At 38.1% G+C, this 288358-nt stretch overlaps 6 protein-coding genes, 1 non-coding gene and 1 pseudogene across 11 annotated transcripts; 3 read left to right on the top strand and 5 right to left on the bottom strand.

The window, feature by feature from the left end:
- Nucleotides 1-13942: 13942 nt before the first annotated feature.
- On the top strand, nt 13943-14434 carry LOC149067833 (uncharacterized). The gene has a single exon (XM_089252378.1). It carries the CDS (start codon nt 13943-13945, stop codon nt 14432-14434), a length of 492 nt encoding a protein of 163 aa, XP_089108504.1.
- A 21328-nt stretch (nt 14435-35762) lies between these two features.
- On the top strand, nt 35763-67626 carry LOC149067834 (pyridoxal phosphate phosphatase PHOSPHO2-like). 4 transcript variants are annotated; one of them, XM_089252206.1, is made up of 2 exons: nt 35763-35786; nt 66243-67626. In XM_089252206.1, exons 1-2 carry the CDS (start codon nt 35772-35774, stop codon nt 66975-66977), a joined length of 750 nt encoding a protein of 249 aa, XP_089108332.1. In that variant the 5' UTR covers nt 35763-35771; the 3' UTR covers nt 66978-67626. The 4 variants fall into 4 exon arrangements, with proteins under 4 accessions (XP_089108332.1, XP_089108333.1, XP_089108331.1 ...); XM_089252207.1 differs by lacking the exon at nt 35763-35786 and adding an exon at nt 60141-60251; XM_089252205.1 differs by lacking the exon at nt 35763-35786 and adding an exon at nt 60198-60414.
- A 7039-nt stretch (nt 67627-74665) lies between these two features.
- Nucleotides 74666-138075, bottom strand: MED14 (mediator complex subunit 14). Of its 2 annotated transcripts, none has more exons than XM_089252317.1 (36): nt 138000-138075; nt 132119-132331; nt 127579-127711; nt 119646-119740; nt 119423-119501; nt 117854-117983; nt 116047-116087; nt 112243-112330; nt 111767-111874; nt 110648-110691; nt 107505-107593; nt 105761-105899; nt 104787-104898; nt 103572-103697; nt 102182-102260; nt 99521-99680; nt 99165-99381; nt 96177-96208; nt 95950-96072; nt 95748-95824; nt 93692-93803; nt 93395-93593; nt 92932-93023; nt 90295-90447; nt 90111-90188; nt 89931-90007; nt 86731-86848; nt 86329-86613; nt 85892-86153; nt 85459-85671; nt 84814-85058; nt 84518-84709; nt 84180-84287; nt 82681-82803; nt 81983-82184; nt 74666-74957 (listed from the first exon to the last, which is right to left on the bottom strand). In XM_089252317.1, the coding sequence occupies exons 2-36, from the start codon at nt 132280-132282 to the stop codon at nt 74896-74898; spliced, it is 4557 nt and encodes a 1518-aa protein (XP_089108443.1). In that variant the 5' UTR covers nt 132283-132331; nt 138000-138075; the 3' UTR covers nt 74666-74895. The 2 variants fall into 2 exon arrangements, with proteins under 2 accessions (XP_089108443.1, XP_089108444.1); XM_089252318.1 differs by having other exon boundaries at nt 138004-138048.
- A 786-nt stretch (nt 138076-138861) lies between these two features.
- On the top strand, nt 138862-163434 carry LOC149067836 (transmembrane channel-like protein 7). The gene is made up of 17 exons (XM_089252004.1): nt 138862-138990; nt 141765-141823; nt 144611-144715; nt 144837-144994; nt 145340-145516; nt 146623-146907; nt 147113-147261; nt 147365-147515; nt 147662-147820; nt 147913-148055; nt 148240-148324; nt 148575-148771; nt 148919-149125; nt 149931-150095; nt 151602-151680; nt 152990-153092; nt 158426-163434. The coding sequence occupies exons 1-17, from the start codon at nt 138908-138910 to the stop codon at nt 158776-158778; spliced, it is 2658 nt and encodes an 885-aa protein (XP_089108130.1). The 5' UTR covers nt 138862-138907; the 3' UTR covers nt 158779-163434.
- A 2573-nt stretch (nt 163435-166007) lies between these two features.
- LOC149067837 (GPI alpha-1,2-mannosyltransferase 4-like) lies at nt 166008-179480 on the bottom strand. The gene is made up of 3 exons (XM_089251998.1): nt 179354-179480; nt 176142-176270; nt 166008-170881 (listed from the first exon to the last, which is right to left on the bottom strand). The coding sequence occupies exons 2-3, from the start codon at nt 176260-176262 to the stop codon at nt 169317-169319; spliced, it is 1686 nt and encodes a 561-aa protein (XP_089108124.1). The 5' UTR covers nt 176263-176270; nt 179354-179480; the 3' UTR covers nt 166008-169316.
- Nucleotides 179481-188729: 9249 nt separating this feature from the next.
- On the bottom strand, nt 188730-215372 carry LOC149067838 (intraflagellar transport protein 81 homolog). Its single transcript, XM_089252195.1, has 15 exons — nt 215279-215372; nt 212978-213141; nt 208340-208440; nt 208082-208262; nt 205441-205596; nt 203028-203138; nt 202322-202406; nt 198519-198682; nt 197928-198023; nt 197617-197760; nt 197311-197460; nt 196962-197180; nt 193941-194027; nt 193618-193775; nt 188730-189199 (listed from the first exon to the last, which is right to left on the bottom strand). The coding sequence occupies exons 2-15, from the start codon at nt 213119-213121 to the stop codon at nt 188980-188982; spliced, it is 2016 nt and encodes a 671-aa protein (XP_089108321.1). The 5' UTR covers nt 213122-213141; nt 215279-215372; the 3' UTR covers nt 188730-188979.
- A 23274-nt stretch (nt 215373-238646) lies between these two features.
- Nucleotides 238647-238777, bottom strand: LOC149067839 (U4atac minor spliceosomal RNA). Its single transcript, XR_016195314.1, has one exon. It is a non-coding gene; the product is annotated as a U4atac minor spliceosomal RNA (small nuclear RNA).
- Nucleotides 238778-249646: 10869 nt separating this feature from the next.
- On the bottom strand, nt 249647-251586 carry LOC149067840 (uncharacterized; annotated as a pseudogene).
- Between the last annotated feature and the right edge of the window lie 36772 nt (nt 251587-288358).

The raw sequence follows: 288358 nt of genomic DNA on the forward strand, positions 1-288358 counted from the left end.
GCTCGCCCTTCATGTGTTCCATCTTACGGTCTTCGTATGAGGGCACTTGTGGAAGAACTAGAATTAGACATCAGTCGTGTGGCCCCAGTTGCTTGGCAACTGGCACCATGGGAGCAGTCTCTGCCAGATGTCTCTCTTTCATTATCGTTATACTCTAGAGCCACCACAGCAGATGTTATATATCGACAGATATTCTTCAGGCACAGGGGTATGTACAACAGGTACTTCCCCATATATACCGATGGCTCCAAGAGCCCTGGGCATGTCGGTTGTGCCTACATCTGCTGTGAGGAGACATCTTTCAAACTTCACGACACATTCTCTATTTATTCGGCAGAACTGTACGCAATCCTTCAGGCTCTACGTCATATACGACGCAAACGCCACCGACGATGCATCATTTATAGCGACTCTCTCAGCGCATTGCAAGCACTGTGTTCCTTCACTTTTCACACTCATCCATTCATTCATGCCATTTTTCATGAACTACATCACCTCATTCATCACGGTGCCACAGTAAAATTTTACTGGGTACCAAGTCATGTAGGAATACCGGGCAACGAAAAAGTAGACAACGCAGCTCGAACAACAACCAACATTGACAATAGCCTTTTGGTACCTGCCAGTGACCACTTCTCAATCCTCCGGGAAGTGATGCATCGCCGCTGGCAAGATCATTGGAACAATCAAACTAATAATAAACTTCATGCCATCAAGCCCACACTTGGCCACTGGCGTTCGAGCTGCAGGACCAACCGAAAGGAGGAAGTTCTGCTTGCCCGGTTACGCATAGGACACAGTCGCATCACACAATCATATCTTTTACTACGAGAGAGTCAACCGCAGTGCCCTCATTGTCAAAGTCCATTTACCATTGCTCATGCTTTTACTTGTTCACATCATCGTCATCATTTTACGACCGCTTTTGGTCATAGTCATCTTTCACTTCATGACATTTTAAATGACAATAGCGATGCATCTCGCATTTTTAAATTCATCAAAGCCATTGGTTTATACGACAAATTATAGTTTTTACAATTTATGTCATTGTTTTACGTTCCGTTTTATATGTTTTAGTTTTTTGACATGACAGAATGACATTTTTCTCATTTTTATGTCTTGCTTTGGCGCAGTTTGACCAAATTGGTCCTTGCGCCAATAAATTGAAAATCCAATCCAATCCAATGTACCCAGTATCTTCAGATGATTTTTATATTGGACGTATTTCATACGTCTAAAAATCCAACGGAATCATTATGGGTCACTCAAAAACAAATTATATTTCGAACGCCAGTAGGGGCCAAGAATTAATTAAAAAATCCCACAACCGTAGGGTGACGCCATTCAAACAATATATGATCAGGTACAGAAAGAAATAACCAAGGTTTCTAGAATATACTACTTACTTATTATATTATACCTTCCAGATCGGGTTCCGTTCACAATCCCGACAGAGTCGAAATCCCGACACGGTCGAATTTAAAAATTCAATTTCACCGTATCAGCCGCACTTCGCGATTTCTGTCGAGATTTTAATTTCTCGGGGCGTTGGGGCGCCGATGAGAATGAAAAATTTATTTGATCGCAATTTATCATTCTCATCGTCGCTCCAACGCCCTTCATCGCGAGAAATTTAAATTCCGACAGAAATCGCGAAGTGCGGCTTATACGGCCAAATTAAAATTTGAAAAATTTATTTGATCGCAATTTATCATTCTCATCGGCGCCCCCATGCCCCTCGCCGCGAGAAATTCAAATACCGGCAGAAATCGCGAAGTGCGGCTTATACGGCGAAATTAAAATTTGATGAATTGCGATCAAATAAATTTTTCATTCTCATCGTCGCCCCAACGCCCTTCATCGCAAGAAATTCAAATCCCGACAGAAATCACGAAGTGCGGCTTATACGGCAAAATTAAAATTTGAAAATTTATTTGATCGCAATTTATCATTCTCATCGGCGCCCCAACGCCCCTCGCCGCGAGAAATTCAAATCCCGACAGAAATCGCGAAGTGCGGCTTATACGGCGAAATTGAATTTTTAAATTCGACCGTGTCGGGATTATGACCCACACCCTTCCAGATCCTCTTCTTTGTAGACTGGAAGGAGCATCATTAAGTATAATTATAATATCGAATTAATTTGAAAGCAGTTAGAATATCGTCGCTCATTTATTGATAGACAAAGTATAATATATGAAAAATTTAAATTAAATATAAGGTCTCAGAAAGCCATCACAGTGGAGCGTTGCTTCCCCACCAGATGACGCGAGGTTTAATTCACGAGAATCATCCCCATAATTACATCATCGACCTTCATTTCAGGTCAAGAAATGACCCTACTGATGATGAAGAAACATGAAATTAAACAATTACTCGTAACTCGTTACTTTAAAATAATAGTAACAACTTTTAAAACAGAAAACTGTTAACTCAAAATTATTATTTTTTATTCACAATTTATTTTTTTATCATAACTAATATAGATATAATTGTTTGAGAAAGTTTTTCGAGATGACTTGAATACTGAAAGTCACCATCCAGCGTCCAGACCAACATTCGAATTTTATTTTATCTACTCAATAGATGGCAGCACAAAACATTTTGGAGGAAGGGTATTTTTTGTAGTTTTTTGTTTTACTGTGAAGAAAAACTTATATATATATGTATGTATATAAGCTTATTTTTTGAATTCCACTGAGTACAGTAGAATAACTTTGTTAATGAAGTCTAAACCCCGCTTTAATTAGCTACAATTTATAATCCGTTATCACAACTACTTTTCAGAAATACTCCATGCGATGGATCCCCCAGTTGAAAAAATTTTTCTCTCGTATATTTCAACTATTCTTTTTGTTTCACTGTTTTTTAGCCATTGTTTGTAGAAGATTCCCCTTCACTTCTTGGAATAGAGTTACTGTTCATAAGAATGCTGTTTAGCAACCTAAAAACCTGTGAACTACGAAAGTCATAGATATACGAGGATACTTATCCGTAATATCTAACATTTTTAATCTAGAGATTAATAAGATGACTACAGAGTTCGAAATTATTGATGGTTCGCTTTTCCGAGACCAGTGATCAAACAATTGGACCACCAATAAAAAAATTGTGGTGGTCCGCGGGACCAGTAGCGAAAAACCTCGTCAGTCAGTTTGACACCTGAAAATGTCTTATTTTTTTGTTGAATATGCTAAAAAACACACGTGCATTTATGTAAAGATATTTTGTTTTAATTATTTCGTAATAAATTTAGCTGTTTGAGTCCTGGCAAAATGTTTTCTGAAAATGTAATTTAAAATGGAGGTTTGAAGAGGCATTTTCCTCGCTTGTTTTTCGATAAATTATCAGAATGAGAACAGTGGTGGCTTCATAAGGTTCGACTACAGTTCTAATATTCTTCTATGGCTTTTTGCACACCTTGGTGGTATATTACTCTTATAAATGTGGCAATATATACAATATATTTAGGAAAATGAATTATTGTCATTCAGAAAAGATTGAGGGGGGGGGGGGCGTTCCCCGACCCCCCCCCCCCCCCAAATGACGGGCCTGCACTCATAATGTCTGCGGAGCAATAGGTTCTCGTATTCACTGGTCCAATGGACAAGTGGCTTTTACTTTTCATTTCGGGGTGTAATGTGATAGGCCTCCTCGTGGTGCACCCTGGGTAACGCCAAATCTATCACACGTCATTGTCATCGCTTTTTATACAAATACAAATACAAATACGACGCCACAACAGGCAAATTGCCCAACGAGGTGGCTGACTTAAGAACATCATGGATCCCCGAGCCATTTTTTGGAGGCCGTACCTACTACTGCTACACCCCAAATGCACCCCCCCCCCCCGCGGAACCCCCCAACGAACCCCCAACGAATCGGTACATGCGGGAATGTGCGTGTACGTGTAGTGCAACCTGACGTAAAGTTTTTTTTTTGTTTCTGTGTAACGCTTGTCATGTGTAGTGCTGTCCCCAGTTTTTCTAACTATGAGTGAAGTGTTATGCTCATATACTTCACCTTCAATAGCCCAAATTACATGTTTATTTCGACACATCTTGCAGTACATGTCTTGCGTCTCGTTTTGTCCTGTACATGTTTGTCTTCAGTGTCCAACCCCTCATTGTGGGCCCCGCTCCGGCGGGGAGGGGTCCTCCCGGATGGGGCATTGCTTCTAGAGTATGCTCCATCCGGGACGCTGTCTACCTGCGTGTTTGCCGTGCGTGGAGACCCGTAAGGCTGGAGATGGGGATCCTGGTTAGCCTGATGCGCTAGCTTTGGCCTCGGATTCAGCCGAAACGGGAGGCCTGGATTAGCCCCGTCCAGGTCAATCGGCTGTGGTCGCCTCGGTGGCTGAAGGGGTTACACTACTGGGCAGGTAGAGGGGCCGGACGTCGTTGAGGTTTGTTGGTGCTGCTTCACGACGATCTTGGATCTTGAACGCGTCTGCTCGCCTGCTTTGGTGGTGTATAGCTCTCACCTAACCTGACGTTGCTACTAACCTTCACCGGTTACGTGGGCGCGTCCCCTCGTAGGGCTCCATGGTGGGCATGGTGGGTGAGAGTGGAACAATACCCATTCAAATATGGGAAAAACAAAAAATGCACCAAAACGTCAAAGAACTGCACTTAGTGAAACAATTGTCTCAGAAACCGCTTCTTCAAATCTGTCATCTGTCTCATTCTTCTTCTTGCATAGCTCTGATATCAATAAACAGCTGTCAAAAGTATCACCATTCCTGATTGATAAAGCTCTCTATGGCGCAGTTGGAACTCTGAAATCAGTGAAGGCTCTCCGTTCAGGAGACCTTCTCGTCGAAACTAACACTCCCAAACAAGCCGAACTCATTCAAAAGCTCACATCTCTCGGGGACATTCCCATAACAATCAAAATCCACCCCACGCTGAATTATTCACGTGGTGTCATCTCAGACCCTAACTTAATTAACATGGATGAAGATGAACTAACCCAGGAGCTAGCGTCTCAAGGCGTAACATCTGCCAAACATATCATGAGCCGCAAAGATGGCAATCTTGCTCCATCACGTAATATAATCCTGACATTTTCATCCCCAACATTGCCGAAAGATGTCAAAATCGGTTACTATAACCTCCATATCCGGCCATACATACCTAACCCTGTAAGATGTTTCAACTGCCAAAAATTCGGTCACTCACGAATGGCGTGCCGTGGTCAACCCACCTGCGCAAAGTGCGGCGAGAGGGACCACATTTCGGACAACTGCACTAATTCACCATTCAAGTGCGTCAATTGCGGTGGCGACCACCCCGCATTTGACAGGAAATGTCCGAAATGGAATGAGGAAAAAGAGATCCAGAAGATCAAGGTTCTCAATAACATCTCATATATTGAAGCACGCCGTCGTGTAATCCCTAACCAAACTCCAATAGCTAGTACATCATACTCTAATATGGTAACAAATCCATCAACAGCTAATAAGACTAACAATGTCACCAAAGCATCTGTGACAACTCAGACCGAACCCATAGCTGATACATCCACTCAAACATCATCTAACCAACCATGTAATAGTTGTGGCTGCTGTTGCTCTGCTGGAATACGGAAGGAGTCCACCACCTCCGAAGAAGCAGGAAAAGCAACAGCGAACACATTCAAAGTAACTACAGCTACTAAGCCAAAAATCAATAGTGGAAATAAATCTAAAATTAAACTATTCAAGACCGGATATTCAAGAAAAGCCATTCAGAGAGCAAAGAAGAACCCTACAGTACAAAACATGTCACTGCTTGATGACAAATCAATTGGTGACATGGATCTCGATAATCCCACAGAATCCGGTGGTACTCGCCGGAAATTAGACCGAAATAAGTTCAAGGACCTTGAACCGTCTACATCCATTTAAAATTTATGGCCAACATTATTCAATGGAACATTCGTGGTCTTAGATCCAATTACGAAGATCTAAAGGATTTAATCAATCGCTATCATCCTGTTTGCGTGGCACTCCAGGAAACTTTCACGAAGCCCTCGGAGACATGGAACATTAGGCGACATTCCCTGTTTCGTATTGACTACGATGACGGGAGTAGAGCCTGCCGCGGTGTTGCTCTGCTGGTTCCACATCATGTGTCGTCGCGCGTTCTAACGCTGCGCACGAACCTGCAAGCCATCGCGGTGGAAATCTCTACAGGCCTAAGAGTTACCATCTGTTCCATTTATTTGCCACCAAATGACACATTCTTACAGAGAGATCTAGAACAACTGATTGATCAATTACCACCACCATTTTTTCTTCTTGGAGACTTCAATGCACATAACATGATTTGGGGTTCTAACAGCAACACCCCTCGTGGGGAAATGGTTGAACGATTGTTAGATGACATGGACCTTACCATCATGAATGATGGTAGTTTCACTCATTTCCATGCCCCAAACAATAGTTTCACTGCAATAGATTTATCATTATGCTCACCTTCACTCTTGCCGAACTGGTCCTGGTCGGTTGATCCAGACCTCCACGGGAGCAATCATTTCCCTCTAGTGGTTAAGTGCCTTGATCGAAGCCATAGCATACCTGAGGGTCCTCCTCGGTGGAAGCTTGTGGCCGCCCGATGGGCAGACTTCACGGTCAAGGCAGAAATCACGGAGGATATGGTTTCGCAACCCGACGTCGACCATTGTGTCGACCTTGTGACCAGTTGTATGATCTCAGCAGCCAATGAAACAATACCCAAAGTCTCCTCGAAACTTCCTAAATTTCCTAAACCTTGGTGGAACCACGAATGTAATCTCACTATTAAAGCACAAAAGAAAGCGTGGAGTAGGTTCCGGCGGTATCCTACCCATGACAACAAGTTGGCATTTTTAGAAGCAAAGGCGATAGCAAGAAGAACCAGGCGCCAGGCTCAACGCGAGTCCTGGCAAAAGTTTACCACGGGAATCAATTCATCTACTTCATCTAAAGTCATTTGGGACCGGATCCGAAAAATCAATGGTCATTATCAGTCTCATCCCATCACCATTTTAAATACCAATGGCACTATCATCAGCGATGTGAGGGATATTGCGGACACCATCGCCGCCCATTTCGCCGCTGTTTCCAGCGATGCGAACTATCCCCCATCGTTTCATCCCATTAAATCATCAGCCGAACGTACATCATACACCTTCCGGCCTTTTACACCGGAGGGATACAACTCATTGTTCACCCTTCATGAACTGACGACGGCCTTGCAGCGAAGTCCTGACTCAGCTGTAGGGCCCGATGCTATTCATTATTCCATGATTCGGCATCTCTCATCTGAATCACTCTCACATTTACTCATATTATTTAATCGGATCTGGGTCAGTCATTCATTTCCTGACACCTGGCGAGCAGCCATAGTTCTTGCATTCCCGAAGCCTGGCAAAAATCCTCAACAACCTAATAGTTACAGACCTATTGCTTTGACCAGTTGTCTGTGTAAGCTCATGGAACGCATGGTCAACTATCGCCTTATGCACTACCTTGAGGTTAACAATATTTTATCTAAACATCAAAGCGGCTTTAGACGGTTCAGGTCAACAACATGCAATCTGTTACGCCTTGAGACTTCAATCAGACAAGCATTCGTAAAGAGGGAGCATATGATAGCCATAGTTTTCGACATAGAAAAGGCCTACGACCGTACTTGGAGGCACGGAATTCTCTCCGACCTCTATAATTGCGGCTTGCGGGGCAACTTGCCCATTTTCATTAAGAACTTTCTTGCTCGCCGCATCTTCCAGGTACGGATCGGAAGCACATTATCAGCTCCCCAAATTCAAGAACAAGGTGTACCTCAAGGTAGCATTTTAAGTGTAACACTTTTTATTTTAAGACTCAACGGGGTGTTGAACCAACTCCCGTTGTCTGTCACTGGCGCACTCTACGTGGATGATCTGTTAATATCATATCAATCAGTGAATATAAGGTCAGCCGAGAGACAATTACAAACCGCACTCAACAAGATCAGCAAGTGGGCTCATGATAACGGATTCTCTTTCTCCGCCGACAAAACCGTCGCTGTGCATTTTTGCCGGCGTCGTGAGCTTAATGATGACCCACAATTATTTTTAAATAATAGTCAAATACCTATTGTAGAGAATACAAAATTCCTCGGCATATCATTTGACAAGAAACTCACTTTTAAACCTCATATTTCACAATTAAGAGCTCGTTGCATGAAGACGATGAACCTCTTGAAGGTCATCTCTTCTACATTGTGGGGAGCAGACCGTAAGTCGCTCCTCCATTTATATAAAGCTTTAATAAGATCGAAGCTCGACTACGGCTCCATTGTATACGGGTCAGCACCTCGGAGTTATCTGAGTGTGCTCGACCCAGTCCACCATCTCGCCCTGCGGATTTGCTCTGGAGCTTTCCGGACATCTCCAATGGAGAGCCTGTATGTCGAATGCAACGAGCCATCACTGACATCAAGACGCCAGCAACTTTCCTTGAAATATTATATGAAGATGAAGTCTCTTCCAGATCATCCACTTCACCGTGTTATTTTTAATCCCTCATTTCATAGACTTTTTGCTGCTCGCCCTTCATGTGTCCCATCTTACGGTCTTCGTATGAGAGCACTTGTGGAAGAACTACAATTAGACATCAGTCGTGTGGCCCCAGTTGCTTGGCAACTGGCACCATGGGAGCAGTCTCTGCCAGATGTCTCTCTATCATTATCATCATACTCTAGAGCCACCACAGCAGATGTCATATATCAACAGATATTTTTCAGGCACAGGGGTAGGTACAATAGGTACTTCCCCATATATACCGACGGCTCAAAGAGCCCTGGGCATGTCGGTTGTGCCTACATCTGCTGTGAGGAGACATCTTTCAAACTATCAGACACATTCTCTATTTATTCGGCAGAACTGTACGCAATCCTTCAGGCTCTACGTCACATACGACGCAAACGCCACCGACGATGCATCATTTATAGTGACTCTCTCAGTGCATTACAAGCACTGTGTTCTTTTACTTTTCACACTCATCCATTCATTCATGCCATTTTCCATGAGCTAAATTACCTCACTCATCATGGTACCACAGTAAAATTTTACTGGGTACCAGGTCATGTTGGAATACCGGGCAATGAAAAAGCAGACAACGCAGCTCGAACAACAACTAACATCGATAATAGCCTTCTGGTTCCTGCCAGTGACCACTTCCCAATCCTCCGAGAAGTGATGCATCGCCGCTGGCAGGAGCACTGGAACAATCAAGTTAACAATAAATTGCATGCCATCAAGCCCACACTTGGCCATTGGCGTTCGAGCTGCAGAACTAACCGAAAGGAGGAAGTTCTGCTTGCCCGGTTGCGCATAGGACACAGTCGCCTCACACAATCATATCTTTTATTACGAGAGAGTCAACCAGAGTGCCCTCATTGTCAAAGTCCATTGACCATTGTTCATGCTTTTACTTGTTCACATCATCGTCATCATTTTACGACCGCTTTTGGTCATAGTCATCTTTCACTTCATGACATTTTAAATGACAACAGCGATGCATCTCGCATTTTTAAATTCATCAAGGCCATTGGTTTTTATAACAAATTATAGTTTTACAATTCATGTCACTGTTTTACTTTTCATGCTGCTTTTTATCATGCGTTTTTTTTTTAATTTTTCGACATGACAAAAGGACAATCTTTTTTATAATCATGTGTTTTGGCGCAGTTTGACCAAACTGGTCCTTGCGCCAATAAACCTAAAATCCGATCCGATCCGACTTTTCATTTCTAACGCTAGACTAGATCGGGTTTTTTTCGTAACTTGGTATAGAAAAATTTTCTTAATATTTGGCAAAATTGCTGGTTCAAAAATAGCAGATATTTTAACCATTTGCCTGATGGGTTTTTAATTTTTTTTAGCACAGAAAAAAAAAAGTTAGGTTTCTATTTATTTATTTATTTAAAAGCTCTTATTTAAGTTTTTTTTTTTTGGCATGGAATATAAATAATCTATTTTTAGATAGATTATGTAACTGAACTAGATTATATATCTATGTAATTAAATTGCAAGATGCATGAAGCCATATCGTGTGTGCAGATTTAATTAAATGTTTTTTTTTTTTTCGTTAGCAACCTCTAGGGGCAAAGATTACGTGCTAGGCACGGGCGAGTCAATTTCGGAAAGAAGCGGATGCCTGCGTCAGGCACGGGCAAGTGAAACCTGAAAACCATAAGTGGTGATGCCGGGGTTCCAATGGGTAGCAACAAACGATCAAACCCCCTTCATCATCACTCTGCAGATTCAGTAGCAGTTGTGCGCTTTGCCAAGTACAGTTTGTATTCACCATTAAAAGGATTAAATCCATACATTCCACCCGACACCTAAAAGGATTCATTTTTCGGGAAATATCTTTAATCATACACGTGCCCGCATAGGACCCGTGAATATTCTACTTCAAACTGGAACATGAATAATACGAGTAAATGTGACTAAATTTATGTAGTAAACACTACATATACATTTAGTCACATTTGCTTATATTTACACTAACGAACATCATCTCCAGACAAAAGCAGCATCAAAAACCGAAAAGAAAGCCAAGGCAGGGCCATCATTCTTATCTGATCTTATCAGTCCAATACGGAGGTCAACAAGCCCTGAATCACAATCAAGTGCAATTCAACTTAAGAGAATGGTATTAATTGTGGCATGAATTATTATCAAACCGATTTCGAGAGCGCTGTGTGTGTGCTCACTCTCTCTTTCTTCTCACTATTTTCTCATTTCTGTGAACACATGTACAATAAAACATCCCGGGAAGTTCCCGGTAACGGGAATTTTCGCTACAAACCGTTCACGTGACGTTAAGTTTATGCCGGTAAGCCCCCCCTCTTCTTTCCGGAAGTAGTCACTGGTTACATAGGTTGAACGGAAGTGATTAATTCAAGATGGTTGACGAAGGAGCTTAAAGCAGTTTTCGCGGCGCATAGGATGATGGGAGAGAAGGTCGATGTCGACCTCCAATCCACCCCAAGAAAGATGGGCTTTTTTTGATGAGTTTTTCTTCCCTACGAGGGGAAAAAAGTTGTCATGCCGGTAATTACCACCAAAGCGACCCCCAATCTTGCACAAGTGAACGAGGCTCTAATGTGGATCATTTACACACCAGGAACTGCGGGTCTGGGCAATACCGTCTAGAGCAGAAAGCCTTCGCCCGCGATATTTTCGATGCTGTGACGTCATAACCCTCCGGCCTAAACGAAAAAGAGATTTTTCTTCTTCTCGGCGTTCTCCCCGAACCGACGCTACTTCTCCCAAGTAATCGCCATTAAAACATTAGTTCGTAACGAACGCACGTTGTCATTTAGAGATATTTTACTAGCAATATGCCTGACAAGTGCTGTGTACCACATTGCAAAGGAAATTATGTGTCAGGTCCAAAAGTATCTGTATTTTAATTTCCAAAGAGTGAAGAATTGAAGAGGAAGTGGTTGAATGCCATCCAAAGAAAGGACTTCGTACCTAATAATCGCAGTAGCGTAAGTGCTCATTTCGTATATTTTATTCTTTGAGAAAAATTAAAAACAAACAACGCAATGAAATGCAAAATATTAACTCTGATTCACTAACGTATTAAGAATAGAGATGGGACAAATAGTTATTCGGCGGAATAACCGAGTACCAAATATTCAGCTAATATTTTGGCCAGAGATCAAATATTCCGTGGTCGAATATTAATATTTTAAAATTCATCATAATTGTAAATGAAATTAGTGTTTTTAATTAAAAAGTAAAAATCATTGGTAATTTTAAATGATATTGAATTTTGAGTATAGAATTTTTTTATTTGAATAGATATTGAAAAACTGATAATTGGGCGATATGCCATGATACTGACAATAAAATTTGACAATGATACATAGTACGTTAATACTACTCACAATGATTTTTGTTTTTAATTAATTACAATTTAAATCATTATTTACTCCTAACTAGTAATGCACCATATAATTTATGAACTAGTTTGTAACTAGCTATGATAGTAGTATATAATAATTACTTAACTGTATTATATAATTTAGCAGCAGATTATTTGTCCCGTCTCTTATGGAGAACAAGTAATGGTCAGAGTAATGGAAAGAGACTAAATTAATTTCATGTTATTACCAATAGCCATCAGTCTGATTATGCTTATTTTATGTCTAGGTATGTAAACTGAATTTTCTGGCCACGGATTTGATAAAAAAAGTGGCAAGACTGTAACAGCTCCGTTGAAAATCAAGAGAAGAAAGAAGAACGCTGTGCCATGCATCTTCGAAGGATATCCCTCAACTTCTATGGTACTTCCTATTGAACGAAGATTATCTCCAAACTCCAAAAAAACACAGAGAGAATGAACGCTTAAAAAAAGCCCTCGAGGAAAGTGTGACTGGTGCAGCAACATATTCTCAACAGAGACAGATCAGCAGCATGGAAGATCTACAGCAATGTGTTGAAACATTTGGTTTTGACAATTTTTACGAAGTGTCAAATCAAAGTGGCAAATTTTGTGTTTATCATTTGGATATACAACCATACCCACAGATTTCGCATTCAGTGGTTGTAAGTAATCTTGATGTTTCTGTTTATCTAAAACGTATTACATTGAAAAAAATTTCAAAATTTACCCTCCCATATAAGTTGACAAATTTCAATGACTTAATTGACATATTAGACACACTTAAAAGTATGAATCCTATGTGTGAGGAAAATTCCTCTAAAATAGATTTCTTAAATGATGCTCTGTCTTCTTTGAAGACTGATGAAAATGAATTACTTATAAATTTTGTAGAGGAACAAATTAAGATTGCTCTTTGTGCAAAAAATAATTTGAAATACTCTAATGACATCATAGTATTTGCTACTCTGTTACATTCAATTTCGCCACATGCATACAAATTTATAAGATCTAGCAATAAAATGATACTGCCTCATCCATCAACTTTGAGGAAAATTAGTCAGCGATTACCGGTTTCACCAACCGAGGAGATGAGTCAGAATTTCTTAATGTACATGAAAGCTAGAGCAAAATATATTTCTGATGCAGATAAAAAAGTTCTTGTTGATGAAATTTACATAAAACCTTATTTTCATTATAAGGGAGGTTCCGTAGTTGGCATGGCCTTCAATACAGAAGAAGCTGTGGAGAGTGCTTTTGTGTTTATGGTTTCAAGCCTAATGTCCTCTTTTAAAGAAACTGTGCATATTTCACCTGTGTTCAAGATAAATCATGAATTGTTGCATAATGTTATCCTAAAAGTTATTTTAGGTTTAGAAAATATTGGTTTCACAGTTATTGGTGTTGTCACTGATAACAATGCTATCAATAGAAAAGCAATGAGCTTGTTCACAAAGCCACGTAAGAATTTATATGTGTGTGGCGTACCGATCTGAAGAAAGATTGCGATGCGTGAGACTGTTTGTTAGAAAAGGATTATGACGTCATGCAGACTGACTTTATTTTTTTGTATTCGGTTCTTTTGCCAATATGCTAATTTTTACAGTGTGGTTGCAAAGTATATAAGAGAACTAATCCTGTATTTTTCACTCACTTGATTTTTTGTACTAGCGCTGGTCGTGTTATTCAACAAATAATTTTTAACGTTTTTAACAATTTACAACTATTTAATTAATTTTTTATTAATGAAATTTATGTTCTTAGTTTGAATAAAAAACCTTCTAAATATTAAAAATTATGGAGTCGTAGAGTGCTGCATTTTCGCCTCACTGGTGACTATTCCCAAGCTAAGAAGCTACTGATACGCTGGACGTCCAGTCAAAAAGGGTGAGTTAAATTTCAATTTCGGGATCTCTTCGAGCGAGGCTTGTTTGTCACGATTTTTGTGCATTGCCATTTCTCACAAAAAATTCGAATTAATAATTTTACTAACCAAATTTATGCCCAAGATTAGTCGAATTTAAATTTAACAAGATGCCAAATCAAGAAAACAAGTCATCAAATGACGAATTAAAAAATAATTCGGATATTGCTAGAGTAGCCTTTAGACCGCCACCATTCTGGGAATCTAATCCCGATTTGTGGTTTGGTCAAATTGAATCCCAATTTTTTATATCCGGTATTACAGATGATAAATCAAAATTTCACGGCGTAATTTCAGCTTTAGACGCCCAAGTGCTTGTAGCTGTATCGGATTTAATAACTCAACCACCTGAGAAAGATTTATACCTGACGTTAAAGAATCGCATCCTTAATGCTTATTCGCAGTCGGAAACGGCGAAACTAAAAATGTTACTTCAGGATTTACAGTTAGGAGACCGAAAACCTTCTGTACTTTTGCATGAAATGCAATCATTAGCTAACAATAAAGTTAGCGCCGAGGTTTTGAAATCTTTGTGGATGCAACGACTACCAATTTCCGTTCAACAAATTTTGTCGGTATCCGATTCTTCCAGACCAGAATGAAATTTTTCTTCCCGGGCCTGGCCCTTTCGGACCATCTGCGGGCTTACAAATTGTAGCCACAGGGGCTACGTGTGAAGAGAAAGACAAGAGAGTATGTGTTTTCTTTTTTTTGTGCATGTGTATGAGAAAGTTTGTCAAGATCGGGATGGTCAGTTACGTTTAACGACTGGTCTGGTAACAGATTTTGCTGGTAAATTGTGCCACAACCTTCTGTTAGTAGTTTTAACAGAAGAAGAAGACAGTGAAATAAAGCTGTGAAGAACGTACCAATTTTTTTTAAATTTTGCGGTGAGAGTTCATTTCCGCCGGACAATGCGACAAGTTTTGTAGTAGCAAGGGGGGGGGGGAAGGGATGGGGGGGATAGAGAAAAGGTGTTAGTATTTTGTTGGGGGGGGAAGGAGGTGACAGAGGAAAGGAGGGGGGAGGAAGCATGACATACCACACACAAAAGCAACAACAGTATAAGTGGAAAAACTCTTGCTCTATTTGCCGTTTAGAATGCAGTAAGAAAAATTTGCCGTAAAATACGAATATTTTGCCATGGATCGAAAAATTGGGTAAAAAAATAAAACTTGGTTAAATAAGGATATTTACATACAAGGTCTTGGTTACGAGAATTCTTATGAGAAAATAAATATATACAAGGGCAATCTGCCTCGAAGGGGGGGTCCTCAGGTCTCAAGTTCTTATGAACGAGTCACGAGCTGATCGTTGCCCCGATCCGCTTGGAGCGAGTAGCTCCCATCAGGATAGGGAAATACTGCAAAGCAGCCCAGCTTTACATGCTAAGCCTTTTTTGGTGTACGCGAGGGAAGCCCTTCGTTATTAGGGTGACCATACGTCCCGTATTTCCCGGGACAGTCCCGGTATTTTCTGTTTTTTTGGTCGTCCCGACTTTTTGGCAAATATGTCCCGGTTTTTCCCGTATTTTACACGAAGCCTACATGAATATTTACTCTTTATTGAAGTCAAAGATTGACATTATTTTTCATCTCATAAATTATTTTATGGTAATTACAACTATAAATAAGAATATTAATCTCCCACATTCGTCTTGGTGAACGTTTTTCTTCGTGGAATTCATTTTAATCCACTTCAATTTGCAGTAATGGTTCATTTCCCATCATTTTGATTTTTCTGTAATTTCAACAATATTTGGCAACTTTGTTTGATTTTGGCGTCATGTTTAGCAACAATTGGCAATGTCCCGTATTTCTCTCGAGGAAATATGGTCAGCCTAGTTATTATAATAATAAAAACTTTCTCTTTTTTTTACCGCAGCGCCCTCTGACGAGGCGTGGGGAAAACAGCTGTTGGCAGCAAGCCAACGTCTTTTTCCTTTCTTTTCCCTTATTTTCTCTCTTCGTGACGTCAGTGGAGGGGATGAGAAGATTATTTTCTCTCTTTTTCCTGCTTGGAGGTGATTCTGCTCTGCCTGGGATAGGCAATTGAAGGAAAGAAGAGCGGACTTTTAAATGGGGGAACTCCCCCTTTGAATGTTTATCAATGAAGAAGTGCGTGCTTTGATATGCGTGTTTTTATAGATCATGCCACTGGAGTGCCCAGATTTGTTTTGGCCTCCGATATTTCCTTACTTCGTCAGTGGCGTAGTCAACAATATTCCTGATGTGGGGGGTAACGGGATTCGCTCATTCTATCGAACTGGCTCTGGTTTAGCTCAAGTATGTATGGCCAGAGGTGCGTTATCTGCAGGTCGAGGCGGATGTTTGCGTTACGAAGGAACCAAGGTGCTCTCAAAAGTTGTCTGAGGATTTTATTCTGGCGAACTTGCAGGCCCTTGATATTTAGTTTCCGTGCGTGGGCCCAGACTAGTGAAGCGTATAGCATTGTGGGACGCAGAATTGTTTTTGTATAAGATTGTTTTGTTAATTATTGACAGCTTGGCTTGGGGGAATGTGATCTTGTTTAGCATACCCATGATATTGACTGTTTTTTTCCTGGCCATTTGAACATGCTCTCGGAAGAGAAGTTTCTTATCTAGAAGCACACCCAGATATTTAACAAGTTGCACTGGGGGGGAGGCTATGGCCTCCGAATCGAAGAGTGTGCCTGGGAAGTTTTGTTTTCCGGGAAAACCACATGAACTGGCACTTGTTGAAGTTCATGCGTACGTCGGAATTTGTACACTACTGTTCAATGTCTAGGGCTGCGTCCTGGAGATTCCAGAGGGCGTAGGCTGGCTTCCTGTGGCTGCATAATACTGCTGCGTCATCCGCAAACAAGGCAATGATGCCATTTCTTGGGGTAGGGAAATCGTTCATGTAAAGCAGGAAGAGTTGTGGGCCAAGAACGCTCCCTTACGGGCCTTGAAGAGGAGAGGGTCTGGCTGATTTTTACTTGGAACGTTCGGCCCATGAGATAATTGAAGAAGAACAGTATGAAATGTGGTGGGAAGTTCATGTTTATTTGTTTACCAAGTAGTGTTGCGTATTCACGCTTGTCAAACGCCTTCGAGATGTCGCAGAACAAGGCTGCGACGGAGTCCTTGTAATTGAAGGCGTTTGTCACAAATTCTGTGACTCGGAGCAGCTGCGTGACACAGGAGTGCTCAGGTCTAAAACCATGCTGCTCGGGGCGTATTATGTTGTTAGTTTCAGTGAAATGTAAAAGCCTAGTGGCTATGACTCTCTCATAGAGCTTAGAAAAGTTCTTAAGGAGCGATATGAGGTGGCAACATCCGGGTCCGTTTCGGGTTTGTGTATGTCCCGTATGACTGCGTGCTTCCACGGAACCGGGAAATGGTTTATGTTGATTGATGCATTAATAATGTTTGAGTGTTGTCAGGTGGGCAGGGGCCATAAGTTTAAGTGCCTTGTTGCTTATGCCATCGGCTTCTGGGGTCCAGTTTTTTGATTAGTGCTTTTAATTCATCTTCATTTGTGTTTTCCATATGTCCAGGATTATTTTCTCTGTGATAGCGTATGTAGTTGGAGACCCGTTGGCAAGTATTTATTGTAGTGTCCCTGGGCTGAACCCTGTTTGGGGAGAATTGGCGTTCATAGGCGTCAGCGAAGGTTTCGGCTGTGTCAGACTCAGAGAAAACGAAACCATTTCCTTTTCTGATCTTAGTGAGTCGTGTTTGCGGGGGTCTGCATATTTTCCAAGCGCGCCACAGATTCCCATTTTCAGCTGTGGCATTTCCAATAAATTCTGAGAATCGGTCATTAGTATAATCTGCTACATCTCGTTTGATTTCGCTTTGTAGACGGTTTAGGAGCAATTTGTCCAAACGTCGTCTATAGCGCTGCCAGTTTTTTCCGATTCGATTTTTAAAACCTATTTTTTGGAGGATATCTTTCGGCAGGCCATATCGAAGATCAGTGAAGTGTATTTCGCTAGAAGCCAGGTCAATGGCCTCCTGAAAGCGATTTGACAGTTGGGTGACAACCTCATCAATTTGCGTGGGCGTTTCCTCAGTGATTGTGATAGATTCGTCATTTTCAGTGATTTCTTGGAATTTAGTCCAATCGACCCGTTTAGTGATTCGTTTAGATCGTGGGATATGAAAGTCGACCTCGAAGAAGACAGGGTTATGGGGGGGGGGGGAATTTAGTATGACTTTGGTGTGCGTGTCTATGTCACAAAGAAAATTTTTAGAGATTCCAAAATCTATAACGTCAGGTGCATGCCTTGGACAGCCAGGGATGTGGGTTGGAGTGGGAGATGAGTGCACTTGTAGGAATTTGTTCATGCAGAATCGGCGAAGGGCCACGCCATGCTTATTTCTTTTTTAACTGCAGAAAAGGGGGTCCTTGCAATTCCAGTCGCCCCCGACAAAAACTGGAGTGTTTGTATCAAAAATTGCATTAAGAAGGTTGACGTCTATTTTGTTCCTGGGCGGCTTGTAGATTGAGCAGAAAATGAATTTTTTGCGTTCGACGAATATTTCAACTGCAATGGCCTCCATTTCTGTTGAGGCAGGTAGCGCAATATTTTGAAAGGGGATAGTGTTTCGCACATAGATTGCGACTCCGCCTCCCCTGTTTAAGGTTCTGTCCCTGCGGGCCATTGTGAAACCCTGTAGTTTCGGTTTGTTGCTGGGAAGTAGCCAGGTTTCAGAGAGCATTACTATGTCTAGTTGAGCTCGATGAACCTCCTCCTGCAGCTCTTTCAGGCTATTTTTAAGACCATTACAGTTCCAAGCCATAATTCGCAATGGTCTGGGGGGGGGGGGCACTAATTGTTTGAGCTATTATTGAGCAGGGATTGGAGTAGTAAAATTAAAGTTGATATATCCTCTTTTTGGAGCTGTGTCAGTTGTTGGACAAGCGTTTCAGGTATTGAGTTTGTGGGGGGCCGCGGCCACCTGCTTGGGAACACCTGGTTCCGCCGTGTGATTCTGAGTGCTCGTTGGGGTTTCGGGTCCAGTGGCGTCCTGGGCCAAATTTGTGTTTGCTGGTTTGTCATTTAGTTCGGAGTTATCCCTTTCTGGGAGTGACTCATAGGCATCTTCGTACGGTTCCTCGTCCGAGTCAATTTCCTCAGTTCTAAGAACATAGTAATTAAATGCAGCTGTTGCTGCTCTCTTGCTAGTGTCCATCACCTCCAGCTTGGAGGGATAATTCATTTATTGGGGTTTGTTCGTATATTTCAGCTAACGGGTGTGTCCCGGGCTTGATTTCGTTGTGCATTTTAGTCTGTTTTTCATGTAATATTTTTGCTTGCTGGGCTAAGGGTAGCTCAGCTGCGGGCTGTGGTTTCGGTCCATTCACTGGCCCTTGGGGCCGGGTAGGACGTATAGTAAGGGTGTCAGTGCCAAGTGTGTATTCTTCTTCATTTTCGGCAGTTAGCGGATTGGTTCCCAGTTGGGTGCTCGCAGGCTCTGGGGGGGGGCGCTTCCTGGGAGAGGGGGAAAATCCTCTGCAGATAGTGGCCGGAGGTGAAGGGGGAGCAGGGGGATGATAATTCTGCCATTTTCCTGTTTCCGTTGATTAGGGTGCCTAGGGCATCCCGGAAAAGTGGCTGTGTGAGGGCCACCACAGGAAGCACATTTTATTTTTCTTCGGTCTCCTTTATCTTTACATTTGCTTGCTTCATGTGGCCCGGAACAAAATGCACATACGGGCTTGTGTTTGCAAAAAAGGACCGTGTGATTAAACGCCATGCATCGTCTGCATTGAATTGGGGCGGCGTTTCCCCTATAGCGTTCAATGTCTATTGGGATACCCGCTAATTCTTTGATGTTAGCAAAGTTTTTGTTTTCGACGGTGATTTCCACCAAAAATAAGGGCAGAGGCCTGTTCCCTGCTCTGGTCGTCATGTTTGATACTTTGACTGTGTTGATGTTCTGCTTCCGGAGCTCCTCCTTTATTTCGTCAGGTCTGACGTTGGCTGGGAGCCCTCTAATTACAAATTTGAGCGTTTTTTCAGAGTGTAATTGAAATGTATTGTAGTTAAATTTTCGTTCATCAAAAAATTTTGTTGCTGTTCTGTGGTCGGTCTCTGTGAATACTTCGACCACTAGTGTATTTTGTGCTGGTTTCGAGAGGGGGGGGGGATTTCACATAGGGCTCGAAGGGCGCCGAAGTCTGTCAGCCAGGTGTTCCCCCAATTTTTTAGTATAATGGCAGGTATGTTTTTTCGCCTTCGAGGGCGGCGTGCAGGTTGGAACCCTGCATTATTTTGATTTTCTTGATCATTTTCGTCTTCGTCCGACGAGGGCGTCGGAGCATTGCTTATGTTTACATTTGTTGCAGGGGCATTGCCCGGCGAAGATAGGGGGGCGTGTCGTTCGGGTGAGCGTGTCCCACCAGATCTGAGGAGGCGTTTCCTCCTGTAATGTTTTCGTTCGGGTAAGCAATGTTTACCGAATCAAGGGGGGGCGTTCCCTTCAGTCTTATTTGTATTCGGGTGGGCGCTGCCCGCCATATTGGGTGTCAGGGCTCGCTCTGTTGGTATAGCGTCGTGTTCAGGTTCGCCTGCTGCTGGCGGGGAGGGGGGGGGGAGGGGAGGCAGATGTCTAATTTCATCTGGCACAGCCTGATGTTGACCTGTGTCATCAGTGACGGTGGTGTGATCTGAAATTGAGCTATCCGCAGTGGTGCTGGAATGAGCGGGGGAGCCGTTGGGAGATCCGGAGCTGTTTGTGCTCGTAGTATATTCAGTGGTATTTTCCGCCGAGGGAGTATCGGTTTTCTCCTCGGAAATGCTTGAGTTTTGTTGCTCTGAATTATTTGTACTGTTGTCAGAAATTACTGGCGTGTTGTCAGTTAAGCTGAAACGCAAATTAATGTTGGCGTTTGAGTTTGTTGCGGACCCGTGGGTCAAATTTCCTGTTGTGTTCAGGGTTAAGTCAGACTTTTGCGTGTCTGAAGAACTTTCGGGGGCAGTTGAGGACCCCAAATTTGAGTTCAATTTTTTTCTTCTTCTTTTTCAACTTTTTTCTCCGGCCCCCATTTGCGAGTGGGGGGGGGGGGGGTCAGAGTCACCCTGCGTCATCGGGGTTGAAGTTAGGTTCCGCTTGAACATAAGCGCCCTTTTGTGGCAGCATGATTTGTTTTCCATAAGGTCGAGTAGATCCCTTGCCTCGCAGAGGAACTCGTCATGGCCCTTAAGGGCAACCTTATTTTCCCCATTCTGCTCTATTTGGTAGTAATCTATCACAAGGGCTTCAAGTTTTTTCTAAAACTTACAACCGTTATGGGCCACGTTATCCCCAAAAACAATATTCTTAAGTTTTTCTATCCATGGCAGAAAAGCCTTCCCAAACTCTGCCCTGGGGCCGGATTCGTCCAGGTCCCCCGCGAGATTCTTCAATTTAGATACGGCTTCGGCGCCGTCAAAATCGGCAAAGGGGCAGATTATGCCCATTTTACACAGAGCACATGCAGAGAATTTCCACTCACCTGTTGCTACTTACCATGTGTACCACTTCCGATGAAGCTTTGGATGTAGCAGGGAGCGAGGGGGGAAAACTTTTTTTTTTTGTGTTTTGGTATCTGTGGATAGCACGCCGCTATCTAGCAGGCCATGCCAGCCTTACTTCCAACTTGAGTTGAGTTCACAAGTGGGCTATGTCAAAAATAGACCTTGAGAGCGATGAGCCCCGACCCGTCCAGCCTATGCCTAGGGTCCGTATTTACTTCCCTTTGGCAGGGCGGTATTCCACCTGCCCTCACCACCTACGGGAGAACTGCACTCGCACTTCGCAACGCTGAAGGAGGGTGGGGAAAAAATCGACCGCACGTGACGGCGTCTCAATTCAGAATTTTTTGTTGTTTTGTTAAAAAAATTTTGTATCCGATTCTTCTTTGGAAAATTTGTCTAAACTTGCAGATAAGGTTAATGAGGTTAATTCCTGCGTTGTAGTCCAATCCGTAGCGGATATATCAGATATCGTCATCTAATATAAATTTGGAGGATTTGAAAGCCGAAATTTCTGAATTACGTCGGGAATTGCAACAGTCTAAGCGACGACCTCGATCTTACGATAGGAAAAACAGTCATAGGAAAAGGTCGAATAGATCTTGGAGTCACGATCGTAGTATGTGCTGGTACCATCGCCGATTTGCTGAACGCGCTCACAAATGCGTGAAGCCGTGTAGTTTTCAGGGAAACTAGTTGGCTCGTCTGTGTCTGCGGCAGCAGATGAAAGCCGTCTTCATGGCCGCCTTTTCATTTTTGACCAAAATACAAAAATAAAATTTTTGGTCGATAGTGGCGCTGTAGCGAGATGCTTACCGAAACATTTTGCAAAATGTAGGCAACCGAAGGAGCTAAAATTATACGCGGCAAACGGCTCATGTATCAATACATACGGTATTCGATCAATTGAATTAAATTTTGGACTCCGTAGAAATTTTCCTTGGAAATTCATAATTGCAGACGTATCTAGTCCTATAGTAGGTGCAGATTTTTTAGAACGATATGGATTATTGCTAGACGTTAAAAATCAACGTTTGATTGATGGTTTAACTTATTTCTCCAAGAGAGGTGAAAAGTGCCTTGGACCTTCATTAGGCTTGACTCTTGTGTCCGCGGAAATGCCATACCACAAAATTCTTGCTGAATATCCTAACCTCTTACGTCCCAATTTGGGAAATGACCTGAAATGCCATTCTGTTACTCATCACATTGAGACTCGAGGCCCACCTGTCCATTCAAAAGCACGACGCTTGTCTCCAGAAAAACTTTCCTTCCTCAAGAAAGAGTTTAAATTATTGATGGAACAAGGCATAATTCGTGTTTCGAAAACTGAGTGGTCGAGCCCCATTCATATGGTAAAAAAAACCAGCTGGCGACTACAGAATTTATGGAGACTTCCGTCGTTTAAACGCTCAAACATGTCCAGATCGGTACCCTTTGCCCATGGTTTAGCAGGAAAAACCGTATTTTCAAAAATTGACCTGGTAAAAGATTATCATCTAATCCCGTTGGAATCATCAGATATTCCTAAGACAGCTGTCATTACTCCCATTGGATTATTCGAAAATACGAAAATGAATTTTGGGTTGAGAAACGCAGCTCAAACCTTTCATGGATCAGATTTTCCGCGATTTTGATTACGTCATACCCTATCTGGACGATTTGTTGATAGCGTCAAAAGATGAGGAGTCTCACAAACAGGATATAAAAAATGTCCTGAAAAGGTTAGATGAATTTGGATTGGCTATTAAAATAGAAAAATGTCAGTTCGGAAAGAAGGAGATAGAATTCCTTGGATTTCTAGTAACTGCTAAGGGACTTTCCCCAACTCATAGGAAAATTCAAGCCTTAAAAGAATTTCCATTAGCGAACTTCGTCGATTTCTTGCGATGGTTAATTATTACCATAGATTTATCAAGAACGCTGCGGAAATTCAGGCAACATTTTATACGACTTAGTCGCAGGCAAAAAGATAAATCCGAAATTCCATGGTCAGAGGAAACCAAATCGGTTTTTGAGAATGCAAAAAACGTATTGGCTGAGAACACACTTCTTGCACACCCGGTTCCTGGTGCTCAATTGAGTTTGGTTACCGACGCTTCGAGTATTTCACTCGGCGCGGTGTTACAACAAAGCGTCGAGGGTTTTATACAACCCCTAGGACTTTTTTCACGAAAAATGACGTCAGCAGAGCGTAACTATAGTGTTTGTGATCGAGAACTGTTGGCCATAAGACACTTCAAACACATGCTTGAAGGCCAACAGTTCATTATATTTTGTGATCATAAGCCTATCTCGTTCGCGTTTGTCCAGAAATCAGATAAGTGTTCCCCGCGACAAATTCGCCATTTGGAATACATAGGACAGTTTACTACCGATATCCGGTATATAGCAGGTAAACATAACGTTGTTGCTGACGAATTTTCCAAAGTATCAGAAATTTATGTCCCTACTAACATTTCCAACGATGAGATGGTTCTCGCACAGAAATCATTTCAGTCTTTGCTCGAATCGGATTCTGGTTTGAGATTGAAACCCATAACTGGTTTCGCAACGACGCCGTTGTACGTCGATGATTCAACGGAAAACCTGAGACCGTAGACAAGTCTTTGACAGTCTACATAATTTGTGTCATCCTGGCGTCAAAGCTACTACAGAACTCATTAGACGTCGATTCGTTTGGAAATCTTTGAGAAAAGATTGTAGAGAGTGGACTAAAAGCTGCCTTAGCTGCCAACGTTCTAAAGTGCAACGGCATGTGAGAACTCCGTTGGGAAACTTCCTATCTCCAAATGCTCGATTTTCACACGTACATCTGGATGTTGTTGGACCGCCTTCGTGAGAACATACGTACGTTCTGACTTGTGTTGACAGGTTCACAAGGTGGCCGGAGGCTTGGCCTATGAAAGACCAGCGAGCTGAAACCATAGCCTCTTCTTTCTACGCCGGATGGGTATCCAGATTTGGAGTGCCGGAAATTATCACCACGGACAGAGGAACAAATTTTAAGAGCAATCTCATGCAAAACCTCTCAAAGTTCCTTGGATCACAGCGTTCTAGAACTACAGCATATCATCCATGTGCCAATGGCCTAGTTGAGCGCATGCATCGTCAACTCAAGGCCGCTATTATGTGCCACACCAAAGTCAATTGGTATGACACCCTTCCGACAGTATTGTTTGGAATCCGGTCGTCACTAAAAGAAGACATAGGCGCCTCGTCAGCCGAAATGGTGTATGATGCAACTCTGGTATTGCCTGGCCAGTTCTTTAGAGATTCATCTAGTTCAACTGTTCCTGCGTCGGATTTCGTCAGTGATTTGAGGGAGAAGATGCGGAGGTTACGACCAGTGTCTACTTCACAACACGGTGTTCCAAAAGTGTTTGTGCATCCTCAAATCAACGTGTGCACGCACGTCTTCGTAAGAAAAGACTCCGTGCGTAAGCCTCTGGAGCAGCCATATCAGGGACCCTTTCCTGTTCTTCACAAAAGTGATAAGTTTTTCAAGTTGAATTTCAATGGTCGACATGTCAACGTGTCGGTTGACCGGCTCAAGCCGGCATACTTCGTATCTGAAGAACAGCCACTGCCTGTCCTCGGTGCATCTTCGGGAGCCTCCGTCAGAGGTCTATACCAGATTTGGTCGACGCGTGCGTTTTCCACGGCGATTACATGTCGGTTGACATCGTTCGGGGAAGTTCTGTGGCGTACCGATCTGAAGAAAGATTGCGATGCGTGAGACTGTTTTTTAGCAAAGGATTATGACGTCATGCAGACTGACTTTATTTTTTTTGTATTCGGTTCTTTTGCCAATATGCAAATTTTTACAGTGTGGTTGCAAAGTATATAAGAGAACTAATCCTGTATGTTTCACTCACTTGATTTTTTGTACTAGCGCTGGTCGTGTTATTCAACAAATAATTTTTAACGTTTTTAACAATTTACAACTATTGAATTAATTTTTTATTAATGAAATTTATGTTCTTAGTTTGAATAAAAAACCTTCTAAATATTAAAAATTATGGAGTCGTAGAGTGCTGCATTTTCGCCTCATGTGTATCCCCATCCTCAGTGTCCATCCAGACCACTATTTTTTGTTATAGATAGTGTGCATTTGTTAAAAAATATCAGAAATAACTGGTTGAATCAAAGAAATGATGGCAAGTGCTATTTTTACCCGAACTTTGATGTTTCAGTTGGCATCTTTTGCGTCATTGAGACAACTGTATGACATAGACTCTGCAAATGGGCTAACATGGAAATCTCTCAGACCTTCTAATTTAGGGAGACAAAACGTCAAACTTGTACTCAGTCTTCAATAAGTTTGTTTGCGAGGCTTTAAATATATTGGGTTCAGACAGAAATATCCCCCATTTTACTGATACTGCTGAATTTATCAGAGTAATCATAAAGTGGTGGGAGATAATGAATGTAAAAAGTGCTTTTAAAGGCAGAAATCAAAGGACCCGTTTATGACCCCTATGCAAGAAGATCATGATGAAAAAGTTGATTTTCTAGAAGATTTCCTTGTGTGGTTGAATAGTTAGAAAGCAATTAATTGTCTAACGGGAAGGCTCTCAAAGGAAACTCACGAGGCTCTCGAACAGACAACAGCTATTTTGGAATTAACAAAATACTATATAGAAGAATTGGGATTTGTATATATTTTACCTGGAAAAATCCAAACGGATGATTTGGAGGCTAGGTTTGGCAAATATAGACAATTAGCCGGTGCTCAATACAATGTCACTCTCTGGCAGGTCTTTGAGTGCGAAAAGAAACTGAGAGCGCAAAGCTTGGCATCGGCTGACATTCCTCTTATAGGTGGAACATTCGCACTGGAACATGACGATGTTCCAGTTAATTTGAGTGAATGCGAAGGTGAAAATGTTTGTATAGTAGATGATGACATAAAGGCAGCCACTAAATATTTGAAAGTGTTCATGTACATAGCAGGATATTGCTCCCATGCCTTAATGAAAAAACTCAAATACTTACAATGTAAAGACTACCTAACTGTTGAGAAAGAAATGTGTGTAAACGATGAAAGTTTTATACTCATAAAAAATTTGGATAAAGGGGGTTTGACGTGCCCAACTCCTGTAGTAGTTAATTATGTTCTATATAATTACATTGTTACTGAGAAACTGAAAGATGATGTTGAATTTATGTTGAGAGCAAAGCATAGAGAAGTTCTTGTAAACACATCTTTTACCACCTTGGAAGAGTTTGAAATTTTAGGAAATGTATATGAATGTTGTAATGGTCACAGGGAAGCTGATATTGCTCAACAAATTTTATGGATTTCATCTAATATTTTACTTAAAAATCTGTGTATGAATAAAAATGATTTGATGACAAAGAAAAAAGGGGAAATTAGGAATGAAAAATGTGCAAAGAGGAAACTTGAGTGTTTTAATCAAGTTCGGTAAATGTATAAGTAATGGGTCACTTAAAACATTTTAATTAGTTAGCTCCCAAACTTGAAATAATATTTACTCAATTACTTTTAAATATCAGTCAAACATTTATCCATCATTATCAGCTCAAAATTAATTCCCCCCTTAAATTAATTTTTTATTTTTAAATCTCTTGAAATAAGTGTCTCATTACTGGTACATTTACACCTCCCTTTTTTTGAAAAAAAGTTTTACATAAATGATGGTAGTTATGATTTTAGTCCTTCACAGAAAATTGGCATCAAGTTCTGAATATACATTTACCTCACATGCTTTGATGAAAAAACTTAAATGCTCAGAGTAGAAAGAGTATCCAACTACTGAAAAAGAAATGTGTTTAAACGATGGAAGTTTAACCAAATTTCGTATGATTATGAGAGATAAAGGGGTTTGTCGTGTCCAACTCCTGTAGTTGTTAATTATGTTCTATATAATTACATTATGACTGAGAAACTGAAAAATGATGTTTAATTGAACATTTGCATTAAACATGAATTCAAGATTGTTTTTCAATTCAGCTGGCAAGTTTTATTTCTTGTGTAATTCCATGTGTGTAGTGAAAAACATTGGATAGAATTCTTGATCCCCCAGCCTATAAATATCATCAGGTTCATATTTTATTATAGATCACACTTTGCTTCATAACATAATTCTCAAAATTAATCGTATTGTTCTTGGTTTGCTTTTTTTTCTGGCTTATTTCTAAAGAATCTTCGAATAAAAATGAATTTTTAAGAGAAGTTATAAATAATAAAACAATTTTATGCAAAGAAACTGGTGACATTGAAAAAAAAACTATTTTTGAAATAGATTTTTATTACTATACTTGAATCACATCTTAGCATAGAATGTTATGCATTTGTGTACGAATGAGAATCATGCAATCATCTATATCTAATCCATAGTTTACATTAAAATTTTCTGGAAGAAGCAAAGTATATTTGTTTGTTCATTAGTTCTTTTTTCAATAAGATACAAATTACATGAAAAGTTTGTATATATATTTTTTTAAATGACAAAATATATGGTGAATATTGCATGTCTAAATGAAAAATAAAGGATATTTTATATATAGTTGAATTGGTCTCAAATTTCTTTTGGTATTCAATGGATAGTTTTTTGGTTATAATGAACAGAAATGAAATTCCGAAAAATTAATTCTCTTGGGAAAATTTTGATGTCGAATGGGGTAATTTTTCAAATATTGTCAAGTTTTCGTAAAAACTCTGGCTCTAATTGATATTTGAAAATAATGTTGAATTATAAGGATAAAGTCGTCTATTCGAGTGCTCAATTCTTAGCTAATTCAACCTTTTTTTATGATGAGAAAAAATATATAAAGACGTTACACACACAGTGTGTGGGTACTGCTGGAAAACGATCGTGCAGGGAAGACGATTCAAGGACGGAATTCGATGACGTCACGAATCGGGGAGCTTCTGCTCTTCTAGAAGATATTGGTCTGGACTCTGGACATGTGCAGATTTTTCTTGGCTGCCGAAATTCACAGCCTGTCGTAGACTGGTTCTCTTCATGACGGATTAAATCTCAGCTCAGAGGCTAAGTAACAGAATTCAAAAATGTAGGTAGATTTTTGTATTCAGGTTAAGAAAAAAATAAAACTCGTTTAAAATTACCTTGATAGATTTTCCTTGTTTAACAAAAAATAGCATAATTCGTAGTTGAGATAATTTTTTGTTATTAAAATTTTCTGTTTATAATGGCAATAAACATTCACCGTTTGATACATCATGGGGTAAAGGTGATTGCGTCACTAATGAATTGTGTGGATTGTCTATTAGTTGGTATTTTGATCACTAGATGGCAGTACGTCGAATTTACAGTATGGACCTCCCAACGCCACCTTGGTGGTTGCTGTGTGTTATGTATCATTGAAATAATCCTTCATCCTCCAGGGGCGTCGGAAGTGTTTCTAAACTGTGGGTGCTCGTCTTTAGTTTTATATCGGAAATTTTAATTTCTGAATCAATTCTGGGGGTGCTGGGATCCACAAATTACTATGGGTGCTTGAGCACCCCCGGCTCCGACGCCACTGTCATCCTCCATATTTACTTTATTTTTGAAAATCTCTATTTTTTCTCGCGGTTTATACGGGAGTAAAAATGTATTTCGGAAGAGAGTAAATGGATTTTCGGAAATGTATTTGTGTCCCGGACTTGGGTGCCACGCTAGGCGACAGTAGATTTCTCCCTTTTTCCTCAGGAAATAGTGGCGAACTAGCTGTCTTCCGGTGGGATACAACATATATCTCACCACATAGGCAGTGCCATCGTAACGCATGGGGGCCCATCGGGGCACCTCAAGGGAAGAGGAGGCTTCACAAAAATGAGATTTTGGATAGTTTGGACGTAAATTTGCCTGGAAGGGCATCATAAAAAGCACGTGGCCCGATGCCCCACGATGCTCTAAAGACGGCCCTACAATGAGGTCTTAAACAGGTAGTGGGTAAGTGCTAATGATTTGTGCCGCAAATAATTGGTTTTTTGTTTGATATGAGAATTCGTCTCTTTTTGTCTTAATTTTGAGTTAAATTAATTTGTGTATATATTTAAACAAATTACTAAATTATGGAACAACGTAATGTTAATTCAAACATACTCATTGTAAAACCTTGAATTCAAATTTATTGCTTTGGTCATGAAAAAAACTTGAATTAAGTTTATTTTAATATGTTTGTGTGTGACAGGCCTACGACAGAAATCAGCCGCTGTGTGGTCAGAATGCGATGCGAGGTGGAACGAATAAGAAAAATTTTAAATTTTCCGTGTTATTTGCCGTTGGCTTTTCCGTTATCGGTCAAACCACTATCCTTCACTGAACTCTTTCAATTAGCAAATGTTATTCAACCCGCGATGGTGTCAAAATGATAACATAGAGAGCGCTTGGCAATAAACAGATGTAAAATATACTGCCATCTGTCGAGTAAAATATAAAATGTAGTCAATGTGTAATTCATAATCTGTTTCAGAATATTTCTCAAAGTAATATAGCGTGATGACAATTTTGTGTGATATAATTTTTTGATAACAAAACAATTACATTTTAGTTAACACGTTCAATTTTTTTTGTCAATTGACAAGCCTTAAAAGTATTTTTTTATATATAAAATAGATACTTTTGTAATTGAGCAGCGTTAGATGTTGAAATTGTTACTATGCGGCCTGATTGGTAATTGCACCAATGGGCAGAGAATTGTATATTGCCGGTCGCACACACTAAAACGCAACTGGTTCCAATTTTTTTTGCGTGTTTTTCGTCTGTCATAGTGGACGCAACGAGAATTTTACCACGCGCTGCGGTTTTTTTTTTAATTCTCCATTCTTCTTTTAGCCGAAAATGGAGCATTTGGATAACGAATTGATTATTATAACTAGAGCCCGGATTATATGCAATGCATATTTTGTCCTTTTTTAGCATTAATACTTATAAATGCATAAAATAAGAGAATTTTCAGAATTTTTTTTCTTGAGGTAGGATTTAATGAATTAATGGAGATGTTTGCTGTACAGTATTTTCAAAATATCAACCGCTTTAATGTACCGTATTTTCCTGTGTATAATCGGCGGTGGCGCATAATCCACATGCGAAATGGGCGAAAAACTGTCAGGCAATGATTTCGGAACGTTTACTTTGGTTACTGTGGTTCCCAACAATGCGTTTCTGAAGTGTATGCAATGGTTTGTCACATCTTTAATGCTGCCATTATAACAGTTTATTTCTTTATAATGGTTCGTCACTTTTCCAATCCTCCCAGTCCAGTAATTGAAAACCTGGGTATTATGGCTAGCCTATATATAGGGTGTCCTGTAAGTGCTAATGCGGCCTTTATCTCATCAACCGCCCATCGTAGAGGTATAGTTTCAATTTAAAAAAATACTTAAAAGGCGTTTGAATAATATTTGCCGCACAAGCTGGACATATGACGTCACTAGCAACCATAGGCGTACGCAGAATTTTCTCGAGGGGGGTTTCAGATTTTTTTTCCTTGTAGGGGGGGGGGGGGTTTACGTTTTTCCTGCAAAATAACACTATAATCTTGGCAGGTAAAAAAGTAATTCTTCTTACTGACGAAATTTACATGAAACCTTATTTTGATTAAGGAAACAGTTATTTTCCGGACATTATGCTGAGGTGAACTCGGAAAGAAAAGTCATCACGTCTCCGCCGGGACTCGAACCCAGCCCCTCCTGCATACCGGGCAAGCATGCTGCTACCATCTACACCACTGGAGAGACCTGACCCTGCCTTTCTTATTTCACGCACTGTGGCGTGAGGCGCTGAAGTAGAGGCATTAGTAGCCTCTCTTAACTTCAGGAAATGGCCCAGTGGTGTAGATGATAGCATGCTTGCCCGGTATGCAAGAGGGGCTGCGTTCGAGTCCCGGCGGAGACGTGATGATTTTTCTTTCCGAGTTCACCTCAGCATAATGTCCAGAAAATGACTGTTTCCTTGATATATCTCGAGCTGAGAAAAAGCCATCTATCTCTCTTTTATTTTGATTATAAGGGAGGTTCTGTTGTCGGCATGGCCTTCATCACAGAAGAAGCTGTGGAGAGTGCTTTTGTGTTTATGGTTTCAAGTTTAATGTCCCCCTTTTAAAGAAGTTGTTCATATTTCGCCCGTGTCCAAGATAAATCATGTATTATGTTGCATAATGTTATCCTGAAAGTTATTTTAGGTTTAGAAAATACTGGTTTCACAGTTATTGGTGTTTTGCACTGATAACAATGCCATCAATAGAAAAGCAATGAGCTTGTTCACAAAGCCTCATAAGAATTTATACAGTATGTGTATCCCTATCCTCAGTGTCCATCGAGACCACAATTTTTTGTTATATATAGTGTGCATTTGTTGAAAAATATCAGAAATAAAATAACTGGTTGAATCAAAGAAGTGATGGCAAGTGCTATTTTTACCCGAACTTTGATATTGAGTAGACAATTCTCGTACAGCAGCTTTTGCGTCATTGAGAGACAACTGTATGAAATAGACTCTGCAAATGTTGTCTGATATGCAAGAGGGCTAACATTGGAAATCTCTAAGACCTTCTAATTTATAGAGACAAAAAAACGTCAAACTCGTATTCAAAGTCTTCAATAAGTTTGTTTCCGAGGCTTTGAATATATATATCGGGTCCAGACAGAAAAATATTCCTCATTTTACTGATACTGCTGAATTTAACAGAGTAATCATAAAGAAGGGGGGGGGGGTAATGAATGTAAAAAGTGCTTTTAAAGGCAGAAATCAGAGGGACCCGTTCACCCCCATTCAAGCAAATCACGATTTAATTTTCTAGAGGATTTCCTTGTGTGTTTAAGTAGTTAGGAAGCGATGAATTGTCTAACGGGAGGGCTCTCAAAGGAAACTTACGAGTCTCTCGAACAGACAACAACAGCTATTTTGGAATTAACAAAATACTGTATTGAAGAATTGAGATTTATATATATTTTGCCTGGAAAAACCCAAACGGATGATTTGGAGGCTAGGTTTGGCAAATACAGACGATTATCCGGTGCTCAATACAATGTCACTCTCAGTCAGGTCTTTGAGTGCGAAATGACACTGAGAGTGCAAAGCTTGGCATCGGCTGACATTCCGCTTGAAGGTGGAACATTCACACTGGAACATGACGATGTTCCAGTTAATTTGAGTGAATGTGAAGCTGAAAATGTTTGCATAGAGTTGATGATGACATAAACGCAGCCATTAAATATTTAAAAGTGTTGATGTACGTAGCTGGATATTGCTCACATGCTTTAATGAAAGAACTTAAATACTCCGAATGTAAAGAGTATCTAACTGTTGAATAAGAAATCTGTTTTAAACAGATTTAATGATGAAAGTTTCATAATCATACGAAATTCGGATAAAGGAGGTATGTTGTGTCCAACTCCTGTAGTTGTTAATTACGTTCTATATAATTACATTGCTACTGAGAAACTGAAAAATCATGATGAATTCATGTCTAATGGAAATGTTCAATTAATTCTAATTTAAAGATTTTTTTTCAATTCAGCTATCAAGTTTCATTTCTTGTGTAATTCCATGTGTGTAGTGGAAAACATTGAATAGAATTTCGCTTCCCCCCCCCCCAGCCTATACATATCATCAGGTTCATATTTTATTGTCTTGAACATAGATCACACTTTGCATCATAACATAATTCTCAAAATTAATCAACGTTTGCCAATGATGTGTACAGCAAGTGCATTTTCGAAACAGACCCACGATGAGTTATGAACAACTTTGGGTTCTTTAGAAATTGCAAAATAGTTATTTCTGTGTTGACGAATTGGGTTTTGCATGTTTTGGCTGGCAAATGTATACAACGCTACAACAAGCAAAATGCCCGAGGTGGCTGAAAAACAGATGCCCATAACAAATATGGATGCCATATATTCCTAAAACGCAAGAACCCAATTAAAAAAGCAATTACAAAAACTATAAACAATATATATATATAATGTATATATACATACTGTATACAGGGTGATTATAAAAAAACTATCCCGACATATGGGCCCCCAACTACCATACCATTCACAGAAACTGAATGAAATTCTGGCATAAGGTATTTTGAGGTATGCGCTCAAGAATGATATGGAAAACAAGTGTCACTCTAACAGTTACGGTTACAGTGAGAAAATTTCGAAAATATCAAATGGCAACACCAAGTTTTTGTATTGGAATGCGATCTTCATTGTGAAAAACCCTAAATAGCGTTCGAACGGCAACTGTAGCATGAAAATCACCGGCGGTAGATAGGCTAAAAGTGAGGACAACCAATAAGGACAGAGAAGCAGCATAAAATAAAGCATTTTATTGTGGTTCACAAATTTTTCACATGACCTTGTGGAGGACTAATCAGGCTGGGATCTCAGCCGAAGAAACGGTGTGACGAATGAAACGAACCTTAATGCTCTGGTGCACGGCAAAGTCCTTTTTACTTTTTCCTTGCCTAGCTCCGGGGATTTTCGTGCTACAGGTGCCATTCCAACGCTATTTAGTGTTTTTCAGTATGGAGATCGCATTCCAATACAAAAAACTTGGTGTTGCCATTTGATATTTTCGAAATTTTCTCACTGTAACCGTAACTGTTAGAGTGACACTGTTGTTTTCCATATCATTCTTGAGCGCATACCTCAAAATACCTTATGCCAAAATTTCATTCAGTTTCTGTGAATGGTATGACAGTTAGGGGCCCATATGTGGGGATAGTTTTTTTATAATCACCCCGTATATTAATTTAATAGAAAGGTTTGGGAAATATAGACAGGTACTAACAATATTTCTTTGAGGTAAGTTTTAGAATGTGGGGAGGGACTCTGTTTATTTTTTTCCCGGCTTATTTCTAAAGAATCTTCGTATAAAAATTAATTTTTAAGGGGAAAGGTTATAAATAATAAAACAATTTTATGCAAAGAAGAAACTCGTGACATTGAAAAAAAAAACCCACTGTTTTTGAAATAGGTTTTTACTGCTTGAATCACATATTAGCATAGAATGAGAATCGTGCAATCACCTATATCTAATCCATAGTTTACATTAAAATTTTCTGGATAGAATTCTGGAAGGAGCAAAGCAAAGTATGTTTGTTTATTCTTTCGTTCTTTTTTCTTCCTTTCGATAAAATACACATCACATGAAAAGTTTCTTATACATTTCTTTTTAAATGACTGAAAATATATAGTGAATATTGCGCATGTCTATCTTAATGAAAAATGAAGGATATTATATAGTTGAATTGGTCTCAATTTTCTTTTGATATTCAATGGATAATTTTTTGGTTAAAATCAACAGAAATGAAATTCCGAAAAATTAATTCTCTTGAAGAAATTTTGAAGTCAAAAGGTAACTTTTTAAAGTATTGAGTTTCCATTAAAAACTCTGGCCTTAATTGATACTTGAAAATAATGTTGAATTATAAGTATAAACTCGTCTATTCGAATGCTCAGTTCTTTGCTAATTCAACCTCTGTTTTATAACATTAAGAAAAAAATATAATAGCAACGTGGGTCAAATATATAACGTATCGGCGTTACAGTGTCTGGTACTGCTGAAAAACGATCTTACAGGCAGGGCCGTCTTAAGAGTATGATGCGCCCCCGGACCGAGTGATTTTTCTGAGGCCCTAACACAGGCAAATTCTCGAAAATTTCAACCACATTTCATTTTCGTAAGGCCCTTCTTTACTCGAGGCCCCCGGGCCGTGCCCGGGTGGGCCCATGCGTTAAGACGGCATTGCTTACAGGGAAGACTGGATTCGAGGAAGGATCTCGATGACGTCACGAATCTCGGGGTAAGGCTTTCTGCTCTAGAAGGTGTTGGAAGTGTCATGTATACATCCGGACCTGCTGCACTCTGCCGTTGCTGGATTTGTGACTTGCCTGCGATGTGTTATTTCCTGTGGTGGTAGTGACACCCAAAGCGCTTGTCACATCTGTAACAAACGATTTCGAGGCATTCTGTTCGTTATTTGCGTATCTTTGTGTACGTCAGCGCCGCTTATCGGCTGTTTTTGTGTTTTTTCCCGTCTTAAAAAAATTCCCGTGACCTAGCGCTGGTAACCCTACAAACCGTTTTTTATTTCTGTTATTTTTCCTGTTTTTATGAATTTTTAAAATTTCTACACAGACTTTATGCCCACCCTGTGGTATACCATCGGAAGACAGCTAGTTCGCCAATATTTCCTGGGGGAAATCTACTGTCGCCAAGCATGGCAGCCAATTCCGAGTCACAAATACATTTTTACTCCCCTATAAGCCGCGTAGCAACAGAGATTTTCGAACATTTTTCGAACTAAAGGTGAATATAAAGGATGAGGGATTTCAATGATGCATAGCACACAGCTACCACAAAGGTGGCGTTAGAAGGTCTATACTGTCAATTCGATAGATTGCCATCTAGTGGCCAAATTAGAAACTAATGCGCGATAAACAAAATTGATTAGCGACGCAATCACCTTTACCCCATGATGTATGAAACGGTGAGTGTTTATTGTCATTATAAACAGAAAATTTTAATAACAAAAAAATTATCATAACTACAAATTATGCTATTTTTTGTTAAACAAGGAAAATCTATCAAGGTAATTTTAAACGAGTTTTATTTTTTTCTTACCGTGAATACCATTATCTACTTGCATTTTTGATTCGTGTTTCTCAGCCACTGAGCTGAGATTTTATCCGTGATGAAGAGAGCTGTTGACGACGGACAATTCTGAAACTAGTGATGGGCAAAACGGTTCTTTTCCGTGAGCGGCTCTGAACCGCAGCTCTTACACGGCTCTTTTGAAGAGTTGATCAAGAGCGCCATCTAGCGAAGGGTTTTATAAACTCTTGTGATTTAACCTCCTCCTTCCCCCCCCCCCCCCCCGCAAACAATATCTAGATTTTTTTTTTTCAATTACAGCACACTGCGTTTACGCTGCAGTTGATGGACACGCGTTGCGTTTCAATTAAAAAATCAACCAGAGAAATATGCAAAAAATCAAGCTTTTCTCTCTCTCTCTCATTCCAAAAATAATAATAATAAACTTTTTCCCTTAGGGGTCATTCAAGTATTACGTCAGCATCGAGAGGGGGGGTTTCGGATTTGCTGACTTTTGATGATAAGGGGGGAGGGGGGGGGTTTGAAGGTTACTACGTCATCAACCACCCGTTTCTGAAGATATGGGGGGGGGGGTCAGTGTTTTGCGACTTTTGCTGACAAATGGGGGGGGGGGAGTCAAAAATGGCTAAAAATCTGCTTACGTAATACTTGAATGGCCCCTTATAGAAGATGGTTTCGTGCACTAAACCAGACACGTAAGATGGTCAGTGCCGTCTCAAGGCATGGGCCCACCCGGGGGTCTCAGGAGAAAAAAAGCCTCAGAAAAGTCATTTGGCCCGGGGGCCCATGTTGCTCTTAAGACGGCCCTGAAGATGGTGAGAAAAAAATCTCCATATTACTGTATTTGCATGAACATCCATGTTCTCATTTACGTAACAATCGATAAACGATTTGTATTCATCTCCTGTCTTCATGGGCGGAGCATTGCTCTGGGCATTGCTCTTCCCCAGCGTCAAAGATAGAGTCGACTGATCTAATGAATAAATGTATATGTGAATTGACATCATCATCATCGTGCCGCCCCCCCCCCCCAGACTTCCAAGTCTATCTTTGCCTATGGTCGTCTTTTTTAATACGCCGGACAGCTTTTGATGTAGATTTTCGAGACATCTCACATAAAAATAAGCAATCACCGTTTTTTTTCTCTCGCACAAAAGTCATTTTGTAAGGAGTCGCGAAAGGTTCTCGTACGGAATACAGCTAGGTATAAAGGTGTAGACTACGACACATTAGGAAAAAATACTTCGAGAGTGCGGGTTGGGTTCACAAGGGGTTACGTTGATAAACTTGAGTGATAACAACTCCCCCTCCAGTTCACAAAAAAAATGTATTGGTATAGGCCATTGTTCCCACCCTTTTTTTGTCCCAACGGCCCCTTCTTCAGAAATTTTGTTCTCCCATCCCCCCCCCCCCAACGCAATCTAAGCCATAGGATCCTATGTTATACCCGTAGCTTCTACCGCCCCCGGAACATTCCATCGCCCACGTTGGGAATCACTGGTATAGTCGCAAAGGAAGAGGTCGACAATCGTCCCCCCCCCCTTCTTTTATTCATTATAATAACGACTGAAATTACATACGAAATTTTAATTGAAAAATCACAACTGAAACAACAAATTACATTGCGGTTGAAAATTATGAATGCAGGGGCGACTGTTCAGCCGCGTGATCCGTACGTTCACATGGGATATCGCAGTTAGAGAGATTAAAAAGCAAAAAAAAAAAAATCTTATGTACCCAAAAAAATTAGAGAAATGGTGTCTGTCCGCTCTAGGTGGGGTGCTAAATCCATGATGAAAGGGCAAAAACAAATATTATTGACCAAAAAAAAATTAGGGTAAATGATTTGTCTGCTCGTAGGAAAGGCATCAAATCTGAAGTGAAAAATCGAAAAAAAATTAGGGGACATGATTTCCGTCCACTGTAGGAAGGGGTTGGGGCAAATTTGTCACGATAGGGCAGAAAAAATTTATTGACCAAAAAAACAATTGGGGAAAATGATTTTTCCTGGAAGCCAAATCCGACGTTGAAGAGCTAAAAAAAATTTATACTGGTCAAGAAAAGAAAAATCAGGAAAACGATTTCTGTCATCTCCAGGAGGAGCAACAAATCCGAGCTGAAGAGCAGAGCCGTAATGAGAGCACCCTCCTCCCCCCCCCCCCCCCCCACCAATCCAGGGATACGCACCTAGATACTTTTTAAGCCGGAACAAACTTGCATTTCTGTGCCCCGTATAATGTAGAAGGAGCAGTTAAAAGAAGTGCATTCCTCTCCCCCACTAGTCCAGCGCCCGAGCCCCAGACCCCCCCCCCCTTTGTTGCGGCTCTTCTCTATCTGGCTAAAAATTACTGCCTATCAATTCAAAGCACTCCGAATCTTGGAAATTCGAACATCTTATTTTCAGGAGATCTGCCTCTTCTACACCTCTCCTCCCCGCGGACGTGCCCATGCGTAAAGGCCCCTACACACGCTCAGTTATACCTGCGCAGTTATGCCTGTACAGGCCAACTGTGCAGGCATAACTGAGCGTGTGTAGGGGCCGTCAGTTGACCTGCACAGGCGACCTGAAGGGAATGGTTTTTCGATTCGGTATAACTGTGCAGTTATGCCTGCGCAGGTATAACTGAGCGTTTGTATGGGCCATCAGGCATAACTGCGCAGTTTTTTTTCCCCGCTTTCTTATATTCGCCCTTCTCTTTCTTTCTTCCCTCTTCTTTTTTCACTGATAATGTAATAGAACAATAATAACTGAATAACTTGTTTTGGAGAGGGATTCCATTTAATTAGAAGAAATTTTTCTAATGGCGTAATTTTCACGATATTTTCTTGCAATTTCATATCGAATAAAAAAAATCGAAATAAAATTTTAGAAATATTTCGACCATTGTTAAAAATTCGCAATTTTGTTTCTGAAATCACACTTTTCAATCAATTTGCCCGAAATTATGCACCGAAACACACAAACTCTATATTCAAATAATGTGATATAACTATTAATTGTTCATTGATTATTTAGAGAAGAGGTTTTTAACCAGGGTTCTTGGAGATTTTAGGGGCCCCGTGACATCAGATTATTTTAGTATTCTTTCACATGTACTTCCTTTAGAAATCAAGCAGGTGTTTATACGAGTCAGTTATTGTTTGCAATTTCAAACGCAGGATTCCTACTCCTTTCTTGACCGAAAACCAGCAAGCATCAACAGGACAAAAATCACTGCAATTTATTATTTTCTTTTACATGTAATTCTCAATGAATCGCATTGAATTTGTTTTTTGGACACATCTCGTCAGATTGCAACGAATTTCAACTTTCAGCTCAAACATTGAAAGAAAAAAATTCAGGTGAAATTACGCTAGTTAAACGTAAGAAAACAATCGAAAAATTCTTTGAGAGAGATATACGATTGATAATATAATTGTATCATTGAGTAATACTATTAATATACATACTATGCTTCATAATAAGTCAATTTTTTAATTGAGTTGAATTAATCGTAAGAGGTCGCGTGAAAATGCAGTTTTCTTTCAAGGAAAAACACTACGTAAGTTACCGTAAAAATTTTCAAGTCAAAAAAATTATTTTTTTTAAATCGACGCTATCGCGAAAAGAAAATACTATCATACGATGCTGAAGGAGCATGTATCCCCTATCTGTATATTCAGAGGAGAAACGATGCTTGTTTTCGAAGATAAAGTCGACGCTCGTTATGAGAACTTCACGTTATAGCGACAAAGACTGGTAGGGTAAGTCCCAAATGTTTTATATTTTACTTATATAACGACCGTCCCAATCAGGCCCGACCACACCCCCAAGTCTTCCTCCCTCGCTGCGACCTTGCTCCAAATATAACGTCCATTCTCGACGAGACGAAGGGGTCGTTATATCGGGCGTCGATTGTAATACCAAAATTTCTCTTTTATTGCCTGTACGTATTGTCATAATCACTGTAGATATGGATAGCATTCTTGATAAGCATGAGTAGGCAGTAGTGCCTTTTACTTAAGTCATGAAAATCGGTCATTATGAGAGGTTTTAGTAACATCAAAATACATTATTTTACTTATAGTGTAGATTCAACAAACATCTTCCGTTACAGCAGTCTTCCTCAAAGTGTGCGTCGCGGCTCTTGGGCGTCACCCCCCCCCCCCACATCCTGCCGTAGGGCACATAGGCTATTCTCTTTGCCGAGCCGCCACTATAGTGAATTTTTTAACGTGGGAAAAAAGTATGATTGGAATCATCTCGGGCTCTGAAACCAGAATCCTGATCCCAATCCCATCTTTGTGGGGGTTGGGGGGAAATGGCTCGAATAATGACAATATTCATTAGTAAAACCAGCCCCGGGGATGCAGGACCCCAGATGGTGTGGAGATCTGTGACAGTAGGCTTTACCGATCAATTTACAGTTACAATACATCTGGAATGTACAGCGCACATTCAAAGGGAGAATAAAACACTTTAGCTCTGATGAAACAAGTACGAATTTCTGTGTGCAATATTAGTTTTTTTTTTTTTTTTTTGCCCAAGGCCCATATTTACAAAGGCTTCCTTGGTAAAATGGTCTGAGTTTTCGAAAACTGATGTTTTCCTCTCGTCCCTCCATCACCCCCTTGTGTCCATTCATAGCCTGAATATTCCTACTTTGGGAAACACCGATTTCAACACTCCACCAGAGTTTAGTTCAGAGTTCAGTTTAGTTTTCACGACTCGAGGTTTATAATGACGAGCGATCTTCGAAACGGGCAGCGCGAATGTTTGGAAGAATTCATTGAAATGTATAGGAATAAGAAATGCTTGTGGCAGGTGAAAACTAAAGATTGCCATAACAAAATTAAGAAAGATGATAGTTATGAGAGATTGGTGTGGAAAATGAGAGAAATAGATCCTCTAGCGAACAGAGACAGTGTTGTTAAAAAAATAAAGTTTGCGAAGCAATTTCCGAAAGGAATTGAAAAAAAAAAGCCTTGAGTAGGTACCTTGATCCATTCTGAGAAAATTATGCCAATCTTTTAGTGCAAATCTCAATTCCTGTAATAATTTAACGTGCGAATATTGTTGCCTTTTTTTTAAACCAATCTTTGTACCACGTTACCCGTTTTTTTCTTTTTTTTTTTGAGTTAATAACTTTCAGTGCCATAACCAATCCAACTACACCCAAAGCACACATCATCTGTGGAAATCATACTAGAAAATTCCGAACTTTATAGACTATGAAAAAATCCGAACTGATCAAAAGACCGCGAAGACAGAGATCGAAGAATGAAAATATCCCCACAGATTGCCTAGAACCGGTTCCAGAAGCTTCGCCTGCACAGGTATAACTGAATGGTGTGGATGCATCGAACCGTTCAGTTATGCCTGCGCAGTTATGCCTGTACAGGTATAACTGTGCAGGCATAACTGAACGTGTGTAGGGCCCTTTACATTATCAGTGAAAAAAGAAGAGGGAAGAAAGAAAGAGAAGGGCGAATATAAGAAAGCGGGGGAAAAAAACTGCGCAGTTATGCCTGATGGCCCATACAAACGCTCAGTTATACCTGCGCAGGCATAACTGCACAGTTATACCGAATCGAAAAACCATTCCCTTCAGGTCGCCTGTGCAGGTCAACTGACGGCCCCTACACACGCTCAGTTATGCCTGCACAGTTGGCCTGTACAGGCATAACTGCGCAGGTATAACTGAGCGTGTGTAGGGGCCTTAATAGAACAATAATAACTGAATAACTTGTTTTGGAGAGGGATTCCATTTAATTAGAAGAAATTTTTCTAATGGCGTAATTTTCACGATATTTTCTTGCAATTTCATATCGAATAAAAAAAATCGAAATAAAATTTTAGAAATATTTCGACCATTGTTAAAAATTCGCAATTTTGTTTCTGAAATCACACTTTTCAATCAATTTGCCCGAAATTATGCACCGAAACACACAAACTCTATATTCAAATAATGTGATATAACTATTAATTGTTCATTGATTATTTAGAGAAGAGGTTTTTAACCAGGGTTCTTGGAGATTTTAGGGGCCCCGTGACATCAGATTATTTTAGTATTCTTTCACATGTACTTCCTTTAGAAATCAAGCAGGTGTTTATACGAGTCAGTTATTGTTTGCAATTTCAAACGCAGGATTCCTACTCCTTTCTTGACCGAAAACCAGCAAGCATCAACAGGACAAAAATCACTGCAATTTATTATTTTCTTTTACATGTAATTCTCAATGAATCGCATTGAATTTGTTTTTTGGACACATCTCGTCAGATTGCAACGAATTTCAACTTTCAGCTCAAACATTGAAAGAAAAAAATTCAGGTGAAATTACGCTAGTTAAACGTAAGAAAACAATCGAAAAATTCTTTGAGAGAGATATACGATTGATAATATAATTGTATCATTGAGTAATACTATTAATATACATACTATGCTTCATAATAAGTCAATTTTTTAATTGAGTTGAATTAATCGTAAGAGGTCGCGTGAAAATGCAGTTTTCTTTCAAGGAAAAACACTACGTAAGTTACCGTAAAAATTTTCAAGTCAAAAAAATTATTTTTTTTAAATCGACGCTATCGCGAAAAGAAAATACTATCATACGATGCTGAAGGAGCATGTATCCCCTATCTGTATATTCAGAGGAGAAACGATGCTTGTTTTCGAAGATAAAGTCGACGCTCGTTATGAGAACTTCACGTTATAGCGACAAAGACTGGTAGGGTAAGTCCCAAATGTTTTATATTTTACTTATATAACGACCGTCCCAATCAGGCCCGACCACACCCCCAAGTCTTCCTCCCTCGCTGCGACCTTGCTCCAAATATAACGTCCATTCTCGACGAGACGAAGGGGTCGTTATATCGGGCGTCGATTGTAATACCAAAATTTCTCTTTTATTGCCTGTACGTATTGTCATAATCACTGTAGATATGGATAGCATTCTTGATAAGCATGAGTAGGCAGTAGTGCCTTTTACTTAAGTCATGAAAATCGGTCATTATGAGAGGTTTTAGTAACATCAAAATACATTATTTTACTTATAGTGTAGATTCAACAAACATCTTCCGTTACAGCAGTCTTCCTCAAAGTGTGCGTCGCGGCTCTTGGGCGTCACCCCCCCCCCCCACATCCTGCCGTAGGGCACATAGGCTATTCTCTTTGCCGAGCCGCCACTATAGTGAATTTTTTAACGTGGGAAAAAAGTATGATTGGAATCATCTCGGGCTCTGAAACCAGAATCCTGATCCCAATCCCATCTTTGTGGGGGTTGGGGGGAAATGGCTCGAATAATGACAATATTCATTAGTAAAACCAGCCCCGGGGATGCAGGACCCCAGATGGTGTGGAGATCTGTGACAGTAGGCTTTACCGATCAATTTACAGTTACAATACATCTGGAATGTACAGCGCACATTCAAAGGGAGAATAAAACACTTTAGCTCTGATGAAACAAGTACGAATTTCTGTGTGCAATATTAGTTTTTTTTTTTTTTTTTTGCCCAAGGCCCATATTTACAAAGGCTTCCTTGGTAAAATGGTCTGAGTTTTCGAAAACTGATATTTTCCTCTCGTCCCTCCATCACCCCCTTGTGTCCATTCATAGCCTGAATATTCCTACTTTGGGAAACACCGATTTCAACACTCCACCAGAGTTTAGTTCAGAGTTCAGTTTAGTTTTCACGACTCGAGGTTTATAATGACGAGCGATCTTCGAAACGGGCAGCGCGAATGTTTGGAAGAATTCATTGAAATGTATAGGAATAAGAAATGCTTGTGGCAGGTGAAAACTAAAGATTGCCATAACAAAATTAAGAAAGATGATAGTTATGAGAGATTGGTGTGGAAAATGAGAGAAATAGATCCTCTAGCGAACAGAGACAGTGTTGTTAAAAAAATAAAGTTTGCGAAGCAATTTCCGAAAGGAATTGAAAAAAAAAAGCCTTGAGTAGGTACCTTGATCCATTCTGAGAAAATTATGCCAATCTTTTAGTGCAAATCTCAATTCCTGTAATAATTTAACGTGCGAATATTGTTGCCTTTTTTTTAAACCAATCTTTGTACCACGTTACCCGTTTTTTTCTTTTTTTTTTTGAGTTAATAACTTTCAGTGCCATAACCAATCCAACTACACCCAAAGCACACATCATCTGTGGAAATCATACTAGAAAATTCCGAACTTTATAGACTATGAAAAAATCCGAACTGATCAAAAGACCGCGAAGACAGAGATCGAAGAATGAAAATATCCCCACAGATTGCCTAGAACCGGTTCCAGAAGCTTCGCCTGCACAGGTATAACTGAATGGTGTGGATGCATCGAACCGTTCAGTTATGCCTGCGCAGTTATGCCTGTACAGGTATAACTGTGCAGGCATAACTGAACGTGTGTAGGGCCCTTAAGACTGCACTGGTGAGTAGACCAAATAACAATAATAACAACAACGAGAATGAGATTCCTTCCCCTTCAAGAGATGCATTCAATCCGAGGTAAAAGAGCAAAAAATAATAGTAAATAAAAAAGAACGCAGCGAAAGGGGGATTGTAAAAGCCTTTTGTGCAAAACAAACCTTGCAAAAGGGGGAAAAAGAAAGCGTGGCCAACGTCTTCTTAGAAGGGAGGGTGGGGACTTGGGAAGAGACTAGTTGTTAAGTTCTGCAGAACAGTGGCAAGCGAAACGGCTCCCGGAGGCCTTTTAAAAGGACACGGCTCACTTGAATTTCTGCTGCTCGCGGCTCGTCACGGTTCATTTGTAGCCAATAGGAGCAGGCAACACAAGCGAAAAAAGAAGCGATTCACGGCTCATTTTTGACCAATTACAGGAGGCGTTTTAACAGGCAACGGTTCACTTTCATTTCTGCGGCTCACGGCTCTTCACGGTTCATTTGTAGCCAATAGGAGCAGGCAACACAAGCGAAAAAGGAAGCGATTCACGGCTCATTTTCGACCAATTACAGGAGGCGTTTTAACAGGCAACGGTTCACTTTCATTTCTGCGGCTCTCGGCTTGTCACGGTTCATTTGTAGCTGAAAGGAGCCTGCAATATGAGCGAAAAGTTCGTATTCCGCCACTCCCCCACTGGGGGAGGGCTGAGTTCGCAGTTATTCTTACCCGGACCGTAACTAGAGGGGGACAGGGTGGAGGGTGACGGTCCCGGGCGGCAGAATTTAGGGGGCAGTAGTTTTAGGCGGGGCAGGGGCGTAGCCAGAAATTTCGTTCGGGGGGGAACCACTTTCATTTCGGGGGGGAGGGGAACCAAAGTGACAGAACAATGGATTTGGCCATCTTTTTCCCTTTTTTCGGTCATTTTCTCACATTTCGGGGGGGGGGGGACCAGACCCCCAAGTCCCCTCCCCTTGCTACGCCCTTGAGGCGGGGGTACAAAGAACACCATTACAAGATAGTCGAATTTTATCATTATAAATCGTTGTGGGGCACCGAAAATGATGTTTGCATAAATCCTAGTTACGGCCCTGATTCTTAGTTTTCTACTTTCTAACACTATAAATTAACTATAGAGGGGCCTTGAAAAGTCCCGGTCGGGGTCTTGCTACAGGATGGGGGGGGGGGTCATGATGATATACAGATTTATGGTTTTTGACCCCCAATCTTTTCATACTTCCGATCTCCCAGTTTTGAAGCCCATTTGATGAATACGTATAATTCGTGTCTGAAACTTCTTTTGGTCTGGGCCGATTTCTGCATTGACGAGAGGGTTTGCCCAGAGCCCCTTAATTATGTTGGGCCTCAGAAAAACCACTTGGCAGAGGGTCTCTTAAGACGGCCGGCCCTGTTAACGAGTACAGGCATCCTGGAAAGTTAGAATAGCCAAAGTTTTTAATGAACCACGCCTTTATAATTTCTAATATATCATGCTATCATTTTTATAATATATAATAATAATAATTTTAAAATCAATAACGCGACGACCATGTGAAAACCATGTAACTGACATAAAATGTGCGGAAAGCCATTGTTAAAACCAAGATAATAAGCATACTATCAGGGGCGTAGCCAGAAATTTCGTTCGGGGGGGGGACTACTTTCCTTTCGGGGGGGGGGGGACCAAAGTGACAGAACAATGGATTTGGCCATCTTTTTCCCTTTTTTCGGTAATTTTCTCACATTTCGGGGGGGGGGGACCAGACCCCAAGTCCCCTCTCGCTTCGCCCTTGCATACTATGCTGCATTATTATTATTACTTTTTTGACATTTTCGGCAATTCTATCTTTCAAGTTGAGTCTTGTTTTGGTACATGAAAAATTGGTCAATCATTAGAAAAATGTGAACACCAACGAAAACACAACACACACACACACACACACTCCATAGCCTTTTTTTTCTATACATTTATTTACAGAAGTTGTGGGCAATCGGCAAACTTTTTTCACATAATTCATAAATAAAAAATACATAAAAATGAAATGAAATACATGGAGGAACAAACCCCTGCTTGCGAACTAATCTGGCTCACTTGAAAAAAATTTACCCATGAATTTCGAAACAAAACATTATAATTTGAGAAATTATGCATTACCAAGTGAGGTCGAATAATGTGTTCGGAATAGAATCATGTTATGCATTATACATTTTGTTGCGATTACAACCGTGAAGAATTTAAGTCAGTACCACATCATCATAGGCGTAAAATAATAGGAAATGTCGGGAGCAGTAAATAGTGGTTGGGGAGGGGTGTTCAAAACTCAATATTTGTGTAGAAATTTAGGAATCACGGAGATGCAATAAATTTAGAAAGGGGCCGTGACAGGTGGTTTGGAGGGCTGCAGAGAGCTGAGAAGAAAAATTAAGGTGTGAAGAAATAATGCTTTTATATTGACTATACACTTGCAGAATCCAACGAAACCAGGGCCGTCTTAGGGCATGGACTCACCCGGGCCTCACCCCCCACATTTTGCAGCAGGTTCCCTAGGATGGGGTTTTTCGCAGGCCTCCGGCTACATTTTTCACAGACCCCCTTCTCTATATTAAATTTAGTGGGAAAAACAAAAAATGATGAAAACCATATCAGGCCCTGGGATGCAGCTCTGTCAGTCCCACTCTTGTGAGGGTTCATGCCCGGGGTCTCATGTACACAAGTGACTCCACCTTATGATATTTTGTATAGTGCAATAAATTTTTAAAATAAGTAGGAAATATGTAGGCTGTTTATTTCCTGCTAAGTGTAGGACTACCATAGCATCACTTTGCCTGAGGGGGCCCATGATGTTGATACGGTCCTGAATAGAATTCGGATTAGTGGGCAGCTCAATAAATTCTAAGCCAGTGGTCTGGAGGCCAATTTTATTTGCAAAAATTTTCATTCAGCATAAATTCACTGAAAAAATCAATTCAATACGTATAAACGATCTTGCTTCTAGATGAGGGTCGAAGACTCAGGGGCGCCACGAGAAAAAAAATATTCGAAGGGGGCGACGGGCAAAAAAAAAGGAAAGAGAAACGCTGCTTTATATAATAACATGTGCACAAAAAGTGCATAACTAGTTCTTTTGTGTAGCTTATAGAGTGTAGAAAGAAAGAGTAGCTTTTTGTTTGCAGGCCTTTATGTTTTTTGTTAAGTTTTTTGCAGTTCACCACCACAACTTTACTCACAACAGAACCATTCAGTGCTTAACAACAGTTTTAATTGTCCGAAATACACGAACGATGTTGTTTGTTCACTACATCTTTACCGCGGGATATGTGATTGTGGTATTTCTCGGACACAAAACTAGACGCATGGAAACGGAAAGGTGTCAAAAAAGAAAAAAAAACCGCTCTTCTGTGCCTGCCACCCGTGTTTTTGTGCACTCATTCGCCATATGAATATGCATCTTCTTTGCGTCGTCATATTCCCACAATAAGCCGGAGAGCTTTCATGTCATTTTCTTCGTCCCCACATAAGTAGTTAAATATACTGTGTCAAGTATCTCATCACAATAGTTAACAAATCCCTGGGAACCTTTCATTCTTCAACTAGGGAACTTCAACGCTAGTCTAGACTAGCGTCCCTCAGTCGGCATCCACACAAGCACCCCATGTTAAAACCTCGATAGGATAAATAACTACTGAAGGTAGGGCACAAAAGCAAATATTTACAATGGCTCCGTACCCGGGACCATTCCTATGCTCTTTCCCCCTTTGAAGCCAGTTTTTGATTTTTAAAAGGCTTCGAGTTTGAGTCTGCTGGTCGGTTCCCCAAGGGGTTTCGTCGATTAACTTGTCTCGAGAGAACTCCCAAAATATAAACGTCTTGATCAGAAATTTAAGCTCATCTGTCCCTAAGTAAAAAAATACATTAAACCAATATGCAGTGTCTGTTAGGGTAAATTTCATCTATGCGTTGATTATGCATAATCGCCGACCATTTTGATGAGTTTGATAAATTTCGTTCAAACATGTATTCCGAATTTATCACATTCACTGTAACACATAAATACCGTAATATTTTAACTTTAAACGTTCCTATTTAGCACGGATGGAATATATTAGAATTCTACATCAACAACAATCAATACAGTGTACTCAGTACACGCATACTTAGAAATAATCAAAATATTAAGAAACTAGTACGCAGCAGTGCCAATTGAGTCACTGTTCATTTCGAAGTAGATTTTAGCAGGAGGCAAAGAAGACCGGGAAGGGGGGACTAAAAGGGAGTCACCAATGAAATTCTTGTGGGGGAGGTGGAATTAAACAGTAAAGAAAACTTCTGAAGAATTTCTTTTTGCGATCCAAGCAACGTCTATATAAAACCCTTAAGCCAGTGGTTCTCTAAAGCTTTTTTTCGCCTTCGACTCCCTTAGACTCAGTGTCTATCCGCGACTTCTCAAAGCAGTCTGAGAATCGCTTCGAAGCACTTAACAAGTACACATCAATAGCACACCAGCTTTCCGCGGCGCCCACTTTGAGAACCACTACCTTAAGCAAATGATTCGTTTTTCTTTTAGTCACCTGAAAAATCAAAAATAAGTGACGCACATTACACTTCCTTCCGTGGTAAGTTGGTACGATTGTCAATTGCTTCAGCATAGTCTCCCCACGTTTTTTCTTTTACCGCCCTCGTCTCAGAGAGAAAACTTTCCTCACTGATCCTGAAACTCCTCAGAGCGAAATTCACTATTAGAAAAAATAATTCTATACAAATCCATTTTTTCGACCCACAATGCTTTACGTCTCATCGGTGTTCGCCCACGAACGCAAACTAAATATAAAAACCCTGCAAGTGAGACAAAATAAAATCCTTCGACAGCTAACAAAAGCACTGGTTCCTTCGTTACATCAACATATGAACGGACCTTCAACTCTCCCATATTTGGTCATCCGTACAAGAATTAAACCTCAATCAATTTGACAGAATGGGCAACTCACAACACCAACATATAAGAGACGTTGGGGACTACGACATGATGAGATCTGGAAATTTCGAAGGCCCAAACAAATTTTGGACCTCCCTTGGAACGAACTCTAATTCAGTTCCACTGAACACAAAATTGCAAATAAATGTGTTCAACCAAGAAATACATTTTTAATCAAACAAAAACAATTCTTTTAATCGCCAACCCTCTAACACAGGAGTTCTCAGCCTTTTTTGACTTGCGGAGCCCTTCTCAGTATATAATTTTTATTGCGGAGCCCTGTATGACTTGAGGAGCCAGATTTATATATAATTTTTTATGGCGGAACCCTTTATGCCTCTTTTTTTCATGTATCAATCTAATTTACTGATTTATTTTATTTTCTTTGAGTCACCGCGGAGCACCGGTTGAGAAACGCTGCTCTAAAACAAAAAGAGGAAGGCCAACAAAAACAGCTGTCTACATATAAAAAGCCCCAACTGAAGGTACGAAATGTTTGAAAAAAAAATCCATTTAAAAGAAATAATAATAACAAAAAAGTAACGCACTTGCTGACAACAGGAGAATAGCACTTCGCTCGTTGTCAGCGGATCATCGCCCATGAATTCTTCCTCAACAAAGGGCGCTGATGATCGGATCGCAGAGACAAATTTATTATTATTAGTTCACAATACAACATTATTTAGTTTACAGTACAACAATAGCATCGATGGCTTTCCCTCGATGCACCAAAAAAGGCTTAAGTAAAAAGGCTTAAGTTGTAATGTTGTCATCCGTGGATGGCTCTCCCACCGAGACCAACAATTCAAGCACTCTTCCGCGTCAGAGGGCCCTGCAGAATGAGAAAGAGTTCTCTCCTATTGTAAATATATGCTTAATCAAGTTTGAAATTATTTTACCCAGGAATTTGTTGAACTTTGCTCAACATGTATATAAAATTTTTTATTGTGTCAACAACAATATTGCCCCAAAAGACCGACATCATTGAACCATGATATCACAAATTGCTACTTCATTAAATATTTTTGAAGCAAAAGCGCATAATTTTTTGTTACTTTTGATTTGTCACTGTCAAAATTTTCACCCCCTCCCTTGACATCATCTTCCCCCCACTAACAATAACTAACCAAATTTTCCTCCTATATATTCACCCACCTCCCACTTTTTCTTCTATTTCCTGAAAATGACCAGAAAAAAAAAATTGTCGAAGCTCGCATTAGTGAGTACATGATGGAAACTTTCTCCAATTGTCTTTTCGACACCTTTTTTTCTCTATTCTCTTCCAAGTGTAAACATTTTTAATAGAAGGTTGTGGAGCGTTTTATCTGCAAAATTGTGTTAAAAAGTGACAGTACCAGACAGTTACCCGGATTTGACAAAATTTTTCTCTTTTACACAACCGCACTCACATAATACACACACACACGCACACACACACACACACACACACACAAATACTCACTTGCCTTTCTCCTCACACGTAGTCTCCACGAGGCTACAATTTGTTTGTAAGCCCACAGTTGACCCGTAAGGGCCAGTACCAGGAGGCAAAATTTCATTCTGGTTAAGTCTGAAACGTTTGGAACGATCCCACAGAAAATATTCTCCATCGCAGTTTTTTTCAACCTTCCTGAAAACAAGGACCAGTAAAATGTCCGAAACAAATTTACGGACCAATTGTGTCCCGTATTACACACACACAGTGTTTTCATTATATTACACTACATTACGATAATTATGGAAAAAACTTGTAAATATTTATCTGGCATATTTGTCAGGTTTATACATAAAAGGCCAGTATTACACTATAAAAGTTTTGTCAAAGTGCTTGTATAAAACTTGGAAACATACAACCAATAAACTGATCGATTGCATTTGCTCGAATGTAATCGATCAGCTTATTCGTTGTATTTTTCGAGTTTTATACAAGCACTTTTACAAAACGTTTATAGTGTAATGCCGACATAAATCAGGTTTAATTTTTTGTAGCAATTTTTTTGGAATTTTAATTACAATCGATGATTATGCCTACTTCGGACAATGTTTCTGATGGCAATTGATGATGTCCCGTTTTGTACAGATTATTATTTAAGATGCCAGTTTATACCGAATTTTATTTTTCTCAATGAAATATGATCATCAGGTCATATTTGAATATTTTTTTCGTGAAATACATTTTTGTTTACTGTGATTTGCAGTAGCCCTTTATTTCCACGCCATTCAGCAATTTTAGCAGTAATTAGCAAATTACACTTGAAGCAATGAATTGCGACTTTCGACTAAATGTAGTGATATCTCGTGTTCATGATTGCAATTTTGTTGCATTCCCCCTCGATGATGTGGGGAACCTCGGTACAAAGGTATAATTTTATTTGAAGCCGTATTGTAATTATTAACGTCTATTTCAAAGGGTGAATAATTTTATCGAGTGTCCATGCTGGCCACTTATGCCATCGTCGCGGACCAGAGGTTGAGAAATACTGCTATATTGTATTCGTAGCTATGAACGCCCCACTGATAAGTTTCATAACCCCCCCCCCCCCCCGTCATTTCATGGGAAGGGGATATCACCCACTCATGGAGAAACTGGTCAAAAATGCCCACAAAAATAAGAATATAAAAACATAGAATGAATCTGCGGAAAAATTCCTGAATAAAAAAATGCAGTCGATCCCGCTTATAATTTTCTACCGCTTCGTACGACTTATTTTCGTGGTATCAACATTAAGTAATTCTCGTGAAGATTTTTCCTGTTTAAAGCGTTTCTTCACTTACAACGTTTTCTCATGACAATTTTTTGAAAAACGTTATAAGCGGGATCACTGTAAAAACAAATTCTGAATGATTTGACGACTTGTAAAATGGAGTAAAATTCAAGTTATGAGGGAAATTTCAATAGAAAAAAACAAATATGTGAGATATTGCAGGGGTGAAATGGGATATTGTGTAAAACTGTAATTTTAAAAATTGTGAGTGAAATATAAGTATAATTATGCATGAAACTTGAAGACGACAGAAATTTCAATGAAAATTATATGTGGAATTGTGACTAAAAAAATTATGAGTATGAAATTATAATACAAATTATATATATATATGCATGTGAAATTTCAATTAAAAAAACCACGATTAAAATTTCAATTAAAAATCACGATTAAAATTTCAATTAAAAATCACGATTAAAATTTCAATTAAAAATTATGCAAGGGCCGCTGGGTTGCACAACCGTACGACCACAGGAGGCGCCGCTCTAAGAGGACGCCAAATCAGAGGTGAGAGAGCGAAAAAATATTTATATTGATCAAGAGAAAAATTAGGGAAAACGATTTCTGTCAGCTCTCTAAGAGATGCAATAAATCCGAGGTGAAGAGCAGGGCCGTTTTGAGAGCATCTTGGTCAGTGGCGTCGGAGCCGGGGGTGCTGTGGGTGCTCGAGCACCCACGGAAGTTTGTAGAACGGGTTCGAGCACCCACAGAATTGATTCAAAAATCGAAATTTCCTGCATGAATCTCAAGACGGGCACCCACAGGTTCGAAACACTTCCGACGCCCCTGATCTTGGTACTCCCACCCCAATGCAGAGCAGTAACTAGATACCTTTTGAGCCGGGACAAGCTTACATTTCTGTGCCTCCGTGTAATGTGGAAGGAGCAGTTAAAAGGTGGATTCGGCTTCCCCACTAATCTAGCACCCGGGTACCGCACCCGCCTACTCCCCCTCCCCTTTGTTGCGGCCCTTCTCCATCTGACTAAAAATTTAGGCCTACCTCTTGCCTACGCCTACTATTAAAAAATGTAACATCTAATTTTCATGAGACTTCCTCTGAGGGACCTCACGAACACCCCCCCCCCCTCGGGGACGTCCCGGGTAGGCCCGTGCGTAAGACTGCACTGGTGAATAGGCAAATAATAATAAGGAAAAAGATTTCGTGTCCCCTCCAAAAGGCGCACCATATCCGAGGTGAAAGAGGGAATATTTAAAAAAAAACAAAAAAGAAGAAAATGATCTCTGTCCACTCTAGGAGGGGCGCCAAAATCGTGAAGAAAGAGCAAAAAAAAGTTTATTGACTGCAAAAAAAATTTGCGAAAATTCTTTCTGTCCACTTAGGAGGGGCACAAAATCCGAGATGCAAGGGTGCAATTTTAAAGAACGACGCAAAAAATTTGGGGAAATGATTTCTGTCCGCTGTAAGGGGAGGGGGGGGGGGGGAGACAAAACCGAGGTGGAAGAATGGAAAAAAAATTAAAGAACCACAAAAAATGAAGGAAAACGATTTCTGTCTGTTCTTAGGAAAGGCATCAAATCCGAAGTGAAAAAGTCGAAAAAAATTAGGGAAATGATTTTTTGAGGGGCGAAAAATCAGTGATGAGAGATAGAGCAAAATAAAGAAAATCTTATTATTCAAAGAAAAGTTAGGGAAAATGGATTCACTCCTCTCTAGGAGAAAGTCCACATCTCTCCGAGGTGAGAAGGCGAGAAAAAGAATTTTAAATTACCAAAGAAAGAGAAATTTAAAGAAAATTATTTCTATCCTTTCGAGGAGGGGCGCCAAATCCGAGGTGGAAGAGCTAAAAAAAATTAATATCGATCAAAAGGAAGAAAAATTGGGTAAAATGATTTCTATCAGCTCAAGAAGGGTAACAAATCCGAGGTGAACAGCAGGGCCGTATTGACAGCAATCCTGGGACCCCCCCCCCCCCCCCCCAATCCAGGGACGCAATTAGAACTTTTTGAGCCGGGTCAAGCTTGCATTTCTGCGCCCCCGTGTAATGTAGAAGGAGCAGTTAAAAGGGTGCATCCGACTCCCTCACTAGTCCAGCGCCCGGGCACCAGACCCACCTACTCCCCCCCCCCCCTCGCCTAGTTGCGGCCCGGCTCTATCGGGCTAAAAATTCCCCAAAACTTTTGAAAATTTTATTATCTCATTCTCACGAGGCCTCTACATCTGAGATCCTCCGGGGATCGCCTCATACGACTGCACTGGTTAACAATTGAAATAACAATAATAATAAGGAAAATAATTCCGTCCCCTCTCCAACAGGTGCACCCAGTTCGAGGTGAAAGAGCAAAAAAAGAAAAACGTAAAAAAATAAAAATATATGTAACAAGCAAAAGGGGAGGGGGAGAAAGAGTGGCCAACGCGTTCTTACTTCTTAGAGGGGAAGGTGTGGGACATGGGAAGAAACCAGTTCTAACAATCACAGAAGGCCTTTTAACAAGACACAGCTCATTTGAATTTCCACGGTTCATTTGTAGCCAATAGGAGCAGGCAACACAAGCGAAAAAAGAAGCGATTCACGGCTCATTTTCGACCAATTACAGGAGGCGTTTTAACGGGCAACGGTTCACTTTCATTTCTGCGGCTCACGGCTCTTCACGGTTCATTTGCAGCCAATAGGAGCAGGCAACACAAACGAAAAAAGAAGCGATTCACGGGTCATTTCTGACCAATTACAAGAAGCGTTTCAACGGGAAACGGTTCACTTTCATTTCTGCGGCTCTCGGCTTGTCACGGTTCGTTTGTAGCCAACAGGAGTCGGCAATATGAGCCGTCAGCCGCCACGGTTCTTTTCACAACGTTTTCAAAAGCCTGCTTGTTCTTGGTAGTTTCTTGTATGCGATGGAAGTGTAAGAGCCGCGGTTCTTTTTTTAAGAACCGCGGCTCACTCACTCTTTGAAAAGAGCCGCTCTTCTAGACGGTTCATGAGCGGATCGCCCATCACTATCTGAAACACAAAAATATTCGCTTCCTCCCTGGCTTTATATCATACGGTTTTGTAATTCCCGAATTTCGGTCCATTCACTTCAATGTATTTTCACTTTTATTATTACATGCCATGCTTTAAACATACATTGTGGATATGAAATACGAAAAACGCTCTCTTAACATAGAAAGCAATTCGGATATAACATACTACCAACAACAACCACATAGGGGGGGGGAGGGCTCTAGCCCTGGGGCCCGGGACGGTTATCATTTTTTTTTTGCTTTTTCACGCTATAAACTACAGAAGGGGCCCGCAAAAGATCAAAGCATAGGGGCCGCGCTACAGGATGTGGGGGTCATGTTAAGACGCCTTCATATACTGTGTATTAAGGAGTTCTAGGTCATGTCGCTCCCTTCCTGTGACGTCATAGGTAGCTGTTTGGAGGCCACCATGGAGGTTTCCTCCATGGGAGACCACGGAGAGAGTGAAAAAGGGAAAAGAAGAGACGAGAACCGCTTGGCTCTCTGCCAACAGCTGTTCTCCCCACTTTTTCTTCCTTGTGAGAGGGTACTGATGTAAAAAAAAAGAAAATTTACTATTATTATTATAGTGGAAGTGGGCTTCCCTTACATACGGTAAAAAAAAAAAAAAAAAGGGCTTAGCGAGTAAAGTCGGCCATCCTGCAAGCATCACTCGCTTCGGGAACGACCGCTCGCCCCTCACAGCTCAATCTTTCGAGCCGCTCACGACCCGGACATCCGGGCCGGACCCCCACTTCACTTGATGAATACTGTATATAAAATTCATTTATTCAAGATAGATTCTCAAACATATTTACTCAAGAAATTTTTGCTTCTCACTTAATATCCCAGAAATTTTTGTACAATTTTCTTGCACCTCTTAAATTTGTCCTAAAGGACGGAATATCCTCTCGAACCATGGCATTTTTTTCGAAGAAGAAAAAAATTCATGAATTTACAAGTATCCGCAATCAAGAGTTAGAGAATATCACTTTTTGTTGTTGCTTGTGTGATTTCATGTCTCCTCCCCCTCCCTAACAAAACTAACTCTTTTTTATGCTATCCCCCCCCCCCCCATTTTGTTCTTCTATTCCACATTTCCGAAAAAAAACACAAAACTTGTCGCATTGTACTGACCGAAGCCGGACATGATCTCATCGAATTCTTTCACAGCTTATTTCACTGTCTTCTTCAACTTTTAAAAACACTATGTTGAAAGTGACTTTGAGGGGGCTAGCTGATGAACAGGAGCCACTACTTGTGGAAGAGATTGTGTGCTTGAGTAAAACCATGAACTGGAGGTGCATAAGGATGGCATTCAAGAACAAGTGGTGAAAAGAAGTTGACGGTAGATGAAGTTATGGATCTCTTTTGCACGTACCAGCAAGAGTTTCTGGATGGTATCTCGTGTGAGGAAGAGAGAAGTAAGAAGAAGTCCCCCCCTCTCTCTCTCGCATAAAATGAGATTAGAGAGGTGTGTAGAATGTGGGAATATATATATATATGAAAAACTCCATAGAAAAGAACTCCCTCCCCCACCTCCCCAAATATACCTGTAGCAGTGTGCGAGCAATGAATCATTCGGATTGTTACAAAACTGAGATAATAGTAGTATTACTGGATACACATAATATGTCAGGTCTCGTTTTGTTAACCAAGTGAAGCAGTATATCCGATCAAAGTTTTATAGGGAACAAATACAACGCCACAACAGGCAAAATGCCCAACGAGGTAGCTGAGAAAAAGATGCCCATAACAAGTATGGATGTCATGTGTTTCAAAATTACAGCAGCCCAATTAAAAGCCGCTGTGGTGGTCGAGTGGTCATAGTGACGGAATCGCATCGCGGGGACCTGGGTCTGAGCCCCACCGTCACCACAGTGGTGGTCGGCTGAAGTTAGTTTTCTGTGGTTCCCAACTTGAAGACGCAAATGCGAGAAGATCTCCCCGTTAAAAATTCTCGCCACAGGGAGCAACAGTCCTACAAACAGTACAAATATTCAGTCATTACACTTCACTCACCTCACTGCTGAGATATATATAGCAGCACTAAAAAATCATGCGCAACACTAGATACGGTTAGGTACACATACTTACACTTCCGGCACAACTCACTAGGTAGTAGACACCCATGGCGATAGACCTGAGTTGTGCTCGGCTTGAGAAAAAAAAACCCAATTAAAAATGCAATTACAAACAATATATATACATGATAAAAACAATGCCCATAAAGAATGCTTATGGTTGTCATTCCAAGTACGGATAGCTTATCGATTTACCCCAACATCGCAGGGCCGGATTAACCATTAAGCAAAATAAGCACGTGCTTAGGGCATCAGTACAAAAGGGGGCACCACAAAAAAATATCAAATGTACATTTATACTTTTAAATGTACATTTTTTTTTCAACATCGATCATCCGATAGAAGATCCTAAAATTTTAAGAACACACTTGATTGTACAGTTGAAGATCATTATCACATATTGGATGGCACAAAAGATGAGAAACTAATAATATTGCAAACTAGACCACATTATTTTGCTGAGTTTTTCGATTAGCTTTTCGTAAAGTACGCCCAGGGCTGTCTTAACATTATCATACGCCCACATACAAAGTGATTTTTCTGAGAGAGGCACTACAACCTAGCTAAAAATTCCTACCTACCTATTTGCATATTTACTCTTGAAAATCGGAACCAGATCTAATTGTCACTTGACACCCCCGGAGAGGTGCACAGATGAGTCCCATGCAGTAAACCAAGTTCTACAGAATAAGGATAATATTTCTGGGGGGTCATTAGTGGATAAACTGTGTATTTTGATCTATTGAAGTAGAAGAAATACTAGCAGATGTAAATTACAAACTTGAAAATCTATCCAAAAGAAAAAAAAAATACCCAATATAACGGGGATTCATCAGAAAATAAGATACCTATTCGCAGGGCCGCGACTGGATACTTGGTTAGCCGCGACAACTACTCATTTAGGCACCTCCCTCGTAATGCTGAAGGATAGGTTAAATGGTTAAATTTCCGCACCCTTTTGGGATGCGCCCGGAGCACCAGACCCGCCTTCTCCCCACTAGTTACAGCCCTGTCTATTGGTAATATTTATGGTCATTCTAAGATTCAATGGTTTCTCCTTGGAGTGTTGTCACAGCCTTTATCTCATCTACCGTTCGTCTAGTGGTATGGTTCTAATTTTAAAAATGTGACCAGAAATCAGTCTGTATGAGTTTAGAGGATGAAAATACAGTGTACACAAAATAAAAAGTGTAAATTTTTAAATACGATCCCCCCCCCCCCCCTCGTCCTCCAACTTCCAATTAGACAGTTGTTGCTCTTTCTCTTTTGAGCCCAACAATCAAATTATATGTTTTTAAGTGCATTATTCCCTGGGATATTTAAATTCAAAAATCAAAGACAAGTCCGGGCTTAAGAGAATTTCGCAGCCCAATAAAAAAAAAAAAAATTGCGGCCCCTCTAAAAATTTTTATGTAGTTCCTCTCCGACTTTCAAACTTTTCGAGTTACGAACATAAATCTGGAAGGGTATTATTTTTTTTCAGAAAGAACGCATTATATTACACTCATTTTTTTCATTATTTCAGGAACGCGTTGATAGTCTGGATCGTAATCAAACACGATCTATTGAGAGGGACTGACATTTAAATTAATTTTACAAAATTCATAAATTATTAGTAATAATTAACGTGGTCCACCTGCTGACACTTCATCGTGGCTCGAACCATATTGAACACACAAATTTTTGTCATACTTTTCAAGTGCTTCATCATCCCTTTAATCGTAACCCCCAAATATACGTTGCAATTCGACTGATCTTTTTTTCGAATTTTTTATTGCTGTTTTTGTTTAATTAATGTAAATTAATAGAAGTAAAGGAATCAAGTACTGGAATTCCATGACCCCACCAAAGGGTGGGGCTCACAGGCAGGATCGTCTTAAGAGCAACATGCCCCCCCCCCAAGCCAAGGGATTTTTTGGAGGCCGTACCTGAAAAATTCACGAAAAATTCAACCACGTCTCGTTTTTCTGAGGCACCTCTTCTCTTGAGGCTCTTTGGGCACGGCCGGGGGTGGGGGGGGGGCATGCGTTAAGGCGGCACCGCCTAAGGCTCGCACCAGACGTCCTCCTTTTTCAGTTTTGAATCTGGTAACCCTATCCGAAGACCACATAATCCGTATTTTCACTTATTTGTTCGATCATCCATATTGTCTGAATTATTTTGTGGAAGGAAATAATTATTTTTTGTACATAAAATCGATTATTGCAAATGTACGAATTTTGTTCCCGAAATTTTTGTCTCATAAAAAATTTTATGCTAAAAAAAATGACAATCTCTCTCTTTTTTTCATCATCGCATGAGTTGCCTGAAATTTCGAGATTAGATGGCAGCACCAACACTAATCAAGCCTCTGTCGTCTGCTTTTCTCTAGGTTCCTTGTTTTGGACGTCTCCTTATGCCCTGAAGAAATTACTGAACTGAAAGTTCAAACTTCCAGTTCTATTTGTGAGCTTAGCTTGTAGGGAACCAAGCAAACCGACTTCTTGTCTGTGTCGTCTGCTCATTAAGAGGTTATTTGGTTTGGACGTCTCCTTATGCTCAAACAAAATAACCGAACTTTCAGTTTGAATTTCCAGTTCAGTTTATAAGCTTTGTTTATAAGGAACTGAGTGGAATAAAGAATATAGTTTTTTTTACTTTGAACTTCATCATCATTACATTAGTCACTTTTAAATTTTAGATCAGATGGCAGCACCTACTATAAAGTGGAGCGTGGAAATTCATTTCTTACGGTCTTACTTGTTTGGAGGTCAGTTGTTTTGGATATCCCCTTGGGTTTTGAAAAAATAAGTGAACTGGAAGTTTGAGGGAGCACTCGTCTGGCAAGCAAAGCTGCATTAAGAGTATCTTTCAAGCGGCTTTGCTGGCAAGCGAGCAAAGCCGCCTCTTAATGCAGCTTTGCAAGCGAGAGACCGGGTTTCGAGTCCCGTGGGGGCAGTGATGAATTCTCCTTCCTTGTCATCTTCATCTCATAACCAGTCTTTCAATGAATCTTGTATTTGGGCACTTTTGCCAAAAAGTTGGGATGATCAGGGAAACAAAAGACAAAAAAATCGGGATTGTGTGAGATCTCATTCATCGAGCAGAAAATGGCATTTGAGCCGTTGGCCCCGTATAATAGCATCAGACTTAGTATACTGGTAGTTCAAGCCGTCTCTATTAACAACAACAACAACGGTTCTTGGTGAGTTGCTTTATTGCAATAGGGGAACGAATTGTATCTGTTGCTTCGTGTGGAGGTTCATAAATTACGTAAATGCTCTCCATTGCAATTTTCGTCTCACGTCCAAATGTTTCGGTGTCATAGGTGGCGCTGCTCTCAATTTCGTTGTCTTCGTCACGGAAGCGTGCGTATAAAAACATTATTACTCAATATTTGTCATCCCCTTGTTTCCAAATGGGGGCAAGATCCAGGGTATACACGCCAAGTTGGCGACTAGGCAATATCGCCAAATGTGAGAAATATTTGTTGATGTTTCTCGAGCTGAATTGCAATGTTGCAGCACATTAAATCGGTTTCTTGCTAAAACTTTCAACATGTTTAACAAAATAAGTGACAGCGTCCTTCCAGATCAGTCATTCCTTTAAACCGAGCATAACTCTGGTCTATCGTCATTGAGCAACTTACTGCCTCATTATCCACTTCCAGGTGCGAGTTGTGCCGAAAGTGTGTCTATGTTCTGATTCCTGATATACCTAACTGCCCTTGTGCATATCTAACGTCGTGCATGAAGTTAGTGCTGCCACCCGTATTTCTCGAATTGTGAGTGAAGTGTAATGCGTGAATATTTGTGCAGTTGTAGGCAGGGCTATAATTTTTTTTTTTGGGTGCAGCCATGGTTGTGAGATATGTTGCGGAACTTTTGAATGGGTAGATCTACTCGCATCTGCGCCTGAGGCTGGAAAACAATGTAGAAAATCAACTTCAGCCAACTGCCATTCCACCACCAGTGGGATTTGAACCGAAGTCATCATGATGCAAATCCCTCACGATGTACCCACGACAACGCTGCTGCTACTATCTGTGCTGAAAATGTCCCCTTCCCTTCCCCCCCCCCCAAAAAAAGTCATGGGAAAACTTACTTAACCTTTTACTCTGAACAATTAACTTAAGATGGCGCCAGAATTACAGGGAGGGACGAGAGGGGTAAATTTAAGGAGGGGGAAATTGGAAGTGATTTTTATTGCGAAACATATCTCAAAAGTGTTACGGAACTTTAAAGTTTGACAGTGACGGTGCGAGTGGCAAAATTCTTTATGATTAAGCATGATTATAATGCATTGGGTGCAATGGTTTCTGAATGGGGATCAGTGTCCGAATGGATAATATCTTTCACAAGTGGTTGGCATACCATTCAGGAAACATAGCAGAAGGATCCTCTGAAGAAGAAAAAAAATGGCTACTTGGAATGCAAACGTTATGTGGAAAAAAAAACCAGAACTCATTATAAGGGCGGCATATATCTCTGAAAAAAATGTCCACAGATTAAAATTTTCGGTGAATGAAAGAAGGCCAAAGAAAAAAAATATTGCTTGAACGTTCCTAAAATATGACAGATCACTAAAAAATAATTAAAATATGACAGATCATAGGAATCCGAGCCTTATTGACGAGTTTCTTTCAGTTGACCTGATTCGAATTCCTTTTTCCCCCGAGAGACTTTCTCAAGTGATCTATGAAATGTCATTTTCGTTGTCATGTGATGTATGATGTTGATTCGCTGGTCATGTCATTCCATATTATGTAATTGGTCTCTCACCATCACATCTTGTATTCCTCCCCCTTTCCAGTCAGTAATATATTATAATCGCAATTTTCACCCTTCCCCGTTGTTAGGGGCCATTCAAGTATTACGTCATCACCGATGGGGGGGGGGGGGTTGGATAATGCTTACGTCATCAACCACCCTTTATGAAAATATGAGTTAGGATTCAGAGGGGCGGAGCTGATGACGAAATTTTGCTGACAGGGGAGGGGGTCAAAAATGGCTAAAAATTTGCTTGCGTAATACTTGAACGGCCCCTTACACATTATTCCAAGAATCCCACTTCATACATTTAGAATCGGAGATCGTGTCTTTTAGCACACTTTTTTACCTAGCACCAAAAAATAATTCACTTTTTTTCATGTTGATACATACAATTTGTTGCAACGCACTTAAGTTTCTCTCATCAGATTTTTTTAACGAAGAACGTTGCACCACTCTGCACGTGTCTGTTAGAACCAAAGAACAACGTTGCTGGTTGTCAGGCAATTTTGTTCAACCAATCACATTAGTTTTTTTTTTTTGCCAAAATGGAAGAGGGCTGACTATCTTGATTTCCTGGTGAACGCTCTCTCTCGCTTCGGAAACATGGTCATGTGAAGGTCAGAGTGCTGGGGCAATTTGGGTTTCTCCCTTCAGCAATATTAATGTTAATACTCGTTAATAAATACACTGATGTGTTTAGGTGAGATAGGAGTCATTTATATATAGGTGTTGTGTGGGTTGGTTAATAGGAGCGGAGAGAAAAAGTGCACCCTTTATAAGGCATATCCACGCACATGCTTTATTTCCACGAAATTGAATACACAAGTATACTCATATTTCCCATTAAAAAAAAGTCACGAAAATGGAAATTTACCAGCAAGATAAATTCTTTGCAGGTTTGAAGTCACAAAGCCTCTGCCCAACAGAGGCAGTTTAACATTTTATAAGTGTTAATACAATACAATAAATATTATCTACAATTTGATAGTGCAGAAAAAATTTTGTCTGTAACATACGTGCATGCGAATATGCAAATGAGACATAAGAGGGGACGTAGGAAAACTGCTGCATCTATAACCGTAGGCGTGATTTAGGCTCTGTTTTTTTATGACTCCTTCAAACATAAATATTTAAAAAAATGAATAAGAAATGTAGTGGCCTATACTGCAATATAAATGTGTTGGAATATTTGTGAATCAATGAATGATAGCGAGGCGCAGCTTCACGAGCCGTTATTATTGTCAACTTAATCCACCTTGAACCCCCATTATTGTTATTACATCAGTATTATTTTATATAATTTTTATCAATATCATTTCACTTAGCAGGTTTAAAGCCCTAGCAGACAAACGAAACAGTAAAATACAGTCTGAGCAGGCAAGCACAGAGAAAATAAACACAAACGTGACTGAGGTGCCATGTTTGGCAACTTTCCAAAGGGTATCTAAAGTCCACGTCACCCATTTGTGACATATATTAGAGAGACAGTATCATTCCTAACGCCTCCAGGATAAAAAAAAAAATGTTGGGTTTTAGCGTGGGGGAGGTGTAGGTGTCCCGTTGTAGAATCGGGGGGGGGGGGGGAATGGAGTGATTCAACATTTCGCAACCAATTATGTGGGAAAAGAAAAAACAGTGGTCATGTTTTACCAATACTTATTAACCATAGGTCTCATTTGACCAAACAGGGTGTATGGTCACTGTACTTATCATTTAGATATAGTTATCATGCAGTTATTGTTATCAGAAACCCAGAGTCCCCAGATGTGCTCACAAGTGAGGTAGACTGTATATAGATATTCAGGGTTCACAGGTAACAATTCACTGCCATGTAATTCAGACAACAGTTAGACACAAATCAGTGAGCGGAGAATAATCGAGTGAGTCAGTAATCGATACAGTAGTTAGTTAGGGAGTGAGTGACAGAGTGGTTATAGTGTTGGTGAGTAATTGAGAGTGTGCAATAGAGTGAACAATCTCGTGAGTTGATGATAGAATGTGACCTGGTGAGTGATTGACTGAGTGATCTAGCAAGTAAGGAGAGTGACCTAGAGAGTAAATGAACAACCTAGAGATTGAGTGAGTGACCGGCTACTGAGTGTGTGATTGAGTGACAATGTGAGTGAGTGATATAATGAGCAATTTAGTGAGAGCAATATAATGAGTGACTGATTGACCGAGTGAGCAAGAATGAGCTAGCTTTAGTGACGGGCCAGTTTTGCTCATTCATTCACTCACTAACATTTCTCTTTAATTGACTCACTTGTTCACTTGAGCATTCCGGGAAGTGATGCATCACCGCTGGCAGGACCATTGGAACAATCAAATTAATAACAAATTACATGCCATCAAGCCCACACTTGGCGATTGGCGTTCGAGCTGCAGAACTAACCGAAAGGAGGAAGTTCTGCTTGCCCGGTTGCGCATAGGACACAGTCGTATCACACAATCATATCTTTTACTACGAGAGAGTCAGCCACAGTGCCCACATTGTCAAAGTTCATTGACCATTGCTCATGCTTTTACTTGTTCATATCATCGTCATCATTTTACGACCGCTTTTGGTCAAAGTCATCTTTCACTTCATGACATTTTAAATGACCACAGCGATGTATCTCGCATTTTTAAATTCATCAAAGCCATTGGTTTTTATAATAAATTATAGATTTTTACAATTCATGTCATTGTTTTATGCTTTACGTTGCTTTTTATCATGCATAGTTTTAGTATTTTGACATGACAAAAGGATGATTTTTCTTATTTTTATAATTTGTTTTGGCGCAGTTTGATCAAATTGGTCCTTGCGCCAGAAAATTTAAAATCCAATCCAATCCACTTGAGCATTCATTCGCTCATGTCGAACTGAGGTGCATGAATTGTAGTCTGTGAATTTTCCGAACATGGATATTCAGGAGGAGGTGAGTGAGGGGGCCATGACTAAATAAAACTGAAATTGCATACATGGTTTTGCAACTGTAGAAATTTCATGGCGTCCCTCCTCTTTTCTATATTTCAAGCACATATTCGCATGCAGGTATGTTAATAATTGTACGAAACATTTTGTGAGTTATTGTTGAACTTCATGTGTTACTCGCGTTCATCACACGCTTGGTATACTGCTCGCAGTCACATTTCACCACCGATTGTTTTTCCATTGGTTTTTATTTTTATTTCTTACACTGTGAATTTGTTTCCCCGCAGAATTTATTCCTCCGGTGGATTTAATTTTCCATATTTGTGATATTTTTTTACGGGTAGTACCAGTGCACCTTCCGTTTGATTCAGTGAATATTAAGCATGTGTGGGATTGAAATACGTGTTGCATTATTGCAAAATATAACAGGCCTACCCTGGCTCTAAGAGTCCTGGGCATGTCGGTTGGGCCTACATCTGCTGTGAGGATTCATCTTTCAAGCTACCAGACACGCTCTCTATCTATTCGGCGGAACTGTACGCTATCCTTTTCAGTCTCTATGTCATATATGTCACAAATGCCACCTGCGATACATCATTTATAGTGACTTTCTCAGTGCAGCCCATTTTTCATGAACTACATTACCTCACGCATCACGGTACCACAGTAAGGTTTTACTGGGTACCAGGTCATGCCGGAATACTGGCCGATGAGAAAGCAGACAACGCAGCTCAAACAACACTTATCATCGAAAATAAAATTTTATTCCCTGGCAGTGACCACTTCTCAATCCTCCAGGAAGTGATACATCCCCGCTGGCAGGATCATTGAAACAATCAGATAGATAATAAACTTCATGCCATCAAAACCACACTTGGCCATTAGCATTCGAGTTGCAGAACTAACCAAAAGGAGGAAGTTCTGCTTGTTCTAGCTTCAAGTTCTAGCCTCACGTTCCTTCGGAAGTTCTAGCCTCACACCATCATATCTATTACTACGAGAGAGTCAAACAGAGTGCCCTCATTGTCAAAGTCCATTGGCCATTGCTCATGCTTTTACTTGTTCACATCATCGTCATCATTTTACGACCGCTTTTGGTCAGAATCATTATTCACTTCATGACATTTTATCTGACCATAGCGATGCATCTCGCATTTTTAAATTCATCAAAGCCATTGGTTTTTATAACAAGTTAGAATTTCTTACAGGTTACGACATTGTTTTACGCTTCACATAACATTGCTTTTATCATGCATAATTTTACTTTTCCGACATGACAGGAGGATGATGAAAAAAGAAAACAGATAAACAGGAAAAAAACTTTTTATCCCCTGTACGTAATGCATTGGGTTGCAATCCTTGGGCAACTTTATCTTGGCGCCAGTGGGGTGTGCCTAAACTCTACTTTAACCAAGTTATTTTGTGTATCATCTTGCAACATGTACGTTTCCACCGCATTCTTCACTATGAGTCATATGACAATCTTTTGTTGTTTTTTTTCTATCCACAGATGGATTCTCCGAAAAGATCTCTCATTGGCATAGATTTCGACCACACCCTTCTGGACGCGAACAGCGATTCAAAGTTGAGGTCACTCATCCCGGAATCTGAGCTCCCAGACGATGTGAAGAGACTGGCCAAAGACAAGAACGGCTGGACCGCTTACATGCGCGGGATATTCCTCCACATGCACAGGTGTGGCTTGAGGGAGAAGGACTACAAATCGTGCCTTTCCAGCATGTCTCTGATGCCCGGGATGAAACAGTTGCTGACGAGAGCTTACGAGACCGGAACGTACGACATAATCATATTATCGGATGCCAACTCGTTCTTCATAGACTACGTTCTAGAACAGAATTCCATCCGGCACGCCGTTAAAGAAATTTTCACGAATCCTTCTTTCTTCGACGACAGCGGCTGCCTCCAGATAAAGGAGTACCACAACCAGAGCTGGTGCAAGAGGTGTACCCGCAACATCTGCAAAGGATCCGTCCTGCAAACCTACCTCGACGAGATGGCTTCGGCGGAAGACGTGGTTTACGAAAGGATATCGTACATCGGGGACGGTTCCAACGACGTCTGTCCAGCTTTGAAACTGCGTCAGAACGACTTGATATTCGCCAGAAACGGCTTCTGCATGTTGAAGATGCTGAGAAAGCTTCCAGAAGATAACATTAGCGGTGAAGTGGTTCCTTGGGACTCTGGGCATGATATTCTGAAGGTCTTGTTTCCATTGGCCGATTAATCATCACCGGATTTATACCAGTGAGGTGCTCCATATCAGCTTATATATCAGAGTTTCTAAACTTTGATTTTGTATCGTTTTCATAGTATTTTATGGAGGACACATATACAGGGTCAGTATTTATTACATCGTGTTGAAATATTGTATAAAAACTGTTGTAATAGATTTATATGTTGATAACGGGGATTTTGTAGATGCATCATTCATTTTAAATTAATAAATGTATATACAGTAAAACTCTTAACGGACGCCCCTCTTTTATGGTCAAATAGTAATTTCCCCCATGTATAATATAAAAGTATGTATTTCAAAACCCTGATTAACGGTCACCCCTGTTTTAAGGACAATTTTTTTAAATTTCCCCCATCCCCCCCAGTGGCTATAAAAGAGAGGTTTTACTGTATTTTTGGCAAATCTAATGTACGTTAACAACAAGCAAAACATGTATTGCTTGTTTGATTTGCTTTGCAGATGCCAGAAAGAGTTCGTCAAGTAAATTTCAGTATTGTCTTTCCGATACATGGAAGCGCTATTATGTTTGCTCCGCTTCCCTCTCCGGCTGTCGTTGGTTATAGAAAAAATAATATATATATTATTGGGTTGTAGACATGTATCCGAATTAATAATTGAAATAAATAGATGTTTTCCAGTTTTGTTCAGTGTCTTGAGACTTCAAGGTGCAAATGTGTGTGTGAGGCGATCTCTGCATTAAAAAAGTCTCGCCATAGGCCTACATCAGTACAAGTATTCAGTCATCACACTTCTGAAGTATAGATGGCAGCACTGAAAAATCACACACAACACTAGATATGCACTCAAACTGTTAGGTACACACGCTTATACCTCTGGCACAACTCACTAGGTAGTAAATCGCCCATGGCGATAGACCTAAGTTGTATAAAAAGACTATTAAAAAAAAGTAAGTATTTGGCGATAAGTTTCAAAGTGTAACAGCCAGAGACACGCATGACAATGCTTAACACTGCAGCGAGACTCGTCAGTTATGCTAGTTTATTGTTCTATTACTGGTGATGCCATCTGTCTTTCTTATTTTGAAGTTGGTAAGTGGTTGAATTTTCATGTTATGTAAGTATTGTGTTAGAAGAGTCTGTATGCGGAAAGGTTTTTTTTTCAAGTGGGAGACTGGCTTTGATTGATGTTTCAAAGTTAGAAAACTGCGAAAAAAAAAAAACTTCAGCTGACCACCACTGTACTGTCAACTTGTAGACAAAAATGATAATTAGAGATGTAAAATTCTCGAGAATAATCTTTCGGAGAATATTCTCTGGTAGGACTACTATTATAAATAACTTGATGAAAATATTCTTCTGTTATTTGAATCGCTAAATGTAAAAAGGGGTCGTGTCACATTTTTCAATTTTTGTTTTGATGGATTTGTGTAATAGAGACGCTAATGCATCGTTTTATGGTAAAATGGGTCAAGTCTCGCCTCTAGATGTTGAGGAAAATTGAACGTTAAAAGTAAAAAGGTGTCTAGTCCAGGACACATGACCCCCTTTTACATTTAGTTCTCAAGAACGCTAACAGGTGGCAGCAGGGTTTTCTGTTGAGGTTACCTTCATAAGGTTTTCGTTTCGTTGTTTGTTGACCAAGAGTTGTTATTTGACATTATTAACAAAATGTAGTCATTAGTGAATCATGGAAGTAACATCAGACTCTTCTTTGTGTCAGGAGGGAAACGTCTCGACTAAGCAAAGGAAACGAGGAGAGTAAGAAATGCATCAGAAAAAGTTTACCCTCTGTGATAGGGATTTCGCCCTGATAAAAAGACTTATCAAAGAATAATAGATTGTACACAGTGGACCAAATGTGGATTTGATCAACCGGAATGCATCAATGTTTACTGTAATAAAACTTGAAAGTAAGGACATTATCGATTTCAAGATGTGGTGGCCTAATCTGTACAAGAAGAAAGTCTTAAATTTTGAAAGCAGGGGAAAGAATGTCCCAAAAGAACAAACGTTTCTTTTTCTATCGCCAAATACCATCAATTTTTTTTCTTCACAAAGATTCATCCCATACAGTGGAATGTACACAATACATCAATGGTATTAGCTCACGACTCTTCCCACTGAGAAAGCCTGGTGTACCACTAATAATACCTAAAAGCAAGGCTTATTCATCGACAAAACTTCCAATAACCAAAGAAAACATGGACTTGAACAAAACAAAAAGTACATCCCAGTGGAGTATAACAATTTTTTGGGATCAGATTTTTAGTGCACCAACCATTATCTCATTAGAAAGGTAACCGGAGGAGTACTTTTGATCCCTGTCAGGCCGGGATTACACTATAAAGGTTTGATAAAAATTTTTATAAAACTTTAAAAATGCAACCAACAAGACTATCGGTTGCACTTGCGCGAATATAACCAGTACGATTATTGATTGTAATTTTCAAATTTTATAAAATAACTTTTATAAAACTTTTATAGTGTACTAGCTATAATACCCGGCGCTGCTCTGGTTTTCTTCAATGAGGCTTTTTTGGATCACGTGATATCTCACTCTTTTTCTTGAGGGACATACAAACCGTGTCCAAGTTAACCAATATGGCGACCTGCGCGATTCATGAAATAAACAAATCTAGATTTACACAGAAACGTAGAAATGAATATATTTTTTTCTTTTTTTAAGGAGCGCTAGGTATTTCGATCCCACCCCCCCCTCCCTCCCTGAACTTCAAGTTATCCATCTGTCTGTTCCAGCTTCAAAAAATCCTTAGTTAAAGCTGTGGAATTTTTTCGATGCACTTTTCACGGGCTCATAACTAATTTTAAAATATCCTAACCCACATGAATTTATGCAAATAAATATCAAAAGAGACAATATGGAGACATTAATTTTCATACTTGAGAAGATATAAATGAAATCAATGATATTGCTCGAATATCCAACTCAAAAGTATAGGTTTGGCTCCAATTACTTCGTATTTGATTTCCTGGGCTTCGTATATCTCTAAGCGAACTGAATATTTCAAAAATCGAGAATTCAATACAATTTTTAAAATTATTGATGGGGCGGAAAAATTCCACTAATTTCCGCATTTCTACAGTAAAATCGACAATTTTAGCACTGATTTCTATGAGGATCACCCTTTTCCTGACTCTCAAAGCGATGCTGATGATGATTATGACGTCTATTCAAAAAGCCTCATTACTGAGAGTATATTGAAAATGTGGCAAACCATTATAAAGTCATAAACTATTATACATATACTAACAGGATTAAAGAAGTGACAAACCGTTGTAAAGGCATATACACGTTTGAAACGCATTGCTAGGGAACCACGGTAACCAAAGTAAATGTTCGGAAAGTGATTGTTGAGGCCCAAAAACCATTGTTGCCGGACAGTTTTTTTGCCCATTTGGGGCATTTGCCCTGGTCTAACAAAATTTTAAAGTACCCTATTGTTCAAGTCGGGTCCCATTTGGTATATATGCAAAATTTGGCGATGATCGATCTAAAATTGTAGATTTGTATAGAGAACATACACACACAGACAGAAAATCAATTTTATATAGATAATTCCGGTCTAATAGACAGTTTGTATAATATAAAAAGTTAAATAAAGTTTGTTTCACTGCATACATTTGTTTATGTGTTTTCCTGAGACACTTCATTGGGGCTCTAAAATGTTTAATTGTAAAAAAGGGTCATGTCCGTATCAGATTTTACTCTCCTGTGACCATTCTTAAGCAATTAAAATTTAAAATCCTCTCTCAGGGCTTCATTAAATGTATTCCACAGACACTACAATCAATTTTTTTTTACAAAAAACAAATTATTAGAGAAGATATACGTTTTTTGCCTCTCCTGGAAAACTTGAGAAAATGAGACATGATCCCTTTTTTTACATTTAGCGATTCATTTATAATATAGTTACATATCATATCCTTGAGAACATTCTCTGAAAGGACTACTTTCACAAATTACTGGGGAATTATTCTGAAATTAATAATAGTCCTTCCAGAGAATATTCTCCTCGATGAGAATATTGCATTATAATAAATAATCTCGATAAATAACTTGAGAATAATAATTATTTTTGATAAGAACATTCTCTAATAATTTATAATAGTAGTCCTTAGAGAGAATATTCTCTGTCCCCGTCTCTCTCTTCCTGTCAAGAAGATGGGTATATTGAAGTTTGAAAGCAAGAAAATTAAACCAACATGGGGCTGAATTACACAACCTTTAAAGGAATGTGAGTGTTGCAGAATTTAAGTGTATGTGCATTGAAGAAAACAAAGTTCTGTATCTTAGAATGAAGGTGATTGTATAAGAATAGCTTCATTTATCAATCAACTTTGGTTTAATTTCTTTTGTTGTGAACTTATTTCTGAAAATTTATCTAATTTTAAAATAATTTTTTAAGGTTTTAATCTAAAAGTTTTATAAGTTCTAAAAGTTTTTAAAACCTCTCATCATGCCCTGGAGAATATTCTCGAACTAAAAAGTTGTCATATTGGGAGGGGGGGGGGTGATTATACCAAAAAATTGTTTCGTTGTAAATGTTTCAGGCAATGAAAACTGATTTACATTTCACGATATGAACAAAATTAGTAAAAAAATTTAAAAGAAAAATGAATATTCTCGATTATTCTCCAATTTTTACATCCAGGAGAATATTCTCACATCTCTCTAATGATAATTCCTGCTTGTGTCACACAAAGATCTTACATTTTGAACGAACTTGCCTTTTCGGCAGAGTAGTGATCTAACAGCAAGAATTTTTTTCAACAATGGCTGTGTTAATGGGTTTCAGTTTTAATGTTTCAGCGAACAAGTTATATTGGTCTTAAAGAAGTTCTCTGCAAAGCTGCATGTACATTAGCTAGTTAAACTTTAACAGTTTGACAACAAATATAATAGTTTGCAATGTGTTCGTGTGAATAGATTTCAAGTGAAGCGTCTGAGAGATAAACCAACAAATTTAATTAGCTTGGTAAACATTATCTTTTAGGTCAGTGGTTCTCAAACTTTTATCACCCGTGGCTCACTGAGATTAATCTAACAAAGAACCACTTGAAAACACCAGAACAGGTTATTGTTTGTCGAAAAAAGAGCTTCTGGCTGGTTTGGTATAAGAGTCAAGAGCTGTCTTTCAAACTGAGCACAACTCTGGTATATTGCCATAGGTATATTACTGCCAAGACCGATTCGTCCCTCATTTACCAACACCATACAAATTGCTACTACTTAACTGAACGTGCACCTTGTAAACATTCCTCATTGAATTCCTAATGAATTGGTATATGCCAGAATGTTTTTTTTTAGTGTATGTGTGGCCCCTAATGCATTAATGTTGTCAGAGTTGGGCTTGTGCTGCCATCTGTCTATATTTTTTGAAGTGAAGATGCTATAAATACAGGAACTTTGCTTAACAAGCAAAAATTTCGAACAAATTTTAATTCGATTAACGAGCAATGTTTCGCATTACGAGCAAAAATTTCTAACTTTATTTTCCCATTGTGGCAACTGAGCTGATGATTTTTCGTTCATCTACAGACGTGCTGTCAAATTGTGGGTAATCCCAGTTCGGGCATGGATGTTTACTAACACTAACAAATTCCCTGGACGGATCATGCTGATCCCTTGGGGATACGAGAGGATCTCACATTATTTAAAAAAAAAACATTCTTCCCTACAGTCTCTGGTCAGCATGCCTAACTCGTAAAAATGAACTCTGTATGAATGTCACTGTGTTTACGATATGAAACTAGATGTATCATCATAACCATGCATATGAGCACTTAAAGCATTTTTTAAATGTGCTTGGAGAAAACTGTGGGCTAATTGCATTATTTTGGTTTTCTGTGGTTTCCAACTTCAAGGTGCGAATGCGAGTCGATCTCCCCGTTAAAAAGTCTCGCCACAGAGACCAACAGTCATACAACGATAAATCATTCAATCATAACACTTCACTCATAGTTAGAAAAACTGGTGGCAAAAAAAAAACGTTTATTTATGGCATATTTATTTCAAATTTTATTTTATTTTGCGTTATTGGATGAATTATCCAAGTTCCCATTATTTCCTATGAAGAAGTTTGATTCGGATAACGAGCACTTTGGCAGAACAGATTAGGCTCTTTAACCAAAGTTCCACTGTACTTGAGTATTCATGTTATGTAGGTCTGCCTGCTCTCTGCAAAGAGACTTTTAAAATTGGAGACAGGCTCGCATTCGTGCCTTGAAGTTGCGTACAAATAACTGCAAAAAACTATACAAAAACGAATCAATTCGCTAGTGTATAGGCCAGTGGTTCTCAAATTTGGTTCTGGTGCTCTCTTGTTCTAGTGAACATGTATCTGCAGCTTCCTCAGAATACTCTACCAAAGAACCACTTCATAGTATTGAATAGGCACACCTTTATAAGGATAAACTGGCACTCCTGACAAGAATTTTTGTCGCACACACGTTGAGAACCATTGGTGTGGACAACTTCCTGTTTCGAATGTACAAATAAAGATTGGTCGTTGCGAGATTCAATAAATAGACCAATTTCAATCTGGTGCAGGCGAAACATTAATCAACAAACCTAGATCTTTCGAAGCAATAAGTTTATGGGCTAACAATCAGCTCCAGCCCACCTGATACATTAACAGACCTGCCAACCTTCAAAGGGTAAAGATCCAGCAAACATACTTTTGCACATGTCATATATATTTGTTATTTTATTGCCATGTTTAGAACCTACACTACAGACGTTCTCCTGAGGAAAGGGGGGTACCCCATGCGCACCATATCAAAAAAATTTTGTGATACAGTTGAATCCCATTATAACAAACTCCAAGACACCAGGTAAATCACTTTATTATAATGAAATTTCGTTACAAAGGAGTTCCAGGTTTTCCCATTGTCCCTATGTAAACTTACCTGAGGGAATAGAAAAGTGTTTGTTAAAACAAGATTTTCGCTATAATGGGATTTGACTGTATATTTTCTTTTCATTGATTGAGAAAAAGTGGCGCCTCCCAGGCTGGTCCTGGGTAGGCACGAGCAGAATATAATCATCGTTGATGCTTCATTTCAGTGATGGATAATCTTAGATATATGAACTCTCAAAAGCGCAGTTGTATATAGTATTTTTTGAAGACATTTGATCAGAGAAAACAAAAATATACTTCAAAATATGTGGCTGCTGATGGAAAAAAAACTCTAGTGGTATCACATATGTGGTGTACAATCAATTTGTCTTTGTTATTATGTTTGCCGCATGGTTGTTAATAGAATACAATAATAATTACACAAGAATGTCAGTAACCAAGACATTTTTTTTACTCGCTACTCGATGAAAGTGATGTCTTCAATTGAGTAGGTAGGTTCCGCGAACTACGACTGCCAATCTATAGGTGTTTTCCCCAACGGTGACCATAGTCATTGATGTCTCGACATTGTGAAATATCAGGGAATATGTAAAAGAAATAGACAAAAATTTGCTTCCAAATCTTCCAATTTTCTGCTAAAATTCAGAGGAAGGGCAAAAAAGCCTCCGGCTTAAATCCAGAGAGTTGCAGGTCTACATTATTCTCATACAACACATCTCACACTGGCCAATATTGACACAGCAGCAGTCACCAAAACAGACCTCCCAAAGCCGATATCATCTTTCGTCGAATACAAGGATTTTCCGGTTCAAAAAATAAATAGCACTCTTGAATCTAACAATGCTCTAAATAATTTATTTCTATTAGCTTTGCTCGCACAAACTCCAGATGAAATGACGAAAAAACAAACTGAGATTTGATGTTTTAAAAAAATCATAATGGTAACCACAGTTGAAAAAAAAAAGTCTACAATTTGAGTAAAACCTAAGTCAGCCCTTTCATGAGTCACAACTGTTGGAGAAAATAAAGTGATTGGTCGATTTTTTTCACACATTATTTACATTTTCAAATCGGTATCACCAAGTTCGTCAACAGCTCCCTTATTGCTGGATAGATGCTGCATTCGCCTACAAAAAGAGGGGAAAAATACATACATCAGTAATTCAAATACCATAAAATGTTAACATTCAAAGTTAAGGCAGGATATTGATTCAGTTCTAAAACTCGCCACCAAAAATAAACATCGGATTCACAACACCCTTATATAGGCCAGCCTCCTTATCATTAACGCTATGTGACAAGACTATTTCGGTACTTCATTTTTATTACACTACTGCATCATTGGATGACATCATACCAAGATTAAACACTCTTTTTCCTGTACAATCTTTGATTCCTTTCAATTAACATGATGTGTTTACATTAAAATGTGTGGTTTAGTAATAGCAGATGAAAACAGTGGAGGGATTAGAGAGAGAGCTATGAATGGGACAGGAGACAACAGTCGGTGCAGCGCATCTCATACAGAAAAGATATTCACTGGCTGAAAATTTTAGAACTGTTAGTTTTCTCATAAAAATTCAATTTCCCACAGGCAGCCTGAAGAGCATACGTACCTACCGAATTCCGCTTTGCTTGCCCAAATACATTTCCATCTATTGGATCCGCATTCATCCCTCTCTAATTATTTTCACCAGATGAAATACGGCTTCTAATGCTCAACACACACACACTGTTAGGTTTCATGAACTGAGAGGGGGGGGGGATGGATAAATAGTTGGCAATTGTGCACAACACACCAAAACAAAGAAAGCTACTCAATAAAGTATAGGCCATGAAACAATGTTCACATTGAATATTTTATCAACAATGGCACCGGGATTTTCATTGTTACAATGGATGCTCAACAGTCCAGTGTAACAATGAAAATCCCAATCAAAATCAACTATTTCCATTGTTGCAAAAGTATAAATAGAGGTAATACCAGAGACCCTCTGTGTGTGTATGGCGTCGGCCGGTGTTACAGACTGATTCCTGAAGGTTTAGCATTTTGTACATGAACTTTCTGAGGTCGATGAAGTGTGTGATTCGTACGGTGGCCTTGGTAAAGAGCTGGAGCATCCCCCAAGTCTTTTTTAAGGATCACTGTCCGACTTCACTGAGGTTGAAGAAGGGAATTTTATGAAATGCTACTGACCATCGTTTATTATCGATGTTAAGGAGCCAAAGTTTTCCTTTTATATGTTGTGGTCGAGTTAAATCCTCCCTGGTATGTTTGAGGATGTAATATTACCCCATACATTCATCTACGGGGGGTACGGCAGAGGCCAAATCCCCCGGAGTAAAAAATCAAGCGCTATTTATTTTCTGAGATGAATTCTTTGATTGAAAAAAAATTATCATAATATCAAATTGCCAAATTGGGTAAATAGTTGGCAATTGAGCACAACACACTAAAACAAAGAAAGTCACTCTATAAAATATAGACCATGAAACTTACTGTTCACATTGAATATTCTCTGAACATCCTGTTGCCATTTTTGATAAATTCTTTGTTACAACAAGAAACAACAGTTGGTGCTATGTGTCTTATGTAGAAAGAATATTTACTTGCTACAAATTTTGGAACTGTTTTTCTCCAAAAAAGCAATTTCCTACAACCCGAAAAGCGTATGTACTAAATTCTGCTCCAATTGCTCAAATACATTTCTATTTAGTAGATTTGCAGTACCTCTCTTCAATTATTGTTACAAAGGAGTTCGAGAGGTTTTCGAACAGAGCAGTTGTCATGGCATCCATGCTGTGTGTTGTGTTTTAGGCGCGGTTGTATCAGTGTGATGTAAACTTTTATTTCTTTCCATGTAAATAAACTTACGTTTTCCAACAGTATGTACCTATAAATTGGAGCTTAACATTAAAAGTGGAAACTGACGATTCCTGCACTTTCCAAGACGACGACTCCTGCGATTCCCCTGAGTAAAAATGTACAAATGAACAGTACCACCACGACTATTTCTCTGGCTGATGGTATCTTGTCTATCAACAGTTTCTATGAAGTACCTGTACGTGTTGGAAATCGCACTGTTGAGACCACCTCCTTAGTGTTGCCAGAAGCAAAGGGTAACAGATCACTTCTGTAAGAGATCTGCCTCCCGAACAAAAAAATCAATTTAGTACCCTGCGAACATCAGGACCCCAAAGCAGAATATGCCAAAATCTATGACATGTATCGCAGAACAATCAGTGCTACTGCAGAACAATCTAGAAGCATTTCAAAGAACAATGTGTAAAACACCATTATGGGAATTTTTACTGCAGAACATTTCCAGTTAGCTGAGGGGTTGTTGCAGAACAATGAAAAACATTCTGCTATCAGGATGTCTTTAAATTAAGGAAGAGCCTACTCCATTCGTTCAACATCATATGTAGGCACATACCATTGGAAAACATAAGTTTGTTTACACGAAAAGAAATAAAAAGTTTACATCGCTGAGGCAACCATGCCCACAACACACATGGATGCCATGACAACTGCTTCTCGGTTCAAAAAGCTCTTGAACTTCTCTGGCCACGAAAGCGGATATCAGGCACCACCTATATTTGAGGAGGAGGTTGCCGACCACTACACTATAACTTATTCTAAGCACAAAAGAAAGAATAACTAAGTTTGACTATGATATGGTATATTTACAAGCATTTATAATATGATGGTTTTCTAATTAAAGCTGTAGCTAAAATGTGCAAAACAATGATTTGGGTATCAAATCCTGCCAGCTCTGCTTTGAGGTCTATCTATAATAAAATAGTCTATCAGGTTAGAAAGAAACTATTTGACAATTAAGTTTTTGACTGTTTTAATACCGAGTTGGTTTCTGAGGTCAAAACCTTAACCCTGATCCCCCTATCACACATATTTTGATTAAAAAGCTCTATTTCGCTTAGCAAATTGAACACAGGTAGTGAGCAGTTTAGATCAGTGTTTCCCAAGTGGGCATTATCCTTATCTCCAGGGGGATAATAGAAACTACCGGTATAACATAGGACCCTATGGGTTCGATGGAATTAAGGGGGGGGGGGGAAGAGGAAAAAAACTTTGAAGACGGAGGCGATGGAACAAAAAGTTTGGGAAACTATGGTTTAGATAAATAGATCACAAAATTATGTATTATATGTTCTAGATTCTTTGTATGTCTAAAAATTCAAAATCGCAAATTATCTCTCTATACAGATCTACAATTTTAGATCTATCCGTCACCAAATTTTGCATATACAGTCAGCCCCCCGTATTCACAGTTTTTTTCCTTTATTGGAATTTTTTTTCAACTCTCAAAAATCGTCATTCATGTGTTTTGTTTACAAAATTTTAGTTGTGCATATTTAGAATGGCTCGCTAATGACATTACTGTCATCACCAGAGCCGTGGCAGCCTCCAAGAGAGAAACAGTCCTCTTGGGTTGGATTAACCTTTTGCCACAATGTGCACTAAAGAATACAACCACTTCTACAGAGTAAATTGAAGAGACTATAAAAGACATTGTCACGTTAGCAAAACAGGTGGGTGTAGAAGGGTTCAATGATATGGATATAGAGGAAGTCGAACAGCTAAATTAATAGCAATTTAGAGGTGTTGACCGAGGAGGAATTAATGCAGGTTGACTGCTCCTGAAACTGAAGCGGTACCAGATGAAGATCAAGATAAAGAAGTAAAGACAGGTTCACCATGAGTAACATAGCGGAAAGGCTTCGCACGTTCAAATCAGCAATGGATTATTTTCATGGCACAGATCCCCATATGGTACGCTCTTCACATTTAGAAAAATTGGTAGAGGAAGCCTTGTCATCATATTACAACATACTTGATCATATGAAGAAGATACGACAAACAGAAACCACAATGTTCTTTCAGAAAACATCGCCAACAATCGTTGCACCCTCTTTCCCATTTCTTTCTATCCTCTGCGTCACCCTGCTCTTTCCCATGATGTTCAATAAACAAGATATACAAGAAGAAAACTATGGTTTCGGTTATTCGCGGATTTCCCATATTCGCGGTCACCCCCGGAACGTAACCCCCGCGAATACGGGGGGGGGGGGGCGACTGTATACCAAATGGGATCCAACTTGAACGATAGGCTACTTTGAAAGTTCGTCAAAGCAAGGCAAATGGGCGAAAAACTGTCGGGCAACAATTGTTTTTGGGCCTCAGCAATCACTTTCAGAATGTCTACTTTGGTTCCCTAGCAATGCGTTCCAGACATGCATATACCTTTATAATGGTTTGGCATTTCTTTAATGCTGCCAGTATTATGCATGATAGTTCATGCCTTTGTAATGGTTTGTCACTTTTTCAATGCTCAATTAAAAAGTGAATGCAATCGAAGAAAACCCGGGCAGTGCCAAGTATTATATAGCTAGTAATTAATACTTAGTTTTAATTATTGTAATAAATTAATGTTTAAAAATAAAACATTATAATACACAAAAAAATGGTATTTTGATGCTTGCCATGTCAAAAACCCAGTCCTGGCTCAAGCTGCTGGGTTTTTTTTTAGCCTGGAAGCGGGGGGGGGGGGGCGGGTAAATAGTTTCTCTCTGATCACAATGCACCTCAACTGTGGACCAGTGGCACCAAAAAATAAATAAATGTCACTTTATAAAACTGAGACCAGGGTTGGCACAGTATTTACCATGGGTTTTTATTGTCATGGTAAAAACATGTTTTTCACCACTTTCATAGAATAAAATCACCATTTCTGCCGTTATTCAAAAATATATTAATCTACTCATTCTTCATTCTTTCTGAACAAAATGCATAATTTTAAGCCACTGCAAACACAGAAAACAAAAATTATTATATTCTTACTAGCATGCTTATCAAATATATGCTCATTTCATCATATTATTATAAATTCTCTCGGAATAAAGATTGTATTCTTATCATATGCTGATATTGATGGAAGTGAAAACAAGTATAGGTTATGAATTCTGGTCAAATATCTGTTTATAGGTAGTCTTTTAAACAATAATCTTCTGAGTTCTTGGTGGTAATAAAAAATTGGTAAGAACTGCAGTATATTGATTAAATTTTTTTTTATCATAATTAATAATTCGGGGAAAAATTGAGCACAAAATAATCATTAAATAATAATTTCGTTACAGAGTACAGCCTCTCTATCTCTTTACCAAAAATAATATAGTATGTGTATGTATATTGTAAAATATAAGGTTCATTTAAAATGGATTTATATATACGAAAAGAAAACTAAAAATAGGTTATATTTAAAAGGATAATGGCACCTAAAATTTTCTATGTGTGATTACTAGCTCCGGCAAAAAAAAAATTGCATCTGGTCATTTTTGTCGCACCAGTGTCATTTTCTGCACACAAGGGCTAGTTAGAACGGGACCTGCAATTTATTGCCGATCCAGAATGACAGGGTTTCAAATTTGTTCTTTTTTTTTTTTATACCCACAGAGAGGTTGATGCTCTAACCCAGTTTCCCAAACTTTTTGTTCTGTTGCCCCCTCCTTCAGAGAATTTTTTTCTCTCATCGCCATCCAACTCATAGGGTCCTGTACTAAACCAAAAGCCCCCAAAGCAGAATGTGCCAAAATCTGAATCGTCGCAGAACAATTTAGAAGAATTTGAGGAAAAAGTGCAAAAAAAACACTATTACATGTGTGGAAATTTTTACCGCAGAACATTTGCAGTCAGGAGGGATCGTCGCACAACAGTGCTGAACATTCTGCTTTGGGGGCCAAAAGCTACGACCACCCCCTTGGAAACTTCCAAAGTCCCCCGGGGGTGATATTGTCCATTTTGGGAAACACTGCTCTAACACATAGTTTCCCAACCTTTTTTGTCCCATCAACCCCTTCAGAAATTTTTTTCTCTCACTGTCCCCCCCCAATGCAATCTAACCCATAGAATCTATGTTATAACCATAGCTTTAACCACCCCGCAGGGGGCATAAATGCCCACATTGTGAATCACTGCTCAAACCCCTCGCATGGGGGGCTCCCTGCAGTAACAATAATTTTCTGTAGTTATATTGTCACTGTTTCTGTTAAACCCAGTAGACCCCTAAAAACCGTCAGGAAAAATTCTTGACAAGGACGAACCAGGTATCGAACTTGCGACACTTCGAAACATCACTGGGTACTTTTATCTACCTGCGCTTCCATACCCAAATTGTGCTTGGCTCCTAAAATATTTATTTGTCATGCAGATTTTTTTCTTGATCTGTCAGGCACTGATTTATTGTTAAACAAACAGTCTCGTAGTATTTACCAGGTTTTTACCACCAGTCAAAACTTTCATGAAAAAAACAAACTGCAATGAAGCTTTCTACATTGAGTTCGTACAAACAGGTTAGCACACAAAAAAGAAGCATTAGTCACATTCTAATTGAAAATTTCTAACAATGATAATTTTAGTGTTTTTATCTTTCCTTTCTTCTACTCATACATGGAAATAGAGCAGAAATATTTTTAAAAAAGTCATCAATATTACATGTAATTTGTTCACTGTTTATCTTCTTCTCTGGTGGCCAACTATAACGATCTAACTGTATGCATATGTTATAAAATAGACTAATATAATTATTAATTATTGATTAAATAAATATTAATCTTTCTAAAATTAAAAGCAGTTTACACATTAATTACCATCAATACATAAGGGGTAATTGTATTTAACAGATTTTTACCGAGGTACTTACTAGTAAATACCTAGTTTTTACCATCCTGGTAAAAACAATTAGGCTCCAACAAAGGACCAATATACATTTGGTCACACCCACTATCAGAGCTTTCGACCATGAGACATGTAGATTGATTGTCATGTACAGGTGACTGATTAATATATATATGAAGATATATTTCGAGACAGCTAGTTTTTTTTAATGCTCTCAAGGCTAAATTTTGACAATAGAGTTACAAGACAGAACCATAGGCAGGCTCGAAACAAGTTAAAGACAGGCAGAAAATGGTGGTAATTGAATGAATGACTGCCAGAACTCTGATTTATCTTTGAGCTGAGATCTCTTATATCCCAGCATTCTGGCAGAGTCCAGAACACTCCTGTGTATATTGAATCAAGAGAAAAAAATACAAACACACGAAATTGTCATGACACACTTTCATACATTACCTGGCTGAGGATTGTATTCAGCAAAGCGCTTCAACATGTTCCCAATGATGAACGTTGGATCTGTCGGAGTCATCTGAACTGGATCTGGCCGTCGGTCTGGCAGAAGAGTTGTGTTACACTTGATGTCATACACTATAGCTACAACGACAGTTTGCGGCTCCACACCTGGAGCCAGATTCAAACCGATTCTTGTGAGCTGAGCCTAAAATAAAATAATAATATTGGTATATTCACAATTGTAATTTCCACATTTGCTTATCAATACACATATACTGTATAAGCAGTTGAAGAAATTTTGGAAGGTCTAGAATCATGTTGAATTGAAGAAATCAAATAGTCCCATAGTTTTTCCTTCAGCTTTTATGTTATGCTCTATTGAAATTGTATATTATACATGAAAGAATGCACATGTATTGTCCAAAATAATTCTGTAGCGAGCAGAAAATTATTTTACAATTATACAAAGAATAAATACTTAATATGATTGTAAAATAATTTTCTGTAAAAATTAAATTCTGTAAAAATTCTAAAGCTTAACTTCTGTTAATTCTATGAAATTAAAGAAATCATATATGCAGTGTATAGTTTATTTTCTCAATCAGAAGTTCACACCGTGGGAAGTTGGAGAAAATACTGGAAATAATTCGTCTCTCAGCTGCTTGGGAAAAAAACAAATAAAACAACTGAAATATGCTTACAAAGATCAGCATCTTGTCCTTGATCATCACAATCGCAGACATTCCAGGTGGAGCAATCTGAGGGGCTGCAGGAGGAATGGTCAGGCACCACTGCACTGCCCACTTGAGAGATCTATCAGGCACCTGTCAAAGCAGGAAATTTGATTTCAAAATAAAACCAACTTCAAAGTGATACACAGCTTTGAACAGTCATGCAGTCAAACATTGATAACTCAAATTTCCAAAACCTCTGAACAATTTTAGTCTCGTGTTATGATCATACAGCCTACAATTTAAATTTCCTGTAAATCAAAGTTTTAGAATAAAATGCAACTATTTCTGGAAACACTTCGAGTTATGAGAGTTCTGTCTTTTTAGTTCTACAACAATGTCTGATGCAGCAATATACAGTCAACCCTGTTATAATGAATTTCAAGAAAATTAAAATTTGATTTTTCAAGTCCTGAGGCAAGAACTGACTGACTTATCAGGTCCTTGACCAAACCAACCATCAGGAGGGGGGAGGGTTAAACTGAATACAACCAGGCACTGTCACCGAAGTGATGAAGAGTCCCGCTCATAGTCAAGCATTCTCTCAACATGATATGAGATAGGAAATCAAAATAAAAAATAGATACGGGTTATACACAAATGCGCTACATGAAAAACAAATAGAGTGCAGGACAGTCAATACTGTGAAACAAAAATTGTGATGAAGAAATCGTTACTTTTACTGCTTTAGCATTAGAACACCAAATTTGACCACAAGGCTACTTTAACATGTGATTATACCTATAACAATTAATCTCAGAATATTGAAATTTCATGACTTTTCTCAACTTATTGGGACTTTTGATTTCTTAGAATACAGTGAAACTTTGGTTAAAAAGCAATTCATTAATGAACAATTCTCATAACAAGAAAAAAATTTTAACAAATTTTGACTGAATTTAAATCAGTTGCTAGAAGAAATTTAGTTTCGACGGATCTCCAAAGAAGAGGTTAGCAATGAAATGTATGACATCCATATTATTTTGTTATGGGCATCTTTTTCTCAGTCACCTCGTTGGGCATTTTGCCTGTATTTGAGTATTGAGTATGTATTTGTATTTGAGTGTTTATGGCTCGGAGACTGGATTGTCCTGTAAAATTTCACTTTGTGACTTATTAGCTTTTCCATGTCAATGCTACAATTCATGAAGCTCCTTAACATGATGCTAAGGCACAGTAATAGAAAACAAGGTAAAGGATGTGAAAAAAAGGGGACAGGCAACTGATTTTGAAAGCAATACAATGAAAATTAAAAAAAAATAGTTATCCACTAAATACTAAAAAGTATTGAATTTTCTCTCAAATGATTTTTTTTCAGTATTATTTCTCACCAAAAGATTTTTTTCATCACAAACTGTATAAAGCCTTCAGCTACTGACGAGAACTGTAATGCAGCTTTACCTACAAATGCTATGGTGAGCAACATGAAAACTTCAGAAATATCATAAAAAAATATTCCTGCTACCCACCATCTCCAAATGCATAATACGAATACAATCCTTTAATATCCTCAGTGGAGCATTCAGAACTCTCGCAAAAGCTAAGATGGCATTAGGCTTGTATGGTGCACCAATTACCTAAAAAGATTATGCATAGGAAATTAGAAGTCTGCTTCACTTTATAACATAGATGTCATGATTTTTAAAACCAACAAATAAATAATTGACTCTCACAGAAAATCAAAGCCTCCATTTATGCTTTCTCTAGCCACGAGTAGTACCGTTTGACACTATAAAGTGGCAATAAACATTTACAACTAAAGAGCTCTGAACAGACAACTGTGATTTAACGCTTGGCTGAAACTTACCTTCGAGTCGAAATAGCGTTCGATGACCTGAAGCTCTTCAGCCGTCCACTGATCCTTGTATTCTGGATTTGGTGTGATCTTCATATGCAAGGACTGTAGTGTGGACACATTGAGATTGACCCGAAACTGCAGCGTCTCTGATTTGAACAGTATAGCTCCTGGATCTTGGGCAGGGGTGGTAACAAGCATGAGCTGGAGAGAGAAAAAGTAAATGACATCATTATCACACAATGCATTCGATTCATTACTTTCCATTAAATGTTCAAAAGTAAAACTAAAATGAAAAAGAACTTTACATTTTCTTGCTGCACAATTCTTGTAAGACTTTTTCTCATATATACACAACCCAGAAACCGTTCCAGTGGCGAATAATGCTGGGGGATGTGGCTCATTTGTTGCTGACCTCCCATCTGGTTCGGGACAGGTATTGGACCCGGAGTACACAGCATGTCGAAAGCTTTGTGTGTCAGTAAGATCGGAATTCCTCCAGCCCACGACTTTTGTGGTAGGATTCGAGCCACAGGCGTAGCAGTTGGAACACCTAGAATGTGAGATAGGCACATTAAATACATTCATCCATAATATCACTGGAGCATTGAATATGGGTTTTAGGAAAGCTCGTCAGATGCATAGGGCTTCATCATACACAGAGCATATGGCATTACAACCATCATCTCGTTGTGTTTTGACAATAATTCTTCTTCAAATAGGTTTTTAAGCAGTTCTGTCTCAAGATCCAGCCTAAAAATTTATATCTTGTTCAAACAGTGAAACTACAGAAAAATCTATGGTGCTTATGTTAAAGCAGCTTGAGATAATAGCGATCAAAGCGGCAAGACTTGGTAGATTGCAGAGCAACTCTACTATAAATATGGCTTGATTGCTATATTGTGCACAATTCCATCAACATACACTATTTACATTAATGACCATATACATACCAGGTGGTTTAGAATGATCTGCAGACGTACCAGCTTGTGGACTGTGCAACGATGGATGAGCACCAGTTCCAGGACTCTGGGCTGTTCCGATCGGCCTTGGAGATGGTCTTGGAACAGATGGACTACCAGGCCATGTGACGGGTGCTGGAGATGACATAGATAAGTTGCTGGTTCCACCAGGTGCTGCAAAAGGCGATCCACCATCACCATGAGCTAAATGTAGAAAAATGGTTGCTTTGTTTTTGCTCGCTTGTTAACAAAATTTGACAATAAAAATCAAACTTTTAAGTGATTTTTGTGTAATCTGGACATCAGCTTGGTACCAGACCAAGTCGCCAGCCAATGAATGACTCTGAATACCCAGACCACTGCATCCGCAATTTCTATAGATAGAAAATTAATTAAGGTGGGGGAATAGGATGAACAAGCTTACCCTGCTGACCCATGAAATTTGCTGGTGATGGCATCGGCACTTGTGAGGTCGAAGATGAAGGGGAAGGTGTCGGAAGGAAAGATGGAGAAGGAACATGGAGTGGATTTACAGGTGAATTAGCGGCAAACAGATTGCCTGGAGAATGGGCCTGCATGTGAAGCATTGAAGGCGATGGACTCACATGTGATCCCTGAGATTGCGGACCCAATGATGGGGGTGATGCAAGGGAGAATGTGGGATTTGGAGATGCACCATAACCAGGCTGGAAAGAAAAATTGGACAAGCATTTTGAATCAGAAAAACAGATCGATATTGAATTTAATTCATACGGAGATAACTAAATGGAAATAGTGATTATGCAAGAGCTATACTGTACCTTGCATTAAAAACAGCATTTGAATTCAAAATCATAGACATGGAGTGCAGACATCACTAACCTGTGAAAGCATAGAGGTATGAGGTGAAGCAGGGGTATGTGGGTTTGATCCAGAAGGTGGCGTCATTGGCAAGTGGAAGCGAAGACCTGACCCACCTGAACCACTGGAAGATACTCCATCTTGACTTCTTGCCTGTGATGGGGATCCTGGCTTAACTTGACTCGAAGACAAGAAGGGATCCAGGGAATCCAATGTAGGAATTGGTGACATGGGGTTGTCATCCTCAGATTGAGAGCGTCTACGAAGGTGGGTTGCTGTCTCGTCAACGAACTTGCTCAGGAATGCCTGGTAAATAAAATTAGACTCTGGATCAGCAAGCTGCATTTCACTCAAAATAATGTCAAGTGATTCAACAAGAATCATTGATTTGAAGTTCCGTACCACAGCAAACTCTATATTTACCTTTATTCCTTGAATGTTCGAAAAATCTTCCACTGCTTTCATTTTATCAAAAACACTGTAAGCTCCATCTCGTATAGCCACAATTTCATCAGAGCGACACTGTATGTCTAAACAGTGACTGCGGAAAGTCAAGGGCATACCTATCATCAGTTGTCACAAAACATTTAAAGTAAAATAAGCAATTTAAACTCACAGCAAATCATGACAACTGTCTCAAAATAAGTCAAAAACAGTTTTTATGAGAGCCTAAAATATCCCATTAGAACTCATTTTCACTCCATAACTCAACCGGCTCCCACATTTATTAAATTGAATACCTCAGCATTATAATCCCGGGTAAACCTCAGATGGAATCACCATGGCAACTACATCTTCTAGAAATGTCTTCAAAAACTGTTCTTCCTCCACCCGCAACTTTAAACATTCCACTAACATTTAACTCCTCTGACCAAACTGAAATATTTCTTCATACCCTTCTACACATCTGAAAAATGGAATTCTTTCACTTCTTGTAATATCAACAAGCTAGATTCAAATACAAATGCCACAAATAGGCAAAATGCATAACGAGGTGGCTGAACAAAAGATGTCTAAAAAAATATGGATGTCAACTAATATCTTATATATAAATGTGAAAGTATGTATGTATGTATGTATGTATGTATGCTCTTTATACAAATCTACAGTTTTAGACCGATCGTCGCCAGATTTTGCATATGTACCAAACAGGACCGGGATTGAGCCGTAGGCTACTTTAAAAGTTCGTCAGAGCTGGGCAAATGCCCGAAATGGGCAAAAAACTGTCGGGCAACAATAGTTTTGGGGCCTCAACAATCACTTTCGGAACGTTTACTTTGGTTACCGTGGTTTCCAACAATGCGTTTCAGACGGGAATATATGCCTTTACAATGGTTTGTCACACCTTTAATTCTGTTATTATAACAGTTTACTCCTTTATAACGGTTTGTCACTTTTCCAATCCTCCCAGTAATTGAAGAAAACCCGGGAAGAGCGCCGGGTATGTCTGCTAGCCTATATACAGGGTATGCTGTAAGTGCTAATGCGGCCTTTATCTCATCAACCGCCCATAGTATAGGTATAGTTTCAATTTAGAAAATGCTTAAAACGCGTTTGAATAATATTCGCTGGACATGGGACGTCACTAATAGCAGAGAACAACAACTACGGTGACAAAACTGAGAATAAAAATGTTCAACTCCAGCTGCCAGTCGTTAAATAATTATTAAGGTAAACATATATAATTTTTTTACGGGGCGGGCAACGTCGCCGGGTATCAGCTAGTTTGAAATAAGATCAAATTATATCAACCTAAAATAAATACAAATTCATCTGCTTCATCCATGACTTTTGATCTTCTCTGGTTTGTATTTAAGGGCTTCAATGTCAACCTCATACTGCTCATCGATTTACAAGTGATTAACTATCTATACATATATATGTTATGGTCAAAGTCTGAAATGCTTCCAGTTTGCAAATTGGCAGAGGTTTGGCCAAAGCCTGAATTTCCGAAATGAAAAGTGTTTGTTCTTTTTAATGCTTTGGCCGGCCAATTTACGAAGTGGCCAGAAATCCCTGGCCAAATTCTTATGGAGGACTCTGTAAGACACTCTAGTAAGTGGCACATCAATTTTTTTTCCATCGCCAATGTGTGATACATGGCTATAAAATCATGGCTGATCCAAGAAGCATTGTTGCAGTTGTCATGAATGTTGAGGACGCTTTGTACAAATTCGAAAAAAAGAACATAATATTCTAAAAAAAATATTTCAACAAATCACTACAAATGTAAAAATAAACTGTTGTACAATTTTCGAAATGTCATAGAAGTTCACCCTTGTTGCAACAAGTGATAATAAATAAAGAATAAATAAATATAAAATAGTTTTAAAGAAAAAGAAATTACCACCACAATAACTTAGTTGCTAGCACTCATTCACTTTAATGTGGGGGGGGGGGGCCTCATGAATAAAAGTACTTTTTTCTATAAAAAAAAGTTAATATGAAGTTAATTTGGACTCAATGACCTTTCATATTACATAAACACAGACTTTTGGTGTTCATATTTTTTGCTTGTAGTTTCGCTTATAGTTTATTCATTAATGCTTAATTAGATTTGAGCAATTAGGAGAAAAAAGCAGGCGATATTAAAATATGTATTCTTAATGATTAACAAGATTTGTTTTAATCAATATGCGGTCAGTTAATTTTAATAAAAAAAAATCCAATTTCTTTAATTTTTTTTTAAATTATGATTTTTTTATACCCTGCTTTTCTCTTCAGACTTTGGCCAGGGATCTCCAGTCACTTTGCAAACTGATTAATTTACTTAATTTACAATGAAATCTGCCAATTTACAAATGGGAAATTTCTGACTTAGACCATGAAGTATATGAAATTGATTTCCTGTATGTGTGCTTGTCTGTGTTCTCTACACAAATCTGCAATTTTGTACCAAACAGGATTCGGCTTGAACACAATAAGAAATTTTATAACTTTGTCAGAGCTGGGCAAAAAACTGCAGGGCAACAATGATTCTTGGGCCTCACGAATGACTTTTTCAGAATGTAATTTCATTACCATGGTTCCCAAACAATGTGTTTCAAACATGTTTATCCATTTACAATGGTTTGTCACTTTTCTTATGTGCATGAAGAAAACCAGGGTAGAAATCAGTGAATGTAAAGCACAATGTAAAACTATTTTTGTGTCCCAACCAGACAATGCATTCTCATATAGGACTCAAAATAAATAAACAGCAAACCAATAATATCGAATAAGTCAGGGTTTGACAAATCGTGCCAGATCACCATGGTAACTGAAAAAATAGAATTGACACCCAAAACATTTTATGCGTGATTAAATTGGAACCCGAAATCAACACAAAATTTTCGGAATTTATCTCTGTGTCACTACTAACTGGAAAAAAATTTATTTTGAACTGTTTTTTCATGGAAAAAATGTTTGGCGCCTAAAAAATCTGGCTGGAGCCTAAATTTTTTTTTTGACTTGTCAAGCCCTGATATAAGTAAATAAATAAAACAGCAAATAGGTATGAGCATTCTATCAAAACTGACATTGTTTAACAAATAAAAATCATATTCATGATCAGTTTTTTAATTTTTTTTTTTTTTAGCAAATAAATCATTATATTTGATGAAAAAAAAAACTGAAAGGGATACACATTCCTGTAGACAACACGGATGTGTGTAGAAGTTTGCGGTATCGCCACGAAAGTCTGGATCGGAACAGCAGGTCTCTATAAGAAAACATATACACAGTTGCAGATTTGGAAAAAAAACCACTTTTCTTTTTTTTTCAACATAAATATCCATAAGATAATAAGGGTGATTTAGGCTTACACTATTGATGACTCCCAGCTCAGGTGCAGATGGAAGCTTACTTATAGACAACAAAGGCATGTACGTGTCGTGAAGAACCTGTAATGGAATGAACATAAATTAAAACATGAAATTTTTTAGTATTTAATATGCTTTGCGAAACAATGATTCTTCACTGAAACATAAAAAATAAGCGTTTAACAACCTGCAGGAGAGCTGCTACAGAATGGTGTTGATTGAATTCATGCTGAAGCTGAGCAGCTACAATCGAGTGTGGGTTACTCGCTGATGCTGTCTGTCCAACTACACCGAATGAGAGATGAAATCTTTTCTCTGAAGGCTTCCAGTATATGGTCACCTAAATTAGGAAGGAATTAAAAATACATAATATATAACCACACGGTCCATGTAAGAATCAAATTGTGCAAAATGGTTTCAAAATTTTATTCTTGGATCAGGGAAACACAAAATTCTCAGATAATTCACATTTGAAAACTGTGATACTTGGAAATGAAGGTCTCTATATTTTACCCAATACAGCGATACCTCAACCTACACCAGTAATTCATTTCAAGACTAGCAATGTAAATCAGTTTTTCAATTTGATAAGAAGATATGAAGATTTGATAACAAGATAATGAAGCAAGTAAGTATTACCAAAATCTAATGGTCCATAATCTATTGTAGTTAACAATTATAATTCATTGTATTCATTTCCACTGATGCTGAATCACTAGCATAAAAATTTAAAAAAATCGAGAAAACCAAAATTATCGATAAATACAGGAATGTCCCATACAGATCATAGGGTCACCCTATTCTTTCCGAGTTATTTTTTAATGCCATTCTTGAGGGCAAAAATTTCCCTTGAAAGAATGTGTTGGATTGAAAAAAAAAAATTATGACAACATAAAGCTTGGTAACAAATTGAGAAGATACAGGTCGGGGTATTACTGTAATCACAATCTAAGTTTTTAAGAAACGATATTTTTAAACTTTTTTAGGGAAGAGCAGTAGTCAGTTCTGTTTAGGAGACCTTAACCATTAAATACGTAATGTATCATGGAAACCAGAAGTACATAACCTTTGGTCCAAGAGCCAAATGCAGCCCACTAAAGGGTTGCATCCAGCCAATGAAAGGCATTCTTAAAAAAAAGTATCAATACACATATGATGATAAATTCACTGATTTTTTACTTGCAAGCAGTAGCCATATCACATTTCTGGCTCATCAACAAATAGCCTAAACCATAGAAACTAGAGAAGCATTCTATAGCAATATCAATTCATGAAATTATCTAAAGAATATTCTGATATGTACATTTTATGAGTAAAATCAAATATAATAATAAAAAAAATCAAATAATCATTATAGTTATGCACATTTTCCCCCTTAAATGCTCTTTTGTTTATCTGAAGATTTTTTTCATGGTTAATAGTTAATGACGTGTGTTGAAAGCCGAAAAAATCATATGAAAAGTTGATTTCGAATTTTACTGCTTATACAGGGGCTTATTGAAGACTTGCAAAGCCTCAAAAATCACACATAAAATAAATGTGTTGAAGTAATATTACTTTCCAATTATATAACTACCCTCTTTGTGATTCAAACTATAGTAAGAAAAGAAATTTGATTATAAACGTCAAAGTAAAAAGAAAGAAATGCAAGCAAAAGAACTTTAAGAAAATTAGCAAAATCACAGCCACACATACTCTGCAAAAAACAAAGAGGAGTTGTTGTTAATTGGGACTTCTACCAGCAAATTCGAAATATATGCCTTATGTGCCTTGCCTTATTATGTATCTTGCCTTATGTGCAAACATACAAAGCAACGTATTTAAGGGTTAAGGATTACTTAAAGATTCAGCACTCTCAGGAAAACTTAGTCACATCAAAAACACTGCATAGGTTTTCCAGTGATATATATTCACAGACTCTGAATATATATTCACAGACTCTGAACTATCCTGCCTAATATGGTGAAAGGGCGGGGCAGATAACAGAAAAGCCGGATAGGCCGGAGTTTAGACCAGAGTTCTATGAAAATGCTCACTACCTCCACCCATACCATCAGAAAAACCTTTTTTATAGCAAAACCTGCTACTATTCATGTTTTCTGAACAAAGTATAGGCAAGTAATTAATAAATGTTTATGTGCTGAATTAACCGTATATTTTAAAAATTCATTACAGAATTAATGGTCTAAGGATAAAGATATTGGGCACATTTAGGGTTTTAGAATGAATTCATTTACATTACCTTAATTGGAGGAAACAAAATCATGTACACTTAAAGTATGAATACATATTGTACGACTTTAAAATGAACAAAACACGTAGTGAATGACGTAGTAATGAACAAAACATAAAACGTAGGCTTAATTCTTACAAAAATTATTTAAACTTATTTCACTTTTCATTGGTAAATGATAACGCAAATGAAAAAATGTATGTCTAAGATTAGAGAGTCAAAACTCACAGCTTTTATTTTTTTAAAAGTCCTTGATGTAGGTGACTGAGGGTTTCTGTCTTTTAGCCCTATTCCGTGATGCAATGTCCCTCTACTTACGCTCCAACCTGTGCAAAAATCAGTCATTTCTGAGGTGTGGTTAACACTGCACGGGAGAATTTAATGGTAGATTTTGCATAGCCACGCCACAAACTTTTGTGAAACTTGGAATCACAGAGAATTATTATGTATTAATTTTTAACGGGAGCCAGATAGTATGGAGACCGGATAGCTGCAAGCAGGATAGTCAAAAGTCTACTGTATTTCCAAAAAAACTGCAGAATAAACATACAAAGATTTTGAGAAGGATGGAGAAAGAATAAATAAACTTACCGTGCTTGCTTTATTTGGTCCATATCCCAACACAAGTTTTTTGTACGTGAATGATTTGACATCCATGATATTTCCGAGAAAATTATGTTGATCTATAGGGGAGAGGGAAAAGAAATTAAAACAGTATGAAACTAAAATAACAGGCAGAGCTTACGGTAAAAATTGCATAGCTTAAAAAAATTGAAAAATTGCAATATCACAGCACAAAATATGTCATTCATGCAATGTTAGTAAATATAAATGATTTTGCAGACTCCTTACAGAGTACTCAGAGTCCGCTGACCCCAGGTTGAAAAACATGTCATTAGATCATGGAAAATAATAGAATTTTAAATTAGATTCACTCCAAACAATGCTTGGAATATTTCATTGAAACTCTTCACACCAGCAGCTTGTGAAAAGAATTATAAAAAAAACATGAAAAATCCCATGCAAGCGCATATTGATCGTTAAAAAATCTCACCATGTTTTAAAACGTCTGAAAACTCCAGGACAACTTTGTACAAATGAGCCATCGTAACCCAGTCCTGGAGCATGTCGTCAACCATCTGAGATACGTGAAGGGAAGTACCAGCAGCAAAATCATACATGTAATACACCGGTCTGCGGGGACCCTGTTCTTTGGCAGACTGACTAGTGATCGGACAGTTACAGAAAACAAACTGTGAAAAAGGGGAAAAAGAACATGGTTACGTCAGATAAAATTTTACCTATGAGGGTAAAACAAATAATTATGAGACTCTTTTTCTTAGCTACTTACTTCAACCAGCCAAGTTCTTGTTCCTTTACCCTGTAGACGTATGGTACAACTCAACAGAGAAGACCTCAGAGCATTGCTTGTGTCTTGATCACACACATCACGAGCAGGCATTCTACAACAGTGAAATTACATTTCTTGTTACAGAACAACATGGAATAAAAGAAAACCACTGCAAAACATCTCAGTTTCATATAATCATACAGCTCAGAGCCTCAACACTATTCATTAAACTTTGATATCTTTCGGCATATGTACCATACTAGCATGCTTTTTGGCATACAAACCCAAGATTATATGTTGAAAATTCCGAGAGTATATATAGGTTATGTTCAAATTTCGATAACGTGGATGGTATCTTCATTAATGTTCAGATATTTCTTCTCAAAGTGGACTCATCCAAGTTTTGATACTTTCTAATTTAAATTTCTAAATCTCACCTTCTGTTGCCATTATTTATTTTAATACTAGTTGTTGGCTTCATTTATTATTCATATGAATAAAAAAAATCGCTCATCTTAATTTAAATCAATGTAACATTTTGTGTCTGTGTATATGTATCTGTCATATTCATTGAGCTAAGTTCATAGACAATTTCTTTGTCTTGTCTTTTCTTTTTTCCTTTGTTTGCTGATTATTACTATTTTTTGAATTATGATTAGTTAATATTATTAGTTTATAATTATTATTTATTTTTTCATGTTCGAAAATTAACTCAATAATAATTGTGTCCACCAGTATGGATCGACAATGATCCCTTGTATGAATTTTCTTTGTTTTGTGTAATGCATGTTTTGTTAATGTGATGAATGAAATTGAAATTCCTTTCTCCCCCACCCTCTTGTGTGACTTAGACCTTTAGTGCCCTCTTAGTGCCTTTTCAGTTTTTACCTTTGACAAGAGCTTTCACCCTCTCTTCCCTGTCATTTACAAAAGCCTCCAAACATATTAACACTCTCTATCTGGGTCATCTTTGGGCGCTGAAAGAGCAACAACTTGGTTAGCACTGAAATAGCTAGCATAGTTGATGATTTTACAAAAAAAAAAAAATTCAATCAGATGTACAGGCGAGCCAACTTTTGAAATCCGGAGATTCTCCCGAGGGGGTCCCCCCCACCTGACACTCATAGACTCGATCAAAAAAAAAAAGTTCATAAAATTGTTTTTTAATCAATTAAGAAAAAGTTACATCCCCCCCCCCCCCACCCAAGGCAGGTTCTGCATTGCCCCTGAGCAGAATATAATTCCATGTCAGTCTTTCCATGCAGAATAGAGAAATCACATCTACATACTGTTCATAAAACATAAGTGTTTCCTTTCGTGGATGCTATCAGTGATTGATAATCTTGGGTATATGAACTCTTAAAAGCTTTATATTTAGCTTTTTATATAGCTTAAAGTTTTATATTTTCTTTCTGAAGATGCTTAATCGGAAGAAACGATTAAAAAAAAATTCAAATTACAAAGCTGCAGACGAAAAAAACTTGTTTACCTCACGGCTGTTAATGGAATACAATAACGATTATACAGGAATTTCGTCAACCAAGGTCATACCCCTGATAAACGATTGCCGATAAACACTACGGAAACAAAGTTGAATCTTTCCCAGTTGCTTAAATGCAGTCACAGACTTTTTTAAGGCTGCTCGATGGAAATGACTACGGCTGTCCTCTATGGGTGTTTTCCCTAACAATGGCGGTAATCATTGATGCCATGACATCGTGAAAGCTCGCGTAAAATCAAATTTTCGGCCAAAATCCGGAGAGCGGGAGGAAGGATGAAAAATCCGGAGTCTCACGCCTAAATCGGGGGAGTTGGCAGGTCTGGATGTAGCAATAAGTTTTCCAATCGAAAATAAAGTACAGAATCTGAGGATTTTTTTATGACAGAGTTGCACATAACGTTACACACAAAAAAATATGACTTCTTTTGAGTTATTATTGGTTGGTAGAGACATCTAATCTCTGGAGAAATGTTTATGAGGCACATTTGTATTTATAGTGAAGCCCTTCTTTCATTTAACATTTAATTAAGATGTAATTTTGGCAGAATTACTTACTGTACAATTTTGACAACATAATTTGTTCCATTTGCTTCCACTTGCTTGCCTTGGTGGCATATTCCTTTTTTGTTCAGCTAAATAAAAAAATATATTCCATTTAAAAAAACATGCATAAAAAGAAAATTAATAACATTATTTTGAAAAAATGTATGCTCACATCCACCAGTGAATTAAACTTATACATAGGATGTGCACATACCTGCTGAGTAAGTGTTGAGAAAGGTATCCTCTCGTCACACATTGCTATGACATGGGCCAACTCAGATATAAAGAAACCTGTATATTTGACCTTCTTCGAGGAACCATCCCCATGTGATGTGAGCTGATAACAAACATGTAAATATTAATCATTCATGTTCACTGATACTGAATAGTTTATGTCACAACTTTTTATTTTATTCATAAATGTCAAAGATCACAGCTCACCTTACGTTTTGTTCCGACAGCAGTTTCTTCTCCTGCAGGATAAAAAAATAATAATTTCATTTTTTCTAATACCAGACAAAAAAAAATTACTCAGTCGACACATCCACGCTATGCATGGATTATGCATATTTGATATACTATAACTATCGACAGTTAAGATTCCATAAAATGTTTCATAACTTGAATTAATGGAACTGTGTAAGTTACTAAAAAAACATGAAATACATATATTGAATTGTGTACCATGACAGGATATACTATTCAGGAGTTTCTCAATTTTTTTTCTCCTACTCCCTTTGAACAATACTGTAATTATGAATTAAAAAAATACTTATTCTCAGAAAGCACTACTCTAGGCTATAGATTAAAAAAAAGGTTTTTAACAGCTGGCTGATGCGAAGTTATACTACATTAAGGAAAAAGAGAAAATTTTACTGCCCTTGCAGGGAATCGAACCCATGAGAGGACGTGGGTTCGATTTCCCACAAGGGCAGTATAAAAAATTTTCTCTCTTTCCTTAAGATATCTCTTCACATCAGCAAGCTGTTAAAAACCTTTGTATGGATAGCAGAGAGTGACATCATCCTCGGATGTAGATTAAATGTCATCTTGTTACTTGCTTTGAATTATGTGTGCGTGGCATAACACTTGATTCTCATACCTACAAAACCCCTCTGTGTTATTTTTTATGAAGCTGAAATAAAGTAGGACTGTAGAAGCAGTAGGTTTTTTTTTTCATGGAAGCCCTACTGTTTTTTGCAATCATGTAAGTGTAATTAGTTGCCAAACCACTCAATTATATTTTTCTTACCCCTGATTTGACACTCCTCCTATATCCTTGAAATAACCAGCATGAAGAATTTATTCACACAGCGGTACACTTCGAAAGGAGTGTTCTAAAATAAAAGATCTCACTTCAGAGTTTTATTATCAGGATGAAAGCATGCCAAAAAGCCAGTCACATGAATCGTATTTACCATCCAACAGTGCCTGGAATGGGTAAATACATGATGGGGCGCAAAGACAAGATAGACTAGCTTCACATGGACAAGGCAGACTACCTGTAGATGTGACAGGTAGTCACACTGCGCATGAATCTTTTCATGCGAAATATTGCCTGATGCAGCTGTACATTTATAACATTACACTGCACCAGATTTGCAGTACAAATATTCTTATTGTGTGAGCTACCTTCTTTAACTGCAATATCAGTGGTTTAGTTGAAGTACCAGTCTGGTGCAAAGTGGAATTCCACGAACACACTATGGCAAAATTTAGAGATGAATGCACGAATGATTATTTATGCTGATGGTTATAACCATCATATCTGTGTGTAAAACTCTCAGGTTTAAAGTCCAAAATCTACTCTTCCGTCAAATATCACATATTTTTGCCCTTAAGAATTACTTGGGTTGCGGTAGCCTAGTCGGTAGAAGTTTCGAAGTGCCATTGTGGTTGAGGAGAATCCTAAATATACATTCAGCTACGAATACAAAGGCCACAACAGACAACTTGCTTAATGAGATAGTCAAAAAAATAATGTCCATAACAAACTTATGAGCAATTTGAGTGCTGAAAAGTAGTATGGTGAGTAGGTTATTTTGTTACCAGAAGTAATGAATGGAAGTAATTTGCTGATCAGGAAGTCTGCTGTTTGAACCAACAGCTCAAATAATAAAATCACTATTTATATTATTATTATTATTATTCAGTTGATTTAATACACAGTATTTTACCTAGCAGGGGGGTGCACAGAATGCTGCTCCTGATGTGCATTACAGAACAATTTTACGAAAAGAGGGAAAAAGATCTTTTCTGTGCTTCTTCAACTATTATGAGAATTTTTTACCCCAGAAAATTTTCGGTCAGCTGAGGGCTCATTTCTAAACAATGCAAAATATTTTGCTTAGGAGCTTCATATGAGCATTACACAACATAAAATGCCTCAACTGTTTTTCTTCAAAATTTTACCAATGCTAGATACTACACCTTCTTCACAGTCTTCTTTCTGCTGTAACTATTTTAATGTACAGAGAAAGTTTGATGCAATGATATTTTTTCAAGTCTTTTTTGGAAATGCCTACAGTTCACTATTACACTCTGCTGCCTCTCAATATAGCAACAATCCCTCTACAACAATATTTTTTTCGTGATCCAAAAAGTATCATTATACCAAGAGGTTTCACTGTATATAAATTTCTGCAGAGGGCATCTTAAGTGATAACAGATGCAAAGTTATTTTGTCTCCTTGACTGTTCCAAGATGACTGAAACAGAGGCTGAATCTATCATCATTTTTATGTTATCATTTTTGTCGCACCATGGTCATTTTCTGCACACAAGGACTAATTAGACCGGGAACTACAATTTATTGCAGATTCCGAACGGCAGGCTTGTTTTTATACTCAACGAGAGGTTGGTGCGCTAACCCCTCGATGGGGGACTCCCTGTGGTAGCAATTTTTTCTGTGGTCATGTCGCCGTTTCTGTTGTACTCCTGTGTCAGGAAAGTTTTCTGACAAAGACAAACCGGGTATCAAACTCGCCACACCTCTAAACATCCTTTGGTACTTTAGGCGAGTATCTTATCGACCTGGGCTAGACTGAATCTGTATTGGTATTTATAGGAGGACCCAATTTGAGTTGCATTTAACATTTTTACCATCTATAAACATCAGAATAATTTCAACCACAAAAAAAAGGCTTCAAACTAAATGAAGCATGGCAAGCTTTTGCATTGAGTAAGGTTGAAGAAAGATTGCAATAAAAGAAAGATTTCAGTCAGAATTTTTTGTTGCGCAAACTATTAATTGAAAATGTCTCTCACAGTTGCAGATAAAACATCTAGGAATTTTCCAATTAAAATGGATCACCGCTCTTCAACCACGAACATTCTTTCCATCATGACATTTTATGTGAAAGCCTTTCTTCAAATCCATTTTTGCACTCAATTAGAAGACACGAAATGAGTGTTTGATTTATAAACTCACCTTCTATCTTTGTACATGGGCCATGGACAATACCAAAGGTGTCCAACAACAAAAAGTTCATTATTTTCAGGTACGTTTTTGGAAGTTCAGTCTCTAATGTACTTTCTTCTTTGATCTCAGGTTTCTCTTCTTCCAATGGCTGGGGTTTAACAACCATGAGATAATAGGAGTTCTTTATCTCACAAGCATTTTTTGGATTTTCACCAAGTCGAACAACCTGAATAAGATGGGAAAAATAAAAAAGAAATTGAGGAAGTCAGTACATTACATAAGTGTCAAAAATATGACTCAATATATGTCAGCCATTTTGGTGTTGAAAGTAAAAATAATTTCTTTCAGTAGCTGCTCCTCCTTACCACATAGTAATTCTGGTGCTTGCATAGTTTGATGAAAAGTTTATGCTTCCCAAACTCGTTGAGTTCATGCCCATCGGGTATGAGGAGTGGTAACTGTTCACTGGGTAGAGCCGGCAGGTGCTGGATGGTTTTCTCACAACGCCTCAATGTAATCCAATACCTGAAATCCACAATGTCAAGTTCTTAAAGAATGCAGTAAGAAGAGTAATAGTTCATAACATAATCAGCAGAAACATAGCAATGTCTAGAAATGGAGCTCTTCTATTTTTGCACCCAGAGTGGCCAAACTGTGCTCTTCATTCTTCAATCTCATTACCCCCCCCCCCCCCCCCAACGATTCAAGACAAACTGTTACTTCAGTGTCACTCAAACCATGCTCACAGAAATGTGTTGCAATGAGATAATGTATATTAACACAATTTCTGTGAGAAAGAAAGCAAAACCATTTTAGAGACACATTGCTGAAACTCACATATATACATTTGGGCAATATATTATTAAAAAAAACACATGAAGTTTTCAGCAAAATTTGCTGCCTGCTTGGAGAGGCACTAAAGTCATATGAGACATGTCTATGCAGAAGTGACCTCAAATCAATGTGTTTGACTTCATCTCTCCAGCTAGCCAGATTGCCGGCAATCCCAAACTCAAATTATAGCCCTCAGTAGCTATAAATTTGATCATAGTGTGTGGGAACCATCATAACAGTGCGGACAGTCCTGTTTCATGCAGCGAAAACATCACTTAATGTAGAGAGAAACGATGTCACTCTCCGCTTTTCATACGGATATGCTGAACGGGACTGCGCTGTCCATGCACAGTCCCGTTCAGCATTCATACATATGCTATAATGATTGAAAATGTCTGTCCTCTGTAGTTCAATGGTTAGAACACTCGCCCGGACAGTGAGAGGTTGGTGGTTCGATTCCCCACAGAGGAATGTGAATTTTCTTTCCGAACAACATCTCGATCTCCGCTTGGTTATCCAGGCTTTCGTACTTTATATCACTTAATGTATTTGATGACTGGTCATAAAGATTGAAATTCTATGGTAACCATGTATGGTGATAACAATTTTGAAAAATGATTATGCCATGTATGTTTCACCGTTAAGTGGAGTTGCAGGCACAAGTCAGCAGCAGCACACTGAACCAATAGTTGGGATGCAGGTTGTCCTCACCAAAACGCAGAGATGCAATCAACACTGTCTTCTGAAAAAGAAGGCTGAGAGCCAGCTGACAGCTACTGATGAAGATGTGAAGACTGGTGGTGGAGCAAAACGACCTGGAGCAGATGCCTCATCTACCGCACAAGCAGTGGCCACTGCAAAGAAGCCAAAGACGGAGTCTTGTCCTAAGACATTTGCCCAAGTGGTCCAAAGCACCAAAATGACAGTTGTAGGGGAAGCATTTCCCTCACAAAAGCTAAATAAAAAGAACGTAGATCTCATTCAGCAAGACATCCTTGAGAAGACTGATCTGATTCCTATAGAAGGTCATCTACATAAGATTCAGGGTTCAGCCCTAACTGGCGGAGCACTGATGTTCTACTATGATGATGCTGAAACAGAGGAATGGGTGAAAACCACCTTCCATGGTAATAGGAAAGTTTTGAGTAGCGAGGCACTCAGTGTCTTGAGTGACAAGTGGCCATAGCCCGTCAACGTCATCTTCAAAACAAAGGATACGTACACCACAGAGCCTGTGACTTTGCTGAGGCGTATCAACCATTACAGCCTAGAGCGGAGGGTGCTACAGAAATCTGTGGAGCCACACTCCGTAAGATGGATCTTTGAGGTTGGACAGGAGTGTGCAGAAGCAATCAAACGGGCCAACTTTGGTGTATATACTGGTATAGATCAGGGAAGAAGCAAAAGAGCTAAAAAAAAGGGGTAAGCAGAAGGAATATAAAATAAAGCCATCAGAGATTACAAGAGAGCCACTTGGAGAAAATAATGTGATATTAATGATATCCCTGCTACGGCAAGGTTGGTCAAAATGATGCCCAAAGACAAAAACTGTAGTTTGAATACCAGCCACTGTGGTGGTCAAGTGGTCATAATGACGGACTCCCGTCGCGAGGTCCCGGATTCGAACCCGACTGTCGCCACAGTGGTGGTCGGCTGAAGTTGGTTTTCTGTGGTTTTTTTCTACGATAGAAAGAGTTTTTCAAAGAAGCAGCATCATTTGTGCAAAGTTTTCTTCTTTATTGATTACTAGCAACAATCCTGTGTTGCCTGGGTTTTCTTCATATACTGGAAGCATAAAAGTAAAATTAGTAACAAAAACCATTGCAAAAGGGTCTGCAATGCATTGTTTGGGAACCAGGGTCACCAAAGTAAACATTCCAAAGTCATTGTCGAGGCTGAAGAACCATTGTTGCTCGAGAGTTTTTTGCCCATTTTGGCATTTGCAGAGCTTTGACAAACTTTTAAAATAGCCTATCATTCAAGTCGGGTCCTATTTGGTATATATGCAAAGTTTGGCAATGATCTGTCTAAAATTGCAGATCTGTATATAGAATATACACACAGACAAAAAATCCATCAATTTTACATGCATAGATATCAGGCAAAAGATTATTACCCCCTTCCCCATACAAATATATCCACTCACTTATCAAAAAGAAAAAAATGGATTAAATGCAAAAAAACTGCTCTACCTCAATTCAGAAATAAGAGGACCGATTTTTGACAAATCTTTATTTAAAGCTTCTTCCACATCTTCCAACATTGGTGGCTCTGAAATTGATGAAAGCCAACATTTAAAAAAAAAAAAATTCTAAGCAATAATAAAATTTATATTTTCAATAATTCGAGGAAACAACGACAGTGAGGGTGAAGATCATTTTTATATAAATATAGAAATAAACAAATGCAAGACCCAGTATGCTTTGATGATGCTATTGACTTTGGCTTTTCAAACTGGCAAGCCAAGTGTTTCTTTGCAATTTGAAGCATTTTGGCTTATAACTCCGCTCACTTGCAAGATTCAGTGGTCATAACTTCATAACTTAAGAAACCACTGTATAAACATTATCTGATCGTGCATTCAGCATGTGTTGCGACATGGATACATTTTTCAAATTAGAGTAGAGCCTTTTTTCTTTATCAGAAATAAAGGCTAAATCTATTTTGTATTGAAAAATTTCCAATGAGAGCAAATATCTTGAGAATTAAATATATATATCTGAAGAAGAAAAAAGATAAAGAAAAGGTACTTCTATGCCAACAAAGGGCTTGAAGTAGAAATTTGCTTGTTCCTGGGGGATGCAACCGGGTAAAAATTGACCTAGCTGGTTTCCAACACCAAAAGTTAATAACATGTAAGATGAAAATAGAATTGTTTATAAATTAAATATGTATATTAATATTTACTATGCACCATTCTATAACTAGCTCTCAGCTGATTGAAAATTTTCTGCAGTGAAAATTCCATTCATAGTCAAGAAAACACAAGGGGAGTTTTTTTTTCTTTTCCTAAAATTCTTCCAAAGATTGTTTTGCAGCAGCAGGATAAAACTGACTGTTCTGTGATATACCCCAGAGTTCTTGGTACATGCTGCTTTCGGGAAGCGACATAGGTAAAATTCTGAGGTGTATCTCGAGGGGTCACATTTCCCAATTGTTACCTCTCTTTCAAATACATCTTCAGGAAAAGACATATCTATATTAATAATTAATGGCGATCACCCTAAGAGAATTTACAGCCAGCTCTTTCTTACAGAGGTTTATCATGATGGTATCTAATATGCCAAGAACGTCCTAAGTAGGATTTTTGTCTGTGAAGGAAGAAAGGTTCAACAATGTCAACACCTCCTCTCCATCATATAAGTAATGATTTTATAACTATGTTATCCTTAAAAGATGCCTGCAGCTCAAGGCCCCCCCCCCTTCCCCACCTCGCAAGTGCCGGTTTTGTATGTGCTTAGCTAAAATTTCTAGATTATTACAATGTTCAAATTTAAGGGAAGTAATAACAATTATGTATGAATGAAATTTTTTTAAACTATAAAAACATCACCATAAAAGCTACAAAGATCCAGTACTTACCAAATTGTGGTACATGAGCTAAATATGAACCAGTGTGAGTATCAACAGTGATCAGAAGCTCTTCAGATATCATACAGGGCTGTAGAACTGGGATATGTAACACAGCGGGGGAACCAGATATCGTACCTACATCATAAACAAACATTAGAGAGATACTAATGTATGAACATTATGTGCTTACTCTGAGAGCAGCAGTAGAATCTCAAAATTTCATACTGATATGATCAATATTAATATGCATCAGTTTCATATCAATGTGAAACTGAAATCAGAAAAATAATACAATGTAATGCTAAGCAATAAGAACAATATCACTTTAAGTGATTTCATAACTTCAAAAAAGTCCACAAAAACCTAATAGCTTATCTACAGTCATGGTAGTTTCCACAAGGGGTAAAGGGTCTGACAGGGTTCAAACCTAACTTATACTGAGTAGGGAGGGGGAACCTGCTTAAGGTCCTGGCTGCTCCAGGATAAGACCATCATACAATACACATACATAACTGATAGTATGCATTCATTTTATTGTGGCCTCATCCTAGCCTGGTAACAATACACAATATAACCTCTCCAGTCTCCAGCTTCCATTAAATAAGCTCTTTCTGTGAGAAGGCCCTAAACAATATCATTTTTTATTTGATGCTCATTGTCGAAAATTTTTCCACTAGCTGATCATAGTCTGCCCTGGATTATTTTTGTGAGCCATGTAAAAACTAAGTCACCACCAATGAATACTGCTCATTACCACCATTGGCATGAAACTTCTCAATATTAATGAATGCTAGCCTTTACTTGAGGGATACTCCCCTCCCAAATTTCATAAATTCCTCATACGGTGAAACTGTCCATACCAGACACTTCCTGTTAGCGGATGCCTCTCATCAACGAACACCCTGTTAGCCGATGCCCCCATTAATGGACACTTTTTTGAATTATGTTGATGGGCCTAGACGTATTTTACTATCCATTGACAGACACACCCTTGTTGGTGGAAAAAACTTTGTCCTATGGGTGTCCATTATTGAGAGGTTCTAATGTGTTTCAGGTTTTTCCATGTACCTATATTAGTCACGTGTTATATGCTCTATCGCCATGCTCTGTTGTCAGCTTGGATCATGAGCTTGTCACCGTACTCCTTTCAATATAACAAGAACAACATATTCAGAGAGAAACAATAATAAAGTTTTAAAAAAGGTAAAAAGTATTTATACTCACACTCAGGAAGTGAGAGATATGGCTTCAAAGAATCGCACAACTCAGCTAGTTTATGTTTTGTTCGAACATGAACGGTGTGTATCAATAGTTTTTCAATCGACAGAAAATCAGACTGTAATGAATAAAACACAAAATTAGTTATATTGAATAAAACACAAAATTAGTTATATTGAATAAAACACAAAATTAGTTATATTGAATAAAACACAAAATTAGTTATATTGAATAAAACACAAAATTAGTTATATTGAATAAAACACAAAATTAGTTATATTGAATAAAACTACAAATTGCTCATATAGCACAATGCTATAAGATTAATGAAATGGTTATATCGGTAATACAACAATTGGCAACCGAAATAAATTTCCCACCTCATGAAATAATGAAATGTTGCAGTACTCCCAGTACATCTTTAACGTGTAATAAACATGGGGAGAACATCCTCCGGATCTTGAAAGGTGCTCCTAAAAATTTTAATGTTCACAAACTATATGTATGTTAGTTTGTAGCCTGCGAGCAATACCCATCTCTTGTATCTGGCCCACAGACTGAAAAAGTTGTGCACTTCTGTAAAAAAACATGTCCATTCAATCTTAATACACATCCACCTTTATGTGGACTCTTGGTTGTCGTGGAAATAAAATTTTCTGTAATACTTTCTAATAATTATATGCTAACACTTTCAGTAATAATATGAAGATTGCACCCTAATTTTTAGGGAAAATTTTTGTCATTGTTGTAATAAGAAAACCACAATGTTCTAATGAAAATGATGGTCTTCAAATAAGTATACACAAGAAGCAACGATAGTCACCAGATGTAACAGGTGCCTACCCAGCATTGCTCAACCTAACCGGGTAAAGGGCTTATATCTCAAACAGGACAGTGACAGGGCCTTATCTGGGCTGAACAGGTATAAATCAGGAAGGTATTCATCTTCCTTCTTGAAATGTATGCACAAAACTAATTACTTTTATAGCTTGGTCAGTCAATTCAGTATCTTTGCTGTTCAGATGAGGCACATGAGAAACCTGCAATGGTTTGCTTGGATCATTGGGATCCATTTGGACGAGGAGGAGGTAAGGCCTGTTGTCGATTCGCATCTGTTTCCTGAAATTATAAAAAATGAGAGCATTGATGCATCAGGTTTTGTAGTTTTATATTCAGCATTATTGATCCAATCAGGCCATATTCTTAAATTAAAGACCTGAATGAATCAAATAGTTGCAAAAAATTGAAATAACAGTAGCAGTATTAGCCTGAAAAATTTGCCCTATCATGGCAATAAGAATTGTACAGGAATTCAATAATAATTGGCCAATATCTTCCGTCCCCAATGGGTAAATTGGAATAATTGCAGAAAGTAATTTTGGTTTTATTTGTCATCTTGAGGAAAAACATGGTCAATTTTCTATCATTCAGTAGTTTGAACATCTGTATGGTTCTATCAATGGGACCTAAATCATGTGTGGGTCTTTTAGAGTACTTTGTATTATTGTTTTTGTTCACTTCCTATTTTTTTTTTTTTTTTTTTTAAAGATAATATTTTGAAAACAATTTTCTGACTAAAAAATAGAAAATTTTTTTTTAAAGAAATTCACAGTTTTTATTAACATGATAGGTAAACTTTCCTAGCACTGCCAGAAAGTGGTCACTGTGCTTTTAGGTTTTCCCAACATGAAGCCTTGTTGAGAAAGCCTGAGTAACTTGACAATATTCCCTATGACTTTCCACCTTGCATGAATCTCTTTTTTCTATGAGCGGTAAGGCAATATGCTATACAGACCAGCAGGGGAAGCATTTCAACCATGCATGGCCATGTTCATGCGAAGAATATATAATATGAGAGCTTGAAGAGAATGTTAATACTTAGGTTTCATGATAATCTTGCAATACAATTAACACAAATTGGAAAAGACTTTCAATGCATTTGCATCTAAAAGCAAAACAATCTTCAAATGATAAGTGTGCCTTGTCACTGAGTAAGGATTAACCTAAAAAATAGAAAATTTTTTTTTAAAGAAATTCACAGTTTTTATTAACATGATAGGTAAACTTTCCTAGCACTGCCAGAAAGTGGTCACTGTGCTTTTAGGTTTTCCCAACATGAAGCCTTGTTGAGAAAGCCTGAGTAACTTGACAATATTCCCTATGACTTTCCACCTTGCATGAATCTCTTTTTTCTATGAGCGGTAAGGCAATATGCTATACAGACCAGCAGGGGAAGCATTTCAACCATGCATGGCCATGTTCATGCGAAGAATATATAATATGAGAGCTTGAAGAGAATGTTAATACTTAGGTTTCATGATAATCTTGCAATACAATTAACACAAATTGGAAAAGACTTTCAATGCATTTGCATCTAAAAGCAAAACAATCTTCAAATGATAAGTGTGCCTTGTCACTGAGTAAGGATTAACCTGTTTATACAGCACATAAAAAATCTGTTTCTATAGTCAACATGTGCTGATAGGAACAATAAACTTATTTGGAGCTAATGATGCAAATGGGTAAGAGGCGATTACTTCACCTACGGGCACATAATGTTTTAAGATGATACCCTACACATTTATGTTGACAGCTTGTCATTGTCCCTTAGGTTATCTTTCTTATCATTTCAAGGCATGTTTTATCAATTGTTAAAGCATAACGATATGCAGAGAAGATACTGATACGAAATTCCATAAAATCATTAGGGGAAAAAACACGAACCTCCAGTATGACACAACCAACCGGCTGCCAGCAATATATTCTTCAACATGGATGTATCCTTCCAATCTGTCTCGGCACAGTCTCAGCACCTAAATGATTCATTTTAAATGAATAATATAATTGACATGAAAATTTCAATGCACAACCAAGTTTATTTTAACACCTTTTTGCTTTAAATAAAATTGACTGTGTATACATGCACCATATTTGCTTCATATTTATATACACATACACACACCACCAAGTACAAACAAACTTTGAGTTTGGGACAAAACCTTTCCCCTTTTTAATGAGGTAGTTTTTAGTAGTACCTTGACATGCAAATAATTCATAGTTACTAGCAAAATATTTTTGCGAAAAATGCATTTAAAAAATTCATATGTTACTGTATTTCATTGCATTAGCCAGCATGCCACATAACTCGGGGACACCAGGTTTTTAAATGGTGGAGTCTGGTTCCCGGCATGCCGGGAAAAGGGAGGTTCAATGGAGATGACAGAGAGAATACATTTAAAAGACAAATATATCTTTTAATCAAGAACTGAATAAACACGCAGATTGGAATAAAATAATTGTTTTCACCCTACAACAGCAAGGGAGACCAGCATGCTGGGAAAGCACTGTACTGCATGCCGGCTAATGCAGGGGAATATGTTATTAGCACCAAATAAAGATCTTTCACCATACGAACACCATGAAGCTATGAGCAAGTGGAAGCCAATCACAACCGCACTGGGTACCTCAAGTTTTTCATTCTGCATATTTCATTAATCAAAAATTAAATCTTGAGGAATAAAGAGAGATTATCTGTCATATTTTTAAATAAACATTCAGATTTTCCTACTGGCATGACCTACATTTGCTACAGGGCGAAAACTTGAGTCTGTTTCAGCTCAAATAACTCATGAAACATTAGTTATAGAAACATACTTTCAATCAGAAAACATTTTCAAATAATGTGTCAATTGTCAGACGTCATTTATTTTACTAAGGACTGTATGTAAACCGAGACAGAAAATTTAATTTTTTATACAGTCATTCTGTCCTATAGCACTAACTTTCAATTACAAAATTGTCTCTCCTGACCCGAACAAAAATAAATTTCTTGTTTTCAAATGCAATATCAGCTAAGATATTTGAATTCAAAATTTTTTTAGAAATAAGGGAAAGAATAGCATATATCAAGGGACAAGCTTGTTTTATGCTTTACGGGTTGCTCTTTTACTCACTTTCAGTTACTTTCAATTTGAATAGCTCAACTACTACTGCACTTATAAATACATATTTTTTTCCTTCTTGCCGAACACACGAGAGACAGAGAAACAACCTCATAATTGGATGTAAGAAAATGGACGATCGTATAAAAAAAACTAAATTTTATATCTTCATGCATTTCCAGTCCTTGGTAAAATAAATGACGCACCTAAAATGGGCGCATTATTTGAATAATTTTCTAATTGAAAGTATGCTTATATAACCAATGCTTCTTGAGTTATTCCAGCTGAAATAGACTTGAGTTTCCACTAATAACAGTACATATGTAATCTATTAATATTAAAAAAAAAATTTTGCATAAATTTTCAAATATATATATATATATAGTTCTCTTCTAACCTCTCAAAAAAAAAGGCTGTAGATAATACATAGCTTTAGAAGTTTGATTCAGAAAATTTGACGCTTCATTAAGATATAATCTATAATGATATGCAGAAAAATATAGTAAAATCGTTGGTCTTGATTTATTTTGTGACGACCAAAAAGGATTTAGAAAATTCTGGTTACAAAATTCAAGAAAGGAAGTATGTGAGGCCAAACTTGTACTATCAGACTGTATGAGACAAGATATGACATTATAATATACCTTTAATCCAGGATGAATTTCTGGATTAACATTGAACTACAAAAACAAATACAGTGGAACCCAGTGTTTACCAATATGCATCTAAATATGTGATTCACGCATCAAACTTCAATTTTAATCTTTCAAATTTTAGGTAATTTTTTTTTTCAGAGTCATTTTTCTCTTTTTTTCATTAAAAGAGTGCCCCTCAACTTACAAAACTACCTTTTAAAATTTTGAAAAGCAGTAAAATTACTCTTCAAAATTATTTTTTTGGATAATGCTGGTGGTACATGTATGAAATGGAACATCAACAGATCCAAATAATATGCTATTTCAAACAGGTTTCTGTTTTGTGAAGATACACATCAAAACACTAATGTTCGATTGACTATGTTTTGATTCTTTTAAATACAAGTTTTTCCTCTTGTGCAGAGAGTTTTCAACAGATTTCACTGTACATAGTTAAATTAAATTCAATACTGTGGAAAGTCCCCAATAAATGATGAATTTTCTTGATATTGATAAATGTGATTCAGAATTCAAGATGTGAATAACTAAAATTTCAAGCTTGTTAACATTCAGAACAGTATGAGAGGCAATATAATTGATTTAATCATTTTTGTTGCACCAGTCATTTTCTGCACATGAGAGCTGGAAAAACTGTGTGACACCCAGGCTCTGTCAAACACTCCCTGCAGTAGCAATCCTTTTCTATAGTCATGTTTCTGTTGTCTCCCTGCATCAGAAAAGTTTCTGACTAGGACAAACTGGGTATTGAACTTGCAACACCTCAAAACATCCTTCGGTACTTCAGGCGATCTTATCGCCTGAATATGAGTCTCAATGATTATATGAAGGATCTAAAGCATAACGGGTATAAGTGTAATCTTAATTATAAGTGTTTCATAACCCCCTTCTGCTCTAAATCTAAAGATATATTATATCTGTATATATACCAGAGGTATAGGGCACTATTTCCATTTTTGTCAATTGGAATAACACTATTAACTTGCAATACTTTCATTACACTACACGTAGAGGTATAAGATACTAAGTCCTATTTCAATAAACAACAGAGATATCCACTTCATAAAACAAAGCGAGTTCCACAGAAAAACATACTAAACAGATTGATAAATGGTTCTCCTGTAAAATTTCCCTTGTGTGACATGGCGTCCTTTACTTACACCATACATATACAATCACTTTAGATTTGAGAATGATATTTAATAAAATCATCAATTGTGCACAAATTCTCATCCCATCATTAAAAAAAATTGAAATAAATTTGAATACTCACTTGGGAATGAAGAACTTCAAGCTGCAAACTCTGGCAGAACGAATCTGCGAGTTCAAAGTTAAGTTGGAACAAGTTCATAGAAAAAGGTAATACTGAAGATTAAAAATTTATTTTCTGTAATAAGTCCTCCCACCACAAGACTTCTAAAAGAAACTTGAGATGGGATGAATATTTTGTATTCGACCACGACATTAGCCGAATATTCTGTATTCAGCCAAATCACTATTCATCCCATTCTTAAAAGAAACATTTCACTTCTCTGAGGCATAGGGAAACAGACTTGATAGTTTGACAGACACTGAGATAGGAAAATTTGCTCCTAAATCTGTCAATTTTAGTTATAATCTGATACCTTGAAAGGGGGGAATCACTGAGGGTTTGTATAAAGGAAGAGGAAGGCAGATGTTCAAACTATGCCAATTATACAATTTTTACTGATCCTTCCCCCACTGCATCTGCCTAGTCAGTGATAATGCCCTATTCCCGAAAGATTCAGATTCTCAGTAAATTATTTTATAGGCTGGCTGTCTGAGATGGTTTCCCAAATAAATGAAACTGCTGAACATTAGCTTTTTTTTTCTTTTTTTATATAAAATTGAGATAAATATTTTGTAACTACTACTACTGAACCAGACATGCACCTTATCTATATTCCTCTGCAGAACTTCTACCGAACTGGTACATGTTGGAATGTGTATGTGTAGTGAACCTGACGTGAAGTTTACTTCAGTGTAATGCTTGTTGTGTGTAATGTCTCCATAAACCATCAATTTTTCTAACTATGAGTGAAGTGTAATGATTGAATAATTGTATTGTTGTAGGCCTGCTGCTCTCTGTGGCGAGACTTTTTAACGGGGAGATTGGCTCATATTCGCACCTCGAAGTTGGAAACCACAGAAAACCAACTTCAGCTGACCACCACTATTGCAACAGTGGCGTTCGAACCCAGATCCTTGCAAAGTATTTTGTAACTGCAACTCATTCACTTTCCAATTTTTCCAAACAATGTCAGGGACAACTCATTAAACTTTTAGATATTTGTAATCACTGAATCAATCTATGTGTATCACATAAAAACATTCAGCAAAATATGATTTACAGCAGGAAAAAAAAGGATACGTAAACAGATGTACAGATCATACAAAGGTCTTGGATTATCAACCAATCTTGTTTGGATCAGCTGATGGACATAATTAACTTGCAAAGTATGTACCAGTGGTTTGCCAGCTACAGGAAAAAATTTAAAATTTTAGATGTTAAAGAAAGGAAAGAAACTTTTGATTTGATTCAAAAAAAAAAAAAAAACCAGTAAGGCTTGTTTTTGAGATGAATATTCACAAAATGTAAATGTGTATATTTGTCTCAAAAACATGTCTGTCTTTTTGATTGAATATCAAATTTTAGAATTTGTAAATATGCCGAATAGAAACGACAATGATAGGCCTAAAACAATTGCATTTTTTTTTTTATATGATAGAAACATCCAAAATACAACAATAAAAGATAGAGATTTCAGTTCAAAACACAGCCAGCAAAGGATAGCATTTCCCATGCAAAAACCAGAAATTAATGCAAGGAAAATATATAGTTCTAACCTCCAGTTTCCTTGTCTTCTACTAGGATATCGATTTCCAGAAGTCTCCACGGAACATGTGCACCATCACCCATCAAAGTAAGGGACACCTAAAAAACAAATCAGAAGTTGAATTCCCATTAATTAATACAGTAAAAAATCATTCAAAACGAAAACATAAATATAACAAAAATTCCTCAAAATAATATATAATTAAATATAAATTTCATGTCAAGGATTGCAAACTGCTGATATCAATGATGTGCTTCTACTACTCAACCATAAATGTACCTTGCAAACATTCCTCTGCAGAGCTTCTAACGAATTGGTACATGTCAGAATATGTGTTCTGCGTGCATGTGTAGCCTAACATATTTATGTTGTCAGGGTTGGACTTGTTTTGTGTTCTGCTAATGCTGCCATCTGCCTTTCATATTCTCTTGTATTCTTTAAGAAATATCAAATGTTGATTCAAGGGGAGAAATGCTGCACATAATACCACATGTGTGTAGGGGATAAATTTCTACCCTACTAAACTGCAAATGCACCTCTTAAACATTCCTCAGACAAACCTGTGATATCCTGAGAAGTGTATGTACAAGAGGTCATTCCATTTTTCTTTTAGTCAGGTATTTAACTCATTGGAAGGAATCGTTGCTAAAAACATGTCACAAAATATTTCAGAACAGAAATTTGTGGTTTAATTTTTTTAGAGTAGTTCAAAGTTCATTTTAGCAAGTTAGAACGGAAATGGAAAAGAAAGAAAATTCGGCAGAATGAAAATACATTTTTACTTTAAAAAAGAGTAAAGTTGAGTTAATTCAGGGGGACTCTGCACCACCATTGAAGGCTGTTTTTTGATCATTCAAATGCAGTGAAATGCCCAACAAAAATGAAGAACAGCATTGGGTTGATTCAGTTAGAGGCCACCACTATATATCGCCTCTTCAGGCTACAAGCACGAATGTGCAATGTCCTTGGGAAAAAAAAGGGGGAAATGAAAATTGAATTTTTATGCTATCCATGTTACTCTATGGAAGTTACTTTTCTAAAATGCTTTGTAACATGTTTCAATAAGGAGCAAATGCAATAACGCAACTGAAAAACATAACAAAGTAAGGTATCCAACCAGCTGATAAAAAAAAAGTTAAAATTTGTACACCTGAGCTTCTAGTATTCGCCGCCCGTATTCGTGGTTTCCATATTCGCGGGTTTTTTTTTCTTTATTGGAAAATTTTTTTGACAATACTCAGCAATCATCGTTCACGTGTTTTGTTTACAAAATTTGAGTTGTGCTTGTTTAGGATGGCTCATTCTTCTAAATGCTACTGATAATGCTTTGAAAAGGTAAATAAAAGTGAAAACTTGACAAGAAAAATTGGATATATTGACTATGTTTGCAGGTATTGACGTGGTCCGCCATTACGGAATAAACAAATCTACGGTGAGATATATCAGGAAAAAAGAATCTGAAATTCGTTCAGCGGTAGCCGTAGCTTCACCCGTAGCAGTCAAAACTTTGCAGCGCCTATGGGATCCATGTGTTTCACGTACAGAAAATGTTTTTTTTTTTGGGTACAAGACTGACACAAAAATGTATTCCAATTGGTTGTAATATTATAACAGAAAAGGGGAAAAATTTTATTCTTCCATAAGGAAAGGACTGGTGAAACGTCTATTTCTTCAGAATTTTATGCAAGTAAAGGTTGTTTCATAGGTTTAAGAAATGATTCGGATTGCACAATGTAAAAAGCACTGGCGATCAAGCCTCTGCCGATCAGGAGGCAGCTAGAAAATTTCGAAAGAATTTGTAGAAAATTATTGAAGAGAAGGGTTATGCACATCAGCAGGTGTTCAACGCTGACGAAACTACACTATTTTGGAAGAAAACGCCGCAAAGAAGTTAAGCAAGAGAAAAACAGCGAGCTCCTGGTTCTAAGGCAAGCAGAGATAGACTTACTATGTTGTTTTGAGCAAATGCGAATGGGTACATGATAAAGCCCACCATAATTTTAAAATCTTTGAATCCGTGAGCATTGAAGGGAAGGATAAGCCAAAGCTCCCAGTATTTTGGATGAACAATGGGCTATGAAAACAATTTTCCTGGATTGGTTTAAACAGTTTTTCGTTCTGGAAGTCAGGAGGTACAGTACCTTGATAGTGAATACATGCTATTCTCAAAGTTCTTTTGATATTGGGTTGACCGAGGAGGAGTTAATGCAGTTGACTGGTCCTGAAACTGAAGCAGCACCAGATAAAGAAGTAGAAGTTCATCACAAGTAACATAGCGGAAGGGGATTGCAAGCTCAAATCAGCAATAGACTATTTTCATAACATAGATCCCTCTATTTCACGTTCTTCACATGTAGAAAAATTAATAGAGGAAGCCATGTCAACATACTCCAACATACTTGATGATATGAAGAAGAAAACACGACAAACATAAAAATCCCAACATCCTTTCAGAAAAAATCGCCAACAATTGCTGCACCCCCCTTTTACTTTCCCTTCTACCTCTGCGTCACCCTGCTCTTTCTCATGATGTTCAATAAACGAGATATACAATAAAAAAAACCTATGGTTTCTGTTATTTGCGGATTTCCGTATTCGCGGTCACTCCCAGAACGTAACCCCTGCAAATATGGGGGGCTGACTGTAATAATAGCAGAAGAAATTTCTAGTTTGCAATCATGATTTCAGTTGTGTGTCACAGATTCTAACTGATTAACTTTTGTAATGTTGGCAACAGTGATGGGTTCACATTTTCCATGAGAAATCAGAAATAGAAAAACTGTGTTGAAAATGGGTGCATGATCACTGACAGTCATTTTTAAAAAATAACGTGGAAAAGATATTCCAAAAGAAAGCTTGTCTATAATCACTTGCAATTGTAAAGGCTTTTGGCATGGATTTTTGATTGCGGATGACACATGGATTCAAAACCTTTTACATATGCCACTCACTTTATAAAAATGAAAAAGAATTTTAACTGAAAAAAGTAATACATTTTTTTTAAACTTTATCCAATGACCTTTATATGTGTGTTCCCTAGCATTTTCATGGATATGCAAGTTGTATGCAACACAAGTGCTGCTGTATATCTCCAAAATTAGAAGTGAAAATGGCAGGTGTATGGACTCCTGCATTTGTAGTGATTTTTTGTGTTTGATATAGTCTGCCTGGCGAACTCTAGAAGCCACTGTGCTGTCAGTAGAGATGAAACCAGGGGTATGCCCACCCATTTTTTTAAATATGATCTTGTTTTTGTGAAAATTTCTTATTTTTATGAAAATTGTCATTAATTTTGTGAAGTGATTTTATGGAAATTTTACAATCAAAATAATTTATCACTAAAGAGAAATAACATGTCAAATTTATGGTTTCATTATTTTTAGGATTCAATAATATATATATATATATATATATATATATATATATTTTTTTTTTTATTATTATTATTATTATTATTATTATTATTATCATCATCATCATCATCCAGAATTTTTGTGAGGTGTTCAGAAAACAAACCCAAATTTCAGCTGGATAGACAGACCCCTGGAAACATTAGGCTTTTAGCAATGGAGAGCCATCACAGCACCCACACAGCAGCAAAAATAATCTCTTGTATTTAATTAGTTGGAGGGCATGACGATCACTTGTCTCAAAAAAATTTTTGAGTATGCCATTCTGAATGAATGGCAGAGTTTCTTCAGCCCCCTCCCATTTTTTTCATTCTTATTTCAATATACAACTGGAGGATCAAACTTGTCAACAGATACTTATCCTTACATATAGAGAGACAGAAAAGAATCAAATGAGTACTTACTTCAAATTCATGCTCGACATGAAATGTTACTCTGCCATTTTCTGAAACAGACAAAGCATTTACATAAATAAGCATCCCAACCATACATACACAATGAAATTTTTGCCAATATAATTATTCAAGATTGCATTTATTGTAAGTTAGATTACAATACAAGATTAGTTAGATACATACAAGATTACATTTTACATTTATTGCAGTACTGAATGAAAGCGCTAAGCAACTATTGGTAACAAAATTTGTTCTGCAGATCTGTGCTGGGAGTATAGGAGTGAGCAACTGGGGAGTACGGTTGAACTTTGATGTCTCAAAGTGCTTACAGAAATTGATATTACTCTCAGAAATAAGAAACTCAAGTCAGAGAAGTTTCATTGTATGATCAAATGTACAGATGTGGTGAGAACATAAGCATCAATTTAACAATTTTACAGCATCACTGAAACAGCTTCTTTGTACTTCTTTTTCAATGGTGCAAATCAGGTTACGTTGATTTAAATTAGCTTGATTTTTTTTAAATCATTGATTTAAATCAAAAAATTAAAATTTTGTTTTTTCTTTACATAACTTCAATGATATTGAAGTAAAAGTAACCTGGTATGGTATGCATGTTACTGATATGTGGTCAAGTTTGTGATTAAAAGAGAAGTATAGAAGATCTTTGGGGTAATATAAACTTGAATTTAATCCTTAGATACAGTGCAGAAATAAAACTGCTCCATTTCTAGATTTTGTGCAGGGAAAAATTGCAGAAAAATATAGGGAATTCAACTTGGTTAAACTGCACTAACTATTTTCAATGCATTACAATGTGAAACTAGGGTTCCACAAATTAAAAACCCCAGAAGAATAACTTATTACATAAAGCCATGAATTCTATGCCCTAATTGCTGATTCAAAATAATAATAGATGCCGTACCAACATAAATATATATATCATTGGGTTTTTTACTTTACTTTTCGTATTAAAATTTTGAGTTTGCTCATTTTTTAATTAAAACCCATTAAACCTGTGAAAGAATAAGAATGTGTAAACTATTAAACAACATCATACAAGTCAGAAACACATCCATTAATTGTGCAAGAAACAATCTTGCCAATAGAATTTGTTTTATTTAGTTGATGCTGAATGGCCTTTTGGTTGTGCATCGAGTGAATTGAGATGTCTACACCATATGTGTGATACTGAGTTGCCAGCACTCATTCACTTTAATGTGGGGGGGGGGGGGAGGGCTCATGAATGAAAGCACTTTTCTCTATAAAAAAAAAAAGTTAATCCATGAAGTTAATTTGGGCTCAATGACGTCTCATGTTACATAAACGAGATTTTCTGTGTTCGTATTTTTCGACTGTAATTTATTCCATGCTTAATTAAATTTCAGCGATTAGGAGAGAAAAGCAGGTGGGTGATATGAAAATATTCATTCTTAATGATTAACATGATTTGTTTTAATTAATATGTGGTCAGTTAATTTAAATAAAAAAAACCTGATTTAAATTTTAAAAAATCATGATTTTTTTCATACCCTGGTGCAAATAGAATTTTTCAAGACCTGTGTGTACATAAGATGATAGCTGCATTGAGAAATTCAATAATTCCATGTAAAAGAAATTAAAAATATATATATATGTTTTCTTTTTATTCAATGTAGATGGGAAAATCATGTCTACATTGTCCGTCAGATCTAAACTGATCAATGTATACCTTGAATAAGGATATTGGTTTTACTTCAAATTAAGAATCACATTTACAATCAGGGTGACTTCAATAATGGAATAAGCTCACAGACGTTTATCCAAATGTACTTACCAATCACAAGATTCCTCATCTGAGCAGGTAACTCAGAGGATACAAGTCTGTACTGGATGATTTGGTTTAGTCGCAGAAGTGTAGCTTTTCTCTCCGTGGGAGTGATGGGATCAGGTGGAACTATTCTGTCCTGAAAAATTGATTGGGTAATTTTTATATACAGGAGCTAGTCAAAAAATATTGCCAACAAATTCGTTTTTTGAAAAAAACGTGGACCATATACAGAAGTGAATATATATATATATATATATAACTTTACTAATACTTCATATGGACGGCTTTTATATAAAAGGAACCAAGTGCCATTTCTAACATTTTTGAGATATATCGACATCTGAACTATTGAAAGAGGTGGTTTTTTTTTATCTAAATAGAACCAAGTGACATATAGGGTGTCATGCTGTCCGTGTGCACTTGAACCAACTACCAAACTGAAGAGGTAACTGAATCGAAGATGACTTAATAGCTTTTTCTGTTTTGATTCAATGGCGCTTATAATCTCCTGCTTGGGAAGAAAAATTTTAAGTAAACCTGGCAATTTGGCTGGAATAAAACAAATGTAAAATGGGTTCTATTCCGTCAATGGAAAATGGAGTCTGTTGTAAACAAGCAATATTCAGCCTTGAAAATTTGCATTCGTTTACAGAAATTAGCTAAGCTTTAGTTCCCTACTGCATATTGTCTGCTTTTTTTTCAAATAAATTCTTAGTCTTTTTAAAGCAAAGTTGTTCAGGTGCTCTTTCCTAGCAGTAAGCGGCATCATGATAAACACATCCACTGCCATTGTTCAATCACAGAGTAACACTTGAACTTGAACTACCAGACAGATATCAGAGTAACACTGGAATTCTTATCATTCTCAAGCTTTTCCTCACTAGCTAATGTTTATAAATTGATTGGCTTTGCATTAACTCTGAAGTGCTAGTGTGATGTCTTTCTGATGGCCAGTCTTTACACCTATCAGATGGCCAGTCTTTTCACCTATCAGATGGCAACACAACATTCCTACATTAATATCTGGTCATTTATAGGCTATCTGTTGATTTAGGCAATATATCCTTGAAAAAGCATTCAAATAAATGTTATCGTGTTTCCTTGAAAATAAGACCCGGTCTTACATTAATTTTTGCTTCAAAAAATGCATTGCACCAATCTTATCTGAATTTCTTGTTGCATGTCAATTGATTCAATTGGCTTTGCAAATTCCGGGCGTCAGGTGCTCGTAATGAATAGAAAATTACAATTGGCACCCGAAATATCTAAAATTTATGATTACCACATTCAAGTTTAGAAACAGCAAAAAAATTTTAGATTTTATATCAATATGGAAAGGGACCCACTAAGTCTCAGAAAAGTTGGGGGAAATGTTTTGGGCCGTTTTTATGGAAAAAATATACTTTGCAACTAGAAATTCGGTGCGTAAATTAGTTTGGTTTTTCATGCCCTGAGCTAAACATTAGATACAACCAAAATTTATTTTTAATTATCATTACACATATCATGACTAATAGAAAGCTATCAAATCATTCAAACACATTACACAAATTAAAAACGTTTTATTATACTTACTCTTATACAAGTTGGAAGACGGGAATATGTGCCTAATGTAAGAACCTCGACCGCACAAGGCAGATGAAAACTCGGCAACCTAATATAACAAACAAAATAAAAAGATAAAAAAAAATCTGGGGCTTAAAAGATTATTGAAAAGATATCACACATTAAGTACATTAGTCATCTCAGTAAAATCAAGGGAAGAAATAATAAAAAACTTGCTAGGAACGAAACTTACCTAGCATTCACAAGTGTTTCACGAGACATCATAGCTAGCATGTCAGCCATCTCTACAAAGCGCATGGACTGCTTGTCTAAGAATTCCATTATTTGCTGCAATGCAAGTCAGAAATCAGCTTTAAATACATTTCACTTTGTGTAAAGACGTGAAGTAACTTTCCCGACGTTTAAAAGCAAGTTATATATGTTACTGCCAAAGCATGAAGTGGCCAGTCTAGTTGACTAGGCCAATGTCCGAAATTCAAGCTTTCGCCGTCCCCTATACATCCCTATATCGTGGTCATCGCCCTGTTGGCATATTTTCTTGTGATAATTATGGCCATTTATAATTAGCCATATTATAAATGGCTTCAATTATAAGATTTTAAAGTTGTGGGGCTGGCAAAATAATGTTTGCCCCAGGCAGCAAAAAACCTACTCATGGCCATGTGTATAGCGACCAACATATAGTGGCTGACCAAACCCCTGCGAAAGCCCAAATTTTGGCACTGGCTGGGTCAACTGGGATGGCCACTCCATTCAGACTTTCGCAATAGCATATACAGTCAAACTCGGTTATACAGACATCAATGATTCTGCAAAATTTTGTCATTCTAAGGTAGAGCACATAGTAGAGCAAAGAGGTAAGCCATACAAGAATTGTGACTAGGAAGAAAAAATTGTATAGGGGTGGAGAAAGAGATGTCTGCACATAGCCGAGGAGGAAGATAGAGAAAATGACCGGAGGGGTTCTGGAATGTAAGGGTGTGATAATGATGATCCCTCTGCAGAAGAGGGAAATAAAAAAAAAAAGAGAGAAACTGACCAATTGGCAGATAGCCAAAATCAGCAGATCGAAGTGAAAACAAACAGGTTTGTTCAAGTGGCCTCTTTTTTTTCTCCTTCACCTTCCTTCTAGAGTATGTGTGGTGTAGAACAAAGCAATACAATTGTTTTTGTTGCTGGTCTCTATCATACACTCCGTACCTCTTGATCTAACGACCTAACAGAGTCATCCTTAGAACTGAGATTGATCATTTTAAGACCCTTTAAGGATGAAAACTATAATCAGATGCAATAAAATACTGTGCATAACATTTTATTTCATTATCATTAGGTTGACCACATTTGACTAATAAAAATACGTGTAATTGTGATCATACAAATGGGACATTGCCAATTCTCGCCACGAATGTTGCGAGTGGTTGGTAGAATTGCCAGTTATTGTTTATAAATAACCTTTGGCGAGAAATAAAGTTATGTAGCAGTCTAGCAGTCCTGCAGCGATTGAAAATGTGTTTCACGAAGAAAAAAAAATTGAACATTATCTCAAAAAGGCTTTTTATTTGTCACAATTATCACGATATAATTTATAAATTATTAAAATTATATAAATATTCATTAGTTCATCTCAAATTCTTATTAAAATTATGAATTGAATTAACCTCTAACCTCCATTTTTTGAGAAAACATGACATTTATACAAAACAAAACAACAGGCAGGAAGGTTGAAACTATGAAAAATATGGGAATGTCAAATATAGGGGGTAATGTCAATGATTAAGTTAGTGTCAAACATGTATTTTTTTTCCCCTTGTTAGGTATCAATAGAACAACAGACAAACACTGCCTCAGTATGGTGAGCTCCAATGATGATATATGATATGATGAGCTTTCTACAAAAATGTAATAAAAACGAAAGCAAGATTGATGAAAAAATTTTATTATATCCGAGATGGTTGCATTTTTATCGACGTTATAAGCAAGGTTAATCAACATTATTCTCTACGAAAATCAGCGTGCACTGCCAATTACTGACATCATGGCAGAGGTATCATTACAACTTGCGGAAGAGTAGATGACTTGGCCTAATAATGCTCAAAAAATTATCAATGAATAAGGCAAATACCACGAAATACTAAAAAATTCCTAATGCATTTTGATGAGTACCAAATCTTCAATCTCTGTTGTTCAGCGGAACGAAAAACAATACATCTGCTCAAGTCAAACGTCGTGGCAAGAATGAAGGGAAGCGCCTGCTTTTAAGTCTTTTGCAACAACCTGATTGGCTGCTTGCGAAATGGAGCTATCCGATTGGTTTATTCGAATTTTCTTTAAATTCCAGCTTGTAATGAATTTAAGCCATGGCAATACGATCAGTGGTGTTGATTTACTGTTGTTTACTAATTTATTTTTGAAGGCCTGGATGTATGTGCCTTGGTAGAATTGGCCGTGGATTTTATTTTGTGAAAAACTCTCGTTTCCTGAAATTTGAATCTATGGCCCTTTTGCCATTCATAATGAGTAGCAATTGCTCCAAGTCATCTTTGGAACTGTCCCAAAAGCCCAAAAGTATCATCCACATATCTCCTATAAAATTAAAAGGGCACTACGTTCAATAGCTTCCATTCAAACTCATCCATATACATATCACACACAATCGGAGAGATGGGATTTCCCATTGCTAGGCCATCTGTCTGGTTGTAAAACCTATCATCAAAACTGAAAGCTGTTTGTGAGACACATGTGAATGCAATACAGCATATATCCTCTACTTCAGGCTATGAGAAATTGTATGTTTTAAGGGGTTGTTCTAGACATCAAATACTAACAGTTATGGAAATGTTAGATCATTGCCGTTAACTGCTGACAAGAGGGCCATAGATTCAAGTTTCAGGAAGCGAGAGCTTTTCACAAAGTGAAATGCATGGCTGATTTAGACTTCTACGAAGGCACATACAAATGGGCCTTCAAAAATAAATTAGTAAATGACAGTAAATCAATACCACTGATCGCATCGTCAGGGTTTAAATTCATTACCAGCGGGAATTGAAAGAAAAATTTTTTTTTTTTTTTTTTTTTAAATATAAATCAAATTTATTGTTATCATATAACAGTACAAAAAGAAAAAATTTACCAAGGAGTCAATCAAAAAATGACCCATTCTGGTAAATGCTAGTAAAGATTAGTATGGAAAACAGAATAGTCAAATAAAAAATAAAAAAATCAAAATTATTCAAATTAAAATAAAAATTAATGGCAACAGAGGAGTGCAATTTAAAAACAGTTCTACATGCTGCAACTAAAAATATAATTTTTTTAGATGTTGGAATGAAAGCAAAAACGACTAGATGCAGCATGTAGTTAAATTAAACTGTTACGTTATTTAAGGATTATATGAGCAAGTGAAAAAAACATTAAAACAAATTTTCTATACCATCTAGTGAGAATATGTATTGCTTGACACACTTTTTAAAGGATGATAAATTAGTATTGTGAGTGATTTCTGGTGGTAATGTATTGTAGAATTTTGGGATAAGGTAAGTAAAATGTTTCTTCAACAGTGTTTTATGAGGCAGCGGAAGTGAATACATATTATTTAATCTATTTGAAGATCGAGATGTATTTAAAGGCAAAGAGAATTGACCTTTGAATAGGAGGAGAATAGATTTATAGAAATATAATTGACGTAATGTAAGTATTCCAAGATGTTGATGAAGTTGTATTGATGGTGTAGTAAAGTTATTTGTGATGATTCTAATTATTCTCTTATGGAGGCTGATTATAGGGTAAAGGGTTGAAAGGTAGTCAGAACCCCAGACAGTTAGACCATATAGTAGGAGTGAGTGAAACAAGGAATAATAAAGGGTTAATAAAAACGACTGATTCAAGTAAGATTTGAGATAGTAAAATTTATAAATTGCTAGTCGTAGTCTTTTTTGCAAGTACTTGGTATGACTCTTCCATTTAAGATTGTGATCAATATATACTCCAAGGTATTTAATTGTAGTAACTTGTTCGAGACATGAACAATTACAATCAGAATTAATAGTACAATTGCAATTATGGAAAATTAAATTAGGGTGAAAGTGAGTGTTAGATTGGGAAGAGAAATTTATAAACTTAGTTTTTGATGTATTTATCTGAAGGTCATTAGCAACAAACCACTTTCGAATTTTAATTAAATCAGTATTGATTAGGTTAGTAAGAGATTGAAAATCATCAGATGAGTAAAGTAATACTGTGTCATCGGCGAAAGTTATGATATTGCCATTTATGTTTAAGTTACATAAATCATTTATGAATATTAAAAATAATAATGGTCCCAATACAGATCCCTGAGGGACGCCTTTCACTATTTCCAATGGGGTGCTAAGGCTATTGTGAATTTTAACTGATTGTGTTCTATGAGTTAAAAAAGAAGCAATTAGATTCAGAGTATTACCTCTGATTCCGATATATGACAACTTATTGAGTAATATATGATGATTCACGCTATCAAATGCTTTTCTTATATCAAGAAATATTGCAATGGCTTTTTTTAGATTTATCAATATTTTCAGCGATAAATTTAGTAAATGTTAGTAGAGCAGTTTCTGTGTTTTTATTAGGAAGGAATCCAAACTGGTTGTTAGAAAATAAACTGAAATGTGACAAGAAAGAAAAAATTCTATTTTTGATAATTGTTTCAAATATTTTTGAGATAGAGGGTAGAACTGAGATTGGTCTGAAGTTGTTAAAATCATTGGGATCTCCAGATTTATAAATAGGTGTTACGATAGCTGATTTTAAAGACCTCGGGAATATACCATTAGCCATACATATATTTATTAAATCTGAGAGAGTATTCAAAATATTATATGGTAGAATTTTCAAGACCTTGGTATTGATTGTTTCTGCAAAAGATCCAGAAGTGGGTAATTTTTTAATAATTGTCAAGATTTCATCAGCAGTTGTTGGAAAAAGGTATATTGAGTGAGAATTCGATTTCATGTATTGCTTAAAATCTTCATTTATGTTGATATTGAGTGTGGAAATATTAACAAAATGGGAATTGAAGTTTTGAGCCAGAGAAATAGGATCAGAATCGGAGGAAAACAGTTTATTATGACCATCAGTTTTTTTAATTATACCATCAATGAATCTCCAGCGTTTTGTGGGAGTGTTACATTTTGAAAATTGGTAGGAAAAATATTCAAGTTTAGCAGATTTTATTTTGGATTTGACCAGCTTTACAACATTTTTATAGGCTATATTTAATGGGATATCGAATGGAAATTTTCGTGTTTTATAATACAGTTTTTGCTTAATTTTTGTCAGGTGTCGTAATTCATGAGTGATCCAAGGATTCAGCTGCGATCTATTGTTTTTACAATTGATATATCTAGCGTGATTGTGTACTATTGTTTCAAGTTTAAGTAAAAATTCTTCAAAATTATTAGAAGGGTCAATATTATTGAATGAAAAATTGTAATTTTGAAGAAAAATATGAAGTTTCCGATAATCAAGTTTTTTAAACTGACGGTTAGTTAGTTTTGATCTGATAGTTGAAGTGGATATACTAAAACATAGCTTACAAATTATTGCATAATGATCTGTCAAATCAGAGAAAAAAATAGAAGAATATATATCAGAAATATCAGATGAATTCCGTATGAATATGTGATCAAGACATGTGTTTGATCGAGATCTAGTTATGCCTTCGATATATGGCTGAAATCCTTTACTACACAATAAGTTTAAGTATTCAGTAGTAATATTAGAGTTAGAGTCAAGAAGGTCAATATTGATATCACCAATAATTAGAACATTTTTACATTTGATTCGATCAATAATAGTTTTCAATTCGTTAATGAAATCGGTAGATAGAAATGAATGAGATCGATAAACAGATAAAATAGTAAACTTCAAAGATTGGTGAAACAATACAACAATCTCAGCTGTTTGCATGGTGATTGAAGTTAAATGTTTTAGGCTTAGGAAATCGTTAACATATACCAGTATACCACCCGAATTATTATATTGTCTACAACAATGAAATATTTCGAATCCGGGAATATTGAAAAAGTTTATTTCGTTGTCAAAAATCCAGACTTCTGAGAGGACTAAAATATGTATGTTTTGAATATTGGTACCTAAAGTTGTTAGCAGTTGATTAAAATTCGATCTAACACTGCGTATATTTATATGGAAAACGTTAAATGAGGAAAATGTAAAGTTAGTATTATTTAAATTTGAATTGCTGGTAGAGAAGTATGTTTTCAGTTCATCCAGGGTGTTCAGGTCAGTGTAGTTTAGATTGGGATTAATAATTAATAAACATTATTTAAGTCATTTACATGAGTAATACTGAACACCCTGGAATCATCGTATTGACGCAAAAATACCTTACCATCTCTGATCCAGCAGTGATTGAAATTCCTCTGTTGCTTGAATTGTTTACAGTGATAATAAACGTTTTTCATATATGGACATAAGTGGCAATTAAAATATACAGGCACCGATTTAAGTCTGTTATCAATTGATGACGCTAACAATTTCTTTGTTTTTGTTTCTTTTAAAAATTTGTCTCTGCTGGATTTCCCATCAAACTGGACAATTATGGGCTTAATTTTGTCCTTTATCTTCGTTGGGACGCAGTGAATGGCTGTGATGGTATTTGACATCTCGGGATCTATTAGAGAAACAATAATCATTTTCAAATTGTCGATATTTTCCTCTGGTGTCTCTGGCAATCCTTGTATTTCGATGTTGCATCTTCTTGAGTATTGTTGCAGACCACCAATTTCACTTTGTAGTTTTGTGATTTCGGTTTTCAAAACTGAGTTTTCGGATATTATTTCCTGGTGTTTGTTTTGGAGGTCAGCTATTTGAATTTGATATTGATGGTTCTGTTCTGTCAGTGTTAGGAACTGAGTAGAAATGTACGATTTCAGTGCCGTAATTTGGTTTTCGAAAGACTTGTTGATTATGCCAACTATTTGTTTTAGATCGGATGGTAAGTTTTGTAAATATTGTTCATCGCTAGATGGCAAGGCCATTTGGGTATTCACTGAAATTGAGCAATCTGTGTTTTCAGTCACTGTTGGCGGTTGGATGAGCGGAATTGATGATGTAGAGACTAAGGAGTTATCAGCGATTGATGCTGTCGAGGTAGTAGATGCTGCGTTTGTTGAGATCGAGATATTTGATAGACTTGTGCTGGCGACACCTGATGAAGCTGCGACTGGTGTAATTATTGATGTCGATGTTGTTGTTATAGTCATTAATGTCGGCATCGATGAAGCTGAAGTTATTGATGGTGCACTATGATTTCCTGAATTTTTGCATGTAAAACAGTACCACGAACTTTCATCTCGTTTGAGTTTTCGGAACGATCTTTCACTTAGCCCACCACAGTAAAAATGAAATATGTTCCTGCATACGACACATGTTAATCCATCATCCATTGTTAGAATATCTTCGGAGCACAACTTACACTTAGACATATTGACGGCTGACTGATAAGAGCTATGTAGCTCGTGATTAGATAATTAACGTGGGATTTAACTAAAATAAATATTGCACATTAAAAGGATTAGTAACGAACCATGTGAATTAAATATGCTGTAAATTGTATATATTATACGTTTTTAAAGAATGTAACGCAAAAAAAAAATTTGCCCTTATTTTTTATTTTTAGAGGAGCAAAAACAAACACGTGCGTACACCCCAACTACTGTTGCCAACTCTCAATTTGAATAGACCAATCGGATAGCTCCATTTTGCAAGCAGCCAATCAGGTTATTGCAAAAGACTTACACGAAGGTGCTTCGCTTTATTCTTGCCACAACGTTTGACTTGAGCAGATGTATTGTTTTTTTGTTCCGCTGAGCAACCGAGATTGAAGATTTAGTACTCAATCCAAGTGGAAAACTCAGTCAGCGTGATACTCTTATCCTCTGAAGGCGACACCCATAGCGTGTCGAAATGCATTAGGAATTTTTTAGTATTTCCTGGTATTTGAATTATTCGTTGAAAATTTTTGAGTATAACGGAATTTGACTGTATAACTCTAGTTTTCTAATTACTTTTGTCTACCCATGCACGTGGTAAGTTCTAGAATACCCATATTGGAACATTTTCGAATTGAAGGGCAAAAAAAATTCAACTTTTCAAATTATATTACTTACCCCACATTTTTCTACTTTCGAGGCACTGGCAGCCCATTTGACAAGAGCGAGAAGTCGCACAAACAGCTGCCTTGTTCGACTGGCAAACTGGACAATCTCGATCTTTCTCTCCATGTCTGTTTTCCTTGGGAGACTAGCGAGGAATATATGAAAATATATTATGAAGCTCTTGAGACCATAGCATGAACACATAAGGAGTTATTATCACGCACATTATAAGAAATAGTTATTAGAAAGTAGGTGCCTTAAATTTAAGAAAATCATTTTGAATAGTTATGACTGATGAAATAGTAATAGACAATTTTTCGTAAATAATAAAAAAGGAAAAAGAATCTACAGCTGAATCCCGTTATAACAAACTCCAAGAGACCGAGAAATCACTTCATTATAAGAAATTTCATTATAAAGGAATTCCTGATATTTCATTGTTCCTATGTAAACCTATCTGAAGGATCAGAAAAGTGTTCGTTAAAGTGAAATTTTCGTATAACGGTATTTGTTAAAATGGGATCCGACTGTGTAAACAAATTTTCACCTATGCTATGATATTTGTCGATTCCATACTTTGCAAAAGTGATAACAATACTCGAATGATAACATTATTTATGATTCCAGTACGCAGTGTCTACTTGATCAACATCATAACAGTTTTCTTGTGATTTGATCAAAGGCACGTCTATTTGAATTTTCACAAGATTTCATGAAATAATTTTCTATAATAAGTTTCCAGATCCATCATCTTTACATCCCAGAAGGGACAGAGCCCGGGTCATGTCTGGTCTGACAGATCCATCGTCTTCAATTTACAGGTTTCATAATGAGTATGAAGTATTTTTCATCACTAAAAATTAACACTGATAACTTCATATTCCCACCAACCATTATGAATCCTGATCATTAGTACAGGCTGAAAATTTTATGATCTGTGCACACAAGATCCCTCTTGTAGAGTTTGTTTCTTCCAACCAAACCCAGCTGCAAAAAAAAGGTGGTACACGATTCCATAGCCCTCTATGGAAAGTAGTTGAAAATGACAACCCTTGTAGTTATTCTGCTGTATCATCAGCTTCAAGGATAAGATTATTTCATAGTCAACACACAGGAGTACATTTTCTTTGCAAAAACTGCAGCAATATTGTGTTTTTGTTTATGTATTGAGGATGGAGAAAAGAGATGCATGGAATTGCTATCGATGTTTTGGTATTCCTCTTCGGTGATTCAGGGTTCTGAGTCTACTTCAGTGAAAATTAGGTCACGTTTAATCTGTTTTGTTTTTCGCCCATTAAAATTTGAAAGTTATGATGTATGATGCAATGATGCAATTGCGCTCACATGTCATTTGTTTTTCCCTACAGGAACTATTTAGAACTTATTGGAAGGTACATGCGAAATGCCTATTTCTGACATAAATGTTTCCTTCCATTTTGACATAAAATGGTCGATTCTACATAATATTTGTCACAAAATGATGACTTTTTTTTGGCATAACCGTCACTTTCAAACAAATATCACAAAACACAATATTGATTTCTATTAATACACAGGGTGAACTTTACCTAATCATAAAACATGATAACAAATCTTTCCCATGTCTTAACCATTTTCAAAGTTATAGTGAATAGAAGGGAAATGTGTCAAATCTGAAAAAAAAAAACCCTGAATTTGCTCACCATTAAATCCAGATCATCATCAACCACCATTTTCAATCCACTGCTGGATGAAGGTCTCTAAATTTTTCCATTCTGCTCTGTCTGATGCTTTAGCCATCCAGTTAACTCCAGCCACTTTCCTGATCTCATCAATCCATCTTGCTTGGGAACGCCTTCTCAGACGTTTAACACCACAGGGGGACCAATCTAGAATACTTGGGGTCCATCCGTTGTGCTGTCTTCTTGCAATATGTCCAGCCCATTTCCATTTCAAACGCTTAATTCTTTCCATGATATCATATACTTTTGTGTGGTTCCTTATCGTTCGTTGTGATTCGTTTTCTATCTCTCTTTGCGATGCCAAGCATACATCTTTCCATGCTCCTTTATGTTGTCTGTAGTCTTTGTATCATCTTGCTTGAGCTCCATGTTTCAGCTCCATACGTCAGTGCTGGTAGCACACACTGGTTATGCCTGTTTTCTTTTCAGGCATAATGGCATGTGATTCTTCAGAATTACACAGTTTTTGCCAAAAGTGCTCCATCCAATCCAGATCCTTCTGTTTATTTCATTAATGATTCCGTTGTCCATGGTAATTTCTTGTCTCAGGTATACATAGCTTTCTACTTCTATTTCTGTGTTGTTGAGCAAGATTATCCTCTTCTTCTTCAACACAAAGGGGTTGAACATAGCTTTAGTCTTTTGCAGATTCATTTTCAAGCTGACCTCAATACTTCCCTTCGCCAGTTCTTGTATCATTTCTTCTAGTTCGTCTGGATTACTACTGATAACAACAATGCCGTATACAAAACGCAAATGGTTGAGAAATTCTCCATTTATTTTAATTCCTTTTTTATCCCAATCCAGTTTTCTGAATACTTCTTCTAAAACAGTAGTAAAGAGTTTTGGTGAGATAGTATCACTCCCACACTTCCCACGTGATTTTTTTTTTTTTTTTAAATCTTATTTTAAACTAGTTGTAATACCTGGCGCTGCCTGGGTTTTGTTCAATTTCTGGGAGTATTGAAAAAGTGGCAACCATTATAAAGGAATAAACTATTATATATGACAAACCATTGTAAAGGCATATATATATATATATATATATATAAGCCTTTACAATGGTTTGTCACTTCTTTAATGCTGCCACTATATATATATATATATATATATATATACAGTAAAACTTCGATCAACCATCACTTGTTTAACCGTGAGTTTCTGTTGTCGTCGAAAAAAAAAAAAATACGGAAAAAAAAACCCCCAGGTTTTAAGGTCTGAAATGATGGGATCACTGCTATGTTCTGTGCAAATGCCACAGATTTACCAATTACAAGCAGGAGCACCCATAGATTGCCCCTGCTTGTAATTGGTAAATCCAAAAACAATGTGGTTTCAAAAATTTAAGTATGAACGCATTGCCTGTGAACTATAATGCAGAAAAAAGTGCTTAGATGGACCAAAAAAAAATATTTTTTTTCTTTTCAGAATTGTTCCACAGTGTTTTCATGCCTCAAGTTAGCTCACATGGACGAAAAGCAATTGCCGCAGGAAGCACTGCTGTTGATGGACAATGCCCCAACACAACCCTCTGGTGAACTCAAAAGTGATGATGGCAAAATACGTTGCTTTCTCCTAGCGAATACAACTCCACTCATCCAGCCTATGGACCAGGGCATAATTGGAAATATGAAGTGATATCACAGAAAAGCTTTTATCGAAGGCATGCTTTCATCTGATGATGCCATGACTTCAAAGACTTTTGGAAGAGATGTGCGACATAAAGGACACTATTTTCAATGTCGCCACTGCCTGGGCTGACCTTATATTGAAGTTTACATTGATTGTTTTGTGCAAAATTAAATACAATAAGTATATATTATTCACTATTAAAGGATTTTATTTTCATTTTCGTCCCAAGCCCGAAGTGAAAAATCACGTTACTATACATGTTTATTAAGAGATTTCTGTTAACCGTCACTGCCCTGGTCCGGATGGTGACGGTTAACTGAAATTTTACTGTATGTCTAAAACACATTCCTAGGGAACCATGGTAACCGAAGTAAACATCCTGAAAGTGATTGTCGAGGCCCACAAATCATTGTTACCAAAAAGTTTTTCGTACATTTCAGGCCTTGCTTTGGCAAACTTTTAAAGTAGCCTATTGTTCAATACGGGTCCTGTTTGATATTTAAGAAAAATTTGGCAACAACAGATCTAAAATTGTAGATTTGTATAAAGAACAGACACAGACAGAAAATCAATTATATATATATAGATTTCATTGCGTACTTTCTCAACAGGCAAGTGAACTTATTACTGCATGTAGTGGAAAATAAATGTAGGTTTAGGCCATATGTAGTATTTTTTGTATAAGTATAATCTTCATAATTTATTGTTGTATTTAAATTTTGTTTTTGTTTTTTCTCCCAGCCCGATCAGGCAAAAATTTCAATTGACAACAAATTGAATTTTTTTTAAAAATTACATCGATACAATATATAATTTTCCAGAGAAGCTAAACTTTAGGACTTTTTTAAACCGTTCTATATAATGACCTCCCAATATAACACCACTCGCCATGGAAGTAAGGGGGTCGTTATAACGAGTGTTGACTGTAAGTGCTTAGTTTGAGTTTAGGTCTGTCAGGAACTTCACACAAACTCCTGTTTTTTTTTTTTTCAGATTTGAGACGCTTTTTCCTTTAGTCCATCAAAACTCACAACAGTTAGAGATAGGACAGAGTTTTATGCTCCACTTTGGACTTGCCTATCACCCACTTTTGTTAAGCAGATTAGGTGAAGTTCACCCTGTATGTTCAAATTAAGAACAAACTTGCGGAGATTAATGGAAAAAAATTGTTTCAACCCACAACATAAAATTATACTCACAGCTCAGCCAAGACGGTCAATTCATGATAAGTCCTTTGCAGAAGAAACTCTATGAGTCTAGACAGGTTTATCGTGCCCCCACCTGCAGACTGCTGGGGCATGACTTGCGACACCTGCATGCCTGCAACAGGCGTTTGCCGTCCTTCAATAGGTCTGGGAACCATACCGATGACAGAGCTCAGTTACATGATCATACTTGAATTAGGAAAAATCCTGTAAAATACAAAACATCAGGCACTGAAAAAAATTACACAAGAGAGAAAATCGAAATCGTTAAAGAGGGCATTCAGGGGTCTGTCCAGCCGGAATTTGGGTCCGGAAAACGGACCCTTCACAAAATTCCGGGGCTAAAAAACGGACCCTTCACAAAATTCCGGGGCTAAAAAACGGACCCTTCACAAAATTCCGGGGCTAAAAAAAGGATGTTTCACAAAATTTGGAGGATAATAAACGGATCCATCACAAAATTCCAGAAAACGAACCCTTCATGAAAATTACGTCGTAAAAAACGAACTTTTGCGACTGCTGTGCGACAAAATTCTTATCAGTTATGACCCTAGTCGTAATAGAAAGCCATTGATCTTTTTTTTAAGCATGCATTGTTGGCCCAACACCACCACCCCCTCCCCCATAGATGAGTAATCTTATCTATAGAAGTTGTTGGTTGGATACCGGAAAACATGACCTTGAAAAGGCGATCGGAGAAAGCGTGACCTTGAGAGAGCTTTCCTTGTTTCTAGTCTTCTGGTTAGGACATCCCGCTGGTTGACCACGGATTGACTGCGTCCGATATTTTATCGCACAACCTATGCCATTATACAAACGCTTTAGCCCCGCACTTCTCCTCAAATGGTCTTTGAATCACAACCTCTTGTTAGTCGTAAAATCGGCGTAGTTGGTGCTTATTGTAGAATATTTTGTGCACGTTTTTTTTCCTGTATTGCGCTTTCATTTTTGAAAATTTAATATGAAGCGTGGTCGACCAACAACAGGTGGAAATTCAAGGAATAGTGATTTCTACACTAAAAAAATACGGCCAACTGACGTTCGGGGATGCAGCTCCATAACATCGTTTTTTAAACGAGGATCTGAAAACGTCACCAAAAAGACGTCAGATACAGATAATTCCAATTGTGCTAACCCGGAAAAAATTACTGAAACATTGCTTCCTTCATCGGTTTCGAACCACGCTGTCGAAACCTTGGAAACGGCGCGATACATTACCGATTTATCGGAGGCGCCGAAAGACATTACCGATTTATCAGAAGCGCTGAAAGACATTTCGGATTCTTCGAAAGACATTGCCGATTCGTCGGAAGCGGCGGAAGAGATGACCGATTTATCAAAGGGGCGGAAGACAATTCCGTTTCTTCGAAAGACATTACCGATTCGTCGAAAGCGGTGGAAGACATTGCTGATTTATCGGAAGCGCTGAAAGATGCTACGAATTCGTCGGTAGAGCCGGATTTTCAGAAAATTTCATCTACAGAAGCTAGAAAAATGGGTCCAAAAGTACCGAATTTGTTGAACATCGCACGTTTTGAGAAGCTTCACAGTTGGCTATGTCACAGCATTTTTGCATCTGGCTTTCTTTGCAAAATATGTTCTACATTTTTTGATAAGGGACCCTGGATTGACCAAGGCGTGCAATTTGGTGATCACCCAACACGATGTGTCAACAAGCATATATATAGCCAGAAACACAAACAAGCTGTGAGTGCATCAAAAACTAGGAAAATGATAATAAAAATGAAATAAAATAGGAAAATGAGGTTGCTGTTTAATTAGTATTACTTTCACTGCTATTTTGAACGTTTTCACAAAAATAAGGTACATTTTCACAAAAATAAGGTACATTTTCACAAAAACAGGACCCTGTGCAAAAAGTCTGGACAGACCCCTGGCATTGTTATATAGGATCTTTATTCCGATTAAAACAGCGTTTGGTTCAAGTTTTGCAGTTGATTCTTATAACAGGGGTCTGTCCAAACTTCTTTCCTGTAGAGTCCATTTTCATGAAAATCTTTCCTTATTTTTGTGAAAACGGTCATTAATTTTATGAGAAATTTTGTCGAAAGTGGAAGAATATAGTTAAATTATCACACAACAAAAGGAAAGGCTAAATTTATGGTTCCATTAATTTGCAATACTTTTCCATTATAACCATTCGTGCATTTTTTTTTTACACCAAATAGGCGCATTTTGGCTTGATTCTTTCGGCATGCTTTGGGGTGTGATATTAGGCTTTGTTGTCGCAATGTTCTAACTGCACACCTTCAGCACAATACTAGGTTTGTCGATGCAAACCTAGGCAATGAGGCTTCTTGGACGAACATTATGATATAATATTCAATAGAATTTATCGGAATATCTCAGAATGTAAACGATAACCTGCACCGCTGAAATTAATGTTGTATCGATAATACACCTTTGGCTGAATTTTCATCTCCATGTTAATAATAACAGAGTTCCGTTCTATCAAGCAACACCTTCACAACACAGATAAGTTATGTTGTTATGGAAAAAACCACTGTTTTAACTGAAGAGTAAAGAAAATGTGGTTGAGTGAGAGAACCAAACTGACTCCAAGAAAACTCGCCAGGAAAGAAGCTGAGCTAAACTGGCAGTGCAAATTTGCCAAGGCAAAAAAAAAAAATAGTGCCAATCAGTTCGAGAAGCGGTAGCCAAAACAAAAAATACACCAAATGGATGGTTATAACAGAAAAGTACCTATTTTACGAAGGGTTCGGAAAACTGACACAAATTTCGACTGGACAGAATCCTGTATAAGGTGTTATTACTGCCGAGATGTGACAAATGGTATTTACAGACTTTAAATGAAAATTATTCACATTATATCAAAAGTAATATTGATATTTAAGTGGGTTTGAATAAAGAGCATCAGACCCATACACTGAAGTCAAAGTGTGCATCATGGCTTCTAGGGACATCACCACCCTATTTCAAAGACAAGCAGTCGATATTGGTGCGTGCCTGTTCAGCGATTTGAAATGGGTCTTTATTAAGGTATGCGAGAGAACAGCGGGATGACAAAAATCACTGCTGTAAGTTGTCTGTCAAAACTGTTAGACATTTCAATGGTTCTGATGTTTACAAACACTGCAAAACGCTGACATGAACTGAATCATGATTATGCTGACCCCTCTTTATTGGAGCGGTTCTAGGAACTGACAAAAGCAGCACTGTCTCGTCTTTAACCAAGAGATCACAATCTAGCAATAGATGATATGCTGGCAGAATGCTCCAGAACTTTCTTGGAATATTACAGTAATATTTCACATTCTGATTCTATTTCTGAAGAAGAATTTTTGGATTTTATGGAATTTAATCTTACGAATAAAATACCATTCTTGCCGAAATTTTCTATATCGGATATTCATAAATGCAGTAATTAGTTATTATTTTCAGCATTTTGGCACAACAGGATTGTACAATTGTATATTGAACAGAGAAAATTCATTATGATATCGGTAAATTCTCAGTATGCAGTATCATTATGATGGTCTGCCTGCTCTCTGCGAAGACACTTTTTCAAATGGGAAAACGACTCACATTTGTGCCTTGAAGCTTCATATAAATAACTGCAAAAAAACCTATTAAAAAACAAATTGACTCGCTAGTATATAGGCCATTATTTGTTAGGGTTATATACCAGCGGGAGAGTAGGAATGATGTAGGAACAATATTCGAAAATGAGCCGAGGAGGAGGATGTATCGGACATAATACTGTTTTGGCATAGTTGAAAATTTTGTGACAAAAAAGTTGAACTGTATATTGGGAATTCATTAAAATGACTGCCATTTTTTCTATAGAATTGGGTACACACACCATGCTGAGGTTATTGGGACTGGCGAGATGGTAAAATACCGTATTTTAACATGCATAAGGAAATTTCTGATTTTTTTGGGCTCAAAATTTAAAAAAACATTTTCATCGAAGATATCATTTTTGTTTCAAATTAAATCATAAACAAAAAGTATGTTATACCAGCTTATTGTTAGTGGTGATTGTTTTATGTATGCACCATTGCTTTCTGCACATGTAACTTGCTGTATTACAAGTAAAAATTTGAGTTTCGTGGAATTGAGCACTTTGTTAATAATAATTATCTATGATATCAATATAAAATAACCCCCCCCCCCTTTATTCATGGGACCCAGTTTTTGACAAAAAAGGGGGGTTCCTTATACAAGTTAAAATATGATATATTGCCAAAAAGTGGGAGGGGGAATTAGTAAGAATGATGCCAATTTAGGAAACAGCCAATTTATATCAAATCATTGAATGGTACCACCATTTTGGTAAGTGTTCCTGACTTTTTTAACATGTGTCGAACATGTAGGTAAACCGGGGTTTCCCAAAATAAGCAGTATCAAGGTAGATACGGTGTGCTTAGTTTTAGTTGTAAATTCGGAGGGGAAAATAGCTAAGGTTAGGTAAGACATCAAAATATCTAATGTACCAAACAGACACCGCAGTTAATTCAAAGCTGAAGCATATCCAATAACTTTTTCTCCCGACATTTTGCCACGAATGGTCATAGTAATGGATTAGCATCACAGGGGGACTCGGATTTAAACCCCAAAATGAATTAAGTTAAGGGTAAGTTTGAGTTGGGGGCGATGGAACAAAAGTTTAAGAAACTATGAGGCAAATGTACAAACCCCCAATGCCAAGCACGGGAAGGAAGTTTAGTGAGTTAAAGAACTAGGGTCATGGCTCCCACAAGAGTAGGGCTGACCAGCCCTAGATGATCCTAATCATCTTCTTTCACATTAAAAATTCACTATAGGGTGGTGTGGTATATAGTCTGGCTTGGGGAGCCTGCCAAAGAACCTAGCAAACATAGACCTATAGAATGGTTCACTAAAGATCCCAGCCTGTGGGGCCCTGTTGCAGGATATCGGGGGGAGGGGCATTCCTGGCGTCTAAGCTAGTTTTAGAACCTTTATATGCTAAAAAATGTTCTTGAGACAGAGGCGTTGGACCCATGGCCCCCGCATCCTGTATCAGGGCCCCCAGGCTGGGATCCTTTGCGGGCCTCTTGGCCAGACTTTTAACGGGCCCCTTCTATAGTTAACTTATAGCGTGAAAAAGCAAAAAAATGATGATAACCGTTCCGGGCCCTGTCAGCCCCTCTTATGTAGGGGCCATGGTTGGACCCATGGGCTGATCTAGCACTCGCTGTTGGGAGGGGTGATTTTACAAATTGCTAAAAATTAGACGCTGTGAATAGGGTGAGCATAATTTGTCCTACATTTTCCGGGATACTTTTTCCCGTCCCGATTACTTTGGAAAAAATTTCCCGGTTTTTCCCTTTTTTTTTAGTCGAAGTTTCTTGAATTTGGTCTAAAAACATTGGTACAAGTAATTTTCAACAGATTGATTGAATGCAATACTGTATTATCATGTAGAAGATCCGATACTTTCATGAATTATCACATTTCGTTTTGAGGGGGGGGGGAAGAGAAATCACCCTTCCCTAAAGATCCGAGCCTGGTTGGATTACAGGTTGAGACACCACTAGCGAAGCATCTACAGTGAACCCGCTTATAACGTTTTATTAATAAACCATCAAGAAAAAAACGTTGCAAGCGAGAAAAACGCTTTGAACGGGAAATTTCGATAAGAATTATTGAAAGTTGGTGCCATGAAAATGAGTTGTACTAAGCGGGGGAACGTTATAAGCGGGATCCACTGTATTCCCTACCAAACACTAAATGGTTGCGTTTACTTCCGTGCCATCTAATAACATTAATAACAATAACAACAAAACTGCACCATTTCGATAAACTAATCAATCAGTTATATATCAATATATAAAATAAATATTAAATTGAAATAAACAAACTTATTTACTTGCATAATCAGTCGCGTAGGGTAAGATAATAAACACAAACATGGAAGAAATGAATGACGAAGTGCCTGTTGGGTATCTAGGATAGTTTTCTGAAATTTAACTTCTTCTAACAAGGCTTTTCGAATAGACGTCATAATCATCATCAGCATTACTCCTGAGCACTTATAGCTCGGTGCTCTTGAGGGACATACACCGGATGTAGAACTCCTTAATACAAGAAGGCGATATAACAATATGAAGGCGTCTTAACCGGATGATCCCTCATAAAAAGTGAATTTTTCCACACTCCACTTTATAGTAATGTGCTGCCATCTAATCTCAAATTTAAAAGTGACACATGTGGTGATAATGAAGTTTAAAGTAAAAAAATCTATATTCTTTATTCGGCTCAGTTCCTTATACAAAAAGCTCATGAACTGAACTGGAAATTCAAACTGAAAGTTCGGTTATTTTATTTGAGCATAAGGAGACATCCAAAACAAAGAACCTCTAAATGAGCAGACGACAGACAAGAAGTCGGTTTGTTCGGTTCCCTACAAGCTAAGCTCACAAACAGAACTGGCAGTTCAAACTTCCAGTTCAGTTATTTTTTCAGGACACAAGGAGACGGCCAAAACAAGTGACATGGAGAGAAGCAGACGACAGAAATTTGGAGGCTTGCATCCTTTTAACGCAAAAACAAAAGATATTTCCATTTTTATATTTTGATAAATGTCTTATAATACATTTAATTAATCAACGAAAAATAAAATTTCTATCATTTTTGAATGCATAAAAGGGCAAAAAAAAATGTTTTTGGATTACATTTTTATCCATCGTTCAATAAAACGGGACATATGCTCATAGAAATACAGTTTTCACCTGGATAATTTAATTTTATTTTGAATGGCTGTGCAATTCTCAACCAATGAAATGTCGTGAGAGCACTCGAGTGGGCGGAGCTCACATTGTTTATTTACATTATTCCAGCCAGCAACTTCAGGGTGAGAAGTAAGTAATTAAAAATGACGTCCAACATAGAAGAAATGTTGAATGTTTTACCGTAAACGTTTTCAAGGCTCTTTTACCACAATTTATAGTAATTTTTGCATTCGAGAGTTTTGTTTTATTGGTTTAACAGTTATTGTGTTTTTGTGGAAAAGGCCCATGACCTTTTAGCTTATTCCAGGGGGGTCTTTGATAACGTGTGTAGTACATTTTAGTAGGGACTCGGGGGGGGCCCCATTAAAACGATAAATGTGGCCCGCGAGATCTTCGATAACCTGCGTGTATTACATTTTAGTGGGCACTCGAGCCTCATTAAAACAGGAAATGTGGCCCGCGGTGTGTCAACGGTTGAAGACACGGGGGATGTGCTTTTTGTTCATTTGTTCCTCTAGTTGCTGCCCTGCCTAAAACTGTACAAATATTAAAGCATTACACTTCACTCACATAATGTGAAACAAATATGGCAGCACTAATTTCACACACAACACTAGATATGCATGCAGACAACATATATATATCAAGTATCAGTTGTGTATAAGAACATGCACACACTTTCGGCACAACTCAGATGTGAAAGCAGATAAAATGACAGTGAATTGCTGCCGAGTTTCTTCAATGAGGCTTTTTGGATCACGTGATATCTCCCTCTTCGAGGGACATACAAACCGTGTCTAAGATAACCATTATGAGGACTTCCTGCACAACTCATGAAAGAAAAAAATCTAGATTTAACGTAGAAATGAATGAATTAAAAGACAATACGGAGACATTAACTGAGAGGCTAATTACTTCATATTTAATTTTCTGGACTTTTTATATATCTCTAAGTAAACTCAATATTTCAAAAATTGAGAATTCAATACAATTTTTAAAATTAGTGATGTGGCGAAAAACCCCCACTGAATTTCCGCATTTCTACAGTAAAATCTGCAATTTTAACACTGATTTCTACGAGGATCACCCTTTGCCTGACCCTTAAAGTGATGCTGATGATGATTATGACATCTATTCAAAAAGCCTCATTGCTGGGAGTGTTGAAAATGTGGCAAACCGTTATAAATACATAAACTATTATACATACACTGGCAGCGTTAAAGAAACGACAAACCATTGTAAATGCATATACACATCTGAAACGCATTGCTAGGGAACAACGGTAACCAAAGTAAACGTTCCAAAACTGATTGTTGAGGCCAAAAAACCATTGTTCCCGTACAATTTTTTGCCCATTTGGGGCATTTACCCTGCTCTGACAAAATTTTAAATTAGCCTATCATTCAAGTCGGGTCCTATTTGGTATATACAGGCAAACCTCGTTAATGAGTCACTCTTGGGAGAACAAAAATATGACTTAGTAAGAGGAGTGGCTCGTTAAACGGAGTAAGCCATAGCTGCACCAGTTCCTGTCTGAGGACAATTGGGACTTCAAAAAGTGACCCGGTAAGCGGAGTGATGTGTTAACCAGGTGACGCACTAACGAGGTTTGACTGTATGTAAAATTTGGCGACGATCAATCTAAAATTGTAAAATTGTAGATTTGTATAGAGAACATACACACAGGCAGAAAATCAATTTTATATATATAGATGTTAATAGTTCCAGCACTACGGTTGTATTTACAGACAGAGTTTAACTACAATCGCAGGTTGAATAATTAGAGGTCAACACTGATTGGTTAAAACCTCGAATTTAACTCGATCTGTTTCTATCTCTAATCCTTTAACCTGCGATTGAAGTTAAACTCTATCGGTGAATACGGCTGTGAGCCAATTTAGTATACAGCAACATATATTATAATTCAGCTTGAGAAACTATAGATGAAGGGTGCCCAGGTCGATAAGATACTCGCTTAAAATACCAAAGGATGTTTAGAGGTGTCGCGAGTTCGATACCCGGTTTGTCCTTGTCAGAAAGCTTTCCTGACATAGGGGTACAACAGAAACGACAACATAAAGATTGCTACTGCAGGTAGTCCCCCATCAAGAGGTTAGCGCACCAACATCTCGATGTGTATGAAAACAAGCCTGCCATTCAGAATTGGCAATAAACTGTAGGTCCCGGGGTCTAATTAGCCCTTGTGTGCAGAAAATGACTGTGGTGCGACAAAAATGATCAAACTATCAATGAGATTGCAGAAACTATGGGTCTCTGCTTTATGACACATAAACTGCCTTCAAACATTGTTCCATCTAGTCATTTTTATCGAATTTTCAAAAAAAAAGAACAACAACTGCGCAGTAGTTTCCTTAAATATTTCTTAGATGAAACTGATCAATAGCAGTTTTTTTTTTTAAACATGCATCTTTTTGAAACAGCATCTCATAAAATTCAGTGCAATTCTAGAACATCCAGAAAAACAGTTATTGTGCATAAGGTAGGCGTAGTTTTCATTTGAATTTGGCGAGAGACTTTTAAGTGAAAACGTAATTTGACGAATTTTTCATTTATTTTTCAACTTGGTAAGATAAGAAATAGTAACTGAAGAAGAAGAGATGAAATAATAAGAAAATCATGAGGTCATATTTTTAAATTTTAAGGTTTTTAGGTCATAAATGCTTGTATGTTTTCGGTCATAAAAATTAAAGCCCTATTCATTATCAGCCATGGTTACTCATGAGATGTGCCATCGATAACATAACTAGCAGCTCACACTTAACTTACCAATGTCATTAATGGTATAACATCTGCATACACTTGTCATTCTGATCCATAGTCGTTATATAATGCACCTATGTATGATTGCTAACTTATGCGATGTCATCTGTTTGCTTTTAAAGCATGACGGGCGTGGGAAGAGGCGATACGGAGCATCTGGAAAGCATCCCAATGGCAGAATGTAAGTTACCTTCTCATGCTTTTTTTTTTCTTGATTTTTGAATACTGCAGTTAGTATACATCAAAGCCATCTTTCGTAGTCATCATTGGAAAATTCACAGTTCAGGACAAGCAAGGGTATTTTTCCAAGAATTAGATTTTTTGAGATATTCAAATAAACGTGAACAAAAACAAATTACACTAGTCTGCGTTTTTAAACTTTTCGTCAGATGATTTCTTAAAAGTCAGTGTTCCTGAATCAATTTTTGATGCTGATTCCAGAAATGACTTCCATTTTTGTCTATCGCGTCAGGTTTTTACAAAAAATAAGAAGTCACGTTTTCAATATTTTAACTAATGTAATCAAAAATCAATCACCATTTCATACAAAGTATTTGGTTACACACTTTAAAAAATACTGTAAAGAGCTGTCCTAATAATTTCATGACTATTCTTTAATAAAACGAAAAGCAAACAGTGTTCCATTTAACAAACTTTCTCCTTTTTAACTTTCTTGCAGATCCTCCTTCATTAATTCTGCCCCTCTTCAACATCCAACAATAAGCGAGATTTTTTGGGGGTCTACGAGCAGTTCGTGTGAGGATATATTCAGTCCCAGGAACAAACATTTCTCTGCTCTGGCCAAACTCTCACAATCCAATGCTTTTGCTTTGCCCGACTGTTCCGCTCACATAGAAAGTAAGGCATTTTTGGGTACCCAGCTTGTTGTCCTAATAGTATTCCTATAAGTTTGAAGTCACCACAGATGAGCCATTTGTGTAACGCATGTTGAATATTTCTTAACAGTCCCTTCATGTTCTCGAATGCCTCTTTCATTTGAAATAAATGGGCCACAGGAATGGACCCATATACATTCCCATTAGGCAGTAACACGCCTTTGAGACTACTCTCGGAGGAGTTATGTTCAATGCCATAGAAGTGCATCAACTTGTTTATGTTATTGTGTAAACCAATGAATCTTCTTTGAGAATAAAGGAAGTAGTTCTTTTTCTCTGTGTCTGTGACAGGAAAAATGTGTTCCGGGTGCCAGAAGATTCTTGCTTTTGAGCCGGGAGCCAAGTAGTTCTGCAGATTCCTTAGACAAGTTCAGATCACGTACTAGATCATTAAGTTCACTCTGGGAGAACCGTGGTGAATTAAAGTCATCTTCAGGCTCGCAGACATCATCACTATCATTTTCTGAGATTGCAGCATGTTCACATTCAACATCGTCTGCCACGTTTTGTAAAGCAGCTGGAGGAACAGGGGCAGGCAGTTCTTGTCCATGTGGAACTGACCTAATGGCTGAAGGAATGCTTGGATACACAATTTTGTTCTTATTTTTTACATTGCACCCCTGTACATTAATTAAGCAGAAGTAACAGTCATTAAGGTGGTCTTTAGGCTCTCTCGGAATTGCAAACAGTATGCACGTTTTTTTTTCCTTTTGTCCATAACCTTAACCTTTCAACACAATAGCGGCAAACTTTCTTTGGCGCCCATGCCTTATCCTGATCACCTAGTTTTATTTTAAAATAAGCATAGTAAGCTTTCTTCACAAAGTCTGTTATATTCGTTGTTTGCTTAAGCACTACAAAATTTCCGCAAATGTAACATAAAGCATTAGGATTGTTCACACACTTGTGTGTAGAACTTGCGGAAATGCAAACAGAAAGAGAAATAAACTGGAAATGCGAGAGTCTGACAGCTTTAATGTTACTTTTTGGACTCTTGCCAATTAATTCTCGCCAATCAGACTTTGTTCTAAAAGTGGTTCGATAAGTCAGCAAGTATCCAAAAGTGCACTCATGTTATGTGGGACAAACACATAATGCTCTTAGAGATGAATCTTCAAAATCAACTCGGATTCAATCAAGAGTTCTGTAATCAGCATAAAAAAGTGAGCTAAGGACAGTTATTAGTTTTCAATCATCTGCAATCAATATCATGCAGACTAGTGTTATAGTCTCACTGATTTCAAGTACGCTAAATCGCATAGATCTTGTAGCAAATATACTTATGATTAAAATCAACTAACAGTATGTGTACTGCTGACAGTGCAGTCTTAACGCATGGGTCAACCTGGGCCTCACAAAAATTAAACGTGGTTGAAATATTTGATAATTTGCCTGGCAAGGATCTCAGAAAAATCACTTGGCCTGGGGGGGGGTGGGGGTGCAATGATGCTGATAAGACGGTCCTGACTGTCGATGTATGTTACCTAAGTGGTATGTTAAAACTAAGTAGTGACAGAAAAATTAATCAAAGTTATTTTTGGTCACATGCACATTTCTGAAATTCCATAATGCTGTACAGATGGTTCTCTTTTGTGGGGCACATTTTTTCGACGTCCAAATTGTAATTACAGAAAAATTGCTGTTATTTTTCCTATTGAATTAGTTTTAAAATTTACATCAATTCTGAAATTATTTCCTTCGTTGAATCGGAATTTTCATTCTTTTTTTTTTAGTGTGTGCATAGTTTTGCGTGAGTACGTTTCAGAAATTTCATAAATTTTGTGTGCAACCTTTTTGGACTTCTTTCTAAAATATGTATCTTCTTTCTGTATATGAGTTAGGGCTCTAAAGACGATCACAAAATATGTTTGGCAGAGGCAACTAACTCGTCACCTAAAAATTCTGGGGGACCTCCAAAATCGTTTTGCATTATTATGCAAGTGCCTGCCCATATTGTGACATGATTACCAGATTTCCAAATTGGCAAGTGGGGCATTTGTCATAATTTGAGATTCTCGCTATAAGCTGTACTCATTATAGCAGACTTTTAATATATTTCTTTTTGTCCAAAGTGAACATGCCTTTGGTGGAAGATGAACATGGTTACGTGGATCCAACTATCCAATCAACATTGATTTCAAAAGATATCATCATGCAACTGCCGAGTCACAATTTTGGTATGCTTTTTTTTTAATAGCCTGTTGCAAGATAGTAACGTAAATCTGCTTCTTTGATTATCCTTGAAACGTGATTTATTTTCACCTGTCTAATTCGATTTGTACCCATATTCAATGTTAGATGATGTTGATGATGAGGTGGACAGAACATACTCCTACAATACGCAGCGTCGCAATAAAACTCTGAAAAGGTCTGAGACAAGGTGCAAAACTATGAAGTTGAAAAGGGTTACCATTCGATCTACGAGTTTGGACGATGATGTTGAAAAAGTCTATGGAGTATGTTATGTTATTTTATTGTTTTTTTTTTAATTGTTTGGTTATATATTCCGTTTCAGAATGGTTTTATGTCAGGATTTCCAAAAAAAGCTTCCAGTCATAAACAGTATAGTTTCAGGACTGAAAACGCTATTCACAGAAAAAAAAATTATAGACCCTTACCCAGACATGGTCAATATATGCACGATGATATCCTTTCTTGAAAGATAATTTTCACAGTTCTGCTATAGATATATCTTCCGAATTTCCTGGAAATCATAGCAATTTAGTCAATAACTGTAAAAATCTGTTATTATCACATTTATCTATCACTACATAAGCTTTTTTTTTTTCTCACCATTACAGATACTGACCTCTGACCCAGACATGGAGGAGGACGAAATCAAGGCCAATCTAAGAGAAATGCATCAAAGTCTAACCTTGAAACGAATGGTCAAAGCAAGGATCGAAACGGACAATCAAAAAAAGAACCGCTTAAAACCTCTGGATTGCTGGTCACGATTTTCTAGTCAAATATCAGTGGTAAGTTAGTCCACACTTTCCGTAAGATTAATTTTCTTCAATGTTAACCATTTTAAATCTACTAAAATGTCCATTATCCAGATTTTGATACAGATTTCTTCCACAATCTCTAAAACTATAATTACAGTAATCTCTCATTCATGTGTTGGTGCAAGGAAACAAGTGAGAGAGATGTACAAGTGAATAGTATTATTTACGTATATCTTGGACCTGGAGTGCAGAGAGAAAATCGTCGCATAAGTGAGAGTCCAATATATTACTGACAATGAGTGGCAAAAATGTATCTCAAGTTGGCACACTCAGTGTTGCACAAGTTACTTCACCACGTGGTTACCAAGAGGTTTGTGCCTCTAATTCAGGGATTCTCAAAGTTTTTAGGTTTGCTGCACCCTTAGAAATTTCAAATATCGCACTGCATAATCTGTCCAATCTTTAGGCACATTGGCAGCACCCACTAAAGTGTCACTACTCGCTGGTTTAAAATGAAGTCAGTAGAATTCTACCCCTAAAATATCTCTGCTCTAATTCAAAGTGTCATGAAAGCAGAATCATTTGCTATCCGCTTTTTGAACCTGAAGTTCTGGTCTAATTAGCTTTCTTGATGAAAGGAAGATGGCTCAATAAAATCGTCCATTGATAGCCAATTTACAGATTCTTTCTGAAATATGAAGATTAAAACCCTAGGGAACCAACTATGAAGAGAGATGAGATCAGGGCTGAACAAATCACAAAAATATCTGGCCGGCGGAACAATCTTTTAGCCCCCAAAAATTTTTTTACCTGAAGAAAAAGGTAAAAAATAATGCTTCTTTTGACTTTTTCGATCCATAGTGACCCTCTTGCATGTTGGCAGGTATGCTGCTATAAATTCCAAACAATTTGCACTGCCGACAGCCTGCAATTTAACAACTACAGAAAGAAAATTTTTGGCATCAATACCAATCCTGCCAATATCATGGCGGCTTGGTCCTGAGATTGAGAGGATGTCCAGCCCTGATTGAGATGGTGTGATTATTTGCTTTGTTTGATGCTTCAGTACCATAGTTGCGCCTGTATGCATAACTGTGTGAAGTAATTTAGTAATGTATCCATTTTACTGTTTTCAGTCATGGCACGAATTTTTATACAGCTTGAAGAACCTGAGTTACAGTCTCGAGCTGTGGCATACCCACATGAAGAAGATCCAGGGACATTACGGTGCAGGAGTGGCATCCTACTTCATATTCCTGAGGTGGCTGTTGTACTTGAATATATTCAATTTCACCCTCTCGTTCGGTTTCATTTTCGTCCCGCATTTGGTGCTCGTGAATTCTGGTGGTGACGATGCAGCCAACAGTGGCAATTATTCAGCTGATGATGGGTTCACTGGATACGATCTACTAACTGGTTCTGTATGTATTTCTATCTCTTTCTCTGGGTATAAGTAGTCAATGAAATGTTGTTTCTCTATATTGTGTCTTTGAAAAAAAAAGAAGCTTTGATTAAGTTATGAGGAAAATATTTGCAACCAAATTAGGAAGGGTTGCAAAAACGTTAAATGTGCTATATCATCAAGCAGGTCTCACACAGTCTGGTATGATTTTGTGTGTCTTTCAGGGTTGGATTGGAAATTCTGCTTTTTACTATGGCCAGTATACAAATGAAACGATACAAGTGTCAGAAGGCTACTTTTACAGTATGCCATACGCTTACTTGTTCACTGTAGGAGTCGCTGCAATCGTCAACCTGATTGTAGTGGCTTACAGGTGAGGTCTTCACATAATAGGCACAGAAATTACAGTGAATATTACTGATAATTTCTATCAATGAATTATTCTTTGATGAGATTAATCTTTTTCATATTTGTAGCCTGACAACTGCTTATCAAGCAAATTACGTTGATTCATCTGGTGAGATGAAGAGCAAAGTTTGCAGCAAGATATTCTGCGCCTGGGACTACAGCATCGAAAAACCCGATACAGCAGAGCTTAGGCATCGTTTGATCTACCATGAACTGAAAGTGTGTGACAAATGCTGCACAGAATTATTTTTGAATAATAATTGTGCTGTATATCCAAACCAACTTTTCCGATCAAATGAAGTGCGCCATTGCTCGCCAATGGAAATCATTCAAGTTTAACTTGGTTGTGTGTTGTTTATTTTCAGGCAACGTTGTCGTCTGTGATGGAAAAGAAAGGAAAGACATCCGTCTTCAGAAAAATTCTGAAGTTTATGGATAGCCTGTTTGTGAACCTGTTTGTCTTCGGCATAATCGGCGCTATCGGATACCTGGTCTATTATATCTTGGATAGCAAAGTTGTCGAGGTAAGACCCATTAGAGTACCATGGCACTTAATAGTTAAATTCAATGCTACAATATTCTGAGGGTTATGTGTGCTATAATATATGTTTCACAGGTGAAGATAAGAATCCTCAAGAAGATGACTCTATCGCTGACGATAACCGGGATCTCATTTTTCTTCCATTACCTCATCTCTTACGCCACTAGTTGGGAATATTACCTCTCAAAGAAGACTCAGCTGTATTTAACTCTCAGCCGGTAAGTTTCGATGCGAGCGAATTTTTCTTTGTAACAGTTTTTGAATATACTATAACATTTTGAACGTTAGTCTTTGAAGTTTTCTCTGTGTCGATGGAACTCAATTTGAATGTAAATCACTCAAAAAGAAATTCCCTTCTAATTTTGTTTGTAGAATAATTTTTTTATCTATTTGTTTTTGCAGAGTCACTGTGTTGCGGATAGTCATCCTTGGCATACTCGTTTATTTCTGGATTGTGATTTACGTCCCTGGTCCTGGCGATATGAGGGTGATAAGAGTTTATTAATCCTTCCCACGTTATTCAAAATTTTTGCTGTTATATTCACCAATATTTGAGATTTTTCATTTACTTACCTCTAAAACATTACCATACAGCTTTGAAACAAACGAAATAGCTTATAAATGTTTATTTAAATCACAACATACCGAGCACACATTAAGCGTCTAATCCCACCTTTTCACTCTTGCTCTGAAAATCCTTGAATTATTATTTGTTCATTTTGAAATGCAATTTCCAGTGTTATGAATCCCAGCTAGGACAGGAAATCTACAGACTCATAGTCATCAACTTCTTGCCAAATCTCCTGCTCTGTACGTTCTGCGGGGAATTCTTGAGGAACATGCTTCGTAAAATTTTTCTCAAGTCTGTGCAGAAAGCAGAGTTTGATATCGCCTACAACACCAACGACTTGATATATTATCAGACTTTAGTGTGGTAAGTTATGCAAGAGCTTGTATGCTTTTCTAATTGTTTTGATGAGACAAACAATTTTGCATCCGATTGTCATTGTTCAGAGTTCATTTTCGTAGCTGAGCCTAGCTGATACTAATCACTGTTGATTGTGCTTCTCTAATGGCACAGGGTTGGAGCATTTTATGGTCCCCTGCTACCACTCCTCCTGTTGATAATCCTCGTCCTACTTTTCTACGTGAAGATGAACTCTTTGTTCTACAACTGCAGGCCAACCCAGAAGCCGTGGTCGACGATGGAGGTGCAAGTCGTCTTCCTCGTTCTGGCACTCACCAATTTCCTTTTGGCTGCGATGGCTGTTGCATACGTCGTTTTCAGGTATAATTTTTCTTTTAAATGTACAGTCGAGTTCATTTCTAGTGCAAAACGCTATCCATTGCATTGTTTCATAACTTAATGCTGTACAGTCGGTTGGAGGACAAAAATGCAAAAGAAAGGGTATCAAAATCAGTTCCTTGAAGTTTGCTATCCACGGTTTTGAAGAACAAAGAGAAATTGATTGAAGTTTTTAGATAGTGAACTAAAAATCTGCAAGGCAAGATTTAGAGAAGAAGATCATATTGATGTGAAAGCAGCTATTTTTAAATGTTAAAAAAACACCCTTACAAAATTGTTCTGATGACCAGGCCTTTGGTAAAGAAAACATTACATTTCACATGATTTTGCATTTGCAAAAAAAAAAAGAAATTTAAAACATTAAATGTTTACAGTGATAAGAAGGAAAGAAAAACAGTGATTGACAAATATTTTCATTGACAAATTCAATTATAACGACACAGTATTATCCTATTATTAACACATTTAACTGCGTAAGATTTTCATTAAATTTTTGGCTTATTTTAAAAATTGTATTAGTTTTATCACTATTTATTTTAAAAAAACTCAGATTATTGCAAAATGTGTATCAAGCATCTAAATTTTTTCCATTTCGCTCAAAGGTATAAATATTGAAGCCAGTATGGATTCCGAAATTTGTGTACCATGAACAGTTTTGCTGTATTTTCAGACTTTGTTATAAGCGGGTCCAACTATATTTTGAAGCGATGAGGTTTAAATGGAGTTATATGCAAGTAACATTTGAGTTCTTTTTTACAAAATTAATACTTTTTTGTAACAATTTCAGAACACGACCATCTACAGTGTGTGGGCCGTTTCGTGGTCATGAAACTATGTACGAACTGATTGCACAATCACTGACAGTTTCAAATGAGGATACCTCTGTGTTTGTTCACCTCTACCAGTATGCCAGATCACCAGCATTTCTCTTGGCTATGGTTATAGCAGTGAGGTGATTTTTTTTTTAAACTGATCATTCATGAGTAAAATATGTTATCACTAATATCCCCATCTCATTCAGAAGATACCATGTCCACTTTTTTTTAAATGAGAGCTTATTCAGAAGTGATGTAGTTCAGCTGATTCTCCTAGGCTGCTGAATGTATATGTTACCAGCCAAATCCTGAAATTGGCCAATTTCATTGTAAATTGACCTGGCCAATGTCTGAATTTCGGGCTCTGGTTAGCTGGATCCCTGGCCAAAGTCCAAAAAAAGGCAGTAGTCTAGGTCATCGCCATTTGGCATATTTTTTAGTGTGATAATTACGCCCACGTTAGCTATGGCAACACATCATCTTGCAGTCATGATGCTGTAATAATTTTTTTCCTTCAAAATTTGACAGAAAAATATACTGTCTATAATATTGTATATAAACAAATATTTTTTTTCCTCTCACAAATTTCTCTTTTTTTCCCCTCTCATCACTTGGAGCTAATCCATAACAGCTACTGTTATATAGCTATGTATCATATGTTAGTGATGAAAGAAATGGATTTGGTACCTTCCGGACTGTCTTACATCAGCACATCAAACTTTGACCAGGGATCTCCGGTCACTTTGCAAATTGGTTGGCTAAAGCCCAAATCATTTCTGAAAATCAGACTTTGGCCAAAACTCTTGATCACTTCGCAAAATGGCTGCACTTCGGGCTTTGGCAGTAACATATACAATTGATAACGCTTGAGACATTATTGTGCTGAGCTGGAAACTATGTTAACAGCAAATGTTTATAAAAAGGAAGAAAATGGTTACTCAAGAATTTCTCAAATAAAGTTCTAAAATCGAATCCGCTGAATTATATAACCTCATTCAGAGCGTAAATTATATATAATCCCATGTTTGGGATAGAGAAGTGTATTTTCAGCATATTGCATCAACTGCGTATTTCTTGAAGCGGCAAGAGAGGTTAAAAAATGATCTCATTACATTTGTGGCAATGTCATTCAACAAAATATTAGATCTTGAATATTCATAGCAAATTCTAAATACAGTCAGCGTTTGTTATAACGACCTCACATTGTAGCAACCATTCCATTATAACAACCGGTAGTCCCAAATTCTTTCATATATGTTTTCCCGTCTATATAATGTTCATTTTCAATGGAACGATGGAGGGTTCGTTATAACAAACGTTGAAGGTGTATTTTTTCATGACTAACAGTGTTACTGGAGTAAGCAAGACAGATTTGCGACTCTGAAGCTGCAGCTGTGATCTGAAATGAGTTTGGCAGCTAGACTGTGCAAGACCCTCTGGGACATGAATGTAACTTGAGCCCAGATCTAATACTAAATGCACTTTGTATCTCAGAACCATCCCAAATCAGTGTTTTTCTTTTTCTTTCACTTTTCTTCTTCTTTTCACTTGATCATTGAAACACGAGTCTATCATTTTTTTTGATGATGATTAAATGGATTATGTAAACCACCATTAGAATTAATTGCATTAAAACATTTCAGCACTGGTGTTTACTGGGCGAAACGACACTCGTCCTTACAAGAGAAAGTTGTAAAGCGACTTCGTCAGCGACTGGTGATGGTGAGTATGTTCTACTTTTCCTGAAAACTTGTTAACACCACTTCTAACACCCATGGAGCGAGGCAGACAGCATTATCAACAAATAAAGCCGAGGCACATATTTTCTTCTGCGAATGGAGCTGAGGCAGATATTTTTCTGCTATGAATGGAGAGAGGCAGACACCATTAGCTGCAAATGAAGCCAAGGCACACAGACACCATAAGCAGCAAATAAAGCAGAGGCACACAGACACCATAAGCAGCAAATAAAGCTGAGGCACACAGACACCAAAAGCAGCAAATAAAGCTGAGGCACACAGACACCATTAATGGCAAATTAGACCGAGGCAATATCTGCAGCTACACAAATGAAGGAGAGGTGGAAATCTTCATCAGGGAATGGAGCAGAAGCAGAAATATTCAGCTGCGAATAAAACAGAGATAATCACCTTCAGTTAGGAATGAGGTGGAGGCAGACACCATCAGCTGTGAATAAAGTCGAGTCAGACTAGCTTAAATGGAGCTGTGGCAGACATATTCTGCTTTGAATAAAGCTGAGACAAACATCATTAGCTGCAAATGTAGAGGAGGCAGACACAATTAGGTTTATTGAATCTTCCCGTATTTTACAGGGAATATGAATTTTCCTCTTATTTTTTGGCTCTTGGGAGGGGCGACCCCCCCCCCCTATGCTCCTCTGGATCTGCCCATGCTACTGCATCGTACTAACATTAACATTACAAATCCGTTCATATCACCAGCCAAATGTGGCTGTAACTGAATATATCATATCCTCATCTGCCACCACCTGCACTGACAGTGGAGGTGGTAGAGGGCAAAATTTCTGCCACTTAAATGACTGAATCGTTGAGGGAAGAAAGATGGCACCACAAGACGACTGTCCCGCATATACCCACCTCCAAAATAATTGATTTTGGGAACTTAGCTAGACAAAAGGTGAGAGGGGCGAAAGAAAAGCATTGAGGATGGGATGTAAAATATAGATAGATACCGATTAACCCTCCTTCTCTTTCATAAAATTACAATTGTGAGTGATAAATAACGAGAGCCCACAATTGTGTCATTAATCACATGATCTGAATTGCATTTTCTTTTTTGCTCAAACTAGTTTGAAAGCTATGATTGCTCTTTTAAAAGTCAATGTTTTCAGATAAATGTTTTATTGGGAAATAACTTTTTCATGGGTATTTCAAACCTATGGATATGGCCTTTCATCCTAAAAAAAAAAAAACCATTCACCCATAAAAACAACGGCAGTGGAAAAAAAAAGTTTATAAGTTTTATAACTGTGATCCATCATTTATTTCAGGAGAGCAAAGACAAGGTTTTTCTTTTACGGCTGTTTGAGAGTGCATACAGAGAATGCATGTGCAAATGCAATGCCATGGAAAATGCTGACACCAATCACGGTGGTGAGTCAATTTTATTCTGATATTGATCTATACTTCCTGATGCAGAGGGAATGCCACACCATTAAAGTTGACAGGCAAGGTGACAATTTGTGCACCCCCCACTTCAAAGGCATAAATGCCAGGATTCTGCCACTGGGCATATCCTGTTGCAGAGATCTCTTTCAGTCCAGTCTCGTGGCAGAGTGGAACATAGTGTGTGTGTACCTAACAGTCTGAGTGCGTATCTAGTGTTGCATCTGACTTTTCAGTGTACCATCAAACAAGTGTACATTCAAATTTTGAGTGAAGTGTACTGATTGAATATTTTATCGTTGTAGGCTTGCTCTCTGTGGCGAGGCTTTTCAACAGGGAGGTCGGCCTGTATTTGCACCTCAAAATTGGAATCCACAGAAAACCAACTTCAGGTCTCCCACTCAAAAAATTAGAAAAAAGTAGGAAAATGTGTAGAACTAAGAAAGTAAGACGGGTGGATACCCTCTTCAGACAAGATAGCCATAGCACAATGGGAAAAAAATTAAATTAAATATTTTTTTTGTCATAGCACTATTTTAGTATCCTGTAACATTGATTTTCAAGTTAAAGCAAAATGACAGAAATGGCTTGGTTGCAAAAACAATTTTCGGCCAAAAGCAATCACAGATATTTCTTTTCTGTGTTCTCCTCACAATATATATTACATTTCTTCCTGGAGTTTTCCACAGTCCAGTCTGTCAACTCTCTTTGGCAATGCACAACAAATTATGAAGACACGTAAGTTTTTTAAAAATGATGCTCTTTCGAGACCACTTCCAAGAACACAAAGCAAAATGTATAAATTACAAGGTCAGATATAAATAAGTCAAGGTGGACCAGATGGTTTTACTGCGTTGTCCATCCTTTTTTTTTTTAAAGGGATCTGTTTAAATTTTACTTTAATTTATAAAACCACTGAAGTTGGTTTTCCGTAGTTTCCAACTTCAAGGCACAAACGCGAGGTGATCTCCCCATTAAGAAGTCTTGCCACAGAGAGCAACATGCCTACAATGGTAAAAATACTCAATCACTAACTCACTCAGTAATACTCAATCACTAACTCACTCAATAATACTCAATCACTAACTCGATCAATAATACTCAATCACTAACTCACTCAATAATACTCAATCACTTCACTCACAATTTGAAATATAGATGGTTAGCACAAAAAAAAAATTCACACACAATATACACACACAGATTGTTAGGTACACACACTTACACTTCTGGCACAACTCAGACAGTGGTAAATTGCCTATGGCGATAGACCGGAGTTATGCTCGGTTTGAAAGAATGAAATATTATTGAATAATTACAAAAAAATGTGTTGTTATATCAGAGGTTGTTACGTTTTAATTGACGTTATAACAGAGGTTTATTGATGATAATCTCAAAGGGAATTAGTTAGAACCACCAATTATTGATGTTATAACAGATGTCATTACAACAGAAGTCCTTATAACAAGTTCAACTCTATATGTTTCACAAATATTTGACATGAATATACTTATATTACTATAATTATTATAGTCATAATTTTATCATAATATAAGTAGCAGGGCTCCCACTTTTCCTACTTTTTGGTAAAATGTCCTACTTTCCCGGTTTTGTCCTTTCTTTTCCTACTTTTTACTAAAACCCATGAACAAAATTCATATAATTGACTTTAATTGAGGAGGGGAATCATTGATATAATGCCAAATAATACTAATGTAGATTGCAATTAATGATTCTGCCAAAGCAGAAATTGTATCATTTTTAAAGTTATTTGGGGAAGGGGGATGTATGTGGACCCTTTGGTGGTTTATTAATTTTTCATTCGCTTAGTTTGAGGGTTAAACAAGTAGACTAGTGATTAAAAACTACCTCTGCCCTGGTGAAAAAAAGTAATTTTGTATTTACTTATTTGCTAATTCGTGGTCTTGGACACAGTAACTAACATTCATCATTCAAAATGATAGCCCACATTTTGTTTATAGGTGAAATAACAGTTCGCACAACAAAGCAGTTGGATACACAGGCCTATTTTAGGTTTTGTGATTCTGATTCTACCCAATAGCATTCAAGTGTCTTCTGTGTTTTTAGGGCATGCAACGTTAGGCATAAACAATGTTTATAATGCTCAGCAAAGAGCTTTTCTTTCTTTCTTTCAAATTATTAGTCAGCAAAAAGATATAAATGAAACTGCTTTATTTGTCAACCGCATTGTTTATCATAACTAAATTAGGGTGATAATATGACACATACGGAACATTTCCTTGTTTAGTGCCATCTTAGGGCCCAACTGGACCTCATATACAAAAAGGTTCTTGTGAAAATGGCATCTGGTCAAATTATCAACAACTATATATTGGGTAGTAAGTATTTCTACATAGTCGGGGGAGGGGGGGGGGGCTCAGAAAAAATCACTTTGCCTGAGGTTCTATGACGTTAAGACTGCCCTGGCTGTGTGTGCGACCTTTTTTCTCCATGAAATACATTTTAAATCATTGCAGATTTGTTGTATCATTCCATTTCTCACCAAGATATATTTATAAGGAATAATTGGCGATTTTTAGAAATAATTAGTGATTTCTCATATTTATGACCTCAACAGGGTTCCCCCCTCATCCTATGTTTTTGGTAAGAAAACATATATTTTCTGGATGTTATGCCTAGGTGAACTCGGAAAGAAAAGTCAACTGGTCTCCACAGGGATATGAACCAAGGTCCTCTTGCCCAGTTTGAAAGACAGTCTGGGTTCGAGTCTCAGCTGAGACCAGATGACTTTTCCTTCCAAGTTCACCTTGGCATAACATCCAGAAAATATGTTTCGTTGAAAACTGAATCATTGATATATTTGCCAAATATTGCATATTTAGTAGATTGCAATTAATGATTCTGCCAAAGCAGAAATTGTTCTGTTTTTTAAGGTTATTTGGGGAGGGGTGTATGCAGACTATTTGGTTTATTAATTTTTCTTTCTCTTAGTTTAAGGGTTCAACAAGTAGTCGTTGAAAACTTCTGTCTGTATGGAAAAAATTATTTTTCATTATTCTATAGTCTTGGACAGCAACATTCATCATTCAAAACTATGGTGTACATTTTGTGTATAGGGGAAACAACAGTTTGCAAAACAACACAGTTGGATGAATACATAGACCTACTCTACGTTTTGTGATTTTGATGCTACCCAATAGCATTCAATTGTCTTCTGTATTTTTAAGGCATGAAGAAGCATAAACAATATTTACAATGCTCAACAAAGAGCTAGAAATGAAAATACTTCATTTGTCAAAAACGATTACACTGGTGTTGAACAGTAGAATGTAAACAAATCCCTTTAAAAAAGGGATGGACAGAGAAGTAAAACCATCCGGTTCACCTTGACTTGTTATACCTTGTAATTTACAAATTGTGTACTGTTTTTGAAAGTTGTCTGGAATCAGCATCATTCATTAAAAACTTGCATGTCTTCATAATTTGCTGTGCATCTAGGAAGTGAGTTGACATACTGGACTTTGGAAGACTTTACCTCGGTTGAAACAACATCTCGGTTATAACTACAAAATTTTGCAGAATCTTCAATGTTTCTATAACCGAGTTTGACTGTATGTTGTTTTTGGGAATTTATATTTTAATCCAAACCGACTTGCATTAACCTTCTATTTTCCATCATTGGCGATTTTTCAGAAATTTTAGCAAAAGTTGACAACTTTGCTTCCATTTTGCCTTTTTTTTGGTTAATATTGGAAACTTCACTTGCCTTTGACAACATTTTCGGTACGGTATATTCTGATTTCTCATTATTTTTATGAAGGCAATACAAATAAATTATGTATTGATATACTTTCCCACTGGAACACTTTTCATGGGTCTTCCCAAACCACATTTGGGCTGATAGGGTTGTGTACTCCTATTCTAGGGGAATAGTTATCTGCATTGGCGTACACAAGGGAAGGTTTTGGGGTTCTAACCCTCCCCCTCAAGCCAAGATTATAGTGTTATTTTGCATGAAAAAACGTAAAACCCCTTTGGAAGAGAAAAATTTTTGAACCCACACCCCCCCAGAGAAACTTCCGCTTATGCCTAGCTTATGCCTATGGTTATCTGTGACCGATATAGGAAAAAGAAACCAATCTGCCTAGCTTACTTACAAGGATTTGTCAAAAAACATATGAATTAGTATTTTACTATATAGAGTTTGAATATCTTAGTGAATATTGCACTTGGAATAGAATAGATTTTTTTTTTTTTGGTTGGCATCAGGAGAGACAGAGCAACAACTTTCTAATTGGGTTTTTGAGCACAGGGTGTCCGTACAAAAGTATAAAAAGTTAATTTCTTTATTTTAATAACTATAAAGCCCTGTGCAACATGACTGACATATCTGAGTTCAACACGTCATTTGGATACTTTTTCTCATTAGAAATATGCCTCTAGGATCAACGGTACGCCAGTAAAATACAGTGCATGCTGTTGCATCCTGCACCCTTTATTTTACTCGGTCTTTCTCACCATTGCTGATTATTTTTCACATATCAGTAAAAAAATGACCTATTATGTATCTATCTTACTCTCTTCATTCCATAGTGACAAGTGTATCACAGGTTGGAAATATTGGTCTACAATGCCCTCTGGGTGAAGATGGAACGTCAAATCCAAGGCAATACCACTGGACAGAATTAGGGCGCAGAAAAGTGTGCATTGCATCAAGCTCAAAGGCATATTTACAGGTGGAGGGCTAAGTGGGCATGTTAGCCCATGGCAGTAAGTTCAGAGGGATGGCAAATTTGAGGAATTGGTGATCAAGAAAATTAGAGAAGAATGAAAGAATGGTAACAAAACAATTAGTCCGCCTCTGCCTAGAGATAGACTAGGTCAGCAGGTGACCTAGAGAGCGAGGGTCGGGTCACGGAGTAACCAAAAGAGTGACATAGAAACAGAAGCATTGACAGGTGGGGGGAGCCAAGAAGGCTATAACATAGGGTGGCAAATTTGAGGAATGAGTGGGTCAAGAAAATTTGACTACAATGAGAAGGGGGCAGCTAAATTTGTACAGCCCACAAACAGCAAACCATAAATCTGCCTCAGGTCAAGCTAAAGGAATATATAGATTGTGAATCAGTAGGCTTGTATCATTGGTAGGCGCACATCGTATATATTATCACTTGAGCATTGCAATTGTTTAAAGGAAAAATCAAAAATATTTATAAATGATAAGTGAACTTGCAAAATTTACCGGATAAATCTGATTTAGGTCTATATGTTTCTACTACTGTCTTGCATCAGTAGATGATAATTTTCTTCATCGTCTAAATGTTTTCCTTTTTTTTCAGACTGGAACGGTGCATCCAAAGAACTAATGAACGAGTCTTATATCGAATATCACCAACACTGTGTACCAGAAGGCAAGCCAAAATACGACCCAGGATACTTGTTGGCTAGTGTTCCAGCTAATCAATGTTCAGCGTTGCCAGGTGGCAAAAACGACATTTCAGTGGAACCCAAATTTAGACGTTTAAATGACATAGAAGGTGCCGGTAGAAGACCATCTGGTACAAATCAAGGGGGCGATTTATCATCCTTGGCTCAGAAGGAACTGCAAAGCATTTTACCGGTGCACAAACAGGGTTTCCAGTATCTAGTCCGTGGTGAAATCCCGCCTCGATCACAGCCCAAGAGCTCTTGAATGACAGTTTTTCAACCACTGCTAGTGTGCTTTATTTATTTATTGATTTTATCGAGGATCTACGCTTTTTTAGTCATTTTAGGCATTTTTTTTTCTCCCTGGAAGTAAGGATCTTAGTTTTAAGAAAGATGACGTACAATATGGGTGTTTGCTTGTATATGTCTTTTTATTATTTAACATAAAAAAATGGTTCAGTGGCTACGCTGAAAGGCTTTCGCTGATGAGTTTGATAATTCACACACACACAAAGGGCACAATTGCTGTTGTACCTCTTGAAGTACTATAAAAGCATTCAAGTTTGTATGACTTAGCTACAATGGCATAATACATGAATCTCTGAATGCTCAGACTCTTATCTTTTCGGAGGACGTGTAACTCTATCCATGTGATTTATACAGCTAATGTCCATATCACGTATTGTCCATATCACCATATAAGTAATCTAGACCTTCCTTCGTTGGTCTAATGTTTGTTAATTGACCCACCCATAAACCAACAGATTAATCTGCAAATGTTTGGTGCATCTTATCACGAAGTATGTAAGAAGCTCTTCCCTTATTGATACAGGACAGGTAGCAATGCAGATGGGCTAACGAAGAGATATCAAGTCAGGCTCTTCTTCAACTTTTGATACCCATGTGAGCCAAATCGGTCACTCTCCAAAATTTATACAAAGCATCGAGCGACTATATTCATCACGTGCTAGAACAAGTTATAGAGTACCAGTTTTTGGTCAGTGCATGGCTAAAAAATAAGAGCTGCAGTCGATAATTCCATGAAAATAGATTTTACTTGCTAAGTTCTGGCGAAACACAGATGGGGTGATTTTTGGGACACACAACACTTATTCTAGGCGTCCTAGTGGCTTCCTCCTATCATCAGTGTCAGTTAGCACACATAGGCCCCATCCAAGCATGCTTCAGGTGTATTATGTATTATTATTCATGCAATGACTTTCGAGAACAAGCGTGTAAATTGGTATGCTGGTATTTTCAGCAACATCGCTTTACAAGTTGTTATTGAGACACCTTGGTGTTGAGCGCCTAGTAGTACCAACTCTGTCAAGTCAAGCCTTATCAGTTGACTGCTAGCACATGCTAGATATTCTGGATCCTCCTAACAAAAATGATCATCTTAAGCAAATGAAATGGTGCAGACATAGTATACCAAACGTCCAAAAGTGAACATGAAACAATGAGTAGTGTGGACCAAAGTTTATAGGTTTAACCCCCACCCTCCAACATACAAAACTTGTCTAGATAAACTTTTTTCATACAAAGAACACAGATGCGTCTTTCTGTATGCAGATCAACAGTTGCCATTCTTTCATGTTCCTCAAGTAGAGAGGTATCTTTACAGTGTAGCCTGAAACAGTGGTTCTCAACCTGGTGCCATATAGTCCCCCTGCGATCCCCAGGATATTCTAAAGGGGCTACAGAGGTGAAAATCAGATGAAGGGGCATCATGACAAGAGAGTGGTGAAGAGAAATAAAGCTTTAAAGTTAAATATGGTAGGAAAAAATTGTGAAAATATGACTACTTTCAGTATTTAGCCGAGCTGTCCCTTGGGCCTATGTGGGTATGACCAACACCTTCTATAGCAGGAAGCCTCAGGGCAAAGCTCATGACGTCACTGAAGTCGTCCATTTCAGCTATAATCGTTGGATATACTGCAAAAAAAAGAGTAGAGATTTTGCATACTTCAACCTGCTATATCCAATGGCTACAGGTGAAATGGACAGCTGCAGTGACGTTAAAGCTTCACACGGACGCTTTCTCCTATAGAAGATGTTGGTACGACCCGGACCTTGAGCTGAAAAATATCGAGAAACAATGACCCATAAAGCAGGGGTGCACAACCTTTTCAGTCTGCAGGCTAGATGTTCAGTATTTCTGCAGCTTGCGGGCCAGAAACTTGTATATATATAAGGTGATCTTATGACCCATATCTTACAGCAGCGGTTCCCAACCAGGGTACGCGAAAAGAAAATGGTAATGGTGGCCATTCATATAAAAAAGAACAAAATAATTAAAAAGAATTTCCGGATCTTTTTGATCGGGATTCGTGAACTCCTTGGCGTTTTAGATTTGATTGTTGACACATGCCGGGCTGTGCATAAAAGCGAAGAATTAATTCACGTTGTGTTTAACTTTTGTTGTGAGCGTTTGTATTGAGGTGTGTGCGTGTTATTCCCGCAATTTTCTATGTCAACTTTTCTACCAAGCACCTACTACTCACGTGATTCGCACTATGGATCAGTGGCTAAAAACTAGATCTGTGTGGAAGCGGACTGAAACACTAAAATGAAATACCGTGCACCTGTAAACGTGAAAACATATTTTGAATCTTCCAAAAGTGATTCTGCCAAAGCTACCGAAACCTCCCACAACATTAGCTATCGTATTGCGAGACGAGGAAAAAAAATCACACTATTGGTGAAAAGATCCTGTCAGATGCATGTTTGCAGAGGAAAGTGCTTTTATAATGAGTTTAATATCTCTGTCAAGTAATACGGTGTCTCGAAGAATACAGGACGTGTCAGATGATGTTGAGAGCACAGTCATAAGATACGTCAAAGGTTGTGAATTTTTTTTCTATCCAAGTCGTCGAGAAAATACCGATGTTGCACAATATTCTGTGCTACTTGTAATTGCTAAGCACTTGAAAGGGAATTCGAAGTAAATTTTTCTATTTGTCATCCATTGAAGGGGTCATTAAAGACTTATTTGAAGCAATTAATCATTATTTCGTTGAAAAAAAGAATTCAATGGTCAAAATGCATTGGGCTCACAACAGATGGAGGAAAATCTATGGAAGGTTGCTACTCAGGCTGTCGTGCACCCGTGGCAGAAGTCACCCCCAAAATGAAATGGACTCAATGTATTCACAGACAGATCCCTGAATCGAAACCGTTGCCTCCAAATTTGCGAAACTTTCTTGATGAAGCGGTCAAGATTGTCAATTTTGTCAAGGTGAATCCTACCAACTACAGGTTGTTTAAATCGTTGTGTGAAGACGTGGACATACTTCACAACGCTTTGCTTTTATACACCGAAGTTAGGTGGTTGTCCCGGGGTAAAGTCCTGACGTTGCTGTTGAAACTTCGGCACAAGGTAGCCGTTTTCTTGGGAAGTGTTTGAAACACTTCACGATTTCTTGTCACAAGCCGAGCTAAATTTAGCAGTCTGCCACTGGGGAAGATTAAAATCATAGTTTGAAAAATATTTTTCAGAGCCAGAAAAATGGGTGATTGTGGTGGATATCTAATAATTTCAAAGAAGAGTATTTTGAACCAGCTTTTGATTGTTGATTCCAGAAAAAAAAAATTGCTAGAGTTAGCATCAGATACCACTGTGAAGATCCTCTTCAATGGCGGAATGGTGAACCTAGTCAGTTTTTGGTCTTGCCCCGGTGACGAATACGTTGAACTTTGTAGAAAAGCCATAATGTTTTTGCGGCCGTTTGTTAGCACGAAGCTTGTTGAACGAGTGTTTTCTTCGCATATTTACATAAAGAATAAATATAGAAGCAAATTGAACGCCTCCGGACTTGAGTTTGTATTTATCCTCTTTTGAGCCTAATTTTCCAAAACTCTGGAATTCAATACAGTCCCAAACATCACATTAATTTTTCCCCCCAATCTTTGTGTTAATTTGTTTGCTTACTTGAAAAATAAAAAAGCTAAATAATAAAAAAATAGATCATTTAATTTAATTCATCGTGTACCTTTTTTCAAGTTTTCGAAATCTGTAATGGGTGAAACAGATTGGGGGGGGGGGAGAGTCTGGAAGATTCTGGGTTAGGGGTACGCGGAAAGGAACCGAGCCTGCTAGGGGTATGCGGACTGAAAAAGGGTTAGGAACCACGGTCTTACAGTATATCTCCTGTAGTTTCGGTCATCCCGATTATAAAATGTCCTGTTATTTTTCAAATTCCCCTAGATAAAATGTCTGTATTTTCAACGAAGTTTACTTGCATTTTTTTTCTTTACTGAAATCAAGGATTGAGATTATTTTCATTACCTACAAGAGTTGTATTATCATAATTGTGACTAATTATCATAACTAATTACAGTCATGAAACATGTTTAAATATGGGAATATTTGTCAAACATACGCTTTTTTGGCAATTTATCAGCAATTATAGTGATAATTGGCAAGTTTGCAAACTTTTGACAATTTGTGTGGCTATAATTTACAGCTTTAATTGCCTTGAACAATTGTATTGGCACCTTCACTAACCTTTGACTTTTTTTTCATGATAATTGGCAATGTCGATTTGCCTCATGTCGGAATGCATCTTGATTTCCCATATTTTTATGAAGAAATCTTTACCAGTCACAAGCGTCCATCAAAGTTGCTCACAGTTTTTTGATAGATTTTACAATTTTTAAAAAAAATGTAAATATTTATCAAATTTAGTCTACTTATCACAATTTCTAAAGGTATTGTATACACCAGTCGATATGTAACTTTTTACAACACTTCCGGACATTTATAGGTCATCAACTTCAACTTGCGAGATGAATTTCTAGTCTCTACACTTGTCTTTTACGTATTTGGAAGACACAATGTGAAAAAAAAACCCCTCAAATGTGATCGATGATATCAATATTTTTTGGTCTTTTTTTAAAATAAAAAAACATTTTTTGTGAATTTTTCGTCATTGAACTGAATGAATCATTGTTTTAGTTATCCCGGTTTCCACGGCCAATCTTACCATTAATAGTGAGAAAATTCCAGACCGAAGAACATTGTATTAGGTTTTCATCATGTGCGGTCACAATGAGTATGTATTTTAAAGAATAATAGTCACTTTGATGCAATGCCACAATAACATCAATTAAATGCCATCACCGTTCCAGCCAAATCAGCACAGAGACACAATTTGCACTGCCTTTACTAAGTGTCTTTAACTAGCTTTGGTGCTGACTCTGGTGATATCGCAATAGAGCAATTTATTATTATCGCTTCATTTTCAAGAGGTGCTGCCATCTGGCTTCTGAATGTGAATCGTTCTTCAAAATCAAGCAAACTCTGGTCTAATCACCATGGGTAATTTATTACCGGAAGTGTGAGTACCTAAATCGAAAGTTTGATTTTTCAGTGCTGTCATCTGTATTTCAAATTATAAGTGAAGTGTAATGATTGAATATCTACCATTGTAGGCTTGTTACTGTCTGTGGCGAGACTTTTTAATGGGGAGATCGGCTCGAATTCATGGTCAATTGGTAGACAAGTCTGCAAGAGTTAAGTGGTTGGATATTGAGTCTCGTCTTTTTATTCTGAAAAGAGGATGGAGGAAGACCAGCATTTAAAAAATGAACCAAGTGATTAATATGAGAGAACAGAATCCACATTCACAAAATTGAATTTTTAGATGTGAAAACTTGATTCTGGGCAAAATCTGCTTGAAACTTTCCCTGACCAAAACTCCTAAAGAAAAGAAATCTATATAGTTTAAAATTGATTTTCTCTGGTCTGTGTATGTTTTCTATACCGATCTACAATTTTAGTTCTATCGTCGCCAAATTTTGCGTATAGTATACCAAACTGCACCCGACTTTAACGATGGGCTACTTTAAAAGTTCGTCAGAGCTGGGTGAATGTCCAAAATGGGCGGCAAAAAACTGTTGGGCAACATTAGTTCCTGGGCGTTAACAATCATTTTTGGAATGTTTACTTTGGTTACCGTGGTTCCCTGGCAATGCGTTTCAAACGTGTATGCCTTCACAATGGTTTGTCACTTCTTCAATGCTGCCAGTATGATGGTTTGTCACTTTTCCAATTCTCTCAGTAGTTGAAGAAAGCTCGGGTAGCGCCTGATATTACAGCTAGTATAATATAATCTTGACCTGACCTTCCAAATCTTTTTATAGAGTTTATTTTTCGCTTTGCAGAATCCCCCCCCCCCCCCGACTTTTATGAAAAAAATTAGCATATTTTCCCGACTTCTCCCAAATATTTTTCTCATTACCCTGATTCTTGCCTTACTTTCCAGGTTGCTGGGAACCCCGATATTACATTGATTGAACTACAGGAGCACTTCAGATTTTTGTGTCTAAAGACAATTTTATATTCAATTCTCTTCCGCCACTCCTATTGAAGACAACAGCTTACCAATTTGTTTTCCATTGAGAGTGATCTTCAATTTTCAAGAAATTGTTAACCACTGTAATACACCTGTTCTTCCCAATTTTACTAAACCAAATGCAGGCTACTATAACTGTAGCACAGATGGGATTTGAACCTGGGTCCCCTTGCAATGCAAGTCCATTGCTATGACTATACTCCACAACCACAGCGGCCAAAGGAGAAACTGGCATCTAAATTATTCTTTTTAAATGAATTTTTTTAATGAAGGGGTTGCCGAGGTCATTTTAGCCCCTCCCTCTAATAAATTTCAAAAAAGGGGCTGAGCCCTCTCCCGAATAATTAAAGAATATAAAATGCACCACACCCTTTCCCTCTAACATAATGGCCTGAGTCCCGTACAGTATATATAGGCAACTTACAGCTCCTTCAATACTTTCTCCATGACAATACCTCGTACCTCGATGTATATTGAATCTGCTACAGGCTGTAGCAAGCTTTTCTTAAAGGGGAAGATCGGCTCGCATTTGAAAACACTTCAGTGTTTAGCACTTGAAAACTACCTTCAGTCGACCACCATTGTGCTCAAAATTAAAAATTGGCATTAGTGCCTTAAATTCTCTACTTGTGAATATCAAAGACTTTCATCCAGTTTTTCAGAATTTACGTCAGCACATGTCTATTAACACAACAAGGGTTATAGAAGTCACGGAATGGGCTTTTCCGGACGTTCTTTTCTTAGAAATTTGGCTGGTATCTAAATTCCTTTTCAAGGCCTGTTTTGGAATGCTTGCTGTTAGCACTTATCACACATAGGCACCATCTAGATTATTTCAGGGAATGTCGAATTGTATTTCCGTGATTTTTTTTATTGTAGATGTAAAATCTTGTCGGGACATCACTGTCTAGGTATCTCCGCAGCTGTCTCGGGCTCCAGAGAAAAAAATTACGTCAAAATCTATAGGATTGAACATGTGGGGACTTTAGCAGTGCCCTTAAGGGATGTAGACAAGCTCGTGGACAAAACATTTAGAAGATATACCTATATTCTTGGCCCACAGTTCTCCAGTCTGGAACCTTCTCGCCCCATCTCTGGATGATTTCATGTTCTGTGGTATTAAATCAGTCATGAGGGAGAGAAGTGGAAAATCTCTTTATTTGGCAAGGATCAATCAATGAAAGACAAATAATATCCCATACAGACAAGATAAATTCAGAAAACACAAATCGTACATCATCAATATTGGCATGGTATGAACTTGTCTCCGAAAAAAAATCACACGCAATATTTTAGGATCGCATTATACAGTAAAACCCCCCTCTTAATGGACACCTCTCTTTTACGGCCAAATAATTTCCCTTTGTATAATGAAAGTATGCATTTCAAACCCCTCTTTTACGGGTGAATTATTTTTTGTCCTGCCGGTGTCCACAAAAGAGAGGTTTTATTGTACATGTTACTGCCGAAGAGCTGCCAGTTTGCAAATTGGCAGAGGGTTTTGGCCAAAGTGAAATGACTAGTGATTTTCGGGCTTTGGCCAGCTCATTTGTGAAGTGGCTGGAGATCCCTGGCCAAAATTGGATTTACTGTCCAGGGCCATTCAAGTATTACGTAAGCAGATTTTCAGCTATTTTTGACCCCCCCCCCCCTCGTCAGCAGCTTAGAATATTTCATATCTTCAAAAAGGGGTGGTTGATGACGTAAGCAACCTTCAAACCCCCTCCCTCATTAGGGCTGCCATAATTATAAATGGCCATAAATATCGCAAAAAAAATATGTTAATTTGGCAATTACCTTGAATCATGCCTTCTATTTCCAGACTTTGGCTAGAGATCTTCAGCCACTTCGCAAACTGGCTGGCCAAAGCCTGAAATTCAGATATTGGCCAGGTCAATTTACAATGAAGTTGCAAATTCACAAACTGGCCCATTTCGGGCATTGGCTGCAACATATATATTTCCCAGTTGATTAAAGATTACAGACTAGAACCTGACACCTTGAAATACGAGTATGTTTATCACATGTACTGACATACCATATTACATAATGTTTCACGAAGTGGGCGACGAAATTAATAGGGAAGCAATAATAGCTACAGATGCAATATTGAGTCCTATGGGATAGCTTAGGCAGAGCCATAACTAGAAGAAAAAAAAAAGTTTGCTCTGTAACCTGGCCCAAACATCCATTCCAGCACCTCCATGAAATTTTAAATGGAAAAAGAGTAGACAGCGCCCTTGCCATTCCCCAATTGCGGCCCTGTGCTCAGGAGGAGCAATGTGATGGAATTTTTTTCCTTCTCCTGAGCAATAGGGCAATCAACAGAAAAGTTTGAGAAACTAGACACGCTTCAACTGAATAGAAAGCATTTCACGGCATTTCACAAAATAACTTGCATCTAATATATGTCAGCTCAAATAGCAACAGATTCGGCTTAATAGAATCATTTTTCATTTTTTTTTTTTAATTTAGAGTCAATTCAGCAAATGAACGAGTTGCCACAATTTCTCTTTTTGTATAAATGGTACGAACCTAATTTGTTCATGCACCAACCTCCTTTCCCCATGCCTGGGTGTATCATAAGCACAGAAAGCCAACCTTCGATTCTGCTTCTGATCAAGTCAGGTATATACTTGAACATACACCCTATAATCTAATCTGGACCCGTCATCCTGTCTTCTATCACCCTTCTCAAAAAGCATGTAAAAAAAAAACGGCAGTTAGCTCCAGATCATGTGAGGGATTCTTCAACACATATAACTCTTGAAATCATAAATACATTAGGGCCACTCATAAACAAACTTTCTCTTTTTCCTAGCGCGTAATGCCAAGCTGATATTATGGCCCACCACAAGGGTGGGGCTGGCAGGGCTTCAGCCTGGGGTGATTCTTATCATTTTTTTACAACAAATTCACTACAGAAAGGGCCCCGTGAAAAACATCCAAGCCTAGGGGACCTGCTACAAGATGTGGGGGAACCATGGATGATTTAATACTGTACATACATAGCACAAGATGACACCAAACACCACATGAAATGTTTTGGAAATATGTGTGTATTGCAATGGGTTTTTTTACCTACAACACTCTATTTTCCACCTTCTACCTTATTTTATACTTAACAGATATGCACTGGCGCAAGAGTACATATTCTTTGCTTTCTGCCACCTGTTGTGGCTTTATATTTTTGTCATTTAACTTACTGGAACGATTTTCCTGCATAAGCATAGGGGTCATTCAAGTATTACATCAGCATCGATGGGGGGAGGGGGTTTCCGATTTGCTAGCTTTTGATGAGGGGGGGGGGGGTTTGAATGATGCTTACGTCATCAATCACCCTGTATAAAAATATGAGATATTCTTAATGGCATCTTACTGGGTGTACCACGAACAAGAAAAACATTTCCCTAGTTTGTGGGCATCTGAAGTCCTCTATAGAACCACTTTAATGATGTCCCGCTGATCCTTCAAGTGAGCTGGAAATGTGTCCAATTCGCTTAAGTGTTCTAGAAATACGTAGCGGGCCGCTTAAGTGCTCTGGAACTGTGCCGCGGGCCGCTTAAGTGCTCTGGAACTGTGCTGCGCGTCACTCAAGTGATCTGTAAATGTGTCACGGGTCACTTAAGTGATCTGTAAACATGCCATGGGCCACTTAAATGCTCTGGAATTGTACCACAATCATTTGAGCGAACTGTAAAAATGTGTGGCTTAGTTCATTTTTACAAAATCAGGTTTGAGGTGGTGGGGCGACATCAGATAACCCCAAGGGGCTACAAATGGACCCGTGGACTATAGGTTTAGCATATATGGCTGGATGCAATGAAATTCTTAGAGAGATTTTTAGTTCTTATTCTTTAAATAGCATTGAAATTAACAGGAATTAATAACATATAAAGGTGTTTTCTTCCGAAATTTAATGTTTTTAAATATTTTTTGCATCATGAGGGGAAGAGGAAATAGCTGGGCTCATGCCCCTCCCCCTCGCGTACATCTCTGATCCCAATATGCGTTAACAGGTAGAGAAAAATGCTGACGGGGGGGGGGGCGGTTAAAAATGGCTAAAAACCTGCTGATGTAATACTCGAACGGCCCCATACACACACAAATTTCATCGGGATCAGTGGGAAGGTTTTTTTTGTTACAGTTTATACCATATCAATGAAATAGTGTATTAAGATACTCTATAAATACTACATTTACCGTAACCAAAATGGTTTACTGTGACTTTCTTTTTCTCTCGAAACATCACATTTCATGCAAGACAGAAAAATACCATGCACGTAAGTAAATCAATAATCTCCCAAATTGTAAATCGGCAGATTCATGGGTGAAAACTTACATGTCAATAACAACTAATGAAAGACCACAACATTAAATACATCATGGGGGGGGGGGAATGAAGAAATGTGGGACGACGACGATTCAATCATTTACAACAGCAAATTCAAGTATCGAATTCTTCGACTCGATAGACGTCCAGGGCAAAGTACGCCCTCAGTTTGAGGAATTTGTGTCTCAGAGAAGCTCTGCTGATCAGAGCACGCCACACGTTGTACAGGTGCAGGTCCTCCGTGCTCAGATGCGGGAAGAAGCTTGCCTCGTGCCTGACTCTGTAATTCGGATTCAACATTATGTTCACGTTCACCATAGAGATGGTCGCGGCACTCGGAACGACTATGTACAGCTGATCGCCCCGCTTGGAGTTCCGCAGACTCCTTTCGATCGCAGCTATGAATTCAGATTCCGGCTTCTCGCCGATGTCGTGGATCTGAACGTGCTTCATGCTGTTCGGGAGTGCGAGCAGGTGTCTCGGGGGCAAGTAAGTGTGATAGAAAACCAAGTTGTAATTCCTGGAGTTATCGTTGACGAACACAGTGTGGAAATACGAAAGAGCGGAGTACAGACCTCCCTGGTGCATGAAGCCGAAAACTATTATCCCGGCGATATTAGTCAGTAACCAGAGCACGCCGACGACGCAGTACCTCTCGCAGTGTGAATACAAAGTGCTGCCGCACAAGAAAACGACAGGGAACAGTAAAGGTATCAGGAAACGGGGTTCTTGGTGAGGCATTACCGAAAGCACTGAAAGTGGGAAAATGAAGGACATCAAGAAGTACGTCTCAAGTTTCGAATAGCTGAGCCTGCGATGTCTCATGAACATCATGGTCGACTTGAAAAAATGATGCAGTGCATACAGGCCGAGAATCGAGAACGTCATCGGCACGTTGACTAGGACATGTAACCATCTCGGGTGATCACCGTGACTTGCCACATTCTTTGGGTCCGAGTTATACTTGACGAAGTTCCACGGCGTGAGCACCAAGTCCTGGAGTAAATCCGACAGCTTTTCCGGCGTCATCATCGATAGGGATTCGCCCCTGTAGTAGATGGTGTCGATGACGGCCAAAAACAAACCGGTCGCGACACCGCCGGGCGCGCAGCATATGACCTTCTTTATCATCTGGTGGGTGCTGCGAGACGAGAAGAGCACGTAGAAAATCATTGGCACGAAAGCAAACACCAGGAACGTCGGCCTCACGAAGCAACCGGCAGACACCAGAACGCCGATCAAGTAATTAGTCTGGCTCTCGTCCGGCTGGTCCATGCGCCTTCTGCCCTGCCTAGACTTGATGAAGTCCCTTATGATGAGATAGTTCAGTAACGAGAAACACAGAGCCTCGGTGCAGTTGCTGAACGTCCTCGTGTAATGAACCAGCGGGATGTACGAAGAGGCGAAAATCAGCAGTATGGGGGCCGGTCTGATCTCCATCATCGTGCAGAGGTGCATGATGCACAGGTCGTGCACCAGCGACAGCAAGGACATGATCAGCCTCGGCAGCACCAACAGCAGGTACGGGAAGAACAGCTCGCCGTGGAAGAAGAATCCTCCGAGGAACCTCATTACGGCGGCTGGTATTCCCACTATCACGTATGGGAATGTTATGCATCTCAGTGGGTTGGACTGATCGAATTCCCATGGCCGAAAGGCTTGAAAATCCAACAAATCACCTGCAAGGAATGGAATAGTATGTTATTATTAAAATAAACAGCTGATATAATTGCAGTATATGTAGTGCAAATAGAAAGACAAAAAAAATAGAAAAACACCCCAGACATATCAAGGCACTTTTCATAAATCGATTTTAAAAAAAATTGAGGGTGGTGAAATGACTTATGACATGCTTTACATTGTGATGAATCAATGTGCATTCACAGAATGCCATAGCGAGCTGCTACTAACGAGAGCCCTATGGGTTGTGAAGGCCGCAAAGCAGGATATGCCGAAATTTGCGTCGTACATCGCAAAACAATCTGGGAGAATTTTAAGGAAAATGTAGGAAACACGTATGGGAAATTTTACTGCAGAACATTTCCAGTCAGTCAATGGTTCATTGCAGAACAATGCAAAGCATTCTGCTTTGGGGTGAGAAAGTAGCAGGGGTGGCTCGAACTTACCCGCCGCCTGGGTGCACAGCCTAGTGTGCAGATATGCTAAAGAAGACCTTGGCAGGAGGCTGGCAGGGCTATTGGCCTAAGTGGGCTGCGAAATGAATCTATTTTGTTTTTAGAAGAAAGTCGCACTCCATTGTTTACCGAGGAAGTATGCCTGACCATGCATCCTGTTTTTGAAGAAAATGTTTCATTTGCAAAGCAGAGTGTGTTGCCTTACATTTTTTCCCCCATTCCTAATTATGCCAGACAACTCAATCAATCACAAAACAACACTTATTGATGAGCCATCATTATTCACACTTATCCCATAAAGATGATGATGATGAGGTGATTTTTATTAAGAAATTTATTTCAAAGGCGTATCTGGTGCTCCAGGGACAGGGCAAGTGAGAAAACGAATTATTTCCTTTGCATTCGTTTGACTGTTCCGGAAAAATTACTGTTTCAGAGTATCTAAATGCACACTGGCCCTCGTCGAAGAGTACAAATTTGTTTCTGGTATTACGGTCCCAGGCCCCGTCTTTTTTCTCAAGTTTGGTGAACACCTTCGTTGTCAATGTATGGCTCAAAAGCATGAAATCATGTTAATTTTTACTGTTAGAAATTTTCAAAAATTTTTGCGTACAACGAAAGCCCAAGCTGCCGCCAGGGGGCACCGCTCCCCTTTCACCCTCGTTTAAGCCACCCCTGGAAGGTAGCCTAGACTAATTGTTTTGCAAAATAGGCAATATAACGGACCGGGGAGGGGAAAGAGTAGAAGCCACAGTGTGGGATTTTATGAGTTGGGTTTAGCAGAGGGGAATGACGGGAATATCGTTTCTTCCGAGAAACGAGAGCGACAAGGAAAAATAAATCTAGAAGCAAAATCGTTGCTTGAGAGCACCATGGTGCTCCCTAGAATGCCTTGCGTGTCTTCCTGTTTGTTCACTCGGAGAACAAGACTATTCTCCTGGATGTAAAAATTGGAGAATAATCGAGAATATTCATTTTTCTTTTAAATAATTTAAATTTCTTTACTAATTTTGTTTTTATTGTGAAATATAAATTAGTTTTCATTGCCTAAAACATTTACAACAAAAAAATTTTTGGTATAATCACCCCCAGTGACAACTTTTAGTTCGAGAATATTCTCCAGGTCATGAGAGGTTTTAAAAGTTTGATTATAAATATTTTAGAAACCATTAGGTTAAAACCTTGAAAAATTATTTTAAAATTGGATAACTTTTCAGAAATATGTTTAACACAAAAGAAATCAAACTAAAGTTGATTGATAAATGAAACTATTCTTATACAATCACCTTCATTCTAAGATACAGAACTGTTGTTTTCTTTAATGTGTATACACTTAAATTCTGTATCACTCACATTTCTTTAAAAGTTGTGCAATTCAGTCGTGTTGGTTTCATTTCCTTGCTTTCAAACTTTAATATTGTGGTCTACAAATTTCAATATTCCATCTTCTTGACAGGAAGAGAGATACAGGGACAGAATAGTCTCTCAAAAGACTACTATTATAAATTACTAGAGAATATTCTTATCGAAAATAATAATTATTCTCACGTTATTTATCAAGCTTATTTATTATAATACATGTTATTACATATATTCTTGATAGTACTCTCGGGAAAGATTTTTCGGTAACTGAAGACTATTCTCATCGAGGAAAATATTAGAGAATATTCTCTGGAAGGACTATTATTAATAACTTCAGAATAATTCTTATTATTTTCTATAAAAATATTCCCCAGTAATTTATGAAAGTAGTCCTTCCAGAGAATATTCTCAAGGACATTATATGTAACTATATTATAAATAACAGAAGAATATTCTCATCAAGAACTTATAAGAATATTCTCAAGTTATTTATAATAGTATAGAATATTCTCCAAAAGACTATTCTCGAGAATTTTACACCTCTAGGAAAAACAAAAGTAAATTTATGTGCAAGATATACAGAAAACTGGATGTTGTGAAGATTTTTTTTTTTTTTTTTTTGAGATGCCAGATCCTTGTTGATGCCATCCATTTGTTGATACCAGATCAACCTTTTTAAGGAAGGGAAAAATAGAGATGTAAAATTCTTGAGAATAATCTTTTGGAGAATTTTCTCATTGAGGAGAATATTCTCTGGTAGGACTACTATTATAAATTACTTGAGAATATTCTTATAAGTTCTTGATGAGAATATTCTCCTTTTACTTATAATATATATATATATATATATAGTTACATATAATATCCTTGAGAACATTCTCTGAAAGGACTACTTTCATAAATTACTGGGGAATATTCTTATAGAAAATAATAAGAATTATTCTGAAGTTATTAATAATAGTCCTTCCAGAGAATATTCTTGAATATTCTTCTCGATGAGAATATTCTTCAGTTACCGAAATCTTTCCAGAGAGTATTATCAAGAATATATGTAATAACATGTATTATAATAAATAATCTTGATAAATAACTTGAGAATTATTATTTTTGATAAGAATATTCTCTAGTAATTTATGATAGTCCTTTGAGAGAATATTCTCAAGAATAAGATATAAATATATAAATATTCTAAGAGAGACAGGGACAGGGAATATTCTCTGAAGATGGAATGAAGACAAGATATGATTCTGAAGACAAGATATGATTCTGAAGACAAGATATGATTCTGAAGACAAGATATGATTCTGAAGACAAGATATGATTCTGAAGACAAGATATACAAGATATGATTCTGAAGACAAGATATACAAGATATGATTCTGAAGACAAGATATACAAGATATGATTCTGAAGACAAGATATACAAGATATGATTCTGAAGACAAGATATACAAGATATGATTCTGAAGACAAGATATACAAGATATGATTCTGAAGACAAGAAGATGGGAATATTGAAGTTTGTAGACCACAGTATTAAAGTTTGAAAGCAAGAAAATTAAACCAACAGGGTGGAATTGCACAACTTTTAAAGAAATGTGAGTGATACAGAATTTAAGTGTATACACATTGAAGAAAACAACAGTTCTGTATCTTAGAATGAAGGTGATTGTATAAGAATAGTTTCATTTATCAATCAACTTTAGTTTGATTTCTTTTGTGTTAAACATATTTCTGAAAAGTTATCCAATTTTAAAATAATTTTTCAAGGTTTTAACCTAATGGTTTCTAAAATATTTATAATCAAACTTTTAAAACCTCTCATGACCTGGAGAATATTCTCGAACTAAAAGTTGTCACTGGGGGTGATTATACCAAAAAATGTTTTGTTGTAAATGTTTTAGGCAATGAAAACTAATTTATATTTCACAATATAAACAAAATTTGTAAAAAAATTTAAATTATTTCAAAAATGAATATTCTTGATTATGCTCCAATTTTTACATCCAGGAGAATATTCTCACCTCACATCTCTAGTTGACACTGAATCAGGAGGCCATACAATAGTTTGACTGTATATATGCAGTGAAACCTGTCCAAGATGGGAAACCTGTCTTAAACGGATTCAAAATATAGTCTGTCCAATGATTGGTGCTTTGATTTTGCACCTTCATAATACGGAAATCTGTCTAAAACAGAATATTATTTGAGTCTCTTGATGTTCAGTTTCGTACAGGTTTCACTGTATATCCCTCTGAACTTTCACAGAAGTTTATTCAATTCCAGGACCGTAACTTGCATCTACTCGCCAATAAGATGACACTCATGCTCAAAGAACCCGTCTTATGAGCCAACAAGAGAGGTAGCCTAGGAAAGGTATAATTTACGACCAAGAAGACAAGCATCGGCTGCTTCACAGACACCTGATATAAAATATATAATCAACGTCCTAGATGACAAGCGTCAACCGAGCTGTCGTATCGACTAATGGTGAGCTTGAATAAAATTAATGTGGCGGCCATATGGACGATAAGTTATATCTTATTCCAGCCTGTGATTGGTGTATTCTATATATAGACTAGACAAATTCAGTTCCAGATTCTGTCACATGCAAGACAAGGTTATTGTGTGATTATCTACACAAGGACAATGGTACAATTACGGAATGATTAACTGTGGACAGTTATGATTACAATTTTTACTCTGTGTGTGTATGTTCTCTATACAAATCTGCAATTTTAGATCGATGGTCGCCAAATTTTACATATATGTATACCAAACAGAGCCCAGATTGAATGATAGGCTACTTTAGAAGTTTGTCAGAGATGAGCAAATGCCCGAAATGGGCAAATAATTGTCGGGCAATAATTGTTTTTCTGGATCTCAACAATCACTTTTGGGATGTTTACTGTGGTTCCTCAGCAATGCATTTCGGACATACATATGCCTTTACAATGGTTTGTCACTTCTTTAATCCTATGAGTAGACGTGTTTATGCCTTTATAATAGTGTGTTATTTTTTTCAATCCTTCCAGTAACTGAAGAAAACCCGGGCAGTGCCAGGTATTATAGCTAGTTGTATAGATGTATGCATGAAAATTTTTTTTATTTTACATAAATTAATAATTTTTCGGGTATATCCACCTTCAGGAACACTTCAATATCTCTCTGAGATGTGAAGCAGGGCAAGTCCGGTCATTCAATGTATATATACAGTATCATATATATACAACACATCACACAACCCTGCCCCAGAAAACTGCGGGTAATGATTGTTAAGACAATAAAGCTGGGGATGGCAAAAGTTTAAGAACCACAGCTTCTACCTTTGAAGTGACGCACGTTCAATTCTGACTTGTCAACATAGGCATGTATGGATTGCACCAGATAATCAAGATTTCATTTCAAATGAAAAAAAAAGTAAGAAAAGTCTAATATTTACCATATACTATCTCTGGAGACTGGAAAAACTCGTCAGGATGAATATAACCCGTCTGCGGAATGACAGTCAGAGCAAAGCGGCACATCAACAGCGCAATGTAGCAGTAATACAGCACACCCATTTTTCTTACTGCAAACGAGAAGTTCAGGGAAAAATTACTCAGTGTATGATACAAATAATATTAAAACATAATACATGCTGGAAAATGTATAAGCTGTGATGGGGGCAAACCTACAAACCCCACATGAGGCAAATACCTAAAGGGGGAAAAACCCCAGATTTCAGTATTAAGGTTTTGCCGCTGTTTTCGATCCAAAATGGACAAGCCTTTACTTGATTCCATGAATGGTAAGAACAAACAATAAATTTCAAATCACACTCATTTGATGCAGCACAAGTTTCCACCATCAAAAACAGAATCTGCAGGGATGTCGTTTCATGCCATATGATGTGGTAAAAATACAATGAAGCAGTGCCTAACCAATAACGACTCTACAGGTAATTTTTGCTGGTCCCCCCTCCCTCTCATGCTGTTTACAAAAGCAGCATCCTGGGAGGCATCACGAGTGGTCACAAAAGGCGGCTTTCAGCAATCCCCCTGGAGGACAACGGGGTTATTTTTAAGATGTTTGCGAGTCTTTATTTCAAAGTATTCACAGGAAAAGGAATTATACATCAAGTTTTTTTGATCGACTAAGCTGTTTTTCTTCTTCCAACTTGGATTTCACATCTGTACTAGAGCGGCACTTAGGGCCATAACTAGGCTGGGGCAACTGGGATGCTACCCAGAAAAATATACTCATTTTGCATAATGATAACCCTTTCATGGGGGACCCCCCGAGAAAGAGTCTACCCTGGGGCCCCAAGAAGGATCGGTACGGCCCTGGTGGTGCCCCACGTGACCGCACAGATCACGAGCCACTGCTGTCTACATGCATGATTTAAGAATACACTCTCTCAATTCAAATCAAATTTGCTCATACAATACGGTAAATTGTAAATCCTCTCACCATTACATGCAGCCACTAAATCGGCAGCATGCATGAAACTGTGCTGCAATAATTATCTAAAAGTCATGCTGTTCTTTGTGATGCCACAGAACCAGCTGCTATTCCATAAGCATGGTTGCAGCCAAATTGACGGGAGTTCTTCTACAGCCAATAGTTTACCTTGTCATGCTTCAAAATTTTTCCAACCCACCAAACTGCTATTTTTATCTTTTTAGAGCTATTTCCAATTCATTTTTTCCCCTCATTCAGCGCCTTGTGCCACAGTACGTGAAATAAGGAAGGCAGGATCATATCTTCAGTAGTGCAGATGGTAACATGCTTACCTGGCATGCAGGGGGCCTTCGTTCGAATCCCGGCGGAGACAAGATGACTTTTCTTTTCGAGTTCACCTCGGAATAATATACAAAAAATATCTATTTCCTTGATATCTTGGGCTGAGAAAAAAACCATCTATCATTCTAAAGAAATGTCTGTCCATTTTTTCTAACGCGCGCGCGATGCTTCCTCTTGAATGATACTTACTCTGCATCTTCATTAAGTTGAACATTTTCTTTGTGAAATCATTCTAATTAACAGATTTATAAAAAGCTGTCAATTTGTCCACTGTCAGTAATTAGTAATTTTACTCACAAATATTGATGCTCTGTATGTTTTGGTATATAGATCATGATTTCCGTAATTTTCACTATGAAATATTGGCCGAAATTATAATACTAGGCCTATATACCAGCTGTCTCACATTCAAACACGTATAAAACAAAAAACTCTTTCAACTTTAATGGGTCACCATGTTTTTTTAGGGCTATTCAATTATTACGTCAGCATCGATGGGGGTGGGGGAGGTTCGGATTTGCTGAATTTGGTGACAAGAAGGGGGGGGGGCTAAGTGATATTATTTCATCAACCACCCTTTATAAAAATATGAAATATTACTAATGGTATCTTAATTGGGAATGCGAAAAATGAGAAAAACCTTTCCCTAGCTTGAGGGTGCATTTGAACTACCCCCCCCCCCCCACTAATAAGTCCTCAAAAGACCTCACGAACCTCAACAGATGCCCTCACCACACATCCTGTCGCACTTATAAGAGAGGGGGTCAGCAAAATGGTATTGTGTCTACTCAGTGTGTCACATGCATTGCCCTTGAGTGATTTGCTGGACTTCTGCACACAAGCGGATACAAGCTCTTCAAATGGGACGGCAAGGTGTGGTTGGCCATGAGTGACAAAATTTGTATGGCCTGCATGTGTCAAATACCCGCCTCTCCACCTAAAGTGAGGGACTAGGTCAGTGAGTGACTTGGAGAGTTTGAAAGTGTGTGAGTCAACAGAATAGTGACCTTGAGAACAAGACCAGGTCAGTGATAGGCCAAAAGAGTGACTTAAAGAGTTCGCATGCATGTGAGTGAACAAGATAGTGCAAAGGAACCAGATCAGTGAGCAAATAAAAGAGTAACCTCTGACAGAGCTGGACAAATCCTAGATGCCAGGTTACCACAGCGACTAGAAAATCATCTCACACTAATTCAAATGTGAGGTAATTGCTCTCTGCTAGCACCTATTCGCCGAGATGCATTTATAGTCAATCTCTGTAACATAGATAATTTTAGATAGCAGTACAGCGTAAAAATAAGGAACTCATAGAATAGGGGCGCCACTCGAGATACTAGGCGAGCACCATTTTCTCTAACCCCCGATTTGGCAATGTTCATTATTGATACAACTCGTGCCAACAGCTGTTACTTACACAATTAGAAGATATGTCAACACAATAAAATCGATTTTATCGATCGAGAATTATGACTGTCCAAATATTTTGCTACCAAAGCTCAGCCTTTGGCAACAAATATCACCAAATCACGAGCGGTACCGCAATCCTACGTTTTGGATTCCGATTTGGCAATGTACATTACTGATATAACTCGTGCCAACAGCTGTTACTTATACAATTAGAAGATATGTCAACACAATAAAATCAATTTTGATACATTCGAGACTAGAATTATGACTGTACAAATATTTTACTACCAAATCTCAGCCTTTGGCAACAAATATCACCAAACCATCGCCAAATCACGAGCGGTACCGCAATCCTACGTTTCGATCGATATGTCAAATGTTATGATGGGCGTCGAGAAGCATCGACACTTTACTCGATCAAAAATAAATATATTTGGAGCATTTATAACGTAGAAATGTAACCTTTAAGGATTCGGCGCTTCTTATGATCTGGTTCAAACCACGTGTCCTCCAAGTTCCGCCATTTGAGGTGATTTGAGTAATCTTTCAATCCTGTGAAAGTCCGACATTTTGATTTGTTACCATGACAACCTACATAGTTATTGCCAGCACCACTTTCTTTAGAGGGAGGAAAAAACTTTGAGACTTAGTTAGTAACCATATATCCCGGATTTCGCGGGACAGTCCAGACTTGATAGAGGTGCTGACACCTGGTTTCGAGATTGAAATTAACAATCGAGCAGTATAACAATCGGCCCGACGAAAAGTGCCGTCGTGAGTCGAATTACGCTGTGTAGGAAAACAGTCATGCTGCTTTTCTTACTGATGGGTGGACGACGTGTCACGCTGGGTGAATAACGTTGCGCGGCGCAGGAAACGTGCTCCTAGGAAAACCCGGTTTCATTCTTGTGTGTTTTCTTTAAGCCGGGTTTTCCTGGGAATAGGTTTCTTGCGCCGCGTGAACCGAATTTGACCATTTCGCGCCGGCAGAAACGTGTTACATAATTACGCTACGCGTTTGTGTTTTCCTAGGGTGGCGCATCAGATCAAGACGGCTATATTAACGGCTGTATTATATTATATGGCCTTGTCATCAGTTACTCTGTCGTCTGCATGCTCCGGTTTGAAGAGAAGGGAAAAAGAAAACAATAAAAATGAAGGGAAGATCAGTAAAACGCGCGGCGCACGACGCATTTGACTCCTCCAGAAGCAGTCAGCCAATAACGCCCGACGTAAAGCGCTGTCGTGAGCCGTATTGCGCTCTGTAGGAAAACAGCCATACTGCTTTTCATACTGGTGAGTGAATGACGTGTCGCGCTGGGTGATTCACGTCACGCGTGACACAGAAAACCTGCTCCTAGGAAAATCCGGCTTTACCTTCCCTTCAAACCGGAGCATGCAGACGACAGAGTAGCTGATGCCAAGGCCTTAAGCCGGGTTTTACTAGGAATAGGTTTGTTGCGCAGCGTGAACCGAATTCAACCATTTCGCGCCGACAGAAACGTGTTACATAATCACGCTACGCGTTTGTGTTTTCCTAGCGAGGCGCGTCAGATCCGGGTGGTTATATAAAGTACTAGCTATAATACCCGGCGTTGCCCGGGTTTTCTTCAATGGGGCTGTTAGAAACACGTGATATCTCCCTCTTTCTTTGAGGGACATGCAAACCGTGTCTAAAGTTAACCAATATGGCGACTTCCTGCGCGACGCATGAAATAACCAAATCTAGATTTAAAGAAACGTGGAAATGAAGAGTTCCCCCCCCCCATTTTTTTTTGATGGACGCTAGGTATTTCGATTCCCTCCCCCTGAACTTCAAATTATCCATCTGCCTGTTTCAGCTTCCAAAAATGCTTAATTAAAGCTGTGGAATTTTTTCGATGTACTTTATGGGTCCATAATTAATTTTAAAACATCCTAAACCATATGAATTTATGCAGTTGAATATCAAAAGACAATACGGAGACATTAATTTTCATTCTTGAGAAGATATAAATATAAAAAGTTGAAATCAATGTTATTGCATGAATGTCCAACTCAAAGTAGGTCCGGCTAATTACTTCGTATTTAATCTCCTGGGCTTCGTATATCTATCTCTAAGCGACCTCAATATTTCAAAAATCGAGATTTCAATACAATTTTTAAAATTATTGATGTGACAGAAAACCCCGCTAAATTTCCGCATTTATACAGTAGGATCGGCAATTATAACACTGATTTCTAGGAGGATCACCCTTTTCCTGACCCTCAAAGCGATGCTGGTGATGATTATGACGTCTATTCCAAAAGCCTCATTACTGAGAGTATTGAAAATGGGGCAAACCATTATAAAGGCATGAACTATTATACATAACTGGCAGCATTAAAGAAGTGACAAACCATTGTAAAGGCATATGCATGTCTGAAACGCATTGCTAGGGAACCACGGTAACCAAAGTAAATGTTCGGAAAGTGATTGTTGAGGTCCAAAAACCATTGTTGCCCGACAATTTTTTGCCCATTTGGGGCACATGCCCTGCTCTGACGAAATTTTAAAGTAGCCTATCGTTCAAGTCGGGTCCCATTTGGTAGATATGCAAAATTTGGCGACGATCGATCTAAAATTATAGATTTGTATAGAGAACATACATACACATAGACACACAGACAGACAGAAAATCAATTTTATATATATAGATATGGCTTTGGCATCAGCTACTCTGTCGTCTGCATGCTCCGGTTTGAAGGGAAGGGAAAGAAAGAAAGGAAGTGAAGAGAATATCGGCAAAACCGCGGCGCTAGACGCATTTGACTCCTCCAGAAGCAGTAGGCCAATCACGCCCGACGTAAAGCGCTGTCGTGAGGCGTATTGCGCTCTGTAGGAAAACAGTCATGCTGCTTTTCTTACTGGTGAGTGGACGGCGTGTCGTGCTGGGCGAATCACGTTGCGCGCGGCACAGGAAACCTGCTCCTAGGAAAACCCGGCTATATACTATAATATAGCCATCCTGATCTGATGCGCCACGCTAGGAAAACACAAACGCGTAGCGTGATTATGTAATACGTTTCCTGCCGAAGCGAAATTATAAAGTTCGGTTCACGCGACGCAAAACACCTATTCCTAGGAAAACCCGGCTTCAGAGATTCTTGTTTTGGATGTCTCCTTATGCCCAGATAAAATGACCGAACTTTTAGTTCAAACATCCAGCTTGGTTTAGAGCTTTGTTCATAAGGAACTGAATGGAATGAGGAATATAGTTTTTTCATTGAACTTCTTCACCACATGTGTTACTTTTAAATCTGAAATTAGGAATCTGGCAGCACTTACACTATTGATTAAAGTAAGGAAACTGACTTCTTACCTGTTGTATGCTTGTTGGAAGGTCCTTTGTTTTGGACGTCTCCTTATGTTCTGTGGAAATGACTGAACTGTTAGATTAAACTTCCAGTTCAGTCTATGAGCATTGTTTACAAGGAATGAAAAGTATAGTTTTTCAACATAAACTTCTCTCTCTCTCTCATTCACACCACATAAGTCACTTTTGATTTGGGGCCGTTCAAGTATTACGTAAGCGAATTTTTAGCCATTTTTGACCCCCCCCCCCCCCCGTCAGCAAAACTCTAACCCCCTCTTCCCTTGTCAGCAAAATTTCGTCATCAGCTCTGCCCCTCTGAAACCTAAAGCCGGGTTTTCCTACGAGCAGGTTTTCTGTGCTGCGCGCAACGCGATCCCCCAGTGCGACACGTCGTTCACTCACCAATAAGAAAAGCAGCATGATTGTTTCCCTACCGAGCGCAATACGGCGCACGACAGCGCTTTACTCGGGCGTGATTGGCCGACTGCTTCTGGAGGAGTCAAATGCGTCGTGCGCCATGCGTTTTGCCGATGTTCTCTTCACTCTCTTGTGTGTTTTCTTTTCCTTCCCTTGAAACCGGAGCATGCAGACGACAGAGTAGCTGATGCCAAAGCCATATACTTTATATGCCGCCCTGATCTGATGTGCCTCGCTAGGAAAACACAAACGCGTAGCGTGATTATGTAACACGTTTCTGCTGGCGCGAAATGCTCTAATTCGGTTCACGCGGCGCAAAAAATCTATTCCTAGGAAAACCCGGCTTTCTGCATATTGGCGGGATCAGAGACGCACACAGGTGGGGGACATAGTGGGGCTCGTGCTCCCTCCCACGATCAAAAATTTATTTTTTAATGCAAAAAATATTTTTTATTTGAAATTTCGGAAGAAAACACCTTTATATGTTATTATAATAAATTTCTGTTAATTTCAATGTTATGTGAAGGCTATGAACTCAAAATTTATCTTTAATAAATTCATTGCGATCCACCTTCCACGTCATATAATGATAAATCGCACAAAGACCCTTCGCCCGCGGACCAAATATGATGGTTATCTGATGCGGCCTGTCGTCCTCAAACCTAATTTTGTAAAAATGAACTAAGCGGCACATTTACAGATCGCTTAAGTGTCCTGTGGTACAATTCCAGAACATTTAAGCGGCCCGTGGCGCATTTCCAGATCACTTAAATGACCCGGGACACAGTTCCAGACCACTTAAGCGATCCGTGACACATTTAGAGATACCTTGAGGGACATGTGACGTATGCTACATCTTTGAACTTCCGAAATCTTTATTTTATCATGATTCTTCTTTCGGTAGAAAGGTCGTAGGAAAAAGGAGCAGGTTGGTATTTTCTGTTGGCGTCTTTTGCGTTATTTTAACGAGTTTTTTTCTCCACGTTTCCCCTTCTTGGAAAATGAACCCTCTCTTCTCACGTCAAGGTCAGAGGTCAACTCAGTATATGGACATACAATACCTGTTGTGTATGAGTTAGCTTTTTGCAACTTTAGAAAGAAATAATTCCTGGAAAAGTAATATATCTATATGTTACTGCTAAAGCCCAAAGTTGGCCACTTTGCGGAGTGACCAGCACGATTGACCCGGCCAGTCCGAAATTCGGGTTTTCGCCTTTCTTCAGCCGATTCCTATATATCAATCCCTATATCAATCGCTGTGATTCGGGGGTCATCACAGCGTTGCCTTTTTTTTTGACAATTATGGCCATTTATAATTCGCCATAATTATTATGGTTATAGCTATGGCAACCCTAACGACCAAAAAGGAATCTGGATATCGATATCTTAGTGATACAACGCCCCAACAGACACAATTTTCAACGAGGTGGCTGATAAAAAGATGCCCATAAAAATATGGTTGTCATATATTTCAAAAATACAGCAACCCAATTAAAAATGCAATTAACACAAATTATAAACAATATATACGCATGATAAAACATTATACAACGCCCATAAAGAATACTTATGGTTGTCTTATTCTAAGAATGGATAGCTTCTCGATTTACCCCACCATGTTTATCGTACTTCTTTTTAAACGTGTCAATTGTGTTACAATTTACTACCTCCGTGGGTAAGCTATTCCATTTATTAACAACCTTATTAGAGAAAAATTCCCTGCGACACCGTAGCCTTGCATTGTCCCTCACCAACCGATACTGGTGTCCCCTTGTAAAAGAAGTCGATTGGCGGTGTACTAAAAGTTCATGGTCAATCCTATCCATCCCATTGAAAATTTTGAACACTTCGATCATATCTCCTCGACACCTGCGTTCATCCAATGTAAACATATTCAAAAAATGAAGTCTCTCTTCATAACTCAAGCCCTGTGTGGCAATAAGGACACGCGTAGCTGTTATCTGCACCCCTTCAACCAAGTCTATGTCCCTCTGTAGGTATGGTCTCCAAAACCTTACAGCATACTCCAGTCCAGGACGAACTAAGCCTCGAAAAAGCGTAAGAATGACTTTACGAGAACGCGAAGAGACCTTTTTGAAAATGAGACAACGCTTTTTATAAAATACAACACTTTCTATTCGCTTTTTTGACCACCGCTGAACAATGTTCAGAAAACCTAAGCCGCTCGTCAATGAGAATTCCCAAATCGGTGACCCTGGTTGCATCCGGGATAGTGACACCATTAAACTCGTAAGAGAACCGTGGGTTGTTCGAACCAAAATGAGCGACCATGCACTTATCTACGTTAAACGTCATGCTCCATTCATTTGCCCATGCTGCAATCCTGTTTAAGTTGGTCTGGAGCAACTCCCTATCGTTTTGATTCCCGATTACCCCCATTAGCTTCACATCATCTGCGAATTTGCTAGTAATTCCATCGATACCCTGATCGAGTTTATCGATAAAAAGTGAAAAAAGTATGGGGCCAAGGACACTTCCCTGAGGAACTCCACTTGTGACGTCTGTCCAACCAGAGAATTCCCCGTTCACCATAACTCGTTGCGACCTATCTCTTAACCACGAGTCTATCTAATTCAGCAAGTTGCCCCCTATTCCAATCTCGTGTAAACGCTTCAAGAGTTTGCCATGTTTGACCCGATCGAATGCCTTCTGGAAATCAAGGTAAACAACGTCGACATTTTTGCTCTTACCCAAAGCCCTAGTCACGTAATCATAGAAGCAAAGGAGGTTAGTTACACATGACTTCCCCTTCCTGAAGCTATGCTGATTATCCGACAATACATTATTCTCGTCTAGCCACTTCACAAACTGCCTTTTGATGATAATTTCCAAAATTTTCGAGAGGGAGCTCGTCAAACTCACTGGACGATAATTTGACACCGCTTCTTCTATATATAAGGATGTATAGAAATGAACATATATGGGGCCGACCGAAAAGCCTGGAGAAAGCTCGATTTTCGAACGTTGGCCCGATCAACTAGGCTGGCACCTTCGCCAAATGGCGAACTTTGGCAGAAAGATGCACACCAATGCTGCTGACAAATTTTAAGTTATTTGTATTTGATATTCACGAACAGGTGGTGCGCAAAAGCGCAATAAGAGAAAAGGGATTCCGAAACAATTAGTTCTATATCTGTAACAGCATGGTTATTTCAGCCAGCAGTCGAAACTACAGAATCTGTAGCCGAGAATACAAATAACTACAAAAAAACATGGTAAAAAAGAAAACATTTGTTATATTTTTTTATGGGTATTATATGTGTTATAGTTATAAATCACAGTTATAAATTTGCAGTGAAATCTCGATACAACAATAATCCCTCAACAACGATATTTTTCTTATTCCGCAGAATATCGTTATATCGAGGTTTCACTGTATTACAGCCATTATTATAGTTACGGCCCGATAAAATATGAGGAAAAATCTTCCAAAAAATATATGCGGGGTATTCGTGCTAAATGTACGGAATAAAAATGATATATAACAAAATCACGTGATTTGAAACTATTTTTATTGGTAAGCTAGCATTCACGAACCTCTTAAAACAAGTACTATATAACACGATTGTCATTCAAAAACAATAAAAAAAAAGATATTTAAAATGATATGGTGAACTTATTTGATAAAAATGAATTATTTCCTGCCGCAAATTTGATTTTTTTTTTACAAAAACAAACCAAAACTTACATTTTTGATTCATTTTAGCGATGAAAAATTTACATGATGGAGAAGATGCTGGCTCATCTTATTGAAAATTATATTTTTAATTTTTATAATCAGAGCTCATGTTAATTAGGGCTGAGAATCGATTAAATTTTTAACTGGTTAATCATAAATTGTTTGGTAAATCAGAAATTTTCAATTGGTTAATCAAATTTCAATCGAATATTTCCAAATGCACACCATATTGTCGGCGTTCAAGCAGAAGTCACCAAATTCAAATTTGAGATTTCGCCAATTTTTGAACTTTTGAGTCGTTATCGAAAATAGTAAATATTATTTTAAAGATTTCTAACTCTTGCAGAGTAGATTTACTGATGTTTAGATAACTGACTCGTGGTTCGTAACTGTTCGTATCATGAAATAATTATTTATTTTGAATTCTAATCCATTACTGCAGTAGTCCGTCAAAAAAGTTTTGTGAACTTAGTGACTGTTGCTTGAATGCCGGACGATGTATAACAAGCGTATTGGTAACTTTATAACGTTAATTGATGCTACGAAAATATCAGTTACTTACCCTGGCCCAGCGAATGATTCGCCGTACGCGATAACATATATATCATCGCTAGAAAAATATAGCTTATTCATTTCACACACACATGCACCTATTCTCTAGATATAAATAAATATAGGAATGGATATTAAGAAATTAAAGGCTGCCAATGGAAGCAGCAAACAATTAATATGCTGAGCATATTTGCCAAATCTTTAAATTTCTTCACTCTTGAATCTCGTCATTGTTTTAAAAAAATTATTTTAGGTTAGTCACTGATTTCGAAACTATTTTCGATCTTCATACTATTACAGTAGACTTTCGCTAATCTGGTACATATACCACCAGAGTATGCCGGATTACCGGATTAGTGAAAGTTCATTGCAAAAGCCCATTTAAATGATATAAACTTCTGTGTAAATTGCAACACAGCTACGGCTGGTCGGGGGTCCCAGGCAGCTGGAGGAAAATAAATTAAATCAGATGCCTACGGGGGAACTCCACTATGGAAATTTATACACTAAAAAAACTCAGCGAGTCTGTAAGGTGAGAACCGTTGCTGTAGCAAAATCATTTTTGTGCCTAAAAAAAAAAAAAAATACTGAATTGACACAGATATCCGACTAATGACTGCAATTTTGTTCGGCAGACAGTGCATACATAGAACAGTAACACGGAGCATTTCAGAGATTACAGACGTTTTTAAATTCCAGTGTAGTAAATGTATAATCACGGTTTCAGTTCCCAACAGGGCTGTGACTAGGAATTTTTTCTGCCCCAACAACTTTAAAATTCGATAATTTTACAACTGTTCTTTGTTCCAACCTAAATCTGCCACCCCCGTAAATTTTGCCGGTCTGGCACGTATTTACAATTCCTACACTCTTACCTAAGACGACTTCATATACTTCAAGGAGTTCTACTCTTACCAACACAAGAGGCATTAGCACGTAGGTGATTGGTTACGACTAGCAAGAAAGATAGCAAGACGTCACGAGGGGCGGAGCTTTTGGCGAAACCGAATTTCGCCAAATAACTCGCTAGGTGCTGTTTAGGTGACAGTACAAAAATTTATGAAATAACTATGAAATAACAATATAATTTAATCCTTTTTGAAATTAATAAAGTAAAACTTGAGGAATCGAAAAAACCGCCTGAAACCACGTGCGAAAATAAAGCAATAGAGAAAAAAAAAAAACACTCAACTTCGCCACATTCAAATTTCGCCAAGTATTTTACTATGAGTGACGTAATGGTTCATCACTAATTTCGACCAATCATGATGAGCGGAATTTCTATAATGTTGCTAGAAAAGTAGGATTTAAATTGCAATCAAATATATATTGCATTTTGATACAAGGTCGTAGCAAGAGGGGGTGACTAGGGGGTCTGGTCCCCCAGAAATGTGAGAAAATGACCGAAAAAGGGAAAAAGATGGCCAAATCTATTGTTCCATCACTTTGGCTCCCCCGAATGAAATTTCTGGCTACGCCCCTGAATGAGGGCCTCAAAAAAATTAGTTGGCTCAGGAGCCCATGACGCTCTTAAAATTAATCCTGAGAGAAGTTGGTCATGACCATCTTAAGAGCATGATGGGCTTCCAGGCCAAGTGATTTTTTTGAGGCTCTACCTGGCAAATTCTCGAAAATTTCAACCAGTTTTCATTTTTGTGAGGCCCCTCAAGAGAACAGGGCTTCAGAACTGATATTGAATAGAATAACAGGGCTAAGTCATTTGTTCCATGACTTTGGTCCCCCACGTACAAAAGAAATATCTGGCTACGGTCCCAGATTGGTTACGTCAAGAAGGCTTGTTACATTTTAGGCTCAACACAAATGATACAAACTTGCAGTTTCAATCATTTTATTTAAGTTATATTCTGCCCCCGCCACTTTCCCCATAACATATGATAAGTTTTCTATAATATTTCAGATTTTTGATCTTTTCGACTGTACATAGATAAGGTTTGTCAGAAAAACAACTTAATCTATATTCCCATAGATAATTACTTCTATTTGTGTTCCATCATGTGATATAACTCATTTCTAGTGGACTAGAATGCTTGACTAGTAGTTTCAGTTTTTATTTTGTATGTTGTTTATAAAACTAGGTGATCAGGAACAGATGACTTTGCAGAAGGCTTTTTGGACTTTGCTTGCTCTGCGCACCTCTTCTTGATAGTGAGAAGCGTTCTAAGATCCGTCCACATCTTCATTTGCTTCTCGTTCGTTTCTTGATTCTCCTTGAGGTCTTTCTGCTGCTCCCGAAGCAATTTCGTCTGTGCGTCTTGTTCCTGTATCTTACGATTTAAGTTATCCCTGGGGAAGATGGGAAAAAAAAAGAAATGCATTCATGTTTCCTTTACCAAATACAAGACCATTGATGCAACATTAAAAATAATAATAAAAAACTTATAAAACCACCATGAAATTAGCATTGGCACCTAAAATTTACTATGTGTGGTTACTATATTTGACTTTGAGGAGAGTACAGAAATTTTGGAATTTATATCAGCATACACGAAGGTTTCAACAACTGGATGTTGCGAAGATATATTTTGGAAAGAGAGAAAATTCAACTGCCCCTGCGGGGAATCAAACCCACATCCTTTCACTTTCCGGATGGACGCCCTAGACCACTAGACTACAGAGGCACCGAATCTCTCAATCTTTCCTCGGAGCTCGTGTACATTGAAAGGGACCGTACATGTACGGCCGGACCAGACTCAGGCCAAGCTCAGTCCATGCACGGTCCCTTTCAGTGTACACAAGCTCCAAGGAAAGATTGAAAGATTTGGTTCCTCTGTAGTCTAGTGGTCTAGGGCGTTCACCCGGAAAGTGAAAGGACGTGGGTTCGATTCCCCGCAGGGGCAGTTGAATTTTCTCTCTTTCCACTTCGCAACATCCAGTTGTTGAAACCTTCGTGTATGGTGGCAGAGAGTGACGTCATCCTTGTATTATATCAGCATATCTATCAATAATGACGATGGTAACGATGTCCTGAAAAAGTCAGAAGAAATGTTATTTTTGACCTGTATTTGTGGAAAAAAAATGTTTGGAGCCTAGATCACTTTGCAATTTGTCAAGCCCTGTATTACAGTATCACAAATTTTGTCAAGTCATGTGATATCATTCAATGTGTTCCCTGTAATAAAGCTGATGATTTGAAGCAGGGCTATAACTAGAGGGGGAGCAATTGTCCCAGGCAGCAAACTTTAGTGGGTGGCTAATCAAGTGGAACAAAAAAAAAACAGAGTTATAAAATCATCAAATTTTATGATGGAGGGAGCAGCAAAATCATATATTTGCCCTCTCTCATGCAAGTCCTAGTTACGGCCCTGATATGAAGGCTGTACGTATTGTATGCTAAACCCTTTTTAATGGTAGTAACATTGCTATATTTTTCATAGGAAGCACCAGGGGCTGCTTAACCAAAGGTGCACCCAAGCGGTAAATTGTAAGGGGCAGCAGTTTGGGCTCCAGTTGGACATCAACATTTTAAAACATTTCCAACAGTAAAAACGCACGACATGTCGTAATGCTAACAGATAGGACCTGGAATCGTAATACCAGAAACAAGAATGTACTCTTTCACAAGGGGAACAAGTGTGTATTTTAGTGCTCCCCACCACCAGTAATTTTTTGGGAATGATCAAATAAAGGCAAAGGAAAAATTTGTCTTTACTTTTTGTTCGGCCCTGGATCACAGAAACAAATGTGAAATAAATTTCTTAATAAAAGTAGCCACATTATGCTTCCTCTTTTCGGAGTAAGTGTAAGTAATGATCACATGACACTCACACGGGCAGGGCAGACAGGTTCGGATGCCATTTCTGTCTTGTATTCTCATCATTTTCTATTTTTTCATGCTATAAATTCACTACGGGGGAAGGGGCAGCCCAGAAACCCTGCTGCAGGCTGGGGTGTGGGGTTGGTAATTATGGCTAATCAGTAACAGCTGTTATGTGGATCAAATAATCTGGTGTAGTTAAGAACAGTAAAATAGTCCTGGACTAAAATGTGGGACAATTTCTTTAAAAGCAGGATCTATGGTCACATACATTTTGTCATTAAACAATGATGTATGGCTTTGTACTTGAAAAAACCAAGTTTGGAAAAGGTCACCTAGGATAAAGCCCTGTCAGCCTCCCGCCATGGTCATCTTTAGAGGTGGCACATGAAGCTTTGCACCCGGACGGAAGGTGAGCTTGAGCTGCCCTATACCATATTTTAAGTTCCAGTTGTCAAATAGTACACAATATCTTAAGGCAGTGTTTCCCAACCACCGGGCTGATGTCTGATACTGGAGCCTAACAGCAGTAAAAAATGGCAGTGAATGATTCAGTGTCTCATCTCCCCCATTTATTTCCCATTAGTCGTAGTATGACCAGGACTTCCCCATAACAAAAAAGAAATCAATCAGGCAGTGGGAGGTCAAAGGTCCAGAACCACTGTCTTAAGGGGAACTCGATATTAGAAGAAGGGCAGAAATTCCCTTTGTCATTGCTGGGACATAAGTCAAGTCTATCATACCATCATATTGGCATTTAACTAATAATGCCCTAGCAATGATGGCCAATCAAGAATGACCAAAAGATTGATGAAATTGCAAGCAAAGAGCTCATCTTCATTTAGACCAGTGTTTTTCAAAGTGGGCAATATCACCCCCCCCCCCCAACGAAATGGAATGGTAAAGGGGGGAGGGTGGGGGGGTAAAAGTAGCTCTGGGTTTAGTATAGGATCCTATGGGTTGGGTTATGGGTTGAGTTGGAGGGGAGCGATGAAGCAAAAAGTTTGGGAACTATGATTTACACCTCGGTCTCTATCATTTCTTCTGTTGAGAAATCCATAGATCAGCGAGAACATATGGTCCAATTGGAAAACGTTTATTTATTTCCATTCATTGCAATGTGCAAGAACTTAGAAAATGCCAATTTCCTGCATAAAGAGTTGAGTACAACTAATCTATATCAGTTTTCAATCAAGTTTAAATCAGCAGAAAGAGGCAGTATAAAAATTTTATAGTCGTTCGAATCGCATTGAGGCATGACCATTATTAAGCTAGGGCAGAACCCAGGAGCTTAGGCCCTACCACACAAGAAATTTTGTACGAGAACTGAAAAGCACTACATCATTAACCCTCTTGGCTTGGGGGTAAGGGTTAGTCATGGCAATCCCATCATGGAGGCGGGCTACGATACTTGAAAAGCCTTTCCAAAGTAAATTTATAGTTTAAAAAAGTTAGGGGACATATCCAGGGCTCCAAGGCTGGAGCTCCATCAGCCCCACTCCCTCCATTGTAAGGGCCATGAAGTTTATCCCATCGTAAAAGTATACAAAGACGATGCAGAGTTCGTGCCAAGGAGAGCCCTTCTGTTCAAGAGTAATGTTACACTGTGCAATATGTTTCACAAAAGGGCCAACAAATATTATTTTTTCATATCCAACAGCGTAAAGATCTCTACTGAAGTTCTTTCAAAAATTAGTTCGAGTATAATTTCGACCTTTTTTAACAACTGTAGTCCAGTTATCATCTATCAACGGTTTAAGATGACCAGAAATAGGAATAGGAAAGTAGTTTTCAAGCTGAGAAATTTTAGCTGATTTTTCAACTACAATTTTGTCATTTTCAACTTTTGGACTACATATCCGCCCAGCGTCCTATTTAGTCATATCTTTGATTCAACTCATGAGAATGAGGCTAAATTTCAAAAATGCTCATTTCAAAAACGTACCTTGAAGAAAATCTAACTGAAATTCGAGTTCAAAATAACTCGGGTATTAACGGGTTAACTCACGAAGGTCCAGTCCACTGAACTAGCTACCTGTATATGCAGAGGTGGATTTATAGTTTTGTTGTGTGCTTGTGGGCTACATAAATTTAGTCTCTCTTCGCCCATACTAGTCTAGTTTACTCGACCACTCATTCCTCAAATCTGCCAGGGCCAAATTATCCCCGGGAGACAGAGTAAAAGTTTTTGTTTTTAGTTGCAAGCAGGGTGACTCTGGCCACTCTTGGTTGCTCACTTACTGCATACTGTTTTGGTCACTCCCATACTTGCATACTCTCTGGGTCCCCTTTTTAGTCCCTCACTGACCTAGTCCTTCGGTTTCTAAGTAGATTTTTACTGATTCATATTGCGACAATAAGGACTCAGAATTTATTCATTGATTTATTGCCGATTTTTTACAGCAGATTTTTTTATTGATTTTATACATGTGATTGGTTTTATTTAAGACATTTGATTTTGATTATGTTAGCTGGAACTCATCTGTGATGTGCACAATTGTACCTGCCCATGTGTAAAAACTTATATTTGATGGCCGGTGATGTAATTTTTTATATTTAATAAATCTCCGGAGACAACCCAGTTCCTATGGGACAATGTACTCAAATCACCCTGCATAATAGAGCCTGGGTGTCTCTCAGTAAAGGTAGATTTACGATTTTTTTTTGCTGCTCTTCTTTCATTCTACTCCCTAATTTGTTTTGGCCACTTACTCCTCAAATTTCCCACTCCTCTGAACTTGCCACACTGAGCTGTAGCCCGCATAGCCCCCCCCCCACCATAAATATGCCCGTGTGTACACACACACACAACAAAGAGATCATTGGGAGCGCCCAATGATCTCTTCGTTTCGTTGGCCACTGCATGTCAATGATATTTCTCAGGTAATGATGGAAAAAAGAAAAACTCTTACTTTATGGAAAATCAATTTGGAAAAAATAAATTTACCTCATCGATTTCTTCTTCTCAGATGTATCAGTCGATACATAGCATTTCAGCTCTTCAGCTACCAGTTTCTCTTCCATCTGCAACTTCTGAACAGCACTGTTTACCCAATGGATTCTCGACTCCTTGGCAGCAATCTCGTCCTTGATAGAGCTTACTTGCTATCAGTATAAAAATCAGACACTTTATCAGGTTCCGACAACAGCACACACACAAATAAATTATTTAAAAATTTCGGTTTGGTCCCTGACTTTTGGACCTCGATCCCCCCTCCCTATAACAAAAATACACATTAAAAAGCAATACACAAAAGAATGCAAAATCACCTGTTCGATTTTCGAAATGTTGCTTTCCAGGCTAAGAGCACAAGCATCGTATGACGCTTTCTTCTGATCGTACTCAAAGGTCATGTCCTTTAAAGAGAGATTTCAAGTGACTCAACAACAGATTCAAAATTGCACAAAACATAAAATGACAATAAAAATTCCACACAGAAAATCAGTTTCTAATAACCCACTTAGCGGAGGGATTATACAGGCAAACACACCCTTAATATTGGCATTTCAAATAGCTCTGAAGCATCCATGCATAATCATTAGCAAGGCTGAAACTAAGGTGGTGGGGGTGTACAAAGAAGGCAACTGTCCGAGGTGACAAACATTTAAACCATTTAAGCAGCAATTAGAAATCACTACCCCTCCCCCCTCTTCATAACGCCACATCATTTTTAACTAAGTAGGCCAATTTCTTCCAATTTTCAGCAGGTGTGAACTAAGGGGGTATGGGAAAAGTTTTCCATTGAGAAATCATTTTTACGAAATATCTCGGCTCGTCAATACTAAAATAAGAGGCTTTTATGAAGGCGAGATATATTGTCATTGCTGCTTAAAGGGTTAAGGCAACCCTCAAGCTTTTGGACACTGCAGGATGCTGGTGTCTTTGGTATGAAAATGTGTCACGGCCCAATTAAGTGATCTGGAAAGTGCGCAGCAGGTAATACTAGTGACGTGGAGCTGCACAGAGCATCGTTAAATGCTCTGAATCTGTGCAGAAGGTCTTTTAGGTGATCTGTGAATATGTTGTGGGTCACTCAAGTGATCAGGAACACTGCAGCAGGTAACTTGAGTAATGGAACGGCACCACGGGCCACTTAGTGATCTGTAACAGCGACCCAGGTTACTCAAGTGATGTGCAGATATGGAACAGGCCACTTGAGTGATTTGAAAATGTGCCTCAGGCCATTTAAATGATATGTGAAACTGCACAATGGGTCACTTAAGAGATCTGTAGATGAGCAGCGGGTTGCATAAGTGCTCGTGAATTATGTAGCAGGTCACTCAAGTGATTTGTAAATATGCTGCTGGTCCCTTAAGTGATCTGGAAATGTGCCACATGGTTCATTTTTACAAAATTATGTTTGAGGTCATACCCCCACATTAGATGAATCCCTGGGCAATGGGATGAGCATGCCACAAAGCAGAATGTTTAGCACTGTTCTGCGACGAGCCCTCAGCTGACTGGACAATTTCTTCCAAATTGTTCTGCAGTAGCGCTAATTGTTCTGCGACATACTTCGCAGATTTTGGCACATTCTGCTTTGGGGTGAGCATGTATGCTTTAGGAGGGAATGTAAACACATTAAAAAATCATCTAATTTTACAGTGGTGTGGGCGGCAAAATATATTTGTCCCCCCCCCCTTCCCCCAACTAACAAAAAACCTAGTTATAACTGCCATTTGGCACTTGGGAAACATTCTATGAATTGCCATGGGCTGCTGGTTGGTGCAAATCATTCTTATTGCAAAGATACCTCATCTTGCAAGTGCAAAAACCTGCGAGCTCTAAAATCTTTAATAAGGAAAAAAACTCATTCGCCACACTTCTTCATTCTACTAAATTTCTTGACCACTTATCCCTCTAATTTGCCACCCCTGAAAACTTGTTCCCCTGGGTAATAGCTCATTAAGCCTCTATGTAAATACGCCTCTGAAGGGAGCTCCAAACATGTTTTGGCCCTCCAGACCCTCGAGCCGCTCTTGTTGAATTTGAACAGAATTGTTCTCTCAACTCTCATCTGACACCCACTGCCATTTAAATGTTTAAACAAATGGAAACCCTGGCTAAAATCTACACTTGTTGCTAATTTGAACAGTTCCTGATCCAGTTGGTTCGGATAAGCAGAGCTGTCTTGTACTGTGTCAGGCGGACTGATTTTTTTTCATTAGAATAAATAAACTGTCGAGGGCGTACGCTACTACTACTGGTTAACCATACATCCACATCGTATACATTTCGCTACGAAATTTCTGAGGATTTGATACACATGAAATGTGCGCTCAGAGTCTGTGTAGCCCCTAATGTATTTATATTGTCAGAGTGTTCTTGTTGGTGGTTGCCATCTGTCTTCCATTATTTGAAGTGAAGATGGCAAATACTTGAATTTATCTTATGTGCCGAGGGTATGATGCAAAGCAAATCAGTTTTCAGTTAATGCATGCTTTCGGTACACCTAGGAACCTCAATTTATCGCTAAAAAGAATCCCCATGCACTATTAAAAACTTGATTTTTGCCTTTGCTGAACCTATTTTTCATCAAGCCCAATGCTTAAAAAAAAGCTCACCACCAAGTTGTTTGAAAAATTCTGAAATTCCAGTGTCTCTCGTAGGGAAGCTTCACAAGTTCTACAGGGAGGCGTGTCTCTCAGTTTGAAAACCTATGCCATACAGGGTACTTTGAAAAGGAAAAGATAAGTCAAATTTTGAGAAGTGTTAGAGCTCAGCCATGGCCCCATGGGCTGGGATTTTCAGTGGGCCCTCAAGCAGATGGCTATGAGCCCAACAGAGACTATTATGTTTTGCCATGGGAACGCATGGTCAGAAAAGAAAATTAAAGGCATTATTGAACATTGCAGCATGAATTTTATGTCAACAAAATGAGTGTCAACCAAATCATTCAACACATGGGAATTCTTAAAATTTTTTAGCCGCAACTCAAAATCAACTTCACAATCAACTTCAAAATGAAGATCGATGGGTCTGTTGGAGTTTGGGATTAGTGCATTTATACATTACAAGATTGTATGTGATTTGTACCATCCAATTTCAGAAGCCAATGCAACCTGATCTTGGGTCGCAATTCATAGGTTAAGAACATTTGCTCTAGCACCTCAATGCTTGATTTTTCACCATGCACAGCTGCTTAAATCACAGACCCAAACTTTACGGCGGAAACTGATGTTTACTGATATATTGAGATTGGGTTGTGTTCTCAGAGTCTCTTAAACCTAAGTCCACCCTTTTTTGATAAACCATTATGTAATATATTCAACGATAGATAAATCTCTCACCTGGCATTGTTGCCTCAGAGGTCTAAGCTCTTTTATGACTGGAGCAAGCCTCGATTTCTTCTCAGCAATTTTGGCATTCAGTCGTCTGACCATACTGGTCATCTCTTCAAGGGTGTGAGTCTTCTGCTCGTCCATTTCAGCTTTCCTACTGGACACTTTCTCGAGTTCTTCTTGAGTCGCGTGGAAACCGCTTATACCTTTCTGCTCTTCCAGCTGTGCCTGTAAGATGAATATGGTAATATTTTTACATTAAAGTAAAATTTAAAAGATTTCAATTTAGAAGCAACTACAAATATAGGGAAACTAATATCCCAGAAGTAAAACCTCAACAAAGCGTCCGAACACTCACTAATGAATTTGATATGCTGTTATCTTTCTGTTGAAGGATATCCATCGTCCTTGATAGAACTCCACACTCGGCCCTCAGTTCCGCTATCTCTTGCCTTTTCTTCTTGTAGACATTGCTCTTACTCCTCAGTTTGTTTATATAGCGCTTGAACTGGAAATCGTGAAAAATAAAACTCAGATATCAATAACAACATTTATACATAGCCACGTGTTGAGTAATAGCAACAAACATTTTTGAATCTCCTAAATTCAATTTAAAGCGAATGACAATTCGTGTCATTACAACTGGGAATCATCGTATCTTTACTTCGTCTCCTTTGAGGACTTCGCCTTCAACCTCTCTGTTTTGAGTCTGCTTCTCCGCCAGCTGGTCCTGCAACTTCGCTATTTCAGTCCGTGTCTCACTCAGTTCTTCGGCAGCTTTCTCTTTTTTCCTACTGATGATTGATGCCTGTCAAAATTAAGATGAAACATACAGTAAGAACACACTTTTGATCGATTCAGCTTCCGACTCAAGTACGAAAGCTCTCATACTCATCACTTTAATATGGCAAGCTTTGATGAGATTGAAGGAAAAGATTTGTGCAATATGAAGATGTATCAGAATGAAATATTGACCTGTTGCCGGAACAATGATAACTTGTCATCGATAGGGTCATTATTCATCATTCGCTTTTCAACGAGCTTGTTTATCTCAGCATTAACCTTTTGGATCTGGAATAAAAAAAAGAGAGAAAAAGAAAATGCAATAATTATCATCATTCATTTCAGTAACAAAAAAAACAATATATTTTCTACATAAGACTCTCATATATGGTATGTTCTGGATCAGGGAAAAACATATGTATGTTACTGCGCTGAAGCCCTGGGTTTTCACCTGGCCGCTGTCTGAAATTCAGGCTTTCACCGGCCCCATATGTCGATCCCTATACATAGATCACTACAATTTTTATATTCAGATTGATTTTATCATTAGGGTTGCCATAGCTAACCATAATTATTATGGTTAGCTATGGCTAATTATAAATGGCCATAATATGACAAAAAGTCAGCCAACATGGCGATGACCCCGAATCATAGTGATCGATATATAGGGCCCCCGGCAAAAGCCAGAATTCCAGACATTGGCAGAGTCAACTGGGCTGGCCACTTGAAACTCTGGCTTTGGCAGTAACACATATAAATATATATAGACAAGGAAGAACCAACCTTTTCTTTGATCTGATCTAGTTCCAGCTGACCCATAGCTGGTTCTGCGATAACCTTCTCCAGATCCCTGACATATGCCGATTTCTCGCCTATTTCTTTAGGAAGTTTCTCGTTAACCATGTAGCCATTGACTTTGACATCTTCTTCCAACTTCTGCAGCAGAGCTTGGGAAGAAAGTGTACACATTTTTGTTCGCATGAAAAAAAATAGGTTGCCGTTTTATTAGATTGGAAATAATAGGTTCAAATTAGCAGTTCAAACAGCAGTATTTGAGCGAGAGATTGAGGTTTAGACATAGATAAATTTCTGGAAAGAAAACATAATTACTTGGATGTGGTTTCTTTCTCCTAATCATTGACTGTGTTTTTTTCCATACTTGTTAACCGAGCACAACTTTGATCCATCATCATGGACAATTTACTACCGGGTGAGTTGAGTTGGAAGTGTGCATGTGAACTTAATGTTCTAAGTGTGTATATGGTCTTGCATTTGAATTTTTAGTGCTGCCAGCTATATTTCAAATTGTGAGTGGAGTGTAATAACCTAAATATTTGTACCATTGTAGGTCTGTTGCTCTCAGAGGCAAGACTTTTTAACGGGGAGATTGGCTGACTGATCCACCAATCAAGATCTTGCCCAAAGTGGAGCGATTTTCCTCTATATAGCTCAGAGAACTTCAGCGCATGGCCCGCAAGCCACCCACGTCCTGCCAAGGTTTTTAAAGACTAATTATTGTACTAGCTTAATGTTAATATATAACCATAATCAGGGACGACTCAAACTTACCTGATGCAAAGCAAAGCCTTTTTTAGCACCAATATAAAAATTTACACACAACACTATATATAAGCAATCAGACTGTTAGGTAGGGATGGGACAAATAGTGATTTGGTCGAACCGCCAAATACCAAATACTCAGCTAATGTTTTGGCAGAATATCAATTTTCTGAAAATTCACCACAATTGCGAATAAAATTTGTTTTTAATTGAAAGTAAAATACCGTTTTATGCTAAGAGTCTTGCACTGAAAGACCGTTGTGCTCTGAAAACATGGGCTTCCTTTTCTTATGCATTTCCTATTAGCTGAATCTTTCATTTTACATGAAATGGTTCAAGGAACTTCAGAAAGAGAAGTGTACTTGTAGGCCTACATCTGAAAAAAAAAAAAAAAATTCCTTGAGGGACATGAATTAATAGGGCTCTAACTACAGTGATTCTGGCGAAATGATTGGTGCGAAAATTCAGCTCACAACATGGCTTTGTTAGGTTAGCATGTGTATCGATATCAATGGAAATGCTCTCATTAGCTCTGAATCTGTATTCGTTAGCTGAGGCAGAAAATATCACGAAAAATCTTTGTTACCCGAGGTATCACTGCACTTACAGAATCAATTTTTTTTCAACACTTGTTACAATTTTACATCTAATTAAGAAAATGTCAACCATAATTTAGGTGTTAATGCATCATAAAATTTATGACTCATTCTCACACTCCAGATATTCTTTGCCCCCTTCCTCAAAACACATCCTGTCTAGGTACATTCTTCAGTTAGTGAACTTGTGTGATTCAGGCTCACTTCCACATCATTGAATCAGGATTCTGTTTTCAGTTTCACACGTTTTACTTACTCTAGAAATTCACCCTGACGTAACCTCTTGCACAAAAAAGGGATACATACAACACAATGAAATATAATCGGAAAATTTTAAATTTATGTGAAAAGTTCCAATTAAAATAATTTTTAAATATTAGTTTGTCGCGCTCAGACTTACACAGATATTTAGCAGAATACCAGAGCATTATTTGATCTAACCGAATATTTGGCAAAAGGGGCCAAATACTGAACAGCAGCCAAATATTCATCCCATCTCTATTGTGAGGTACGCACACTCACATTTCCGACACTACTCAATCGATAGTAAATTGCCAAGGGCGATAGACCAGAATTGTGCACGATTTAAAAGAAAGGAAAGGCTCGTGTGTGTGTGTGCTGCCCCTGAATACGACCCTGGCAAGAGGCTGACAGGGCTTTAGTCTATAAGTGACTCTAGGATATAAGCCTTGCACACCTTTGTTTACTAAACAAAATGTCCCTGACCATACATCTCACTTTCAAAAAGTCGGACCCACATTTTGGCCCAGAATTATTTTATCATTCTTAATTATACCGGATAACTTGATCCACATTACAGCTCTCATTGATGAGCCATCATTAATTACATTTATCCTGCAAAAGGGGATATAACGACACGATTTTTGTTAAGAAATTTATTTCAATTGCGTTTCTAGTGCTTCAGAGCTGGACAAGTAAGAAGCTGAATTTTTCTTTTGCCTTTAATTGGCCATTCTAGAAAAATTATTGGATGGGAGGCACCAACATGCACACTTGCCCCAAATGTGACAGAGTACATTCTTCTTTCCTGGTGCAGTATTATGGCCGCCACCGTCACCACAGTGGTGGTCGGCTGAAGTTGGTTTTCTGTGGTTCCCAACTTCGAGGCACAAATGCGAGCCGATCTCCCCGTTAAAAAGTCTTGCCACAGAGAGCGACAGACCTACAAACAGTACAAATATTCAGTCACTACACATCACTCACTTCACTTCTGAGATATAGATGGCAGCACTGAAATATCATACACAACACTAGATACGCACTCAGACTGTTAGGTACACACACTTACACTTCCGGCACAACTCACTAGGTAGAAAATTTCCTGTGGCGATAGACCTGAGTTGTGCTCGGTTAAAAAAAAAAGTATTATGGCCGAAGGTCCTGTCTGTTTCCTCAGGTTTTTTCAACATGCGTTGTCAGTGTAGCTCAAACGTCGCATGATGTCATGTGAGTTTATACTATTGGAAATTTAAAAAAAAACATTTTGTATCTAACTGAAGTCTAAGCTGCCGCCACCTTACAACCTGCTGCCTGGATGCACTACACCCTTGGTTAAGCCACCCCTGATAGTAACTATCAACTGCCCAATAATTACACACATGATTCCTTGTGAAAAACTAATATAGAAAAGAGTTTTCCGTTTCAGATCAGACGAATATTTAATAAGTTATAACATATTTAATTTTTTTGACATGCTACTTTTGTAATAGTCAGTTACAAGTTAAACAACCAACGAAAGTAAAATTGTTTCTCAGCAGAGGGTTGTAGACTTTTTGAAAATGAACTGTGAAATATTCAATCCCGTTAGAGGCCAAGATCAGTCATTTGCTGTCATGATTTTGCTGCTTTTTCCTCTTCTTGTAGAGTCATATTCCCCCCACCATATTGTCAAATTTATCATCAGATTCGTAAACCACTAGCAAAACGAGATCAATGCTTTTTTTTGCCAAATGTGGTAATTTGTTCTCCTTCGCTATCAAAATCACTCCACTAAAAAAATTGTTCAGAGTATCAGCACTTGTGCAAGTTGAAAATGATCTACCAAAATATATAAAACATGTTGCGTTAATAAGCATGCTTCAACATTGTTCTTGAGATATATAAAGCATTGTATAAACTTTGCGAGAGTGTCAAGCATAAGCATCGAGTTAAGTGCTGAAACAGGCAAAAAGCCTCTACAGATTAGCCTATCTCTAAACATGGTTAAATTTAAATTAATATTTTTTTCACCATGAATTTTTAACCAACTTCTGATTATATTTCATTCATTATCAGGAAAACAAGTGTCCCTAAGAAAATTTTCTGAATTTTTCGGTTGACTTCTCTTGTATAACTATTTTTTTGTTTCATTTCCTGTCCAATTTTGTGAGAATGACCCGTATACAATAATAAAAATGTTACTTCACTTACTCTCTGGAGAAGCACCAAGATTCGAATGCTTCAATTCTTTCAGCTGCTGGCTGAGTCTGTGTATTCGTTGTTCAGCATGACTAAGCTGATTGGAAAACAAAACAATACATTTGATGAAATTCGTTTTTTTTACACGACTTTTAATGAGATTGATTTAATAACTCTCCCTTCTCATGCTGTAAGGCATACTGTCATGAAATCTGAAATTTTTTGCATAATTTAAAGACCCTGAATTTATCAATTACATATAGAAAATTTTGCATAGGTACCAATATCAATTTCCTAGTCTGAATAGCAATGTCTGGTACCTGGTATTTCTAAAACTCTAGTCAGTGTGATTTTCTCATTTGTCCAGGGAAAACGAGAGACTGCTAAATCATCATCATCATCTGTGAAATCTCAGCCCATTCTGGATGTCTCAATAATGTTTGAAGAAATCTGAAAATCTGGCAGTTGCACCAGATGCCTTTCTTTCTTTCTTGGGAACAGTATATTGAAAATGTTATAGGAAGGATGGAAGGAAGGGTAATGACCCTGAAAGATGCATGAGCTGGGCACACAAAACGATTTCCACAAATAGCTTAAACAAGAACCTTTTTGCATGCTACACACACCCTGTACATCATGCTATTAGTTGGGAACATGGAATCAAGTATGAAATATTGTCAACAAATCTAAGAGATTGCATAAGAGATATACAATTTACCGCATTATTCTGTTCCAGCTTCTGCGCATTGAGGCCAACTTCACGGTCCCGCTCTTCTCGTAAACTTCTAGCTACTGCTAACATGGCTTCTACATTAGGGTGACCTTCAACCTGGAAAAAAACAATCTATACAGTAAATTCTCCCCATGGCAATCGACAGATTCGAAAAAAAACAACATGTCTCTTCTTTGAAAAAACATCAATCAATTCACTTATAGGAAGAAACAAATAACTACAGTATAAGCATATCTCACAATTGATGTTTATCTTGACAGTTATTGGTGACTTTTTACGTGGGTACAGGTGAAAGATCTGTTTTATTGACAGCCCTTCTGTAAACTCATGATTAGTAAGACTTATGTGTGTAAACCTAAAATATTTTTCATTTTGCTTCACCTTTAATTAATAAAAAAAGCTATTTCTTAACCCTATGTTCCAACGTTGCACAAGTCTTTGTTCTTTGCTTTCACGTCTGTTGATATAGTTAATATCACAACTAGGCAATTTGGACGATTTAGTAACCGATGTATATAATTGTACCAATGAAATGCTTCAGATTTCACTGCAAAAAATTTCAATATGTAGGATCAAGGACCGCACAGAAAAAAGTTGTCATTGAGCGATTCTTCAATGTATGCAAAGGGAGTGAGAGACCGAAAGAGATTAGTCTTATCAGCTGCAAACTTCAGAAAATAAATATGGAGAATGAATGAATGCAGAATGAAATACTGAGATGGCAAGATTTCCGTAATCTGGGGTATACACCAAGTTTGTGGATTTTTCATGGCAAATTCGGCACACACTTTTCATACTACCCTTAATACCTCCAGAATTATAGGGCAAGGAATAGTGATATTGACAAAATTAATGGTTTTTTGTGACGGCACTTACCAAATCAAGTTTTGGTTGTTAGATAGCATTATATTCAGTTAATCTGTATGGTTAAAAATGATTTATTGGAGTGATAAAATCAAATCAAAGCCGATATCAATGATTGAACCTGGCTTTCTTTCAAATCGAGCATGACTCAGGTCTATCGCCCTGGGCAATGTAATACCTCTTGAGGTGTGTCGATTGAATCTAGCTATGAATCTATGAATTCCACAAACGGGCACCATGTTTGTTATTTGTAATCAAGATGTGTTGGCCATCAAAAATAGTTTGTTTCTTAATTCCCACTATTGTGGAGTCTATTTTTATGGGTTTATTTCAACGCTCATGTGTTGATTCACCGCCCTCATGTAGCAAGTGCTCTGGGTAAGGGGGTTACACCCAAACCACAAATGTGGAGAGATAGGGGTAGAAAATCCCCTGTAGAGAGGAAACCACAGGGAGTCGACTTATTTCTAATTTTATATTTCATTTCTAAGTGAATCCATTTTCATTATGAAACAATAGCCAGAAACAGGTCAGCTCCCTATGGAGGCCGCCATCGTCTCGTCACATTCGTGGTTTGGGCACAATCACCTTACCCAGTGCAGCTCTAAAGTAATGGTGAAATATTATTAAAAACACGACTTGTAATTCTTCTGAGTGACATTACAGTCTGCCATGATGTCACGTGGAGCTATTCCTATACAGCTACAAGTATCGCATGTTGGCGGTGAAAAACTTTTCCAATTTGGCATGTAACATGATTACAGAAATCTTGATATCGACATTTTTGAGTAAATCCGAATTCCACACAAAACCCACAAATAGACAAATATAAAAATGATTATTTGAAAAACAAAGTAAGGATTTCTTCCCCCTTATTTGAAAAACGAAACATAGCCAATCATCACCAAATAGTCAGTTGAACTATGTGTTATTACCGCACTCAAACCAAAAAATAATGTTTACAAAAAAATCGCCATATGGGCAAAACAAAACTGGACAGATAAATTTGATGGGTATTATGATCATTCTTAAAACAATTTGCCTCACTAATTCAACTATTGAGATGCCAAACTGATGCTTGCCTGTTTAGCGAATTTTGTTGATTTGATTTCTTGCAAAAATATGAACAGTTCTTCATGATGATTTGGTGCAATGGCAACAACAATGCATTTTAAATGCCCGGGAGTGGAGGGGGGGGGGGTAAACACACAAGCAATAAATTATTCCCTCCCCCCCAAAAGTAACAACCATTCTTTTGAATCACAGTCAGAATTCTGGAGATAACGTTTTTTTTGGGGGGGAATCCAGGATAATCCGGGAGATTTGGCAGATATGTCAAATGATAGCTCATTGTTGATAAGAAGAATGGGCATGAATTCGCAGACTGTTATACATGGATTAAACACAGCAATAGTTACAATTCAACAACAGAGAAGGCTCACGGTGCCCACATCTGAGTTGATAATATCATTCTTATGATATAAAATTGACTAATGATGCACACCAAGAAAAAGGAAACAAAAATAAGGTTCACCTTCATCTTAAGGCGGTCAATTTTCTTGGAGAGTTGGTCTCGTTCTGCTTCCATGTGTTCAAGATCTCGTCTGATCTCATGTGTTGAGAATCCACTCATTTTGAGGTTCTCAAACTGCCTGTGGGTTTCTTTGAAATCCTCTATTAGTAAGCTGTACTGAAATTAGAGAATATTACAATAAAAGTTGAACTCACTAAACCACGAATATATGTTTTATACGTATATATTCACATGAATAAATTTCAATGAATACATTTAATTTGCACTGGACGCTAGCAATAACTTTTTATTCAGCACCTCAAATAGCTAACACCTGAGTCATTATAAAAAGAGAGAGAAAGACATGTGATGCAATGAATGTTGTATATGATTGCATACTACTCAATGTTGTATATGATTGCATACTACTCAATGTTGTATATGATTGTATACTACTCAATGTTGTATATGATTGTATACTGCTCAATGTTGTATATGATTGTATACTGCTCAATGCTGTATATGATTGTATACTGCTCAATGCTGTATATGATTGTATACTGCTCAATGCTGTATATGATTGTATACTGCTCAATGCTGTATATGATTGTATACTGCTCAATGTTGTATATGATTGTATACTACTCAATGTACTTATATGATTGTATACTACTCAATGTACTTATATGATTGATACTACTCAATGTACTTATACGATTGTATACTACTCAATGTACTTATATGATTGATACTACTCAATGTACTTATATGATTGTATACTACTCAATGTACTTATATGATTGTATACTACTCAATGTTGTACTTTGATTGTATACTACTCAATGTTGTATACATCACAATGTTTTGTTTACCAAAACCTCTCTGTAGCATGTGTTTTCCTAAATTAATTCATTAAAATTTGTATGCGAGCGCATAACATTCAGTAGAAATTATAAAGAAGTTACTCTGAAGAAGTACAGAAACACCTCTGCTTCTCGCATATGAGTTCCAGAAACTCTAATCCCTTTAACGAGTTCAGGGGACTATTCTGGAGAGGGTGTTTTACAACTAGAATACTTGATCAGACAAATACAAGCTAAAAAATGTCTTGCAAGAATAAGCTGTAAGAATGGTGCTGCCTCTGGCAACCAAAATCTTCAACAGTTATGGGTACAGTCACATATATGGATATTTGTCCAGCTGGGGAAGTGGGTATAAGCATCCATTTTGGAGCCCCTCCTTATAACATTAAGGGAGTGAAGCAATGCAAGAAGTTAATTTGCAGTTTCACTTAGGATACCATACCGAGCTGTTGGCTGTCCCCTTAGGCTGGGATTCACTATAAAAGTTTGATAAAAGATCTTTTAAAAAACTTGGAAAAAAACAACAACCAATAAACATATTGGTTACATTCGAGCAAATATAATCAATAGGCTTATTAGTTGTTTTTTTTCAAGTTTTGTAAAAGATATTTTATCAGACTTTTATAGTGTAATCTAGCATTAGTCATGAAAAAAAGTCATAAATATGACTACAATTTTCATTCAAGAAATTTAACAATCTACACATGATACAAATAATTTCTGTGCATGTTTTGCCACCAGGGGCGTACACAGGGAGGGACACATTTGCTCCCCCCCCCCCCCCCCCACAAAGCAATCAAAAATTGGTATTTTTAAATATTTTTGTTAAAAAAATATATTGAGAAAAACTACCTTTATTTGTTGTCTTAGGCCGAATACATAGTGAAGTGACGGTGAGGTATGGGAGTGTGCAATAAAGACTAGCGACGAAAACAACTGTATATTGTTTTGTTTTACACCACATGTACTCGAGCAGCGAGACAAAGAGAAAGAAGCCTCAATGAGGTGCACATTAATCCTGTTTGTTTTCACCTCAATCTGCTGCTTAATCCCTTTCTCCATTTTTTTCTTTCTCCTCTTCTGCGATCATCAGCACCACACCTTACATTTCATAAGCCCTCCGGACATTTCCTCTATCCTCTTCTAATACGTGTGCTCATTTGGGAGGGGGGGGGGGTGGGTCGGGGCGCTTGCACCCCAACTTTAAAAAATATGCTATATATACACAGCCAAATCCCTTTGTAACGAACGCCCAGAGACCGGAGGAATCACTCCGTTAAAACGAAATTTCATTGTAAAGGAATTCCAGGTTACCTAGCATTGTTCCTATGTAAACTTATTTGGGGGATTAGAAAAGCGTTCGTTAAAACGATATTTTCGCTATAACGGTATTCGTTAAAACGGGATTCGACTGTATATACACATTGAGTATATGTTCTTTAACCCCCGGAAAAAGTTGAAATGATAGGCCTGCGCCTCCACCTCTATACATTTTTTTTCTTCCTACATAGTCGCTATTCTTGAAACTCTTATCTCTTCACTCCAGATCTCCTTATCTCTTCGCTATGATCGTAGCCTTAATTGATTGTTAATTTAAAATTATTTTTCAAGGGTAAGAGATTTAAAATATCTTTCAACAAGATTTCTTGTGCCCCACACACATGCCCTGTGTCCCCCCCCTCCCTCAAAAGGTTGATCCTATGTATGCCCCTAGTTACCACTATTTTATTTCCAACCCCCTTAAAGCATAAAAAAATGGGGGGGGGGGGGGAAAGAGAAAAAAATCACCAGATAACAACCTGATCGTACAGATCCCTTATATTAGAGTCTCCCTCGATGTCTGGAGGCAACTCTATCTTGACGAGATATTGAGCGAGATAAGCACGCTTCTGTAGATCTGGGATCCGACGGAGAAGCCATTCCAGGATGTGATAGATCACCAGCTTATCACCAACAACCAGGCCTTGTTGAAACTCGCCACTGGAACAGAAATCACAAATGAATAACGGAGATAAAAATATGGAGGAGCATGGCTACAAAAATGAAAAGAAACTCACAGATCGACATCGGGAGGAGGCTTGTATTTCAATATTCGAAGGAAGTTCAGCACTTTCATCACCATCTGTTCTGGATCTTCTGCTCTGATTTCCGCTTTCATCTTAAAAAAAAAAAAGATAACAAACAATAAAGTAAATACACTCAACCTCTATAATTAAAAAAACAAATAATTTCAAACTTGTTAAATACAAAGCGAATTGTATTGACGCTCATTCATAAACAGTATGATTTGAATTGGTTCTTGAATTGGTGGCATCCACAGATTCATTACTGTATTACACTGCCCTATTCCTTTTATTTACACTATTCACTACACCCTACCAAAGTTTCATGCCTAATGCAGCACCTCTTTTGCTGCCATGTAGGGCACCTACCTATGCTTTTATCAATCTTTTGAATACGCATGGTGTGCACACCAATGCATATTTCTGGATGTGTGTGTCTACAGTTTGTTCCCTGTGGCGAGAGGTGGCTCTTTTTTCTATGAAACCATGGTGACTACTACTACTATTACCAAATTGCACATGCTCCACATAAACAGTCCTTTGAAAAATTTGTCTCAATCGACTAGCGCATAGAGAGATGTAGTCCTTTCCTCAGTCACCAATATATCAAGATTTTTCTAGACGTTATGCCGAAACAAACTTTGCAAAGAAAAATTGGCTCTCTCCTCCAGTACTGGAATCCTCTCACATACCGAATGTCATCCCGGAGGACACTATAGGACAACAAATTGATTTTGGTCTAATAAAAGTACTCGCACCCCCCCCGCTTCAGTGTCGTAGCATCCTCACACACACCAGGCAAGTGCGTTATCCAATACACCACTGACACAACCTGTCCTACAATGTATTAGGGAAAAGTTTTTTCCGAATGTTATGCCGACATCCAAAGGTACCTATTGACATAATATCCAAAAAAAAAAGCTTTCCTAATATATAGTGGGTCAAGAGAACACCATCACCTCTCTGTACTGTTAACAGTAACTACCGAGGATGGTAACCGCTGTAATTAAGAGAAGATACTAAACTATGTACATGAAATTCGTCTATATTCCTCTGCGGAACTTCCAATGAACTGGTACATGTTATAAACCTAATGTAAAGCTTGTTTCCATGTAATACTTGTTATGTGTAGTGCTACTACTACTACTACTGGACCAGACATGTACCTCGTCCATATTCCTCTGCGGAACCTCTAACACAGCGGTTCTCAACCGGTGCTTCGTGTGCACTTCCCAAGGACTCCTCTGCGACTCGAGGAAAATAAAATAAATCAGTAAATTTGATAGATATTTAAAAAAATGAGGCCTACCGGGTTCTGCCATAAAAATTATGTTCTGGAAGGGGCTCTGCGAGTACAAAAAGGTTGAGAGCCGCTGCTCTTACAAATTGGTACATGTTCGAATGTGGGTGTATGTATGTATAGTGAACCTTCCGTGAAGTTTGTTTCTGTGTAATACTTGTTATGTGTAGTGCTGCCATCTTTAATCAATTTTTTTAAACTATGAGTTTTCCCCTCAACTCATAGAGCATGAAGTGTAATGAATGAATAATTATAACGTTGTAGGCCTGTTGCTCTCTGTGGTGAGACTTTTTAATGGGAAGATCGCCTCGCATTTGCCCCCTTGAAGTTGGGAAACCACAGTTATGTGTAGTGCTGCCATCTGCCATAAATTTTTCTAACTATGAGTGAAGTGTAATGATTGAATAATTTTTTTCAGTTGCAGGCAGGTTGCTACCTGTGGCAAGACTTTTTTAATGGGGGAAAGATTGGCTCGCATTTGCACCTCGACGTAGTGAAGGGAAGCTGCCATGTCTCCACTTAGCGCATCATGTAACTGATATGTGTTATACATGCTTTGTTCAAAAAGTATCCAATCATAATTTTTTAATGCATGAACCAATAAAGTTACGGAAGCGTGGTTTGGTGCGCATATGTAGGTAATCCTAGCTTTTGAATTTTTTTTCCTTCCAGCAGAAGCTGCCAATCACTGGCAGATCGTTGATGAGTGAAGTGCAACATCCCTGCATACGACCCAGGTTCTGATACGGAGAGAATTTTGATGCATGTTATATTTCATATATAACATGTTTCAAAATTAAAGGGTCGAGGTCGGTTTAGCAAATATTTCCCCAGTACAGTGTCACATTTTCGTTTTTGACAAAATGGCATGAAAAACTTGGACAACACTACTGCAATAATAGTGATGGAGTTGCCAATTGTGACACAGAACCTCTTGGTTATGTTTGTGTCGTATGGTGTGTACTCGTGATGAACCATGCCACCGGAGTCAAAGAAGACGGGCAGCATGACTTTGATACTCATCTGCTGAAGACCAAATCATCAGTCAAAATAGAATGGACAAATCTAGTGCTAACGCTCACCTCGTCTCCAAGTTCCCTGACTGAAATTCAATGATCACCAGCATCACCAAGAGTTCTCACTTGGTCAATAACAATATAATTGCTAGATGTTGAGAGCCTACCTGCCCCAAAGCAGAATATGACAAAATCTGTGACGTGCGTCGCAGAACAACATGGAAAAATTTTAGGAAAAAGTGCAGAAAACACTATTATGAGGATTTTTACAGCAGAATATTTCCAGTCGGACAAGGGCTCATTGCAGCATTACTGTTTTGGGGCCAATCAGATTGTGTTTCACTCTCTATAGATGTTCGGCCATTTTTGAAGCAATTGTACCGCTTTAAAGTAACTCCCTTTATCATGATTCCCACAAGGGTGGCTCTGACAGGGCTGGCCTGGGATGATTTGCATTTTTTGTTTTTTCACGTTATGAATTCATCATGAAGGGACAGTGAAAGTCTGGTCTGGGAGGTGGGGGGGGGGAGGGGTAATCCTAGCCTGGAGGCCCTGCACCAGGATGTAAGGGTCGTATCCTTTATAGGTGTGGTACAATTTCTGAATGTCTGTTTAATTATGCGGATCATTCCTACTTGAGAATCCCCAAGCTTCACACAAAAATTTAATGGAGTAGAATTGTTTTTTCTTGCCATTTTGTCAAAAACAAAAATGTGATGAAGCTCACACTTCTTCAGTCATCAGCTGTCTGCTGGGGAGATCATTGGTCTACGGCTAATGATGTCGTGTAAACTGCTATGGGAAACCCTTCTCTCAGCTTGTATGTTGAATATGAAGCTCGTCGATGTAGTCCTGTAGAGAGGTTTGGGTGGATGGAATTCTTATAAAACCTGATGTCTACGAATAAAATGATAAGAGTTGGCTTCATCATCCCAGTGTGGACTTGAGAATCAAGTTTCGCTGCCTGGTGCGGAACAGTGCCCATCAGATGAAGCTATTAGCATAATCATGGACGGCTCAAGAACTAAGAGAGCTATGGCCTGTGCACATGCAGTTATGAATGCATATAGATCTGTTGAAGAAGCTTGGAGTTGACCATTGCATCATGGGAACGGCATCTCCCAGGCAGAGGTTCTGGCCATACTAGCTGCAGTAGAATGGGCAATTAAACAAGGTCTGCAGATGAAGATACATACTGATAGCGTGTCTAGTATTACTGGAAATTCATACAATCATCCATCTATCAGTATTAAATGGGTCCCATTATTCCTGGGGAACAGCAGAAAAAGCGGGGAATGAGACTGCGGACAGATTGGCTAAAGAGGCATTCAATCTTGCAATGGAAGAACATCTCTTGCTGCCACGCAGAGCAACAGAAGTCTCACCACAGGCCTACAATGATACGATTATTCAATCATTGCACTTGATGGCAGATCAAAAATTGATGGCAGATGGAAGCACTCCACACAACACGCATTACACAGGAACAAACTTCACATCAGGTTCGCCACACATAAACACACACATTCCAACATGTACCAATTCGTTAGAAGTTCCGCAGAGGAATATGGATAAGGTGCAAGTGTGATTCAGTAGTGACATTAAACAGGTGTTGAAAAGTGACCTGTTACAAAAGTGGGAGTGTCTATGGGACAAGAACGCTCATAAAGACGCCTACAAGGTACAGAAATGTATCCGATGGAATAGCACCATTTGGTTTAGAGAGGAAGTGATCATGATAAATGAATGTGGCCCATTGCTGACCTACCTAGAATGTTTCAAGTCGGATAACGCCAGGTGTGCTTGTGGTGAGATTGGATCTTTATGGCACTTCATTTTGGCACTATTCCCGAGAAAAGTGTTACAGTTTGCACATCAACCCATAGGTTAGGAACTCTTGATTTGACCTATGTAACACCTTTAAGTGAAAGTGTAAAAATAAAATTCTCGAAAGACTCCCCATTTGATGAATTTATGCTATATTTATTCACAAAAAATAAGTCGCCAAGGAAATGTGAGTGGATGAATGCTGAAATTTCTCGTGATAGAAAAAAATAAAAACATGGTTCTTAGCAAAATCTGCTCGATCATTTATTTCGTTGCCCAAAAATCTGGAAGAAAGAAATGCTATTCAAAATCGTGACTTTCGAAATTTTGCTTTTCATTTATTTTCTCATTCAAAGAACTCTTCCTTGTGCATGTGACTTTTACCAAATATTTAATAATTCTCCATGACTTTCGCTGACCATTTTTCATTTCCCTGACTTTCCTGGTCAATAGGAACCCTGTAAAAAAGTAAAGAGAGTAGCAACACACCTTTGGATCAATGAAAGCGAACACCTCGTTCAACACCTGCAAGAGCTGGTCACTTCTCAGTGCATCGAAGCCGATCAGATTGAACTTCTTATTGTACGGACTCTTATTCAGTTCCTGGATGATGAACTTCACTTGATCGCCCATTTTTCTTTTCTTTTTTCAACCTGGAATAGAGGCACAAAATGATTGAGCACTACAAACTACAATGAATTAAAAGGAAAATTTCAACCATAAAATCTGAAGCTTCTCCTAAGGGGTCATTCAAGTATTATGTTAGCATCGATAGGGGGAAGGTGGGTTTCCGATTAGCTGACTTTTGATGACAAGGGGGGGGGGGTGTTTGGATGATACTTACGTCATCAAGCACCCTTTATGAAGATATGAAATATTCTTAATGACATCTTATTTGGTGCGCCAAAAATGGAAAAAAACCTTTTGATAGTTATTGGGCACCTGAACTAACATTCTACCTATTGATAAGTCCCCTACAGAGCCACTTGAATGATCTCTAAATGTTTCATGGATCCTTCAAGTGCTCTGAAAATGTTTCCGGGCAACTTAAAGGTTCTGGAACTGTGCCACGAATCACTTAAGCAACCTGGGAATGTTCTGCAGGTAACTTGAGTGATAGAGAACCACACTGGGGACAGCTTAAGTGCTCTAAAACTGTGCCACATGTCCCTCAAGGGATCTCTAAATGTACCACGGATTGTTTAAGTGTTCTGTAACTGTGTCGCGAGCTACTTAGGTGATCTTTGAATATTAAATTGATCTTTGAGGCCTACTTCAGTTATATGGAAATGTACCACGGGCCACTTAATAGCTCTGGAATTGTGCCACGGGTCATTTAAGCAATTTGTAAATGTGCTACGGGTCATTTAAACGATTTGTAAATGTGCCGCTAAGTTCATTTTCACAAAATTAGGTTTGAGGGGGGGGGGGGCAAGCCACATCAGATAATCTCCAGGGTCACATTTGGTCTGCGGGTCAAGGATTTACCATATATAGCTTAAAGGGTGGGTCGCAATGAATTTCTTAAAGAAAATTTTTGAGTTCTTACCCTTCAAACACATTGAAATTAGCGGAAATTGATTATAATAACATATAAAAGGTATTTTCTTTCAAAATTTTAATTTTTAAAAAATATTTTTCGCATTTAAAAATATTTTTCTTCCGTCTGGGGGAGGGGAGCATGAGCTCCCTATGCTCCCACCTGCATAAGTTTCTGATCCCACCATTATGCATTAGGAAGTAGGGAGCAATGATGACGAAATTTTGCTGACAAGTGGGGAGGGAGGGTGTCAAAAATGGCTAAAAATTTGCTTACGTAGTACTTGAACGGCCCCAAATCAATTATTTTGCGACATACAAGTAGCGTTGCCCAAATTTCTCTCAGACACTCAGACATTAAAGATGTTGGCATTCGTAAATCTCTCTCTCTCTATGCTTATGTAGCTGTAGCAATTTTACAATGCACCCTTGCATATTTGCGTGGAAGGTGTGTTAATGAATGGCTGGAAATGTTTCCCCCTTCTTGTATTTTTAAGATTGCATCATTTCATTCTCACCGTGCAGGTTCCGCTCGTGCGGGTGAAGTTGGTTTTCTGTAGTTCCTAACTTCAAGGCGCAAATGCGAAAAGTCCTGTCACAGAGAGCACACACAACCAGCCCACAACAGTACAAACCTTCAATCATCTCACTTCACTTACAGTTTGAAAAATAGGTGGCAGCAGTACAACAAACTTTACACAGAAACAAACGTTAGGTTCATAATGCCTAGTTGCCATCCTAGTGCGCCCATAAGTGCAATTAAACTCCATTTTCACCCCCCCCCCCCGATGATCCCAGGCTTGTTGGCGCCCAATTTTACTGCCACTAACAATTAGGGATTATTTCTCATAAGTTCAGGTAATGGGCTAACTGAACTTTTGGGGCAGAAGAGGGAGGAGCCAATGCCTATAACACAAAAAAGCAGGTGGTTTTGAGGCTCTGGGCACCCGGGGGCGGCTCGAGGAAAAAATCTCTACCCGTGCTGGACCTATTTTTGCGCCCTCAACCACATGCTTCGTTTTGGTCGACGAAACGGTTTTTTTTTTTGCCTTGTCCCTCCTAAAGCGATCCCCCCCCAATTCGCACATGCGAGAAACAACCCTATATAGGAATGTTGGCGCAGCGCATGGCTATTTCCACTCAAATACCTTGGCGGTAATTGTTAAAAAAACTGATTTTATAGCCAATAGTATTTTGAAAATATTATGGGGTAAAAGGTAAACAAAGTATATTCAAGAAATAAAAACTTACCTCTTTGATTAATTCCCATTTCACCGAATGATATCGCTTATATGTCAACAAATACCCAGTCGCTATGGAGATGTGATATAGAAATAATATTGCCACCAATTGAAGCAGGAATACTGATAAATAATCGCGACCATGTGAGTGACATGACCATACGTCACGTATGTCCCGGGACATCATATATTCACGTATAGTTGACCATCCGTCACGAACGCTTGTGAAATGTCCCGTTTTTTTCACATATTTTTAGCGAAAGAGAAACTTAACTTTTTATTCCTAAATCTTTTTAATCTTGAAAAATCAGAGCAGCGACTAAAATATATAATCTTCCCCAACCAGGGCCATAACTAGACTGGGGGCAACCGGGGCACTGCTCTGGGGCCCAGAGACAAATAGAGGGCCTCACAGAAAATGTACATTTTGTATAATTTTTTTCTTTTTTAAGGGAGACCCCAAGAAAATGTCTGCTCAGGCACCCCGAAAAGGGTCCCTGTGGTTCTGTTCCCAACTCATAAATTACATTACGATAATTAACGAGAGTCTCGCTGCAGTGTTGAACGCATGGTCCCACAAGGGCGGGGCTGACGAGGCTCTAGCCCGGGATAATTCTAATCATTTTTTACTTTTTCACGCTAGAAATTAAGTACACTGCTCAAAACAATTAGGGGAGCACATGGTTTTAACAAAATTACGCAAAGATGTGTACCGATAAGTAACATAAAATGAATCATCCATAATTTAAAGCCTAGCAGGAAACGGAAGAAGAAAACTTCATGACGTCAAAAACCAGAAAAAGGAGATAAGGGCAGAAATCGGATGTTGCAGAAACGTCTGTTTTACTGCCGTAACTGTGAAATTCGATTGCGCAGTATTTTTTTTTTGAGACAAGGTGACTTGAGGATGTCTCAACAACGTGATTTACCGGAATCCATGGCATGGCGTGTTATAGGCAGACTGGAATCCGGGCAAACACAACGTAGTGTCGCGGACGCTGTTGGAGTCGCCAGAAGTGTTGTTGCAAGGCTGTGGAATCGATTCCAAGAAACAGGAAATGTTAGACGTCGACCAGGGCAAGGTCGGCCACGCGCCACTACAGCAACTGATGACCGGTATATACGGTTAACAGCCCGTCGAAACAGAACAGAGAATGCTACGCAGCTGCAAAGACGGTTGCTCTTGGCAACAGGACGAAGGGTGTCCAGCCAAACAGTACGTAATCGGCTTCATGAGGGAGGGCTCTATGTACGTAGGCCAATGGTCTGCATTCCGTTGACCCCACGCCACCGTGCGGCCCGAAGAAGATGGGCTGCTGAACATCGAGATTGGGAGCAACATGATTGGAGCCAAGTGCTGTTTACAGACGAGTCCCGATTCAGTCTGTAGTGTGACACCCGACGTGTTCTGGTATGGAGGGACAGGGGCACTCGAAATAACCCCGCATTCGTTCGTGAAAGGTCACAATACAGACGAGCTGGTTGGACGGTATGGGGTGGAATCAGCATAGGCGGACGTACGGACCTGCATATCATTCGGAATGGCACTTTGACGGCCCGAAGGTATGCAGACGAGATACTGCGACCTCATGTCATCCCTTACGCTGGAGCCATTGGAGATTCCTTTGTTTTCCAGGATGATAATGCCCGACCGCATAGAGCTCGTCTGGTGGAGAACATGCTTGAAGCTGAAACAATACAGCGTATGGAATGGCCAGCGTGCTCTCCTGACCTGAATCCAATCGAGCACATGCTCGGACGACGCATTGCTGCGCGACCAAGGCCGCCTGTTACTGTCCGAGACTTGCAGATTGCACTTCTTGAGGAGTGGAACAGTATTCCCCAAAGTCTGATCGATAACCTCATCGCATCCATGGCAAACAGGTGTGCAGCAGTCTTAGTTGTTCGAGAAGACCACACGCCCTATTAAAACTCATGCATCATGTCTAAACAGTACTTTTTCTTATCGTTTACATGTAACCAAATTGTTGCCCTAAATCATCTTTTCATGTTTTTTCCATATTTTCAAAGAATTAAAGCTTAATTCCAAATTTTTTTACGTCTTTTTTCTGTATTGCGCATTTATACGCGTGTACTATCCATTGTATGCCAATACCTGGCTGTCTCGCACGGTTTTCTTCACTTTTTTGCTTGCTCCCCTAATTGTTTTGAGCAGTGTATAAAAGGGCCCATGAAAAGTGGCCGTGGAGCTAGCAACAGATCCCAGCCTAGAGGCCCTGCTCCAGGTTGGGGGGCATGGTTGAATGTGTGTTTTGGGCTAGGATTGGCAATTTCTCTCCGAACGCGAGGGTGGATTAGTGATTTCGCTGAAACAAACAATGTTTATGAATGAACGTTCGCAGAAACAGGGCCGTTTTAAGAGCATCATGGGCCCCCGGACCAAGTGATTTTGCTGATGCCCTACCTGGAGAATTCTCGAAAATTTGAATCAATTATCCTCTTGTGAGGCCCCTCTTTTCTTGGGGGTGTAATGTGATAGGCCTCCTCTTGGTGCACCCTGGGTAATGCCAAATATATCACACGTCATTGTCTTCGCATATTTGTGCTCATATCCTTCACTTTCAATAGCCCAGATTACATGTTTGTTTCCACACACCTGTGCAAAGTACAGTACATGTCCTTGTCTTTCATGTACTCCTCCTCATTGTGGGCCCCGCTCGGGCGGAGAGGGGTCCTCCCAAACTGGGCATTGCTTCTAGCGTATGCCCTATCTGGGACGCTGTCTACCCTCGTGTTTGCTGGGCGTGGAGACCCGCAAGGCTGAAGATGGGGATCCTGGCTAGCCTGATGCGCTAGTTTTGGCCTCGGATTCAGCCGAAACGAAAGGCTTTTATTAGCCCCGTCTGGGTCAATCGGCTGGTCGAGCAGGTTTATCCGGTGGCTGAAGGGGTTACACTACTGGGCAGGTAGAGGGGGCCGGGCCTGCCAGACTTCCTGAGGTTTCTTGGTGCTGCGCTGCTTCACGTTGATCTTGGACGCGTCTACTCGCCTGTTTCGGTGATGTATAGCTTTTACCAAACCTGGCGTTGCTAATAAATAACCTTCATCGGTTGCGTGTGCGCGTTCCCTCGTAGGACTCCATGGTGGGCATGGTCAGTGGGGCCGAACAAATTATCTCCAAAATGGGGAAAAATCAAAATACACCAAAACATCAACCATTTTGTTATATCGAACCACTGGAAGAATATATATATATGTAATTATCAGATTAACCCAGGCTCCTAGTGGTCCAATATACATTTAGAATAAAAACGATGACTCATGAAAAGAAGGAATCAGTTAAATTTCAATAGCTTTTAATATTTAATCAAATGATCATATGAAAAGAACGAGTTATATTTACACAAAATAAAAGTCAATTAGAAAAATCCATTTCCACGACACCAAAATCTGCATAATACATAGACAGAATACTTATATGTTCAATTATAATAATTTTAACTTGATGTTGGAATGACTCTCTTTTAATCACTCTTTATGCCTAATTTCGCCATCTGCCCCCTGTTAATTCCTCCTAATTTAGGTTTTAACTAAACGTCTATAATTTACTAGAATTGTGGTAAGAATTTCTTTCCTACCTTTTCCTCCATCCCTTTCATCACGGATGATCGCCGCTCCTGATGCTACAGTTGAAAAATGTGTATAAACAAAAAAAACTACATTTTTTTCCAATTTGATTTCTAGCTTGCACTAATCAATCTGCTTTAAATTTTGAAAGATTCCAAAAAGTAAAGTTTTGAGGGGTACCAACCCCCTATTTCTAATTGGTAGTCCGGCTTCAAAGAAAGATCCTTCCATTGGGTGATGAGGATTACGTAGGTACAAATAGTATACAAATTGACATCATTGGTCAAGGTTCACCCCCTACGATCTTTCGAAGCATATGGGAGGAAGACGTTTTCTGTGGGGGGGGGGGGGTGGAGTCGTACAAAAAAAAGAAGGAAAAGAAAAGTGGAGAGGAAGCAAGAAAGTCAGAAATAAAGTCAATTGCCTGCAGGTGGCAATACAATGGTCAATAGGCTTCAGTATATAGGGGAGAGAGAGAGAAAAGAAGAATACGGAGCGGCTATTACGCAAACTTTGAAGGGGCCCTTTAAGTAAGTGGCCATAAAATTAAGGAGTGTTGATGGAGGCGAAAGAGCATGTTTTTTACAATTTAAATGGCTCAAGTCCCCTTTTCTCTTATTATTATATTATATTGGGCTGGAAATTGGACCTCTCCCGCTTCATCTGATAGCGATGGCTATTGACGTCATAGCAATTTGCTATGAGAGAAACAATTGTCACTGAACCTGATCCTACTGTTTCATTTTTCTTCCTGCATTGTACTGACACTGATAAACCGCTGGCCAAAGTGTCACCATTCATAATAGACAAAGCTCTCTATGGCGCAATAGGCACATTAAAATCAGTGAAGGCTCTTCGTTCAGGAGACCTTCTAATTAAAACTAACACAGCCAAACAATTCGAACTTATTCAAAAGCACATCTCTTGCAAACATTCCCATAACAGTAAAAATCCATCCCACGTTGAATTACTCACATTGTGTCATTTCAGATACTAACTTGATTAACATGGATGAAGAACTACTAACAAAAGAGCTGGCGTCTCAAGGCGTAACATCTGCCAAGCATATCATGAGCCACAAAGATGGCAACCTAGCTACATCACGTAATATATTCCTGACATTCATCAATGTATGGACATTCATCACCAATATTACCGAAAGATATCAAGATCGGTTATTACAGTCTCAAAATCCGGCCATACATATAACCCTGTAAGATGCTTCAACTGCCAGAAATTCGGTCACTTCGGCGCGCCGAAGTCAACCCACCAGCGCAAAATGCGGTGAGGAGGACCACATTTCGGACAACTGCAATTCAACATCATTCAAGTGTGTCAATTGCGGTGGCAATCACCCCGCATTTGACAGAAAATATCCGCAATGGAACGAAGAAAGAGATCCAGAAGATCAAGGTCCTTAATAACATCTCGTATATCGAAGCGCGCCGTCGTATAACCCCTAACCAAGCTCCAATAGTTGGAAGATCATACTCTAATATGTTAACAATCCCATCGTCAGCTAATAAGACTAACAATGTCACCAAAGTATCTGGAACAATTCAGACCGAACTCATAGCTGACACATCCACTCAAACATCATCATCTAACCAACAGTGCAATAGTTGTGGCTGCTGTTGCTCCGCTGGATGCCGGAGGAAGTCCACTACCTCCGAAGAAGCAGCGGGAAAAGCAACGGCGAACACATTCAAAATTTCTATAGGTACTGAACCTAAAATTGTTTCTGGAAGTAAAGCAAAAAAGAAACATTTCAAAACGGGATATTCACGAAAAGCAATACATAGAGCGCTGAAATATCCATCTATAAAGAATGTGTCACTAATTGATGACACATCAATTGGTGACATGGATCTTGACAATCCTACAGAATCCGGTACTACCCGCCGCAAGATTGACCGGAATAAATTTAAGGACCTTGAACCGTCTACTTCTATTTGAAATTTAAATTTATGGCCAACATAATTCAATGGAACATTCGTGGTCTTAGATCCAATTATGAAGATCTCAAGGATTTGACAATCACTATCATCCTGTTTGCGTGGCACTCCAGGAAACTTTTACGAAGCCCTCGGAGACATGGAACATCAGGCGACATTCCCTGTTTCGTATTGACTACGATGACGGGAGTAGAGCCTGCCGCGGTGTTGCTCTGCTGGTTCCACATCACGTGTCGTCGCGCGTTCTAACGCTGCGCACGAACCTGCAATCCATCGCGGTGGAAATCTCTACAGGCCTGAGAATTAACATTTGTTCCATTTATTTGCCACCAAATGACACCATCTTACAGAGAGATCTAGAAGATCTGATTGATCAATTACCTCCACCATTTTTTCTTCTTGGAGACTTCAATGCACACAATATGATATGGGGTTCTAACAGCAACACCCCTCGTGGGGAAATGGTTGAACGTCTGTTAGATGACATGGACCTCGCCATCATGAATGATGGCAGTTTCACTCATTTCCATGCCCCAAACAATAGTTTCACTGCAATAGATTTATCGTTATGTTCACCCTCACTCTTGCCCAACTGGTCCTGGTCGGTTGATCCGGACCTCCATGGGAGCAATCATTTTCCTCTAGTGGTTAAGTGCCTTGATCGACGCCATAGCATACCTGAGGGACCTCCTCGGTGGAAGCTTGTGGCCGCCCGATGGGCTGACTTCACGGTCAAGGCAGAATTTCCGCGGTGTTGCTCTACTGGTTCCACATCATGTGTCGTCGCGCGTTCTAACGTTGCGCACGAACCTGCAAGTCATAGCGGTGGAAATCTCTACAGGCCTAAGAATTACCATCTGTTCCATTTATTTGAAACCAAATGAGACCGTATTACAGAGAGATCTAGAAGATCTGATTGATCAATTACCTCTACCATTTTTTCTTGGAGACTTCAACTCACATAATATAGGCGATAAATGTGATAGCCCTGTTCCACGCTAAAAAAGGAAGAAAGAAGAAAAAAAGAATAAGGGTGGGAAGGAAGAGTACACAGAGATGATTGTATAAGGGCCGTATTCACCAACATGGTTTAAACTGTAGTCACAATTTTTGGATAAGAGATCAACATAGATTGGTTAAAAACCTGAATTTAACCAATCCGTGTCGATCTCTTATCAAAAAATTGTAACTATAGTTTAAACCATGTCGGTGAATACCGCCCTAAGAGAGTATTAATATAGTGTCTTGCTTTTTCGCCCTCAGCTACAAACTTGTTTTGTAGTTTTTTTACTGCCGCTGTGGTGATTGAGTGGTCATAGTGACGGACTCGCATCGCGAGGACCCGGATTCAAACCCCACCGTCGCCACAGTGGTTCCCAACTTCGAGACGCGAATGCGAGCTGATCTCCCCGTTAAAAAATTAAGTCTCGTCACAGAGAGCAACAGCGCTACAAATATTCAATCATCACACTTCACTCACAATTTGAAATATAGATGGCAGCATGAATTCACGCACAACACCATATACGCACTCAGACTGTTAGAGCACACACTCGAACGGTAGTAAATTGCCCATGGTGACAGACCAGAGTTGTGCTCAGAATGAAAAAAACTTTTTCTCTCCTTCACTTCTATGTGCGGCAAATAGGATTAGTTCGGGTCTAGGTCAATTCGTCGCGCTCAACTTGTCGCGGGACAATTCGTCGCAGCGTCAATTCGTCGTGCTACAAACTCGTCGCGGTACAAATTTGAATTGCTTTAAAATTCATATGTTTGTTGTTATCTTATAAATATGGTAGTTGCTTTAGGCGTAAAAAATGGAACTAATTTTTTTTCTCATTTATTGGAAATGTTCCCCCTGCCCATCTGTTTTAATTTTTAACAAATAAACGAAAGTATTCATTGAAGTCATTAAATTTTTAAAATTTAATTTTTACCATATAAGTCGCATTTCTGTCGGGATTTCCATTTCTCGCAGTGAGGGATGTTGAAGAGTTCACCCAAATAAAAAATTGAGGTCAAATAAATTTTTAAATTTTAATTTCCGCCGTATAAGCCGCATTTCCCACTTTTTGTCGGAATTTGAGTCCCTGAGTACGGATTTGAGTCCCTTATAAACGGAAGGAATGACGATTTTCAGCCGCCCCCTCCTCAATGTTTCCTTCATGTCGGCACCTTTGACTGGCCAAGGATGCCGGAAGTGTTTGGAACTTGTGGGTTCTTGTCTTGAAGTAGGAAATTTTGATTTCTGAATCATTTCTCTGCGTGCTCATACCCATTCCATAAAGTACCCTGGGCACCAACAGCATCTCTGTCTCTGACACCACTGCAAATGTCAATCGATTTTTTTTCAACTCTAAAGTAACAACTCTCGAGTGAAAAGAATGAAATCAGACTTTTAATTAGATCATTGTATGTAACTTCATGTACATGACACTCGAAATTAAAATTACAATATCAATTACATTTAAAAATTTAACTGCATATGAAAGTTTAATTATATTTGAAAATTCGGTTATAAAAATTTGAAATGTTAAATAACTGATTTTTGCTGTGATAAAATTTCAATATTGTGGAAAAATTTCGGTTTGTTTGATATTCCCCAAATTACAGTGAGCCTATCTTTAACGGTAAATTTCTATCTGCCCCATTACAATATCTCCATAAGAACCTGAAATATTTAATTAATTAATAATTCTATTAAATTAATATTTAATTTTCACCGTATAAGCCGCACTTCCCGCTTTTGTTGGGATTTCTATTTCTCACAGCGAAGGGAGTTGGGCGTAGATCAAGGATGGAAATGTACAGTGCTTATCATTGACGATTCGATGAAGTTTTCATAATGCCCAAAGGATGAGCACCGACAAAGGCAATATAATCACCAATAAGAAAGATGACTATGGGTCAGTCGCATAGATGCAATATAACCATTAATCTTATGTTTATAATCAGTCGCATATCTTTGGCTGGCTTGTTTGAATATTTTCACATAGTTTTCATTAGCGTCTAAGCTTTTGGAACAAGGTTGGTGTGCTTGGTCTACATATTTCTGTTGACATAAACATGGAATATTGCAAAACCGAACGTGGAAATGATATGTTGATTTACGTGTGTGTTTGAAAGTTTTTCCCCCCATAATTCATGTTCCGAAATTAGAAAAACTTTTAATGCAATTCAAAATGAATTAGACTATTATTAATTTTCTTTATTTGAGTTTTTTTGTTGTATCTTAAAGAGAGATACAGGTTATACGGATGACAAAAAATAATGTAGTACTTTTTAAAATTAAATTGTTTGAATTCAATTTCAATTGCAATAAATTGAAATCTTCTACGTATCTTAAAAAAAAATTATGGTAGTTCAAAATACCATCACGTATTATTCTATAAATCATCATCGGGTTTTACTGCGATATTCACCTACATAAGTGTAAATAAAATGATACTCAAAGCACTGAAAATAAATAAAGGTTTAGATATTGTGCAGTGTTTATACGTACGATACGAATTGTTTTTAAAATTAAAATTATCCTAATAAGTGTAGGCTATAATCAGAGGCGGATTTATAGTTTTCCCACCTGTGGGCTATTCAAACCTTGCCTTCCTTCTTCCTTTCTAATTCATGTTCTTGATCACCAATTACTTAATTTTGGTTACGCCCTTCCACTTGAACTTGTCATTTTGGGATAAAGCCCGCATACCCCCTCCCCACCTAGGAAATATACCTCTGAATATAATAATCTTACATTGTCTGTTAATGTTAATTCATTTGTATTGTAAGAAGAAATTTTTACTAATCGTTGACTGGAGCCGTAGACCAAGCACACCAACCTTGTATCAAAAGCTTAGACACTAATGAAAACTATGCGAAAATATTCAAACAAGCCAGCCAAAGATATGCGACTGATTATAAACATAAGATTAATGGTTATATTGTATCTATGCGACTGACCCATAGTCATCTTTCTTATTGGTGATTACATTGCCTTTGTCGGTGCTCATCCTGTGGGCATTATGAAAACTTCATCGAATCGTCATTGATAAGCACTGTACATTTCTATCCTTGATCTGCGCCCAACTCCCTTCGCTGTGAGAAATCCCAACAAAAGCGGGAAGTGCGGCTTATACGGTGAAAATTAAATATTAATTTAATTGAATTATTAATTAATTAAATATTTCAGGTTCTTATGGAGATATTGTAATGGGGCAGATAGAAATTTACCGTTAAAGATAGGCTCACTGTAATTTGGGGAATATCATACAAACCGAAATTTTTCCACATGATATTGAAATTTTATCACAACAAAAATCAGTTATTTAACATTTCAAATTTTTATAACCGAATTTTCAAATATAATTAAACTTTTATATGCAGTTGAATTTTTAAATGTAATTGATATTGTAATTTTAATTTCGATGACCTTTCTGCATTGACAAAAATTAATTATTTTCAGTTAACTGCGTGTACACTTTAGTTCATGTTTTTATTTCACGTGTAACACAAAAACCTACATACAAGCTCGCGTGGAACATGTACAGTGAAGAATCGACGGTTCGACGAATTGATTCTGCGCTGTAATACATAAATTGACGTCACGACGAATTGACACGGCGGAAAAGTTGCACAGGTACGAATTGGAGCTGCGACGAATTGATACTGCGATATACTTGTACCGCGACGAGTTGAGCGCGAAAAATTGACCGGCTACGCTAAAAAATTAAGTCTCGTCACAGAGAGCAACAGCGCTACAAATATTCAATCATCACACTTCACTCACAATATGAAATATAGATGGCAGCATGAATTCACGCACACCACCATATACGCACTCAGACTATTAGAGCACACACTCGAACGGTAGTAAATTGCCCATGGTGACAGACCAGAGTTGTGCTGAGAATGAAAAAACTTTTTCTCTTCTTCACATTTATGTGCGTCAAATAATAGGATAAGTTCCGAAAAAATACGATTCCCTCGTATTATGAAATTTTCCTTTTGTTTGAAGCATAACTCAAATCTTCGTAAACGAAATTTTTCACCCCACGCCAACTACAAATGAATTAGCATGGTAGATTTGCACATTGGTGACCTTCGGACGTGATAACGAGTCAAGAAATTTAAGGTACTTATATAAAGCTATTTTTTACAAATATTAATCGACAGATTTTAATACACGAAGAAAATATGTTTCAAACAGTTATTTATCTTTTAATACTTTTATCTAATACTACTAATCTACTAGTTTTATTTGGAACGCATCCTTAACACTCACTCTGAATAGATATTTGGTTCATTTTTTTTATAGAAATCCAGATATGATGAAAATTTGTTCAGTAGATGTCTCTGCAATTCTATCCAACGTTATTCAGTGCGGCATCTAGTGACAGAATTATTATTTAAAAGGATTGTTCATATATGAAATACAGTAATGTTTAAAAAGTATGCCGACATCGGAGTACGATTGTCGGAGGGGCACTAAAAAAAATGACACAAAAGGGGATTTTTTTTTTTTTGGTGTAGATCTACTTTAATTAAATAAATAGCATTTATCCGAAGATGATGTCACTCTCCGCTATCCATGCGAAGATAAGGAGAGGAAAAATTCAACTGTTGCCCTGTGGGGATTCGAACCCACGTCCTTGACTACATCGGCAACGAATTTCTCAATCTTTCCTTGGAGCTGAGCCTAATTCAGACCAAAGTTGCTGCCATTGCCACTAGATGGCGACTTATAGAAACATGTCGCTCTCTAATATCCATACGAAGGTTTTTAGCAGCTTGATGCGAAGATAAAACTTTCGTATGGATAGCGGAGAGTGACATCATCCTCGGAGAAGTTACCTGGTGGCATTGTGAGGTATGGCCTGAGTTAGGTCCGACCGTCTACGTACGGTCCCGTTCAGTGCACACGAGCTGCAAGGAAAGATTGAAGAGAAATTCGTTGCCTCTGTAGTCTAGTGCAGTGGTTCTCAACCTTTTTTTGTCCATGGCCCTCTTTCAACCATTTCTCATTCCTATGGCTCCCTCTTGCGAACATTAATAATTTTCTACCCCCCCCCCCCCCTTCCCGTTTTTCCATTAGAAGATAGTTATTCAAAAATTGTCTGAAGTATATAAATATGTTTGAATTTAATTTGATTAATTTTCAATTTATGAAAATAACGAAAGAGAAAAATGAACGTAATAGAATACAGTAAAAAAAAATATATATATATAATAAATTATTTTCAATCAATGCAAATTCTGAGCTTGAAGACGGTATAATGTCATCAAGTTACTGTACTGGATGAAATTTGTATTATTTCAAATTAGTTTATTTTTGTGTAAATTATTACGGTTTCGTTGAGAAAATGTCAGTTGTAGCTTCCAAAATACGCATTCTTGTAGTGATGAAAATCACAAAAAGTGATAGCAAGCAGTTTTATTAATTTTGTTCTCTTCATGCGATTAAAAGTGGTATATAATGAGGGAGTAGCCACACAGAAATGAATCACAATTGAAAAGTTCAACCTTTCACATCGTTTTCAATAATGTATCAAGGATATAGGTCCATGTTGTAGCCATACTATGAACTTAAAAAAAATGAACTAAAATACGTGTGAAAAATTTTTAAATATTTGTTCGAAACATTCATTCCAGAGAAAGTCACAGGGCCGTATTAACCATTAAGCAAAATAAGCACGTGCTTAGGGTATCAGTACTAAAGGGGCACCACCAAAAATATATCATATGGTACTTTCTTTTTAATGTACGGATTTTTTTCAGCATCCATCATCCGATAGAAGATCCTAAAATTGTAAGAACACTTGATTGTACAGTTGAAGATCATTATCACAAGAATGGCACGAAAGATGAGAATCTAATTATATTGCAAACTAGACTTCACATTATTGCCAAGTTTTTCGATTAGCTTTTCACAATTTTCATAAAGTACGCCCAGTGCTGTCTTAACATTATCACACGCCCGCATACAAAGCGACTTTTCTGAGAGAGGAACTACTACCTTGCTAAAAATTCCTACCTACCTATTTGCATATTTACTCTTGAAAATCGGAACCAGATCTAATTGTCACTTGGTTGCCAGAAGTGACCAGATGGGCCCCATGCAGCAAACCAAGTTCTACAGAATAAGGACATGATTTTTATGTGTCATTAGTGGATCAACTGCGTAGTTTGATCCATAGAAGTAAAAGAAATGCTACCAGGTGTAAATTACAAACTTGAGAATGTATCTAAAAGAAAAAGTACCCAATATAACGGCGATTCGTCAGAAATAAGATACCTATTGGCAGGGCCGCAACTGCGTAACTGGATACTTGGTTAGCGAGGGCAACTACTCATTTAGGCAAGCCCCCCCCCCCCCGTAATGCTGAAGGATAGGTTGAAGTTGCGCCCCCTTTTGTAATGCGCCCGGGGCACCAGACTCGCCTGCCCCCCCCCCCAGTTGCGGCCCTGCCTATTGGTAATATTATGGCCATTATAAGATTCAATGGTTTCCCCTTGGAGTGTTGGTACAGCCTTTATCCATCAACCGTTCGTCGTAGCGGTATGGTTATAATTTTAAAAATTCTCAAAATATGACCAAAAATCACCCTGCACGAGTTTTGAGGATGAAAATACAGTGTACACGAAATAAAAAATGTAAATTTTTGTACGATCCCCCCCCCCCTAATTTCCAATGAGACAGTTGTTGCTCTTTCTCTTCCGAGTCCAACAAACAAATCACATGTTTTTGACTGCATTATTCCCTGAGATATTTAAATTCAAAATCGGACACAGGTCCGGGCTCGGAAGAATTTCGTGGCCCAATGCAAAAAAAAATTTTTGGGGCTCCCTCTAAAAAAATTTTATGTAGTTGTTCCCGACTTACAAACTTTTCGAGTTGCGAACATAAATCTTGAAGGGAAATTTTTTTCCAGAAAGAACGCATTTTATTACTCTAATTTTTTTCATTATTTCATGAACGCGTTGATAGCCTGTATCGTAATCAAACACGACCCATTGAGAGAGAATGACATTTAAATTAATTTTACAAAATTCGTAGATCATTAATAATAATTAGCGCGTGGTCCAGCTGTTGACATCGTGGCTTGAATCATATTGAACAGTCATAACATTTTGTCGTACTTTTAAAGCGCTTCATCATCTCTTTATCAAATATACGTTGCAATTCGATAACTTTGATCATTTTTCGAATTTTTTATTGCTATTTTTGTGTAATTAATGTAAATTAATAGAAGCAAAGGAATCAAGTACTGGAATTCCATGAACCCCCACAAGGGTGGGGCTGACAGGCAGGATCGTCGTAATACCATCATAGCCCCCCCCCCGAGCCAAGGGATTTTTTGGAGGCCCTACCTGGAAAATTCTCGAAAAATTAAACTACGTCTCGTTTTCCTGAGGCACTTCGGGCATGGCCCGGGGGGGGGGGGGGGAAGCATGCGTTAAGACGGCACTGCCTAAGGTTCGCACCAGGCATTCCCCTTTTTCAGTTTTGAATCTGGTAACCCTATCCGAAGACCATATAATCCGTGTTTTCACTTATTTGTTCGATTATCCATATTGTCCGAATGTTTTTGTGGAAAGAAATAATTATTTTTTCTACATAAAATCGATTGTCGCAAATGTGTACGAATTTTGTTACCGAAATTTTCGTCTCATAAAAAAATTTCATGCCAGAAAATGACAAAGAACTTTCCCGATCTCTCTTTCATCATCTCATGAGTTGCCTGAAATTTCGAGATTAAATGGCAGCACCAACAGTATATAAATCAAGCCTTTGGAGAGAGTAGGTGGTCTCCGCCTTGGCAGTGCTGAGAACTGTGTCCCCCAATATCTTCCGTCGGAACATCACGTGACTCGGTGAAAACAAACACGACCCCCCCCCCCCGTTATTTCCTAATGGCATAAATAGGAGATTAAAACAATAAATGAAAAAATAATTTCACAGCATGGACGAGATGATTCCAAAATTAATGAAAGTTATAATCATTAATGAAAGAAAATATTGTATAATTAATGTAAGAGAGAATTACAGCATTGATAAAAGCGATAATTCGAAAATTAGTGAAAGAATTAATGAAAGAGATGATAATAAAATTAATGAAAGATAATAATAAAATTAATGAAAGATAATAATAAAATTAATGAGATATTAATAAAATTAATGAAAGATAATAATAAAATTAATGAAAGAGATAATTCCAAAATTAATGAAAGAGATAATTCCAAAATTAATGAAAAAGAGATAATTCCAAAATTAATGAAAAAGAGATAATTCCAAAATTAATGAAAAAGAGATAATTCCAAAATTAATGAAAAAGAGATAATTCCAGAATTCATGAGATATCAGAATCACAGAAAATCAATGAAAGATATAATTTCAGCATTAATAAAAGAAATAATTCCAGCATTAATGAAAGAAACAAATCCAGAATTGATGAAAGCAATTATTTCAGAAGTAATGAAAGAAATAATAATTAATGAAGGAAATAAAATTCTAGAATTAATGAAAGAATATTCAAAAAATAATGAAGGAAAATCCAAGAAATTATGAAAGAAATGATTCCGGTATTAAATAAAAATAATTTAATCTTTTTTCACCTCTTTTTAGATGAGTTCTTCTCTCTCTATCCTTCTTTTAAATCTTTAAAACCCAATATTTGGAGACCGAACTGTACATTTCTTTGGAAAAATTGCCAGGCGAGAAGTTTGTTTTGACCGAGTCACGCGATTTCCTTGCATTTGATGTCGCTGCAGTCGCGGTGGCTGGATTCTCCCTCCAGTAATAAGTCCCACCAGTAATGTCGTCTGCTTCTCTCCAGGTTACTTGTTTCGGGCGTCTCCTTGTGTCCTGAAAAAACAACCGAACTGGCAGTTCAAACTTCCAGTTCTGTTTGTGAGCTAAGCTTGTAAGGAACCGAACAAACCGACTTGTTGTCTGTCGTCTGCTCATTCAGAGGTTCTTTGTTTTGGACGTCTCCTTATGCTCAAATAAAATAACCGAACTTTTAGTTTCAATTTCCAGTTCAGTTTATGAGTTTGTTTATAAGGAACTGAGCGGAATAAAGAATATAGTTTTTTTGCTTTAAACTTCATCATCACCACATGAGTCACTTTTAAATTTGACATTAGATGGCAGCACATTACTATAAAGTGGAGTGTGGGAAAATTCACTTCTTACGATCTTACCTGTCTTCTGTTTGTGTCGACGTCCTTTGTTTTGGATTTCTCTTTGGGTCTTGAAAAGTTACTGAACAGGAAGTTTGATCTTTCAGGTCAGTTTATAAGCTTTCTTTATAAGGAGCAAAGTTGAATGAAGACTTTAGTTTTCTATACCTGAGCTTCGTCATCACCACATAAGGCACTTCTGATTTTGAAGTAGGTAGCAGTACCAACAATATTTTCAAAAATGAATGTCTTAAAGTGTATTCTAGAGTATTAAATTAATTTTAATTCCCTTAAAATTGTTAGTGCCATTGTGAATTCGCTGCAAATGCTACAAGGCAAAAAAAAAAAAACTGCTTTGGCGGACGGCGTAACATTTCAAGTCACCCGGTATATACGGATTTTGTCATTGTGTAACGCAGTGACAAAACTGTTCATATGAACATAATAATGATTCATTATCAGTATTTCAAGCCCATCGGAAAATATAAATAAGGGGCCATTCAAGTATTACATAAGCAGATTTTCAGCCATTTTTGACCCCCCCCCCTGTCAGCAAAACACTGACCCCCCCCCCCTTCCCTCGTCAGCAAGATTTCGTCAGCAGCTTAGAATATTTTATATCTTCAAAAAGGGGTGGTTGATTACGTAAGCAACCTTCAAACCCCCCCTCCCTTATCATCAAAAGTCAGCAAATCCGAAACCCCCTCCCTCCCTTCGATGCTGACGTAATACTTGAGTGACCCCTAATCAGATTTTCAAATAAGAAAATTATCAGTTTGTTGACTTCAACTTCGATGCGGTGAAAATCTGATATTTCACTGGATGTGTGACAAGCTACCTTCAAGTGGATTTTTGGTTCATAATGTGACCGCTCTCTCGCAGGCGAACGAAGCAATTTGCGAGTTGGCTTAAACACAACACAATATTTCACATAACAGTCCGTACTATGTCTAATATACAGGACGCTTAGGTAACGGGGCATATGGCATTTTACTGGCGAACCATTGGTCCTAGAGCCATACTTCCAGTAGGAAAAATTACACGAATAATGTGTTGTACTCAGATATTTAATTCATGTTGCCAGGGGTTACATAGTTATTAAAATAAAAATGTTAACTTTTTATGCGGATACCCTGTGCCCCAAAACCCAATCGGAAAGTTGTTTCTCGGTCTCCAACAAAAACATTCATCGTTTCTAAGTGCAATATTCACTGAGATATTCGAAGAAAGTTGGAAAAAAAAACAGCATTAGATGCGAGGAAACCATTTTACCAGCATTTAATGCAGTTTTTTTTTTCCCAAATTTCCTCAATTTTTCAAATTTGCATATCTCGGTGAATATTGCTCTTAGAAACGTGAAATTATTTTAGTTGTCATCGGAAAAGACAGCAACAACTTCTTAATTGGGTTCTTTGGCACACGGGGATGGTGTAAAAAGTTGTTTTTTTTTATTTTATAACTATACAACCCCTCACAACATGAATGGCATATCTGAGTTGGACACGTGATTTGGATACTTTTTCCAGCTGGGTATGTCTTTAAGACTAACTACTCGCAAGTAGTGCCATACGCCCTGTTACATATGCAGTCTGCATATACACGTAAAAAAATACTTCGAGACGAAATACAGTCGACTCTCGTTTTAACGAATACCGTTATAACGGAAAAAATATATCGTTTTAAAGAAAACTTTTCTAATCCCCCCGGATAAGTTTACATAGGAACAATATAAAAATCTGAAATTTAACGAAATTTCATTATTACTCCGGTCTCTTGGAGTTCATTATAATGGGGTTGACTGTATCCCCACCAAAAAAAATCTGCGATTTGATGTGAAAGCAGTCCTTTTTATAATGATTATGTCCTTTTTACTTTTATAAATTTAGGAAGGAAACAGAAGGAAGAAAGGGTGGGGGGAAAAAAAGAAAAATGGCCAAGAGGATGGCCAAGAGGGGCTCGGTTGTTCGTAAATGCACTCCAAATTCCACTTGTGTGCAAGGGGATTCGGGCCTTACACTCAGTTTTATGACAAAATTTCACATTTATGAGACGTTTGACTACGGTTACGATTAACCTCTATATATATAGCTTTCAATATTAAAATATTTCATTTATACGAAGCACAATTTCAATTATTTGGCATTTTCATTTTGACTCGAACTCCAAATCTTTGGCATTTAGACGTCATTTCCAACTATCAAATAAAACGAGGTTTTTGAAGATTGTGAAAAATGCGTCGCTGAATTGGTTTTGCATGCGTATTATCAACACTAAAAACCACAAATTTTAGTTTGACAGATACAGACCAATACATTATCTGCTTGGATTGCATATAGAAACCAATCAGCAAACCAAATGACGTTAAGATCGTCGTAAATATGTTTAAAATCACGTTTTTCCTGTTAAATTGAAAGGAATGGCATATGAACACTTGCGATTGAAGCAACAGCAAATTTATGCAATTACTGTTTCTTAAGTTATACAGCAATGTAGTTTTAAAAAATTTAATTTCGCGGGTATTTTTTCTCGTGTATGATTTGGTCTCTTGGAGTTCGTTATAACCGAATTCGACTTTATTTCTTTTCAGTGGAGGCGATGGGTGTTGGCACACCCCCTCCCCAAAAATTCATTGAAAAAATACCCCAGAGCAATCGCTCTTTATTCGATTTTTATAAATATATTCCCCATCGGACCACTCAGGTTTAGAAGTGTCGCGAGTTCGTTACCCGGTTCGTCCTTGTCAGAAAACTTTCCTGACACAGGGGTACAACAAAAAATGGCGACTTGACCGCAGCAAAAAATTGCTACCGCCCGGAGTCCCCCATCGAGGGGTTAGCGCACCAATCTCTCGATGAGTATAAGAAACAAGCCTGCCTTTCGGAATTGGCAATAAATTGTAGGTCTCCCGGGGTCTAATTAGCCCTCGCGTGCAGAAAATGACCGTGGAGCGACAAAAATGATCAATGATCAGACCACTCAGTGCCGGTTGAAGATAGCTTTGAGCTAAACTAGATGGCTATCCGTCTGTAATTGCATGAAAACGATGGTTTCTTTTTTTTACACACAAGCTTTCATTTCTTACCCATCTACTTCTTTGATTGCATTTACTACCAGCACTCAAAAAAATGTCAATGAATGGTCAATAAATCTTTGTCTGCTTTCTTTATGGCAGCCTTCTTTGAATGAAAAGTCTGAACACACACAACTTTCTGTCTTTACAGTTACTCCATTTTGCTTTAAACCTCTTCTATAGTTTGTGTCAGGGCCTACTGTCACTCCCAAGTCGTAAACCCACCGAGATTACATGCAACGCTTTTTTTATTTCCTTCCTCATGTTAATGTTACTTGAATAGCGGAAAAATTGCGAAAAATATATTCTATGCATTTTTTGTTTGAAATTAAACTTTTTTAGTCAGAGTGACTAAAAAAATTTAATTCCACAAACTTCTTCGTGGCCCCCCGTATCAGTAGCCGTGGCTCCCCTTTTGCCAGATTTTCATCCGTGGCCCCCCTGAGGTCATATGGCTCTCGGTTGAGAACCACTGGTCTAGTGCAGTGGTTCTCAACCTTTTTTTGTCCATGGGCCCCCTTGCGAACGTGAATAATTTTCTACTCCCCCCCCCCCCGTTTTCCCATTTGAAGATAGTTATTCAAACATTGTCTGAAGTATAAATATGTTTGAATTTAATTTGATTAATTTTTAATTTATGAAAATAATGAAAAATCAAAACAAACATAATAGAAGACAGTAAAAAATAGAATAAATTATTTTCAATCAATGTAAACTCTGCGCTTGAAGACGGCACAATGCCATCAAGTTACTCTTCACTGGATGATGAAATTTGTATTATTTCCAAATTAGTTCTTTTGTGTGTGTAAATGGTTATGGCTTCATTGAGAAATGTCAGTTGTAGCTTCCAAAATGCGCATTCTTATAATGATAAAAATCGCAAAAAGTGGTAGCAAGCAGTTTTATTAATTTTATTCTCTTCATGAGGATAAAAGTAGTAATGAGGGAGTACATACACACAAATGAATCACAATTGAAAAGTTCAACCTTCCACATCGTTTTCAACAATAATACATGTATCAAGGATATAGGTTCATGTTGCGGCCCTACTATCAATTCAAAAAAATGAACTAAAATACGTGCGAAAATTTTGTAAATATTTGTTTGAACCATTCATTCCAGAGAAATCATGTACGCAGTGACAACACTGTTCATGTGAATATAATAATGATTCATTATCAGGAGTTCAAGCCCATTGGAAAATATAAATAATCAGATTTTCAAATAAGAAAATTATCAATTTGTTGACTTCAATTTCGATACGGTCAAAATCTGATATTTCGTTGGATGTGACAAGCTTCCTTCAAGTGGATTTTTGGTTCATAATGTGACCGCTCTCTCGCAGGAGAACGAAGCAACGTGCGTATTGGCTTAAACACAGGGCAATATTTCACATAACAGTCCGTACTATATTTAATATACAGGGCACATAGGTAACGGGGCATATGACATTTTACTGGCGAACCATTGGTCCTAGAAACATACTTCCAGTTGGAAAAAGTACCCGAATAATGTGTAGTACTCAGATATTTGATTCATGTTGCCAGGGGTTACATAGTTATTAAAATAAAAATGTTAACTCTTTATGCGGACACCCTGTGCCCCAAAACCCAATGTGAAAGTTGTTTCCCGGTCTCCAACACAAAAATTCAACGTTTCCAAGTGCAATATTCACTGAGATATTCGAAGAAAGTTGGAAAAAAAAAACCAGCATTAAGTACGGGGAAATCATTTTATCCGTAAATGTTTATTCCCAAATTTTTCGAATTTTCATATCTCGGTGAATATTGCACTTAGAAACGTGAAATTATTTTAGTTGGCATCGGGAAAGACAGAGCAACAACGTCTTAATTGGGTTCTTTGGCACACGGGGATGGTATAAAAAGTTTTTTTTTAATTTTATAACTGGACAACCCCTTACAACATGAATGACATATCTGAGTTGGACGCGGGATTTGGATACTTTTTCTAGTTGGGTATGTCTCTAAGACTAATGGCCCGCCAGTAAAGTGTCATACGCCCTGTTACCCATGAGCCTGCATATACACGTAAAAAATAGTTTGGGACGAAATAAAGTCGACTCCCGTTATAACGGGAAAAAATATCGTTTTACCGAAAACTTTTCTAATCCCCGGGTAAGTTTACATAGGAACAATATAAAAATCTGATATTCCTTTGTAACGAAATTTCGTTATTACGAAGTGATTTCTCCGGTATCTTGCAGTTCATTATAATGGGGTTTGACTGTATTCCCCCCTCCCCCGAAAAAAAATCTGACATTTTTGCAGTAAAGTAATTGAACTTCCGCAATTTGATCTGAAAACAGCCCTTTTTATAATGATTATGTCTTTTTTACTTTTATAAATTTAGGAAGGAAACAAAGTGTGGGAAGAAAAAAAAGAAAAATGACCAAGAGGGGCTCGGTTGTGCGTAAATGCCTCGAAATTCCACTTGTACGCAAGGGGATTCGCGCCTCACTCGCAGTTTTATGACAAAATTTCACATTTATGAGACGTTTGACTACGGTCACGATTAATCTCTATATATAGCTTTCAATAATAAAATATTTCATTTATACAAAGAACAATTTAAATTATTTGACATTTTCATTTTGATTCGAACTCTCCAAATCTTTGGCATTTAGACATTTCAAACTATCAAATCCACGCAGCTTTTGCAGATTGTGAAAGCGCGTCGCTGAATTGGTTTTGCATGCTTATTATCAACACTAAAAACCATAAATTTTAGGTTGACAGATACAAAGAGACGAATTCAGCCGGTTACTGACATTTCAAAGTGAAGACTTACGTGAGAATTTATTGCACTTTTCTGAGAAATCAACAGACGCAGTGAGTCTCAAATAAACGGATTTAAATTGCTTTAAATGTGGTCATACGCCCTTTAAGATTTTTGTTATTAATGTCCACAACATTGTTCTTGCAGGATAGGAAAATTACATTGAAATTATTTGGGATGTTGCAGGCCAATAATAGGCGCCTATCGACATTTCGTACTGATGAATGTCTGATCAACTTGTAAAAATTAAGATTATATATATTACACCTCAACAAGGCTATGACCACAGTGTCAAGGGACGCTGTTTAGAGCGCATGGTGCTAGTGTTCATCTTCGGATGGAATCAAGAACTTTCGGAAGATTACGATGTAGATTATATAGTTGATTTTTTTTCCTCCATATATTATGATCCGTCCATTGACGAACATTGATTATGTGTGAATTTATATGTGCAAACTATATGTAATATTTTTATTTATTATCCTGAAGATATCTAATAAAATTTCCAGACATCCTCCGGGAACGCTTCGATATCTCAATGAGATGGGAAGCAGGGTGTGTTTGGTCGTCAAAGGTCAGTAATAGGCCAGCAGCAGGCTTAAGTAGTAAGTCAGTTAATTAATAGGAAGCATTGCGGTATCGATTAAAAAACTTTAAAGATGTGGCGTCAATCTTAGAGGAAGTCTTAATACATTATCTTCTTGGATTGCATATAGACACCAATCAGCAAACCAAATGACGTTAAGACCGTCTTAAATTTGTTCAAAATTACGTTTTTCCTGTTAAATTGAAAGGAATGGCATATGAACACTTGCGATTAAAACAACAGTAATTTTATGCAATTATAGTTTCTTAAGTTATACAGCAATGTAGTATAAAAAATTAAATTTCGTGGGTATTTTTGCTCATGTATGATTTGATCCCTTGAAGTTCGTTATAACTGAATTCGACTTTGTTTTCAGCAAAGGCAATGAATTGGCATCCCCTCAAAATTCATGAAAAAACACCCCAGGGTAATCATTCTTTATTCGATTTTTATAAATATATTCCCCATCAGACCACTACTGAAGATAGCTTTGTGCTAAACTAGATGGCTTTCCGTCTGTAATTGCATGAAAACGATGGGGTTTTTTTTTTAAAAAAGCTTTCATTTTGCACTTATCGACTTCTTGGATTGCATTTACTACCAGCACTCAAAAGAATGTCAATGAATGGTCAACAAATCTGTCTGCTTTCCTTATAGCAGCCCTTTTTGAATGAAAAGTCTTCGAACACACACAATTTTCTGTCTTTACAAGTTACTTTACTCCAATTTGCTTAAACCTTTTCTAATAGTTTGTGTCAGGGCCTACTGTCACTCCCAAGCAAGTCGTAAAACCACAGAGATTACATGAACTTATTTTATTTTCTTCCTCATGTTAATGTTACTTGAATAAGGGAAAATTTGCGAGAAAGATATGCTATTCTATGCATTTTGTTTGCAATTAAATTTTTTTAGTCAGAGTGACTAAAAAAATTTAATTTCATAAACTTCTTCGTGGCTCCCCTTTTGCGAGATTTTCATCCGTGGCCCCCCTAGAATATCCTAGGGCCCACTTGGGGCCATATGGCCCCCGGTTGAGAACCACTGGTCTAGTGCGTTTACCCGGAAAGTGAAAGGACGCGAGCAAAGCTGCATTAAGAGTTCTTTCAAGCGGCTTTGGACGCGAGTTCGATTCCCAGCACGGGCATTAGGCAGCTGTTAAAATCCTTCACATAAATAGCAATTATAACATTTTCTTTATTAACACCCAGAGGGCTCCAAGAATTGCACCAACACACCCACTTCAGCAAATGGCGGTGCGATACACAAAGCGTCGCAGGGTGTCAGCAAACTGCCCTCACATAGCGTTCATTGGACAGCTACATTCCCCTCGACAAAGACGGCTGAAAAATCAAGAAACAAATTAATACCGAAAAACTTTACTTTTATTTTACGTTAACTAGTAATGTTCGATCAAACTTGATTTTTTTTTCATACGAAACAGGGACTTATTATATTTAATTATAATTGAATACGTATTGGCATCAAAAGTATTTTAGGTACACGTATATCAATACCTAAGATACTATCAACAATAGATGGCGTGGTATGTGGATTACAGAAAAGCTGAAGAAAACAATGAGGTAAATGAGCTCTGATGGTCATTCCGTTGAAAACATTTTATTTCTGGCTTATGTCGGCAAAACCTGTTAATTTCAATTTGCGTAACATGCCAACTTGACCACTGATTTATTACAATGAGAGGGATTCTGTAACTTTTTTGGTGTGAGTGAGACCTACACCTACTAGAGAATTTTCAGTGGGTGTTGGTGAGACCCCCATAAATGGACATGCATCTAGGGTCGCCTTCCTGGTCAGTAGGAGAGGTGATTCGTCATTTGGGGGGGGGGGGGGCATTATCGCTATCCGCCGAGGCGGGAATATCGACGGCGGAGGAAATTTCCCCTTTTCTGATTCGATGATGAGGGAGTCTTAATCGATATTGGTGGGTTAGGTTTGCAATCGATGTTTAGGGATTCTTAATCGAATCGGTTTCCGACAAGTCCTTTTCCTAGAATTGAATCGCCTATTGAGACGGGGGGGACGAATTATTTGCCATTCTTTTTAGCTTCCGCCTTGTTGGCAGATGCGTTTGATACTCTTCTCGAATAGCTTCTTGTTTTGATGCTCGGTGAGCGTTCCTGGGAGCCCTGATTCACCTTGAACTGATTTGCCTGTTCATGTTTACACGGGCCATCGGACATGCTCATGAAAAATACACAAGAATATTGGATCCAGATCAGGCACTTTTCGAATCTTTTCAACACTGTCGTCATCGACAGATAGTTGTCACAAAAGCACATTACTCTATGGAAGTCAAGGGTGACTTCGCAGCTGCCATTACCAGACCAGAATAGAATGTAGAGCCGATTACCATCCAATTGAGGACGACTGCCGGCATACGAATTGGCCAGGAAGGCCTATGAAGAAGGAAAGAAAAAAAAAAATGAAGAATGTTCAATAATCAGGCTAAACAAATATATGCCGAAGAGTTCTTGCACAACAACCAACACATTTCAGTGAACAAACACCGGATACTACAACCATAATATTTCAACACAATCACCAAAAATATAGCTCAGACAGTTCAGTTCGCAGGAGAAAAAACACTGCATGGGAGTCGCAGCGCAAAAACCTCACATACGAAAATTTATACAGTTCAGAAGTTCTTTCAAAAATGTGATAATTACAATCTGCTCATTGAATAGAAAGTTCTTACAATGGAAAAAATCAACTATATTCACAGGATTTCATATCAAAATTGATGATCAAAAGTTCAAATATGTGATAATGTATGATAATTACAACCAAAAATAAAATGAATTCCGTTCAGTAAGTGCTCATTCACTCAAAATTATTTACAAAAGGAAAAAATCAACTATATTCATAGAGTACCAATGAGTAAAATATGTATATCTATGAAAAATTCTATTCAGTCAAAGCAAAATGAAAGAGAAGTGAATCCAATATTTACAAGTATTTAGAAAAAGGAATTGAATGAATTACAACAAATTCCAGTCTAAATGAAAAATTTGTTAAGGCTTATATTTCCTCAATACTAGGGTATCATATTCCACAATGTCTCTAAGATGTTGATATACAGATTCTTTCATTCTGTCGTATTGATCTTTGTTGACACTCTTGATAAAATCAAAGATATGAGGAATGCCTAAATCATTTCTGATATTGGTTCCTCTAATAAACCAAGGCGCTTTAGCAAACCTCCTGAGGATCTTATTTTGCATGTGGTCTGTACATTCCTAATATTCATTTTACATGAATGAGACCATGCAGGAGAAGCGTAAAGCAAGGTGGGTCTAAGTATGGTTTTGTACAATATAATTTTGGTTTTTGAGTGACAATTTGGCTTGTGGGAATGTAATTTTAACATTCCCATTTATCTATTTGTTTTTAACGAAATTAATATGAGGTGAAAAATTTTTTGTTGAGAAAACATCCCAAATATTTAACTCACTTGGTCACTCATATGGTTATCGTCTAGTAACTCACTTGGTCACTCCTATGGTCCATCTTCTAGTAACTCACTTGGTCGCTCATATGGCCAATAATTCAGTGAGTCACGCACTTGCGTGATCGTTCACATACTCTCACGGTCACTCCAGACAAAATGTCAGGGATGCGAAATTTTCGGGGGTAAAATGTCGAAGGCGAAATCTCCAGACCACTTTAGTCACACCCCGCAGCACAGTTAGAGATCACTCAAGCAACCTACGTCACATTCAAAAATAACTTAGTGATCTGAGAATGTGCAGCGAATCAGTGACCCGCGACGCTCAGGCGGAGCAGCATATTTTCAGATGACTTGAGTGATCGTGGCACAACCATAGCCCACGCCCCACATGGGGGGGGGGGCCTGACAGGGCTCTAGTCCTGGGATTTTTTTTTTGCTTTTTCACGCTATAAATTAGCTACAGAAGGGGGCCCACAACAGATCCCCGCTACAGGATGTGGGGGCCATGAGCGCAACCCCAAACCACTAAAATATTCCTCGCCCTCTTCCCAGATCAGTAAAGTGACTCGTCCCGTATTTATAGATCAGCGAGGCACATCGCCAGACCACTTGATTATGTGCCCCGATTCAAATGGGTAGCATTGAGTTTCAGCGTAAGGACTTCATGACGTCATCATCGAACGAATGAGAGACGCAAAACGTCATCAATTGTGGGAGGAGCGAAGAAACGAGGAACGAATCATTAAAGAGATAAATGACGTCATCCGTCAGGTGGGGCGTAAAACCGGATTTTTAATTTTCGCTTTCATTGTTTTGGTGATGCCATCACATTTATTGCATGACATCTAATGATAAAGCAATGCGAAACTACTGTTTATTGACGATTTGTTTACCAGAGTAATTGTTCTCAAATCATTTTTTTTGGGAGCAGAAGCCCCAAACATCCTCCATTACCAGGACATTTATTTCAAATTTTTTAGAGAAAATATTTTATTTTTGACAGATATTTTTCCGAGCTCATGCATGCAATGTTAAGTCAATGGGAAATTACTTTTCTACGAGAACAGATTTGCCAGAAATGTCTCTTGCCGGAGTCTTGCAAAAGGAATTGGATTTTAAATGCAAATTGTTTAACGTTGTTCAGAAATCCAATGATTCACTTGAATAATGTATTTTCTGAAAATATGTAAAATACACACACCCGCAGAATCAATGTCCTCTTTATTCTCTCGGTGCTATAGGGCTAACAGGAAAAAATCAGCTTCTTTCCCATTACTTTAGCTCTCGTGCCGTGGCACGCAGGCCACATTTCAGTCGTGTGAATTTTGATGAGCCCGGATTATATGCACTAAAAAGTGGCGAAATATGTATTAAAACCCAAAATATATAAGTTAAAATCATGAAAAAAAATTATCAAAAATGAGAAAATATGCATTTAAAAAAAAATCAAAATATGCAAAAAAAAAAGCAGATATGGTTTTAAAATGAATATTTTCTATTAAGAGATGGTGCCTCGGCGCTTCACGCTACTAATGCGTGTAATAAGGACTTGAAAAGAATGTATCGGGTGTATTAGTCGGCGCACTTGCCCGATATGCAAGGGGGACTCGGGTTCGATTCCCGGAGAAGACAAATCACTTTTCTTCCCAAATATCAGTTTCGGCATTACATCCAGAAAATTCAATTTTCTGAATATTTTCTATTTCTTGGTGCATATTCATTTACAAAAAAAATCCCTGCATATGCAAAAAAAAACCTTCAACATATCTTTTACTTAGGCATTTTTAATTTTGTAACAGGCAAGCTGTTAACAAGGATGTACAGCAATACTTTTATTCACGAGACACGTGAGATTTAAGTTGTATCGAGAGACGAAGACATTCTCGAGGCGTTCGATTTTAACCTACATGACGAAGGGTTGTGTGTTTTCGCAGGTTAATGCAAAATAAAGGAATGCTTCATATTCGTCACGTGTCCAACGTTTTAAAATAGACACGTGAGTGTTTTAGCTAAGCAGACATCCTAATTAGGTAGCAAGTGAGTGAAAATGGCCTATTTAGCGAAATATCGAAGAGACTAACTCCGTCGCCTTGCCGAAGAGATGGGCGAACCCGAGATGAAAGTGATAGAGCTAAAGAAAGTTATTACGTCCAGTAAAGAATAAGACGAGGTCTTCGCAAAAGGAGTGCTACAGACCCTCGTAGAAGAATTCGACGAGAAGAAACAGAGGAGAGAAAGAGAGAATTCGGCGAGCAGAAATGCAGTTTGAACTCGAGAGACTGAGGATAGAAGCGGAGAAGTGCCAAGCTGCCGTTCGACCGACTGACAAATCGGGACTATCAAGTGTCAGTTCCGCGTTTTGAATCATCGGATGACATTTCATTGTTTCTGGTCCTGTTCGAACGACACATGGGATTACACCAGATTCCGGAAGAATTGTGGATTACGTATCTCATCAATAGCTTACCGAAGGAGGTGGCTAGGATCTGTGCCCGTGTCGGAAGTGAAATGAAGTGATGTATAATAATCGGATTGGGTGAAAAGGCCATGAGGCCGAGGAGATAGAAGGTTGTTGGACATGAGAGATGTCGGACGCTCTGGTTTAGGCGTCTATGTAAATAAAGATGATTATAAGTTATTCTCGTTGGCTCTAGTGTATACTTGAATCGCAATATGTCTAGGAGGCCAAGCGAAGCATGGTGGCAGCTGCGTGATCCCAAAGGATCCACCGATCCAGTTTTCGAACGTCGTTGAGTAAGTCTTAGCTCGATTACTAACGTTCGAATAACTAAGCCTAAATCGCCGCTTTACATAAGTCTATGGTTAGGGCTAAGAACATGTCGACGTTTCAAGTGCCGTGTCCCGAACCGTTTTCATTTACAACGCCATCCGAATGGCCAAAATGGAAGAAACGCTTCGAACGATTTCGCGACGGGTCAGGGCTAGCGAAGAAGGGCGAGAAAGACCAAGTCAACACGCTCCTCTACTTGTTGGGTGATCAAGCGGAGGACCAAGAGAGTACGATTTGGTTACAGCGGCATTCGACGGACATTTCTTGCCCAGGAAAAATATCATATACGAGCGGGCCAAGTTCAACACTCCGGAGAACCAGTGGAGGAGTTCATCTCTGCTCTCCGTGTGCTAGCGGAGTCATGCGAGTATCAAGCTCTCCGAGAGATGATTCGCGACCGCATCGTCGTGGGTGTCAGCGACCGAAGATTGTCCGAGAAGCTTCAGCTGGAGCAAGGTCTGACGCTGGAGAAAGCTACGACCATGGCAAAACAATACGAATCAGTCAAGAGGAGTTACATAACCCTGCGTGAAACCAGGTCACAGGAATCCACGGCTCAGAGTTCAAGAAACAAGAGCAATCAACGAAGGAAAAGCAGGGCCAGGCTCGCAGTAAGAATGAAGCTTCATTTTGTTTTTGGTGCGGACGAGCAAAGTTTCATGACAAGAATTCCTGCCCAGCCAAGGACGCCACGTGCCGTAAGAAAAACCACTTCGCTAGGGTTTGCAAGTCAAGGGTAGCTGCGAACATTTCGTCAGTGCGTAAAGTCGGGGTGAAGACGTCGAGGACATTCCTTGGCTACTTAGTATCATCCGCGTCATCGCACAAAGAGACTTGGTAAGAAGACGTCTTAGTCGGAGATGTCCGAGTCAATTTTCTGCTGGATTCAGCAGCAGATGTGACAGTCATCCCAGACAGTCTCTACAAACGGAATAAAAGCAGATTTCCGAAACTCAAGCCTCCTGACCGGAATCTTTCGAGTCCCGGTGCAGTGAACTTGAACGTCAAGGGAATGTTCGAGTGCCAGCTAACTTGCAAGTCAGCAAAAGTCTATGTGATCAAGGGACCCGATCGTCCAACTAAAGTTGATTCAACGACTCAATGAAGTGACGGCTCACAGCCTAGCTCAAGTCGACCCGGAAAAAGAATTTCCACGAATTTTCGATGGGCTTGGAGAACTGAAGGGAGAATACGAAATCAAGATGAAGCCCGGTGCCGTGCCCTTTGCAGTTCACGTTTCAAGGCGAGTTCTTATCCCATTAATGGATAAAGTAAAACAGCATCTCGATGCGATGTTGAAGGACGGAATAATCGAATCAGTGACAGAACCGAGTGAATGGTGTGCTCCGCTTGTATTAGCAGCAAAACCGAATGGAGACATCAGGCTCTGCGTCGATCTGACCAAGTTGAACAGCAGCGTTCAACGCGAGAACTTTCCGTTACCTTCAGTTGATCATCTGTTGGGCCAAATACCACCAGAGGCCAGGATCTTTTCCAAGCTGGACGCCACAACAGGGTTTTGGCAGAAGAAACTGGCAGAGAAGTCCCGAAGGCTGACGAATTTCATCACGCCTTTCGGAAGGTTCCGTTTCTTGAGACTTCCGTTCGGAATTTCTTCAGCTCCAGAAGTTTTTCAACGAGACATTGCAGACCTTCTACAGGGTATTCCAGCCGTGACGAACCTGACAGACGACACTTTAGTGTGGGGCGTCACTCAAGAAGAACACGACAGACGTCTCAGAGAAGTTCTTCGATGATTCCATGATGCGACGTCGCCCTCAACAAGGACAAGTGTGTCTCCGGCGTCACTGAACTAAGGTTCTTAGGTCATCTGATAGACCACTGAGATCCTACTTGGCAAATTCATTTGGTTATTCCTGAAATTTTTTACCAGATATAATTTTTGTGATGCTCCATCTTCTTTTGAAATCGCCACCGCGGGGGGTGTGCCCATGTGTTTACCAAAGACCCGTCATCTAGGGGCTATTGTCGTCCTCCTCCCCCCGCTTTCAAAAATACACTATAAATAGTATATATACGTACATACAGTGAGTATATGTTCTTTGCGCGCCGCCCCCTCCCCGAAAAAAGTTGAAATGAGTGTCCTGGTTTACCATTTCATTCAGTGGCGTCAGAGCCAGGGGTGCAAGCACCCACGGTAATTTGTGGCATGGATCCGAGCACCCCAGAATTGATTAAGAAATTAATCTTTCCGATATAAAACTAAAGACAAGCACCCAGTTTCGAAACAATTCCCACCCCGACTTCATTATAATTTCATAATATCAGTTTAAATAAAGAAATCGTGTATTTACTGAAATTCTGAAGAAATTTCATTATATCCTTTCAACTGATAATTTATTATATATATATACTCTGGATTGTTTTTCAATACGAGTCCAAACTCGCATGACGAAAATATGAAGGAATGCCAAAGGCAGTTTCTCTAGTTTCTTCAACAAAAGTTGGCGGAGACTAGCATGTCAGTCGCCAAGACGTTAATTTCCTCGTGTGAGGGCGTGTAGAGCGATATACGTACTGGTCTTCGGGAGACGGTTTCTCTTATCAGTTGCCGAACTTTAGTTTCCCCGTGTGAGGAGGGCCTAAGGCTTACGTTAGACTTGTCATCTCTACACTTCCTGCTTCGGAGGCTAGGCTATTAGAGATCAAAGATGGACAAAAAAAAAAGATGCCACGATCTCGAAGACAATTTCTTACATCGCTGGCACCTGGCCAGATGAGAAGACATTGAGCCAAGCAGAATTACCATACTTCTACGTCAAGGACGAGCTGTTCATCGAGGATGACTTACTTCTACGAAACAGTCGCCTTGTGATACTATCAGTCTTACAGCAAGACATTCTAGAACGACTTCACTGTGGTCACTTGGTAGTGAACAAGTGTCGTGAACTTGCGAGTGTGTGTGTTTGGTGGCCCGGTCTGTCAACGCAAATTGAAGACAGGATCAAGAAGTGCGCTGCACAGAATAGGAGCAACAGGCATGATCCACTAATTCCAACGAGCTTCCACCCGTTGGTGCGACAGTTCGGGATGACGACACCACGCCGAGAAGGCCAACTGGAGAATCGTCTGGAGAACAAACATCCGTCCCCATCAGAGCAACACGATACGGTCGTGTGGTGCGGAAGCCCATGCACTATCCGCTCACTGACACTATAAACTAGTCACTTTTATGAAAAAAGTAAACATAAAAGGGGGGATGTGATGTATAATAATCGGATCGGGTGAAAAGGCCATGGGGCCGAGGAGATAGAAGGTTGTTGACTGTTGGACATGAGAGATGTCGGACACACTGGTTTAGGCGTCTATGTATATAAAGATGATTATAAGTTATTCTCGTTGGCTCTAGTGTATACTTGAATAGCAATATGTCTAGGAGGCGAAGCAGTGCCAGGAAGCCTGACGAGAAGTTTAAGGACTATCAGTTTGGCAAGGAACTGCTGTTAAAGCGATTTAAGCTACATGCGGACAGATTTCGACAACTTTTTGTAGAGCATCGGAAGAACTCCGAGAGTTCATGGCGTGACTTTCATTTTGAGTTGAAAACGTATCTTGAAGGGTGGTTAACAGAAGTTAAGGTTACAACATTCGAGGACTTGATTAATCTAGTCATAACTGATCAAATGAAGTGCCCTCCACAAGTGAAAGTGGTATGGATGATGCGCCATGTTGCTCTCTCCATCGGAACTCGACGCGTATGAAGAAGCTAGTAGTACTTTCACAAAGAAATTCAACCAGCAGTACGATGTCGAGGGAAACACCGAGGAAATATCCATGGACATCATCAAAACCAGTGATTCGTGCAGATGAACAGAAACTTCCCATGATCAGCGACCTGTAAGCTGCTATGGATATCCGGGGGTAATTAGAGCGCAGTGTCTGACTGCAATCTTGAAACGACAGCGACAACCGCCCAGTTTGAACTGAACCTATGCTCTTCTGTAACAAAACCCGCAGCATTGTTAAAAATTCATGTAAATGGCAAAGTGGGAACTGCCTGTGTGCCGACAGCGGTGCTACGCACTGTATCGCAAGTGATACTCTGCATCGTATTTTGAAAGAGCAAAACGCCGAATTCCATCGGGAAACTATCGAGATGAGTCTTGCAAACGGACAGCAATCAACGGCGAATGTGTTGACCACAACGATATTGGTCAACATCCAATGAAAGTGACTAAGGGCGAAATTTATAGTTCTTCCTGAGATCGTCGGTAACTCTTTTGAGAATCGACTTTCTAAAGAAAGCTGGTATCGTGTTGGAAGGCAATGGTTCTTCGGGGAAAATACTCGGAATCTATTCCACTTTGTGAACGAGTCTACGATTAAAACTGTTCAACATGTAATAGAGCATGTTAACTTGAATTCTTGCCAACTACGACAAGTTGAAGGAGAGCAACGGAAACAAGTGCTGAACAGGTCGTGGAAAAAGAATGACAATTTTTTTCAGTCCAGGGGGAGCAGACACTCCCGAAGGCGAAGTTCACCGCGGTGATATGGCATCGGAACCTCAGCAGTGGGATCGGTCTAGACGTCTCAAGAACCAAACAGGTCGCGTCCATAGCGAAATCCACCAACTGGTGCAAGGGCAACCACGACTTACGTTTCCGCAGGAACGAACCTTCCGGTGTCAGGCGATGCAGTCCAGGATATTATCACATGCGTCATCGTTGTAAAATGCCAAGCCAAACGTCTAGTAATAGCTTCCATGAGTCAAGAACCCAAACAAGTATAAGCAGTGCTGGAGAGGGGAACGATAAATGCAGGAGTGGTGGCCAGTAATTTCGTTCGGGGGGGACCAAAGTGACAGAACAATGGATTTGGCCATCTTTTTCCCTTTTTTCGGTCATTTTCTCACATTTCGGGGGGGGGGGGACCAGAACCCCCAAGTCCCCTCGCTACGCCCTTGGGAGTGGCTCTATATATATATATATTCTGATCAAAACACTAACACCCGTCGATCAGGTCACAGCCATGCCCAAAGTCGTCGTGAAAACAGGTTGACTCTCATGCGAAGCCTCACAAGAGGTTCTGTGAAGCAGAAGGTGGAACAAAAACGGAATGAACGCAAGGGTTATGTTGACAACGGTCCCAGGCAGAGTTTTCGAAAAACGAACTGGTCGACGAAGTTCACGCCACAACGAGATCGCCTACGAGGTACATAGTCGCTGATCCGGCCAAATCGAGTGTCTCTATCAGCGTATATCGTACTTCTCTCACACTATGTGCGAAACCGGATGCTGTATCCGTAGTGCCATCACGAAAGAAGGGACGACCACTCAAAGTTGGAACAAACAAGAATTTCCAACGCCGCCTATTGCTGGTTCCTTGCCGGGACGTCCGCGAAACCAGAGGGGGAGTATGTAACAGGCAAGCTGTTAACAAGGATGTACAGCAATACTTAAATCTCACGTGTCTCGTGAATAAAAGTTGTATCGGGAGACGATAATTACTGAATTTCATGAAAATTTTCAGGGAAAATGAAATTCACTAAACTCGAAGCTAATCACGTTGATGTAAAATTTCCGCGCAACTTTAAGGCGACTGACTACGTGCGGGGTACTTTTTAAAAAATGTCATTTTGGATGAAATGCATATGTTTTTAGTTTGAATATGGAATGAAATTAAGAAAATAAATGTTTTTTCATGAATATTTTGGCAAGAAAAATTTATATTGCTAATTATATGCCTAAAATTAGCATAATTTCAGTGTTTACGCTAAACATGGTACATGAAATACTACTGCTTATATAAACTTGTTTTTCACACAGAATGTTGCTATGGTATTGTTCTGTGCAATGAACTAGAAGTTTTGGAGTACTATGAAAACTTTTTGAGATATGGTTGTTTACGTGAAAAAATACACATTTTTCGTTTAAAAAACTTGATATTTTGAATTCAAAATGATGTAAATCAAAAAGTTTCAAAGATATTGCTTAGATCCTAGTTCATTGCACAGTCAGGCTCATATAAAACCCACTAGAAAAAATTCATATTGATATCTTGTAAAGTTTTGGAGATATCATGTTTTCCGCTGGCAAGAATAACGTAAATCGCAGTTTCTCAGAAAACGCATTTAAAGATTTCATTTGAAAAAAAAAAGGTTTCTCATACACTGTAAACATTCAGAATTCTCCACATTTGTACGTCAGACCTTCCTTTGCTTCAAATTTCTCCAACTTCGACTTTCTTGCTCCTCTTTTTTTTCTTCTGGCCATTTTTGCCATTGGCGTTGCATGGTATCTCGAACACTTCACCCGCTCTTCATCCAACCCAGAATAAGTAGATGCTAGTTCTTCATCGATTGGGATTCCTAGGTTTTCAAGAACCGGCAATATGCCCACATAACCAGAATTGAAAAGCAGAACTGCAATATTGGTCCCCAGCAGCATTGTTTGTAGTTCGACAAAAGTGCCCTTAGGCAAAATCGTCCAAATCACACTGTTGAAGCTTTCGTTGGAGTTCTGTGTCATGCCGTGCAAGCACTTTGAAAGCAGGGATTGTGCACAGAGACTCATGTATGTTGGCTTTATTACATTTATGATGTCACTAGAGAGACCAGGAGATTTATCAGTAATTTTATGTCCTTCATGTGCAGCTTTCTGATGCTTACACCAACTGTCGGGACCTCTTGGACATTGTCCATGCATGTTCTTTTTATCACTGGAGCAACAATGAAAAAATGCAGCTATGACGGCAGACTGCATATTTTTTAAATTTCCCACATTGCTACGAATAGCAATGCCATAGTAATTTTGGAGTTTATAAGTTTATCGGTTAATTTCCCTTTACCACTCAGTCCTTTCGTGGTTTTCTTGAGTTTCCTCAAACGCGCACCAACCCTCTTCTGAACATGGCCAATGCATTCCAGTTTAGTGACACTATTTCTGCCATAGATGTCCTTTACATTCATATATGCCTTGGAGTCACCATCCCCATAATATTCTGCATATTTTAGTTCCCGCTTTAGAATTGATCTTTCGAAAATTCTATATGCTCCAACTACTTCCATACTTGCAGACGAGCCCTTGTGGTTGGAACACACATGAACTGTTTTTAAAGATTTTCCCCTACAAATTCTGCAGTACTGCGACATCACTTCCAAATCTAATATCTTTCCAGAATCAATAGAAATAGCAGACACACAACCATTTAGAGATGTATGACCACGTCGCTGCCAGGTACCGTCGACAGACACACCACAACTTGGTATTTTTTCTTGTCCAACTTCCTTCAGCCTCTTTCATATTTTGCTCAGTAGCAGAACGAACAGCTTTTTGTAACAATAGTTCACGGTCCCTGAATGCATTTTTTGAAAGAAAAGGTAAATTCAAAGTTACCAGGAACTTTCTACCAGCAGTATAGCCTTTGCCAATAAGTCTCAATCCAAGGACCACTAATGAATTTATAACATTTTTGCTGCTGCTATTTTTTCCAGTTGAGGCAAATGCTTTCGAATACCCACATTTACAAGATAAGGCGAAGTTCGAGCACAGTCCGAATCTTGAATCTTCGTTCAGTTTCATGCCAGTCTCGTAACACATTGGGCAGCAAAGAACAGAAAACACAGATACTAATATAGAAATATCAAATATTCTATTTCCCTTCAACTCTCCACACTGTGGAGATGTGGCTTTCTTTTTATCAGTATAAATGTTCAATTTCGATGAACTAGCAGTCATAATAGGTGTGTCAACGGAGGCAATGTTAGGATCAGGGGAGACAGCTTTCGTATGACGGTTTCCACAAAATGAACGTTTTTTGCTCCTCTTTGCACGTACCTTCGGCATCGTGAATGTTCAAAAAAGCGTTACAAAAAATTATATAGAACTTCAAAACCAAAAATTCGAAGAAATACAAGTTAAAATAACAGTTGTTTGGTATATAACGTGCAACTAGAATGTAAACAAACAGTGCTTTCGATTTTGTTGCCACTCGCCTGATTATGTGAATTTAACATTAATATTTATTTATAAACATTACACAGAAATATTTCTAACTAATCCATAAGTAAAAAATATGTGATTCAAGGGTATTTCTATGCAAAATAAGTATTTATTACAACAGAAACGTCATTGTTTACATATTTTAGGCCCTTTAAATAGTACTTCCGGTGCTGGAAATTATCACTTCCGGTTAACTAAATGAGCTATAACTTCGGTTCTAATTAACGTAGGAACAAAAACAAACCATTTTTAGATTCCTGAATAAATATACTTTCAAATGAGCAAATAAAAAAAATTCGCAAATTTTGAAAAAAATGGCCGTTTCAACGTAGGCAGTCGCCTTAACTATCTCGATTCATCTGAATGGCAGGCGGCTATGGATGTTATGAATGAACGGACTTCGGTTCCTCAACCCGAGAATACGAAAATTTTGGGAAATAGATGGGTTTACACAGTAAAAAGGAAACATTGAACGCTATAAAGCTAGATTTGTAGCTAAAGGCTACAATCAAATCGATAGTGACTTATGAAGTATTTAACCCTGTGGTCAACTTTACACTTGAGATAATTTTTCAGTTAGTAAGTTGTCTTGGATGGCTTCATTGTCAATTAGATGTCAAATTCGCATATCTCTGCAAAATTGAATCGTGAGGTGTACATGAAACCACCATTTGGTTTCATTGACTACCAAACCTAATTACATCTGTCGCTTGAACAAAATTTATGATCTACATCAGAGTGGACGTGAATGGATTTTAGAATTTGTTTTTAAATCTTTAAAATTTAAGTTGAAATGGTGTGTGTATATATTTCGAATAAATGTGTTATTTCATGTGACATTTTTAGAAAATCTGAAAATAATTTAAATCATGCTAAATCTCTTTGGAATAGTAAATTTGACTTAAAAGATTTAGGTCCAACTAAAAAATTGTTAGGTGTTGAATTCATCAAAGAGGATGGTAAGTTATTTATTCATCAACACCAATATATAGATAAAATTTATATTTTAAATGCCCTAATTGTTTACCTATTGCTAAAGGTTGTGTACTAACAAAACTTGACTGTCCAGCTACTGCTGATCAAGTAAATGAAACGAACAATTTTCCTTACTGAAATGTATTAATTTTCTTGGCATTCATTGCAAATCGTACACGTCCAGATATTTATGTTGTCAATATATCACAATTTCAGGAAAATCCAAGTTAAAAACACTGGAATATTTTGTTAAAATTATTGGGATATGTGAAAAATTTAACAAAATGTTTAGAATCGATCAAATGTCAAAAATTTGAAATTACATAATTCTGACTTCGATTGTAATAGGAATGATCACGTTATTGGATAATGCTCCCATATGGCGAACATTTAAACATAAATGTGTTAGTTTATCAACTATGAAGGCGGAACATGCTCATATATCATTAACTGACTGTGTTAAAGAACTTATTTGAATGCAAACAATTAGAAATTGATTTTGATAATTTTATTGTATATTGTGAACCAGGCCGCCATTGATTTTTCATTCTCACCCGTTCAGAACCGCTCGAAACACATTGATATAAAGTATTTTCTAAGAAACCTTGTGGAAAAAACCATTTTAAATTGAAATATATCAATAGCAAATGTAATCTTGCAGATTATTTTACGAAACCTATTGTTCTCAGTAATATGAACTTTTTGCATGAAAGCATACGGCATGAGGGGGCCGATTGTTTGGGAAAAATTCTTCATGCCTTAAGCAAACAGATTATACTCTTCTTCCATGAAGGGAATTTCATAGTTATGCTGTATAGTTCATTATATGTTCGTTGTCTCACTGTTATTTTCATGCTAAGCCTGATAAACAATTAATCAAATTGTGTTCTTATTGAGCGATACTACGCTGAGACATATCGCAATGCATAAAATTCCACAATACCACCGAATACGCAATGAACCAAGAAATGTAACAATACATAATAAAGCACATTACGCGAGGCACAAATAATTCCACCATACCACCCAATACGAGTTACAAGCAACAAAGCTCATTACGCGACGCACAAAAAATTCCACAATATCGCCCAACACGCGATACGAGTTCCATTACGTAATAAAGCACAATATGTGAGACGCGAAAATTCCACAATACGTAATGAAGCGCTAGGCACAAAAAAATTCCCGCCCAACAAGCAATAGAAGTGACAATACGCAATGCACCACAATACCACCAAATATGACGTACACCTCCAACATGTGATACGAGTTACAATACGTAATAAAGCGCAATATGCAAAAGCACAAAAAAATTCCACAAGAATGCTCAACACGCATGATCAAAATACGTAATAAAGCGCCATACACAAAGATTCCACAAGACGAAATACAATAAGTAATAAAGTGCAATACGCGATGCACAAAAATTCCACAATATTGCTCAATACGAGTTACGATATGCAATGAGAGAAAGAACCACATTACATAATAAAGTGCATTACACGAATACACAAAAATTCCACAATACCGCCCACTACGAGATACATCCCAACACGCGATACGAGTTATAATACTAAATAAAGCGCAATACAAGAGGCACAAAAAAATTCCATATCATCTCCCAATACGAGCTACAATAAGTAATAAAATGCAATAGGTGAGGCACAAAAATTCCACAATACCAGTTAAGTTAAATTATGCAATAAAACCATTACGCAAAGGCACAAAAAAAATTCCATCAAGCGATAGATGACACATTACGTGATACATAAAAAAATTCCATGATACTGCCCAATATGAGATATACGTGTTATAATACATAAATCACATTATGCGCGACAAATTCCAGACCGGGATTGAACTGTAGGCTACTTTAAAAGTTCGTCAGAGCTGGCCAAATGCCCGAAATGAGCAAAAAAAACTGTCGGGTAACAATGATTTTGGGACTCAACAATCACTTTCGGAACATTTACTTCAGCTACCGTAGTTCCCAACAATACGTTTCAGACGTGTATATGCCTTTACAATGGTTTGTTACATCTTTAATACTGCCATTATAACAGTTTATTCCTTTATAATGGTTTGTCACTTTTCCAATCCTCCCAGTAATTGAAGAAAACCCGGGAAGCGCCGGGTATTATGGCTAGTACGTAATAAAACAAAATTTCACTATACCAACACAAAGGCCACAACAAGCAAAATGTCCAACGAGGTAGCCGGGAAAAAAAAAAAAATGCTTTAAAAACTACGGATGTCTAACAAAACTACAACTCAAAATATAAGAAATGATCATAAATACACTAGAAAAGATCATAACACTAGAAAAAGGTATAAATATTATGACAATACTGCACGACACACAATTAATTCATTACTTAATTTTCACATTCAATTTAAATCTTTTTCTACAGCAGATACCATGATTCCCTGTATTAGATGCAAAAGGAAAAACCTTAGTCAGCATTCAGGTATGTGTAATAAACAACCCCTCCAAGAGAACGTCCCCACAGCATTAAAACAGAAACGATTTACCCTACTTCCCTTTCATAGAGTAACCCTATCGTTCACCTTGAAGTCCTGTTTGGTATACTACACCAGTAAATTACAACTCAAAACAACACGACAGACAAAGAGCGACCACTGCCTCCGATTTTTTTGGCGGCTGGTCGGATTCTGTTTTATGCTATATCACAAAAAACATAAACATCACAGTATTTACACAGTTGATGACATCACAAAATGCAAACACACCCAAAAGGGTACTGTATTGTTCAACCACTAATTTATCCAGTGGCGATAACTGAAATAACGTGATCACACAATGTTGAACACACAGGCAAGAAAATAGGAATTCGATAACAGATACAAAACAGTACCAGTTCGGTTCCCACACATATGGTGTGAACCTCAAAAATAATATTCTGTACCAGAGTCTGTGAATCAAAGTTGAGGGTGGTGTTTTGTCTCGTCCAGCCAGCTCCTGTTCAAATAAATAAAAGAAACTATTATATTAATATACTACAATCAGGGTGATCATACGTCCTGGATTAAACAGAAGGATCCCTGTTTGAAAAGCCAATCCCCCCCCCCCCGCCCACCTAAACACACACTTCCCCAACAGACTCTCCTCAAACGGAAGGGGTGAATTTCCACCTGCGGCCTACCACCTATGGCAAAATGTTTTTCATTGAATGAAGAGGCGGGTAATCGCCCATTTCCCCTTTTGCCTATGCTGTCCTGAAAATTCACAGAAAACAATTCAATGAGCGAGTCAGCTGATGAGCAACTGAGTGAGTGTTACGGGCGAGTAAGTGAGCAAATAGTCATTGAGTTTCATTAATTCGCTAGGTCGTTCAATCGGTCACTTGCTCACCCACTAAGTCAGTATATCACTTATATTGATTGAGCAGGCGATAGGGCGATTGCATTCCTCCCTGATCTCTGCTTAACGAATCAGCAATAAATATGATACAAGTTTTTATAACCTTTTTCTAACGTAATATGTTAGAAAAAGGGAGGGGAGACAGATGAAAGGAAAACAGTATATTACTATACTCCATTATCTGTAAGTATTACAGATAGGCATTGGCGTACGCAAAAGGGGGGTTGGGGTTCTAAACCTTTCCCCCCCCTTGAGCCAAGATTATAATGTTATTTGGCAGGAAAAAAAGTAAACCTCCCCTTAGAATGGAAAAAACCTGAAAACCAGAGAAAATTCTGCATACGCCTATGCAGATAGGTACGAGGGTATAGTTTTAGGTATGAAGGTTCCCCCCCCCCTTCTTTTACATATATATATATATATATATAGTACAACCTATTTCACCTTAGAATAGAAGTTTTTCCTCCTCAACACAGATGAAAAGAACTACTTTTTTATAGGGTTGCAACAAAGTTTTGTGATGAGAAAGGAAAACATTTGTTTAAATTTATTCCACTGGTGTTTGGACGCAATATTACATCCTTGACTGTAAAGTGATTAAATGTGAAATCTTTTAAGCATTGCATGTATTTAAGCACGCATATATTCTAAATGGACTTTGTTGTTTCCTCATCTTTTACAATACTTGTACAAAAATGATTTGCCTCAAATATGTTAAACAAACCTTATCCAAAAACAATTCAATGCCTAATTGGTTCGAGTCATCTTTGAAATTTAACTTCATTCTTTTTATTATCTAGATTCTAGGACATAAGTTTTTCTTCAGAATTAAATTCCGCTACAAGGAAGATTTTTTAATGAGCAAATGTCAGAAATTTCTTTATAACAAAGTGATTTCTTTAGTACCTTTGAGTTTGTTATAATGGGATTTGACTGTACTAAGTTTAAATTTCAATAAGAATTTACAAACAATAAAAATTTTTATTTTAAAATAAATGGATGCATGTACAAGCCCCCCCCCCAATAAATTCAAAAATAGTTTAATAAATAAATAATAAATATATAAAGTTGGTATATTTAAATGTGATTTGCAAAAAGGTTATCACGAAACGGTTTTTTTGGTACAGAGCAAAAATTAGTTCAAGTTTTTGGTGATAGATTGTGCTGCTTGAAAGCAAATCACAGAATTCTGGATTTGCACTTTTCTTAAATCAATCTCTTCTGCTCTGAAACATTTATATAGCTTCAGATTGCTATTTGTGGCCGAGATAAAACAACTTCACCGATATTTTATTCCCCAATGGTCAACATCACAATGGAAATGCAAACCTTATGCAAGGGCCAGTAACGAGAAAATTCAGAAATTTGTTAATAGTGCACCTTGCATTTTATAGGACTCTACTTCATTTGCATATCTCCAGTAATTTTCTTTTGTGCAGCGCTCTTATGAGAAAATTGTTTTGCAAATCCCACGCAAATTACCAGTTCCTTCAAATTAGAGAATTTTTTTCACCATTTATGAATTTATGGGATGCCCTGTACATGTTTCGCAAAAATCAGACATTTTGTTTATTTAAAAAAGTATGGTACGGACTAGAATGAAAATACCAATGCCTAGTGATTATGAAAATCACTGTCCTACTTGATAACGTGCAAAAACTGAGGACCGCTACAATTAGAATTTCATAATTATATGGCATATTGTGTTCACTACTTGAAATAAACTAAAAAAACATTGGCTCATAGCTACAGCCCGGATTATATGCACTAAAAAGTTACATATATTTAGAGCATATTTCACACATTAAAATGCCAAAATACACAAAATCCTGAAAAAGTTAAAAATACCAAAATATGTACCAAAAATGAGAAAATGTACATAAAAGAGAAAACATGAAAAACATTTTTTGAAATAAATTTCTTACAGCACACATTCATTTAAAAAAATATCCCCAAATATATATATATTGCATATGCAAATAACTTTTACACAGAGAGATAAATGGCTTTTTCTCAGCCCAAGATATCAAGGAAACATTTTATTTTCTGGATATTACGATATTTTGCCGAGGTGAACTTGGAAATTAAAGTCATCCTTGTTTCCTTGAACTTTTACATATTTCTTTATTTAGAAATTTTTAAATTTCTAATAGGTCATAGCTACTCAGAAAAGAAATACCAGTAACTAAAAATTTTTTTCACTATTTCTAAAAACAAAAAATTAACACTTTTAACAGTACCTCAAGAAAATATTTTTACAGGGCTGAAACTAGAGGGGGGTGGGGGTAACTGCCAAGGACAGCAAAATTTAATGGAAATCTATAAACAATTTTAGGTGAAAACAAAGAAAACCATCATAAATTGTTTAATTTTAAAGTTGAGGGGCAGTGGCAAAATCATGTTTGACCCAAGTGGCAAAAATTCTAGTTACAGCTCTGCTTTTTAGCATTTAAACACATAAATGCATAAAATCAAAAGAATTTTCAGAATAAGTGCATATTTTTGAAGTTTTATTGAAGCTCAATCACTTTCTTATAAATTTTTCAAACTATTGCTCATATTTTCATAACATTGTTCCCCTCCCCGCAAAAAGGGATTTAGTGAATTTATAGAGATTTTTTGAGATGTTTTGCAAATAACCATTTTAATTTCACCTGCGGGGAACCAATATTAGGAAAACATGAGCAATATTATTTTGAAAAATTAAAAAAAAAAAAATGAGCTTCAATAAACCTTCAAAATTATGAACTTATTCTGAAAATTCAATTTTATGCATTAATGCTAAAAAAGGCCAAAATCTGCCAATGCATATAATCCGGGCTCTACTCATCACTGAGAAACCACAGAATTCCAAGACATTTAAAACTACAAAGAGCCAGAGAGAAGCAGCAAAGAAAAAAAAAAAAAGATTAAACAATGTCATTCAAAACTCTAATAATATTAGATTCGACAGACACTTACCCAGCCATTGCAAATATCCTAATAATTGAGAAACTTGCAGAACCAGTGATGAAATTAGAACGATACGCTTCCACTTTATGATCACCAAATATCTTCAATTCTCATGAATGACATGAGAACTTTCATACCAAAATTTTTCATCAGCAACTCCATGGCATTTGACAAATGAAAAGAAAGAATAAACAATGTGAGACACCAACAAAAAAATATATACAGGAAGTAAAGAAAGCTTTTACCCATCCCCTTCGTACAAGACAACACAAACCAAGACAAGGACAACACACATTCATCCCTTTCATACAACACAAGACAAAAACACAAATCACAAGACAAAAACACAAATCACAAGACAAAGACAACACGCATTCATCCCTTTCACACAACACAAGACATAACAAAAAACACAAATCACAAGACAACACACACATTCATCCCTTTCACACAAGACATGACAACACAAAAAAACACAAATCACAAGACAAGGACAACACACGCATCCATCTCTTTCATACAACACAAGACAAATCACAAGACATCACAAGACAAGGACAACACACGCATTCATCCCTTTCACACAACACATCACAACACAAAAAACACAAATCACAAGCCAAGGACAACACACGCATCCATCTCTTCCATACAACACAAGACATCACAACACAAAAAACACAAATCACAAAACAAAGACAACACGCATTCATCCCTTTCACACAACACATCACAACACAAAAAACACAAATCACAAGACAAGGACAACACAAAAACACAAATCACAAGACAAGGACAACACACGCATCCATCTCTTTCATACAACACAAATCACAAGACAAGGACAAAACATACATCTCTTTCACACACGACTGCACAAAAAAAAAAAAAAAAAAAAAAAAAAAAAAAAAAAAAAAAAAAAATCACAAGACCCATGCACACACATCTATTCCTTTCACAAAACACGAGACATGATAACACAAGATCATAAATTCAGTATATAGCACATACATAATTGTAATGAGATACAATCTCTCATCTTTTCAATGACAATTCACAGCTGGTTTGTGGATATGAAAAACCTGGAAATAAAATATGCATTACAGCAAATAAATACATGCAATCACATCTCAGTTACTGTCATTTGATGCATAGGAGGACAAATTATACTCTGGTAACTATGGTATGCAACTGATTTTCTTCGCAGTTTTCTCTTTCTATAGCTCTATCTTAGGTCTTGTCAGCAAAGATGCTTCAAAGGATTGAAAATGGTATCAAGCTCATTATATGCTTCTGAATTCTTTGTCATAATAGATGAGCGTCTTCTCGGCTAGAGCCTCCTCAATGCATATGAGTGTTTGTTTCAAAACCAAGGAGAAATTATTTCAAATTAAAAGTTAATAAGCCCTAGCTCTATTGTTCAGTGCTGTTTCTATATGCAAACCTTTTTCTGGATATGCAATGTACACTGAATTTTCCTTGGGCCTCTAAGTTTTACCAAATGTAGAAATTAAAAGTAGTATTTGCCTTCAATTTCAGTACATAATCTGTATATTATACAGTACTTTGATTTCTATACAATTTTTATTTGTGCACTACTATTATGGAAAGTAAAGAAATGTGTTTACAGAACGGAAGATAAATGTGTATAGATAACTATTCTAACAAATAAAGTGAAACGCCTTTAACATCACCACTTGTGCGTTACGCAAAAAAGTGGCAGTCTGCAGAGGTGACCGCCAAATAAAGGCTGTATGAAATAAACATTTCATGGAAAGTGTCAAAATAACGGTTTTTAATGTCACAAAAAAATTATATGCTCAATTTATTTACAATGCCAAAAAACAGATACATATACAATGAAACATTAATATAACGGAAAATACCTCTACAACAGAATTTTTTCAAATCTTGTTTGGAATAACCTATAGTCTCTAATGTTAAACTTCTCTCAACACACATATATACACTTCAGTATATATTTTTACTCATTTCAGTTCTTCGGAGGATGTCTAATAATATCGATATTAAGCATCACCAAAAGTGTTCAGTATCACTAATTTTTGTGTGATACACCAAAGTATAATGCGATAAACCCCTTTACAGAGGCAATAAAACTAATTGACTTTGTTTTATCAGTTAATCAATCAAAATATTTTACAGTGAATTAATACTTAAAAGCATTTTTTTGTTTAGTGATACTAAGAACATCGATTTATATACATATAAAATATATTATGATTATCATGACTATAAGTCATGAAAATAATCTATTTTTTTATTTCAGGGTGAAAAAATAAAAATTCAAGTAATCCTGATGAAAAACCGTTATGGTGGCTGAAATTACAGAAATGGCCTGTAAAATACAGACCATATTGTCACCCTACAGGAGAGCATTTTAAAGGGGTGCTTGATGGGGAAAAATCAGAGCATGTTGATTTATTATTTAGGAAAATTAAAATGATAAAAATTTAATTTTTTAATTTATAAAAAAATATGAATCTTACCAGTATTTTGACGTCTCATCTTCTGACTTCTGTTCAAAGAAATGTTTCATAAATTTTGAATAGTTAAAGTTTCTTTTCGATTCGTGATCGTACTTGTTTTCCCCATTTCGTTTGAGAAAAAAATACAGTCAAACCTCGTTAATGAGTCACTCTTGGGAGAGCAAAAATATGACTTAGTAAGCGGAGTGACTCGTTAAGCGGAGTAAGCCATAGCTGTGCCAATTCCTGCCTGAGGACAATTGGCACTTACAAAAAGTGACGTGTTAACCGGGTGACGCACTAACGAGGTTTGACTGTATTTGAACTATTTTATGGATTGTTTACATTGGTACCTCATGTTATTAGCATGTTGTGCTTAGATTTGATACCGTTGCAAACGCACATGACTCAAGAAAAACGTTAAAAAATTCAGTCAATTGTCCAAGAAACATTAATTTGGGGTTGTTGCAGCTGGAATCAATAAGTGAAGAACTATTCAATGAATGTTTTTTCCAAAGTTTTTTTTCAGTTTCGTTTCTGAATTAATTTTTTTTTAAAAATGCAGCCAGAAAAACATTAAACACTACGTAAAAGAATTCATAGAAATAAATTATTGGATAATTATTGTAGTTAAAAAAAAATCCTGAATTTTCTAACAGATAAAAACTTATTATCCAAGGGGTATGGGAAGGTAAGTCCCATTACTCTGGGGGTGCGGGAAGGAAAAAAGATAGGGAACCACTACCCCCTATATATACACACACAAGCTTCTGGCTTGCAAGCAACGAAAATATTAGAAATATCGCACAGATTGAAAAGGTTGTGCACCCTTGTCCTGCAGGTTATAACGATAAGGTAGGTATAGAAAAAATAAGTCTGGTTGAACATCTGTTTCAAAATGGTAAGGTTTTAAATAAAGGGCTGTGGATATTTACTTTCCCACCCATAGTCCCACAAGGGTGGGACTGACAGGGCCAGTCACTATTTTTTGCTTTTTCCCACTATAAATTAACTATAGAAAGACCCGTGGAAAGCCTGACCAGAGGGCTTCACAAAAGATCCCAGCCTAGAGTCCCACATCTTGGAGCAGGGCCTATGTTTCCCCCCTCCAGTATACAAACTGATTTCCCCTCCCAGTACCTGCTTATGTTTGGCAAAAAGAGTCACCCAATTTACTAGTGTGAAATATTTCATGATTTATCTGTTGAAGAAAGAATATACAAAACAAAACAGTCTGGAAGCATATAGTAGCAGCCCTCGAAGATATCCAACATGTGGGAAAACAACATTCATTGATCCATAGATCCGATGCAACAGCATAAAAACAAATCACTTGCTCAGAAACAATACAGTATTGGCGAGAAAAAAAAAGATAAAGGAACCAATTCACGTGCATGTGCCCACTGCCGTTATAATTAAAAAAAAAATTATGTACTCAGTCCCTCCACCATGGGATAGGGATAATGCCAGCAAGCGTTTGTATTTACTTATTTAAATCTCAACAGGCAAGGATTGCCCAATTAGAGAGATGGACAAAAGAGAAATACAAAAGGTAAATACAACAAAAACAAGTAGAACAATGATTAAAAATACATACAGAGAAGCATAATAACATGAAGATTTAACAAAGAAATATGTTTAGACTTTCGTTAGAACTTCCTCCTTAAGCAGCAGAGCCGCCCTTACTAGATGCTGGGCAGGTGCTCCCTCAGATCCTGGCAACCAGTGACGTGTTTATGGGGGGGAGCTAAACAGGCTATACCCCAGGGCCATGTCTCCACATCCTGGAGCAGTGCCCCTAAGCCAGGATCTTTAGCAGGCCCCAGACTTTTCACATGGTCCTTCTATAATGAATTTATAGCATGAAAAAAAAAAACCGGTAAATAATGTAAGAGAGTGTTTAAGATTAGAAATGATAATTTGATTTCTGTATTTTGAGTAATTTATAATATAATTTCAAATGATCCAATTTTGTGGACCCTATTAATTTCTTCAGTATGATTTTGAATTCAAACCACTGAATTTTTACAAAAGTGTCTCTGAAAAACTTCTGCAAAAAGGAGAAAAGTTCCAGTTGTAAAATTGGTAAAAAAGGTTTCATCATATAAATGCACAAACCACATTTATAGGATGTTTTGACCTGTTTTGAATATCATGACGCTCATAAAACCCTGTTTACAACATGTCATATAAACAAGGTCCCATTGTTAAAGGGCATGTGAGCCTCTAACATTTTCAAGAAGTTTACGCCTATGTAAAAAAGACATTATTTGCAATCCAGATCCTAGAGGGAAGTCTAAAATCACAACACCATTAACAGATGGGTAAGATCTGGGCAACGTCGAAATCGAACAGATGATTTTCTTATTTAGGGAGCAATATTAAATGCACTTCAAATCAAATACTTTGCATTTTAAATGAAGAACTGATGATAGAGAGAGAAATTCCAATTTGAAAATCCTGTATTAATGAAAGGAAAAAAAATCTGAATAGATGAAAATTCTGAGTTAATGAGAAAAATCGCAGAATTTATGGAAACTGAATTAATGAGAAATAATTACTGAATTTCATGAAATAAATACAGAAAAACCTGTCTTCAATGCAATGGTAAGGGACAGATTTTTCCCGTTGAACACAGGTTTCACTTACTAGAGGTTCAATTGTGACATAATGGGTAAAATTATATAACAATCTCAAACTAAACTGAAACACAGTATAATAAAAATAAGTCACTTGAAAATAAACTAGTTTTAAATTTACATAACTCTATAATTACTAAATACAGTGGAACAAGCTTAATTTGTTTCGCCAATGTGCTCGTTATTTGAACCAAACTTCCCCATAGGAAATAATTGAAACTGATAATTTGTCCCACAATTATTCATTCAGATAAAAATGACTTCTATAAAAACTGTATTCAATCAATAATTAAATAATTATACGTAATGCAATAAAATATATAATATAGATATATTCTATGTTTATTTATGGCATTAACGTTTACAAATTAACTTATTTTAAACGAAGACTATCGTTTATTACGATTTACAGACTCACTGTTGTTTGCAAACTTATTCTTTTCACATTGACTTTCAAAAAGAACCTTATCCAATGGCACTTGCTTTTGCCTCTTTTTTAGAATTTCTGGGAAATGGGAAATTACATTGTTCATTGGACAGATTCATCGCTCGCATAGTGCTACAGCTTTGTTTGGGGGGGGGGGGGGGGGGGTCTTTTCCACAGAGTTTTGCACAGATTCCCACAAATTCTACACATCTCTCTCCAACCCCATTTTATGTTAGAGAATTCTCCTTACTTCTCTCTTCTTCAGATGGGACACCGTCCATAAACTCTTGCTGGTGCATGCAAAAGAGATCTATCAATTCATCTACTGTCAACTTCTAGACATTTTTCACCAGTAGTTCTTGAATGTCATCCTCGTGCACCTCCAGTCCATGATCTTCCCAAGCACAAAATTCCTTTGACAAGTAGTGGCTCTTGTTCATGAGGTAGCTTCTGCAAAAATCACATTCAATAATGCAATCAGCCCGCAGAATTTAAAAACAACTTCAAGTGCATATACGCATTGCTGCTATGCTACATCAAGTTTCATATCGTAAATATATAACACTCGCACGTGTGTTAATTTTCTGACTGAGGCACACTTACCAAAGAATGTGTGTAAGGGAGAATATTACCCAAATATTCCATAGCACGTGTGATCGAAAGCAGAAAACCATCAGCTCTGCGATAATGTGAAAATACAGTCGAATCCATTTATAACGAACACCAAGAGACCGGAGGAATCGCTTCATTAAAATGAAATTTTGTTATAAAGAAATTCCAAGTTACCTAGCGTTGTGCCTATGTAAACTTATTTGGGAGATTAAAAAAAATGTTCCTTAAAACGAGATTTTCGCTATAAAGGTATTTGTTAAAACCTGATTTGAATGTAAATGAAAAAAAAAAAAACTTTTTGCTCTTATGCGAACCATCGCTCGTTTTAACAGTTAAAACTTGTTCAAAATTTTTTCTCATTATGCAAATTGCTCGTTAATCTAAGTTCCCCTGCAGCATCTTGCAGTGGATGCACTTTTTTAGTGCATATAATCTGGCTCTAGTTATCATTGTGCTAAACAAATATAAACTTTTGTGGGAACCTTATTTGGCTCAAGCCCAGATCCAGCATGGGAATGGGTCATAAAGTCCCGGAAAAGTAAAAAAACAATTCGGGAATTTTTTTCTGGAAGCTAACAAATGCTAAAAAGCTTTCTTTGTTCCTAACAAATTTAGTTGGTGCTTAATTTTTTTTTTTTTCTTCTCAGATTTGTCCAGCCCTGGTAGATAGCACAACTTTTATCAAGTTGTGCATTGCAACACCAGCAAAGCGGCTACTAAAGAACTATTTTTTACAATAAGATGTCAGGTGAACATGGCGGTCAGGTGTTGTGTCAAGTGAATGCTACTATAACCCTTACAACTTCTGGCTCTGGGAATACCCAAAATGTTATATGCAGTGGTTGGATTCCAAAATTTGGTGAATTGAAAACATATACAGATCATTATCATGGCATACTTAATAAATTAACTAACAAAAAGTATTTGTAAATACTTGAAATTACTATTTACAATTGAATATGTTCATAATTTTACAATTTAAGGGTCATATCCTCAGAGCTACCCCTAGGGGTGGGCAATAGGTGCGGTTGGACATAGTCTCATGCTTTAGGAAGGGCCAGAGCACATGATAGAAATAGAATAAAAATATATTATCACCAAATTAACTATTTTTCAACTCAAAATAGAGGTTACATAAAAATTGATGTTTGCCTATTGGCGATTAAATTCATTTTGTTTCTAGTTGCGGGTCGAAGGGCCAAAAACCCAGAAACAATTAGGGTTCCCAAAAGCTTTTGCAAATTATTCTGCAATTGTTTCTTTCATCAATTCTGAATTTTCGTCAGTTTTTGAATTGTTTCATTGATCCTCAATTTTCTTCATTAATTGTGAATTACATCATTTAATAATTCTGGAATTACTTCTTTCATTAATTCTGATAATTATTTCTTGCAATTATTCTGGTCAATAATTCAGAATTTTCATCAAATTCAGGAAAAACTTTTTTTTATTAATTTTGGAATTACAGTAAAACCTCTTTTAAGAGGGGTGCCCGTTAATCAGGAGATTGAAATTTATTTTATTCAATATTGATTAGCCGAGGCCTATTCAAGAGGATGCGGAATTTATATATGACGAAAGTGAAGATTGCTGGTACAAGAGAATTCGGAAATCGTAGTACAATCTACAATATTTGATGGTAGATTGTTCCAGTTGATAATAGTTCTTGGGAAGAAGCTAAATTTGTGAAGAGGCAAAGATGGGCTGTAATTTTTGTGCCCCAGTGTATAATAAATGCAAACTTTTATTATACACTGGGGGAAATTATTATTTGGGGGTAAAAGAGGGGTGACTGAGAGGGGGACGTTTTTACTCCATTTCTTTTATTACTTCGGAACTTAGATACTGCTTAATACTTCCAGTAGGTTCCAATTTTCAGATGATTCCCAGTCTCCAAAATATAGTGCCTGAGTGGCGTGGTGGTAAGATGCTCGTCTACCATCATGAAGGTTGTTGTCAGGGTCCCGGCTTCGAACCCAAGGGAGGATATAGATAAAGATATTTTCCCAAATGAACTCGAAGCGACCACCAATAGACAGCGCCTTCACTTCCAACCCATCTCACTAATGGCAGTAAATTGCAATATAGTGATATGGCCAGAGTTGAAGTAGTAGTCTCCAAAATATATATGTATAACATGATGAAAAGACGACGCCCCTCAAAACCTCAGAAAATCAGTTCCGCCTTAACGCATAGGGCCCATCCGGGCACGGCCCGGGGGGCCTCAAGAGAAGAGGGGCCCCACAAAATTGAGAGCTGGTTTAAATTTTCTACAATTCACCAGGTAGGGCCTCAGAATAACCACTTGGCCCGGGGACGACGCATGGCCCCCACAAGGGGTGGGCTGGCAAGGCTCCAGTCCTGGGACGATTCTAATTATATTTTGGCTTTTTCAGGCTATAAATTAACTATAGAAGGGCCCGTGAAAAGTGTGACCAGGGGGCCCGCAAAAGATCCCAGCCTAGGGGCCCTGCTCTAAGATGTGGGGGGCCATGGACGCCGAGCCCCACCTATTCAGAGCACGGTTTTCATTCAATTTCACCGATTTACAAAATAAATTAATTTAGAAATTAAACTATGAATAAAACTCACCAGAAATTGAAGAACAAAAAAAAAAAAATCCGATTTCTAAAATTAATTTTTCCTCTGAACAAATTTGAACTTGCTTAAGAACAACAACACGAGAGGTAACACGATATCACTGACTCACAGCGAGGCTCCTAAACTTCAACCAAAGCTGCTTGGAAGACTCTTATTGCAGCTTTGACTTCAACTGCGCAGTAGAATTTCTCGACTCGTCTGCTCTCGCTCTGAAACTCGGCGGGAAACTTCAAGCCTTCTCATTGGTCATTGCGTCATCTTTCACATCCGGGAGCTCTTGCTAATTTGTTTATACTGCTGAGAGCGTCGAGCTTATATTGTAATTATTAATATAAGCTGGACGGCTGAGAGAGACAGAGTGAGCAAAAGTCGTCTGCTTTTTCTCTCTCTAACCAGGAAATTTCGAGCCCTATGATTGGTGGATTGTCGTTCCTTGTGTGGGGGGAAGATTTTGAAAAAAAAATGTTTATACCAAAGAGCGGGGGGGGGGGGGGAGAGAAAGTCACGGGGTTGTCAAGGTCGTCGTAAGAGCATCATGGGCCCCCGGGCCAAATGATTTTTTTGAGGCCCTACAAGGCAAATTTCAAAAATCTCAACCAGATCCTATTTTTGTGAGGCCCCTTTTTCTCTTGAGGCCCTCGGGCCGTGCCCGGGTGGACCAATGCCTTAAGACTTAAGACGGCATTGCGGGGGTTGTGTGTGGGCGGGGGGGGGGGAGGGCCGGAGACTCAGCTTAATATAGTAGAATTTCATGAAACATTGAAATCAATTAATAATTTTTTTTTTTTAATTTTAGCAAATTAACGGAAAAAAAAACATCCTCGATTTGTATTGGGGTCGACCCAGGGACGATTTTCATTATTTTTTGTTTTTTCACGCTACAAATCCATCATAAAGGGGGCCCGTGAAAGTCTGGTCGGGGGCCAGCAAAAGATCCCAGCCTAGGGGCCCCTACTCCAAGCAGGGCCGGTCTTAGACCTAGTGGCACCCGGTGCAAACACAGTAGTCAGCAGCGCCCCCCTCCAACCAGGCTCAGATTCAGAGTGATGTGTCAGAGGAGGCAATTTTTGCTAGTCATTACTGTCCCGTAATTCATCCTACGATATTAGCAGACTCTAGGCGTGGTGATCGTCCCCATCGCCCCCCGTCTCGTAATGTTTCAAATTACGAGATTTGAAACATTAAAAAAGCAAAACATCACACATTTATGCAGGATAATCATCGCAAAGGATCTATCTTCATCATACTTATTTTAACTGAATTTTATGGTAAAATTCATGTAGTGAGTGCACGCATCACGTACAGGCAAAGCTGATAATAAAAGTGGTTAAATTAAAGTGAAATTACGTATGATTTCTTTCATATTTATAAGACTCGTGAACTTCATTTGAAATTATCCCTTTCAGACCCATTACTAAGAAACAGAAGGGGCAGGCAAACACCTGCTAAAGCACCGGGCCCTGCAACTTGGGCAGGCCCATAACTATACTGAGGCAATTTGGGCGGTGCCCCTAGCCGAATGGGAGGGGGGGCCGCTTGTAACTCTTTTTTTTCTGAGCATAACAATTTCAAAGAGACTCCAAGAAAAGACTGCTTTCAAGAAAGCACGCTACGGCCTTGAGAAGGGGCAGGACCGTCTTAAGAGCATCATGGGCTTCCCCCCCCCCGGGCCAAGTGGTTTTTCTGTGAGGCCCTACCTAATAAATTCTAGAAAATTTTAACTAGATCTCATTTTCGTGAGGCCCATCTACTCTCGAGGCTTCCGGGCCCCTCCCGGGTGGGCCCATGCTTCAAGACGGCATTGGGAAGGGGTTGTTTTTTTTTTTCTCTGTGTAGATTTTTTTTAACCTCGGGGACTTCGGCTTTAATTTCAACGATAACGCATAATTCTTGAAGTTTGTACTGAACATCCCTGATGTTAAAAAAAGAATATCTCTAAAGTGAAAAGAGGCATTCCGCACGTGCGTTCGTGCATACAGAGTCTAAAAGGATTATGCATAATCACCGGTAAAAGTGATAAATGTTGCGAAATTTATCAAACTTACCGAGACGATTCATGTTTGTGCGAACTGTTCTGAAAAAGGAGTTCGATCTATGGTTCTATTATTTTGAATTTGCTCAGCTAATCGTAACTTCCAACTGTTCTTCCTACATCTTTTAATGGCAACAAAAGACCACTCAATCTGCTCCTGGAAAACCTCGCATTTCTCTCTTTCAGATGTTATCTTTCCATTTCCTAAGAACTTTTAGTTCCAGAACTCAGAACTTCTTTTTTTCTTGTTTCGCGGCGCCAATCCAAATGGTTTCCAATATGTTTCCCAAATGTTTTCCACTGTGCCTCAAATCGTAATTAATATTTAAGCTTACCTTACAGTTACAGGCAGCTAGATTAAGTTCACACTATGATTCTTATTCCCAAATAATGTATAACATACTGGAAAAATTGCATGTTTTAATCAACTGGCACACTATTTAATTAATAGATCTAGGTTCAAAACAATGCTGTGAAGCATATCTTAGGTACAACGATACCAATGGAATAAAGCAATACATATTTTGAACCTCAAACTTTTTCTTAGTTTCAAAAACAGAATTGGTGGGGGGGGGGGGGGGAGGGTTATGATTATGGAATATAGTTTGAAAAGCTGTTAAAAAAATCAAATTGAATTTCCAACATATGTTCCTCATTAGTTTCTTGAAAGGGAAAAGATGTCTTTTTAGAGTCCCGTTGTGGCCACACCTTACCAAGGCCTCCTAGAGGGTGATTCCTCTATTATTTCTATTTTTTACTGCACAACAAAATAGGAAACAAATTGCGTCTTCCCCAAAATCTCCTGCAGGGGTAAACGAAAAGAGCTCGAGAGAGAGAGCGTGTATTTATATCTGACCAAAATCGCTATGTACTGTACATATATAAGTACACTGCCAATCGATTCTTTTGTTCTCGAAAAATAACCGTAATATTATATACACACAAACCTCCAATTTTTTTCTCATCTGGGTCATTTTGCATGTATATTTTATAGTTATTTTTTTTAAATAAGTACCTTAAAGATATTTTTCTAGTACTGTATACTTAACGCGTTTCGGCGCCCCTTCTCATTTCGCGACGCCGAGCCAAACGTATCCCCCAGGGAAGTCTTAACAATGTCGTGGCCCTTTTTAGCCCTGCCTTTACATATTCAGTGACCCAGAGCCATTCCTAGGGATGGGGGCGACAGGTGCGGTCGCATCGGGCCCCGCAGTTTGGAAGTCCCACACTTACAGTATTAGGAGCACGGCATGGGCCCAGTGGCGTAGCCAGGTTTTGGTCCGTGGGGGGGGGGCTAAATTGGGAAAGGCGTCATTTTTTGTTTGTGCTTAAGGCGCAAACTTAAAATTACGCATTAGTGGAAAGAACTTTAAATTTCCCAATTTATAAAAATCAAATTTATTTTGTTTTCAGTTGATGTTATTTTTCAAATTAAATTATTTACCTTTCAATTGATTAATGTATTTTAATTTTTTAATTAATTTAAAAAAAATGTAAATTCCATTTTATGTTTTGTGTATTTTAACAAATGCAAACACCAAAAACAACTGGGAAGTCACCCTAACAGGTACACTGGTAAAATAAATTAAGGGAATTTGCATATTTTATCGAATTTCATGAAAAGAACTGAACTGAATGTAAAACCACTGCTTCTAGACAAAAATGCAAATCTTGTACGTCAAATACGTAAGCGTACGCGTGTGTGTAGGCGGAGCCAGTAGAGAAACAGGCTTTATAAGCGCGCGTAAGTCAAGACGCATTTCGTTCGCTAGCACATCTCGGCGAATTTCTTGGCGTTATTTTGCAGCCATCGGTTAATTTCAAATTGTAACAGTAAAAATGAGTAACCACCAACGTTTAGATGATGGAATTGTGGCGAGGCTAGAAGCAGGCCAATCTCAAGTCCAGATTTGTAGAGAGTTCAATTTAACGCCCAGCGTCGTGTGTAACTTATGGAAACAGTTCCAGGATACCGGATCCATCGAGAGAAAGCCTGGGCAAATTCGTCCAAGAGCCACGACGGCCAGAGAAGATCGCCATTTGTATCGCCATTGACTTGTATGCAGCCACAGGAACCCGTGTATCAAGGGAGGGTGTCTGTTTCCAAAAGACTTCATGAGAGAGGGGTGTTTGCAAGAAGACCTTCTGTTTGCGTCCCGCTCACTTCTACGGACAGGAGAATCCGTTTATCATGGTGCAGAGAGATTGGAGTATGGATCAATGGGAGACCGTTCTCTTCACTGATGAGTCCCGGTTCAGCCTAAGCACCGATTCTCGCCGTACGTTCATATGGAGAGAACCAGGGACCCGCTACCTACCCTCGAATGTCCGCGAAATTCCAATACAAAAAACTTGTTGTTGCCATTTGATATTTTCGAAATTTTCTCACTGTAACCGTAACTGTTAGAGTGACACTGTTGCTTTCCATATCATTCTCGAGCGCATACCTCAAAATACCTTATGCCAAAATTTCATACAGTTTCTGTGAATGGTATGATAGTTAGGGGCCCATATGTCGGGATAGTTTTTTTATAATCACCCTGTATATATATTTTTTTATTCATCTCTCAGTAACCACTCTTTTTCTTCTTAGGCCAGGATTACGCTATAAAAGTTTTATAAAAGAACATTTATGAACTTTTACGAAATTTTCCATTCGAAGTGAATATAACCAATAGACGTATTAGTTGGTTTTTTTTTTAAAGTTTTATAGAAGAATTTTTGTGAAGCTTTAGAAAAGCTTCAACTAAACTTTAAAACTTTCAACCAAAGCTCTCTTCAAAACCTAAAGCTTTTAGAAAAGTTCTTTTATATAACTTCAGCATTTAGATCATTAGTTGCATTTGTTCGAATATAACCGCGGTCAAGTTTTGTAAAAGCATTTTTACAAAACTCGAAGAATACAATCTATACAGATCGGTTACATTTGCTCGAAGCTTATTGGTTGTATTTTTCAAGTTTTATAAAAGCACTTTTACAAAACTTTTATAGTGTAATCCAAGCCGGGATTACATTATAAAAGTTTCATAAAAGATCCTTTATAAAACTTGAAAAATTCAATCAATGAGGACACCGGTTGCATTTGTTTGAATGTAACCGATGACATAATTGGTTAAACTTTTCAAATTTTATAAAAGTAATTTTATCAAACTTTTATAATGTAAAAGCCTTAGAGAGTTGGTGTTTCAACTATAAACAAGATCTGGAAGTAAAGGGGTTAAACCCATGTTTTAGACAAAGATATCAGCGTTCTAGATTCACGCTGATAGTTGCGAGAACCCAACCAGGGGGGCATTCGGGTAAGTGCTAACAAACCTCACGACACCATAGTTCATATTAGAAAGTATTCTAAGCCCTCGGAGATGCTTATTGAAAAAATACAAGATAATCTTTAAAGAGCATACTCAACGTTTCGTGGACACACCAATTGTTTTTCTGAAATAGTATACGTATGTATCTTCACAGTTACTTTTAAACTTCCCTCATGATACATGGACAATTCCAGCCCCAGTCCAGGTGCCTCAAGTGCAAAAGGGACTTCATGATGAGATACAGTTTTCGAGAGTGATCTGTTAGGCAGACATTTCTGAACAGGTAAAGGGCCTTAGAAAAGTCCCTTTGACACCCGTAAAACGACCCTGCGTAGATCACCTATGTGTTGTTGTGGGAAATAAAGAAACAAATAACGCCCGGAATTCTGCTTTAAAAAGCGATGAGTATACACTATCTACCAATAAGTATTTGGACTCCTATGCAAATGACGATATCTGCGGTCCTGAGATACGTCACGCCCTCCGCCGGTATATATCGTGTAGGAAACAACATCGGCATTAGTCGCATGCAAGATGCCGCGCAGTTCGGAGCTCTCTGATTTCGAGAAAGGTATAATTATCGGGTATCACAAAAATGACCGATCCTTAAGGGACATATCTAGCGAGCTGAAGTACCCAAAATCGACAGTGGCCTATGTGATTAAGAAGTGGAAGGTGAGCTGTGATTGTCGGAATTTGCCCCGAGTCGGCAGACCAACGAAACTGGGAGATAGAGACCGACGGGTGCTGTCCAGAGAAATTCGGAAGAACCGCACCTAACCGATGGCCCTCATCCGCGAGGAGTTTCAACAGGCATCCGGGAGTATTGTTTCAATGAATACCATCCGTAAGGAAGCACATCTGATTGGTTTTCATGGTCGTGCTGCTGCCCATAAGCCTTTGATGACAAAGTCCAACCGCGTTGCTCGGTTAATATGGTGAAAGCACTTCGGGTTCTTTGGAGCGACGAATCAAGGTTCACCCTCTACCGTTCGGATGGCAGGGTCTGGCGTCTGTCTGGAGAACGTCTCCTGCCAGACAGTGGCGGATCATGATTTCGGGAGGCCCCAGGCGCAACCTGATCTGGAGGCCCCCTATCAGGGGCGAATTAAAGGTAGGGGCTGTCACCCCCCCCCCCCCCCCCGAGAGCAGAAAAATTAAATGGAAAAAAAAAATGTTTTCTACGTTTTTGACTGAATAACAAAACCAAGAAAATAAATTTGCTTAAAAAAGGGGGAAAATTCAGAATTTTTTCCAAAAAAAATCAGAACCGTCCTGAAAAATTGAACACATGGTCACAACCACCGCCCCCACCCACAAATTTGCGTTTATCCACCACTGCACCCTTTTGGCCCTAATAAGAACGAGATGGTTCACTAAAATGAACAATATTATGAAAATCATAACTTTTTTTTTATTTTTGCATCACCAAAACCATAAACACAAAAATAAGGTAAGGAAATATAATGATATTCTCTGGTACTAGATGAAAAATAATCACACTCCCATTAAAAAAAAAAAAGTCACAGTAAAATTCTGCATCATATTTTTAGTAATCTAAGATGTCCGCCCTGGTGCCTTCAGCCACACGGCAAAAATGGAGATCCGTCATAGTTTTAGTAATTTAATATTACTGATTAATAAAGATTTGATAATATCTCAAATATAATATATTTGATTTGATATAAAGATACTGATCATATTTAATAGAAAAACATTTCTTCAATAGAGGGAATAGAGGGAAGAAATTATATCAGAGTAAATATAAGAATTATATTTTTAATGAAAGAAATTATTACAGAATGAATTAAAATTATTGTCAATGAAAGAAATTATTTAAAAATTTTTTTTTAGAAATTATTATTTTTTATTTGTTTATTCTATTTTATTTTTACTATTATTATATTAATTATTATTATTTTCTCTTTCAGCCACCTCGTTGGGCACTCTGCCTGTTGTGGCCTTTGCCTTTGTATTATTTGTATTAAGAGTGAATAAAAATCTTCTATATTATGCCCCCCCCCCCCATTTCGTTTAATAACGAAAAATGCCACAGTATAACATTGTGGCCCGCGTACTTTATAAAATGTTTCAATATGGCCTGCTATGCCTCAAAGGTTGAAGACCCCTGCAGTAGACTCTCGCTAATCCGGTACGTATTAGACCACGGTGTGCCAGATTTTACCGAAATTGCTGGATTAACTTTGAAGAAACCCATTGAAATAATATATGAAATTTCGTGCAAAGACATAGTCAGGACTTGATCAGCAATTAAGAAATATTAGAACGTGTTAAGGGGTTAGGGCATCAGGAGAAAAGTGACACCACACCACCTAAATATCCTGGACTACTGGACGTGCTGGATTAGAGCACGACCGAATTCTCGAGAGACTACTGTAGTTGAATTGAAATGCTCAAATAAAAATTTATCGGATAATTTATATATTTTTAGTTTTGCTTACCGTTATTTTTGGAGATTCTGCAATCTAAATCCTAAAGGAAATCTTGAGGATCGGCATGAAAATTTTTTTCATTACAATAACACACATTACAATTACATTAACAATAAACACTTTTCGGTCTGACACAAAGATGTTGTCTACCCAAGCCTCCTTGACCAATCCAAAAATGTAGCTCTTTTTTTTTAGAAAGAAGGAAAAGAAACCCCCTTGATTTTTTTCAGCCGGGGAGGGAGTGTTAAAAGAGAAACAGAAAAATCACGTGATTCAGAATGCATGTCATTCAGCATTCATTTCAAACCCCACTTTTTTTTGTCATATGGTCGTATGGTTCCAGTCATAGATCGCAAATGTATATGTTGTTTGAACCAGCTTATAGTATTTCATTCAAACAAGTGGGGGACAAAATCACAATAAGAGCTCTACTACATTCATTTTAATTAGTACGAGTGTCTCTTCCTGTCGATGTCGCCGCTTGCCGATAGCCATCTTGCCATCCATTATACTGTATACAAAAGCTTACACCAAAGCTGTCGTATTATCGGCGCCCATAAAAGCATTTAATACTGTGGAATGAGACATCTGTTTATGCCTTCACTCCAATTTTCATTTCGGACAGACATTAGGACCTACTGTTCTCACCCCTCCTCCTGCTTGTGCCCTTAGGGAAATACTGTTTGAAAATGACCCTCCCTGAATGATCGCTTTCTCTTCTTTCTTTGTCAGGGAAGAACTGGCCCTTGAGAGCTGCGTCTTGTAAATTGTTCTTTTCTTTCAGTTCCCGTTTTTCTTCCATAACTCTTACGTACAGTATACATAAAAAAAAAAAATTGCGGTTAAAAAAAAAAGGGAGAGCAGATACTGTACTTAGTTCAAGAGATTTGTTGATGCGCATGTAAATTCATATGTAGGATGAAGCATACAACTATTTGGAGGCCCCCCGCTCTGCCGAGGCCCCAGGCGCGCGCCTCATGCGCCTGTGCGGTAATCCGCCACTGCTTCCAGAATGCATTGTGCCAATAGTCAAGTTCGGCGGAGGTGGAATTATGGTTTGGGGGTGTTTCTCCTGGTATGGACTGGGACCCTTGGTCCCCATTCATGGTAAGCTCAACGCCGATGCCTACTGCACTATTTTGGATGACAATGTGCTTCCTACGTTGTGGCAGTTTTACGGGGTGGACCCCTGTTACTTCCAGGACGACAATGCCAGCTGTCATACTGCGAGGTTAACCAAGGCTTGGTATGGTGCCAATGGGGTTCATCGAATGGACTGGCCTGCCCAGACTTGAACCCTATCGAGAACCTCTGGGACGAGTTGGATCGCCGAATTACGGGGTGCCCTACCCGTCCAAAATCGGTGAAGGAACTGACATGTCTTCTCCAAGCCGAGTGGAAGAAAATACCACTAGCCGTCACACAAGGACTTGTGGAAAGTATGCCCCGGAGGGTGTAAATCTCGTGGAGGCTCTACCAACTATTGATTTTGAATAAAGTTAGAAAAGAAAAACTATCACAGGTGTCCAAATACTTATTGGTAGATAGTGTATATAGTGAATTTTTATTGTTTTATTTCGGAAATATTCAACGGATTCTCAGAGTGTGTGTGTGCTCTCTCGTGGCTCATCGCCACCCTTTTTTTTTTTGAAGGACGTTTCAACGTGTTGGTGTATTGATGCGCGCTTATTCAATTCTTTGTAGTGGGTTTTTCTTGGTCTTCCAATGGGTTCTCAAACTGTTCACCGCGACACCCTGGTGCGCCACCAATCTTCGTCAGAGGCACCACGGAGCGATGACCCTGACAAAGGTTTTCCGAAAATATTTTTTGTTAAACAGCTTTAGGGAGCAGGTGGAGCTCGCGGATAAGGATTGAATAGGGGAAAGTTCGAGAATCCCCTGCGTCAGACTATCCTGGGCAGTCACGGATAAATGATGATGATGTCGGGGGGGGGGGGGCGCGCCAGGGGTGCCAAAAGTTTAAGAAATACTGGGATTAATTGGAGAGGAAATATATATACGTATCATGAGTTAGCAAACACACCGGCCCCATAACTTTTTCCAGGGAATAATTTCTCCGATTCGGCTCACAGCTGTCTATGCATAATTATGAAACAAACAGTGATTCATAGAAAAGAGAAACTACACCATGAAAAAAATACAATGTTTCTGAAAAAGTCACATTTTAACATAAAACTACGCCCTATCACCGTATAATATAGTACAAAATATTGCCGTACAAATATAGAAGACCAACTTCCTCTCCAATTTTCTACATATCAGAGCACTATTGACCCAAGATTATCGATTTTTTATTTATTTTTTTACCCACCTTTAAGAAAAACTCTTCCCCCCCCCCCACCCCCACTTTTGTGCTCCAAAATCTTGGGTTTTTTACGGCTCAAAAGCTCATATCTGGTTTCCACCTTTTCTTAGTCTTTGACACTACCCTATACACAAGCTAGTAGCTCTTGCCAAGGCACCTGCAGATAACGTGGCATTTCTAGGCGTTATGAATCCAGCTTAGTCCTCCCCCCATACATAAAGTGGTATTTCTAGGACCTCAAGCCATGTGCGGAGATACGGGAGGGGGGGGGGGCAACGTCAAAGGTGGAGTCGACTGATCTAATGTATATATTTCAAGATGAATTGACATCATCATCATCATCATCGTGCCCCCCAGACTTCCAACGACTGAAAGAGCTGCAGCTCGGGCCTGATATACTTTTCATCATTTTTTGTTTTTCACACTATGATTTAATATAGAGGAAGGGTCTGTGAAAGATCAGGCCGGGGCCCTGCGAAAACCCCATTCTACGGAACCTTCTGCAAAATGTAGGCGGTGAGGCTCGGGTTGGTCCTTTCCCTAAGACAGACCCTGTTTTATGGGTGGTTTTGTTGGATTTTGTAATTGTATATAGTCACTAATGTAAAAGCTTTATTTCTTCACGCCTTAATTTTTCTTCTCAGCTCTCTGCAGCCCTCCAAACTACCTGTCATGGCACCTTTCTCCATTTTCTTCTGTGGTCTCCCTTGAAATATCCCAATACCACTAGGGGGGCCACATGGCCCCCGGTTGAGAACCACTGGTCTAGAACTTTGCCGTGAGTCACTTAAGTGTAGATGAACAATATCGCAGGTTACTCTAGTGATCTAGGAATGTGCCACAGGTCACTTAAGTGAAGTGGAATGGCAGCTTGGGTAACTTCAATAATCTGGAACTGACACGAGCCACTTGAATGACCTGAAACTGTGCTTCAGGTTCTCTTGAACGATTTGGAAATGTGTCGCTTAGTTCATTTTTTGCAAAATTAGGTTTGACCCTCAACAGATGACTCTGGGGCCACATTCGGCCCGTGGGCAATGGGTTAAGCATTGCATGTGCTACATTTCTATGACACCTTGACAGGTTTTTTTCTTTCTCTGAAAAGCACGGGGAAAAATGGATCGCGATCGTTAATTGGACTTTTAAAGTAACAGTAGAAATTTGATTAATTTATTTTCGGTTTTGCTATTTACATTGTTTTTGATACCACATTCTATGGAAATGGAATCCTATGGAAATTTTTGAATTCGTTAGAACTTGAGTTTCTTAAAATATCAATAGATGCTTGCGATCCACTTGCTAATCTGAACCCGGATGATGAGATGACGAAGAAGAAATTTTATGGAGGACCATGTCTATCATCCCTGCGTCATATAGCTGCACCGCTCTGTCTGCGTCTGCGGTCGCTAGGTCGGCCATTCTTGGAGACATCAAAATCCTCAGTGCGATTCCAGTGTTTGTCCATCGGCTACCAACGCTGCCCTTTGAAGCAACACCTGGAAGAAACCTTCGATGGCCTTCGCGGTTGATCTTACGGCGCCGCCTGAGAGATGAAATCCAGGGTCGACTTCCCTCATGATTTCATTGATCTTTTCCTCAAAGACGAATCTTATTGGAATGAGATAAGGCTCGTCGGGATTTCGTTCTGCCATAACGATCACCAGACCTCACCTGTTTCTCACGTATAATATGAGCTTTTATCTTTCTCACTCATTGTTGATCAACAGCTTATATTCGTTAAAATACAGCAACTGTCCATGGTACGCATTAACAATACAGGGCGTTTAAATCCCGCCATTGTCCATTGATAAAATATAATTAATTACATTCTAGTAACTAAATGTTTACGGGATGCTGCTACTACTGTAATATAAATACGGGGGCCCCCCAGGGGATAAAACGACAAAAACATAATTACATCTACAATTCAACCAAAAATCGAACCTAAAACCCAATATAACCTCTAATCCAGGGGGTTCTTAACCTACGGATCGCGACCTTAACTTGTGGGGGCTTTTTTCGATATGCTACTGGTTTTATCGATGACCTTAATAAGGAATATTTAGCCAGAGTTTTTTAATTTCAGAAATCACCCCATGGAGTCTAGAAGTTCGATTTGTGTCTCGGCTGAAAAATGGTTAAGAACACCCCCCCCCCATGGGTGGAGATGGGGGGGGGGGGCAGAGCCAGAGTCAAAAGTGGAGTCGACTGATATAATGTATATATGAATTGACATCATCGTGTCCCCCCCCCCAGACTTGCAAGTCAATCTCCTCCTATGCCCCCCCCCCCCCCGCTCTAATTTGAATGATCGATAAAGTGTCTTATTATACATATCAATCGTCTTGGTAAGTTTGATAAATTCACTTTGCGTAATACCTAAGCGTCACCGGTAAATCTGATAATTACTGAAAACATTACCAATTTCACCCGCAATTATGCATAATAAAATACAGTTGGTAAATTTGATAAATACTTTGAATTTATTGCTTTTGTCTGTAATCATGCAGTCAGGGCCGGACTTAGGCAGGTGCGAAGGGTGCTGGCCGCACCGGGGCCGCTAAATTTTTGGGGCCGCAAAATTAAATAAAAATGTTTTGATTACATTTTCACTTCAAATTCTTAACAAAGCAATAGCTTAAAATTCAGTCCAAGACAGAGAAAGAGAATCTCTAAGATTGAGGGCCTGGGTGGATAATCAGTTTCTAGCCCTGGGAGCCCTAAACCTTCAAGTGCCCGGGAGCTCACTCGCAATTTTTTCACCGGGAAGCGGACACTTTCGTCCAAATTTATTGCCGAATGGCATTTTTTATGACCACAGAGTAGTCTTACAGTCATTCTCGGGCACTTGGTGCACCTGACGGGCGCAAGAGTACCCATGGACCCCTGGGGTATTGAAAAAGACCCTGTTCAGAGAAGGCCGCAATTTTTTTTTTTTGCACCGGGCCGCAAAATACTTAAGCCCGTCCCTGCATGCAGTAGTTGGTGCGTGGTAAGTAATTGGTAAATTTGATAAATATGGAAAAAAAATTCCAAATGAGACCCAAAACTTATAAAAATCTCGGAACCAGGAAAGCTTTCAAAGAAGAAAACTCCCTTGTTTCTAATTCTAGCAAAGTTGGTTTTTGTTTTGAATTTTAACGAGATATCATAGCTGCCAACTTTTGAAAATGAAAATTCTGGAGATTTTTGCGCAAACCCGTATTTTATGCTAAAACCACTCCCTAATAAATACAATAGGGATTTTTCCAAATAAAATAGGGATTTTTCAAACATAAAAGTTAAAGCATAGGGAATAAAATCCCTGCTGAAGTCAAATTAAAATAGGGATTTTACACACATGGAAGTTAAACCCTTGGGAATAAAATTCCTACGCAAAAAACAAGTGAAATTGGAGGCCAAAACTTCAATGATGTAAAAATAAATATTGTGTTCAATCAGAAACGCTGTGAACAAACATTCTGAGCGAATGACCCCAAAATCATCGGAAGATGAAGGAAAACACCGTCAATTTTTTGAAGAACACTGACTTTTTGTGACACTTGCTTAATGTGTTTTTTTTTCACTTCACGACTGATGATGGCAGTCTTTCCATGACCGATGTTTATGTCCGTAACACAACTTGTACAAAAAGGGAAAGTCAGCCCTCTTCTGGAACATTTGATGAAAGGAAATTCATCGGAATAAATATCTTTAAAATTGATTAAATATATTTTTGCTCATCAGTATTCATGCTTTGTTATCGCACGTACGTAACTTCAACAAAAGAATTTTTGACCATATGAGCGTCACTATAATCTTCAATTATTATCCAGGACTATTGGCTGCTAAGCCATTCCCCTGCACGATAAGACAAACAACTTTCTTGTTACCATCAGAGGGTTTGTAAAACTTCCTTAAAAAGGGAATTTCCCCATTTACGACGTGTGACGTCATTTTGAAAGGGGAAAAAAAAGAGGCTTCATGCCCCACAAGAAATTCCTTAGGGATTGTTTTCATAAGCGGGGATTTTTTTAATGAAGTAGGGAATTTTTAGGGATTTTTGTGATTTTTGTAAAAATTCGGGAGATTTAAGAACTTTTCGGGAGGTCGAGCGATGAAGCTAAAATTCGGGAGATTCCCGAAAAATTCGGTAGACTTGGCAGCTCTGAGATATGTACGTATTTTTAAAAAATCAGCGGATTCAAAGAACAGAATTAACCCTTTCGGTGCTTCAGATGTAATACTACGTTGGGGATAAAATACTGACTCAAAATTTTTCTTTTCCCTTTTTTTCTGCTTGAGGGAATTTCGTTGAGAGAGGGTTTAGAACTGATTCGTGTGTTATCAAATTCGAACAATGTCCCTGATTAACGATCACCCCCCCCCCCCCCCGTGTCACGGACGAATTTTTTTGGTCCCGCCGGTGTCCGCAAAAGAGAGGTTTTCCTGTGAATTAATTCGAATGAAATACTTCATTAACAATTTTTGTTTGATGATAAATAACAATAAAGCCATCATTTTTTTACGGTTCAATACATCCGTCGTGTGTTGCAACGACGTTATAAATACGTCTGAGTGATAATTTTAACTAGGGCTTATTTTCGGGGTAGGGCTTATATTAGGTGAATCCTGAAAAATTATGGTAGGGCTTATTTTCGGGGAAACACATTTGAGATTCTTTTTTAAATTTCTGCAAATTAATGACATAGAGAAAATTTAAAACCTATTTTTTGTAACCTATGCATTTACATGCAACACTTTTTTCTTTATTTCCTTCTTCATGTTAATGTTATTTAAATGGGGGAGGGGCGAGAGGAATTGCGGAAAAGATATATTTTTTTTTTTTGAAACCGAGCATAACTCAGGTCTATCGCCATAGGCAATTTACCTAGTGACTTGTGCCGGAAGTATGTGTACCTAATAGTCTGAGTGCGTATCTAGTGTTGTGTATGATTTTTCAGTGCTGCCATCTATATCTTAGAAGTGAAGTGAGTGATGTGTAGTGACTGAATATTTGTACTGTTTGTAGGACTGTTGCTCTCGGAAAAGATATTCTATGTATGTAGTTTGAAATTAAATTTTTTTGTCACTCTTTTCACAAATTTGTTTCTTGGGCCCCTTTTGCAAGATTTTCATCCGTGGCCCCCTGGAATATCCTAAGGTCCCCCGGGTGAGAACCACTGCTATACAGGACGCATGGCAAACAGGGGGTAAATGTCCCCAAATTGCACTGCTGCGGAAATGAGGTTGTGCGTATCGCAATGGCCAAACCATGTTCATGAGCGACGTACTTGGGAGATCATTACTTCAGATATGTAGTTCTCGCACTACTATGCGAAATTTTTTGTGCTTTCAAGATTTTGGATTGCTGACCTGTATTTGACTTTTTCCTGTTTCTACTTCCAATGCCATGATGAACAATTTTTTTCTCTCCTGAAATGTACATGTATTTTGCTGTGCTTTGTAGAAGTTCAAAATGTGATCCGCGCTTCAGTTCCGCATCACTTTAGTGGCACTTTCCAAAATCATTCGAGTGGCACATTCTGAGATCACTTGAGTGACACGTGGCATATTTACAGATCACATGAGTGACCTGGACAAAGTTCCAGAACACTTAAAATACAATTAAAAGAAATATTACTCAAATTCCGTCCCGGAATATTATCAAATTTGGAATCCGATTTCACAGAGATGTTGGTATTACTCAAAATCCCCCCCCCCCCCCCCACCAAACTGCATTTATTTAAGGTATCCGACTACGTTGAAAACGTCATTTTGGAAGAAAATACGGATTTTCATTTTTTTATTTTTTATAAAAGCCCAATTTGTTGTAATTCCAAAACGCGCCTTGTTTTGTCTATATGATGCTTAGAATCAAAGTTACGTTCACTTTAGTGTTGCGTTTTTACATACAAGTAATACGCGAATAAAGACTTGAAACGTGTTTTACGAAGAATGCTATTTTTGACATTTTACTTGACTTTGTGACATGATTTGTAGAAATTGATGCATTGCATCCTTACGAAATTTTAATGTGATATTTTGCTATATACTGTTGAGGTTATTAACCAAAATCTAAGATCTATCACGTATATTGTTTGAATTACAGTGTTTTATAGACAGAATGAAGGATGAAATTTCAAAAAATTCCCACGTACTTAAATATATTTTAGTGTAACTTATGAACATATATCATGCAATCCTTTAAATTTTGGTTCATAACCTACAACATTACTAGCTGAATGCACTGCGAAAATCACAAAGCATTTCATTAATAAAAGTTTTTGCAATCGTGCTTCGAATATCACATGAATTTTGCCTAAAATTTGACATAAAAACGACTTTTCCATAGAAAATATAATAGATAGACCAAAATTTGTCACTGTTTTCACCATTTCGAGACACACTCTATCAAAAAATGCATTTAAAGTTCACTCCAGAACCATTTTAAAGAAAAGTGACAAGAAAGGTAGTCGGATACCTCAATGTAGCCTTCATTTCCCCACCAGTCTGTAATTTTTTGGAATTTCAGCAATGATCGGTGACTTTGCAAAGTTATGACGTAATCACCTATTTTGTGACAGTTGGCATTGGAAATTTTGTGCCGTATTTCCGGCAAAATTATAATGGGAAATGGCATGCGTATTTCTTATCACTTATAACTTTCACCGTTCGCTTATCGCGTTTCACCAGAAAGAGTCATTTTCACTACAGGGAATAGCCTTAGATGCTGAAAATCTTGGATAATAAAGTCAAGGCAAGTCAATACCACAAATAGGGCCGGACTGTCCATGGAGGAAAGAAAAGCTGTCACACTGCAACTTGTGTGTCTCAACGTTAAAGTTTATTTATTTATTTATATACACTTTTTTTAAATATAATGAATCACAGATGGCGCTGTATTAAGACAATATCAGCATAACCATGTCTCTACTGTAGCTTGTTTCGATAGTTTTACATATATATTTATTTATTAATTATATATATATATATATTAATATTATATATAATTATATAGATATATGTTACGGTAAAACGCCGAAAAACGCTTGTAAACAAATACATTTCGGACTTGCACCACGCACTTTGGTAAATGCTGAAATTTAGCAACTTTCATAAATTTTGAATTCTCGTCATTTATTGATCATCACCATCCTGATGCTAATTGAAATCATAATCGATTAACTAATTAGTCATTCAAATTCGTAAAAATTAGTAAAATTGTGAGTTTTCTGATTTTTTTATAAATTTTTAAATCTTAATATTCATTAATCACAGTGATCCTGATGCTAATTAAAATCATAATTAACTAATTACTCATTCAAACTCGTGAAAATTAGTGATGCGATTTATCCAACTTTCATAAATTCGAAAGATTGTCATTTATTAATCACATCGTTAATGATGCTAATTACGATCCTAATTAGTTAGCTAATTAGTCATTCAAATTCGTTAAAATTAGTAAAATTGCGATTTTTTCTAATTTTCATAAATTTGAGAGATTGTCGTTTATCAATCACAACGATCCCGATGCTAATTAAAATCATAATTAGTTAATTAGTCATTGAAATTCGTGAAAATTAGTAAAATTGTGAATTTTCTGATATTTATAAACTTGCCATCCTGATGCTAATTGAAATCATAATCGATTAACTAATTAGTCATTCATATTCGGGAAAATTATTAGAATTGCGAATTTAGTAGCATGTGTATCATGGGCCATATGTGAGATGAATATTCCTCTTTGATAGTCGTAATTATCGTATTATGGTTTATGAGTTGGGAAGAGATAGTTTTAATACTTGATTTCAAAATGAAGAATAAAAGTTGATTAAGATTTCGTAGAAAAACAAGGGACATCTTCCAAAAAGTCACACGATGGCCAAAATGACGTGAAAATACGGGATGTTCCGAGAAATGCAAGACGTATGGTCATCCTTAATATAACAGCATAGTAGCATTAATTGAAAAATAATTTTCAAAGTGCAATAAATTTCTCGAAGGCCACTTTTGTGACAACCGTGGAAATGTTATTGAAAATATAAATCAGCGTTTTTTTTTATCTTTTCAGGGGAAGTGAAATGTTTGAAACAATTCGACGGACCACCAATTCACGGCATATCATCAGTAGGGTGACCACATGTCCCGTATTTTACGGGACATTCTCGTGCTTTCACGTAAATTTGACTGTCCCGACTTCATTAATGCAATTTTAATGTCTATTACAACGAAGCTAAAATTCTGAAGTTTCAACAATTCTGAAATCCCCCCCCCCCTGTAATTTCTGAATTTTTATTGATGTTGGAATTATTTCTTTCAATTATTTTTGATTCATCGAGTACAAAATTTTTATCGGTTTCAGGATTTTTTTTTCCTTTAATTAGTTTAAAATTACCTCCAGTGCTGAATTTTCGCCAGGTTTTGTGTTAATTTATTGAATTGTGTATTCAGCATTTTTTGCATGGATATTTCGCAGCATTCTTGTATATTTTGAAATAATGGATGCCGATTCTTTCCCCCCACGGAATATATAAAATCGGGCAAATATTTTTCGTGTCTGAAACTGTTGAGACGCACCGGGCCGCTTAGGTAAGGGCGGGAGTGTCGTCAAAGAGAATGGGCCCACCCAGGCACAGCTCAGGGTCTAATAGAAGAGGAGTCTCACAAAAATTAGATCTGGTTGAAACTTTCGACAATTTGTTTAATACGGCCTCAGAAAAATCACTTGGCCTGGGGGCCCCATCAAAGATCCTAGTGCAGGCAGCGTTGGAGGATGTGTGGGGCATCTTATACACTTATATATATGTCAGGAGTTCTCTCAAACTTTTCCCACCCGCAGCTCCTCTTTCTCTAATCAACGCTTATCCGCGGCTCCCCACAGAGCAGTTTAACAAAGAGTCTCTTCGAAAAATCTTTGCAGGGTGCCACGGCACAAAGTTCGAGAACCCCTGCTTTATGTATTTGTATCACTTTCCGCTTTCGAGATGCAAGCTTCCCCAATATTCTAAAACACTATACTCAAATGTTCCGCGACTTTACTCTGTGGTGATGGTTGTCAATTTAAATTATCGGAGAACTTGAAACGCAACTAAATCATCAACAATCCAATCCAAAAAACTGTAAAATACATACGATATAATTATTCGATTTCAAAAAAAGGAATTGGCAATAGCATGGTTTTAAAGAACTGATGATCAAAACCACATCATTGATTGATGATTAAACCCATTTTCCACCACTTTCTCGGTTTTATAATAGAACTAGCTGATACCCGGTGACGTTGCCCGCCCCGTAAAAAATTTATATACGTATAGCTTATTAATTATTTCTTAATCAAAAAAATTTCTGCATCAAGTAAGAAAAAATTACTTTTATTTTTAAATATTTTAATTGAAATCTTCAGGCAATCGCTTGTGAATACGCAATATTTTTTCTTTTCCCATCTGGTGTGTAGATTTACAAATTTTTTGGGATTACCAACACGCGAACAGGCGACGAAAAGGTGTCCGTGTGTAAAACAGGGCTCAAGTAGGTTGATACCTGCCATTACTAACAACTGGCCTTGCGCTTTGTTGATTGTCATGGCAAAAGCTAAACGAATCGGCAACTGTAATCGCTTGAAAGTGAATGGCATTTCTTCGGTGATAATTGGGGTACGTGGAATGAAGACTTCTTTTTCTTTGTCACATTCAGTTAGAATCGTTGCTTCAATGATGCAATTGTGCAATTTCTTCACGCAGAGTCAGGTGCCATCACAGAGTCTCGGTGTCTCCAAATTTCTTAAAAGCATTATAGGTGCTCCGACTTTGAGGGTCAAGTTGTATGGTGGCACAACCGGAATATCCAAAGAGTTCACAAATTCTGCAGGATATAGAACTAAATGTCTGTGCCGTGTCTGTGACAGTGTCAACCGATTTGTGAGATGTGGAGTCTCCCGGAATAATTTTTAGGACTTTTTCGTTGATCTTGTTCACACAGTCATTTTTCGGTGCCAGAATCGCTCTCTCACAAAGCCACTCATGGTTTCGGTGATTTTGTTGAATGTTTGGGAAGACTTTGTCTGCAAGTTCTTGAACTGAGTTTAACAACTGGCAAAATCCATTTGGGAACGTAATCGGTCCAGTGCTTGGGTCTACTGGTTGGTCAACTGATGTGAAAATGATAGCAGTGCTGAGTCATTTTGCAGTTGAACTCGCATGTTGGTGGATAATGATAATTTTTTTACTTCGTGCCAGAGTGTTGATGATTTGAGGCAAGCACTGAGTTCATCAGTTGGCGTTGAACATTTTTATTCCCAGTTTTGTCAGCGACGTCATACGTCCAGCTTGTGCAGCGAATATTATTCAAACGATTTTAAGCATTTTTTAAATTGAAACTATACCTATACGATGGGCGGTTGATAAGATAAAGGCCGCATTATCACTTACAGGACACCCTGTATACATGCAAGCAGAAATACCCGGCGCTCTTCCCGGGTTTTCTTCAATTACTGGGAGGATTGGAAAAGTGACAAACCGTTA

This window comes from Pholcus phalangioides, unplaced genomic scaffold, assembly GCF_987345545.1.
Source record: "Pholcus phalangioides strain wild (caught in Gottingen) unplaced genomic scaffold, Ppha-v1.0 ptg000028l_1, whole genome shotgun sequence".
Lineage (NCBI taxonomy): Eukaryota > Metazoa > Arthropoda > Arachnida > Araneae > Pholcidae > Pholcus > Pholcus phalangioides.

Excerpts from the sequence above, each read along its gene's own strand:
- LOC149067833 (XM_089252378.1), top strand. The coding sequence starts at position 13,943 with ATGCCAAATCAAGAAAACAAGTCATCAAATGACGAATTAAAAAATAAT.
- LOC149067834 (XM_089252205.1), top strand. The coding sequence starts at position 60,358 with ATGTTTCGGTGTCATAGGTGGCGCTGCTCTCAATTTCGTTGTCTTCGT. Across the intron at positions 60,415-66,242 it reads GTTGTCTTCGTCACGGAAGC|ATGGATTCTCCGAAAAGATC; the intron begins GTGCGTATAAAA and ends TTCTATCCACAG.
- MED14 (XM_089252317.1), bottom strand. The coding sequence starts at position 132,282 with ATGGTTCCCAGACCTATTGAAGGACGGCAAACGCCTGTTGCAGGCATG. Across the intron at positions 96,073-96,176 it reads CTGTCGGAACAAAACGTAAG|CTCACATCACATGGGGATGG; the intron begins GTGAGCTGTGAT and ends GTTTGTTATCAG. Across the intron at positions 86,614-86,730 it reads CGAACATTCAAGGAATAAAG|GCATTCCTGAGCAAGTTCGT; the intron begins GTAAATATAGAG and ends TTTATTTACCAG.
- LOC149067836 (XM_089252004.1), top strand. The coding sequence starts at position 138,908 with ATGAAATGTCGTGAGAGCACTCGAGTGGGCGGAGCTCACATTGTTTAT. Across the intron at positions 138,991-141,764 it reads CAGCAACTTCAGGGTGAGAA|CATGACGGGCGTGGGAAGAG; the intron begins GTAAGTAATTAA and ends TTGCTTTTAAAG. Across the intron at positions 146,908-147,112 it reads ACGATCTACTAACTGGTTCT|GGTTGGATTGGAAATTCTGC; the intron begins GTATGTATTTCT and ends TGTGTCTTTCAG.
- LOC149067837 (XM_089251998.1), bottom strand. The coding sequence starts at position 176,262 with ATGGGTGTGCTGTATTACTGCTACATTGCGCTGTTGATGTGCCGCTTT. Across the intron at positions 170,882-176,141 it reads GTCTCCAGAGATAGTATATG|GTGATTTGTTGGATTTTCAA; the intron begins GTAAATATTAGA and ends CATTCCTTGCAG.
- LOC149067838 (XM_089252195.1), bottom strand. The coding sequence starts at position 213,121 with ATGGGCGATCAAGTGAAGTTCATCATCCAGGAACTGAATAAGAGTCCG. Across the intron at positions 203,139-205,440 it reads TTGACCGCCTTAAGATGAAG|GTTGAAGGTCACCCTAATGT; the intron begins GTGAACCTTATT and ends GTTTTTTTCCAG. Across the intron at positions 197,461-197,616 it reads AAGTCCTCAAAGGAGACGAA|TTCAAGCGCTATATAAACAA; the intron begins GTAAAGATACGA and ends CACGATTTCCAG.